The sequence below is a fragment of the Erpetoichthys calabaricus genome, chromosome 6 (assembly GCF_900747795.2).
Source record: "Erpetoichthys calabaricus chromosome 6, fErpCal1.3, whole genome shotgun sequence".
Classification (NCBI taxonomy): domain Eukaryota; kingdom Metazoa; phylum Chordata; class Cladistia; order Polypteriformes; family Polypteridae; genus Erpetoichthys; species Erpetoichthys calabaricus.
The window spans coordinates 76,362,024-76,592,221 of NC_041399.2; the positions used below are offsets into that span (position 1 = coordinate 76,362,024).

At 36.9% G+C, this 230,198-nt stretch overlaps 1 protein-coding gene across 1 annotated transcript; it reads left to right on the plus strand.

The window, feature by feature from the left end:
- Nucleotides 1-19,366: 19,366 nt before the first annotated feature.
- On the plus strand, nt 19,367-219,400 carry lama1 (laminin, alpha 1). The gene is made up of 63 exons (XM_051928752.1): nt 19,367-19,703; nt 44,363-44,533; nt 46,153-46,265; nt 68,209-68,451; nt 74,128-74,307; nt 78,703-78,792; nt 79,314-79,431; nt 82,977-83,155; nt 85,017-85,122; nt 85,272-85,432; nt 87,088-87,228; nt 87,947-88,105; nt 90,586-90,681; nt 91,594-91,823; nt 94,060-94,171; nt 98,650-98,760; nt 100,368-100,495; nt 114,974-115,060; nt 117,811-118,022; nt 124,705-124,811; nt 127,324-127,504; nt 128,530-128,666; nt 130,333-130,569; nt 132,845-132,988; nt 133,450-133,629; nt 134,712-134,897; nt 135,044-135,171; nt 140,200-140,320; nt 141,400-141,537; nt 141,724-141,845; nt 151,126-151,212; nt 151,862-152,055; nt 155,473-155,615; nt 155,751-155,849; nt 156,654-156,765; nt 156,879-157,035; nt 159,645-159,855; nt 162,387-162,503; nt 163,055-163,218; nt 166,946-167,090; nt 167,623-167,725; nt 172,831-172,947; nt 173,885-174,067; nt 174,466-174,620; nt 178,058-178,201; nt 178,499-178,632; nt 179,471-179,621; nt 181,942-182,066; nt 183,524-183,674; nt 191,439-191,583; nt 198,402-198,543; nt 198,661-198,775; nt 199,150-199,317; nt 199,836-199,987; nt 204,894-205,076; nt 207,671-207,881; nt 209,479-209,585; nt 211,301-211,490; nt 212,309-212,467; nt 212,758-212,911; nt 215,935-216,068; nt 216,153-216,372; nt 218,883-219,400. Exons 1-63 carry the CDS (start codon nt 19,643-19,645, stop codon nt 219,041-219,043), a joined length of 9,312 nt encoding a protein of 3,103 aa, XP_051784712.1. The 5' UTR covers nt 19,367-19,642; the 3' UTR covers nt 219,044-219,400.
- Nucleotides 219,401-230,198: the final 10,798 nt, after the last annotated feature.

Consider the following 230,198-nt stretch of genomic DNA (forward strand, 5'->3'; position numbering starts at 1 on the left):
GGCTAAGTTTATAACTAGTTTTAATTTCACAAAGACGTTTATCGTGTGGTGATTGGTTATGTGGTGAAAGAAAAAGGAAGGATAGGAACTAGGGTTTTGGTACGTCAGATAGAGACAGCATGCATGCAATAACGATAGCCCGCACAGAAGTACATGCATTGAATTCTGTGTTCGTGTCTCCGACCAGCAGATCACAAACCCAACATTTACACAATATTTAAGTTAAACCTGTGCGATAGCTATTCATACATCCAGTTTTTTGGAGCCTCGTCACACCTGCCATAAGGTTCTCTACACTGAACATACACCTGGGGACCCCTTACTGCGAGGGAGCAGCACTACCGCCTCACTACCGTGCATGTGTAATACCTGCTTTAATGCATTTCATCATGAAAATGATATCAAGTATTTATCTTAGCATTCTAAATTTTCAGAAAGCAGGAATATCATGAAGTGAATGGATTCTGTATGGTGATCGCTGTCTTCTCTCAGTGCGGAGGAAGTCAGTTTAAGAAGTGTAGTGATTAACCACTGGGTCGGGGAACGTAACACAAAGCATTTAATGTCCATCCACCCATCCATTTTCCAACCCGCTGAATCCGAACACAGGGTCACGAGGGTCTGCTGGAGCCAATCCCAGCCAACACAGGGCACAAGGCAGGAACCAATCCTGGGCAGGGTGCCAACCCACTGCAGGACACCCACACAAACACACCCACACACCAAGCACACACTAGGGCCAATTTGGAATCGCCAATCCACCTAACCTGCATGTCTTTGGACTGTGGGAGGAAACCGGAGCGCCCGGAGGAAACCCACGCAGACACGGGGAGAACATGCAAACTCCACGCAGGGAGGACCCGGGAAGCGAACCCAGGTCCCCAGGTCTCCCAACTGCGAGGCAGCAGCGCTACCCACTGCGCCACCATGCCGCCAAAAAGCATTTAATGTGCTGCATTAATTTATGACGGGGTAAATTAAGTAATTGATTAAACATTGATTTTAGGAAGAAGTTTAGTTTACGACATTCTACTTTAATTATGAAGTAAACTATGAGAATAAAGTGGAAATGTTGACTTTAATCTCAACATAAACGGCGAGAATAAAGTGGAAATGTTGACTTTGTTCTCGACATATAGTTTGTTTTTTTCTTCCCAGTATAGCTTAGCTTGAAGCAAGGTCCATATTAATGCAGTTTGCCTAAATGATGGTTCAGTTGGTAAAGATGTCATCACCAAGTTGCACTTGTTTTATTTTATTTTCATTTGGTGAATACTGTGTAATGCACCTGGGCTTGAAGTCTTGAAGTAATAGTGCAACTATCAGTAATAATACTATTATTTATTTTATTGTTATTATTTATTAGTTTAAATATTATGCAGTTTAATGATGATAAAGTTGTTTAAAAAGTCACTTTAACGTGTCAGTGGACAGAGATTGTTAATATTAACAGAAAGTGTAGTTGGTTTACAAAAAATATTTACTATTTATTCCTTTTCTAAGACATATTCGGTGCAATACAATTTTTGACAAGCACTTCTGGATATTTTACTAAGTCTAAATGCCTCTTCGTATGGTTGAAAATATGTTGTCAAAATTATAGTTTGTTTTTGCAAAATTTGTTCAATAAAAAGGTTCTATATTTTGACTGCATCTGTCATGCAATGTGATACCTTCTCCATTAGTGCCACCCCCTTGAAAACTATCATTTTATGGGGCAATGCAAACCTGTATTAATACTTGTGTGCACATTAAAATGTTTTTTTTTTTGTACAATGTACAGTGACATTCCACGTCCCAAGAACCAGCTTCTGTAGCCGAGGATCGGACCGCCAAGGTCCCCGCCTTCGGCCACCACCCAACTCACACTGCACCCGACCTCCTTGGCCCCTCCCATAGGTGGTGAGCCTAGGGTTGGTAGCAAGATCCTGCCCCAAGTGGAGGAGTTCAAGTATCTCGGGGTCTTGTTCACGAGTGAGGGAAGAATGGAGCGTGAGTTCGACAGGCGGATCGGTGCGGCATCCGCAGTAATGCGGGCGCTGCATCGGTCTGTCGTGGTGAAAAAGGAGCTGAGCCGCAAGGCGAAACTCTCAATTTACCAGTCGATCTATGTTCCTACCCTCACCTATGGTCATGAGCTATGGGTAGTGACCGAAAGCACGAGATCGCGAATACAAGCGGCTGAAATGAGTTTCCTCCGCAGGGTGTCTGGGCTTTCCCTTAAAGATAGGGTGAGAAGCTCAGTCATCCGGGAGGGGCTCAGAGTAGAGCCGCTGCTCCTCCGCATCGAGAGGAGTCAGATGAGGTGGCTCGGGCATCTGATCAGGATGCCTCCTGGATGCCTCCCTGGTGAGGTGTTCCGGGCACATCTAACCGGGAGGAGGCCCCGGGGAAGACCCAGGACACGCTGGAGGGACTATGTCTCTCGACTGGCCTGGGAACGCCTTGGGATTCTCCCGGAAGAGCTAGAAGAAGTGGCCGGGGAGAGGGAAGTCTGGGCATCTCTGCTCAAGCTGCTGCCCCCGCGACCCGACCTCGGATAAGCGGGAGACAATGGATGGATGGATGGATGGATGGATGGATGGATGGACAATGTACAGTACTCTTGACAGTGGAATAGGTTATTCTTAGCCAGTAATTGCAGTGGAAAATGTGGTTAACATCCACTCATGCATGGGGAAAAAAAATACCGTCGAATACCGTGAAACCGGGATAATTTTGAAAAATACCGTGATATAGAATTTTGGTCATAACGCCCACCCCTAATCTCAAGTAAACTTTTTTCACGTTGTCATTATGGGGTGTTGTGTGTAGAATTCTGAGGAAAAAAATGAATTTAATCCATTTTGGAATAAGGCTGTAACATAACAAAATGTGGAAAAAGAGATGCGCTGTAAATACTTTCCGGATGCACTGTATATCATTATTTTTTGGCCCTCAGTAGAACAGAGTTTGACAACACTGGTTTAGGAGGAAGCATAGCCACTAGCCCAAGCTAAGCCTTATTCATTTTTACCTGTTGAGGTCAGTCCTCATTCTCCTCTTTTACCTTTTCTGCGCTTTCATTTTCTCTTTATCCTTCTGCCACTGCCTTTGCAGTTTTCCTAGTTGCCTAAAAATCCTCAGCAATAATGACAGATTTATTGCCTTACTACTCAAGTAGTACAGCAGCACCTGAGGTTCATCTCTACATGTCAAATGCGTTTTTATTCAACAATCACTTTAAACAGAAATGTAGAGAAAATGTATGTAACTGCTTAGGTTGTGGTTCATGAAGGGTCCAGGGGAAAAAATGACTTTAGAGGTTATTTTTGCCATACAGCTAGCAGCCTGACATTCAACTAATGACCTATTTCAAATGAAATCTTTGTTTCCTTCAAAACCTACATGAAAATCTATCACATAATAGCACTGGGCAGCATGAATTAATTATAAATTAGTGTGTTAAATACAGCATTTGAAAGTAGAGTGTATACAAGTTTATCTATTTCAACTCCCACTGTGTTGAATTGTAAAAATGTGTCAAAATAAAAAAATAAAAGCAGACTAAAAACCAGAACATCAGTTAATGCATTTATAATGTACTAGAACCGTGTGACCAGTTTTGTTCAGTTACATATTACTAAGATAAAGTTACTAATTCACCGAATTCAACACCAGGTACACTAAGTCATTCCAGCTTTAAAAGTTTCTTAAGGTCAAATAGACAGAATTATCTATGGTCCCCCATAATCCTGAATTAGATTAAGCAGGTTAGAGAGTTTTATGTTATGCTGTGTTGTGCCTGATTCACTTTCAATGTGTTCTTAATAAGAATACTTCTTATTATGGCCTCAGCATACTATACGTACTAATACAAAAACAAAATGCAACATAAACTTAAAACAATATTGCAGAAAAAACAGACAAGCATCATGCAATACATATAAAAATCATATATGCTATGCATGTTGTATTTACTAGACTGAATGGTTATTATAAGGTGTGTCTGTTCCAGTCTGTGGCCACAGTCATCTTCACCGGCAACTTTTCCTATTGCTAGGTAAACTTTAGCCACCATTCAGTGCTTAATTTAAGAGTTTTTCTCATTGTCTTATCTCCTTTTTCCTCTTGAAATGTCTGTTCTTGTGTTCTCAAGCTTTGTTTGCATTACCTTTTTTGACCTGTTTATTTCCTGACCCTTTTTTTTGGAATTCTCTCTTTATATAGCCATAGTTTTGCCTAATCCTTTATGCTCTTGTAAGCTTTTTTGTTTACTATCCTCCTTCTGTTCGAGGAAGTCTCCACCTACCCATGATTTGCTAGTCTCACATTTTGGTTCCTTAGTAAACAGCACCACAGGTGGCTTTTGCTTTCACTAGTATGCAAATGTCAGTCCTGGCAATTGCATAGTAACCTAAAGCACAAATGAAGATTGAATGCAAGTTTTAAAGGTTTATATATTAATATGTGGAACCAGAGATGGCACATACTGAAGCTACAATATTCCCCTACAAAAATAAAATATATTGTAATATATGAGAAAAACCCTGTTAACATATCTTGCAATATACATTTCTATGATTATATAAACATATAATGAAACAGATTTCCCTTAATATGTTGCAACAAACAAATTTGCAAATACACTGTATATAAGACAAGCAATATGCTATGTGTCCAGATTTTTGTTTCTGAATGTTCATATATTGCTGTAAAAAGTTAAACACGGGATTCTCAATTAATCTAGTTTATTGGCGTTGGCACATATAGGCTACAATGTATTCCACCCTGAAACATGTACTGAAAGTCTGATTTTTTTTTGACATTTCAAAAAAAATATATATAAAAAAGTTAATATTAATTTCTAGCCTGGCCAACATGTTTTGAAGAAAGACCTTTTTTTCAGGGCACAGCAAACTAATGCTGAATTAAAAAAAAATAATAATAAAACAAACTAAACAAGTAAAAAAAGATAGAATATATGAATCAAACAACAAAAACTAGAAACCATTGAACTACCTATTGTACAAGGTCAGATGGTCATAATAGTAGATCCACCTTCCATCAAGTGATCAAAAACAAAAGCTGTGTAAACAACAGAAACTGTTGGAAAACCAGTATACACAGAGGAAATCACAAACAAACTAAACACTGTGACTGGGTCAAGTTTCAGGCCCAGGACTATGGAGCTGTGAGGCAGCAGCAGTATTAACCACTTCACCACCATGCTGGCCTACTCTTGAACTTAAGCAATGCTCAACTAGAGGTTTAAGATTAGTGCTGATTGACCAAACATTGACACCCATCAGTGCCATGAGTGAGATTTAGTGACCATATACATCTATCTTACTTGAATGTGTCTCCGACAGGAACTCCAGTTTCTTCATTCTACAGTCCAAGAATAAGTATTCAGGTTGACTGGCAACACTAAATTTCCTTGGTATAAGTAAATTTGGTTATATTCATGAGTGTGCCCCCTGATAGATTGGTAATCCTATCACAAGCTGATTCCTTTTTTGCACCCATGACTAACTTCTCGCAGATTTTCAATATATAACCCAAATGATCATCCTCTTCTAAATTCCTTTAGACAGGTTTTAGTTTTTGAATTTGATAGCCTAGTTTTAAATTGAATGCATGTTTGTTAGGCCCACACACCAACCACATAATCCAAGGGCTATGCTTATGAAGAAGCACTCTCATACTGATTGCACTTATCAATTAATTAGCAACAATTACAGTATCACAAATAAAGGTAAAAATTGTAACTGAACAAACTTTTTTTTTGTAAAGTATGTAAAGTATTGGCTGATTACATGATGGTGTAAGTCAGACATAATCTCCTTAAGGGAATACTGTAGTCCAAAAGCATTTCATAACATCCCAGTCACCTCAATTTAATTTAAACATGTCCTTCAAGGTAATTTTGACTGAAATGATGAGAGCATGTACACTAAATTTGCACTTGAAAAAACACAAGTTTACAATGTGCTCCCTAATCATACCATTAGTTGTCTGTTGTTTTTCCATTTCATACAATCACCCTATGACAAACTATTATTTGACACCCCAACAGACCAACTGATTTCATGTTGTTTCAGATGAGACGACTTGGAACCTATCTATAGTGTTCTGTGAGATTAAAGTCCTCCAAAACATTCCTATACTCTAACTCATCTCCATTATTAATGCAGCCTATGATGGACGAGTCATCAGAAAATTTCTGTAGATGGTAAGCACTGGTGTTGTGCTAGAAATCTGTTGTGTAGAGCAGTGGTCCCCAACCTTTTATGACAGCAAGGACCACTTTACTAGAAGCAAATTTTTCCAGGGAACGGTTGGGGGGTGGGGCGGGATTGAGGATTCGGGGCGGGTTCGTAGGGCAGTTTTATACACAATTTACATTACATTTCTATTATTATTAAGTTATAATATCGTAATAGAAATTATACAACTTACCATAATGCAGAATCAGTGGGAGCCCTGAGCTTGTGTTCCTGCAAGCAGACGATCCCATCTGGGGACGATGGAAGACAGGGACACACGAAGTGTGTTGCTTATGTTCAGTCTACTCTGTAATCTCGTTTTGGTTGCTGTCACTGCAGAAAACACTGCCTTACAAAGATAGGAAATTTGGAAATGGAAGGAGACTTTTCAGTGCTTTTGTGGCAACCTCATGATATTCTGCCTTGACTTTAATCCAAAACGTATGGGGATTTGAAGTTGTCTCAAACATACTTTTAAGGCCACCATCATTTGCAACCTCAAGCAGTTGATCCTCTTCAAGCACAGACAAAGTTGATTCACCTGGCTTATTCATAAATGGGTCACAGATCCATTCCTTCCCATTTCGGGGGTCTTTTGTGGTTGGGAATAATGCTCAAACTCTATTGAAAGCTGAGATAGATGATCATACACCAGCTGGGAGAAAGAAGGCCTTGGCTTGGCATCTTTAACAGCCTCTGCTAACGTTTGAAACATATCAAAAATCCAAATGTTCACTTGTCGGTCCTATAAATCAAGTTTGGCTTTGAATGCAGCCACTTTATCTGCCAACTTGAACAACAGGCATTTTCTGCCTCTGCCCCACGTGCTGCTGCTCCACCGCTGCCTCAGATTTTCCTCCTCGGGCTCCTCCAGCCTGGCTGGATACTGAGTCTGCGGAGTGGGTAAAGGTGGGGCGCCCTAGTGCCTGAATGCCAGTTCATATTGTGAGGTTTCTGAACTCTTTTGGGATCCCTCCACCCAACAGGAAAATCACGCTGAAGTTTGTCCCGAAGCATGATTGCTTCACAGTAGAGCTGTGAGCCTGCTGTTGCCCCGGCAACAGATAAACAGTCTTAAACAGACGTGGTGATCGCACTTCGGGATGCTCTTCGGCATGTTGTCCTGTTGACGGAGGTCCCAAAAGAGTTTAGAAACCTCACATTTTCTTGAATGAGTGCCGCATTAATAAGAATGTTTTTTGAACGAGCATCACTGAACCACATAAAAACTGTCTTCAAATGCAGCAGTTCGCATACATTTGCAACCCAAGATTTTTCTTCTTTTTTTGCATAAAACAAAGACATATGCATTGCATTTGTCATTCCAACAGGTTGCACATCACAAACATTAACACTGTTATCGTTTTTTCATGTCTGCTGTTTCTATAGGAGGGTGACAATGAGTTAAATTCCAATGGATGTTTTCAAATGTTGACAAGCAATAAGCAAAAGGTATCACTGAAAACCACAGAAAACAAAAAAAGCAAAAAAAAAAAACAGTACGAAGAAAGTTTGAAGAAAGAAATTTTTTTTACAATGTTTGTTTGTGGACAGTTGCGCATATGTGCACAACTGAGCTGCGACCACAGATCTAACTGCTCTGTGGATGATTCATTCAAGCATTTCAAGGTCACTGCTTTAAGTCTTGGGTTACCTCGGTTAAAATACCACATTCCAAAGACATGCATGCCATGTCAACTAGGGATTCTGAATTAGTCCCACATGAATAAGTGTGCATTAAAAGGGGTTTCAAAAAAGGCAAAATGGGTATGGTCTCCAAAACAAGCTAGGGAGCAGGCCATAATCTTACCTCTTTTGCCTAGCATAGGCCAATAGATCCAGCTTCAGCAGGAGTTGAAAAAACAACTATAAATATTAGAAAAATTAAACAAAACCCCCACAAGGAGGAGAGTTACTGTCAGCCTCTGCCTTGTGCCCAAAATGAGCAACAAGGAATCTTTATAAAATCAAAGATTTATTGACAAATATAGAACAAGTCAAGTCAAGTTGGGGAGCATGCACTGATACAGTGCGTTGCTGCACCCACTACATGACGAAACAACTCGGGATCCCGGTTGACAAACCCCAGGGTCCAGTCCTACCCCCCGGAAATGACCCTCTATCTGCCGCAGCCATGTGTTACGTAAGTGACCCCTTGGCCTGGTCCAGCCACTCAGGCCCCAACAATGAGGATCTTACGAGCTGGATCACCCTCAGGGAAACGCGCCATATGGCCGTAGTGCCGTAACTGATGCCCCCTCACAATACAGGTAATGTGCCTCATTTGGGACTCCATGAGCAACTGCTCATTCGACACAATGTCAAACCAACGGTACCCAAGGATTTTCCAGAGAGACACAGTACCAAAGGAGTCCAGTCTTCGTCTTAGGTCACTGGATAGCGTCCATGTCTTGCAACCATATAGCAAGACAGGAAGCACCAGGACTCTAAAGACTTGGACCTTTGTCCTTTTGCATAGATATCGGGAGCACCACACTACCCTTTCCAGCGACCACATGACCCCCCATGCTCTCCCAATCTGTCTACTGACTTCATAGGAAGAGTCACCAGAGACATGAATGTCACTGTCAAGGTAAGTAAACCTCTCGACAAGGTCGACACTCTCTCCACAGACAGACACACTGCTGATGGCCGTGCCCAAGAGCTCATTAAAGGCCTGGATTGTGGTCTATATCCAGGACACTCGCAAGCCCAGACACTCAGACTCCTCACTCAGTTTCTTGAGCGCCCCGATCAGAGCCTCCATTGACTCCGCAAAGATCACAGCATCGTCAGCAAAGTCAAGATCCGTGAATCTTTCTTCACCAACAGATGCCCCACAGCCGCTGGACCCCACGACCTTGCCTAACATGCAGTCCATACAAGCATTGAACAGAGTAGGAGCAAGAACACACCCTTGACAAACCCCAGAATCAACTGGGAAAAACACAGAGGTTCTGCTTTCACTCTGCACAGCACTCACAGTACCAGTATACAGGCCGGCCATGATATCCAGCAGCCTCGAGGGGATCCTGCGAACCCTCAGGATGTCCCACAGGGCAGCTCGATCAACTGAGTTGAATGCTTTGTGAAAATCGACAAAGGCTGCAAAGAAACTCTGCCGATATTCACGTTTGCGCTCCATGAGAACCCTCAGTGCTGGGATGTGTTCAATGGTAGACTTCTTAGGCGTAAAACCAGACTGTTTCGGTCGCTGCTAGGTGAGCAAGTGATCACAGATTCAATTGAGGACAACCCTAGCAAGGACCTTACCTGGCACTGAGAGTAGTGTTATCCCGCTGTAGTTGTTGCAATCCAGGGGATCACCCTTCCCTTTCCAGATAGGGATGGCAAGTCCCGTTTTCCAGTCAGTTGGGATGATGCCAATCTCCCAAATGGAAGCAAAGATTGCTTGCAATGCCAGGAGGATAGCCTTACCACCAGCCTGGAGAAGTTCACCCCGGATACCACAGACTCCTGCAGCTTTTCCTCCCCTCAGCTGGTTAACCACCTGTGCAATCTCAGTGTGATTGGGTGGTTCACAGCTAATTGGAGGATCAGCCTCAAGACCGTGGACCCAGAGATATCCAATGTCCTAGCCGGAGGATCAGCTTTGAACAACAGCCCAGAATAGCCAGCCCAGTGGGTCACAACTACAGTGTCATCCGTAAGGACTGTTCCATCAGCCACCCTGACTGAGACTCTCCAAAGAACAGATTCGGATGTGCTAATGCTTTGATTCCTCTGTAAGCAGGACATGGGTCACTAGACCACAGATGGTGTGTTACTTATTTACAGATTCCTCTAACAAACGCCTCTTTATCTGCCCTCCGAGCCCTCGCAGCTGTCTTTCTCAGTTGCCATTGAGCCATGCGCTGCGACTCCTCTCAATGATATCCAAGGTGCCCTGCGAGATGAAACATCTCCTTCTGGGAACACCGGTAACACCAACATAGCCCTCAGCAACCTTCAGGGTCTTGTCACAGAAGGTCTCCCACATCACAGTCGTACCCAAATCTGCAAGTTCCTCACACAAACTGAGTGCAAACTCATTAGAAACAGCCTAGTCTTGGAGTCTGGCCAAGTCCAGGCTCATTTTCCTAGTAGGTGGTAACCTACCGGACCTAAGCTGGATCCTAAGAGTAGCAACAACAAGTCTGTGGTCAGAATTCACAAACTGGGTACTTCTGTAGACCCTGCAGTTTTGCAAGAGCCTCCAGCGTCTGCCCACAAGGATGTAATCGATCTCCTTCACTGCACCACCAGTATTGGAGTACCAAGTCCAATGATGCGGTTCTGGGCGCTGGAACCGGGATCCAGCGAGATACAGTCCCTGACCTTTTGCAATGTCAAGGAGCATGGAGCCACTTTCACCACAGTCACCAGATCCATGGGGACCAAGACAACCCTCATAGCCAGCCCTATCATTGCCAGTGGCTACATTGAAGTCACCCATGACCAGAGGAGTGTCACGCCGTGGGCACCCTTCAACCACTGAGCGAAGCTGCGAATAAAATGTCTCCCTCGACATCACTCACCGCAGTCTGAGCATACACTGAGACAACACACAAGGCACCCAGGGAGTGCCGTAATCTGAGTCTCATAATACGCTCGTTGAAAGGAATGACATTAGACACCATCGGAAGAAGCCAATCCGCTACAGCAACAGCTACTCCCCGAGTATGACAGCCACCAGAGCGACCAGACCAATAAAAGGTGTATCTACCTACAGAGATCTGGCCAATCCCTGGTCTGCACACCTCAGAGAATGCAGAGTTTACGCAGCTCCTCTGACAGCAGAAGAAGATGATCATCTTGCCGGAGAGACAAGACGTTCCATGCGCCTACCCGTATAGGCCGCCTCAAATTGGGACCCGAGTGCTGCCGTGCAGCGGGCAACGCCTCAGCACCACACGAGTTCCGATCCCTAACAGAGCTGACTCCATTGGCTCTCCAATGGTTTCGACTCTTCCAGGGATGGGGCTCCTGAGGGCTTTCCCTCATCCGCTCCATGATGCAAGCATCCTTCCTATGGTCGACTGCAGCAGAGCTACTTTTGTCCTGGGTATGACGTTAAACTGCATCTGGCCCTGCAAGCAGTCCTCCAACTTGCAGGGAAATAATGGGGGTTGGTGGCATGATTGGCACTCCAGCCACTGTAAAAAAAAAAAACTTCACACAGCTCCAAGATGACAGAAAAAAAATAGAACATAAACCACAAAAGCACAAAAGAGAAAAAAGAAGCACAAAATATTTCCTAACAAGCAATCCTATGCAAACAATGTCCCAAATCACTGTTCAGTAATCAGAATCATTGAAACAAAGTGAAGAATAATCAAAAAGCTAAAAAATCAAACCATGAAAAGCGAAACTCGAAAATAACTCCAACAAACAATGAATGATCCCTTCTCCTAAACTGTATCATTTGGTATAAAAGGCCTAAGGGAAGCCTCAGGAGTGGTGATGTCAGGGTGACCCCACCTCCTGGGGCTCCAACCACAAAGAATAAGGAACATAACTATATTTAAAATGAGAGACCACAATTACAACATAATGTATTAAATCAACAGGAAAAAGATAAAGATGTGAAAAACAACAACTGAAAATGTAAAAAACCCAATAAAATGTAAAATACACAGAATGTAAACTGAGCACACAACACAGGGTAGAGTGGCTTGATAACGCAAGAAATAACTTTGTTGCATCACAGATTTGTATTCCTGAGCTTGAATCCTGGACTAGTCACCCTCTTTGCAGAGTTTGTTATTTCCTGTCCATGTCCATGTTACTCTAAGCATTCTGGTATTTCACTCACATCTCGTAATTAAGTTTTAGTTTAACTGGCCCAAAGTGAGTGCTCATTTTGCATGACTGTACTTTGTAATAGACTAATTTCCTATTGAGGGTCTGTGACATTAGATGAAAAAAGTTTTTTAAAGAAAGCCAAAATATGGATCCATGTTCCCACTTAAATAACAACACACTGAGAAAATATTTGTGAGGAATTACTTTTCTCTAGTAATCTAAATATTGTAAATGCATACATTTTAGCAGTCACTTACCTGTTAATTTCCTGAAAAACTTATCCCACACCCCTCAGGAATGTACCACCCCACTATATTAACAACATATGAAAGTTTACGGATGAGATGAAAACATCTGGCTGATTGGTTAGTTAATTGCTATGTTGCTCAAATTGCTTCCTAGAAGATGACAGGCTATCTGCATCAAAAATGTTTTGATTTTATATAATTGAAACAATGCCTGTCTATATGAAGTATACCTTAATTGATGATAAATATGAAATCTATTGGGAAGCTGAAATTTATATTTTTGGAAACATAAGTGAGGCAGTTTAAAATTGCTACTGAATAATTAAGAAATTGTTGAATCAAATAGTGTTGCATACATTCATCTCAAAAGCATTATGTCTAGCACTACCACAAAGAACTGTCGTTTTTAATAAACCCATTGAATGATTGTGATAGAGCCTTTGTGTAAGCTCAAGCAAAGCTGTTAAAATAATCATAATGTAACATACTATAGTAGCAAATACCTGGGTAGAATGTCATGCTAGCCTTACTGTACCTCTCCTTCCTTTATTCATTGAAACCAACATAATTGTAATGTTTGTTTCTTATCTATTGGGCAGAAGAGCAGAAATCTACCAGATCTTTCAAACTTCTCACACTCATATCTGACACTACTGTTTCCACATTCAACACAGCTGTAAAGCCATCCTACAGGATTCAAGTCTGGGGCTCCTACAAAGCTTCAGCCATCCCATGGATGAAAAGCATTGTTTATTTTGTTCAATATCAATAATCTGGAGTGGAACGCAGGACACATCTTTTGGGTCTTACATTGGTATCGTCTTTGTTTGGTGTCCAGCTGCTGAGCAAAAACAGAATCTGGTATCATGAGTCATAGTAGACCTCATTTATACTCTAGCTTTCTCAGACTTGTTGGATTATGCTCTGCAGACTGTGACAATGAATTTGGAGCCCCCTGAGGTTTATTTTACCACTATTTGCATCATATGAAGCTTATACTTTCCATTTCCCTATGGACATGTGACCATGACAAAAATATTATGTATGTTAAAATAACTATTTTAATTGTTTACATTTGTAATATTATAACATGATGTGGGGAATATAACTCCACTCATAATTTAATCCAATTATTTTATGGCATCTTTGAATATTTCTTCTTATTATTTCAGCCTAATAAATGCACATTTCTTTTTCCTGATCTAAAAGAATCACACATAATAGTCTCTTTAGTACTTGTCAAGCAACCTCAGTGCCTCACAAGCCTTGTTTATATTTTGCATCATTAGTTGGGTCTAACTTTTAGTTTTAACACTGAAAACTACAGGGCTCACAGTAAATACAGAATGCCAAACAACCAAAAACACATGGGATTTATTATTACACAGCTAGACAATGGTATATTGAGTAACTTACCAAGCAGTGTATCAGTTTGGGGACTTTCTAATGTTATATATAAATGTCTACGCATGGAAGTGTGTGTGTCTGTCTGGCCGGAAATGAGAGCTGGAGTCGGGGTAAGGGTTCTACCTCAGAGGAAACAGAAAACTTGCTTATCCGCTAATAACACAGGCAAGGCCAGCACGTCAGCAAAATGAAACCTCAGGAGAAAGACAAAGTCGCTTAGCTGCTAACATCGGCAAAACGGTATCCCTTTTACTTTTCCTCCCGCTGCTAATGCACAAGCGATGCAAGCATGTCGGCAAAACGAATCCTCCTTGGAGACAGATGCCCAGAGTAGTTCCTTTCAATTACCTACATTTCAATTTTTTTCTGATGATTTCAATAGTTTCTAGGACCCCAGACTTTTTATAGCACGGGCTTACACAGCTAGTATATTAGTATAATGATTTTTAAATGTTAGGTGTCATTTAGAGTGTTTATTATTATTGTCATTGTTTCAAATAGTTCTGAAGGTTCCAAGAAAATTTACCTGAATGACTGAATGACAAAGTCAAATGTTGTCTGTCTCTGAATGCATTCCTGTCGCATAGGTAAATAGTCATTTATGATGCTGCAGATGTTCTATCATACGGTTGTGGCGAGTGCCCTCTTCTACGCAGTGGTGTGCTGGGGAGGCAGCATAAAGAAGAAGGACATCTCACGTCTGGACAAACTGGTGAGGAAGACAGGCTCTATTGTAGGCATGGAACTGGACAGTTTGACATCTGTGGCAGAGCGACGGGCGCTGAACAGGCTCCTGTCAATCATGGAGAATCCACTGCATCCACTGAACAGTATCATCTCCAGACAGAGGAGCAGCTTCAGCGACAGACTGTTGTCACTGTCCTGCTCCACTGACGGACTGAGGAGATTGTTCCTCCCCTACACTATGCGACTCTTCAATTCCACCCGGGGGGGGGGGTTAAATGTTACCATTATACAAAGTTATTGTCTGTTTTACCTGCATTTTTATCACTCTTTAATTTAATATTGTTTCTTTATCAGTATGCTGCTGCTGGAGTATGTGAATTTCCCCTTGGGATTAATAAAGTATCTATCTATCTATCTATCTATCTATCTATCTATCTATCTATCTATCTATCTATCTATCTATCTATCTATCTATCTATCTATCTATCTATCTATCTATCTATCTAATTGATGAGCAATATTGGCCTGAGCAGCCTGTTTTCATCAACACAAGTATGGATGTGTATTTTTATACTAGCCTTTCACAACTCTCTTTTTAAATATGCTATAATGTATATAACGTACATATTTTGGTGCAACAATGCCTCCATCAGGCGTATGTCATGATTTTGAGTCAGGACCATAGCGACAAAGGGTGTGAGGTCTTCTAAATTCTCCACAAGCCAGGCCAGGCCTCCTTTTGCCGTATTTATGCATTGCAGCATTAAAATGTTTGGATAAATTTAAAACAAGAATCAGCTTTTATAATTTGAAAAGCTTCAAATCCTCTGGAGTATTTGCTTACAAAATGTAAAGCCTCCATCTTCTACCAGGTCCTAAAAATACAGCTTTCCTTAGTCTATCTTCAGATTCTCCAAAGCTTAAACATGCTTGACTCCATCGTTTTTCTTCTTACAGGTTCCTTCAGCGGTCACAAAGCTCTGTTGCTGTCTTTAAGAAATTTTCACCTTCCTGACAGAGCCCTCCTTGTGTGACTGGAACGGATCTGGATCTGCTGTTACAAATACTAACAGACTCTTGTATATCAATCAGATAGGACTTAAACCACTGCAGGGCAGTGACAGAAATACCCAGATTGTACTCCATTCTGGTCAGTAGAGTGTCATGTTTGACAGGGTCAAATGCTGCCCTGAGGTCTAACAGAAATAATATGCTGGTTTGTCCAGAGTCTGCTGTCATAAGCAAATCATTAATTACCTGAAGCAGAGCAGTTTCACAGCTGAAAACCACACTGAAAGGGTTTCATCAGTTTATTAGAAGTTAAGCAAATGATGACTTGGGAGGCCAAAACACACTGAAGAACTTTTAACAGAAAAGGTGAGAAATAGGCTGAAAAGTATTTTGTCAGCATCAAGGCAGACTTTTTAACATTGGGGTAACAGAAGTGATTTTAAAAGTGGCTACCAAAATGCCAGTGTCATGGGATGTATTTATTATTGTTATAACAGTTGGGATTATGGCATGAAGGCAGGATTTAAAAAATGTGGCGGGTTTGGGGTCCAGTATGCAGGTAGTTGGCCTTATCTTACAAAGAAAGTCAATAACAAATGCAGATGTGACTGGTAAAAATTTAGAAAAGGAGCTGGATGGAGTGGGAAGACAGGGAAATATATAAATGGATGATGGGTTCCTATTAGCTGAGTTATTTAGGTTTTTAATTCTATTATGGAAAAAGTGTGCAAATGTTTCGCAAACTTCAGTAGAGGAGGTAATTAGGCCAAATGCAGGTTGAAGTAGTTTATTAACTACAGAGGACAAAACCCTCGGGTTATCAAGGCCACTTTCTATTATTCTGCCATAATGTGTGTTCTTGGCTGCAGTTAGTGCATTTCTGTAAGCACTTTGATGGTCAGAGAAAGCCTGGGGACATGCATATGCACCCTTAATTTTAGTAAGTGGTTATAGGTAGTGGATGGTTACATTCATACTTGCACATTTTAGCAGCATAATGGTTAGCCCTGCTGCCACACATATTCTAGAGTTCTGGTTTCAAATCCCATTTCAGCCACTATCTGTTTGAGTCCTATACTTACAGTATGTGGGCTTTTTCTCTGGATACCCTGGTGTGAGACAGGCCATACAGCATCTCAGAATTGGCTGGATTTGTCTGTGCTCAATGATGGACTGCTCTCCAATTCAGTGGTGGTTTTTGCCTTGCAACCAAAGCTACCAGGATATGGTCTGGTTGCTAAAGACATTTTTTTTGAAAGAATACCAGCTGAAATCAAACGTTCATTAAATTAATAGAAGGATATTATTATGTTTATATTTTATTATTATTATTTCTATCTGCTCTTGCACTTTTGATGCATAGCATTCGATTGTATTCAATTGCTTTTATACCTGCAATACATTGCATTCCATGTACAGTATGCCTTGACTGTCATTCTTTGATTTATCTTTGTTTTCTTTGTAAAATGCTTTAACTCATGACTCACTAAAAAAGACGCAAATAAAAGACTGAGTGATTAGAGGCAACTGCTGAACAAATGTCATTATCTGGGGCAAGTGAGGTGTTATAGGAAAGCAATAAAGAAAGTTGACTCATCATTGAAGAGTAAGTGAGTTTCAGAAACAGATGCAGGAGGTAGGTTTTACTGAATGGTATGCCCAAATGTTTAATGCAAAATAACTTGACCTTTAACCATACAGAGGATTTGGTCAGGTATGAAAAAGGACTTTTGTAAAATATTACTTTAAAAGCTTAGATATTGTACTATCTCAGTGGAGAAAAGTATGCTGGGAAAAGATAAAAATATGTGCATATAAATGCACATGTGTATATGTATTTACTGAATCAGTTTTTAGTTTATTGCGCACAATCAATTAATTAACTATTTGAACTATTTACAATTAAGCAAGCAAGTTAGCATGTCAGCAGTGTCATGTTAGTTATTACAACAGATCATTCATTAAGCAATAATGTCTCATTATATATTAACCAAAACAGTGCTCTTATATGGTTAGGGTTTACTGTAATCAGAAAACTGTCTGGTAAAGAAGCAAACATTTTATTCTAGTAAAGCCTCAGCAGGGGACATTCACAAAAAATGTGACACAGTGAATCAGGAATCAAATGACCGTATTGCCACTTACAGTGTTAACCTGGATGGTTTGAAATAAATTATTATAATAAATAAAGGAATCCTCCACGCAAAAAAAGATATTTTTTTGCATATGTCACTTACTCCATAAATTTTGCAGCGGTAGCAGAAAAAAAAAACTAATGTTTTCTTGCAGAAAGGAGAAAAGAAAGTGTATAAATTAACAGAAGACAATGGTGACCTGTGCTGTAAATCTATGGAAAATAACACAAATGGATTGTACTTTGTTTTTTAATATCATTTTGCCCTTTCATTATTTCTTAGTTATTGACAGCTTGCATTCCCAAAGTGGAAATATGCTACAGCTCAGTTGTTCATCTCTCCGTACAATAAGAATCAGAAAGAGATACCAAGCAGTGGCTGTGACACAACCATCAAACATAGTGATTAAATCAAACATTACATGTAAGTTTTGCCACTGCTTTGTGTCTGGTGCAGCCAGAATGACCTCTTCTAATGAATAAGAAAATTTAGAAAAAAGACAAATAGATGGATTTATTTTCTTACATGTTTGGATGGGTCAGTTCCCTGTGCTGCATCAGATTATCAAGACTTTTAAAATACTGGTATAATCTGGAGATGTTACCAGTATCTTTATGGCTGCTAGAAAGTATATTTTCAACAACAGAGTGAGGAAATGTAATGAAAGTTGACAAAGTCTCCAAGTGCAAAGAAATGTTTTGATGAGGTTATATTTGATTTATAGTTTTCAAAGAATGCAAATATATTTTCAATATAAATTACATTAGTGGTGGTTGAAGTGGCAACCCACTCCCTAGTGGAGTGAGAAAAGTTCTATATAAATGTAAAGATTATTATTTATTATTATTACAGAATTCTCTACAGACTGCAATACTGAGCATTTTCCATATATTCCTGTCATTAATAAACTGCAGATATTAAATATTGTTTACTTTAGAGGTGGTTGAAATATATAACAGTTTAAACCCATTTAATTCAGCACAAGAATCATAAGCATCGGGTTTAGAAGATAGCAAAGCACACTCAACTGATCTCATTCGTAATGGAATAGTTTACAGCTACCAGTTAAGTACATCTTTGAGATTTGGGAAGAAAGCCAAAGTACCATGAGAAAACAAATGCAGACAAAGGCATAACAGAATGTGCAAATTCCACACACTCATTGGCCACTGCATCATCCTATAACGATTCTGATATGTTAAACTCAATTTAAAAAGCATATTTCAGACATGTGTAGTTCGATTTATAAATATCCATACACAGATAAAAGATGTAGAAAATAAAATTTTGTGAGAGAATCAAGATAAATAAATACTGTATATATATATAAGTTTCACAACTTAAATATGTCAGGTTATTCATGCAGTAGAAATAAAAGGTAGCCGTTTATTCAGTGCTCGAGTAAGTTTCATTAATTTTTTATCGAGGGGTAATTTGTTTTAATCTCTGAAAGCTGAATTTGAATATCGGTTTATGTGTTTGATATCACCTTACTTTCTAGACAATTACTCCGTAGTATGTGACAAGTTTTTCAAAGTGCTGCGTAAGCAAAACTCACAATCGCACATCGCCGACCAAATTCCCCCTACCTTTACAATCCTCGTTTTATTGTCCCTCAGTGGAGTGTGGCTCGTACCAAATGCAACCCAGATTTTTTCTCCTGTTTTTGAAATAGGAACTTATATTATATCTGAAATAATGCGTATTATATTGTGTTAAATATGGAATTAGAACTAATGTGTTTTTTTTTTCTTTTTCTCTTAAGTTTCACGTCATCGCATTCAAAACCTTGCACCCCTCCTCTCTCCGAATGGGACAGGCCGGAGCCTGCAAGTTTGTAGCGGGACAAAGTGAATCGAGGATCTGACTCTGCAAGCATACAGTAGTAGACAAAAGTGCCATTTGAATGGGACGAGGTAGGGGAGAGCGAGAGAGAGGGGGAGTCTAGGAAGAGTTATTGAACGGGTAAATGTGAAAAAAGAAGGAAAAGCGACTGAAACTGGGAACAAGAAGGAGCAAGACTAGAAGCTGAAAAAAAGCATCATTATTGTCACCTGCCGGGTTACAGATCGAAGGACTGAAACTTTGATAGATACAAAAGATGAAAGTCGCATGTTTAATTGTATTTTTGTGGGCTTCAGTTGTGAAAAGTCAACAAAAAGGTGAGAGGAGAACGCATTTCTATTCAATTACAAATATCTTTACATAACTGTACATTTTGAAGTTTATTTAAATTAGCCGAAATTCACAAAGGTCCCCATCACGTTGTTGTAATCTGATTTTCGTAACTGTTGAAATTCTGTGATACTTGTATTTCGCAAAGGAAAATGCAGTCTTTTATTTAAAGATATATATATATATATATATATATATATATATATATATATATATTTGTGCATTATAAAATTTATGTTGTATGTACTAAACAGACACTGAAATACTTGGAGGGGAGGAGAGTTACTAGTCTGCTGAAAAGAACTGCTGATATCTGTTAAATCGTGATGTTGGCAAGGCATTAAATATCCATTTTCTCGTTCTTGTGTGGGGTTTATTGATTCCATTTAAAGAGGGCAATTACGAAGTCCCAGCATCACATTAAGCACAATTTTTTTTCTTCATTCATTCTTATCTGGGCTGCTTAAGTCCCACGCATTCTTCCCACATAAGATGATACGAGTTACTAGAATACTGAGCTGAAATCAGCCCCACAAATTGTGTTTCTTCAGAATCTCAACTCAAATTTACAAAGTGAGCGCCGATTTTTAATGTGCATTAGAAGCAACTCGTTGGAAAATGAATACAGGAAAGGAACGATCAATTTACACATACAGTAGACACATTGAGACGTGAGAGATGCAGAAGACATAAAATGTAAAATTTCAAGTAATTCAAAGAACACCCATCTTCGCATACTTCTTAGCTGATTTTCCTTTAAATACGCATGAATCACAAAGCCACACACATGCATTGCGGAAGGGGCGCTTTTGCCACACAGTGGGAGTTTAGAGGGTGGCCGAGCTGAGACAGCAGGGACGATCATACCACTGTAATTAAGTAGTCGGTATGTTTTTATTTGCAGTGTGATGGTGGAATAATGAGTTCATTGTAGCTACTGTTTGCGATGTATGATTCGACAGTGCATCTCGTGAAGTTAGTTTCTCTGTCAGAAATAAAAACCTGCTGCACAAGAATTTGTGAAAACGTTGTTTTGCACTCCCTAAAACTCAACCATGTTCTTCAGTTACAGTTCATTCGTTATCCGCCTATCCATTTGTAACAGACTTATCCACATCGGGATTATTAATAGATTATGTATTGGGAAACAGGAGTCTATCTTGTTATGCAATTTTATAGTATGGAATTAATCACTTGAAAAAGGGACCCTATAGGAAAACGACAATAAAAGTTGTTGCACTGCTTTAAGTACAATCATTATGGTAGATATGGAGAAACTCTTTAATTTATGAATTGTGTGCATACGCAATAAATTTGTAATAGACGAAATAGCCTTGTGATTTGATAATGTACTGCAGAATACATGTACTGTAATGCAATCATGCAACACAATAGTATAATAAATTCTGTTAGTGAATGAAAAGTATTTTTTGTTAACAGGTTATGTTAAAAAGTTAAAAGAGATTCTGAGCCATTTTGATCACTGAACAGAAACTGTAAAATAGATAAAAAGTTAAATGTTATCTGTTGTTCCTGACTTTTCTTTATCCTTTCTGTATCAGTCAGTGTTTTGGGGGATGAAGTAGGGATAGTTGGTAAATGTTTGTTTATGTCTATACCCTGGTACAAGGCACTTTCCATCTCACAGACATTGAGACATCTAGTTGATAACTTGATTAGGCTAAACAAGGCAAATAAGGCTAATTGCATTTTTCAAAATGAAGCAGTGTGTTACATTAATATTGAATAAATGCATCTGAACATTTATCATAAACCACTTCTATGTTTAGAATTAACCTACTGTACCTACAGTTTTACAATCCATCATTTTACAGACATTAAACTATATTACTTCGCATTTGAATTTAAACTGACATCATAATTACAGTGTAAGGAACTCACTGTCCAAGTGCAAAAAGACATTCAGACACTTTCCTACCCTAGTTATACACTTGTTTCCTTTTTCTTGTTATTAGTCAACATGTTTTTATTTACTTTGTGTATTTGTTTCACTGTCGGTATTCTGTTGATCCAGAGTTTATGTCAGAAGTCTTGTGTACAAGGCAGGGATGAACCCCAGTTGGGGGTTCCAGTTCACTCCAGACTACAGTCATACTCACACTCACATAAGAACAATTTAGTGCCAACAATTAAAATGATGCAGGAGAATTCAGAAAGACATTGAGAGAATATGACAGCACCACAAAGACTGCTTCTGTCTACATGACTCAAGCCTGGGACACTGGATCGGTGTCCCAGTAACACTGATCACCATCTTTTGGCCCAGGGTTGTTGAGTGCTAGGACCTCTCCTGATAGCATTAAATTCAAGGTAGAAATCAACCATAGCTGGGACCAGTCAGCCTTGTGTAACTTAACCCTTAACTACTCGCACCATGTCTCATCTCATAAGTACTTGCACGGTATGCCAAATGCACCATATGGAACTGGCTGGGGCACACTGGAGGGAAACCATTGCAACACTCTACTTGTAGTGAATCAAGCTGAGGTTAGATGGCTGATGCTGCCGGTAGGTTCAATTAAAAGGACATTGGACAAAAATAACTGAGATTGGTGTACAAAATATACCAGCGCAAGTAGTTAACTGTTAAAAATACTTGTTCTTACTGGATAACCAATAAGTCAGATGCATGAATTTGGGATTCTGGAGGAAAAGAGAAAAAAACAATGCAGAAATGAGGATTATGAATATTTTCACACAAATAATGCCTAGACTAGTAACACAATATAGATCTCTGGAGCTTTTTTACACCACTGCTAACCAAAATGCTACTCAGCTGGGCATTTCTGAATTTACTAAAGAAAACACAGTTACCTTTTAACTAGATATTCCTTTTTTATGTGGCAGCAGATTTTGAATCAGCAACAAATTGCACTTGCCTAGGTAAGCCCTCCATGATGTTTGTCTGCTATTTTGCACTTCTAAGAGTTACCAGCTGTTGAAAACCAAATGTGATCAATTTCCTCTACAGTGGCAGGAAGCCCCATCTTCACCCTTCAGCATGAACAATTTCTAATTTATGAATAATGTTTTATGACCTCCTTAGTCAGTGAAAAATGAAGACTTTCCTTACTGTGGAGACATTATGCGTTAAACACCTAAAACGTGTGAAGTACTGTGATGTATAAACCATACAAGTCAATAAAATAACTTCACTTGTAACCATCTTGCACACATTTCAAATTAAGTTATTTGTCATGACAAAATATTGTAGAATTGTTACCCTTTGCCAGAGTCCTGGATTTCAGTTTGCATGCTCCTCTGTTGTCTGCATGGTTATCTTCCTCCCACATCTCAAAGGTTTGCAGGTTAAGTTGATTACTAACTTTAAATTGTTCCATTGTGAATGTGGCCATGTGTAAAAGAGTTTTCTTTCCAGTGTTTGTTCTTGACATGTTTCCATGCTGAGAGGATAGGTTCCAGCTCCTCATGACACTTAGCTGAGTAAATGGATGAATGAGTTAAGTAATAGATACATGGTTTTATATCTCGTACCATGATAATTGTAATTTTATGTTGGTTGCAAATGACTTGTCAAAGCATCTTGTTTATTTAAACACATTTTCATACAGTTACTATTTAGTTTTTTATTATGCCATTTCTCACTGTAGTTTTAAAGTTGGTTTACCTTATTACTTTAATAGATTAAAATGTAAAGTGATATTTTCCTCTCATTGAAGACATTATATCCAATATCCATTTTAATAATCCATCTTTTTTCTGAATGTAACTGCAAATTGTATCAGTTGAATACCATAGATATAGGCATGTGCATCTGTGGACATTTCAGTATCTCAATATATGGTAAATACTGACAGAATTCTCTGTAGAGAGAATTCTTTGCATACTAATCCTACTGTGATACACACTGTGAGATACTGGCAGTGGAGCTTTATTACGAAGGATGTTGAAACCCTATATATGAGGGACATTTTATCTTTTTTATTTTTTAAATTTCTGGTATTCGTTTATAAATACACTTTATATCGCAAGGTTCATTTTATGTGTTTCAACAAAGACAAACCATTCTAGCTATTTTAATTAGTATGGTTGTTTCTCTTCAGCACTCTGCAGGTGAAGCTATATGAATAAGTGTTTTGTGCAACTCTGTCACCACCATGAAGACTCTGCTCATTATTAAACCAGACATCAAAGTGGGAAAATGATTTACTGGCAGTGATATTATAAAATTAAAAATAGCCTATAAAACTAATACAAAGCCTCTTGTATGAATCCCTGTCTATAACCTCTGTAAGCCCTTTTTACTACTGGCTCCTCAGGATTAAAGAGTGTGTAGACATTTTTCCAGTGAGTCTATTCAGGACTCAGAATCTTTTTCTTTATGTTTTAAATTCAGCTTTGTGTTCAGTATAATGGTTTCATCGCATGTTAATCTAGAAGCGTAAAAAATGTGTTGCCTGTATGCATGTTTTACGGACTGCTGCCATTGGAATGTTTCAAGGCAGAGTGTTAAACTGACAGATAGAGAGTGATATCTGATTATTACAAATTTTTATTTGCCAGTCTATCTAATTGTGTTTATGCATAACTTAATTTCTGAAAGGTTACTATTTATTTCCATAAGTGTTTCTCCTAATATATTGTTTTTCCACCTACATGGTCAGGGATGTACGTTTCAGGTTAACTGCTCACTCTAAATTGTGTCTATATTGGTGTATGTGTGAGTGAGTCCTGTCATGGACAACTTCTTCATGCAGGTGATTCCATCCTTACATCTGATGGTCAAGCTCTGTTTGCTGTGGCCCTGAATCAGATTAAATGAAATTGAGATGCTATGCTATGGCTATGTGTATGTGTGCCAGTTTGCTTACTAGTGAAGTGATGCTCTGTCCATGTAATCTCTGCACTACACCTGATACAGCTGGAACATTAATCAATGAACATTTAAGTTTGTGCTGAATGAGGCAGTGTCTAAGCAGATCTGCTTGTGAGTGTTGTCCAAGAGTTTGAGCCTGAGGAGACCAAAGTGCACTAAAATACATACATGGATATGATACACAGTACTGTTTCTTGTATTGAAAACACCATTTCAACTTTTCCTCTTATTTTAAGAGGCATTACAGATCACTCAATAACGAGAACAAGGTCCTTCATAATTGTGTAATACTTAAATCCAAAACCCCACACTAGGATAAGTGGGTTAGAAAATAAATGCATGCATAAAATTCACTATTTAATGTACTTATTTGTTTGAATGTTTTTCATATATATACATATACAGTATTTATTTGTGTCCAACTCAAGTAATACTTTAGATTTCTTTATTTTTTAAAATGTTTCTTCCTTGCATGAATTTAGTCCAGTAAATTCACCTAAAAGCTTATGGCTTTGTGTGGTTCTAATTACAGATTTATTTATGTTTTAACACCTGACAAAACCAATGACTGATATTTACCATATTGGATCCTTACTGTTTTGTTTGTTTAACTGCTGTGTTTCGTTCCTTCAAAGCCCTTGCATCTCTGCTGGGAACTTACCAGTACGTCCTGTTGGATACTTGTGTCTTTAAACTCTGTAGTCTTTCTGTGTGATGAGTTGTTCTTACAAAGCAGCTGCATTGTTGAAAGAATTCCTAAACTCTTTGGATATTCAGTTTGTTATTAAATCCAGAAGTGCCAGAGGGTGTTTAAAGCAGCAGTAGATTATCTGCTGTCACATCAGAGTAATGTCCTACTATGCTGCTTAACTGGGTATTAACCCTTTTATGTGGGTTTGTTATTAAAAGTCCTCCCTGAAAAAATGACCTTGCATACCTACATAGACTTAATACCTCATAAGAACACCATTCATTATTTCAATAGCTTGTATTTCAGAGTAAAAATAATCTTTTCCTTGTTTTTTGTTTATTTTCAGAGTTAACCATTGTTTTTTTATTGAGGAGGTCAGTTGCATTTTTGGTTAACTTAATATTAATAAGCAATACAAGCAATCAATGTCCCCATTTCTCTGAGTAATGAAGCTTGTCTAGACTTTAAATTACTCATGTCATGCCCTTTTGAAAAGCAGAGCTGGCCTTTGCCTGCCTGTGTTTCCAATACAGTGAAGAAATATGGTATGAAAAGTCTTATAATTTATGTTGGGGAGCAATTCTTATCTTTATTTAGCATTCATAACAAACTGGGAAGTGATCATTAAGTTTTTTATTTATTTCAATATTTACTTTGAATCTCATGTAATAAAAGAGATAATTAAAATATTAAGTGTAGCATCATATACTTAACATACATTTGTGGAATCAAACTTCCACTAAAAAAAGTAGGTAAATACTGTGTTGTTTTCATGTTCCTAACTTAATTTTATCTTTTAAACTCCATACTTTGCAGAGGTTTATCACAATTATGAAGTGATACATTAAGATTTTACGTAATCTTTTTGGGACACTTCGTGTGTAAGATGATTTCATACCTGCAAGAATTTCATTTTTGTAATCGTCATACACTTTAAGAAAAATTGATTTTGATAATCTTTTTGCAGTTTGGAATTTTCTTTTTATTGCCTTGTTCAAGTAGCTTACTTATTTTAGACCATTTTTCCTCTTGATTTAAGCCCTAAATACCTCAGCAGACTGTAACCCTAAACCATGGTTTTGTCATGCTATTGTTGACCCCGAGGTAATGTCTGCAATAGATTAAAGGAAGGCGGTTAGAAGGAATGTGGGAGATTCAAACTTTATGATCTTAGAATAGACAAAGTGACTTACATGAAATGCTGTCTGCTCTTAATAAATCTTGTTGCATTCTTCTTTATCCATGTCAGATGTGGACAACTCTGTGTCATTTACCTTTTTTTCTGCACCCTATATAAATAAGCAAAACAGCTTTATTTTGGTTACATTTTTTCTGCTTGAAGTGGTTGAAGATGAAAAAGAAAAATGTATAAATGTATTTAAGTGGAAGTCACTTTATTAAATTATATATTATATATAATTTTAATATCTATTATATAAACATGTATATATGTTTATATACTGTATATATTTAAAATTTTATCACAAACACAGCTTATTTTTCCAAGTAAAAAAAATCTCTTACAAAATCTGGCCATGTTAGGTTAGTACCTTTTCTGCTTAGCATGAACCTTAAACTGAAATTAGCAAATTCATTAATTAATTTGACCCATGGCTTTACAAAATAGCTTTTGTAAAAGCTAAAAGAGATGAACAATTTAATAAAGAGTATGATGCATGTAATCTCCTTACAGATGCAATTTATTGTTCCACCTTGCTTTTTTGACTCATATATCATCAATTGACTTCCACAATCCCTTTTGTTAATCAACATTAGCATTGGGAAACTCAGAACCATACTGTTTTCTGTCTTAAATGGTCATTTAGCTCTTGTGGCGTGAATATTATCCAGAGATTCATCAGTCCACCCCTCAAAACTTTTTAACCCACCTATGTTATAATTAATTAATTGATTGATTAATTAATTAATAATATGGGCAGAGTAGTGGTCTCTGAGGCTAGGGATTTGCACTGGCAATCGGAAGGTTACCGATTCGAATCCCATGAACACCAAAAGTGACTCTACTTCATTGGACCTTTGAGCATGGCCCTTAACCTGCAATTGCTCCGTCCTAGGTATGAAGTTAATCTGCATCCAGCCCTGCATGTACGCTCTTCAACCTGCAGGGAAATCCTCCAGCCACCATGAAAAACCTCACATTGGTTCCATTTCATCTAAACTAGTGTGGTGCTGAGGTGTCACCTGTTGCGCTCAGGTCCTAATCTGGGATCCTAAATCGGTTTGTCATGTGGTGGGTGCGGCAATGTGCTGTATCAGTGCGGGCTCCTAACCTCTCTGTCCTCTCTATTTTATAATGCCTATCCTGAAGGCAGAACCTAGCACTGTCTTAGACATCAGATCACTATTGAACAATATTTAAGCTAATGTTTGGTTGTAAATAATTGCTGACAATATTCAATAAACATTTTTACAGCTTGTCAGTGCACAAGCAGAAGATAAGAAACCATTTTTGTCAATGTAACATAGTGTAGCCTAGTGTAATGTGTGCAAACGTGCAAGGCAAAACATATGTATAAGAGCCTGTTTTGTGTGTTAATTTCATGTACTACAGTTGAAGCAGTAATTGACAATTCACTTTCTTTTCTACATCCATTTATTGAACCTTCTTTATCCAAATTCAGGGTGACAAGGAGCTGCAGCTTACCTTAACATTATCAAACATAAGACAGGAACCACTTCTGGAATGGACATCAGTCCATTTTACGGCACACATAGGCAAACACTCCCGCTTGTAATGGACAAATTTACAGTCTCCAACCTATGAATTACATTATTATTCACTCAAGAGATGCTTTCTTTTGAGATTGTTTACAGTTTGACTTTTTCCAAGTTATCATCGAGGCTTGCTTAATGGCATCATGTTAGAGGAAATGTATAAGGGCTGATTCAGGGTTGGTTCTTGTTTTGCCCTAACTGCTGCAAGGAGAACCTCTTGCTCCTTATCACCCTAAATTGTTTTCCATTAAGTTAGAAATTAATTGAAAGATAACTAAATCCTCACAGAAATTCAATAGATAAAGAAAGTCACCTGAATAATGATGGTTGGGAATGCATGTGTAACTAAGTTGTGCTGCCTTATGTGATAATTTTCCTCATCATTATAGATTTTTTTACTGGAGGAATATTGTGAGGACTGCTTGCACTTCATATTGTATGACTTAGTTAAGTTGATTTTGCAGACCACAGTTAGAAAGTGTTTATTTCAATTAACAGAAAACTGCTTTTTGACACCCTCTACAATGAAATTGGTATTCACGCAGTTACAGCACAGTCTGGGAATTCTGAGTCTTCAGGCAAAGTAACAATGCTAAAGTTGAAGTGATATCCTAGATCTCTGCATGCCACTGTTGTATATGAAGTGCATTTAGTACAACATAATACTACATGTGAAATGAATTGCAAGCACTTTCCTTGGTGCAATATTAGCTCTGTTTTTAAGGTAACTCCAATTGTAACTTCAAGTTGCTTAAATGTTATAAACATGAAGTTTGTTCCTAATAAGACAGACATGATGTTTCTTTTTCTTTTCTAATTCCCTAGTACATTTCACTAATACTAATGAAGTTGAAGCCTCACGTAGATTCAGACAAGCATGCAGGCAACTTTTAATGTGAATAGTTAAGCAGTTTTAAACCATGTAACTGGTACTGAAATAAAAGATTTTACAGTGACACGGCCTCCTGCTTCACAATGTCAAGAGAATGGGTACCAATTATAGCCTTCTATGTGGAGTTTGAATGTTCTTTCTAACTATTCTTCTTTCTTCCTGTGCACTGTGTTTTTCATAAATTCCAAAGGTGCACATATTAAGTTATTTGGGAACTACCGCTCCTGGGTGTTCAACAATAGCATAAATACATACTATTGCTGGCACCACATGATGAACCCACAATTGCAAAAGCTAAAGTATAATGAAAAGCTCAAATAATTTTCAGCAGCTTATTCTCAGAATTTGCTGTATGTGGGAATAGCTTTAGTGTCTTATTGAAATTAGTTGTAGTTCTTCACGTGACATAACTCTCCAAACTTATCTTGTTTATCCACATTGACTTTAATTAAAGCCGTAATATTTCTTTGCATTTGGTATAAGACAGAATGTATCTCTGATTGAAAACCCAGCCTGTCGTATAGTAGCATAAAAGCAGTAATTATATCCATCTCACTTATTTGTTTTATTGTTTCTGAACCTATCCAGACTGCACTGTACAAAAGGTTAGAGCCATCCTTAGATGCCAGCCTGCACACAGTACTGTAATCATTTATCCATTCATTTACTGTCAAGCAGTCGGTCATTCTCAACCCTGATTAATCCAATTCAAGGTTGTGTAAGTGATGAAAGAACAGCCCTGGACAGGGTGCCAGTCCATTTCAGAGCCCACTCATGCACATACCTATACTCACAGTCACACAATGACTAGCTTAGAGTTGCCAATTTAACTTACCTGCACATTTTTGGGAACATATGAAGAAAATTGGAATACTCAACGATACCCAATGTAAATGAAGCATAATGATACTTCTGACCTAAAAATGTACTTTTAGTATTTTACGCTAAATTAAATTAGCTAACTGACTTTTCTTCATAATCAACTGAGTTGAATTCAGTTTATTTTTGTGTAGCTCTCTTCACTGATTATAGGTTCAGACTATATGCACAGCTTTACAGCTTCAGATCATCAACAGCAAATTTCTAAACCATACAAAATATACACACATATACATGAACAAACAAACTATAAAACAGTCAGTAAAACAGTACAATACAGTTTGTGTTTGGTTAGCATAAACAAATCAACACAACATGGTAGTTGTCTCTAAGGAATTTGAATTTCTTAAGCTTCATGCTAAATTATGAACTTAAACAGAGGCATTGTCATCACGTGTACAGTGGAATTCTTATTTGCATGTACTGATCGACATGCAACATCTCAGCACTCTCCACTGCAATGATTAGTGAATATTGCAAGCTTACCTTAAACATTTTGTTGTTACCTGAAAAATCTCAGAATACGAATTATCAAATACCATTAATTATAAATAGCAGTATTAACCAAAAATGCTGGTAACTTCAAAGCTACTTTGAATGCAACACAATTAATTTCAGTACAGGAAAATAAAGAATCCAAGCCTAAACATGAATAACCTTACATGGGAGAACTGAAAATGCCCAATTGAAGACACATGTAATACGGAAAACAGACCTTATAACCTATAACCACAAGATGTGTACCTGGAAACACTGTATAGTGCTCCCCTTTGCAGATGCTGCTACTGGGATTATCATCAGAATCTCTCTAGCCTCTGCTTGGGATGAAGTGAGTGGAACATTGGAACATAAATGTAAATTCGTTAATTTCACACAAACGTTAGATTGTCTTTTTTCAAAACAGAGAACCATAGACACGTGGAATCCTCAAAACTTGACTAGAAGTTATTTTGGAGAAATTTGGTGCATAGGATTAGCAAGCTTTGCTCGTTTGAATGGTCTTATGCTTGTCAAAATTGTTTTAATGTTCAAATCTAGAGATGATGCACACAGTAGGCATTAAATACAAGTTCAAACAGAGTATGTGTTTATCCAGGAGGTATTTGGCGGGTAGCTGACTATTGCAGACACATTTCAAGGAAGACAATTTTAAAATAATATTTTATGCAAAAGACACCCATATTATTGTCTCTTAGCAAGGATTAAAGATGTGTTTAGGTAGTCAACAGCCTTCAGTGAAGAGCTGAATACTGTCTAGTCTTTCTGTTTTTCTCTAAAATACTGATGTTGAGAAAGTGACTGATCCATAGAGACCATGTGCCTTGTTAGTCTACATGCCTTGCAAATATGTCAGGCTGGGTGTAAAGATTTACACCTGATCAACAACTGGTGTACTTTACTATTACAAAATCTGTTTGAAGTTCTTTAATGGAGATGCAGAAAAATGAGCACTTTACCACTACAGATTGGTGTCTTTAAATATGTTTAGAGTTGGCTTCACTGAAGTAATTTTGAGTTTCCAGATACAGTGATAATAAACCAGAGGAAGACAAAGGATAGACTGTATCTGAATAATGATGTTGGGCAAACGAGTACCACTGGACAAAACTATATATTTTCTTAGTTTAGAAAGTTCAAGTATTTAGAATCCTTTATGTCAACACTGGAAGTACAACTTGACTTTTTTATGATTTCAGCTGAATGGTTTTTATTTATCATTTTTTTCTGTGATCCTGCTTTGTCCACTGCAAGGTCATGAGAAAAATAATAAAATAATGAATAGTAAATACTTAGGTTAATTAGCTGTAGCTGCATCCTGTCCAGGGTGTTGGTTCCTATCTTCAACCAAGATGAACTCTTAATCCCTTCAATTCTTGAACTAGGCGAACAGGTAATTTGAAAGCATTAGATGAATTGATATTGTGGTTCATGTTGCAGCAAGTGAAATGTAATGTTTTTAAAGGGACAGATTATTTTTTTTTAGTAAATATGTATCCACTGCCAATTAATTTTCCTTTATTTATAATTAAATAAATAAACAGTCCTTATTAACTCCAAAAGTATAATTTAGCCTCTTTTAGCACAGACTAGGCTAATAGCAAGATACTTGTTCTGCTGTGGTATAAGTTTGATATTACTTTGCCAGAAAATATTTGAAGTTAAAACTTGGTCTTCAGAAACACTATTTTTTCTCATTTAATATTTCTGTACAATTTGTAGAGGCTCAGTATATTCTTGCAGCTTGTCCTGTTTGAAACATTCAGAGTAATGTAGATTGCATATCTTTATGTGGAAATGTGGTTTAATGGCTATTACTACATACTGTAGTTACTCTGATTTTGTAGTGAGGACAATCCAAAACTTTTGAGAATCAACCTCAAGAAGAAACATGTACAGATTTAAACATTTTTGCATTTTATATACATACATACATACATACATTTTCAATGCATCAATTCTTCTATTTTCTAAATGGTTGCGGTGGACTGGAGCCTTTCTTGGCTGCTTCAAATGGAAGGTGAGTACTAACCCTGGTTGAGCTACCATTCCACTCAAGGCAAACTCAAGCATACTCTACATGCATTCAACAGTAAGTGAGCAATCGGTATTTTTTTGAACATCTTTGAAACCTGAAAAGAAAATTGAAAATCAGTCTGAATTGGGATGAAAGTCTGAAATATACTTGTTTTTGAGGTGAGTCAATTGAGAAATTAAAACTTTTTTTTATATTAATATATATTTTTTATATTATCAAGCCAAATTCTAGCAGTATGGCAATGTGCTTGAGTTTTGCTAGAAGACATTGCTTTTTTCAGCTAAGTGCATCCTCTGATTTTTATTTATTTAATTTCCCAAAATGTATTTCACTTACATTTTCTTTTCAAGTTCATACCATGTACATCATGATTCTGTTGTATTTATAGATATTGGACTCCTAAAGGTAGTTAGATTACCCTTTCACTACAATGCTCATTTAATTAAGTTCTTCTGTTGTTTACTATGTGTTTGTCAGTGTCATTATAATATTTTGAACTGAGAATGTTATCTTCGTTTGCATGTTCTCCCCGTGTCTGCGTGGGTTTCCTCCGGGCGCTCCGGTTTCCTCCCACAGTCCAAAGATATGCAGGTTAGGTGGATTGGCGATTCTAAATTGGCCCTAGTGTGTGCTTGGTGTGTGGGTGTGGGTGTGTTTGTGTGTGTCCTGCGGTGGGTTGGCACCCTGCCCAGGATTGGTTCCTGCCTTGTGCCCTGTGTTGGCTGGGATTGGCTCCAGCTGACCCCCGTGACCCTGTGTTCGGATTCGGCGGGTTGGAAAATGGATGGATGGATGGATGTTATCTTCAGTAAAATAAAAATAGTAATAAATCTCGACTTGTTTAAGTCATGTCCACTTACTTAATCATACTTAAAACCAGTGACAAATTAGTCACAAAATGCATGTGCTGTACATGTTCCATATTGAAGGAGAAACTTTAAAGAAAATACTCAACACATGCATTATTCTGTTACATTTTTTTATCTCCATTCTCAATTAAAACATGAGATTAAAATTTTTCCTTGGCCATCATTACAAAACACTTCTGGTAAGTAACATTAAAATGAACATTTTTGAGTGAAATATTTCTTTACAATATATGAATAGATTTATACCTGTTAGCTTAAAAATGTGATTTTCTAATGAAATTTTAATTAATTTTTTTTTGTTTTTTATATAAATATATTCAGCACTATTCTATAGTATACTTAACCTCTGTATGAAATGAACAAATCAAAAACAGTGTACCAATATAAATTAATTAAGTTTGTGTAGTAAGTTGCATGTCTTTTTTTTATTTATCAGATTCAACTGGATAAAATATGCATAAAGCCTATGTGAATAACATCAAAAGAGAAGTGCCCTAATAAAACAATATCCATCCATCCATTTTCCAACCTGCTGAATCCGAACACAGGGTCACGGGGGTCTGCTGGAGCCAATCCCAGCCAACACAGGGCACAAGGCAGGAACCAATCCCGGGCAGGGTGCCAACCCACCGCAGGACACACACAAACACACCCACACACCAAGCACACACTAGGGCCAGTTTAGAATCGCCAGTCCACCTAACCTGCATGTCTTTGGACTGTGGGAGGAAACCGGAGCGCCCGGAGGAAACCCACGCAGACACGGGGAGAACATGCAAACTCCACGCAGGGAGGACCCGGGAAGCGAACCCGGGTCCCCAGGTCTTCCAACTGCGAGGCAACAGCGCTACCCACTGCACCACCGTGCCGCCCAATAAAACAATATATTATATGCTAAACATTTGGTTTACACATTGTATTGCAGTCTACTAGAGAGATATTATGTAATTTGATTTCAATTATAGTATTTAGTCACCATTTTAATATTGTTATAATATCAAAAGTCAAGTATCTGAAACATTATAATTCTGCATTATCTGTTTGCTACTAAAATCGTCATGCTCTTACAGTCCAGGTCTCAGAATTTCTGTTCAATTGCCACATAAATAGCAGAAACTGTCATGTTTTCTTTAGTAACAGAGTCAAGCATACTGTAATTTAGCTTGAACATTAAAATTCAGTGTTTAAGAGGATCATTTAAGGAGTTTACAAGAAGAAAAAGAAAAAAGAAAAGAAAAAGAAAGATTTGCCGGATTCAGCACCCAAAGTGTTAACAACATGTATGAAAGGAGAGTTTTTGGAGCTGCATTGTCAGGTAGACCCATACTACACAGCTCATCACACTTAAACAAGCACTTATTCTGGCTTTTTTGTTAAAATATGTATACAAAATAACTTGCTTGTTTAAGGAGAATTCTCTATATTAAACACCCATGTTTTGGCAAAGATTCATACATTTTTAAATGGACAATTAGACTATTAATACTGCCAAAATTATTAGTGCAGTGAGGAATGTTGTAGTCTTGCATTTAATTTAAGCGAATTCTTTCAGGTAAATAGTGAATCACATACTTTAGGAGACTGGTAGAAATTATATGAAAGGAGGCCAGGAAACAATTCTTCACACAAAAATATCTGGAAGAGATATTGGGACACCCTAGTTACTAGCTAATCTAAAGAGTTTAATTGAATGTTGTACTGTTGTTTGTCTAAGCCTCCATGTTCTAACATGGTTGCACATCATGTGCAACCACAGGTTAAAAAATGAATAGATGGAAGAGTCACTGTTGACAGGTGTTTATTGCACATAGTAGGTCTGATTGAAGCAGTATTTGTACTGTCAAAAAAACGACCAAAAGACATCGAGAAGGTTTGGGGCAGCCACCCATTTAATCGATTACGGCTGCAAAAGGTATCGAAAAACAGAGACATGCTCATTCAACCGAGTCCAAAACAGAACTGATCTCCAGGTAGCAAGATGGCAGCTTTAAAGGCCAGTAGCGGAAGTGATGTCATCCCGACCGGAACCAGAAGTGACGTCAGTGGCTGCCCCAGAGCCGGGTGGGATTCCCCTAGAATGGTCTTCAAAAGATCGAGAGGGAAAATTAGTGCACTCCGCCACCCCCTGGTCTGGCATGGAACTACCTGTATTTAAGCCCTTTAGCTGTCTCCTAAACACACGTGTGTGACAGTACATATCTGCATCCTAAAAAAAAACTTATTTTGTATGTCTATCACCTATTTTAATTTTTGCGTTTCATAGGTTGTACAAACTTAAAGATAAGTATTTTCTGGTCCTGTTTCAAAGTAATTTCAATACTTTATTTTATTTAACATTAAGTTTATATGGAATTACATGTAATTTACTCTTATAAATAAACATTGTAAAATAAAAAGTCTGGGACAGCAGAGTTCAGGTTTTGGTTACCAGCATAGTAGGGCTGCAACTAATGATTATTTTGGTAGACGACTAATTGTTCAATTTTTTTTTCCCGATTAGTCATGATTATTTCATGCCTGACTATTTTTGAAGCCTGTGACCTGTGGTTGCACATCATGTTCTGGACTCAAATGCATGTCTTACCTCATCTGCTAACGTCTGTCCACCTGTGAATGTCACCCTGATGTCTCTGCATTAACACGATTAAAATTAATAATAATCAAATGAAAATAGCAACCAGTGAAACATATGAATTTGAAAATAATGAGATGTTTTTATATTAGTGTGACCATCACAATAAAAACAAAATACATTAAACAATACAAACTAAAGTGCATGTAGTCTTTAAACAAAAAAAGTGCATTTAACTTAAACAAAAATACATTGTTAAAACAGAAACATTTTTCACATTTTAGTAATAAATGACAAAATGTAGACATAAAGTATATAATGTGTAAAGCCTGAAGTGCAAAGATCAAATAAACACTTTCACAAAAGGTTAATCAAGGATGATACAATAGCTTCCGTGGCGCAGTGGTAGGAATTGCTGACTTATAATCAAGACTCATACTACCGCCCCCCCCCCCAGGGATCTGATGCTGTTACTTTTTATCTGAAACTGGGAATAACTGTAGATGTGAGTGATGTTTTGAGACAGTCGAACTGGAAATTCTCTGATCTGGATGGATAAAAACTGACACAGAAATGCTGGCGAATCTGCCTTATTCGTATCTCATTGTCACTTGATTTTTTTTATTCAATTTTATTGAGTGTTCCTGCTTACGCTGAATTAGTATGCACCTTATGGCCCGTGATGCCAAAGCCACACTTACAAAAAAACGGAGACATAGGTATATATGATATTTGGAATTGTTCATTTTATGATCTTATAGTACATTTCAGAAAACATTGTGGCACGGATGCAACATTATTCATATTCATTCGCGTACCTTCTTGTGGTTGTACTCAGTGACCACGTTTTTTTCCCTCCGACCTTGCCCAGTCTGCACAGGACTCCAGGACATGCAGAGGAAAGAATGTTCCTCTGCAAGGTGAGCCATGAATGCTCTTCTCAGTGGACCCCGTACATACCTTGCAAAGTACATGTGCTTTGATTGCCGCCAGGTCAAGCTTGTTGTACAGTAGCACAAGCAACCGGCCAGCACTGAATAAGCTCACGCCTTCTGGTTTCAGATGCTCATCCATCATGGTGGTGCTGCAGTGAAAAGAAAGCTCCGCTTTGCATAATCCGCATTCAACTTTTTTTTCTTTTTCGATGAAGTGCTCCCACGCTTTAGAAAGTTTCTGTCTAAATTTTTTTCCATCTTCTTCCCCCTTCTCTATCCAACTCGCCATTGCAACCACGTTTATTTTCCTCTACATTCTTCTTCTCTTCAGACATCCTTTCTTCGTTGGTAGAACTGTGTGCAGTCTTGACAAACAATAACAAACGATACTGCCCTCAGACGTTCATGTAGTGCATTGCATTTACAAAAACCAATGTGGTTCTTTGTGACTGGAGCCTCAATTGAAGGTTCTGTTTATGACGCGTCAACAATAAAAAATCTGCGTTGACGATTTTTTGTAGTCGACGTCGTCGATTACGTCGACTAATCATTGCTGCCTTACAGCATAGTGCCTGTGTGCATAAAGTTTACTACATGTTCTACGCATATTTGTGTGGTTTTCTTTCTGTGCTGCTTGATTATCTCCTGTATCGCAAAAGACTTACCAGATTAGCTGAATGTTTGTGAATGAGTGGACTGCTGCCCCATGGCAAGATTATTTTTAGTTTATAATATGTCATGCTATCAGGGTTAGTTTCACATTCGTGCAACTTTTTATTGCATGAAATAGCATAAATATTTGATGGATATGTATGTGGTCAAGACATGCTAAAGAACTGCTTTGAACTAAACAATAGACAGAAACAAAAATACAACAACATTTTTAAACTTGCCTAATCCAATTTGTTCCAAGTCCATCGCACATAACACACACATAAGGCCAATGTAGATACACCTATTAACTTGACCAACATATTTTGGGCATATAGAAGAAAAACCTATGCAGACAGGGAGTGAAAGTGTCATGTCCACAGAAGGATTCTAACCCTGGATCATGCAAGAATACACTAATATTTTGGTACAGTAAAGTTGGCAGGGCTGGATCATGTAGAACAGAAATAGTGTAAACAAACCCCGGGCAGGGCACCAGCCCACCGCAGGGCACACACCAAACACACACTAGGGACAATTTAGGATCGCCAATGCACCTAACCTGCATGTCTTTGGACTGTGGGAGGAAACGGGAGCACCCAGAAGAAACCATGCATAGACGGTGAAACACAAATTGCAAATGTTCATGTTATTGCAGTAAATAAACGGTAATATGCAATAAAACCAAAATACTCATTTCATATTTGAATAAAGTGACTTTCTAAATGCCATCTGAATGATTGAATTCATGATTAGTATACATTTTTTTCCTCCCACATTCCAATGACATGTGTTTAGGTTAGTTGACAACTCTGAATTGGTGAAACATGAATGAAGTGGGTGTGTATGTTAGTGTTCCCTGAGATTAATCAACACTGTTATACTGTTGGGTGTTAGGAGAATGAACTGGGTAAGTGGGCTAGAAAATTGTAATACAGTGGAACCTCGGTTTGTGAGTAACTTGGTTTTATGAGTGTTTTGCAAGACGAGCTAAAATTTTTCATAAATTTTGACTTGATAAATGAGCGAGGTCTTGTAATACGAGTAGTAGGTGTACGCTTTGTCTGCTGAGCGTCATGTGATCACAACTGAGCTGATGGTTCGTCTCTCTCTCTCTCTCTTTCACTGTGGGATTGTGGGCAATCGTCTCCTATTCTCTGTCTGAGTCGGCGTGCCTCACTCACATAGTGAACATCTGTATGAGCGTATAGTGTTTACTACAGCATTGTGACTGTGTGTGTGTGTGCTGTGACATGCGAGTCCCCGTCTTGCACCCCAAAACACGAAGCTGAGTCTCAGTACTTTAGCAACACCAGCTTTATTCAGCTTGAAACAGCAACAGCACGGTTATTTATTGTAGCGGGATCTGCCACTCTCCTATACCACAGACACAGCAGTCAGGCAGGGTCGTGGCCAACTAGTACTGTGCCCTGCGCATTTATAATGTTCCTTGTTCCTCGTATCACCCATCGACAGCAGGCACTTATAGCATGTCCGCGATGTTTTCGGATTCACTTTTACGGCGAACTGCTACAGCGCTGGGAGACTGCGATTGCTTTAGGACGCTGTTCCACGTGTCGACCCATTGGGTGGAATCCCACAAGAGTTTAGAAACTCACTCACACCAGCCATGATTCTTTTCAAAGGTAAAGTGCAGGTTAATTTGTTTTATGTATTTTTACTTTATATTTTGTATTAATCATTTTATATGAATAGTTTTGGGTTGTGGAACGAATCATCTGAGTTTCCATTATTTCTTATGGGAAAATTCACTTTGATATACGAGTGCTTTGGACTGCAAGCACGTTTCTGGAACAAATTATGCTTGCAAACCGAGGTTCCAATGTACTACTTTTGTATTTGTGATTTGTTGTCAAACAGACAATTTATTCTAACATTGTTAAATTTTCCCTGCAACCCAAAACTGGATGCATCTGATAATGGATATATACATTCTAAGTATTTAGTCATTCTGCTTGGCTTCTGGTTACAATTTCTTGCAGTTTTCTTGTGGATGTCTTGTTACTTTTTCTATTCCATTAAACATAGTGTGTTTTGTTGACATCTTCTTTTCATGCATGTGCAATCCCCATTTATTTCATAGCTTCTTTACTTCCTGCCAAGCATGGTTTAGATCTGAGGGTTATGATTGTCTGATAATGACTGCAGGACAGTCTTTGCTCTAAGAGGTTCTTTGTAGCAAGAATGCTGCAGTGTGATTCATCCCTGGGAATGAGGGTCTGGCCAACTATTCATTGAGAAATTAAAAAAAAAGAACAAAGCAAAAATTGAATGTGTAGTTGTTTTCAGTTATCAAGGGCTTCTTCTTGAATTATGTCAGAAAATTGTTTTAGCACTTAAAAAATGAGCTCTAAATATGTTACAGATTCAGTGTGAATATAAGCAGTTTCAGTGGCTCTTTGAATCACTTAATTAGTATAATTAGTTTGGTGCTGCCTTTTGTTCTTTAAGGACTTGTTGAGCTCTGGATTGCTTGAAGGCTTTGTAGAATTTCTGAATTCCTTATGCTTAATTAACCTATATCTGAATCTTTCCATCACATTATAAAGCTGAAACTGGATTTGTTTTGAGAATGAAAATATACTTTCTGATGGTAAAACTGTATCTGTATCTCTCCATCACATGATGAAAACAAAGCCAATCACTATAAAGAATGATCAGTTTTGTAAATAAAAATATTTGTAAAGAAAGATTTTTGCTCAGGTAACCTCAAGTATTCCATTTAACATTATAAGCTCATTAATTGGCTTGATAACTGTTGAATGTCAAACCTAGTAATGTCTTAAAACTACATGTAGTTGATGACAAGATATCTACATTTTGTCACTATGGGTATATTAATTACAAGGCAGGGGGTGGCCGATAGTGGTGATTCTTTGACCTGTGACGAAATGCAAAAGCTTTTACAGAAGAATCTTCAAAGAGCTTCCCTGCAGAGTAGCAGTTAGTCCAAGGGTGCAGATTCAATGGAGTCTGATTGCCACTGATTAGTTGTACCTTGGGGGAGTGCTTTTATCAGTGGAAACTACAAACAGTAAAGTCTAGCTCTTTTTGTAATCAGTCAGTTTTCATTTTATATAGTACCTTTCATTTTGACTACTTTTAAAAAATGTGTGCGAAAGTCTACCAATGATAATATTACAACAGAAATGAAATAAGACAATGCTCATTTAATCCTAACAGAAAAATGCAAAATCTTTTCCCCTTATATTTTATGCATTAAAGTTATGATGTATATGATCAGTTGAAAACAGAAGCTATTAGAAAGTGGCATATGGTTTAATTAATATTCACTTTTGACAGCTTGTAGTGTTTCTAATACCAGCAGTAGTAATACATGCAAATCTTTTGGCAAATGCTTAAATTCCAACAGGCAAACAGTATGGAATGCTGGAAAGCCACATTGTTCTTTTAGGCTTTGCTGTAATCTTTAATTCCAGTACTTAGCTGCCTTCTGCAAAATTACTATGTTTTAAAATGGGAAAATATGTTTTTGAAACTTACATTTGATACTTTTAAAGAAGTATGCATTTTTTTAAATGTTAAGATATCTTAATATTTAACCATGTAACCATCAATACAGGCTGAGCAAAGTACAACTTATTATATCTACAAGAAGCTAAATAAACAACCTTTTTCTTATTTCAATGTTGTGAGTCTCTAGCTGAGCTGATATTGCCTATTATTGGGCATATTCATATATTTTATGTTTGAATGTTCTTATCTGGCCTACAAAGTTTAATGAATAACTCAAAAGATTGTGGGAGTTTTACAATTTGCTGAGGAGTTACACTTGCTGTTTTGCTGTCTGGAAGTAGAGGACTGATGCACTTATTGTCAAATACAGCTGTCCATTAGAGGGCTGTGCTACAAATGTGGGTTTCTGCTCCTGTGTTAGTGGTAAGAGTTTAACTGTGGCCATTTGAGACATAGCAGTACTGTGTTTCTTATAGCACCTTTCTTACACGCAGAACTTAGCATCACTAAACAAAGACCAGCATTTTTTAAATGTTTTTTGTATCTCTGTACACTGCCAACTTTTTTAGCTGCGTTCCATTTATGCTGTACTACAAAGGTGTAAAAAAAAAGGACTGGTTTTGAATGTAAAAATCCATCTTTGCAAAATGTGATATGTCCACAATAAAGGATAATTTATGTCTTCCTTTACTAAATGCAATGATGACATTCAGCAATGATTCAAAATATATATATATATATATTATATATATTATATTATATTATAGTATTGTTAGACATCACTAATATGAGTAGTTTGGATCTAAGGGTAAAAAAATACAGTTTACCGTGGTCATTTAAGTCGTTCCTTTCATTTGAAGTAGTATGTTAAAAGTAACCTATATAACTTGTATAAAGTGTAGTCTACTGATAGCAGATTTTCTTGATTTTTAGTCAGTTTCATAATTGCAGCTAGAGTGGTGTAATGTAAAAAAATAAGAGCATGTCAAGAATTGTCATAATTTGCCTGCCCTTCTTTCCATCAGAGGACAGTGGGACCTCATTTAGCCACTCACATGCCCAGAATTCACAGACTATTTGTATCCCAAAGTTAAACAATATTGCTTTATGGGACTTCACTTACCTGCAGTACATTTTTTTAAAATAACAGTGGCTTTTCACCATGGAGACCCAAAGTGGTTAATCCAAGTGTATAGAAATAGAAACATCTTGCATGGAAATGATGCAGCAATGGAGTTGTTTTTTAAAGGGTCCTCTTTGTCTTTCTCAGAACCGTGCAGATAAAACAAAAGACAAATCTTTGTCCAGAATGTATCTTATTTATCACTGTTAACACACAAAGTCCATTTCATTTTTTGATCAAAGAGTCCAAATTTACAGATGTACGCATTCAATAAATCACTTACCTCTTCTTCCAGGTATGATAATAGAGAGGCTCTTCTGCCTGATGGGATGGAGGGGAGATCTATTTTAGGGCAAACTTTGACATGACTATGATGTTTGCAAAGTGCATTTTATTGCATTGCAGTTGTTTTCACTGAATCTAGGTATATTTTTACTTTGCCACTTACGTTCACTCTGACAAAGAAAGCAAGTAACCCTGAAGGTTGCTAGTTCAATCTCTGTCCCTTACTTATTTTGTGATGCTAAGCCTATTGCTGCCTGTGCTCAATTTAAAAATATAGGCATAAACAGTTGTAATGTACCCTGACCATCTACATCACATTGGAGAAAGGCATCTGCTAAATGTATAAAAATTCTATTTATAAATCAGTGTCGTGAAGAATTAGCTTCTTGTGGTGTTAGTTTTTTCATAGTATGTTTTATACTTTTTCATTTTTTAGTACGTTTCCTCAATTTTCTGTATTCTTAATAATTTTTGCAAAGCTGATTTTTTTTCAAGTCAATGAGTTAACTTATTCATGTACTGTATATCACCTTTGTTGTATTTGTGATAACTTGAAAACTAAACCTACTACATCCATGTATATATTTCTGATTGTCTATCTTATGAAATGTGCCCTAATTTTAATGTAGTTTATTAAGCTGTTCTTCTACAGATTATTAAAAGTATGATCATATATACATTTAAACTAAAAAATATATAGTACATATCCAAACGGACTGAGATCATATAATTTATGGTAGCATGTCTGCGTCTAAAAACACATCTTTACCACATTTCTTGAAAATACAGAAATAAAGCAGAAATAAATGGGTTTTAAGGGCAGGGGTAATGTTCTAAACATTGTATTTTAATTTATAGAACATCAAATGACACTGAAGTTTATCCATTTAAGTTCAATGATTGTTTCTTGTTGAGATCTTAACAGTATAGTTTAACACATACCTAGGGTTTCTGACTGTCATGTCAAAAATGGAATTGTCCTCTAATTGGAAAGTAAAAGACATGTTCCTTTTTGAATTTAGCTGTTCTGTATTTTCATACACATCGTGCTTTAAATGACCTGCACAAAAACATAGTGGACACCCCACCCGATTCCCATGTAGCAACATGTATTATTGCATCACGTTGGTGGGGTGTGGGGAGGAGGACATGGGGTTATCATTATTTCTCCACATTAAAGATGGCAACCCAACACATACAATATGTTGTGACTTAAAACAAGTAAAAAAGCATAAAGAACACAAAAAGACAAACAATATATTGCTGTGTTATTGTGTATTTTGTAGTGACACAAACAAATGCATCCATGCATTTATGACCATAGACTGAAAAAAATAACATGCCAACATGTAGGCCTGGTAGCAGTCCTGACCCTACTTGGACAAAATTGGGTATCTGTCAACATATATTAGTGTCTAGTGAGCACAAAGAATTGCCACAGTGCTGGAAGGAAATGAAAGAAAAGTATTAATCAACTTTTGCATTTGTTACAAGTGACAAAATGAGTTTTATCAGATCCTCTGAGACTGAGAAGAATGGCATTATTGATAAATACTTAGCTTATTGATAGGTTAAGGAAGTTCATTATTAGTGATTCATTCAATGGTAACAATGTTCATGAACGTTAAGAGTGCTTAAGTTTTTAAGGAAGAACCGAAATGAACAGTACTGTCATTTTGATTTTTGGTCTTGGAGTGTGATATATAATGAAGCATCCTGGACTAAGTCTAAAACAGCCCACCTCAGTCACTTTTGAAAATACAACATATTTAAGAAAGGCATGTTTCTGGGAAAATCTAAAGCTGGGAATTGTGTTTGATTATTGCAAACCTGACATTCTTTTTTACTTTGTCATTCATCAAGTATTGTAGCCCCCTTCTTGAAAACAGAAGCTCTTGATTTTAAAGCTCATGATCACTATTATTAATTATTAAGTTGATCATAATAATCCTTCATATCATTCAAGTGTTCTCTGTAGATAATTACAGGCCCATTTCTTTGTGACCAGTAAACATTGATCATGTATTTTCAGTGTAAAAATAACCAACAAATTTGGCAATGTTTTAATAAAAGAAAATAAAAATGGTTACTGTTAAGTTCTCTTGAAATTTGTAATTGCAGGTCTCTTCCCTGCCATTCTGAATCTTGCCAGCAATGCAAAGATTACCTCCAATGCCACTTGTGGTGAGACAGGACCCGAGATGTTCTGCAAGTTGGTAGAGCATGTACCTGGACGAACCATCCGTAATCCACAGTGTCGGATCTGTGACAGCTATAGCTCTAACCCAAAAGGTAAAGTTTCGACTGTTAATTCCTTTTTTGTCAGTACTCCTTTTCAGATCTAACTGTTCATTTTATTTCCACATTCATGTGTGGAATGAATATGATTCATATTGTCATTTTACAAAACCCTTGATTATATCCTGCAAGATTTGTCTCTTCAACTTTGTAAAAAAAGCATTTTACTGCTGCCATTAATCAGAAAAACATCAATTTGGTACTACGAAAGCAAGCACAGTCAAATAAATTTTAGCTTAATTAAATTTGATATAAGGTTCTGTATTAACATACAAAAAATACATTAGTATATAATACACATATGCATTAGGTACGCCAGCCTTTCCAATATAACTAGTTTCTCAAACAATTGTAACATTTTATGTGTAGATAGTGGTAGTTAAAACTGTATGTGCACATTTCACAGGCAAAATTGGCAATACTAAAGATTTAAGTGGCTTTGAACACAACATGGTTGTGGGTGCTAGAGATGCAAATAGATGCAAATAGAAATGTATTAGTAACAGTAACAGGTTTATTGAGAATGTGACTAGAAACACAATTCACCATCATTAAAATACCAACACCATTACCTGGTCTGACAAAACCCAATTCATTCAGATTCATACTGGAAAGAAGACTAGTAAAGTGTGAGATCCAAATGAAAATATGGTTCCATACTGCTGAGTGTCAACAATGTACACTTTCTTTGAATGGATAATCATGTGTGGTTTATTTACTGAGCATAAATTGGTAAAAGTCTATCAGTACAAATAAATTGAGTAATTTACCTGCATAACATTATGGATGTGGTGTACACCTGTAATTGGGCTTGATCAGAAGGATAATGATCTGTGTCCAGAGGCTGGAAATGTTTTGGAATATTTCCAGGAATATAGCAGTGAACCCAGTATAATGCAGTAGTCTTCACAATCATAATATTTTAAACTAGTTTGGTAACTGCGGGATTAAATAGAACTAGCTATTCAAAATTGAGATGCAAAAACTGTGGGGATACAATGGAGTTATCATGTGCCAGCATTTCTGTGGCACACATTTAGTACCGAGATGAGTTAATACCCTTATACGTTTAGTCTGTTTTAAGAGAAAATGGGGGATAGCCCTGTTAGGTTTATGAAACTAAAAGTGTGACTACTCAAGATATATTTACACAGATCATATTTGTTTACATAAACATTAATATGGTTTGGTATTCACATAATCATACATATTTTAGAGTATTAATGGCATTAAAATTGTGTTCTGTTGCTGTAGTAGTAAACCTGAGTGTTTTATTCTTTTTAAATGTCTGTTAAATGGTACCGTACTGTGTGGTTAAATAGTTCTGTACTGCGCAGTGACAAGTTGCAAACATCATTTAGACTTATGAATAATGTTTCACTAATACTTTGAGGTGTCATAGAGTAAGTAAGAAAGAAAGAATGTCTTTATTAAACAATGTATAACTTCCACAACAACTAAACTTTTAATTAAAAACAAATAGTTGTGTGCAGTATAAGTGAACTATACTAATTAGATACCATACCCTTCATCCTTTGCACTGCTCCTCTTTATTGTTAGTTCTATAAAACTACGCAATACTGATTGATTCTACTGTTAATTTGTTCATTTAGAAAGGCACCCCATCACTAATGCAATAGATGGGACCAACAACTGGTGGCAGAGTCCAAGCATCAAAAATGGGAGGCAGAACCACTGGGTGACTATCACACTGGATTTACGACAGGTACAGTACGCAATTATAAAGTCAAAAAATAACCTGTGTTATTACAAGCTTTGTGTTATTTTGCCCACCATTATGGATTCACAATTACTAGAAAACATACATCCATTTTAAGGTGTTTTTATAACAGAAGATTATGAAGGAACTTAGTCTGTCAGTGCAGAACTGGGCATAAGGCCTATACTAATACTGACACCAGTCTGTTATAGAGAATACATTCACTTGCTCATTCTAGACCAATTTTGAGTCAGTCTAAAATGCACATCTGTTGGAGAATACTAAATGATTTATATATATATGTTGTAAAAGAAACAGACTCGACACAAGTAAAAAAAGGTTTGGGGCAGCCTCCCGTATAATGTTCTTAGCTGCAAAGGATTTTCTTTTGTTTTTCAACAGAGTTGTTGACAGTACAGAGTCCAAGACAGAACTGATGAAGGTTGGAGAAGATGGCGGTTTTAAGTGGTCAGACAGGAAGTGATGTAGGGTAACCGGAAGCGATGTAGGGTGACCGGAAGTGATATTTTTCTGGCATTAGCCTGGGCGCCGGAACTGGAAGTGACATTCGTCTAGGCACCGGAACTGCAAGTGACGTTCTTCTAGGCACTGGAACTGGAAGTGACGTTCTTGATTCAGATAGGTTTTCCCGTGGCTGGTCTGCAGAGACAACAGGAGAAGGTTTAGTGCACTCTGCCCTCCCCTGGCCTGGCATGGAATTACCTTTACTTGGTCCACACAACATCCCCCTACTCGCACGTGTGTAACAATATATATATATATATATATATATATATATATATATATATATATATATATATATATATATATATAAGTGAATCAGATTTCTGTCCCAAGAGCTGTGAGACAACAATGCTAACTTTATTGAAAAAAATAATTTGAGGAAGACAGATAATTCTGATTCATTTTACTCAGTTATCACATTTAGACATTCTTTAAAGTAGTGGTGATTAATAAAAAGATTCTTGTTAAATAAAATAGAGTTTCTAGTGAAACGTTTATGGTGATGACATGGTTTATTTTGTAAGTGAGGACAATGAACAAACTACATTGCAAACAAATTAAGAGTCATGAAATGCAAGTTTGGAGAGCGCATTGATTTTCACTACTGCATCATAGCTACACATACTTCCATGCAGAGACAATTTGAATCACATAATAACCTAATACACTCCCACACATCTTTGGGGTCTTGGGAGGTAAAACCAGTGTATCTGAGGAAACCCACACATAGATATATGTGAAAACTTTAAAAATCACTTTGGACAATGATTGAACAATGACTGCACTTTGCATTTTTTCTGTTATCTTTAGGTTATCATAGGTTTTTCAGTTACTGCAACGTTCTACCTTATCTTCCAAGATATACATGTTAGGTGAAATGGCAAATTTCATTTGGCCACTTGTGAGTTAATATTTTTAAATGTGAGTCCACTACAATGGACTGTCATTTGTTCCTGCTATTCATGCAATGCTTCCAGCATTACTTTAGTAGTTTATTTTAGTAGCTAATATATTGTCATCACTGAAACAGCTGGTTAATAGATGTACATGCTGGTTTTTATTGCTAAATCAAATAACTTTTATGAACAAAGCACCCAAAATATTTATTAACAAGCTTATTATGAAAAGCAGTTATTATAGTTCAGCAGTGGTTAGATTTACAGCTTCTGGGACATTTCAGTTTTCAGCTTGGTTAGGCTTTGTTTGGATCTTTCACATTATGTGGGTTTTCTCATTGTACTGTACTCTAGTTTTCTTTCCAAATCTCAAAAGAGGCATTTCAGGATAAGATGGCCACAGAGTATAAACTTACTTTGAAAGGGAGAGAATGGGTGTGTTTGTAAGTGAACTTTGCAATTGACTGGTATTCTGGACACGGTTGGTTCTTGCATTACATCCAGTGCTGCTATGATAGGATCAGCCTTCATGCAGCACAGTATTAAATGCAGTGGGCTAAAAAAAAGATAAATATGCATAGATTGATTACCTTTGGTTGATAGATGACTTGCTCAGGTTTGGTTCATTTTTCATTTCGGTCAAAACAGGCACCAGCAATGGATAAGCAGGTTAGACAATTAGTGTACAGTACACCCCCAAAATTCATGGGGGTTACGTTCCTAGAGCACCCACGAATTGTGAAAAACCGTTAATTTTGGATGTGGTTAAAAAAAATGCCTATTTTTATAGTTTAAACCCTAAATATGCCCCCAAAACACTTTAATTTAATTTCAAACTCGGCTTAATACATTACCTAAAAAAAAGAATGCAAAGGTAAACCTGTATAATGTACTGCTATGTCTCCCGCAGTACTAGAATGTAAAATACTGATGTTACCGCTATATGTACTGTAATTCATGCAAGCATGTTTTCATTGCCAGAAGCCTTACAAGCTGCAGGGGTTTTGGCGGCTTCTTGGGGCTTTAACCCTTAAACTGCCGCATACTTGGGGGTTAATGCATCCCTAGACGCCAAATAATTTTTTGCTGCACTTTAAGTAAACATCACAATTCACAAAGACAAAGTGAAATTTTAATGGAACACATTTTATTTCATGCAAAGAGCATCACAATTACTGCAATACTGATCATTTTACACACTGCTAATGAACTATAAAAACTATTTAAAAAACTACTGGAGCAATATGTACAAAGTGCAACTGATGCCAAGGATGAAATTCAGTAAACCACCGAACCAACTGTGCTTGAACTGGCTGCACTCAAGCACACAGAGATAAGCGCTGATGCTTGCAGGCTAGTCTAGTGCAGCGGCTCAATCCCAGAGACAGTGAGGCTGCAGGGTGTCACGCTTGGGTCACAGATTTGCACAGAAACACAGGAGATTGTAGAGGCAGGAACTTTATTCAAACACTTCAAACAAACATGTCTCTTTCAGAAATAAAACGAGGTCAGTATGCAGTTAGTTCTCGATTAAAGAATAGACAAACATCATAGGGGAGCACAGCGGGAGTGGGACCCCCCAACAGGAGCAGAGGATGTTGGGGGGTTGAGAGAGAAACAAAGCAATCAGCCAAAAAGGACAGGTGCTGTTCATGCTTTTAAGTATGCGTAGCGTGAGAAGCATATCACGCGACAGAGCAGCCGCAAGTCAGCCCAGCAAGTAAGGGAGCAATGTGAAATTACTCAATCAGTGTTTTTTAAGAGGGGTTTTTTGAGGAGTGTCCGTGTCTTCTAGGGGTGTGTTCAGCCACCCTGCTCACAAGGGGCTGGCATTGGTCATGAGCTGGCTGCTCAACGAATGTACGGCACTGACTGATCAGCTCCTGCGTGCTCGCAAATGGCACTGGGAAACGACTATAGCCGGTTGTGGTGGTTTTAGGGTTAAGAGGAACAAAACGGAAAACACAAGAACACTCAGCTGGAGATGCATCACAGTCAATCAACAGCAAGGAGAAATGAATAACGCTGTAGTGGTCCGGTGCATATATATACACATGTGAATAGCAGAGTGTACTTGAGGAAAAGTTTTGGGATCATTACTAATGGGAGACTAGCTTCTGTATTAACACATAATAAGACAAAACAGTGTACTCCAGGGAATAATTGTATTTCAGACAAGCTTGCAGGCATTCCTAGAAGAATACTTTGGCTTAAATACAGTAATGTTACCTTATAGTCTGCAATTTTAAGCTGCTTTTTGTAGATGATATTCGGATAAGTGACTTGTTTTTACAAAGTTACCTTGAAATTAAAACTGTCAGGCCCCTTTGCTTTTAAATGTGCAATTGCTTTTTCACTGAAAGGCCGGCTTGAGGGAAAAGAATCAGAGATTTTCTGATTTTTAAATAGTTACAGTTAATGATAATTTAATTGTTTTATGACCTTTGAAAGTATTTAAACTTAGAAAGGAATATAATATGCTATTTGTTTTTATTAGCATGAAGCAAGTGATTCCAAATAAATATATTTGTTCTGATATACAGCAGGCTACTTGATCCTTACAGGCTAGAATCAACTGAAAATGTATGCTATTTTCTTTAGTAATGTATTCTCACAGTGCACGTTTTGATACAATTCTTTCTGCATGGCTACTTAGTTAATCCATTGAACAATACAATATGATGAATTCTTTCTGTTAAATTATGCAATATGACACAGTAGGCATGGTGCCATTGCGCAGAACACATTTTTTATGTCCAGAATTACTGTATCTTTAGTATTTAAATGACTTATCTTCTAGTCTGTATGATGTTTCTTTAGCTGTCTACATACATGTTACAAGGTTAACTGAAGATAGTAATATGCTCAGAAATGTACTTTTGAGTTATTGTGTCAGTGTTCGTAGGTTTTCAGTCTTACATTTCAGTAAATGAAACTTTTGCAGAAATTGAAGAATTCAGATTTTATGTGTTCAAGTCTTTGTCAATATAATGATCAGGCATGCTGGGCTGTATACCAAATAAGTGAGACCTTTCTGACTCAACAGTTAGTGTCTTATATTACTGGTAAACTTTTTGTAAGACCTAGTCCACACTAAAACAGTAAATTTTGAAAACACATCTTTTTAAATTCATTTTGGCCTTTCACTCATATTGAAATGCCAGTTTTGACCACTATAGACATCGTGAATGGAGAAAATGGAGATTTTCCATGTATAATTTTCATGCAACTGATTTCATTTTTGTCTTCGGTGGTCTCATCTTTACTGTGGTGACAATCCTTTTCTAATTTCTGTGCATCAGCTGAAAAATACTGTGCTGCATTCATTTTGGTAGGACTCCATGTCTAAATTAGGCTTTAGCAACCTTATATTCCTTTACAACCATCAAAAAGCAGTTGGACTTCATCATTTGTCCTCACAAAGAAGCCTGTTTTGTTTTATCATGTTCGTTAGTCATTTTGATTTACTTTGGGCTTATTCCATTAGGAAATAGCACTCTTGGCTGATGAGCCGCACATGCCCAATAAGAAATATTTACGCTTTTTTTTGTGCTTTTTCGTTTAAGTGTGGATGATAAACTTTTAGAAAATGATCTGAAAACCCTAGCATGTGCAGAAAACATAAAAAATGCAAATGGTGCTTTCAAATTTATCTGTGTTAGTGTGGATTGTTCCTTAATATCCTTCTGTCTCGTCATACAGTACGAATATCTATGATAACAGCTTCTGGAGTATGTTGTTAGTATGTTCTTGTTTTAGTGTGATGTCTAAATTAGAAGCTAAGAAGCTGCAGTGAAATCTTTTTCTTATTAATACCAGGCATTTTCCGGATATCTATTGGCTATTTGACTAAAGAAAATAACACCTTCAAAGACAGCAGTATGACATCTGCTGACCTCCTCTTATCTGTGTAATTTGCAATATATTCTTATTTTTTTAAGAATATTTGGTAATATTCAAATGCTCAGTTTTATTTGAGCAAACAAAATAAATCTGAGAATTAGAGCAGAACAGAGTCTCTGTAATAAATCATTTTGAGTGTATTCACAAATTGTGAACCCTCTGGCAATAACTGTCTGAGATTATGGTTTATTTTTGCATCCAAACACTTTCAGACATGTTTAGTATTAGGATTGTGCATATACTGTAGCCATGAGCTCATGTCTGTCTTGTGTCATCATGGTGTCCCCTGTAGGAAAGAGATTGTATCTGCTCAGAAGCATGTCAAAGCATTCTAGCCTTTTAACAGTTTTAAACATATAGTATGTTACGTAATGATGTACCGACTTTGTACTCGCATCAGTTGTACAGATCTGTTTTTCTATATGTTTTGCCTCACTGATGTGTTATATTATGTAGAAAAACCCTGAGCACATTTTTGTGTTTGTTTCCTCACACCTGAAATGATGCCATGTTATTGAAATTTACCCAAAATGCCTTTGTTTATTACACAAATAAAACACACATAGGAGGCTGATAGATGATGGGAATGAAACTGAGAACAGACAAGGATAAAATTCGTAACTGTTTCACTGCACCTAATGTCTACAGGTCTTGGACCATCCCCTGCTAGGCATAGATGTTCTTCTACTTGTCCACCTTACAAGTTCCATAATAAACTACTCTCCTGCTTATCCCTTCCCCCCCAACCCCCCCAACCCAATTTTCCTTTCTTTCATATTATCTCTCTCACATCCATGGCCTCTTCCTTTAGCCAGTCAGCCTTTTTCCCAAAACGTTAACCCATCAAGACTTGAGGTCAGTTCCTTAGCCAGAGCATCCCTTCCCTGACTAATGAGACATCCAGCCCCTTGAGTTGTGTTTGGTTTTTCTGCACCTCCTAGCTCTATTAAATTTGCACCACTTAACAAGCTTGACAGCAATGACGGGTCTTCCATGAATCTCCCATATGTGATTATCTGTGCCATACAGACACATTTTTAACCTTGGCTACTCTTGACAGCGAAGCAAACTTTCACAGCAGATTACTTAATTACTAAACTGAAGGATGAAGGTTGCTTTTTAAAATCATATTCAAATCAAATTAATTTGAAAAAATACCATCTATATACATACTATAGTATTGAAAAGAAAAATGAAACATTTTTTGTTATAAGCTAATTATGACATAGTGCTTTTCTTGGGTCCTCAAAAGTTAAAGTGTCTTTTTATTTTCAGTCTTTTTATTTTCTTTACCATTAGTCCTTATTTAAGGAATATATATTATTTGATCCACTAAATACTTGAGCTAATACTTGGGAAATTCAATAAGTACTTATTAGATAGTTTTTAAAGTCATAGTAGAGATGGAAATTTTGATCACGTTTACAGTGATTTCATAAAATTCTCAGGCTCATTCTTTTTCTGTACACTTTTTTTATGTTGTCGATTTAATTTTAAATGGATACATTTGCCATTTTTGCCCATATATCTACATTCAATAATCCACAGTGACAAAATGAAAACATATTTTCAGAAAGGTTTTGGAAAAATATTAGATATCACTAACAATCAATAAGAATTGAAAATGGGTGCAATGAGAAGTCAAGCAAAATGACACCTTTTATTGGCTAACTAAAAAGATACATGGTACAATATCCTACTACTACAATTGAAAAAGGGTAAAACCATATAATTATAAAGAAGTAAATAACATCACTTAATAATAATTGTATCTTTTGCAGATCATGTACGCATTAAAATAAATGTCATCTGCTGGAACACATGTTTCTGGCTGTCTTCCTTAAATGCTACATAATACTTTTCTCTTTATTTTTAATGGAACATATCTAACAAAATTAAAAAAAAAAACTATAAAGTGATGCAAAGTTGTGTAATGTGTCATCCCAAAGACTAAGTCTTAGTGGTCTGTGACTTGCCATGAAATATCAAACAGATGTGATTTTGTCTTAAGTCATAGGGGTGAGCTGCTGTTTGTATGAGAGATGACAATCAATGGCCGCACATCAGGAAGTGCAATGCGTACAATGTGGTCACAATACAAACAATTCAGTACAGCCTTCATTGCTTAAACCTTCTGCTCATCTGGAACACAACGGACTCAATTATAGATAGATAAATAGATAGATAGATAGATAGATAGATAGATAGATAGATAGATAGATAGATAGATAGATAGATAGATAGATAGATAGATAGATAGATAGATAGATAGATAGATAGATAGATAGATAGATAGATAGATAGATAGATAGATAGATAGATAGATAGATAGATAGATAGATAGAACTTTATTTGTCCCTAGGTTAATTTTAACAAACGTTTTAACAAATGACAACAGAAACCCCCCTCATACACATACAACAGCTACAAAAAAAAGAGTAAACTTCCCTAATGATAAAAGAACAGTCACAGTGAGATGTTATAAAGGTGTATTTCTGTAGGTACAAAGGAGATCCCATACCATTTCTTGACACACTCCTGCTGAATAATAATAGTAATAATAATATAATCTTCTTCCAGCTCTAGTATTTAATCTAAATGTCATTTGTAAGTGTAGGCTTATTGGCTATGGCTAAATGGTTTTTCACTTCTTGTGTCTTTTTGATAAACTGTTTTTCTATCAATTATAATTGTGTCTTTAGATGGAATATACCAACTAAATCAATATAATTGGTTAGCTTCAAATGGTCTCTACTGTTAACTCAATTCATTGGTATCATTCCTTTTTCTATTTTCTTGTATATATCCTCTATAAGAATTTGCCTGATCCTTGGTTATTGAAACTTTTTTTCTTGGTACTGCTGCTATTAGGGTCAGTTACTACAGTACAGCCTCACAAGCAGCATACTTATTTTCTATGTGGCAGTGCTTGCCGTTATACAGCATTAGTGTTTCAGAACAGCATTACACAGTTCATAGTAAGTTTTGTCACCCATTCATTCAAAATACTTCCAGACTAAGTTACTGTACATAATTCAATCTTCATTTTTGATATTGGTGCCTCTTCTACTTTGAGTGTGAAACAATCTGATGTGCAGTTTAAGTACTACTCTAATGTGTGTATTTAAATAAACAATATGTCTCTAAGTAAGTTAGAATCAGGAAGTTAGTAAAATTTTGAAATACAGTTATACTTTCTATGTTTATTTTGTTTATTCAGCTTAAACTTTTAATATTAGTCAATTGAACAATGGTAAGTCATTAACAACCCTAGTTTTTAGAGCAGAGTTAATGAAGTTTCTATACGAGATGTCTAACACAGTTGTCTAACACAGTAATGACATTTTATTTTTTTACAATTGTTTATTTCAAAGTAACAAATAAAATCAACTTGCCATTGTTTGAAATGTAGTTTCAGTTTATGAAGTTTAAAAGCATAGCATCTAATTAATATTATACCTTATCTTTGTTTAACTGCAAGAAAGGAGGGTAGAGGTTATGTCCCTTTCAGCTGAGAATGCAGTATTTAATCTGCTCTAAGCAGAGCAGTCAAAGGTCCAAGGAAAACAATAGAAGAATTGTGTTTCCCACCAGGGTAGTGATGAGTTACAGTAGTTGTACCAGTCAGCCAAAGAAGAAAAAAAAGTTAATGCAATTATTTGTGACTCTATGGATATATTAGTTTAAACTGTACTTAAATTAGTTTTTCTTTTTTAATATAAAGTCTTGTACTGTATAACACAGTTCCGTGTTTTATGTGATGTTTAATCTGTGCATAGCATTTTTTTTTTGTAGATTAGATTCATGCCTTCAAGGTAGATTTAAAGAAGGAGGTATACTGTACTTGTTGGAAAGCATGAGGTAGTAGATATACAAATTAAGACGTAGGTCTTGTTTGTCTTTGTATGAAGGTTCTCTGTGATCTAGAGTCATGTAAACAATTTGTACTATTTCCTTTATTAATGTTGCTTCATTTTAAATTACCTTTGCAAAATACAGTCGCAAACAGAAAATAAAATGTGTATTTCAGCTGTATTTATGTTTGCAAAACATAGAACATTGAATATTTTTCATCAAGAAATATAGCTGTTAGCTAAAAATACAATTACATGGACTGTGCAACAGTTATTTCACTTTAATATTAATACTCTACCAATATATAGAAAGAATCAATTAAATGTAATTAATTCCCCATTCTCTTATTTTGGTGCAACAGTTGGCTTTTAGGCCAGGTTTATACTTCACACAACATGATGTTTGCTCCTGCGGCCACTACTGCTATACAAGCATTGTACTGTTCATACTTGCGTGCGTGCGTTACATAAATCTAGAAGATTCCAGGTGGCAGTGTGAGATATCATCACGGCAAGAAAACGTTCGGCTTCTCTGTGTTGTGAATTGCCTGAAACATCCATTAAATTCAGAGAACACCTTGCCAGAATATCTCTGAAAAGGATGGATGTTTAATGATTAAAACCATCAATCCAGGGATGCGCCCATTCCAGCTAGTATCGGGCACGAAGAGGCACGAGGCAAAAAGAGGCATCATTTTAGCATCCCCAAACCCAGAGCATACTGTGGAAACCTACCAGGAAAACATGCAAACTCCAGGCAGGGAACACCAAGGATGTGAGTCCCTACCGCCACTGTGTTCCCCCCCACATGTGTAATTATTAACCGTATTCATTATTTAAATGAAGTTAACGATTTATCTATAAAGTGTAATATGCATACTTTAATTCATTTCATCATGAAAGTGATATCAAGTATAAATCTAAGGATTCTAAATGTACAGAAAACTGGAATATCATACATTTAATGTGTTCTGTGTGGCAATTGCTGCTTGCCAGTGCTGTCAGTTCAGGAGGAAGCTCCAGAAGCACATAGCAATTAACAACTGGGTCGATTTTAAGATGACGTTTACTATGGTCTACTTTAATGATAAAATAAACTATGAGATTAAAGTAGACATTTCAAGATTAAATCCGAAATTTCCACTCTAATCACAAAATAGACCTTTTCACTGTGTCCGTGATTTTTTTCTCTGTGGCTGAAATACGCTGCTGTACATTCTGATGCTGTTGTGCAAAAAAAAAAAAAAAAAAAAGACAGCACAGAAGATGGTATGTGAGACCTTTAAAATGTATTGTGTCATTCTGTTGAATATAAAAGCACCACAAATACATTTTTATGTTGGCATTTTGCTTCACCACTTCAAACCATTCATCAAACATTGAAGCACGCACATTGACCCTGTAGAATCTGCAAAGCAGCTTGCTGTCACATGTAAATAGTAAACAGATGCTGATGTCACGTTCCGACATGATCACACTGTGCCCCCCGATTTTTTGCTGATACTGCAACTCATGCATGCAACACATTAATTTCTAAGGACGTGCTGAGATGAAAGCTGGGAATGCGTGGCAGCCTTGATGCATGTGCGTACGCGTTCTGAGCATGAAGTATAAACTGGCCTTTAGACTCTCTTATGATTTTCAGTTTCATTTTAAAAAGTCACTACTCTGAATGTAGTGCCCAAGATTTGATCCTGCCTTGTTTCTGATGTGCTCGGTTATTCTCAAAACTCTCCAGTCCAAGAATGGACAAAGTGAGATGGATGTATGTATAGATGAATGGATGGATGGATGGAAGGACTACAGTGGTGACTTCATAGCCAGCCGTGTGAAGATGCAGCATTGTGTTATAAAGAAGCAATCACTGTATGAGGTGTGATCAACAATTTTTGATTCTATACTTTTAAAATTGAGCTTCATGGCATAATATTTTTTGCAGCATATTTTACTGACTAATATATGGCTCACCTGTTTGTTAACAGGTGATCTTAACTTCACACCATATTGGACTTCTGTGCATTTTGAAAACATAAATTACATGGTGATTTAAGGGATTACACTTGCATCTAGGAATTATTCTAGGGTGACATTCTTTTGGCTGATTTCGGTTTTTTGAATTCATACTTTTGAGCACTGAGAGAATACGCTGTGTATTACATTTGTGGAAAACCAGCTTATTTGATTAATGAAAGACAACAGTCTGCTTGTAGCTAAATAATACTGGTGAATCCAAACAAGGCACTCTGTTTTGTGGGCACATATGAGTTATTTCATCAAAGCAATAAGAAAAAATGCACTAGCATTTTATGTCAACTTTTGCAAATGCATTAATATCCTTGTTTATGAAACATATGTAATACGTAATGAAAGATTATAATGTAATCAGCTAACACAAGCCTAGTCCTAACTATAACCATATTTGAAAAAATTAGCATTTTTAAAAATGCATGTTCTTGGCAAAATAGAATGCAGTAGATTTTGTATTTGAATGTTTTCTTTATTTTTACAGTATGTGTAAGTAATAGCAATTAAAAAAGGCAGACTATAGTGACTCAAAAAACTGTGAGATGACATTTTTAGTCACACAAACCAGGAGAAGGGACGCCAGAATTAAACAAGCAATGATCTTAACCAAAAAGTCAGTCTGCTTTTTCGTTAAACACTAATGCAAAACCCAAAAATCTTAGTCAAAAACTTTCCCAAAAAGTTTGTGTGATAGAGAATCACAATGAAGAAAATCATACAGTTGTCTTTAGAGGTTTAACTGCCAAACTCAGATAATGAGTAAGTGAACTAGCTGACCTTTCTAAGGTAGCATATACAATGTCACATGCTGAGTCTTTCTTAATAGTTATGTTGTTATTGGGACAAATGGCATCACAGGAATGCACTAGAAATCTGAAATACTCACTTTCATAACTCTATCAGACAATAATTTCCATGAGCATAAGTAAAGGTTAGGTAAAATGAATAACAAAACAGATTATTATTCACATTTTCTGGGTATGTGCACCCCTCTCTTCTTTTTATTAGTACATGTCAGATTGTTGTCTTTTATTTTTTTCTCATTGTGTACCTGCATATATTTTCTAAACATCTGAAGCCTCAGGCTTCTGTTTTTAAGTTTGATAGATATAACTTAGCACTCATACATCATTTTGTGGCAAATATTTTCTTTTTAAATATTAATATTTTGGCCATGCTGCGGTGGGTTGGCACCCTGCCCAGGATTGGTTCCTGCCTTGTGCCCTGTGTTGGCTGGGATTGGCTCCAGCAGACCCCCGTGACCCTGTGTTCGGATTCAGCGGGTTGGAAAATGGATGGACTAAGACCATAGAAGAAACACAATTAAGGATTTTATTTAAAGATATAATTAATGTGAAATTTTCTTTTTACTGTTCTGTTTTTCTAATGTAAAAATAAATTTACTTCAAACAAATGTGCAGAAAAGCAAGTGATCTGAGATGTGTCAAATGTTTTGTCAGATCAGTGAGGTCTATTTAAGCTCAGCTGTGTTTTTATTAGTAGGGTAGCTGGTGAAATACCACGTTTAAACAGGATCCATAGTGATTACGTGTGAAGACTGAATTGTGTTTGGTCACTTAATGGGCACACGGAAGGTGAAGAATGGCAGGGAGGAGAACTTTAGAGAGAGAGAGAATAACTGAACAAAGCAGCAAGATGGGTAGATATTTGTGAGGGATGTCACTTTCTTTTCATATGGGCTTTCCTTACTCAGAAAGTTCATTTACCAGCAGTTTTTTGTAGGCCTTTGTCTCTTTTAACTTTACAGTTTTAGACATAATTGTTTTATGAGGATGAATGTGTACACTACCTTTTTAGCACTATGCATTGGGAAGTCAATAATATACTAACATTTAGTAAATGTGAGTATACATTTCCTCAGAGAATCTCATAAGAACACTTAAAATGACATCATAGACAATGTGATCATAAACAGACTGCAGGTATAATGTCTTAATATGCTTGCTTTGACAAATACTGTTATACTTGCCATGATTCACAAAATAGCACATTCACCTAGAAAACGATTACATTAGCTTTGTAATTTTATAGCCTTTCTTGTATACCTGGGCAAACTTAACCAACTATAATCTTTATTTTGACAGGTAGTCAAGAAAGTGACTTATGCTCTGTTATTCTGATATTTTGCTGCAAATAATTTTATTTTATTATACTGTAATTATCATTATTTATTATGTATTTAACCTGGGAAGTAACTTGTGTCATAGGTAAAGTTTCAGTGTTGATTAGATAAATGCCATTAACTTCATACTAGGAATGGCTAATTAACATAGCATTCTCTAAAGCATTTATTTCAATCAGGGTCATTGAAGGGTGGAGTCTATTACCAGAAGAATAGTGCAAGAATCCTAGACAGAGTGCAAATCCACAAGTCACACACATTCAGCAAATGTAGAATCTCCAATTAACCTAATGCAAACATCTTTTGGGATGTGGGAGGAAATTGAGGGTACCCAGAAAAGTGACCAGCCAGGCAAGTTGAAATATCAACTTAACACAGTCTGTGGCCAGGCATAAGATTTGATTCTAGAGCTGTCAGTATTAACTAGTGAAATAGTTAAATAGTGAAAAACTGACACTCTTAAATGGATCCCTCTGCTACTTCATTTTTATTGGGAAGCATATCTATAAGCAGGATGTCAACATATTTAATTTATGATCTCACCCTTAGAAAAACTAGGTTAGTTACCTAAAAATAGGTAATGTTTAACGGTCTCTTCAATATTCTTATGATCGTTATCAAATACCTCAGCCCGGCTACTTTAGTTATATTCTTATTAACTTTACAGTTACAGATACAGTTTTTATAATCATTCTTTTTTAGTCAGAATAACCTTAGTAGTAGTTATAAAGTGTGTCAGTTGAATATTGACTAAAGTTTAGAATGTTTAAAAAAACAGGCATTTTGAGGAATAGTAAATACAAGGTAAACATTTCTGGTTTGATGTTTAGCCGGATTGTCCAGTTTAGAGCAACTGGTTCATCAGTAGTGTTAATATTAAGCATAAGGAGACCAGGGTCTGAGTGTCACACTCAGATTCTGGAGGGAAATGGTGGCCTCAGGTTTTCCATCCATCCATCCATTATCCAACCTGCTATATCCTAACTACAGGGTCACGGGGGTCTGCTGGAGCCAATCCCAGCCAACATAGGGGACAAGGCAGGAAACAAACCCCGAGCACGGTGCCAGTCCACTGCAGGGCACACACACACACACCCACACACCACGGCACACACTATTGACAATTTAGGATTGCCAATGTACCTAACCTGCATGTCTTTGGACTGTGGGAGGAAACCGGAGTACCCGGAGGAAACCCACGCAGACATGGGAGAACATGCAAACTCCACGCAGGGACGACCTGGGAAGTGAACCCGGGTCTCCTAACTGCGAGGCAGCAACGCTACCGCTGCGCCTTCGTGCCGCCCCCTCAGGATTTCATTTTACCATTTTTGTAATTAGTAAGCAATTACTGCTAATAGAACATAATTCTTGTGTGCTTCATAGCTTTGCCTTTCCTTAAATGTCAAATGCTATTTTGTTTACTAAATATAAATACTGTATGCATTGCATATACAGTATACAGGTAGAGCAACTTATCTGCGACTTAGTTGCTAGATGAAAATTAATTGGAATTCAGTCTGCAAAGGAAAATTTGAGTATTTTATGTATTTGTTTGTATCTGCAGAATGACTTAACCTGACTGTCTTACCGGAGATCCACCTGCATTTACATATGCATACACTGGTTGAAGTACCAAAAAGACCATTTTTAATTGAACCCTTTCCACAGGCTCCAAACCACTCCAGAATATGCTAATTTTATAATAAACACAGTGCTGTCTTTTTTCCTGTTCTTCCTTTCTCTTCCACCACTTAAAATGAGTGTTGTCCTCCTATGCTTCCAATTCCAACTCATCAGGATGACAATGAAGATGAAGAAGGCTCTTTTAAAGCCAGACAGTATTACATACAAGAAACACTTGCAGGTCAGGCAGAAACTCCATGTGACAGGGGTATCTCCACTTGGCAGTTCCTTCCAGCAGCACCAAAGGACTGAAACCCTGGTTCTGGATTCTCAGCCAGATGGCCACATGGCCTTGGGAAGTAGTTTCCCCTCTGTCCATCCATTATATTGGCTTCCTAGCTGGGTAAGGATCACCCACATTATACATTATTATATATCATATATGTTTATATTTTCTCATTGTATGTAAGTATGTGCTATATATAGTATACTGTATGCTTTGTCCTCTCAACCTGAAATGTCATGGATTAAGTGACATTTGCTTAGTTTACCATGGCTTTTACTCATTTTTCACTGTTTCATAGTAAACCGCAATTGAATAATATCGAATAACATTGAGTTTGGCTTTTAATGTTGATTTAACCTCTGGAAACAAATGACTGTTAATGTACATCATCAACAAAGGAGTCTCCTGAACAATAGGAGCGTTTTCAAGTTTTTTCTTGTGGCCAAGGTGGCTTGGTTTAAAGAAAACATCCAAAGGCTTAAAGAATCCCAACCAAAAGGTTCTGGGATGTTAATTGTTGTTAAAGACAAACAACCAGCAAGCAGCAGGTTGTGCTATCTGTTTACAAGAATTAGGCAAATTAATGATGCCATACTCTACATGCACCTTACTCTCTGTTTCTGTTTGCCAAATGTTTGGCAGTTTTTTAGATTACTGTATATAAAAAATCTTGTGCTGGACATCTAGCTTTGCCATATTGTGTAATTTGTTTCTGAATGGTTATATTCAAAATGATCTTGTCTTACAACCCCAGTAATTTTAGAACAAGGTGAATTACTTTTTGTATGCTGTATATACGTATAAATGCCATTGAAACAGACCATGTGTTAATAAATAAACAGAGTAAAATTCACATATTTATGTAGTAAATCCTTCAACCTGCTTAAATTTCATGTATCTTTGTGAACAAAGTATTAAGATGATTATATAGTCTTGTTCTCTTTTTAGGTTTTTTATTTATTATACATTAGTAAGCAACATATAACCAAAATGATAGTGTTACGTAATTTTTAGGGACTTGCCATCTGTAAAATTAATTACTGAGAATGAGTTTACTAAGATGTAGTTTTTATATATGCAGACATGTTTTTGTAATGCACAAAGTTAGAGAACCTGATGAAAGACTTATTTGTTTTGATTGCTTATTGAAACAGGATTTCAAATTGAGCAATATCAGCAGTGCTTTTAATGTGTAGATGGCAAGTCTATAGCTTTTGAAAAATCTCTGTATAATCACAAGTAACTCATTTGCAGTTCAGGTTCAGTCAACTGTGTAATAAGCAGAGAAGCCATTCAATGGCCTGTTTTGAATAAAGACTGGTTAACCTCATCAGACTTGTGGAGCATTTTGGGTTAAGGGAATGTGGCTCACACCATCAGCTAAATATGTGGCAAGGCATATTTATTTTAGTTGACAAGCTTCAATTGGTACAGAGCTTGCTTTTCATTCTGTGGTAAATGAGCTGCAACTTGAATGTTTAAAACTAGAATCGTGGGAGAAAATGTTGGGTTTCATAAAATAGAGCATACCTTTAGAGTACGGTTAACAACTTAGGTGATTTCCTAAAAATAAATTTAAATGGTCCTTCACCCATGTAACTTTGATCAGTAACTTGCACATTGTGGCCAGTGGAAAATAAGGTGAATGAGTGTGTTTGTAAAATGTATATTTAAAAGCCTTTACATCTATCACAGAGTGTTGCTGCTCAATGCCCCTGGATCTGTATAATGATTGGGAGACAGTATTTTTCTATGAGAGTGAAAATATGAAAAAATATGACAATATTTTAAAGCTGTTGTTACTTTTAGTATATTATATATATCGAGTATCATACTATTTCACAGGTATTGGTATCAAATAAAAAAATCACATCTTCAACTTTCTCACATTGTTCTTTTCATATGCATTTAAATTAGAGGTTTTAGATGTCACTGACTTAATTTTACATCATAAAGATCATAGCCATTCTTATACTGCAGTTTATGAGCTTGAGTAGATCATTGAATTTAGTGTCAATGAAGAACACACTGTGTACCCTGCCAGAATGGTCATCTTAACCTTCCCTCACTCAAGCAATCCATTTATTAGGCTGTGGAGTTTATGCCCTTTGTACATTAACACAATAATTCTATTAGGATATAATATAATGTGTTAAATATAGTGTTGCAAAAGTCAGTTAATTAATTAATCAAAATATTTTAATAAACACTTAGCTTTTTATTTGTGGCATTATGGGTTTTAGACAGAAATAGTGCTTGGTGCTTCCTCCTTTAATCAGTGACTTTTTATAACTATCGTAACTTAGCTGTACACTTAAGGATTCAGTATGTTAATTATATAGTACAAATAAACAAGCTGTATTTATATAGTACCTTTTACAGCTGACTCCCTATGACCCCGATGGATGAATTGATAAGTGAATGGACCTTTTTATAGTGGTAACCTTTAACACTAGAATTACCAGAGCCTACGAAAAAACTCGTAAATCCGTCCCACCTTAAATCGCGTCTTAAATCCGTTTGCACCTCTCCGCCAGAGTCCTTTGTCATCTAAATGTGCTGATAAAGCTACTAGCAGCCAGCTATTCCATCCCCCCACCGACTTAGAATGAACTTCTCCTAGCTCAAGCCTTGCCTTGATTTGATTACCTGGGATTGAAGTGGAGTTTTACAGTGGAAATAATTCTAGCGTTATTTGGAATACACGCATTTCATGTGTGTTCCATTTCTATAGTAGGCTGTGCAAACACATTTTTAAAACAGAAACGTTTTTCATATTCTAATAGTAAATGACAAAATGTAGGCATAAACTATATAATGTATGAAGCCTGAAGTCCATATATCAAAGAAACACTTTCACAAAAGGTACAAATAAAAGAACACTGACTCTCTAAGTAAGATCGGGGGAGGGGTGATGTTAGAGCGCCTGCGCTTATTCAGTGCAGCTGGGACAACGCACATGCTGTTCTTTTTTTCTTTCAGTACACGTGGCTTCCCTGTTTATTTCTATATCTAGTGACTTCTCTGCCTGTCTGTCTCTCTATTACGCAGTGCTCTGTCTGTCTGTCTGTGTGTTATGGATCTTAAAAATAAGTTATAAGGACAGTTGTTCCTGTTAATTGCAGTCTCAATTGTTAAAAAAAAATTTGAAAAGGAGCCTCCCACATGAAAATATAACGATCTCAGTAACTGACAGTGCATACCAATGTATAAATTTTATGTCCGTTTGAGGTTTAAAAGAAAAGAAAAAAAAAGCAACACTGCATCCCCAGCGGGGAATCGAACTCAGGTCTGTGAGGCAAGGAAAAGCTGCTCTGCGTTAAGAGGCAAATCTTAACGCGCTACGCCACAGAAGCTGTTGAATCATGCTTGAAGCTTTTGTGAAAGTGTTTATTTGATCTTTGAAACTTGGGCTTTATATATTCTATAGTTTATGCCTACTACATTTTGTAACATTTATTACTAAAATATGAAAAAGTTTCTGTTTTAACAATGTGTTTACACAGATTACTTTAGAATAATGACCTCTTATTTCCACTGTAAAACTCCACTTCACTCACACATAATCAATCAAGACGTGAGCTGGGAAAACTTCGTTCACGTTCTAAGTCGGTGGGGGGATGGAATAGCCGGCTGCTGGCAGCTTGTCTTTTATCAGCACATTTAGAGGACAAAGGATGCTGGCGGAGAGGTGTGAACGGATTTAAGAAGCGATTTAAGGTGGGCCGGATATACGAGTTTTTTCGTAGGCTCTGGTAATTCTAGTGTTAAGGGACTGCAACAGGGTCACACAGTGAGTTAAATCCAGGAAGTGAATCAGCAGCATTATGTTTAAAAGTATTGTACTTGAAAAGCTTTTGGGGATAATGTTGTGAAAAGTCAAGCAAAATGACACCTTTTATTGGCTAACTAAAAAGATTACAATATGCAAGCTTACATCTTGCCTGAAGAAGGGGCCTGAGTTGCTTCAAAAGCTTGCATATTGTAATCTTTTTAGTTAGCCAATAAAAGGTGTCATTTTGCTTGACTTTTCACTACATTCATAATGGCTAACATGGTACAACACCCTAGTACTACAGGGATAATGTTTGAAACATTAACAGTTACAGTATGTAATTTTCAGCTTTTACGTTTTCATGTGCTACCTATACATTAATATCATCCCTTAAAGAGGTATTACTTTAATGCATTTGTATACAAATTAAGCATTTTTGTTTTGAAAAAATTAGTGCTTCTTATGTTTAAAACATTGTGTGTAGTTAGATACAAATACCATATCTTTTTAACAACCCACTTTCTGTTTTATAATTGGCAGTAGCATTGTTAAACAGACTCTGTATTCTCTTGTAGTTATTTATTATTAGCTTTTTCTACATTTTTCTGAAATATTACACCTTTAGTTTTACCATTTGTTTCAAGCTGGCAAATAAACGTTTCGAAATGCTTTGTGAATACAACTATTATTTTAAAGTTTTCTTTTTATGACAAGGCATTATGTTAAGCTGTTATTTTACGATATATATTTGTTGTGCTGTTCTATTCTATGTTGTAATCCAATAAAGAAGACTGACTTAATTTTCATCCTTTTTTGTCAGGTGCATTATAAAAGACAGATAATGTAATAGTATCATTCTCTTTTATTTATATGGTACCCTGACCATTACAAAAGTATAAAGGGAAAATGGCTCAAAAATAAATAACAGCAGAATAGTAGCTGGGTTGTGCAATGGTTAGTCCTACTGCCTGATGGATCCATCATTTTGGGTATGAATCCCATGTTTGGTTGCTTTTCTTATGGAATTTGCATGGTATCCCCATATCTTTGTGTTTTTTTCCCATGGAAACAGAATTTCATCACAAAGATCTATGCGTTAACTGTTAATGCTGTTTCTTGCTTTGTGTCTGATGCTTTAGGGATGTGCTGTTGCCCTCTGCCAAAAATGACTTTTTCTTAGGCAGAATAATAACTGTAAGCTGTGGATTTATAAATGACATACTATTTAATTCCATTTTAGTTAAACATAACTTGTATTAATATAATCAAATGTATTATTAGTTGCTCTCAATTTTTGAAAATGATGCCCACGTGGCAAGTCCTAAGAGTAATATGATTTTTTTTAACACCATGCTTTTTACAGTTTAATTGATATGTATAGTGTGTGACATGCAGTGTTACTGGTAATGGCCACACATTTAATTTGTTCAGCTACTTGTGAAGTATAAAGTATTGCTTCAACTTACGCTGTATATTAAGAATTGAGTATCTTCTGCCAAAGACATACATTTTTATACTCTGTGTACCAGAACAGTAATCTAATAATTATATAATATTTGTTTACATATCACATTTCTGCAGTTTATATTTCTCAATAAACCAACACCAAAAATGTACTGAATGACCTGCATTAAAAAATTTGAGCATTTGCATTCTGAGGGATTATATATTGACATCAACAAAGCAAATTTAAGGAATGTTTACCCTAAATTTCACCAGCATGTTACCTGCCCAACTAGGCGTACTAATACTGTGGATCATTGCTATATCCAATAAAAGACCTTATCTCCTGCTACTGCACTGTCATCTTGGGACGTATGATCACCTGTCAGTACTCCTGCCAGCTTGCAAACTGAGACTGAAATTTGCGGAGCTAAAAAAAACAATCAAATTGCCGAAACCTCCCTATGGGAATAAACTAAAGACGAAATTTATTACATGTAACAATTAAGTTACACTTTGGCATGGATCAGGGATATTTATGGACTACAAAAGTAAGGCTTAATCCAATTTCGTCTTCATTTTCCTTTCCAGGTTAACTGGTTTTTGTTTTCTTTTCATTTTAATCACAACAGAAAGTAGACACCATTTGATTGCTCGTAACACTACATGATTCATCCTTCTTTGTTTCTGAACAGTAAATAATGTAAGGAAGGCTTTTAAATGAGTTTATATTCACTAAACATCTAGTCTGGATGGAATTTCGGGGCATGTTTTAAAACACTATAGCAGCCAATTATCTGATGTCTTCAGTGACATCTTTAACATTTCACAGAGGGAATATATTGTCCCTATCACCTTCAAAAGGACAAGTAACCCTGTGAATCATAGAACAAAAGTGGACTCTCTGAATAACTAAAGACTGGTTAGGACACATTAAAAAGAATATTCTAGGTAGTCATGATCACCACCAGTTTGTATATCTCCATAACAAGTACACGGAGAATTTCATATCCCTTGCACTTCATTCCATATTATATAAGCTGCTATGCCAGAGTTCTTTTTATAGAGTACAGCTCAGAAACCACCAAACCCTGTTGATGAATTAATTTTCTTAGGGACTGTGAATCTGAAATGTTAAAAATTATTAAATAGTATATATTGTCCTTTACTAAAAGTTGTCACATTCAGTTTAAATGCATTTTAGTTGCTATTTACTGTGCCTGTTGCATCAAAAACATGCCTCCAGACTTTGAAAAGTGAATGTGCTCATTGCCCTTTAATGTATAAGCTGTTTTTTATTTTTGATGATTGTATAACCATTGCAAATACAGATAAGACTATTTTTTCATGTCATGATATTTTTATATATATTTCATTCATGTAACCTTCAAAATTAAACACTTCAGCAATTGCCTCGTTATGTTTTTTCACAAACATTAATGAACTGAAGATATTTGTTCTCTTTTTCTGCAGGTTTTCCAAGTGGCTTATGTCATAATAAAATCTGCTAATTCCCCTCGACCCGGGAACTGGATTCTAGAGCGCTCTGTAGATGGTATTGAATTTCAGCCTTGGCAGTTCTATGCAATAAGTGACACTGAATGCCTTACAAGATACAACGTTACACCAAGGCTTGGGAACCCAACCTACAAATATGATGATGAAGTAATCTGCACATCCTACTATTCCAGACTCGTCCCCTTTGAACATGGAGAGGTAATAGTGAAAACCAATGGTAAAATACCCAGGTTACCTCTTTAATCATCACATATGTAGTGTGCTTCTTGCGTTTTTTTTAAACAGTTCTCTCTTTCAAGTATTAGTCCTTAATATGTTGTTGTATGGAATTGTACTTAAGATGAGTTGTTAACATTTGAATTCTAATTGATGGATGTATCTCATAAACTTATAAAATACATATATTAACAATTATGTTGTTAATTCAATTCAGTTTATTTTTGTATAGCACTTCCCAAGCACAGGCTCAGAGTGCTTGAACATTTTTAACTACAGTAAATTATAAATATTACCGGGTTTAAGTTCAAAAGCATGCAAATTACATTGAACTGAAAGTAACATAGATTATGTTTAATGATTAAAATAAATATTGACACTATAAAGTCCACTGATGTTAGGTTTCAGATATGAGCAGTTGAGATATGAGGAGACAAAATCAAAAACTCCAAGCGTTAGTACTACAGGAGAAAATAAACTTCTTGGGGGCCAATGAGTTGGTTTTTCAAGTCACAGTCAGAGCAAGACAAACTCACAGTTGTGATGATTAAAGACAACAGATTGCCCCTCCCCATCATGGTCTTTGACAAAATCAGAGCAATGTACAATGTACATGGATAGTGTAATACGAAAAACATTCATCATATTATAGATAGATAGATAGATAGATAGATAGATAGATAGATAGATAGATAGATAGATAGATAGATAGATAGATAGATAGATAGATAGATAGATACTTTATTAATCCCAATGGGAAATTCACAATTATGACTCAGTCCACGACATATAATATGTGTGGTCTCATTTTACATTGGCAGAACTAGAAGATTTGCAATGAACCATTGACTCCAGTTGTCTCAGCAGGATACCTGACAATAGAAAGAAAACTGATTAGGGTTAGTAACTGTTTGGTGAATCTAAAAAAGCAGAAGCAACCAGCAAACAATAGTACACAAAACAAAAGCAAAATGACAGTGCCCACAGAAAGCCAAGATGAAGGTGTTTCAAGATATAAACTCATTTTAACACTCTGAGAATCACCAAAATAATAACATAAATTAATTTCTCACTGATCACATATTCCACTTGGCTGAAAAAATAAAATGCGTTTACAAATGCCAGAGAAAAATTTTAAAAAGGCATAAAATCATAACAGCTCTGGGTTAATGGACGTGTCGTGTCTTCTCCAGTGCTTTGTTACTAGTGACACATTGTTGGTTGTCCTGCATCTTATTATGATGATGAAACCAAAAATGGTGTTATGAAATGCAGCACTTGGATGACATCATGGCTTTTCAAGTTGAATGAGGTTGTGTTAGTGGCTGTAAGCAGAAGTTGAAAGATGTTAGACTGCTATCTAGTGCTTAGTTGCTTCAACTGAGTAAAAGTTGCTTCCCACACGTTTTACTTATGACCCTAGAAGAGAAAAACAAAGCTCCTATATGTATTGTATTGTTTTGAAAAGAATTACCCAAAAATGTTTATGTTTTTGACAGAAATCAATACCTTATTTTATTAAGGAACCATTGAATTGATTTAAACATATAGACATAACAAAAACAACAACAACATTTATTTATATAGTTCATTTTCATACAGATGGCGTAGCTCAAAGTGCAAAGTTTATATGAAACAAAAATAAGATTAGGCAATACTAAGTAACAAAGAATAAAGTAATGTCAGATGGCCAGGAGGACAGAAAAAATAACAAAAACTCCAGATGGCCCAGAGGAAAAAAAAATCTGCAGGGGTTCTAAGGCCAAGAGACTCCGCTGCTCCAAAGGACATGCTACCTAACATAAAAGATCTAAATCAGTCCTTATGGCTTTTAGTTTTCATGTGAAAGAATTAGATGATGATGGACTGAAGGCATTACCCCAGATGTCCACATGGCCATCAGTCAATGTAGGGTCCTTAATCAGGAACCGGAAAAAGAACACCAGAGAATAGTAGGGATTAGTATGGATTGCGAAGCCTTGATAAAAATGATGATTCAATGTTCATATAGCCTAACAGGAATACACTAAAATTTAGCAATGAGAAAGCCATGGTAAAATAACATGTTTTTAGCGTTTTTTTTAAAATGCTACATCGTATTAGCCTGGCGAATTTCAATCGGTTAACTATTTCAGATTTTAGGTACATAACAGCAGAAGGCTGCCTCATCCCTTTTTCTAAGTTTAGCTCTTGGAATTATAAGCAGACACTCATTTGAAGATCTAAGGTTACAATTTGGAGTGTAAGGTGACATGCATTCCAAAATATAGGATGGATTTAGATTATTTAAGGTTTTGTAAACTATTAGCGGTATTTAATGTCAATTCTGAATGACACGGGTAACCAATGTAATGACATCAATACTGGAGAGATGTGCTCGGATTTTCTTTTCCTAGTTAACATTCTGGCAGCTGCATTCTGCACTGGTTACACCTAATTTATGGCTTTCTTGGGTCGTGCTAAAAGCAGTGCGTTACAGTAATCTAGTCAACAACAAAACAAAAGCGTGAATTAATTTTTCAGCACCTTGCAAAGTTCTAAAGTGAAAAAATGCTGTCCTGGTAATCTGATTAATATGTGATTTAAAATTTAGGTCAGTGTCAATAATTACCCCTAAATTCTTTACCTCTGTCTTGACTTTTAAGCCTAATGGGATCAAGTTTATTTCTGATACCCTCACTATATTCATTTTACCAATAACTAAGATTTCTGTTTTCTCCTTATTTAGTTTGAGAAAATTACTGCTTATCCATTCAGAAATGCAAGTATGACATTGGGTCAGTGAACCAAGAGAGTCGGGGTCATCAAGCGCTATTAATAAATACTGTTGTGTGTTATCAGCATAACAGTGGTAGCTCATGTTAGATAATCTGACCTAATGGAAGCATAGAGATCAAAAAGAGCAGGGGACCCAGGATAGATCCTTGTGGAACACCGTATAGAATATCTTGTGTCTTTGAAGTATAATTACCACAACTAACAAAGAATTTTCTACCTGTTAAGTAAGACTCAAACCAATTTAAGACATTGCCAGAGGCCCATCCACTGACTTAAGGCAATTTATAAGAATATTGTGATCAAAAGTATCAAATGCTGCATTCAGATCTAAGAGGATGAGAACAGATAAGCGGCCTCTGTCCGCATTAACCCAGAAGTCATTTACTACTTTAAAGAGTACAGTTTCTATACTGTGATTTGTTCTAAAACCTGACTGAAACTTGTCAAGAATAGTATGCTTATTCAAATGATCATTAAGCTGTGTAATGACTCCCTTTTCTAGAAGGCAGGTTAGAAGTAGCTCTAAAATTGTCAAAAACAGAAGAGTTGAGATTATTTTTCTTCTGCAGGGGTTTAAAATCAGCAGTCTTAAGATAGTCTGGGAAGACCCCCATATCTAATGATGAGTTTGCTATGTCAAGCACACTATCAGCTAGCACATCGGATACTTCTCTGAAAAAGGTTGTTGGTATTGGGTCAGGGATGCAAGTGGGGGGTTTCAGTTGAGAAATTATTCTGGATATATCCGGTAAATCCATCCTGGTGAACAAATTTAATTTGCTTAAAAAGGAATACTCAGATTTAATAGGATCAGCTTTGGTAGGGACATACTATATTATTTTTAATATCATTAATTTTGTGTTTAAAAAATATAGCAAGTTTCACTAGTTTGGAGGCATTCCATTGAGTGACCTGGGTTTAACAAACGATCAATAGTAGAGAATAAAATTTATTATTTTTTATAATTTTAGAGAAGTAGCACTGGCTCTCCAGGAGGACTGTGTTGTTATATTTCGTTATTTTTAGCCTTCAATATTTCATAGTGAACTATCAATTTAGTATAATAGTGCTGGAGGATTTTTTAGCCATTTTTTCAGGAGCAACTACATCAGTGGTAGCTCTCACTTTAACATTACAATTTTTCTCCTTAGTATTTACATTATTATCACTATTGTAGTAAGCACTACAAACTGACTGGTTGTTTAGAATGTTAGCAAACTTTGAAGCTGCAGATTTATCAAAATATCATTTTTTAACAATTCGCTTCTCATTAGTTGTATAGCTATTAGTATTTCTACCTTAAATAATATGAAAAAATGGTCAGATAAAACAATATCCACGATCTGCCTTATATTAAGTTTTAATCCTGTGGTAGTCACTAAATATCATATTATATAATAACATATCATTACTAATGTTACAAATAGCTATTACTGCTTGAAATGACTGATTTATAATTTGTTTTCAGCAAACATTACTCCAGTGTCAGTTTCTTAAAAACATAAAAACATCTGGGTGACTGCAAACTTTTGAAGATTAGTGTACTCTTTCATTAATTTCACCTATCTGCCTGGTACTTTACAATATACTATATTTTGTCAGTAGATTTAAGTCAGCTTTGAGTACTTTTTTCATTATAACATTACTGATAACAAACTTTGGATACATTGCCATCCAATAGTGATTGCCGAAGCACCTTCAGTATACCTCTTCCCTGTGACTATGGAGTCATATTGTTCAAATATGGCAGTTTGGGACAGTACCTAGGAATTTGTGGGTATCTCTCATTAAAGTCACTGCTCATTACTTCACCATCGGAAAGACTAAAGTAGAGTTTGTGGTACTACATTAACCAGAAAAACTAACAATGATAAATGCTTGCCAAAAATGTGTAAAGATACTATTGAAATGTGTTGTGGAAAATGAGGCAAAAGTAAAACATTTTTGTTAATATGAACCTTGTTATATGGAGAAATGTTGTAGGGTTAATAATGTAATAATTATATCAAAATGTGGGTTAAACAGCAAATACGCTATTGTATAGGTGAAATACAAAACCGTAGCTTTGGTCAAAAAGCGGGAACCAGCCCTATATCGTACAGTAATTGTATGAATATTCATAATTGTATGAATATATATAAAATACAAAAAAGAAAATGATAATTTCACCTAAAGTTCAGAATATTGTAACTCTCTTTTGCTTATTGTAAGGACTGGGATTTCTGAAAATAAAGTATTATAAAAAGCATACTATCAGTCAAAAGAACTTCTGCACAGCCTAAATAGATTCTTAGCTCATATTTCTGTCAGTTTTTGCAGACCCACACAACTAAAATGTAGTGCTATAATAAACACTGGCATTGTTTCAAGAGTATAAACAAGAACAATTAGACAACAGTGTAGAAACTGTTTCATTTTGTTTGACTGATCAACAATGGAGACTTCAAGATGACTCTTTCATGGATATTGAGCAGGCAGAAAGAGTAGTACATTTTTCATGTCATTTCAGCAATTTCATGTTACTAATAGCATTGCTGTGGTTGTGGGCACAATACAATGCTTTTACAAGTTCTGCAAGTATAAGGAAACACTACATTTAAAAGAATATTATTGTCCTATTTTTGCTATCCTTACATTCAATTAATATTTGTAGCACTTAAAATGCAGTATTGATAGGCAACATCACCTTTTTGATTTGTTAAAAGAACTACATATGGTCATCAGTTTCATTTTAAAAAAAATTACTATTACAGATTTAAAAAGTGCAGATTACTTTATGAATATCTTGATATCTTGTGTCACTGAATTGAAACAATCCAGAAAGAAAAATAAAACTAGTACGTGAAAACTTTTAAAAACTTAATTTTTTATTGTTTATAGATCCACACATCTTTAATTAATGGCAGACCTGGTGCAGATGATCTCAGCCCTGCCTTGCTTGAATTTACCTCAGCTCGGTATATCCGCCTCCGTCTTCAGCGCATTCGAACACTCAATGCTGACCTCATGACTCTCAGTTACCGGGACCCTAAAGATGTTGATCCCATTGTAACGCGCAGGGTAAGACAAAACCCACTGAAGTGTTTGTTAATTGTGCCATTTTTTTGTTTCAAATTCTAGGTTTATATCAATATCAGAATGTCATTTTATTGGTAGTTCTTAAAAAAATGATGCCTTAGATGTTTTTATAACTAGAATGTATGTACTGCATAAAACATTGAGTAGTATATCTATACATTATTGCAGTTTTTTAACAGTAAAGCTGCATAATGATCCATAATGACCTGTAACAAATCTATAGCTTCTTGTATTTATATGTGTGAGAAATCAAGCATAGCTGTGTTAGAGTATATTGATTTTATTCTGAGAATTATTAATTGTGCTGTTTCTGTGATTAGTTAACCCCTGGTCTTTTAACAGTTTGTTTAAATAAAAAAATTGGCTAACTGTTATAACCAAAGAGAGTTAAATTCTTTAAATAGATAACAAACCTCAGATGTCTTTCATTAAGAATGTGCAGAAAATATACAGTTTTATTTGTTTCCTTAATATGTCTCAATGTAAGCACCATTATTAGCAAATAGTTATTTTTTCCTTTTGTTCCACACAGATATGATAAAGCAGGCGTGTCAAACTCACTACCATTGGTAGGCCGCTTCGACTGCCATACGTGTGTCAGCGGGCCGCACTGTAACAAATACTATTATACTATTATACAAAGTTACTGTAGCTTTCTTTCTAATACTGAAAACTTTAAAAAATGTAACACTTAAAGTTTAAAGTTTAAAGAAAAACAATTTATTTCCATACAGTCTCCATACAACAGTGTAGAATTAGAGTCTTAGCCTCTTAGCTAGGTCCTTATTATATTATATTCATATTATATTCATTGCTTATATAGGAGCCTTACAGTGTGAGATTTATTTCTTTTGTCCCAACACTTGGCATTTCTTGTTAGTAACCAGTTCGTCAATATCAGGCTTGAAATCTTGTGCAGCTGCAACTTTTATGAGGGATGAAAGGTGCTTGACGGTAAGTCTTGAGCGATGTGGGGTTTTGGTAGCTTTCATTAACGAAAATAATTGCTCACAAAGGTAAATGCTTCTGAACATTGACAGTACTCTCGATGCCAACTTACGGATCTGCACATACGAGGGTGGCAGGTAAGCATACAAGCCTGGCACACCAACTTCGTTGTATTTTGCCTTCAGAATAGAATCTGACTGCACTTCAATCAATTCTATTTGGATATTCTCAGGCGCATTCTCAACGTTGTAAGAGAACAGCGCAATGCCCTGTTTGTGTGAACTGAAATCACGAAAATGCTCAGTAATTCAAGTTGGAAAACAAATCCTCCAAAAATCAAATTTTACTTTACTAAGTTTACTTCAAAGTTTATATTGTAAAATAAGCCGATATGCAAAAAGCCACCTGACCTACAATAATTTTACAAACTCAAAATCACAAAAATATATTAATAAACAACTCACCAACTTCTCGCGTCCACTTCAGATCTTCAGCTGTAGTCTGCACTAACTGTTCGTTACAATACTAGCACAAAATTACATGAAACTAGAGCAAAAAAACATGAAAATATGTGGGCTATTACTACTCGTGATGGTCAGTTCTGCCCAGTGGCCAGTCTCAGCAGCCCAGTCAGTAGTGTAGCCTTAGCAAGGGCGGCTCTAGGCTCATGGCGGCCCTGGGCAGAGAAAGAATCGGTGGCAGTGTCATTACGTATCTTATGCACGGCGGATGGCCACATCCGTTGCGGACACTGCATAGCCACCTCGTGCTCATGACACGCTTCTATATACGCGTGTCTGTAACTTGAAAACCAAGTGGCGGCCCATGATATTCTTATTACGGCAGAACGTTATAATACTACATATAGCTTACTGCTCCGACTCTAGTAAATACAGCCTACTAATTAACAAGAAACACAATGTTTTTCGGCCACATTGCCGTCAGCTGTGTCGTTATTTTCTCTTTCTGTTTTATATGCAATATATATTGGGGTGGCGGCCCCTGGGATTTGGCGGCACTGTGCAGGTGCACAGTTTGCACATGCCTAAGGCCACACCTGCTGCCTGCTGCTGCAGCCTAGCACTTCAGTTGTGATGCTGCGGCTCATTAACTTTGGTCAAGGCTCGTGGCTCTACTAGCTGATGACGTTTCCGGTACCGTAATGCCATGGGAAAATGCGCTTTTGTCAGAAGGCAGAAGTAAGAAAAGTCAATAAGTAACACCGAAGATGCAGAATGATTCAATCACAAACGATAGTAACATTTTGTACAAGTTCAGTGCTAACTAGGATCTGTCATGCGGGCCGCACAGATTTCTGTTGCTGGCCGCGTGTTTGACATGCCTGTGATAAAGCATGGCTGTGGTTGTTAATGATAAAACTGCAGTGATCTTTTCTTGGAACATTATTGACAGTTACAGTATTATTTTTATGCATACACAATATTTTTCACATATCGCCACATGAAAAAGAAATCCATTATTGACATGTTTATTTTTAAACCATTGATAGAGAATTCTGTTTGTTTCGAGCTCACCATGGAAAGCATCAATGGTTTACTTTCCTCTTTCATTGTTGCTTCAGATTATTATGTAGTGTTGTCTAGGTGGTTGTATTTGGTTCACTAATTCCAAGCTGCAGCTTTTACATTTTTGTGTTTATTACTGTCTGACTGTGTACATTATCTCTGGACATCTATGGATTTCATGCTTGGCTCAGGCTTGCAACTTAGATACCACTATGCAATTAAAATGTTCATCAACAACTACAGTAATCCCTCGCTACTTCGCGGTTCGCTTTTCACGGATTCACGACTTTGCATGTTTTTAAATACAAGTGATTGCCCGCCTATCGCGGAAGTTATGTTCCAGACCCATCAGCAACAGGAGAAAATCTGCGATATAGAAAGACCATATAAATAAACATTTTTATAGTTTAAGCCTTAAAATACCCATCCCACATGCTCTAAACACATGTAAACTTATAAAACACACTTTGTTAACACATATGATATGTGGATGCCGGGCTAAGGATATGAGTAACATCTCACTATTATAAAACATTTTTACTTCACGCAAGACAAGACAGTGAGACAGGAAAATAGGTGATGTACAGGCTTTTAAATTATTGACACGCAGAGCGACAAGCAGCACAAAGCCAGCACAAAGTCCACTTCTCCTTAGCGTTCATTCAGCTCCCCACCCCCTTGACAATGCGAAGTGGCAGGAGTGTACTGCGCCTCCGGGGAGGGGAGTTTGAGCTAACGTGTGTTCAGCCCTCACACACCCCCACTCCTCCTCCTCCTTCTGAACGTGCAGAGCGACAAGCAGGCATTTTGGCAGAAGCAGCACAAAGTCCATTTCTGCTCAGCATAAGTTCAGCTGCCCCCCTTCACAAAACGAGTGCAGACACATCGACGTCTGATCGCTGCGTGCCATGTGCAGTGTTGGTCTGCGGTGTTTAAGAATGCAGAAAGTGTTTAAGAGCATAGGAAGTGTTTATAAGAGTGTGGGAAAGGTTAACAAGAGAGTGAGAAAGGTTTATAAGAGTGTGGGAAGGGTTTATAAAGCCTTAAAATATGTATAAATAATAAAATAAATATAGGTCGCTACTTCGCGGATTTTCACCTATCGCGGGGGGCTCTGGAAAGTAACCCCCACGATAGGTGAGGGATGACTGTACTACAAATCTAAAGTTGCCCAGAACAAATAAACATTAAAACCTAACCTTTTTGTGTCTTATATGACATAATCCATGTTGCAAGCCATATATTTTGCAAGCATTGTTGAAATTTCAGAGTATTTCTTTGATAAAATGGTACAATGGGGTGTATTATATAATATTTTATGAAAACATAATAGAAACACAATATATTGGCAATGTGGTGAGAAGTGTGCAATTAGGTTATGTCTCTTTCTTTCACTGAGAATTATTACTCGTTTTCAACATATAAACTCCCATCCCTTTAAAAACCAATGTTATTCCATATGTACAAGGTTAATTAGCATAGTCCATATATGGTAAGCATAGCCATAAACAGGATTTTGAGGCATGTTCATGTATGCACATTTGCAAGATATTTGCTATTTATAAAGGGTGTTTGCTATTTACTGCATGTGGCAAGTTTTATGAATCAGATTTTTTTGGTGTACATATTTTCCTGTTTTTCAGCATATGCAAACTTTCACATTCAAATCCATGCAAAGTTGTATAAATGAGACCCCAGTAATATAATGCCATGGATGGTGGCAAGTATAACAATCATATCCTTCCTGAAGAACCAAACATAAAAATGTCTCCTGTGTTTCATCTCAATCTTATCTATTATGTCTTTTTATTATTTTTATTTACCATCTTTATTTAAACCCAATATTTTATCTTGAGTAGTTTAGACTGTTCTCTTTTTCTAACCTGCTCTGTTTTGCTTTTAGTATTTCTATTCCATCAAGGATATATCAGTAGGAGGAATGTGTATTTGCTATGGTCATGCACAAAGCTGTCCTTGGGATGAAGCAACAAAGGTACTCTTTAAGTTACTGCTTCATGATCTTTCTTTTCTCATTTATATTTTAAATACAATTATTAATTCTATATTTTAATGTAACTATGTTTATATTTTTCTGTTTTTTTATATATTATAGATGTTATTTTGCACTGCACTTCATAATTCTGAAGAACCTTTCATTTTTTCATACATATATTTATATTTTTTTATTTTATACGTATATGTTTATATTTTATTTTTTACAAGTGTTTTATTACTGACTTTTTAGTATACTGTTTTACAGTAAGAAGCTCAATTTGAATTAGTAAATCTGTTTTATAGATTTACTTTAATGTATGCAAAATTAAAATAGACAGAAAATGTATTATGTGCATTTCCTTAGACATTTTTAAATCATTTGTTTCCATTGTATGTTTTTTCTTTTCCCCAGACTGTTTTTTCCTTAAAGGCTATTTACAATGTATTATATAGAAAATGCATGGCAAAAAGTTACCAGCTGCCTAACAAAACATCTTCTGTTTTCTTTCATTAATTCAGAAACTACAATGCGTTTGTGAGCACAATACTTGTGGTGAAAGCTGTAATGAATGTTGCCCTGGCTATCATCAGAAACCCTGGCAACCTGGAACAATCTCTACTGGCAACACATGTGAAAGTAGGCAGAAGTTTTCTCTTGTATCTTTGCCTGGAATATCCTGTAAAATAAAAACCATAAATAAGCCACTGTCCTTTTTTGACTTGTTTTATTGTCTTTTCATTATTTCTAAAATGCATTTTGCAATAAAGTGTTAATAAGTTCACAGTGGCACTTAGTTGGGTAGACAGGCCTGATTAAAGATTAATGTAATTAAGTTGAGATCAAATGTTGATGGCTACAAAAGGAATTATACATTTAAATAATATTGTTAAACATTTTATGTCTTACTTTTCTTTTGCTTTTTCTTAATACAGTATGTTGCTCAGTGTTAATTGTTACACTAAAAGGATGCACATCTTCTTGAGCCTTGCAAACTGCATTTATAGAATCATACTTTGTAACCTTATATAACCTTCTGTGTTTGTTTTCTGCCACTCTTCATAGCATCACCTCTTTTCCTCATTTCTTATTGTACCTTAGCAATCCATGACCATGTCTCCTTGTCCATTGCCGGTCCTTTTGTCCAACTACAGACTTTTTTGTTTTCAATCTGATATTTTTCATCACTTGCCTTTCACACCTTATGTTTCTGAAACCTCTTTCAATCTTGCTATCAATGTTTCAACAATTTACTTCTCATACACTCTTCATTCAACTTCTGTTGCTCACATTGCATAATTTCCTACAACCAGGCAATTGGGTGATACACAGACATTACCAACATGTTTTTTCCTCCATCTTAAATATAGTTTTGCCATTTCCATTTCATCACCAAACTTCACAATTCTCTCATTTCCTGTTACCTAAACTGAAATCCCTGTGTATTCCCTCGTAACTATCAGCAGTGTCTCCAACATGCTAATTGAAGTCACCACTTATTATAGTCACCTTCCTCTTATGCAAAACTCATGTTTCTCTTTATTGCTTCTAGCAACTTGTGGGCCATGTGCTGATACTATACTTATCAGTTGTTCACCAACAATAATCTTAACAGGTGAACTACACTCTTTCACCCTCTTCACCTTCACCACTTTGCCCATTTTGTAGACAAGCACATCAACTCCAGCATTTCTATCACTTCTCACTTTGTCAGAAAAATTTGTATCTTCCATGTTTTCTTCTAAGCATTCTCACATTTTTATCTTTCTACCTTGTCTGCTGTATGCAGCACATACATCTACTCGACTTCTGTTTAGCACTTTCTCCACTTATTCTGTCATGCTCAAAATATTCCAAGCGGTAATCCTTAAAACTCTCTCCTTTATACCTCTTACATGCAACCTTACTTTCATTTCCCCTACCACCAGCCACAATAATACATTAGCTCTAGGCCCATTAGAAATTAAGTTTCCCTGTCAGTGGTTCTGCTAGATTCTACTACAATCTGGCGTGCATTTCCCAAAAGCTTTGTTATGTCTAAGGGCCAGGTTATACTTGATGCTCAGAACATTTATGTACACTCATCATGGCTGCCATATGTTCCCAGTGTTTTTTTGATGTGTCCTCTGAGCATATCATCAGAAATTAATGTAATGCATGCGCGAGTTACAGTACCAGCAAAAATTTGGGTGGCAGGTTTTTTTAAGTTTTGGTATGTGATGTGAGCATCGTTATTTTTGCTATCAACATTTCCATAGTGACGAACATGCCTGTCATAACGACTGGCATCAAATCGCCAACTCTTTGAATGTGGATATGGAAACATGCAAGACAAAACAGAAGCGTAGCAGAAGTATTCGCGAGCATGTGTGTCACATAGCTTCAAGTATATCCCGACCCTTACTACTTCGTTATCTCATACTTAAAATTATTCATTAATTAAAGAGTGTTTTTCCCAGTACCCTGCATAACTAAAGTAGTACTTTTTCACATTTGTAAAATCCAACCCTCTCATTAATTTTAACGTTGTTCTTTAGTTGGAGTCCTCCCTGCAATTCTGTCACAGAGGCACAGAGGTTGCCCTAAGTCAAACACAAAAAACACACTGACGCTCTTATTTGGACAACACAGTAATAGTAATAATAGTAATAATAATAATAATAACAGACATTGCACTATTGTAGGTGCAGTGGATAGAACGCATATCCCTATTTGCATTCCCAGCCTTTAGAATCTCATCCGTAACTGTTGAAATGGGTTCTCATTGTCAGATATCCAGGTAATATGCAACAGATCATCAGGGACTTACAGACCTTGTGGCCAAGTGACCAACTCTGGAGTGTGTCAGATGGCAAGGGATGGTGTGTTTGCTGGTGGTAGGTTGCTGGGAGACAATTGGGTGTCATTTTCGTGAATACCTGGTAACTGTAGTGATGAACTCCCAAACAGTGACTGAGGATAGGTAACACCGCACACAAAAGCACATGCACTGTTGCAGAGCACACACTGGGTATGTGGAAGATGCAATTTGGGTGCCTGCACAAGTTCTTGGTGGCTTCCAGAAGTCCTGAAAAACAAAATTTCTTTATTTTTTCCAACTCCTCCATAAGTTGTTTAACTCCTCTTTTGTAAAGTGTTGTTTTCTTTTCCTATTGCAGCCTGCCACTGTTCTTTTTTGCAGTGATGCTGTATCATGTTTTGTGCCCGATTTTCAACTAATATGTTAAATTAACATTAGTTAAAATTTTAATTTCTTTATTTTCTCTGTGTGTGTGTGTTTAATTTGTACGTGTCTGATGTGACAATATAACATATATTTGATTATTAAAATAGGCGGGATTGATGTTCCTGTTATCAACAGTCTGCTTTTCTGATGTGGGCGTTGGGGAGGAGCCCAAAACAGTAGTACTTTAAACTAGTTTGTTCATTCTCAACTAACGAAGGGCTTCGGGAAACACTCGTAAAACTCACTTGTTCTTTACCTAAGTTGTTTGTTATCTCATTCATTATTCACTAAGATTAATTGTTTTTGGTAAATGTACCCCTGTTTGACATAGGCAGGTGGGGTGCTTGATGGGTACTATAGGCTATAACCTACCCGTGGTTTTTTAAATAATCAACATAAGTTGGGACAGCTGTGTTGCTTCAGCTTGCAAGGCTTAAATTCCTTTAATTGCCGCAGAACATCTGTTGGTTGTATCCTATTAGTTGTTACCTGAAGAAGGCCCATTTGTAGTATTCTGATATTTCCTTTTTTAGTTTTTGCTAACCTAAACATTACATTTAAACCTCTGGCTGTTTACTGCTTACCTTTTCACCATTTTAGGTCATTCATTGAATTTCAACTGATAAAAATGTAAAAAAAAAACTGGAAAAACTGAGGTGTTCTAAAAATTTTGATAGGTAGTTTATAACTGTGTAAAAAGCACAAATTACACTACATTGTGTTTTTGTTAATAAATTAATTCTTTGGCCACTCTTTCTACCTTATTCTACCAAAAAAATTAAATAGATTGTAGAACATAAATTAATATTTCATTGCACTTTAAAAAGTTTGGTTGTCTAACTATAACATGGAAAATAAACTGAAAAATTGAACACTAGTATATTGTGACATGTCCTCTTCTCAAGTAAAGACCATAATAGGATTGTCAAACAATTCAAATGTGCATATGTTCTTACAGAATGCAATTGTCATAACAAGACTGAAGACTGTTACTTTGACCAAAGTGTAGCGGACCGCAACATGAGCAGGAATATTTTCGACCAGTATGAGGGAGGTGGTGTCTGCATTAATTGCACTCAGAATACGGCTGGCATTAACTGTGAAACCTGCATTGATGGATTCTATAGAGCTCACAAGGTGAAGACTACATTGACTTTCATGTGTGACTGAATGTTTTAAGGATAAAATAATAGTTTTTCATTTTCATAAAAACATTTTTTCAGTGAGCATGAAATCATTTTTGACACTTTCCCTGCCAAAGTGTTTTGTAAAGCGTGGTGTTTATCTTAAATGGGTTGTGCTAATATGCTGATTACTTTTGTTATAAAATACCAGACTGAATAAGATCAGAAAACAATTTGTACTTTGTTTCAAACTATCAGAATGTATCCATGTCTGTAACTGATAATGACACCTCATATAGTAAAAAAGGATAAACTCAAAAGGAATATAGATGGCATTTGTTAATACAGAGTTTTTCATGTGTAGCTCAGATATTAAATTAAGGCCATTCAAGTAGACACACTTGCAAAACCCAAACAAAATCTTCAAGGCATAAAATGCAGAATGGGTGTTTACAAATGTTACTGTCTGATTGTAGGTCATGGGATGATTTAAAGCATCTCTATGCCTCAAACAGCAAAGGCATTTATTGCAGTTTAAGAGTCTCCTAACCCCATAAAAGTATGGAAGAAATAATAAAGAATAAGTAGGCTTGTCAACCATATTTGGTTGTTTGTAATTAAAAAATCATTTTCACTGTGGACATGGAAATTTCTGCTATATTTTTGATGGTCATCCCCTTTACAAAAAAGCAAACGAGAAACAGAATATTTTTTTTAGCAAAGTAGTCACTCTGTACCTGAAAGAATGTTACATATTCAACTTAATATTTATTCTGTCCATGTCAAAAAATTATACATTTTAGAATCAGACCTGGATGAATGACATTGTCTAGTAAATGCATAGAAATAAACAGTGTTATATTATGGTATTCTATGAAAATACATTTACAAAAACACATATTAAAACTGCTGTAAAATAGCACAACTGTCATAAATGACAAGGCACTTGTGAAAAGAACTCCATTATAATTGACATTTTTGCACTCTGATGCTTGGGATGAGAATGAAGTCAGTAGTTTAACACCACTCATGATTTAAAGCTGGCAATTTATTAATTCACTAGACAAAGAGCCTGTTTCGACAACGTAAGATGAAATGGGCACGAGTTTGTGTCAGTCCAGTACAATATGGAATAGTAATAAGTATAAGCACCACAAACCTGATATAGGTGTATTGAATGAATGTGTAATTGAATCAGAATTAGGCCTCGAGCTGTAGTCGAAATCGCCTTTCAGGCCTCTAGAGCTTTAATCGAAGTTGCCTTTCTCTTTGAATTTTTGTGGCCGTCAATCCGCCGCCTGCCGCAATGTTGGGGTTGTATGTCGGTCACGTAAGGTTTTTCAGGCAGCTGCGCAGAAGGCGACTGCGCATTCGGCTTCGGACATGCGCAGAAGGTGACTGTGCATTCGGCTTCGGACGGACGTGAGTGAGTGAGTGAGTGAGGAGGCAGGCGAATTATGTATTAAGATTATATACATTTTATAAACAAACTTGAATATTAACTGCCATTTACAGGTTCTCACCATCCTTTTAAACTGTGTCTTTAGATTAGATTAGATTAGATAAACTTTATTAATCCAATGGGGAAATTCAAATACATATAGCAGCAGAAGTATAAAAACAAGAATACAGTCTCACAAGACAGATAATACATCCAATCAATCAATCAATAAATAAATAAAAATAAATTTAACAAGTACACTATGTGGAAGCATTGAATTGCCTGATAGCAGTGTGCAGAAAAGACCACCCAGAGGTGAATTATATGTGAGTATGCACATCATACTATTCTACAGTGAACATGTAGAGTCCTGTGCTTATTAAACTGATCTAAATTTTCATGTTGATCTGCTTTCTACTATTCTCAACCTTAGGTTTCTCCCTATGAAATGAATCCCTGTGCACCATGTAATTGTGATCCTTATGGAGCTGAGCAGTCCGTTTGTATCAGAGACGATGCTGAGGCTGACTTACATGTAGGTAAGTTGATACAAATTTCTCTTAATGGTCCTATCAATTTTTTCATAGATTTAATATTTTTATTTTTTTAAATGTTGTATACCTTAACCCAGAGAAAAAATAGTTTGCAAGTGCAATTTGTTTTTAAAAATCTTTTGTATTCTTTTTAGGTCTACTCCCAGGGCAGTGCCAGTGTAAGGAAGGCTATGATGGAGTAAAGTGTGATCGCTGTTCATTTGGATACAGTGGATATCCTCATTGCGTGCGCTGTAATTGTAGCTTGGTAGGCAGCACCAACACAGACCCTTGTGCAGAGGAGTGTGTATGCAAGGTACGTAAAAGCCAGCCAAACAGCTTATTTTAGAATAAAATTGTGTGGTTTAGTATTATTGACATCACAATAGGGTAAGGTTAATGTAAGGAGAAATCCCTCCCAGTGTCATTAATCTGTAATTTTTCCAAGATGCAAACATTCATTGATTAACTAAACTTTATCTTCTGCCATACAGAGACATCATGAAGGACGATGTGTAAAAAATGTGTGAGATCCAAATGTTCAAGATGGGAACTGGGTTTATATTAAATATATTTTTGGTGGAAATTATAATGCAATATAAATAGTAGGTAACTATATTACAAAAGTGAAAATAGCAGTTCAGCACTCAAAAAATATTAACACTACCATAATAGTTTTAAAATACCACAAATAACACATTTTACTATAACTGGCAAGTTTAACTGTCTCATACGTTGTGCATTATAAATGAAAAAGGGAAATATAAATCAAAAATGCAAAACTTTAAAATAATATTATGCCGTAATCTTTGTGCATGATGCTCGTTATTAATGCTGCACAGAACCAGCGAATGATGACATATACATATTCAGTTAGAATTTGACTGTACTCTGTACCTGTGACAATACTACTACTTCCAATTTCAGTTTCATTAGATTGATTAGTAGTATTGTCAGTCTGGTTGCAGAGTTCAGTCACTGCTTCACTACTTTTCTTATAATAAATGGAAATGCAAGTAACATTTGGAACTTTGGGCTTAATTATTTTAATTGATAAAATAATGAGGGAGGGTGATAAGGACAAAAGTAATGTACATACATACAAGCAGTACGTATATTCTCAATCCTTCTTAATCCAGTTTAGGGTTAGTGTGGATGGAGCCTATCCCAGCAGTACTAAACACAAGGTAGGAAACAGGTTTGGATGGGATTCCATCCCAGCATCTTAGAAATATTCATTTGAAACATGTAGTCAAAAATTGATTCTTACATTTCAAATTCGAAACCATTTAGGAACAGTTTTTATCCAACAAGATTTGTTTTTAAGATGTCAATGCCAAAACAAGAAAAGCTTAACCTAGAATTGAAAATCTTGTTTTATGAGTCATAGATTGTCTAATGCTGTACTGCAGTAGCCATTCTTTGCATCTTCACTGTGCAAAGCTGCAGATAGTGCTGGAAACTGAGTCTTTTTTAAAGAGAGCTGCTTGCAACTACTTTTTCATCTGTGAATTGTAAGCTTTTGCTTGGTAAAATTTTACTGTATCTTAACATATGACATTTTCAGGATTATCAAACGAATTAAACCCTATTATTTTAAGATGTTATTACTTTTGATAATTAATTTACATTATTTTCCAAATGTCATTCATGGCCAAATGGAAGCTGAACTCTCTCTAGGTAGCAATGCACATAAAGCAGATCCTTTCCATGTATGAAATGAAAATCTGTTATATGAGAATGTTTTTTTTCTGTCATTGGAGATACTGTACTAGAATGGGTCTTTTCATGCTGTGTAGCACTTCTCCTTTATTTTTAATGTGATTAGCTTTCAATGATGTATGAAGAGTTTAACATGACAAATAGTGTTAAGTGTAGTACAATAAATTGTGGAAAATTGGGGTAGAAATACTGTTATTACAGGTTTCTTTTTTAGATTTTCTTAACCTTTTTGTCATTGTTTTTTCTCAGAATAATGTAATGGGGGAGAATTGCAGTCTCTGTAAAGAAGGTTACTACAATCTTCAGAAAGACAACCCAGATGGCTGCACAGAGTGTTTTTGCTTTGGAGTGTCAAATGTGTGTGAGACTATAAGCTGGTCCCGGACACAGGTATTTTTCTACAATTTGTTAAATTTCCACATGCACTGAACAGTATTAAAAAGGAAAAATAAAGAATTATAAAAATTGACATATTAAAAGTGTGTTCCTCCTTGTGCCTTGATGACAAAAAATAAAAAGCCCAAGGACTTTGAAATACACATGTAAATAAACAAGCAAACTAGTGTGCTTTATATATAGGGTATTAAATGTATAGTTTAACACTAATATTTTTATTTTGTTGAAAAAATAACCAATTATATCATTTAGTTGCTATATATTTTATAATAATATAAATGAGGTATGTACTGCAAGTGCTGTAATACATGACACATACTGTACATTTTGTCGTGTTCTCCTTTGGTATCCATGAAGTACAGACATCTTCAAGTAAGTAATGTGTAAACATCCTCAAGGGTGATTGCTAGTATGCAAAACATACTGCACTTTTTTAGTGGCTTATCTTTAGTTGGCAGGTTTTGTGACATACACTTTGTCTTTCAGGTAATGTTAGAAATAAAAGTCTATACATTTTCTAGACATTTTGTATTAAAAAATGAATCAGAAAATTTGAGGTGGCAAGTTGTTCCCTTGTAATAATGAACAATTTGTGAAACATGAATGCATAGTTTTTCATCAGAAAGTATTATTTGTCATACTTGGCAGTAATTAGAATTTCATTATCTGTAAAACTTTAATTCACTGAACTTTATGTTTCTGTTCCTCTTAGATTTTACATCTGAGTGACTGGATGTTGCCAGTCCATCAAACTGATGTCAGGCTAGATCAATATGAAGTAAACAACAGTATCCTAAATAACACAAAAGAAACAAGCCATCTGTCATCTATGTATATCTGGTCAGCTCCAGAACAGTTCTTGGGAAATAAGGTACAATATATTCTTTTTTTAATCATGTGTTGCATCTACCATTACAGATTTTTTAAAGTTTGTGGAAAAATAATTGTATCATTTTATTTATTTAGTAAACCCACATATTTAATTCCGGATCACATGGCGCTAGGTCCCACCAGCAGTGGCCACAAGGCAGTAACTATCCTTGGATAGGTTATACTCCATTGCAGGGCCCATTAAAGTACATACATCTACAATTACTCATACCAGGCCAATTGGTCCTGTGTGACTATGTGAGTGCACTCTGCGATGAACTGGTGATTTACTCAGGATTGTTTCCTGTCACTTGCTCACTGAAAGACTAGATTGGATTAAGCAGGTACAACCACATTGAGGCATTTTTTTCAGTGAAAATATTATTGTAAATAGAATTAAGGAAAACTGCATATTGTTTTAATAATAAAGAGTTCTGAATTACTGATTTATTTATCATGTGACCTTTTGCTAGAAACATATCTGTATCTATGCTGTTGCAGTTTATAATGTATTGTTTATAAAATCAATATGAACTTTGATATGTAAAATGCAGAGTGGCAAGCAGTACAGTAAACAGATGAATTTGATTAGAGAATGATGTCACTTGGTAGTGCTGACAATATCCATGAGCATTGTAAGTACACACAAGTGCCATTAAATGTTGGAAACTTTGCATTTTGATATCAATCAATCACTCTTTTGATTTCAGTTTTGGTATCCCAATAAGCGTGGACATTTAATGACCATGGTTTCAGTTCATTACAAAACCAGTTCCTGTATTTATCAAGCATCGCAGAATTACTCTTATGAATTACACTAGAAGTTCGACTAAGATAAGAATTTTGTCCTACCCCAGAGAAGGACATGAGAAATAGTTATGAAGTGTCAACCAGTGAGGAGTATTAGTTCACATTTGAGAATGAATTATGTCACGATTTTGCGGTACCCCATGTTGCAAAAATGACGTTTTATGGTTCTCTAATATTAATCCTATGGCTTCACCACAAAGATGATAATAATAATTATAATAATAATAATAATAATAATAATCAAAACATAAGAACAAGAAAGGAAAACATAAGGTAGGATATATATAAGCTGCAGGTAATTGTGCCATTTTGCAACAACATCAAGAATAATACCGTAGCAGTTATCGGGATGGGAAGACTAAGACACACACACACATACTGAATGAGAATAAAGCTGATAATGGACACATTTATTTAACAGTTACTGAAACTGGCCATGGTGCTGTTTCTGAAGTCATGTTCACTCTTTTAATGTCCCTGATTGTCTTCCAGAATCACATGCTGTGTCGCTCTTCTTTTTCCTTTCTTATCTGCATTGAGGCTGTATTTATCTCATGTCCTGGGAGTCTCCGCCTGCCTTCTTGAACCTTCCCGGGTTTGTTATGTGTAATGCAAATGTTGCAGGAGTTTGTGAAATGCAGAGCTCAATTTACCTCTATGACATTTCACTGTCAGTCACCCATCTAGCCCTGTTAATCTTCAGGGTAATATGCTGTCTACTACAGTACAGTTTGCATCCATGACCACCTGTGCGTTTACACTGTGATATCTCTTGCGATTCACATATGCATGTTCATCCACACATGGGGCAATGATCCTTATGTGCTTGCCGATATGCATGAATGTAGCTTGCTTTAGCACTACCTTATGCAGAGTGATGGGGAATGTATACGTAAATCTGTGTATTATCTCACTCATTGTAAAGGCGTTTAAAGTTGCAACATACCCAAATCATCGCTATTGTAAAGCTGCATTTTTCCTGTGTCCAAAACATGTAACGCTGCCAAAATTTTAATTTCGTCTGGAAATGTACATTGTTGCGAACATTATTTCATCTCTGTCAAATCAGAATCTTTTTTATGAGTTCATTGTTGTTCAGCGTTTCCCAAGCTTTCGGCCTTTCCTATATGTGTTCCAATTTCTGCCTGAACACTATCTTCAGGCAGCTCCTACCAAGTTAGGACAACTCACCAACTCTCTTAAATCCTGGTGAATTTAGATGTAGTTTCATATATTAGGAAAATAAATAAAATACAAATTTGTGTCACTCTGAGATGTTTGAGCCAGTTTTGTCTGTTTTCCTACACTGAGACACTTGATAAATATGAGCGCATATGTTTTTAAGGTAATGTGGTAATTTTTTGCATTGTTGGCATTGTTTGCAGTGTTAAATTTAATGTAAATAGACGAAACAGCTGTATTCTGTATAACCCTGTATTATTTTGTTTTTATTTTGGTTTTGTGCAATCAGCATTCAGTGATTATGCTGATGGTGCCATTCTTAGTTCATTCTTTACAGATTTATACCTTCATCATATTCATGTACTAATGATAGCTGCATTTAACAATGGCATTTTATTTGATATTTATCAAAGTTTAACATTGCTTTGTTCAGCATGGTTTATATTTATTAATGTATACATTGTGTTTCCTATCTGATTTATTTTATAGCTGTCATCTTATGGGGGTTACTTAAACTACACAATAGAATATGATGCATTGACAGAAAACAGCAAAACAATTCTTGGTTTTGATTTCATCCTTGAGGTAAGCTTGAGAAAAATGTATTGCAGTTAATTTAAAAAAAAGATGAAAAACTGTACTTAGTAACTAAAAAAAAACAATAGATAATTTTAATTTTTGAAGATGAAAATACGTACTGTACTAAAACAATTGTATCATTATTCCTTGGCTTTTTTGTATCCATAAGAGTACAATGATTGACAAACATATGGTGTATTTGCAATTCTACATAGCCAACACATAAGGAGGATATGCCATTTCAAGTGTCTTGGTCCCTGTGCTATCTCATTATGATGACAGAATTAATAAAAAAATTGAAGTGAGTTAATGGTTACTTGTACAAAGTACAGTGCAGCACCACAATCAGAAGGTGTTACCAACGAAAAATAGACCATTTGTTGAAAATGATAAATTATTCCTTTTTCAAGAGTAATTATTAAAAATAATACTTTTGGTAATATTTAGCATTCCTTAAAATTTCTTAAAAGACATATTACATATTTTCCAGTATGCAAATGCAATGGTAAAGTACAAAATACTGTGCAATATATACAAAAATAGATTTCTACATATAGAGATCAAGACATCTAAATTTTTCATCTACATCTTGTCCGGTTTAACATTTCTGGTGGCAGTAAAACATTGATACACAAGAAATAAAGTATGGACATTTGACAGTGGACAAGAGGAAACCAAAAGCTGTATTTGACACATACCATGCAGACAAGAAAAGATTGGAGTCACAAAGGGTTTGGGGTAAAGGAAAGGCAAAGATTAACTGACTTCAGCTAACTAGTCATGGTGTTCCTGCCTGGGCATTTTTTAAAATTCGCTGTGTTATTGATTGTCCACATTTAAATGTTTATGTGTTTGACATTTTAGTGCCAATTCAAATATTTGTTCTAATTTTTATATATTTTTTTTCTTTCCTGTCAGGGCAATGGAAGAGCTTTGCACACAGGTTACACTTTGGAAACAGTGCCTTCTTATGGAGTTAAGACTTTTGAATTTGTGATATTACCAGAAAGCTTCATAGACTGGCAGAAAAACACAGAGGAAAGGGACAAACTGATGACTGTACTGGCAAATCTTTCCCGCCTACAAGCCATAGCCTACAGCAACTTCAGCAGCAGTGGACATTTAAGGCATGCTAAATTTTGGAGACTGTAGTTAATTATCTTAATTTTTTCTGTCTTAATTTTAATTCAGAATTATTTGTCATTTTACTTGTATTAAGAAATAGTTAATATTTTTTTAATAATGTAGTGTTTTAGTTTTCTTTGCTTTGCAGTGTGTTAGTGAAATAGTACAGAAAGAAGGACCAAAAGGTGGTGAGAATGTAGCTTCTTGTTTTTTTCCTTTTATTATTTTTTTAATCAAGGTGTATTATGGTAAGGAAGTTATTGAAATTTAGTTTACTATAATATTCATGTTATAAATCTGAAAAGAAGACTATATAACCAAACATGTAGTATCATATTTTGATCTCTCACTACCTGGGTGGTATTTTCCATATGTCGCTTAAATCATCCGAGATCAGATGCCTCATCTTGGATGAGTTAATGCCGGTGAAACTCATCCTGGATAAGTCGGTTTTTCAAACGCAGCCATGTAGTAGATTAGTCTAGCTGGATCTAATCGCCCGCGCTGATTGAAAAGCCCATATATATTGAGTCTAGAAAACATGATCAGCAAATCTTTGATAGGCTGTAACAAAATGACGAAAGAAAGGGCGCATTTTTTTTTCCCCACACAAGCGGAGCAGGACCTTTTATTTGAAGGACATGAAGAATTTCAAGATTTAATATGCACAAGGGGTAACACTGCAATAGCAGCCCAAACCAGAAAAGACCGCTGGCAAAAAGTGGCCAACAAATTAAACGCTAAGTAGCGTGCATTGTACTTACTGAATGCAGCGTTTCATTTCCTATGTGTCAGATTAATTATTATTTAATATGTCATAATTCCAGATCAAACGTGAGCACAAGGAGAACATGGGAACAGGTTAAAGTGAAGTACAAGAATATACTTCAAACTGGTAAATATTGGTATATATAACTATTTAAAGAATTGTTGACATAAATAATCATATATAATATAAAAAACACTAATTTTTAAAGCTAATAAGAAGGCAGACAAGCAAAAAACAGGTGGAGGTCCATGAGGTCCAGACCTAACCCCTGCAGAAGAGTTGGCTAACCAGCAAAATGCCCATCGCCCTGTTTCTGAGGGCATTCCAGGGGGAAGCTCTTACCCAGAACCAGTGGCAGGATGCAGTGGTCACTTCATTTCAGGTAAAGGATGGTCATTGCATATGTTTGTCCTCAATGTGTGCCACAGGTATGTTCCATATAGCCCTCTTTTTTTTGTTGGGTCAGTTGCAGGGAATGTCATATCCCTAGAACTTGTGTCTGACCTACTAGATATTGACTAAGGTCAAATATTTGATGAAGACACTGTGTCTGATTATTCATCAGGAGGAGAGGTACATTTTTCAAATAATGTTTGATCAAACTGCACTCTGATCAGTCCCATGTGCCCCAATCACATTTGGAAATCCTGGGTAATGAGAATGTTAGGCTGATTGTGAGATTATTTATGGAACTGTGGGTGTTTTTGTCTGTGTATTACCTACCTGCAATGGCATGAAACGCCTCTTTTATTGTGTGCACACGCAGGTGTCCAGGTAACACTATGAAAAACCGAAGGAAATATTTCAGAGCCAAACAGACTTTATGAATTACCTGGCAAACTGCACTTTTAGGTAAATGTTCTGCATCGCCTACAGTATATAAAAAAGGGCCGCTTGCAAAAAACCTCAAAGCAATGCATACTGTCTGTGTGGTTGTGAGAGCCCGACTTCGCCGAGTTTGACTTCGAATATAAGGTGCTAATAAATCTTTGAGATACAATATTCCCCCCTGGCTAAAGCGGTATCTTTTGAAAAGAATTTCCTCCGGGAGCAATAAAGTGATCTTGCCGATCACGCAAAACCCTCTCTATATGAAATTCTCTTCTTATAATTTGTGCACCGATATCAATTGGTCGCTCATTCATGAACGGTGAAGCCATGTCTTAATGAATTCCATGCACAGACACTGATTAAGTGTGTGAGCTAATCCTTGTTTACATCGAACAAACCTGCTCCGAGCAGGTTTGAGGATTTGGATGAGCTGCTATGACAACACATCCAGCAAGAGTTTCGAAAAACCGACAAAATCCAGGATCATGCCAAATCGTTAACAATTACATCCGGCTAAATGAGTAATCCACGTATGAAAAATATCCCCCTACTCTGTAGATGAGATAAATAACAACAGTAAGGCAAAACACACTGACAAAATTTACATCTCTACCACCATTTTTAAAATATTTGATTTTTTGTATTCTCCATTTTGACAGGATTATATCTGTTTCCCTGGAAAGAGCTAGTGCAAATGCTGTTAATGATAGACTTGCTTTGGATGTGGAGTTCTGTAAGTGTCCAGAAGGCTATACTGGAACATCATGTGAGGTAAGGATTGGGAAGAAAAGAGGTAAAAGTCAAAACATTAATTTTGCTGAGCCTGTAGCCAAGAGCCAGACAGAAATGTCTGGCTACTGTTCAAAATATTTCAGTTACCTATTTTGTAATTTTATTGAATTGATTTCATATTTACTGAGATCTACATGGTCAAAGGATCAACCTTTATTTGGTATAGTGATATTAACAGAATGTGCCATCAAGTAGGGCTTTAGAGAGCAATGATAAAATTGGCTGCAAGATATTGGGTAGAAATTAAAACAAAAATACACTTAGATTAAAAGCAGAAGTCAGTATGTTTTAAAGAAACACTTTACCCCAGAATTTAATTTTTTTTCCCTAGAATTTAAAATTTTACATTCAAGTTTCCTTATATAAATATTTTCTGTGGATGAGAAGAACCTTTCCCTTTCACTCATTATCTATTTTTGTCCTTTTGTAAACTAAAGTAAGCAAGAAATGTTTAAAAAATTGAATATCAGCTTGCAGTTGGACATACTGTAAATAGAATTGCAAAGTAACTCACATGAGCACATCTCCCCTCTAGTGGGTAAACTGTAATAGTGCCAGTACCTCTATGATATTAGGCTGTCTCTAAAACTCTACTTCTAAAAACAAAACTCTTAATTTCAACACCTTAGACTACTTATCTTCTATTACATTGCCAACCTTCCACTCAACTAGATAATTAAACACTAGCCCCCTCAAAATTTCAGACTAATTTTTTCAAACCTTGGTGAAACATACATGTATATGATTTTTTGGCCTCTTCTATCTGGAACTCTGACCCTAAGCTTTTTCTTCAAACTTCATAGGAAAACTCATTCACATCTTGCTTGAAGACTCTTCTCTCTTATATGTCTCAACTGAATTCCTGTTTCCTTGTTTCCTATTCCTTGTCTATAATAGCTGTTCTCATCCTAACATTTCATGCTACAAATATAACTATTTCTCATATATTATTATTACATTGTTCTTGAATTGTGTAGTATATTGGGTATAGCTGATAGGTCTTGTATTTGCTATTTATTTTGAAATGTATGCTTTTCTAAGTAAAGTGCCTTGTGATGATATACTACAAGAATGGAGCTAGGGCATTTAAATATAAAATAAAGATTGACTGATTAATTGATTTATATATTTCTGCATGTCCATACTGGCAATAAATGATTTCTTATTTTTGTTAATGTTCCTTTGTTTTAAGAAATTAAATTAAATGTACATCTGACATAATTTCAAAGCTGGGACATCTTTTACAATATTTTCTGGTGGTTGTGGGTTTAACTCACATTAGATTTTGCCCCCTAAGGAAGCTGTGATCACAGTGTTTCCTGAAGTCCACTTCCAGGCCATAGTCTTGTTGCTAGTTCTTCTATTTCTTTCCAGTTTGCATGCACTTTGTGAATACAGATTAGTGCAAAGACTGTGTCGTTAGCAATTTGGAATAATTTAATTGTAACTACATTTGGCTGTATAGTCCTGCTTAAATATGGATCAGAGCTTGAGGTTGAGTTTACTGGCAAAGTTTTTTGTGTATTTGTTTTCTTAAGCCACATATTTTGAAGATGATGATGATTATTATTGTTAATTATTACATCTAAATAGCCCATGTTAGAGGCGTCTGCAAAATGTATGAAGTCATTGCATGCTATCTTTTAAAAATTCAAAAGTAAATAGCCTTGTTATTGTTAGCCTGTACCAGTGGCCATTTCAAGAAGTGCAGACACATCTTACAATATTTTTCAGATTTAGGAAGCCTATCAGTAATTTCGTAACTTTCTAGTCAAAACAAATGTATCATTTATGTGGCAGTTAGTTCCTTTCTTGCTCTTTAACCTACTTTATATGCTAATTAAGGAGAATATACAGTACAGTATGTTGATAGTAAATGTACGCATATACTTTAATTTCTTCAATATTTCTCTTAATGTTAGCTGCTTTCACAGGGTAAATGAGTTTAGTTCAAAAGCATTTTTGTGATTTCCAATCAAATGTTAATGTAATGCAAGTAGTTCTGTTTCTGCCACACACAAACTAAATAAATATGCTACAATATACAATTATTATGAATGTTTGTTAATTGTTGTTTGTTATTTTTTTCACAATAATAGTATATACAATATTAACACTAGAATTACCAGAGCCTACGAAAAAACTCATAGATCTGTCCCACCTTAAATCGCTTCTTAAATCCGTTTGCACCTCTCCGCCAGTGTCTTTTGTTCTCTAAATATGCCGATAAAGACAAGCTGCAGCAGCCGGCTATTCCATCCCCCCACCGACTTAGAACGTGCACGAACTTCTCCCAGCTTATGCTTTGATTGATTATCTGGGAGTGAAGTGGAGTTTTAGAGTGGAAATAATAGATCATTATTTGGAACACACGCATTTCATGTGTGTTCTGCTTCTACAGTAATCTGTGTAAACACATTGTTAAAACAGAAACATTTTTCATATTTTAGTAGTAAATGACAAAATGTAGGCATAAACTATATAATGTATATACAGTAGTCATGAAGTGTATAATGTGTGAAGTCTGAAGTCCAAATATCAAAGAAACACTTTCACAAAAGGTACAAATATAACAGAACAAGTGCGCTTTTATTCAAAAATGTAACTGCAGAAAAAAAAGCCGTGTTAGCATGCGACATTGACACGCATTTACTACAACTGCCTCTGTGGTGCAACGGTATCAACTCCTGACTAGTAATCAAAAGGTCACAAGTTTGATCCCGCATGACTCTGTTTTGAGAAGTGAACTGCTCTTATTCTTACTATTTTAGAATAAAAGTCAGTCTGTAACAGCCAGTGTAATTTATGATACTTGTAAAGGTTAGCTTGTTTTTTTTTTTTATTATTCAGTTTTATTATGTCAGCCGCGTTCACGAGCCCAAACACCCCACCCCACCGCATTTGACACTGCTGTTTTCACATAGACATGCTATAACAGAGGTAAACTCAGATCATGACGACCCTTCTACATCAGAGCAAGAATGCACATCGCACTTTTGCCATCGCTGTACTTTGTATATGTATATGGGAAGCTCTGCACTTTACTTGTGACTTTACGCTGTAGGAAGTAAGTAAATAAATAAAGGTAAATAGGTAAATAACATTCGAAAGCAATGCTCCGATGTAGAACGCAAGCGACTCTACACGCTAGTGTTTAGATCTGGACGGGGTATGTGCCCCAAAAAAAAGTCTAACTGCATTCTCGTACCATTGCTTGCATACTAAAGTGTTAGCAGGCACTTTTCGTGGCATTACACGTATTGTTTGAGCATGCCCTCTGCACACTACTTGTGACTTTAGGCTGTAGGAAGTAAGTAAATAAAGGTAAATAGGTAAATAACATTGCTTTCGAATATTATTTACCTTTACTTATTTACTTACTTCCTACAGCCTAAAGTCACAAGTAAAGTGCAGAGCTTCCCATATACATATACAAAGTAAAGCGATGGCAAAAGTACGATGTGCATTCTTGGTCCAATGTAGAAGGGTCGTCATGATCTGAGTTTACCTCTGTTATAGCGCGTCTATGTGAAAACAGCAGTGTCAAATGTGGAGGGGTGTATGGGCTCGTGAATGCAGCTAAGATAATAAAACTGAATAATAAAAAAAAACAAAGCTTACCTTTACAAGTATCATAAATTACACCGGTTGTTACAGACTGAAATCAAATGTATATTTTTATTCTAAAATAGTAAGAATAAGAGCAGTTCACTTCTCAAAATGGAATCGAACTTGTGACCTTTTGATTACCAGTCAGGAGTTGATACCGTTGCGCCACAGAGTCAGTTGTAGTAAATGCGTGTCAATGTCGCATGCTAAGCGGCTTTTTTTTCTGCAGTTATATTTTTGAATAAAAACGCACTTGTTCTGTTATATTTGTACCTTTTGAGAAAGTGTTTCTTTGATATTTGGACTTCAGGCTTCATACGTTATATAGTTTATGCCTACATTTTGTCTTTTACTACTAAAATATGAAAAACGTTTCTGTTTTAACAATGTGTTTACACAAATTACTGTAGAAACGGAACACACATGAAATGCGTGTGTTCCAAATAACGATCTATTATTTCCACTCTAAAACTCCACTTCACTCCCAGATAATCAATCAAGGCATAAGCTGGGAGAAGTTCGTGCACGTTCTAAGTCGGTGGGGGGATAGAATAGCCGGCTGCTTGTAGCTTGTCTTTATCGGCACATTTAGAGGACAAAAGACGCTCTCGGAGAGGTGCGAACGGATTTAAGAAGCAATTTAAGGTGGGACAGATCTATGAGTTTTTTCGTAGGCTCTGGTAATTCTAGTGTTAAGTATATCTTATCTGTGCACTAAGGATTAACTTTTTGTATTTTATTCAACAAAATCTTGATGGCTGTTTTTTGCAGAGTATTTCTTGGGATTTGTTTTTAAGTTAGTAAGGAGTATTTGCCACTAATCTGATTTTTTTTTTATTAATTTCCAGTCCTGCAGCTCTGGGTATTACCGTGTAGATGGAATTTTGTTTGGAGGCATATGCAAGCAATGTGAATGCAATGGCCATGCTAGTGAATGCGACATTCATGGTGTTTGTTTTGTAAGTTTGGATTTATTTGTGCATGTTATCAAGAAATGAATACTTTTATGATGATAGGCGTGAAGCATACTGTCATAAAGTTTCTTTTATTTTTACCATTATCCCCGCCAAATCCAGAAACTTGATGTAACTGCATTAACAGAGTTATCCTTAAAGAAGTACTGAAACAACACATTTGTTCCAGGCTCCATTTTTCTTATCAAATTATTACATTTTTCACCTTGAATACAGTGTACTATGCCGAATCACTCAACTTCACGTATATTTGAGACTAAAAAAGTAGCAGAAAACATACAAGTATACACCCCCATTTCAGTTTCATTTTTTTTTTGTTGAGGACTTGATCAGGCATAGGTGAGTCACAAAGCAACTGTAATTAAAAAGCTACAGTATCATAGTGTGGTGGCATTAATGATTATAGTAATTCTTGTAGAATTCATTATTTAATCTCTTACTTATTATGTATGGTATATATGAAATGTTTAACCTACATTAATGGTTTAAGCACATTTAAAACCTTCTTCCTTCAATGAGATAGACCAGTCTTACTGTAATTTTAATGAATACTTATGTGACTATTTTGCACCATCCCTTAAAATATGCAAATGATACAGTACCTAGATGGTTCATTTTAAAGTCTTAGCTGCATAGTTTTATAAATGGAAATGGCTTTTTAAGAAAGCACTTTAATTTTAGAGGCATCACACTTAAAACTTCTATTTGTTTATTTTCTAACTCATTATGGGATCAGATACAGTTCTAGATGCAAGACAGAAAATAGTAATAAACGGCATATGGGACAATTTTAAGGTATTGTCACTTATATACTTACATTTATTCATTAATTTCACCATTTTTTATGCCTGCCTTTTCCATTATATGATCACAGTTGGTCTGTAGCGTATTGTTACAGTACTGGCCACAATACATTGACTATCCCTTGATGTAACAACAGTCTGTGAAGTTTGCATTCACTCAGACATATATCATCACTTATATACAAGGCCAATTTTAGCAGTAAAATAAATAAATAAATTAATAAATAATATGGCTGTATTACATTTAAAATTGACATGATAAAATAACACTTCATTTGAATGTGGAAGGAAATCATACTAACCACAGAAAGCCCACATGTGTATTTTAGGTAGGTTTTTAATATGTCTGTTACAAGATACTGCATTTCTGAAACAATTCCACTTTAAAAAGAACTCAAAATTATCATAAAGCCAAAAAAGGCTTTACTGACAGCTTTACTGATACTGATTAGGAAGCATTACAAAACAAAGAAAAGCCAAGCAAAATGACACCTTTTATTGGCTAACTAGAAAGATTACAATATGCAAGCTTTCGAGGCAACTCAGGCCCCTTCTTCAGGCAAGATGTAATCATCTTGCCTGAAGAAGGGGCCTGAGTTGCCTCGAAAGCTTGCATATTGTAATCTTTCTAGTTAGCCAATAAAAGGTGTCATTTTGCTTGGCTTTTCTCTACATTCATAATGGCTAACACGGTACAACACCCTAGTACTAAAACAAAGAAAGAAAATACAATTGTTTGTAATTTACTAAAAAGTAAAAGTTTTAACAGCATTGGTAAAATGGTTTTAGGATTGTCAGGACAACACCACTGGACCTCACTGTGAACAGTGTATGCCTGGATATTATGGTGATGCTTCGAGGGGAACAACTGAGGATTGTCAATTGTGTGCCTGTCCACTTGAAACAGCAACCAACAAGTAAGTAGGTTTCAAAGTTTCATTCCTTCCTTCAAAGGGTATCTGTTGAACTGTTGTCATTTTAAATGTTTCCAAATATTTCCATTTGCAGCAGACCTCTTTGTAATCAGAAGCTAATTCCTCATCAATGAAGATGGTATTTATTTCTATTTTCAATATGGCAGCCTTAATAATATATACATACTGTATACAGTGATCCCTCGCTATATCGCGCTTCGCCTTTCGCGGCTTCACTCCATCGCGGATGTTATATGTAAGCATATTTAAATATATATCGCGGACAATGGGTCTTTTAATTTCTGGTACATGCTTCCTCAGTTGGTTTGCCCAGTTGATTTCATACAAGGGACGCTATTGGCAGATGGCTGAGAAGCTACCCAGTTTACTTTTCTCTCTCTCTTGCGCTGACTTTCTCTGATCCTGACGTAGGGGGATTGAGCAGGGGGGCTGTTCGCACACCTAGACGATACGGACGCTCGTCTAAAAATGCTGAAAGATTATCTTCACGTTGCTATCTTTTGTGCAGCTGCTTCCTGAAACGACATGCTGCACAGTGCTTCTCATACTTAAAAGCTCGAAGGGCACGTATTGATTTTTGACTGAAAAACAAACTCTGTCTCTCTCTCTCTCTCTCTCCCTGCTCCTGACGGAGGGGGTGTGAGCTGCCGCCTTCAACAGCTTTGTGCCGCGGTGCTTCGCATACTTAAAAGCCAAACAGCCCTATTGATTTGTTTGCTTTTCTCTATCTATGTGACATTCTCTGCTCCTGACGTGCACTCCTTTGAAGAGGAAGATATGTTTGCATTCTTTTAATTGTGAGATGGAACTGTCATCTCTGTCTTGTCATGGAGCACAGTTTAAACTTTTGAAAAAGAGACAAATGTTTGTTTGCAGTGTTTGAATAACGTTCCTGTCTCTCTACAACCTCCTGTGTTTCTGCGCAAATCTGTGACCCAAGCATGACAATATAAAAATAACCATATAAACATATGGTTTCTACTTCGTGGATTTTCTTATTTCGCGGGTGGCTCTGGAACACAACCCCCGCGATGGAGGAGGGATTACTGTATATATTTGTGTGTGTGTGTGTGTACGTTCCGCCCACATAGTAGTGAAATAGGACAAACTTTAAAAATCAATAAACAAAAAGGTATCGCTAGCTAAGTGGAGGTAAGTTATGCTACAAAACACAGAGTTAGACCCACTCCCCACTCCTGATGTCATGCTTCCATTTCCCCTTGGCCCACAGCCTCTGTTACTGATTAGCGCGAATATATCGCTCCTGCAAGCGTACTATGATTATCAGCGCGATGAGAGAAGTCGCAAAATCAACCAGAATGTTCAAGGAAATTCTAGAAAAAAACCCAATCTAAATCCATTATGTAGTTCTGTCGTTCGCTAGCTAAACGGATATAAGATACACCCCGAGGCTGGCGCATGAGTGAGGAGGGCCCTGCCCCCCTCCCCTCGGCCGACTGTGTCTCTCTCGGATTCGCACAAATAAATCCATACCGCAAGCGAACTATGATTATTAGCATGATGAGAGTAGTCACAAAATCAACTGGAATGTTCAAACAAATTATAGAAAAAAGCCCAATCTAAATCTGTTAAGTAGTTCTCTTGTGAAAGACAGACACACAAACAGACAGACGTTGGATTTTATATATATATATAGAGATATATATACTGTATATATATATATATTGTGAAAGATTGAGGTCACCGTGACCCCTTGAACCCTCTGAGCAGACGTCAGACACCATATAAAAGTCCAAATATTCCTTTTATTTAGACAAATATGTGCACCAAGCACCCTATACTCTACAACACTCATATATATAACAAATCAATAAACAATAATCAATAACCACCACTCCCAGACACGTCGCCACCCTACCTCCCAGCTCAGCTCGGCATACTGGGCTTTCCCATAGTCCTTTATACTCCCTGACCCGGAAGTGGTTCCTGGAACAACCCACAAGTCCTTATTCCTCCCGGGTCAGGGTAAACAGTCCTTTTCTTTAACCCGGAAGTACACCGTTTCCTCCTGTCCTGGGATTATGACGTACTTCCGGATCATATGGCATATAAGAGTCCACGGGTTTCCCTACAGCGACTCCTGGTGGTCCCCAAGGCATCCAGCAGGGCTGTGCATAAAAACTACATAGTCCATGAGTCCCTGCTGGAACTCGGGGCACGTCCATGCTGCAGGGAAAGCTCCACCTGGCGGCCCGGGGGTATTGGCCGGAATGAAAAGCCGGCCACATATCACAGTACCCTTCCCCCAGCGAAAAACCACGATTTTGAGCGGCCAGCCCCGCGAGGGACGTTTTCCTCCAGGAGGATCCGTATGCCGGTCCTTGGCATGGTTGTCTAGCCTCCCCGGAGAACCTTGGGGGAACGTTATAACGAGAATCCCTCTGATCCCCTGTCCTCCGAGGACAACATCGCCATAGGTGTCCCGGCCGACGACAGTTATAGCAAACCCGCCGTCCTCCTGGTCGCCTTCCTCTGAGAGACTGGAACTGCCCTGGAACGTCCGGCTCCGTATCCGCCCCTTTCTTCGCCAAGGAGGGTGTTATGGCCGCCTCGTTGCTCTCTGCCCTTTTCTCTATCTTGTCAGGAGACCCGTGTACCAGCTTGTGGATCTCCTGCTTACTCTGGGGCTTGTGCACAGCGTGAGGCTCTCTATGGAGAAGAGAGAGCCTCTTTGCTGTTTGCACACCCGTTGTCCTATACAATATAGGAGGCGGCGTTATTAGTAACCCCTCGCCCCGGGTAACAGCACTTTTCAGCTGCCCCGGTTTGATTGGCACTTCCTCCGCCCCTCCATTAACTAGCGATAACTCCCTCTTCACGCGGGACGGGGTCTCGAGGTCCGTATCGCTCCGGTAAGCCATCTCGTACCGCTGTCCCGGTTTGATCGGACCTTCACCCGTCCACTCCGTCACCATGCCATTCTCAACTGTCAGGCACACAGCGCTTTGGCAGCCACTACTTATTAACCGCGGTGCCGGATCGCACTGTGTCCCTTTTTTATATTCGGTACGGCTCGGGCTTACCTGTACCGCTGCATCACGCGAGTACGGGGCTTCTCGGCCTAATCGTCGCAGGAATTCCATCAGTCCCTTTAGCGGCGCCTCGGCTGTAGCTCCCAGCTCCTCCACGCATTCCTTCAATTCCTTTAAGTCCTGAAAAAAATTACTCACGGATCCGAGCAACTTCTCGAGATTCCGCATGTCCAAAATATAATTCATTTCGACCGGAGGTAAGTTGGGTACCGTATTCGACTCACCTGCCGACCGGGAGCCAATAAGCATGTCCATTCCAGTCACGTGCTCTGCTGGGCTTCGCGGAGGCTTCTGGTCATTGGAGTCTCGCAGTTCAGATGGCCTGGGCGCTGCTACCGGCCGAGAGCCAATGGGCACGTCCGTTGTCGGCACGTGCTCAGTGTCCCGCAAAGACTCTTGGGAGTTGGAGTCAAAGAGGATCGGGTAGCCTCCAGCGGCCGACTGCGGTCTGCTCTTTCAAATTTATCTGCAGTCAGTCACGTCCCTCTCCTCCTTTCCTTTTTTTAATTTCGGCGCTGCTTCGCTCGCCACCCCCTTCCCTTTCAGGGAGCTTTGTTCCATTGGGGAAACGACGACCTCACCTATGGACTGGAGTTGACCTTCTCCTTCCCACAATCCATCGCACGAGGTCACGTGGTCAGGATCCGCGAATGGGCTTGTGAAGTGACTACTCCCAGCGTGGCCTGCCTTCCGAGTATCGCGGCCGTCTTGCCAAGGTATGACGCAGGTATCCAATACACCGTCTGCTTTCTGGAAGCATGTCTCTGTAAAACAGGAAAAAAACATCCCCGAAACTTCAGGCGTTTTCCCTGCACATACCTCCACACTTGGCAGCTGGGTTCCCAACCCTTTTTGGGATTCCGACACGACCGATAGCCGATAGCGTTCCTGCTGCTGGGCCACTCGAGCTTGCTCGGCTTTTATTATTGCTCGATCTTCCTCACTCCCAGTCAGGTAAGTCCAGGTCATCTCGGCTTCTGTCATGTTTTTCACTCAGTCGGGATTGCCCTTCTTCTTTCCCGATTTCTTCCCCATTATGATCTGTATAAGGCTTACTATTGCAGCGCTTTTAAATTGGAGTGTTTCTTCAACCTTCGGGTGCTCCGACATTATCTGCTTAGGGTTCTCTCCCCACAGAAATGTATTTGAATTCAGGTCCTCTGCCAAAAACTGACGGCCAGAGAATCCTGCCGAGACTATGCCACTGTGAAAGATTGAGGTCACCGTGACCCCTTGAACCCTCTGAGCAGACGTCAGACACCATATAAAAGTCCAAATATTCCTTTTATTTAGACAAATATGTGCACCAAGCACCCTATACTCTACAACACTCATATATATAACAAATCAATAAACAATAATCAATAACCACCACTCCCAGACACGTCGCCACCCTTCCTCCCAGCTCAGCTCGGCATACTGGGCTTTCCCATAGTCCTTTATACTCCCTGACCCGGAAGTGGTTCCTGGAACAACCCACAAGTCCTTATTCCTCCCGGGTCAGGGTAAACAGTCCTTTTCTTTAACCCGGAAGTACACCGTTTCCTCCTGTCCTGGGATTATGACGTACTTCCGGATCATAGGGCATATAAGAGTCCACGGGTTTCCCTACAGCGACTCCTGGTGGTCCCCAAGGCATCCAGCAGGGCTGTGCATAAAAACTACATAGTCCATGAGTCCCTGCTGGAACTCGGGGCACGTCCATGCTGCAGGGAAAGCTCTACCTGGCGGCCTGGGGGTATTGGCCGGAATGAAAAGCCGGCCACATATCACTATATATATATATATATATATATATATATATATATATATATATATATATCTATATATATATATATATATATATATATATATATATATATATATATATATATATATATATATATATATATATATATATATATATATATATATATGTGTGTGTGTGTGTGTGTGTGTGTGTGTGTGTGTGTGTGTGTGTGTGATACAGTATCTACCAAACAATACAAAGAGTGCACATGTGTTTTCGCCCTAATAGGGCCTCTTCAGGTGTATGCACTTTTGCATCCCCTTACAGGGATTGAACCTCAGACGTCAGCGCCTGAGAGGATGTGGCGGATGAGAGGACTGAGAAAATGTGATGGATGTTTGCTGACTGGCTGACCAACTACAACTGTTACCTGGTAATAATCAGATTGCAAATCAGACTTAAAAAAAGAATGTAATACTCTGAACTTTACTCTGCCAAATAAGCAAACCAGCCACCGCGGTGCAGCATCAGAGGCATCGCCTCAGGCGTTATTGTCCAAAGTTTGATTCCCAGTAAGGGAATGCTAAAGTGTGTATACTTGACTAGCCCCAATAAGGACCAAACACATGTCGTGTTCTCTTTGTATTATTTGGCAGATACTGCATCACATATCTGTGAGATGCTTCTTGCAACTGAGAGGACGTGACAGATGTTTGCCGACTGGCTGACCAACCACAAATGTTACCTGATAGGTAACCACCTAATAATCAGTTTTTGATTCAGACTTAAAAAAACAATATATATATAAATAGTTTTTGCAGTTGGATTATGACTATATGGTTCAACTATTAATTATTGCATTAACATTTATTGGCCAGTCCTTCAATAATAACTATAATGATTCATGACATTTGTATATGTAGTTTTCAAGTCAGTATAAACCAAAACAGTAGTGCCATATATCAGGCAAACCAAGAGGCTTACGGTCTGGATTTTCGGCAGTTGTTTTGGGTTGCTGTTTTATATTGATTTACATGCATTGGGTTTTCCCCAGTAATTCAAATCCTGATATAAAATGAAAAAATATATTGATAAATAAAGCACAGAAGAGGTCAGCACTTTAACCTAAGTGTACATAGTGTTCTGTGCATACAATAGAACAATTATATACAATGAAATTCTCAGAATACTGAATGTAATAAAAAAATCAACAAAAAAGCGCACATACATAGAACTGAAACATATATATACAATTATACAATATATGCAGACAAGAACAAGTGCATTACTATTACTATTGTTATTATTATTATTATTACAGCTGCTAAGTAACCTTGCACGCAAAAACATGTACAGTATTTGTACTGTACTCAACTGGCTGTTCAGTAAACTTACTATGTATGCAGAGGGACTGGCCCAGAATCTGCTACTGCAAATGTGTTAGTCTTGTAATTTTTGCCAGAAGGGTGAAGTGAGGAAAGTGACTGTGCAGGATGGATGAGGTCCTTAATAATACTTTTTGCCTTTCTAAGGCAGCATGCACATTATTAATGATATTTATTATCATCTAGCAGATGATAACCTTCACTAATTTTTAACAAAAGGAGAAAGCTTGTGCTTCAGCTACACTGGTGTGCTCAATCACAGTCTAGTCGTATCTGGATCTTTAAGGCTATATCCTGTGGAGACAGAAAGGAAGGGAATTACTGGCAGGTAGGAAGCAAGACCACAGACGTTCTTCCGGTTTGCGATCTCACAGCTACAGAGAAAGAGTAGATTATAATTTTGTGGCACTGCCTCACTATGCATCCCTAGTGTTACATTTAAGACTTTAGACATCCCTTTGCCAGTGAAACTGTGGCTGCCATATCTAGTCAAAATTTAGAGGCTAACATTGTACATTTTTTGTTCTGTGTGCTATGCACAATACATGTTTGCTAGAGACAAAAATCCATTGGTAAGGCACTGAGGGAAGAGGGCAGGCATTATTCCCAGTTTCAGATAAAAAGTAACAGAGTCAGATCTGGGGTTGGGGTGGGGGTGGGGGGGGGGTTGTATCATGATCGTGACCGAGAGAGTAAAAGTGAAAAAAAAAATGCTAACTTTTACAAATACTATAAATTTACACTGGCTGTTACAGACACAAATCAAATGTATGTTTTTATTGTATAATATTAACAATAAGAGCAGCTCACTACTCTAAATGGTAAATTTGTCCAGGAGCCGGTTTCAGACTCATGACCACCGGATTATAAGTCAGCAGATCTTACCATTACACCATGGAAGCTGTTGTATTGTACTTGCACCTTTTGTGAAAGTGTTTATTTGATATTTGGCCTTCAGCCTTCACACATTGTACAGTTCATGTCTACATTGTGTTATTTATTTCTAAAACATGAAAAACGTTTCTATTTTAACGATGTGTTTACATAGATTATTGTAGACACAAAACACACATCAAATTATTTCCCCTTACAATTCTGGGTAGCACACTCCCAGATAATCAATCAAGGCAGGAACTGGGAGAACTTCTTGCCCATTCTGAGGTGGTGGGGGGATGGTATAACAGGCTGCTTGGGCATATCAACACATTTAGAAGACAAAAGATGCTGATGGAGAGGTGTGAAGGGATTTAAGGTGGGCTGGATTTATGAGTTTTTTTCGTAGGCTTTGGTAATTCTAGTGTTAAAGGCTTTTGATGGTCTGAGGAATGGATGTGGAAATGAAAGTGAAAAGGACAAGGCATATTGTTAAAATACAACACACACCAATGCTTTTATTAAAATAAATGTGTCTGAAGTACAAGTCTGCTTGGGCTTCACCTTTAAAAGGGCAACATTGTCCATTGTCTCAGGGAAGATTGTGTAATATCCTTTGATGGGTGGGATGTGCTCTGAGCTGTCAACTTACTATGACCTTTTTCTCTCCCTCTTTCTGTTTTCTGTTACCTCTCTGAGATAAGGTAACTTTGCATTGTGTTCTAGAGTATCCCAAGTCTACTTCCTCCCAAGTCTGTCTTCCATTTACTGCCTGTACTCCCCATTGCCCATCCGGTGCAATCAGTACTCTTATTGTGTTTACTGTCTGCTGATATTTTGCATTTACCTGAGGAAGTGCATTGCCACTCCTGTAACACACTTTCCTCTCTCTTAGAACCTTCCTGGGTTGTATCCCTGACTTTTGCCACCTGTTTCTCCTTGGAAGGTCCTTGCCCATAAAGGAACCCATTAAAACCTTTAATTAAGCCTTGATTACCCTTATAGTTTTCCGTGAAATTAAGTTTGAACAATTAAAATCAAAAGTGCACATCTGAAGCATATTATAGTGTAGAAAATTTAAAACATAAAACAGGAACCAGTGCTAATAGAAAGTCAACATTTCCACATTTTTGGAATAACCAAACCAGACTACCTAGAGCACACAGACAATACAGTAGTCATCCACCCTCTTCCACACCCTGCAGTGAATCAAAAGGTAATGAACTACACCCAGGTTCCTTTGGCTTATGGTACCCTATTATCCATTTGTTTTCTGAATCTGCTTAGTTCAATACATGACCATTGGGAACAGATCCCACCCTGCCACAAACATCTTCAAGGCAAAAACAAAGTAGCACAGTGGTTTCAGCGTCTTGATCTTGAATCCCATGCCTGATCCCATGCATGTTCTTCTGGTGTTTGCGTAATTTTTCTTCACATACTTCAGTTTTTGTCCAACATCTATAAAGATGTATAGGTTAAGTTAACTGGTAATGCTAAATTGTTTGTGTGTGAGTGTAAGCTCTGATGTGGACTGGTACCGTGTCCATTGGTGATTTTTCCCTTTCATCCAGTGCTGCCAGGATAAGCTCCAACTCCTGGTAACTCTGAATTGAAATTAAGAATTAACATTGGAATTAAGAATTAACATTGACTATAATGTTAATTTAGAACTGTGAGACTATGCCAGCTCACACCTTGCATTAATTATTACTGTTACTATCTAAGTAAGGGGTATGTGAAAAATAAATTCCATATACAAGAAATTGTAAATGGAAAATATTATTATTATTATTATTTGAATAAAACATTTCGTGGAATTTTCTTCTTAGTTATTCACTTTAGCTGAGATGATGACTTAAGCATTTCAGAATTTTTTTTATTGTTTTGTGCTGCCACCTTATGGTTGAAGTTTTACTAACTTAGCTTATTCATTAAAATTAAAATAGCTGAATGTTTTAACCATGTTAATTGGTCTGTGCATAAATGGCATATTTGAGCATTAACAGAATAATTAAATATCGATTTATGTGATTCAGCTCTTTGAGTAGCCATAATTATTTACTGAAAGTTTAATATCCTCTGAGTCCCTCATACATTCTAGCTCATTATAGCATATACTTCCTATCACAACTTGCCTTGTTTTTGATCTCAATTCTTACCTCATTTCTTTTGTAAGCAGTCATTATTTTTCCTCAAAATCCATCAATAAAATATGAGATAAGTTTATTGCAGTAATATGAAAAATACTGTATATATTTAAAATACTAAAATATAAAATAGCAAAACATATGACATGATGTTAAGCAAAAATATAAACGTTTACATTTTCTACATGCAAAATGCAAAAACAACTGGTTTCTGGTCACATTATATGTGAATAGTAAGCCTAAAAAGACTAATAACCTTATATCAGAGGAGACGAGAGAGGAAAAGAACATTATCATTACATAGATAATGGAGAAAAACATTCTAGATTTTGTTCTGTAGGATTCATAAAATAGATCTGCTGATGTATACTTGGGATCATAGGGTGTTTTTGGTCTTTACACCTGAGATCATACGGCCTTTTGGGTTTTTTGATATCAAACACCCTTGTCCAGTCGACCTAGGTGGGTTGATCAGGGTTTGTATCTAAGTAGTAGTTGTCCATGGGTTGCCCCTCCTTCACCATAATAACCTAGAGTCGTTCTCTGCTGCCTCTCAATAATTCTGATGGCTGTTTTCTTGAATGTGCTTATGATATAATGAAAACCCACAGCAAACACAGTGCATGCCACCCCTTCCTAAGGCATTCTACCAGTTATACCTGGTTGTGTCACCAGCCGTTCCCTAGTGCAGCAGGGCAGCACATGTTTCATGGTCCCAAACTTACCACACAGAGGCATGTTGGAGTATCTGCAACAGTATAACTTAAATGGACTGGAGTGATGTCATTGACAATCCTACAATGAACTTGATGTGAATAAGCTTAGCCTTCCAATAATTAGGCCAAGATATCTTATGATCAGTAGCCTTCCTTGATCAAATTTATACTCCTTCCTTATTCTTCCCCTCCAAGAGCATGTCTTCTACCTTGGATCTCACTTCCTGTTGGACTGTTGGTGTCAATCTCTTCCTTGGGCCTTGTCAAGGTGCAGAGTCTTAACACTACTTAGCCCTGTCTTTGCTGATGCCACACATCCTACCAGTGCTGTATGGCACTTTAATATTTCCCCCTGCTTCTCTGCTTCTACTGTCCTCACCTCAATGCCAGCCTCAGATGTTTTAATATTGATAGATTCTCTGTATTAGCACATCTCCCTTGCCAGGGTCTTCATGAATTCCTAAAGTTAAACTACTGATTAATAGCTTGAGTTTGTTCTACAGAGTGATGCAGCTTAGGCTATGAGGGAGGTCCATCCATCTGCAAAGGTGTTGATTAATTTTCCTCTCAAAGCTCCTAACCATTGAGAGAGTGAGACGATAATTATGTAGCAGTCAGTCAAAAGAATAAGCAAAAAAGGTCTGAGGTGATAAAGTGCAAATATTGTAGCGTAAATGTAATAGATTGCAGTAGATCTTACATTGAAGAATACAGAGAACATAATAAAATATATACTGTATAATTTTGGATTTTTAGAATATTATGGTGCTCCCTTATACAGTAATCCCTCTTCCATCGCGGGGGTTGCGTTCCAGAGCCACCCGCGAAATAAGAAAATCCGCGAAGTAGAAACCATATGTTTATATGGTTATTTTTATATTGTCATGCTTGGGTCACAGATTTGCGCAGAAACACAGGAGGTTGTAGAGAGACAGGAACGTTATTCAAACACTGCAAACAAACATTTGTCTCTTTTTCAAAAGTTTAAACTGTGCTCCATGACAAGACAGAGATGACAGTTCCATCTCACAATTAAAAGAATGCAAACATATCTTCCTCTTCAAAGGAGTGCACGTCAGGAGCAGAGAATGTCACATAGATAGAGAAAAGCAAACAAATCAATAGGGCTGTTTGGCTTTTAAGTATGCGAAGCACCGCGGCACAAAGCTGTTGAAGGCGGCAGCTCACACCCCCTCCGTCAGGAGCAGGGAGAGAGAGAGAGAGAGACAGAGTTTGTTTTTCAGTCAAAAATCAATACGTGCCCTTCGAGCTTTTAAGTATGAGAAGCACTGTGCAGCATGTCGTTTCAGGAAGCAGCTGCACAAAAGATAGCAACGTGAAGATAATCATTCAGCATTTTTAGACGAGCGTCCGTATCGTCTAGGTGTGCGAACAGCCCCCCTGCTCAATCCCCATACGTCAGGATCACAGATAGTCAGCGCAAGAGAGAGAGAAAAGTAAGCAATCTAGCTTCTCAGCCATCTGCCAATAGCATCCCTTGTATGAAATCAACTGGGCAAACCAACTGAGGAAGCATGTACCAGAAATTAAAAGACCCATTGTTCGCAGAAATCCGCGAACCAGCAAAAAATCCACGATATATATTTAAATATGCTTACCTATAAAATGAGTTTCCTCCGCAGGGTGTCTGGGCTTTCCCTTAAAGATAGGGTGAGAAGCTCAGTCATCCGGGAGGGGTTCAGAGTAGAGCCGCTGCTCCTCCGCATCGAGAGGAGTCAGATGAGGTGGCTCGGGCATCTGATCAGGATGCCTCCTGGACGCCTCCCTGGTGAGGTGTTCCGGGCACGTCTAACCGGGAGGAGGCCCCGGGGAAGACCCAGGACACGTTGGAGGGACTATGTCTCTCGACTGGCCTGGGAACGCCTTGGGATTCTCCCGGAAGAGCTAGAAGAAGTGGCCAGGGAGAGGGAAGTCTGGGCATCTCTGCTCAAGCTGCTGCCCCCGAGACCCGACCTCGGATAAGCGGGAGACAATGGATGGATGGATACCTATAAAATCCGCGATGGAGTGAAGCCGCGAAAGGCGAAGCGCGATATAGCGAGGGATCACTGTACATCATATCCTGTGCCACATCATATTTAGCACTGACAGTGCATATTTAAAGGTTCTTTACAGCTTTTAAAATGTGTTATCCATAATATAGTAATTAAAGTAATTGTGGAACTTGTGTGGATATTTCTGAAGTCACAATTGTATTACAGTGCTACATATAATTGTTTTTCTTTTTTTTTTTGCTATATAATAACTAAGAGACAGTTTGTGTCTTACTTCCAGTATAATTTTGTCATTTATTCTTTTGCTAAAACATATATTTTATACAAATATGGTTAGTACAGGGCCTTAACTTTGATATACACACACACACACGTATATATATTCTGTATATAGCATGCACATTATTTTTAAACTGCTAATGTTGCATAAGCATTGAGAATCATTTGCTTATAAGCTGTGCAACTTACATATTAGTTTGAGCTTTAGTTTTGGACAAGTCTATTTTCAATATCCTTTTTTCTGTAAATGGTCACAAAGAGTCAGAACTCAAACAAAGCCTGTCCTTTACAGCATTCCATTACTTTACAGGGCATGTTCATTCACATACCCAAGTTCACTGATAACAGATGAGCAACTGTTGTCTGTATTTTTCTGTGCTTTTGCTCTATATAAGCTAGGGATGCACCGATACCACTTTTTTGGAAAACGAGTACGAGTACGAGTACTTGCATTTCAGTACTCGCCGATACCGAGTACTTGCCAATACCGAGTACTTAATAAAAACATGATTTAAATTTACAGGTAACAGCTTTAGTCATATAATTTAACAAAAAAAACAAGGGACTAGTTTGGAATTAAGAACATTTATTTAAAATGAAAAGCATGTTGTATGCAACATATTACAGAATAAATAATTATAAAAAAAAATTTAAACAGTGACAGTGCAACTCAAGTATTTTTTTCAGTTTGTTGTAAACTCTGCCGCTTTGGACAACACAAGGGGCATTAATAAACATCTTTGCTATTTAGTGCACAATATTTGAATAAACTAACAACATCCACCAACATAGAACTGTGGCAGTCAGTGCAACTGAGGTAGGTATTAACATCAAGTCTAAGACGACTCACTTAATGGAGCCTATTTAGAAAAAGTGAGTGGCAGGGTTTTTTTTATTTTCCGCCCCACTGCTATAGCATCAGCTATGCTCCTCTGTGCTAATAAGCCCTCGTGAACAGCCAGTTGGAGCGTGTGCGCGACACACGGCAGACTTGGGAGCCCTGCATCATTCATGGCTTTAATCATGTTTTTGGCATTGTCACGAAGCACAACATGTACTGATGTTTTAGGTATACCCCATGTCTGGAGCATTTCCTCAAACACATGCGCTATAGCCTGGCTAGTGTGCGAGCCGTTTCGCATGTAATATGGCTCGTTGCGGCGTGAAACTCTCGTCTATCCACTGGGAGGTTAGGCTAATTAGCGACACGGGGCTAACACTGCTTGTCCAAATATCCGTGGTGAAACTAAACGCAGAGGAGGCTTGCAGTAGGCTGTGGATATGTTTTTTCACGGAGTCGTGTAGTTTAGGCAGCTCCGTGTCAGTCATGTAGCGGCGGCTTGGGACATCATATCTGGGCTCCAGAACATGGAGGAGATGCAGGAATCCCACATTTTCTACCTCCGAGAGTGGCTGGTCACTCAATGCAATGTACTCGATAATTGCCTGTGTTATTTTCACAGCACGTGGATTGTCTCTGGACATTTTCTCTCGTCTTGCAAGAGTTTGCTGCAGCGTGGGTTGTGTTGGTTTAGAAGCGTGGGTAAACTCTTTGTACTTGTTGTCGTGTTGGGATTTTAGGTGCATGATTAAATTATTTGTGTTAAATGCGCTACCTTTTGAGCCTCCTCTGGACAATTTCGCTGAGCACAATTTGCAGTCCGCCTTTGTTTTGTCGTCTTCATTCACTTTGAAATAGTTCCACACGGCTGACATGTCTCGCCTTCTCCCCGCTCTGAGCTGCAGCCGGGGCCTGGGGGCAGGCACTCGGCGCCTGTGATTAACCCCTTACACGCCGCTCAAACATAGACATTTCTCAGACCGTGGTATCGGTCCCCGGTATCGGGGGACTTTTAACGAGTACGAGTACTTTAGAAAATGTGGTATCGAGGCCGATACCAGATACCCGTTTCGGTATCGGTGCATCCCTAATATAAGCATACACTGTATTTAATAGGAATGACAACAACAACATGCTTTACTATAATGCAGTACAGTATTGACAAATATGTGAGAAATTACATTACTAACTTATACTGTAATTCAATCCTCTGACAGTGAGAAGCTGGGCAAATTGCTTAGCCTAATTGTGTAAGTAGTGTTAAAAATGTAAATGTATGTAAAAATATGATATGAGACTATATTGGTAAATAGCCTTATAATCATAATAACTATGAAAAAGGCTTCAGTATATAAAGTACAGATTTTCCTGTTTTTTTCAGTATAAATAGCTTAAATATGTTATTTATTTTTAAATTAGCTTTAGCCCTACCTGTTACTTGGACAATTCTGGAGGAGTGATTTGTGATCAGTGTTTGCCAGGATATGATGGGCCACGATGTGAAAGGTGAGTTAATGCCTTTGTCTTTAATGCTATATGTGGAATAGTAATGTATACATTATTTTGAAGTTATTTTTCCTAAACTATAATATATGTTTGTATTTCTATTTCAGTTTAATTTTAAAACTCTGCAATCAAATTGATTTAATGTTGAGGTTTTGTAATCCCACTTTAAAATTTAATGTGTGGTCTTTTAGGGATCCTTAAGTATTATATCCTCATGCTTGCTAGAGTAAAGTGTTTAGTTTAGAGATAGCCTACTCAATAATTATTACCTTGAAATCTCACAACTGAGTGGAGATATATGTTTAAAGAGTAGAAGGAAATTTCTTTAGAATAATGATTTGAGAATAAACAAAAATATCATTAAATGTGATCTACGAACTGTTAATCCTTTTAAAGCAAGATTTAAGATTATAGCCCTTAATTAAAATCAATTATAAATTGACTATTTAAACCCAGGAAAACCCACTCACTTTTTTTTGCACTGTCCTCTAACTTTCAGTCACATCACAGCCAATGCCTTGAATATGGTAGAAATAGGATTGGGTAGGTGCTTTATACAGTATGTGCAATTCAATAGGTAACCATCTCCAGGTCAGGAACATAGCTTGGCTAATAGAAGCTTTTGAAAAAAGGAAATTTCAAGTACTTCCTTTGCATTCAGTCTCCTTTACTGATAATAAGGGTGTCCAAAATATGGAATAGTCATTTAATAAACTGAAACTACTTTTAAAAACTAGTAAGTTTAAAAGGTAACCACTTTAAAATATCATCAATAAGTAGATTTTTATTATAGTATTTCTGTAGCGTTAAGAAATTTTATCAATTTTATTCATAAATGTTCTCCAGACACAAAACAGCATATCTAATCAAATCATTTTGTACTATTGTAGCACCTATTTAGTGTCTTTTGATCAAAATCAAAAGAAAAAATGCTTGACTAATTGACAAAAGAGAATGTTATGTTTTAAATGAATTTTATTTAAAACTGGAAAAGATGTCACCGAAAAGGACAAAAAGGTTTAAATGTTTCCTATTGGAAAGGAGAAAAAATTTGATGTTCTTTAGAAGTGATATGCCAAAGAATTTGCCAAAGAAGTGGTTCACCTGTTTCCCTTGAATATTATTATTTCTATTCTACAGACTTCAGGAGACAACAAAACACAAGTGATTTACAACAGCAAATTCAGTATTAACTTGTAGCATATAAGATGTTACTTGGTATGTAAGTAGTGTTAACATGACACACAATTGAGGGGACAAAGAGAGAAAAATGCCCTCTGAAAGTTGAAGAAGTTGAAGTGCACCTGTTCATTCTAGTGCAGACAAACAAAACTAGCTAGGGGATGGGAAGATGGGTCAGTCAAAGAACATTTCCAAATAGAAAAATACTGAGGATACCAGAAATGAGAGAAAGACACTATGAAGGACTATAAAGAGGCCTGTGCACCAACAGAGGGCAATATATTATTCACATTTTCCTCAGTGAGAAATCAGACAGCATACAACTATAAACTACTTATAAATTATCTTGGCGATCTGGCCCTTTAAGGTCTGCTTACAGCTTAGCTGCTCAGGGATGTAGAGGCACCAGAGGTTATTAGATAGAACACTAGAATCATGCCCTAGCAGGTACAGATAGCTTCTTCTGACATTTGAAGTAATGCTGCTTTGCCTAGAAGTAATCTTCATCAGAGTATTGGGTAATTTGAGAGAGAGAGAGAGAGAGAGAGTGATTGGAGGGTGATATTGGGAGAAGGGTATTGGGGTCCAAAGTGAATGAAAGGGACAGTTTTATTTTTCTGAGTTGAGGAAGTGGGAACTTTATAGAAGACACCTCCACCTGACTGAAAAAAGCAAGCAGTTCTAGGATACTCAAGATAGTTCTCCCTTTGATAATACATCTCCAGTTTATTTGTCATTTACTCAATTATTTATCCATCCATCTGTCCATCCACAGAAGAGATCAGCAAGCATCAGACACACAACAAGAACAATCCCTGGACAGGGCAACAATCCACAACGTATTATTTTGATAACTTTGAAGAACAAATTCAACAGACAGCCTTGGTCAGCATGCTTCCAATTGTGTATCAGTGTAAAATCAGCAAATATTACCTTTAATGGGAAATAGTCAGAGTTTGAAACAGCCTTACCACTCATATGCTTGTGAAATAAAAACCTTTCTGTAACTTAAAAAAAAACTGTAGGAGTTCATAAGTCATTAATGAAATTAATGTGATTAACTTAACCTACTATTCTTTGTAAACTAATATCACTTACATGCCACATGAATTGAAAAGACACCAGTTCTATGACTTCACTGTATTAATATACTCAGGTCATTTACATATGACACATTACAAATAGTCTTTATCTTGAAACTGATTATATAGTTAGTGCAGAATACATATACCTCCAGTTTTGAGTAAAACATCTACTCTCCCACTAATTTTAGATTTTTTTTAGTAAAAATAATAAAATATTTAAACATATATTTATTTATACTTTATGAATATTTAAAGAGGGATTGCAGATTTGTAGGTTAGGACAGGGATTAGACAGTATAGGTTCCTCAAAGGCGTGGTGCAGAGGGATGCCTCCCACTTTGCCTCTCACTTTAAGATGACTCCAAATATTCTGCTGTACTTTTTAAAATACTGAACACTGTATTTGCAATAGTGCAATCATCATTTGTAATAATTCAAATTAAAATTGTTTCATCAGTTTAAATTCAAGCCATATGCTTTCAGATGTGCCGATGGCTTCTATGGAGATCCGACAGTTCCAGGACAATCCTGTATCCCTTGTGACTGTAATGGAAATGTGAATCCTGTTGAGCCTGGTCGGTGTGATACACAATCAGGAGAATGTCTCAAATGCATTAATAACACGGCAGGCCGCAATTGTGAAATATGTGCAGAAGGATACTTTGGAGATGCCATTGTCGATAAAAACTGTCAAGGTGAGAGAAAATTTTTTCCAGATACAATCATTTACTGTGATTTAAATACAATGAAAGCAAACAAAAAATTAAAAATAAAAACAAAGATGAGAGGATATTACACTAGATGTTATAGGTGTTTGATTTCTGAAACAAATACCTATCACACATTGATCACTGGTGGTCACAGTCTTATGTGACAGACTGTGGGATAAATAGCAATCTTTACCACACTTTTTGTTTACGTAAAGGAGAGGCATTTCTGCTGTACCATCAGAGATAATTTTGTTTTACTTGTTCAGCTTCAAAAAGCATATCACTTTTTTGGCCCCTAAATTGAATACATGTAACTCTAGATTACTTTGGTAATCTATTAAGATTTTAATCCCATCTATTAAATTCAGTGTTACACACAAAAATATATTCATGAAATGTTTTATTTTATTTTCTCAATCCTTAACATTTGTGGTCTACCCTCTTTGAATATTTGTGTCAGCTCACACTGAGTTTGCAAATTTTACCTACAAGTACAATTATTTTCTTCTTGGCTCCTTAAAGGCATTATGCTTATTCGTAACTACAGTTCAAAATTAGCTCTGTGTAAGTATTAATGAAGGTATATGTATGAGTGAGCCCTGTGTTGAGATGATTCCCTGTCCAAGGCTATTTCCTGTCTTGCATCTAGTGCTGCTGAGATACGCACTAATCACCCGAATGCCAGGTACACACTGTGCAATTTTTAGAAATTGTGGGCAGGTGACTACTACACAATAAAGTCACCAGTCGTATATATACTCGTACTTTATGAACATGTTCAGTCTGATTGACATGCCACAACATGGATGCTCAAACTATACATATACATGGCCCCAACGGACAGTTTTACACATTCAAAAAAACATGATGGCACAAGCTTCCCAAAATTTCAGCAAAGAAAAGAGCTACATTCCTGCCTCTTGTTGCACTGTTTTCTGAAAGTACAAAGAAAAGAAAAAGGCGTAACTGGGCATGTGGATGGTTGAGGTGTGGATAATAAAGTCTGTCTAATTAACAGAGAGAATTAAGAGTTACATAGTCTATGTAATGTGCTGTTTTGTATGTTTATTTTAGGTTATTCATTTAAAGGTTTCCTAAGATACTTTTGTCATTTACAATTTAGTTGTATGTGTGTTAATGCGTGATATTTAGATTTTTTAAATCAAAAAGATGAAAATGAACATAATAACAGCCAGACCCAATATATAGTATACTACGATCAATGCAAAAGAAAATTTCATTGCAACATCAAAAAATCAGGTCGTCAGACTGCTCACACAAGACATTTGACTAAAATTTTTGACATGACCGAAATTCTTCTGATAGTACAACAGCCCAGTCATATGATGCAATAAGGCATCTCCTTTCCTCTCATAATACATGTGAAACAATGTCCAATTAAACTGAAATTTGGGTTGACTTAGAAAATCAGTGACTGCAAATGAGACTTAAAATCATGCTCAGCATAAGACCCTTAGTTGGATTAAGCAGGATTGTAATTGTCATTTTATTTTGTCAGTATAAATGTGAAAAATAAACTTTAAAATTAATGCAATGAAATTTTGAAGTTAAGATGTAGAATATATTATTATGTTGGACCAAGACTGACATCTAGTGGTAGGAATTGAATTTTTTTTTTTTTGATCACATTAGTGACATTTTAATTGAGCTCAAGAGATAGATAGATAGATAGATAGATAGATAGATAGATAGATAGATAGATAGATAGATAGATAGATGTTAGGGCCTTTTTGTAACTACTAAATGGCCCATTTGTAACCTACAGGGAACATTTGAAACTCTAGTAGGGACATTTTGTAACTTTAGGGCACATTTGTACCACAACACAGGGAACATTTGTAACTTGTAGGGCCTTTTTGTAACACAAGTCAGGCTTTTAAGTAACATGCCAAAAAAGGGTAATTTTGCAACACAACTGGCACTTTTGTCACACAAAAAGGTGATTGTTTTTAAAATATTTTTCTGTTTATATTTGTTTTGACCATTAATCTTAACCTTAGTAGGTTCCTGGTTTTAGCACATTGTTTGTTGAAAGGCTATAGCACCATAATACTTCATGCTGGATACACTACCGTTTTAATAAACAGATAGATGTGAATTTTTTAAACTATACAGACATATTTAAATTTTATACTGAATCATTAATGTCACTCCTGCATCCTCTCCTTCTGTCCTTTTCTCTTCACTGCCAAGATAAGATGAGGTGGACTGTTAGGCCGAGCTCTAATCCTGATGGATTGTTGTTCAGGTCTTGATGTCTGATACATGAGCTGAGATCTGAGGCTTTCAAATTTTAAAAGTCAGTGTGTTTTGCTGGTAAATTCTATGTTGTATTTGTGTATTTTTGTGATTGAAGGGCACACCTGCAAACATCCTGAAGTCTCACAAAGACGGCTGATTTGACAGAATTGGTGTATTTCTGCTTTTTAAAAATGTTGTTGCTTAAGTAATTTCAATTTGTTCTAAAGGTAAATTTTGCTTCCCCTCTGAGGCTTGGGGGAAGATGCAATTTCAAGAAAGAGAAATTTGTCAGGAGGATTAGGTCACTACAAAAACATTAATAATGATTAACAATATTGTAGTTTTATGTGAAAGTAGGAAATCAAAGGCCTAGTAACTTAATGTGAGTTTTATAAAAAGTAAAAATTAATACAAGGAATCCTAGCAATAACGATTGATTGCTAACAAGGTATGAAGGTTTTCTTATTAACGAACAGTAAAGTGTCAGTGGCCTAACACAATTCTGATTTGTGTCTCGAGTTGTTTCTGCTCCTCTCTAAGGCCCCACCACACGACCAGTGTGACTGCTTTATGTATGTAGCACTCCACTGGGACTAAGACTAAATAGTTTTAAATGCAAAAAAGTGAATAAGAGAGAAAAAAATAATACAAAAACACAATTCAGGAAAAAATATTTTTATTGAACAGAATATTACAACTATAAATGTCAGTGTAGTTTTTTTATTAAACAAAACAGTATTTCATTCAAAATGCAATAATGAATCAGTGAAATAAACATTTTCAAAATAACAGTAATAAACTCTGACCAAATGTTAAATCCATACATTCAGTTGACAGCTTGTGATTCTGAAGTACTCCACGTTTGTGTTTCTGCCTTCATATTTTATTCTTGTCAGACTGAGTGATCTGAAACTTCTCTGCCATCTCCCCTCCTTCAGGGCAGCTGCCTAAAGCTTTCTTCACCATCTCTTGTACTATTGGGCCCGATGCCATGATGTGGTGGCACTTCTCCATTATCACACTGCCCTTTATGGTGTTGTTTCTGGGGGTGCTGCTTTTCTGATGTAGAAGGGGGGTCTCTAACTGTCCTCCACACTCTTTCTTTGAGGGATTCGCTCTCGTACAGAAGATGATTCTCTTGACATGGAGAGCTAGATGTTTGCTCACAGGAGATCTCTTTCCTCAGCTGATCACAGATTTTTCTCTCCAGTCTGTGTTACTGTTTGGTTTTGACCCAAGAAGTTCTCCTCCATAGTTTACTTTCTAGAAGCCAAAAGAAAAAACAATTTCAAATTATTGTTTAAAATATTGATTGCTGTTAATACAATAACACAGGCCTAATGCCACAAAATTAATTTATATATGGTTTTATAATATATTAGAGGCAATTGTTACATTCTTTAAATATTATATCTTTATTTGTGTGCAATCAAAGGCGATTCCCTAATTTGTGTTTTATTCTTTGCCATTGACACCACACCCATACTGAATTGATTCTACTAACCTGTGCAAATTGGGGTTCCCAAAACTCTGAAGCCGTGTCTCCCACAAGAATACAGTATCTGAAAACATCAATTAGATATATTGTTAATTTTCTGTTCTTCCCATTTCCTGACAAATTAAAGAATATGTGAAATTTAAATTATTTTATTTGTTCATCCACTCATTTACAAAACCTGCTTATCCAAGTTTACAATCACAGTCATTTTAACTTGTACAATGTAACATCTAAACATTTTTCTTAATGCAATGTAAAAAATGTGATTTGGTTTAAAGATCAATTTCTCTCTTCCGTTAAAAAGTGTACAGAATGAGCCCATCTTGGCCCTGCTCTTCTACAAGGCCAGCATGCTCTCTAATCAGAGGATCATCGTTACATTGTCTGACCTCTGAATTTCATGATTCTACAGTCGTATGTTGTTAGTTCGGAATGAACCTGTCATCTTTAAAGTGTGTATTCTAATACGTTAACTCATTAACATACTTGTTATATTGTTTGTACTATATTTTCAGTAGTTGTTTTGTATCGAAAGGCTTCAGGTCTAACTAAGATTTTGTATTCTTGTGGGTTACTTCATTGATTGTTTATCTGAATTTGACAGACCCCATTGCTGTATACAGTAACTCTCACAAAGCAATCATGTCATCCATCCATTTAAACATCCACTTTCTAAATCAGGACAAGGTTGCAGGTAGCAGGAGCCTATCCCAGCAAGCAAGGACTAGAGGCAGGAACAGCATCTATTCAGTTCAGTTCACATTCAGTGTGTGTGTGTGTGTGTGTGTGTGTGTGTGCGTGTGTGTGTGTTCACCCTGTGAAGGACTGGCATAGACTTCAGCTGTCCCCTGTCCTATATAAGTTGGTTAGGAAGGTGGCTGGATGGAAAAATTGATTAGTATTGGATTTTGTTATAGCTTTACCTTATGCTTCAAATGCATATTTTTCTGCATTTTTAAACAGTGCACTGTTATTAATGAGACCATAGGAAGCAGGTTAAGTAAAAGAATGAAAGGACAATTAATTGATTAATTAGTTCACATCACAATGTATCTTAATTATATAATACATTACATGCACAAGTTAAATATGTACCAAAAAAACACTTAAACTATGTACAGAAAGCACAAAACATGAATAATCTTACCTTATATATGATGTCAAAGATCAGTGAAGCTTCGAAGTTTTCGCAGGTCTTCATCCAGTGTGCTTGAAAACTCGCAGCAGCGGTCATTTCATTCACTTCCGGATAGCAAGATTAACACGCCCAGTTTTATTTAATAAGATGCTAACGGGAAAAATCACGTTTGTTATTATACAGTATATACATATATATGTATATTATTTATAGGTGAAAAAGCTCCATTTCTCGATGTCCAAGCAAGGCTCTTCATACCTGAAATCCATTTCTCTGCATATCAAAACTATCAGTTTATATTTCATATAGCGACTTATATTTATTATTAAAATAAAATTTAAAAAAATATTCGTGCACGACCATTATGTAAAAACATATTGCTTCTGTAAAACAAAGCAGTAAAAATAAGAGACATTTAAAATCAATAGGCAAAAATATCTACTCATTACGCATATCACGCAATATTCTGAAACGGATTAAATATTAAAATCATGTACAGTATAGTACAACGGTAACGGAAAAAATTGAACCATTTAGCGGGTGCTACACCGGGCGCTGAGCGCTTTATAAACACGTCCCAACATGTATTATCTCTTGCGAGTTTTTGATCAAGTGCCGCTAGAAAAAAAAAAAAAATAGAACCATCTAGGGGGCGCTCCACCGGGAAATGAGCGTTCATAAAGCCGTCTCAACATGCATTATCTCTTGCGAGTTTTTGCTGAAGTGCCGCTACTTGAATGGATTGTTTTCTGCTCACCACGGACCATCAAAACGATCAGGACGTTCAGAGACATTTATGTACTTATACATAAACGACACCCAGCTTTTAAAAACTGATCAGTTATTCCAAAATATGCTTAATTAAGAATAGAAGACACAAATGCTCCCGAAAGTATTTTTTTGCTTTCTGAGCAGATAAAAGAAGATAATTATGATTTAAAAAGGAAAGATGGTACATCAAAACACCCTTTTTCAAATACTAAAGGTTATTAAGTGTCACCATTAATTCAATCGCGATTTATTATAGATTTAAATGTGGACCATTAGTAACTGGGGCAGTTAAAATTAAAAAAATATTAATAACTTTAAGAATATAAAACCAAATTACACAATACTTTGCACATGTCTTGATACAAGTATTTAACACATTTTCTGAAAAAATCAGCGCGATCGGTCATGTGGATCAAGAGTAAAATCAAATCTAAATTCAAACACCTTTTCCACTTCAAGCTGGGTGACAGGTCGACCTGATGGCTAATACTGTTCAGGGCATTTTTTGGACGATCATGATTGGCAATTTGGGAGGTTGTTACAGACTTAGATAATGATGTGTCATTAATAAAACGTGTGTCTTCCACGAGATAACTGAAACTTTTTTACTTTTATCTTTTTTTCTGACAGAATCAACGGGTAGGGCTACTTTGTACCAGGAGCGACAAAAACATGCAGTTTAAAAAAAAACAAACAAACTGTTCAAGAAAAAAATATGGGAAGATTGAAAAGCAGAGATGAATTAATACAAATGGCACAAAATCCATCATAAAACATCATTTTTGTTTTTTTAGGAGCCCAAAAGAGAGATCAGTACAAATGTTCCTGACGAAGCATCTAAAGATAGATAGATAGATAGATAGATAGATAGATAGATAGATAGATAGATAGATAGATAGATAGATAGATAGATACTTTATTAATCCCAATGGGAAATTCACATATTTTAAATTAAGAGTGAATCACTTTTTATATGATATTTTCTTTGTTATTTCCAGCCTGTGCCTGCCACGTTAACAGCTCTTACTCTAATATTTGTGATTTGAAGAGTGGACAATGCCAGTGCAAAGAAAACGTCACTGGTCTGAAATGTGACAAATGTGTGGTAAGTACCTTGCTTTCTTGTATTGATTATTAAGACATATGCACCAATCAACATTATCCCAACTGAGAAAGTTTGTTATAGAATTTCAAATGATAATGATAGAAAAAAAGTGTGTAATAAACATCTGAGAGTAAAAAAAAAGAGAAGTCATTTTTAAAACAAGTCTTTTAATTTCTATGTTTCTATTGGTCTTTACTTAAAAATGGAATTAAAAATATAATGCATAAAAAGTAAGCTCCCTATGACTATTAAGTAGAGACTGGGGAATAAAATGATCTGCAAACAGCTGTTGGACTTCCATCCTTGTTTCAATATCACATAACATTTGTAAATCAAGTCATTCCAATTTAGGTTTTTTGGATGGGGGGGGGGAGTGGTTTGCAAAACCCATTACAGCAGCATGGCAGAAAGGGAACGGCCAGAACTTTTGCACGTGCCCACTCTCACTCTCACTCAGACCAGGCACATTTAGAAAGACACAACACAGTAACTTCTATTACCCAAGACAATATAAAGTACATTAAAAAGATAAACGAACCTAAAAAAATCTAACAATAACAGTGATCAGAAAGGAAATTTTTTCTTTTTTTCTTTTCTTTTTCTGTTTATATACTATAAGATCAATCATGTAAATCTACCTCATTTATGTAAGCTATCTACAGGTCTTTTAAGATCAATTTATTAAATAAAAGTACACTTTCAGAGCCTGGTTACCATACTTTAAACTGAAGACAACAATGAGGACAAAAAACTGCTCATTACTATTCTAAATAGGTTATCCTTGAATAAACCTGTTATAATATTGATGTAAAACCATCTCGTTGAACATGCATCTGCTGCAGTGCCATTTGCTGATCTAATGTGCATACATCCCCTGGGATGCTTGTTTACAGTAGTCTGTTTTGTTCCACTAAACCTTCCTGGAACTGATTACAATAGAGAGTCATTTTTATTTTGAGATGCATAGATATTTTTGAATATTGAAGCTGAAATTGTTAACACAGAGAAGCATACGAAATGTGTCTGTCTAAACTATCCTTAAAGCAGTGTCATCAGCTTAGATATGGATGGCTTGTGCAAGTGATATATTCTACACTTTTGACTGCCTTTTGCTGTAAATATGTTAAACGTCTCCCTGTGCCTTCTTTAGACAATGGTCTGTCATCATTAACTTAACTGTAAACATTAGAATGCTTTAATTAGATAATGTCAGGGCTAATTAAGATTGAAATGGCTACTTATATTCCCGAGAACTTGAGGACAAATTGTATCTATTTCACATCCCAGTTAATTTATTTTTTCTTTCCATTTATTCCGTTCTAGGATAAGAAGCTTACCAATTAACAAATTCATTAATTTCATTCATTCTTCTGTTTTAATTAATTTTTGAACATGTTTGGCAGTGGCAATTTTAGCTGCACAAGATTCAAGGCAGGCCACACACTCTCATGCAAGTGTCAGTATATACGCTAATTATCCAGAGGAGAACTTTGAAGTGCAAAATGGACAATGGCCATGCTCTGAACATTAGAGACAGGTCTCTGGATATTTGAGGCAACAGTACTAATTGTTGCACACTACTTTATTTCAATTTTAAAAAATTATTTTGGAAAAGCTAGAACTTCAGTTTTACAATCTATAGCTGGTATGTGCTATGTCTGTTTCTCTGTGCTACTTATTACCTTCATATATGACTTTTCACATTAGGTTTCTCTTCTTATTCTATAAGTGCATTAAAAATATTCAGTATTAGATGGTACGTGGAAGCAGTGGTTAGCTGTGCTGCCTCACACATAACTTTCACCTCGACGTGCAGATTATGCGGATGTTTATCTGAGTTCACAATATGATTGGTCCTTGGTTTTCAGTTTATGCTGCTTGGACAAACTCCAGCTTCCTGCAGTCTAAGATTAAAAGTTTAAAAAATTTTCAGTACATTGAAATATGTGTTTCTTATGGAACATTGGTGCAAAAGTTAGCATTTCTTCATTGCAGTATTTGTCCCCAGTTTGATTCCTAGCTCTGTGGAGTTTGAACATTCTTCCTGTGTATGTGTGGGTTTACTGTACTAGTTTAGTTTTGCCTGGTGTGAATTAATTTAGGTCTGTGCAGAATGCCACTTTTTTGTGCTCATTGTGCTCTACCACAGTGTAACCTTAACCAAAATATGGGATAATGTATGATTGAATTAGTAACGATTTTTTTTGTATTAAAACAGAACTAGTTACAAATCAACTCTCGATTTCAGTTCCATTTCAAGAGCGTTTGCTGGGAGCCCTAATTGTCCTGGCAGTAAATGTAATAAAGTGGGACTTTACCCAAAGAGGCCACTACAGAACAATATATTTGCATAAGGTGTAAAAACTAAAATGCATCCTTAGCACAAAAAATACCAGGGGTGAAATTCAAGTACAGAAAATAATCAGGAAACCTGCACATTATAGACATGTCTCATTGTTACATTTTAGTAGATAGTCTGGTTTAGGAAGCTTTTGTCCTTTTTCACCTTTAGCCTGGACACTTTGGGTTGAGTAGCGGCCTTGGCTGTCAGCCCTGCAAGTGTAATTTGACTGGATCTCTCACAGAAGAATGCAGTGATGAGGGTCAGTGTCACTGTATCCTAGGAGTAGCTGGAGAAAAATGTGACCGTTGTGCCCATGGATTTTACAACTTCCAGGATGATGGCTGTACTCGTAAGTTTATTATAACAAACTGTTTATCTTTTTGTTTTTTTTCTTGCATAAATTTGTCATATTTTTAGACAGTAAATGCTGCTTATTAAAAGGATATTCCACCCAAAGATGATACATTTTTATATGTTATGTACCCAGTATTGTTTGTAGTGATGGCTGAGAAATGATTTTAATCTCATGTTTTCATGAAAATTGAGATCACAAAGTTTATGATACAGTGCGCTCCAATGGGGGTCACTATTGGCCCAATACTGTATAACAGCAAACAATATTAAAATATACATGAAGAAAATCTCTAGTAACCCGTGTTGGATAATCATCATGTCAGTTTACCAGATGTATGTTCACAATGTCCAAAGTACATGTATTTTTGGTAAAATACTGTTAAATAAATACTTCCAGAAAATCAGAGGAGTGCATGAACATTATGGAGAATCAACATTTAAACTGTATGAACCACAAAATGTTAGTGTGTTGTCTTATTTTCTGAAATGTATACTGTATTTAATTGTTCGTCTCACATGTTCTAATGAGGTTAAAGATTTTCTGCCCAGAGAGAGCTCCCACATTCTTTGTAAGTTTGTAAGCTGAATTGGAGTAAGGGACTGTGAATGTGGTAAATTGGTGTCTTATTTAGGATTTGTACCTGCATTCAATGCTGCCAGTATAGGCTTTGCACCCCAACACCCTATAATAGACAAATCAGGTTAAAAAATGAATGGATTATCATAGTTTAAAAAAGGTATTTTTAATTTGTATTTTGTGTACTAAAGATTTACAAGTTAGGATAATTGGTCATACCAAATTGGTGTAATAATGGTGAGTGTTGTTGTGTGAGTGAGAGTGAGAGTGTATTTTGTCATGTGTGGCTGCTTTTTTGACCATGATTGGTTCTAACTATGTGCGTAATGATTTCAGAATATGCTTAGGCTCTCTGAAACCTAGAACTGAAAAACTAGACACAAAACATTTACATTAATAATTTATTGTTAAATTAATAGCTACATTTTTGTATCTTATAAAAGCTTGCAACTGTGCCCACACCCATAACACCTGCAATGCCGAGACAGGTGAGTGTATCTGCCCACCTCACACTATTGGTGCCAAGTGTGAAATCTGCCAGGAAGACTACTGGGATCATAATTCTCTGACAGGTTGCAAGGTATGTTTTCTGTACTTTCAGTTTTTTACATAGATATCATTACTGATGTTGTTATTATAATGTGCCCCAAGTCATTGAAGACTTCTATTTATTATATATTATTCATTTAACATAATATAAGGAATTGCTCAGTGGACAACAGTTTGCCAAGAATGGAAAAGGTACTAGTTTAGTAAAAGTTATCACAATGTCAGTTAGCCATACAAACAAAAAAAAATCCACACTGTTGAAGAAAGTGACACTGTAGGTATGAAAAGGTTTAGGAAAACTAGAAGGATGCAGCTGGAAGTCAGCAGAAAGCAGTGACGGGCCTGTCACATGTGTGAACTGGAACCATGCTGTGTGATATGGAGGGCAGACAGCATGAATGGTGCATAAGTCCCTGGCCCTTTATACAGAAGATTATAAATAAGGACTGCCTAAGATCACTGTGGCCATACAGCCCTGGGACCTTATAGAGGTGTTCTTGATCATTAAATTAACTTAAGGGATGTCTCTGAAAGGAACCCTACGCTGTAGTTAAAACACCACTTTACACTAGAACTAGCACTAAGTTAAATCCAGAATCACAGACTAGATGGGGTAAACATTTTCTGGCATGGAGCTTGAGAAGCCAGAAACAAGAATGAAAGCTGATAAGAGGGAACAGCTTTTGTGAAATATGAGATGGACAGTAGAGTGAGCCATTATATCAGGTAGACAGAAATAAGTAAATTGTGAGGTACTGTGGGGAATTCAGAATGCATACAAGGGAATATCATTTACAGCGAGAAGACAGTTGCATAAGAACAGAGAGTGTTTGAAATACATGCCTGAACAGCAATGACTGTCTGGTTAGGTGATTTTTCAACTTTTGTACTTACTAAGACATTTCTCACTTCCTTTACCTCTCTCTCTCTGTCTTTCGCAATCATTCTTTAGTTAGTAAGTCATTTTCCAGTTCAGTTCTCACACATTTATCCTATAAGCTCAATGTGGGCTCCATATTCAGGCTCAGAGAACAATCTACAATATTACTGCTGCCTTGTGCTTTCTCAGAAATGTTTTACATTCTCTTGGTACCAGCTCAGTAAGTGGGTCAAGGAACCCTATTATTTTTGCTAGTTTGACTTCCCTCCAGGTTTCTTACAGACTATACAACCAATCTCCTGTCCCTACAATGTGTCTTTCAGGACTCTTCCTAGTAGATATAATTTTGGAGAATTCTCACAATAGAAAGGGTTGGACACCCTCTGGTGGCCACTGTTTGTCTACAATTGATATGTAATAGCAATATGTCTGTATAGTGTTTCACTGTGACTGTAGCTGCCAAGTCGGAATATTTTGTTCCTTTTAGATTTCTTTCTTTTTAGTCATTCTGGTGTATATTTGAGAGGGGTTTGTTATTTGTTATTATATAATTGTTTTATTTATTTATTACGTTTCCGTAAAAAGACAGATTTACCTTTGGGGACAAATAAAGTTTTATCTGTTTGTTTATGAAGAAGCGCTCATCCATTATGCACTGATTTCTTTTAATGTGATTTATTATACTTTATACAGTATATTTATATTTTAAATAGCATCTTTTGTTATTGGCTTTACATCTGTTAACACTGAATGGAAACCATTGAATCATTTATGACATTTGCTACATAGTTTATTCTTTTGCATTTGTGTTTTTTAGGCATGCAACTGTAGTACTATAGGATCAGTCAGTTCTCAATGTGACCTCTTGTCTGGCCATTGCCACTGCAAACCTGGATTTGGAGGAGACAGGTGTGATGAGTGTGCTTTAGGATTTCGGTCTTTCCCAGCATGCATTGCTTGTAACTGCAACATAAATGGGACAAGACAAGAGTTCTGCAATGAAAAACATGGCATTTGTAGCTGTGAAGAGGAAACTGGCAAATGTGTTTGCAAGGTAAGTTAATTTGGACTATTGTACAGCTTATCTGCCATTCAGTAAATATTGTTTGTTGTGCTTGAGTGCTGCCTTTTAATAGTACAGTATTCACTGTTCATCACCACTCACTTTGCTCTAATTTTCATTTTCAGAAGCTCACATGATGAAGGCTATAGGGGCAAAACATTGTGTTATTAATTACTTTCCTTTGTGAAAATAACCTTTATTTCTGTTTATCTTTTAGTAAATGTTAAGATTGTTTAAGACAAGGTTATTTTTCAGCTCATTTAGTTTTGCCTTCCAGCCTGACTGAAAAACGCCTTGTTCTCATTCTGTTTTCAAACGTTGACTCTATTTTTATGGTTATGAATAGCAAATAGTTTGCAGACATAACTTTAATTTGTCCATGGAAATGTCTGTTTTCACCATGCTCACTACCCTCATATTGACATACATTTTGCTTGGGGGTTGATGAATCTATTGTTCACATAAAACACTTCAGTTAATGACTATAATTAGTTAATTTAACTTGGGATACAGAAAAACAATTAGGTATAGAAAAGCATAGAACAAAGATTGGTAATGTACAGTGGTTTTAATAACTATATGTTATGATCATCTCTTTTGTAATTTTATTGTTATGTGTATATCTATCTATCTATCTATCTATCTATCTATCTATCTATCTATCTATCTATCTATCTATCTATCTATCTATCTATCTATCTATCTATCTATCTATCTATCTATTTTGTAGTGCATTCTTTTAATAGCCACTGACAATTTTTGTGTTTGGCCATTTCATTGGTAATCACATGGACATGGCAGCAATTTAGTACGGCTGTGTGACGCCTGTCTACATCCTAGCTTTGTAACTAAGGAAGTTATATAATTAGGACATCTTTGTACCTTTGAATTTTTTTTTCTTACTGCAAATTTTTCTTTCTTTTGAAATGTGGGTATTTAGATTTCAGTGTGTAGACCTCTGTCTGACAATGGGATCACAGATGTATTCTCTTTAATGAAAGATTGCCTTCTACTAGTCATTGCCCCTAAATAAAATCAAGGTTAAATCCTCAGAATTTACTGTTTTTATAGCTCAGACCATAACACTCTAAAGCAAATATAGCCTAAAATCAAAGAATCTGAAATGAGAAAATTTGAATTAGTTTCATCTGGAAAATTTACAGGAATGTACAAATGCAACATCATTAATCAGCATTATCAGCAAAAAGTTAGTTTCACAACTACAAACTCAAGTTTAACAAGATAGTCATAGGCTTACAGTATGTCAGTTAAAATATATCTTTAAATATAACTTAATGTTAAATGCAGTAGCATTAGTAGTAATGCTTTCTCCAACCTACATTAAGCGCACCTAAGGGATAATTACAGGATCAATAACGTAAAAACTAATTATCCCTACAATTCCAAAGAAGAATTTCTGCTTTAGAAGAGTAGTCCATTTTGAAACAATCTAAATTATGCAGTCAGGTTCAGTTTAGTTTTATGTTATATGTAGTAATAATACATGTATCAGATTCTTGTTAACATCTGCTCTGTTTATTAAAAAACTTTCTATGCTACTTAATAATTCAGTGATTGAGAGCCTATGAAGAACCGGACTCCTTACATTGGTATTGCATAAATTATTAAAAAAAATCTAATTTAAAAACCACCGTAGATAATCTGAAATAAAGGTGATGCATGAAAGCGACTCGAAATTTATAGTCTCTGCAGAATCACTAGCTTATAAGCTACTGTATTTTTTTAACCACTGACTTAAGTCACACTCCAGCAAATATGCTCACATATATAGTTTTTAAAATGACAACTAAGAGTTCTAATTAGTCCCCAGGGCACACAATTGGACATAAAAAGCAAAATGGGAGGATGAATACACATAGGCCTGCTTGGTAGTTCTTCCAGTTTTATTCACAGCTGAATGTAGGTTTCCATCATACACCAAAAAAGTCTACTATATACCATATTAAATAGTTTAATATAAAGTATTTTAATATAGTATTGCTGGAATTGGTGCCAGAGAGTGGAGACATGTTGCATTTTGGTTGGGCATGCAATTAAGAACTTCACTGTACTTCATACTCATTCATGAAAAACCTACTGCTACCAGCTACAGTTAAGTATTCACTAATGCTTAATTATCATAAGGAGAATTGTGTGATAAATATTAAATAATTTATATGGAATATTTTGGTTACTGTATTGAATAAAAATGTATATTGTTACAAAAGTAACACACTTAATTTGTGTCTTGTTTGTTTGCTTTTAGGAAAACGTGGAAGGTGATAGATGTAATCAGTGTAAACCAGGGACTTTTGCTCTTTCTGTAGAGGACCCCTTAGGCTGTAGGCCGTGTTTCTGTTTTGGAGTATCTGAAGTATGTAAGGAGCTTGATGGACTTGTGAGAATTCCTGTAAGTTTGCAGGTGGCTGTTTTACCAATTCATCATAAAAAATTAAGAAGACTGATTTTTAAGACTTATGCTGCTGTAATTTGTATTAGAACTATTACATTCTCTAGTGTGAGACAAATTTATTTTAAAAGCATGGGAAATTTGGCACTGATTTCCAGTAGCCTGTTAGGTTACATGAAGGTAATCTGGACACCAGGTACGATCCCACATTAGCCAAACAACTGTAAACACATTAGCCAAACAACTGTTACTCTGAAACTTTCAGGGATTTCTTTTATATGTCCCGCTTTAACACTGATATGTCACTGTATTAGTTTTAGGTTAAGCCATCTCAGTAGGGAACCCCTTGAAAGGGGTGCAATTTCAAATCTTATGATACATGTTACTTTTTTGGAGAATACATTTACAGTACAGTTCTTTTCCTTTTACACAACTATAAATAACCTCTTTTTTGTGTAAAGATTTCTTTGAACCCAGATATTAATATCTTGAGAGTGGTCAGTCAAAGTGACCTTTCGGGAACAGAGGAGGGTGTATTCCACCATGCATCAGACACCCTATTGGATGCTAATTTGATACGTCATTCCACACTTACTGAACCATACTACTGGAGGTTACCAGATCTGTTTCAAGGCAGTAAGGTAAGAATGTATACACTGATATGTCAAATCAGTATTTATCTTCATACAGATCTTCATTGAGATAAAAAACAGAAGTTTATCTCATATTAAACTAAAAGTCATCAAGTTGGCATGAAATGGTATAAAAATTCACACTACAGTATTTAGCAAAATTAAGGAAGTGCATATTATTTAATCAAGTAGTTGAAAATTATTGGATTGGAGGGAAAAATGGGTTTACCCCCTATGCAATAAGGGTTTTTTGGCATTATTGCGCCTAAATTACATACACAAAAATAACACAAAAAGGCACAACCCTGGAAGCAGTTTTCTTTTGTTCCCCAATATGTCAGCTATCATTGTGCCAAGTTTAGACATCATATCCCATAGCCTTACAGAGTTATACTGTTTGGTAGAAGGTGTCCCCATTTAGAAACATTGTGTCTCTTTTTGGAAACATTTAGTCTCTTGCATTTAAACAATCTCTCAAAACAAGCATTGTAGTTGCAGTTACTGCAGTAAAAAATGAAGTTATGTTCATACTAATGCCTGACATTTTTACTATTGTTACATGCAGTCAAACTTACTTTTATTTTTAATAATTTTATTAATGTTAACTTACAAAAAAAATATAGTTAGCAACAATTGTTTTTCCTAAATGAGTTTAGCACCGTATGCTGTATTAATCTGTTCCAGATTTCTTACACCAGTTATATAAAATTTTATGCAATAGAAGGCCTAAGTGTACTAGTTTTCTGAGATTGTGAATGTTCACACATTTTCCCAACACTTTTCAAAGCCAAACTTTGTTATCAATTAGGCCAGTTAAATACTCGTTTAAGAGAATATTGTTATCAAGGAGGTATATTTCTGAGCAAAGTGTTTATATTTCAATTTATTTAACAATCACTGGCGACAGTACTGTTAGTCTAATTAATAAAAAAAATGACTTGCTAGTAATTTTAATAAGCACTATCTAAGATGTATGAGATATTTACTCTCCAGTCTTTAGACCATGTATCTCTATATACTTAGCAATTGGAAACAGTAAAATCTAGGTACTTCATAAAATGACATAATGTCTTTTTTTTGCTTTTCTTCAGCTGCTCTCTTATGGAGGAAAGCTAAAATATACCTTGGCTTTCTATGCTCTTGAAGGCTCTGGGATCTATGATTTTGAGCCTCAAGTGCTCATCAAAGGTGGACGTGTTGGCAAATTGGTCATTTACCATGACTTGCCTCCACCTGAAAATCGTGTAAGAACACCTCAGGAAATTGACTTGATGGAGGTTAGTGATGCATCCTTCTTCAAATTACGAGATTTTTTTGCTTTTATATATTTGTTAAGCAAATAATTTTAATTTGACATTTTTTTCTACAAGAGGCTTATAACATTAAGTATATGTATTTTTCCATTTTCACAATTATTTTGTAGCATAAATGGAAATACTTCAACTCTGTCTCTGACTGGGCTGTCACTCACTCAGACTTCATGTCAGTACTTGGGAATATTGAATACATTCTTATTAAAGCATCATTTGGTAGTGGTCTGCAACAGAGCAGGTAATGTCTTTATATTTTACTTCTCTTTGATGAAATTTGAAAGTGACAAGGTGTGTTCAGTTGGTTGTACTTAGTGATTACATATAATAGTGAGCCTTCTGCTAAGGAACAGTCATAAGTAACATATACTGTTCATGACATAACAAGGGTAATACAGTTTTACCAGTGAGAGAAAAAACAAGAAAATGTAATAGTTTGAAGTTAAGAACAGCTTAAAGAAAGTACTTTGTAATACGCTAACCTTGGTCCATCTACTGTTATGAAAACAACAAGGCTGTCTAAAAGAGATGAAGTAGTATTCCCATGTAGTAAGTTTTCAACTAAAAAAGGGTTCCAAATATTTATCCTTTACATGTTTTTCCTTGGGAGCACAGTGATGGTGGGGGATGCCCAAAAGCTGCACACACAATAGTTTTGGACATTTTAAAATACTCTATAGGGTGGTTTAATGCAATGCAATGCAATAATTGCATAATTAGATCTGGACCACCCTGTATTGTTTGAGTAATTCAGTCCCCACATACCTCATTGTGTGACACACAAATAAATTAACGACAGAAAATACACACTACCTTGTCTTTAAGCTGTTCATACCAATTTAGGCAAGCAATGATTATCTCATTTTGAAAATATGGAATATTACCGTAGATACTCGCGTATAAGTCGAAAAATTTATGCCTTAAAATTCATTCAAAAAAACAGGGTCGACTTATCCGCGGGGCAACACAATTGTCCATAGAATTTGGGTAATGACATTGTACACTCAACGCTTCACGGTGTTAAGTCACCGGTCATCTGCCGTTTTCCATGGTCTTTGAAATAATTATAAGCCAGCAATACTATTGCTAATTAGCTAGTTTTTTTCTAATTTCATTAAATAATTCTTTAAACTGTGAAATACTTGAATTTGAGCATTAGCTTTTGCAGGTTTTGGATAACAAACATACCATTAGCTGCCATGTGCAACCAGATTTGGAATCAAAAGAACCAAGGCAACACACGCTATCAATGCGATGCAAGCGCAGCCCGAGATTCAAAAAATTTCTCTGCCTACCTGTTTATCTCGTCTGACAGTAGGTGAAAAGCAGCATCAGGAGAGAGCAGCCTGAAGTAGTCCAGCAGCGGGTGATCTGTCATGTCCAACAGCAAGCCATGCTGTCTTGTGAAGTCCGGTAGCCAGTTTGGCTCCCACGGATCAATGTCTGGGTATTCCTCCCACGCGAACCTTGCCGTAGGTGCATCGGCTGCGCGAATGCGTTCAGCTGGCAGCCGATCAGCTGGCACGGCATCGGCTGGTGTCCGGTCAGCTGATGCCGGCTTCTCACTCTCTTGCTTGATTCCTGATCACTGTCAATAAAGTCCGATTCTGAAAAATCAGAGTCTGACTCAGTGATAATGTGCAAAACATCGTCTGCTGAGTGTTTTCTTTTCTGCACTCGCTTCGCTCCCTTGTGACATATCGACTCCATCTTGCCTTTGTTTACATTTCGCAACTCACACACACGCAAGGATTAGTTGCCGAGTCAACAAGTCTAGCATTTCTCCAAGCACAGAGGGAATGCCTGTGACATGACAGTGAGTTTTGTCGCCATTAACAGCTGATTGTCGCCCTCTATCTCTGATAGCTGTCAAGTTTTACCCTCGACTTATACGTGGGTCATAACAAACTCGACTTATCTGCGAGATCGACTAATACGCGAGTATCTACGGTAAAATATTTAATGTGAAATTTTGCCATTGATCAATACAGTAATGGCTAAAACATTAAAGTGAAAGTAAAAAAATGTTAAAATACTAATTACATAATTATTCAACCATTTTACAATACCCTACCTACATAAACTATTGTGTTGAGAAGTCACATAATTAATTGAGTGTAGTCCACCTCTGTACATTTTAGGTAATTGAATTGTTATGAGGTTATATAATGTACTGTAAACCACCTTAAAATGTTCCACAGCAGATTTCAACAGGTTCTAACAGAAACTCCCTCAGGCACTCAGAGAAAATCTCAGTTAAGTATATAGCACTTAGCTGGAAAAATGAGTAAGAAGATTAACAGGGCATAACAATCATGTAGATAATATGAAATACTATTATAAAGAAATATAGAAAAGGTTACACAAGTCTGAATTAGTATGGAACAAAGAATTATTGAAAAAAATAAAGTAGGTGTAAGTGAGGGAAGCCAATGGCAAAATAAACAAAATACAGATACATAAAAGAATCATAACTATAATTTCTGGAAAAGATACCTACTGTAAATATGTAATAGACTGAAGGGGCAGTAAATGCTGAAATTTGTACTTTTCCAATTTTTGTATTGATCAGTGTGAAAAAAATTACAAATATTTCCAAAGTTGCTTTTTAAAGGTGTTGATCTGTCACAGTCCCCTCAAATATTTACCTGTGACAATGCTGCAGAATGGTTTGTGATGCAACAATTCATTAGTGTCTACAAATGACATTTAGTGGGATGTGGAGGCTATTAAAGTTAATGTAACCCCACATTTAGATTAGCATGGATTTCCATAATCAATGTGGTTTATTCACATGACAAATTTGGTTGCATAAAGTAAGCTCCTTGTGACCCCTGAAGGCCATGGTAAGATTAGTATTGGGTATCACTGCTTGTTGTTTACTGTATCAGTGATGCCAAGCCTGCTGTACCTTTCGTAGTTTGCCTTGCCCACAGAGAGAAAGTGGAAGGAGTAGTCTTGTGAGTAGTGGAAGGAGTAATAAAGGGAGTGTCAACTATCTACTCTGCAACCCCTGATGAGAACATTTCTCACTACCTAGATGAAGATAACTTATATAAGTTATTTCTTCAACAAAGCAAGTGTCTCTGTGTCATAATTTTAAGTTACATAGTGGCATTCACAATACAGCAAAAAACCTAGTTTCAGTCATTTGTTAAGCAAAAAGATTCTCAGTGCCATCTACCTAGATGAGTACAGAGTTGCATGAAATGATATTAAGCCCTACAACACTGAAAAACTAAAAAGGTAATAGAGAACTAATCAGTTGACAGAGCACTTGCACATGTTCACTAATAGGTCTACTAACAGCACAGATTGTAGAGATGCAGTTGGTGCAGGCTTTAAGATGTACAGTATCATGGCATGAAATTAAATTTTGAATTAAAGAAAAGTGTCTTATTCTGTTTTACAGAGAAATCACAGCAAATCTGTAAAAGGTAGCTTGAATTATTGTATAAGATTTCACCTGAAAACAGGTACTTTAAAGTTGTGAAATCCCAGCAGTTTTTGTTATGATCTTGAATTGTGCGCCCCTTGGTGTAGATATTATGGTAGTGCATAAATGTATTTTCATCCTAAATATGCCAGCCAATGTCAGTAATATGTTCTGCTATTTGTAGAAGGGACTGAAATATTCAGTTTATTTATGCTTGAAGAGGACATTATCATTTCTTCATGTATATTTACCCAAGTATTCCAATAAAAAGTCATAGGGAGGTAGAAGCTGTCCTAGCAGTATCTTTTTCTTGAGAAAATAAATAGTCTAGTTATAGAAGACTGAGATTAAAAATTAGAATTATTTTGATGTTTGACCAGTTTTTTACCAAAACATTTATTAATCATATAATGTGACCAAGCTCATCATTTTAATCCCACTATGTTCTTATTTACTACTTTCCCAAAATATTCATCCTGAAATATAAAAAAAAGCAATGATGTACATTATACACGTCAAAACAGCTATCTGAAAAAGATAGACGTGTTACTTTAAAAGATTTACTTTAAAAGATAGTGTTATTTTAAATTCATTCATCCACTTATTGTTCACAATTACAGGTTCAAGAGATTGTCTTAATTGCTATATATTTTTTTCTTTATTTCACATTAACTAATTTTGAAAATACACAATGTGTATTTATAACATAAATTGCCTTTTGGTTTCATACAACTCATACATGCTTTCAGGTAAACTGAATGCTAACACTGCACCCAGTGGGCGAGTTTAAAGAAAATTGTGGTTTTCAGCTGTGTCTAATATTAGATGGCAGAATGCCATAGCAAAGAACTCTACATTCTAATAAATGAATGAATCGTTGAGAATATTTTATCATAGTCTCCTCGGCATAGTGTATGCGATGTAAATATACAACATGACAAAAGTCACGTCATGTTTTTAAGTATTTCATATTTTTATGATATAGCAGTTTGGTGTCTGATAATTTTTTAACTTTTGAGATAGGCATCAAAATTCAATAGTGTTGTAACCCATCCTCCGCAAAACAAAGTTTGGGGCTAGAAATTAGGTTAGAATATCAGAAGAAGTCACTTTTATATAGTATCCCACAACTACCAGCCCACAACATTGAGTCTTTATCCTTGTCTTTTCTAATTATTTTTATATTGATGTGACTCTATAAGTTCTATCAGAAATTCAGTACAGGAAGCCTTTTTTGTTTCTTCTTTTTAAAATCATTTGTGACGCTGCCCAATTTTGAAAGGTCACATGTAACGTGAAAATAAATTGTTATGGTACAAATTTGAGAAAGCATCTGTGATTCCTCTTATTATGTCTGCAACATAATTCCGACCTAACATTCTTTTTTTTTTAATTTAACAGTAAGTATACTATGACCAGGTTATACACATTTTCATATTTCTTTTTTTTTCAGCATTTTAATTTAATGTATACATATATCATATTTTCATTTATAACCTCACATCTATCTGTTATTGTTATAATTGCATATTTAGCAGACATCTTTTTACAAGCAAACTTACAAAACTGGCATTTGTTTACAGTTGGAACAAATGGAAGTTAATTAACTTTCTCAGAGTTACACATTGAGTTGGGGTCTTGAACTGAACTAGTAACATTGACTGAAACCACTTATTTCCTAAAATAACAGCCCAAATAAAACAAGTATAATATAAAAAATATATACAAATATAGATGTGCATCTGTAGATTTATCTATTTCTAATTGTACAAATATTTTTCTTTTAATAATAAATGTAGTTGAAACTCTGGTTATTCTTTTCTTTATTTTTAGGATTTCCAACATTTCAATGGAGGTGGCAGTTGATATGGATGAATTAAGTTTTGGCAGGGAAGTTGCCCACTACATTGAAAGCTGCCATTGCCCTTCAGGTTATGCTGGTCTTTCATGTCAGGTATACATTTTCTTAAATTAATATAATAATCTTTACATCCCTTGAGATCATGATTCAAATCCATTGCCTGTGAGGTTTATGCATTCTCTGAGACTGTGTGATTTTTTTTAGGTACTCCAGTTTCCTCCCACATCTTACATCTTAAAGATTTGTAGATCAGTATACTGGTGATGCTAAATTGGCTATACATAAGTGTGTGTGTATATCTGTGAAAGATTGCTGTCCCATCCAAACCTGGTTCGTACCTTGTGCCCTGTATTGAAGGAATATGCTGTAGCTCCTGTGACCCAATAATTGTACTATGTCTCAAGAAGAATTAGAAAATGTTTAGATGAGAGCAAAATGATAATACTATAGTTAGCATTACTGGGAGCAGTGTTAGAATCCTGACCCAATCACAGCGTAGACTTTGTAAGCACCTCCCCATTTCGTATGGTACTTTTTTTTTCCCCCGAACGAATGCATGTGTAATACCTAAGTTGTTCACTATAGTGCTGTAATAAAGTTCCCTCACGTCTGTAATGGACAAAGTCATTTCAGAAATGTGAGGTTGTCACATTTTTGAAGGTAACTGGCATATTCAGTTTATGCTAGTTGTGATTTTTTCCAGTGCATTTATTATTTCCATCTATGTGCATTTTTGTAACTTTGGTGTGCTATTTTTACTTCATATTTTTATGCAAATGGTGGTAGTAAATGTAGATGCATCTGATATCTTTGTGCACAGAAGATTATACATTTTAATAACATTACTGTTCTGGTCAAAAGATTTTAGAGATATTGTGACCATTCCACAGCAGTGCTGGCTTCCTTTCTAATATGAGATTTATTTTCAGCTTCCACTAAAAAGAAGATTAAGAGTCAACCAGCCTCTCTTTGTTCTGGATTAATTAAATAAATGATTTTTTCAGAAAGTGTGGTGTACAGCAGATGTTTATTGATTGAACCACTCAGTCAGTGTTTACATAGTATAACACCTTTTCACAAGTGATGGGAATTTTATGTTGCTTTATCTTTCCCATGTCAGTCTGTAAGCTTAAATATATTCTTCCTTCTTATTGAAACCACTATCATAACAGGAGTGTGCTCCAGGATATCATAGGCAGAGGCTTACAGAGATAAATGTGAGAGGTCCTCGTCCATTTATTGAACCCTGTGTCCCATGTCAATGCAACAATCATAGCAAGATCTGTGATTTGGACACAGGAAAATGTGAGGTAGGTACTTGAGTTGTAGTATTCATAACCAAAGTAAAGGGAAAAGAATCGGTAATTAAAAATGTATTTAGAATAAAATGTTAATGATTGTAGGTACATTTTATGTGGATTTTGAAGGTGCCCTTTGGTCAACTTGTTTCAATACTGAAGGTTAAAGCAATATTCTTTTTGTTCTACATATTCTAGGGCTGTCAACACAATACTGTAGGTTACCACTGTAATCTATGTGCCCCAGGATATTATGGAAAAGTAAATGGATCCATTAATGACTGCTCACTCTGTGCCTGCCCACATGGCAATGTCAACAGGTAGGATTTGTTTACAATCTTACTTATGAAGAACTAATCAAAACCAGGTAGTAGAAGCCTTGTGGTAAACTTCATATGATTCATCACCTGAGAATATTTACATTGTATATAAACAAATACTAAGAGAGTGCAATTTTTGACACGCTTGCTGGTGGCTAAAAACTTCTGGCAACAGAGATCACCCAGACCAGACTCTATTGTTTAACTTTACATTTCTAAATCTTTCTATGTTAACTATTATAAGTTTTAAGTTGGCCATTTTAGACAGTTCACATTTCTGTTCTTTGCTTTTTTGTTGACCTTGTTACACATTTACCTAGATCTATCTAATGACATTTAAAAATTGACACACAAAAGCAAAAAGTAAAGTTTATTCTCTATTTATTATTCTATCTGTTTTCACCCACACTAAATACATTTACAGAGAAATGCTTAAGGCTAAAACTTACTACCTTATAAAAAAATGTAATGAATTATAATTATTATTATTAAAAAGTTTTCAAAACATACTGGTTGAAGTAACAAAGGTGCAAAATTGTGTTTTTTTGTTTTAGTGTTTGTTGTAGCAAAGATGTCATAAATAAGATCAAAGATTTTTCTAGGAACCACAGATAATTAATACTGCCAAGCAGAGGTGTAATAACAAGGTTATTGGATTTACTGTATATCTGTTTTAGTGCTGAGCTCTAGAAAATGCTTTCATGTCCTTTATAATTTTTTTTTTGTTATTGAACACATAAGATTAGTTCCTCTTTTTTTTTAAATGTATGTAAACAAAGTACATGTAATAATCTATACTAAGAAGTTTTCTGTAATATTTTTGAGGATTCATAATTTTAGACACAATCGATGTTTATTAAGTGAATCATTGAATCAGTGTTTACCTAATAACCTGCAATGTTTAATTTTTTGTACTGCAAACTAATGGTAATGGACTAGAAAAATTGAACATCTCAAAAAAATAAAATATCTTGACAGCAACAAATCAGTGAAATTTAAATAAGGTAAAGATGTCTATCCACGAGTGACTTAGTATGAAACAGTAACCTTTTCCTTTTCATTATTCCATATCACATCAACAAACACATCTGTAATTCTTAAGATGCCAAATTTGACTTCAAAAAATACTTCACCCAAAAATCATTTATTTAATATATGTTGTGATTTGTAGTGATGGCCAAGAAAATTACCCAATCTCATGTTTTCATGACAATAGAGAGAAAAAACTTAATGATTTAATAGAAGCCATTAGTAATCAATGCTGTACAACAGCAAATGTTGTGAAAAACAGCAGTGTATAGATTTAAAAAAACACATTACTAATGTCACATAAACCACACGTAAGTTATCCAGTCATGTGTTAAAAAAATGTAAAATGCATAATTTTTTTCCAAACTATTGTAAAATAGTTACTTAACAGAAAAATCAGCACTGGCCGTAAACACAAAACTAAAGCCTCATGGGACTGATGTTTTGAATTAAAGGCAAAACTCTTGACTAACAAGAAAAACAAGAAAAAGGTATTAGAATCAAGCAAAATTATCTGCCAATATAGTGAGAAAGTTTAACTTGTTAAATTTTCTAAAAATGAGATTATATATCTTACACATACAAATCTACTCAAGTCAGTTATTCTTAAAATAAAAAAAACAAGATCTATTATTTCTTTTCAAGATTGTCTGGCTTGTTAAGATTTCATTTTTTGCCGTGTAATGCAGAGAACAATTCTAAGAAACACAGTTTCACTAAACAAATGAATCCAAATTTTAGGAAGAATATGTTTAATAATCATTCTTAAATAGATTATTTATTTTGATATCTTAATTAAATGTGAAATATGTGACTACTTTAATATCCATATTACTAACCGAGAATGCTAAACCGGATGATGGACGCAGGCACATCCGGCAATGGGCCGTAGCTGCAAAAAGACGTACTGCGCAGGCGCAAAAAGAGTCGGCTGAGGAGCCGAGAAAGGCGGACAAAAGAGGGCGAGAGAGGCGGATGAGGGTCCGCGAGAGGCGCAGGCGCAGAAAGAGTCCGCGAGAGTCGGAGAAAGGCGGACAAAAAAGGGCGACAAAGGCGGATGAGGGGCCTCGAGAGGCGGAAACCGGATGATGGACGCAGGCACATCCGGCAATGGGCCGTAGCTGCAAAAAGACGTACTGCACAGGCGCAAAAAGAGTCCGCGAGAGTCGGCTGAGGAGCCGAGAAAGGCGGACAAAAGAGGGCGAGAGAGGCGGATGAGGGTCCGCGAGAGGCGCAGGCGCAAAAAGAGTCCGCGAGAGTCGGAGAAAGGCGGACAAAAAAGGGCGACAAAGGCGGATGAGGGGCCGCGAGAGGCGGACAAGACCACAGAAAATAGGAGTGAGCACATACAAAAAGTGGTCACAGAAATGAGGCGCAACAAGCAACAAAAAAAGGAAAAGGCACATAAAAGAGTAGTCAAACGCGGGCAAAGCACGAAACACATTGCACACGAAACTAAACACACCAAAAAAAAAGAACAGACGAGCGCACAACAGCAGGGCACGACCACAACCCACCCCCCCCCCCCCCCCCCCCCACCCTACAGGCACTGGACGGGACGGGACACACACCAAGAGGGGGATTCATCAAGCCCATGGAAGACAAAAAAAAAGAACACAAAACCACCCCACAGACCCTACAAGCAAGGGACGGGACACACACAAAGAGGGGGATTCAAACAAGACACAGGAACACAAAAAGAAAGAAGACGCTCGCGCAACAACAATCCCCCCCACACATCCATAAGAAGTGACACCCAAAGCCACATATTCTAAAGTGAACGTCAACACCTTCACAATAGGCACCATAGGTGTCGGCATAGGTGTCAGCATAGGTGGATGTCCTTTCAATAAAGCACTATTAACCGTTCAACTGCAGAAAAGGATACATATTAACAGTGAGCGCGATCCTCCTTATTACTTATCCATATTTCGCATGCTGAGAAAGAAACAAGTCATGAATACACGGTCACGGGTACAAAACGATTCGCGTGTCAAAGTGCTGCATCGAAAGAAGCACGATTTCAAACCGAAAGAGCTCGCGTATCAGACATACAAAAAAGGGAGCGAAGAGACAGAATAAATGAACGGAGACGTGTGCAAAGTGCAAATGAACTGAGAGAAAAAAAAAAAGCAAGACGCGAAAAGCACAAAGCTCAAATGACCGACATACAAAAACGGACAAGGCTCGATACAAACAATGCACGGCGTAGACTGAAACGGACTTTGCGCAAAGCGGAGGCGAAGAAAAAAAAAGAAAAAAATAGCGCGTCACAAATAATGGACATGCAACAAAAAGGCAATCAAACACAAAAAGCAAAACATGCCCGTCGCGGACATCAACGCCACACACCTGTTAAACGCTTACGCCAAATGGCTGAAAACGCCTTCAATAAGGAATCCACTATTGAGGAAAATTCATTGGGATTAATGAATGTCATTTGCAATCATTGTCATTCACTTAACTTCACAGAAGAAACAACTGGCAATACAAATAATGAATTTACACGTTGTTATCAAAAAGGTCAGATTAGACTGCCTCCTTTACATTCATATCCTGAATATCTAAAGAGGCTTCTAACTAACGATGTGCCTGAAAGTAAAAACTTTATGAACTGCATTAGATCCTACAATAGTTCATTTGCTTTTGCATCTACCGGAGTACATATCAGGCCACCAAAAGGCAATGGCCCATACTGCTTTCGCATATGTGGACAAATATTGCATCGCATTGGAACAGTGCACCCTGAAACAAATCAACAACGCAAATATGCACAAATCTACATCCTAGATATCAACGCATGAACCTTCCTGAAAACAAACAATGCACGGAGCCTATAATGAGAAACGTCACTCATGTCATAAACAATCACCCATTAGCTAAGTCTATAAAAATGCTACATGAAGTTGAAAAGGAGGCAAATACAAAAGCAAATGCAGAAGTTAGAGCGGCAACTACAATTGCTTTGGTCTTGATAAAGGACAAAGAACAAGATCCAAGACGATACAATCTGCCCGTCGTTAATGAAGTGGCAATTGTCTTTCAAAGTAAAGATGGTGAGCCTCCATTTCACAGAGATATTGTTCTACATTTACGTCCTGATAAAAACAACACACCTACATTCCAACGCATAGACATTTGCTTTCCGCTTCTTAATACTTTAACATACCCCATATTATTTCCAACTGGACAGGAAGGATGGAGTGCTACAATTTCAAGAATTAAAAAACAGCAGGCACAGAGACGATCACGTGTATCCATGAAAGAATATTTCTCCTACACACTCTCAGTAAGGGACGACTTTAATCCATTACTCAATGCAGGAAAGCTGACTCAACAATACATCATTGACGTTTATGTTCGAGCGGAATCAAATGATCTGCAGTGGATAAAAAACAACCAGCCTTCACTTAGAGCCGATAAATACAAATCGCTGCTGGACTACATTAATCGGGATGCTGACATCATGGAGCACATTCCAATAAAACATTAATATATGCCAAACACTCTATTTCTTATTTCTATGCGCATCATCCAAAGCTGCACACTATTCTATATCTAATTCATACATCTCACTCTTTGTCATGTCCCAACGCCAGGGGTTGGCGAGCGAAGCGAGCAGGGGGCGGAGCCCCCTAGTTATATTATAGTTCATAAAATTCTTCTAGTATATGGAGGGAGCAGCTTACCCTGTGTAGACTTTCACAGTTAAAAACCAATCAAATCCCAGGTGAGTGTAGTAAAAAATGTAACAATGATACAGAAAGAAAAGATTCTTGGAAGTTACGAGTTGTATTTTCTTTCTTTTTTTTCTTTCTTAAGAAAGAACAAGCCTAACATGTTTCTTTGATTATTGTACACTTTGACAACAGTGGACCAGACAATCTGACAATACCAATCTGGCAATAGTGAGACTTTGCTAAGCTGGGAATCCTTTGTGTTCTGTTCTGTAAGAAAAGCATACATTTGGGATTATATTCCATTACATACTGTCATCGTCAATGCTTGTCTCGTGGGGCCAGACATGATTCTCAAACTAGAATACACATCTAAGGACAAAGTGTTAAAAGGTTTATAGTGAATAGTGATGAAATCTGGAGCGGTAAAGGGTAAACCAACAGGCCTTCTTCCTAAAACATCTCTGTTCCCAGTTCCTCCAGTTCATGCACTTTAAACCACTAGGGTTCAAGGAGAGAGAGCAAAACAAATTAAAAAAAGACTTGTTGCTGAGAGAAAATAAAAAGCTAAAATTGTTGTTATCAATTTAGGAGCTCAGTAGCACAAGGTAACTGAAGCTTAATGATTAATTTGAACATGTCTGACGCATCATGAAGAGGAGAATCAGACGACGACCATGGACTACTGAGCAGCTCAAGCCTTGTATACAGCAAAAATGAGCAAATATTACACTTTAAAAACTGCAACAATTATTTTCTTCATTTCCTAAACAATTAAGAAGTGTGATTAAAAGAAAAGGGGATGTGACCCAGTGGTAAACTTGCCTCTGTCCCAAATTTTTTGGAGTGTGTTGTATGCATCAATTTCTAAATTTGTTTATGTTTAACAAATAGAATTAAGTTTTTCGGTGAAAACACTGAAAATATTTTTTTTGTTCTTTTGCCTGTTAAATAAAGGACCAAGTGAATTACCAAATTACAGATTTTATTTTTTATTGCATTTTTAGAAAGTGTTACAACTTTTTTGGAAATGGGGTTTGTACATTTTAGTGAGAGCTGCAACAGAAGAGACAGCAACTTGGATCCATGCTTTTGAGTGCTTCTGTCTGCTACTATATTTTGCTGGCATTTTGATTACTGCATCACTATATGTTATAGTAGCGAACAGAATCTAGATAACCATTATAGTCTGTGGATAATGCTATGTGTTAAAACACTCCAACTATACTGGCATGACACATTTGCATTTCCAATTAGACAGTAATGATAACTTATCTTTAGTTAATTCATTTAGAGGTGCCACCAGATGTGCCATGGTTGCTCCGTAGAATTGCCTGTGCTTCTACTTTTCTCATCAGGCAAATCCGCATCTCATATGGCTCTTTGTTTTCAGCTCTCTTATCGGCAGTCCCTTTCACCCTTTCTGATGGGGTGTGACACATCACTTACATCAAATGTATATTTTGCCATTCATATTTTCACTCTTCAATTCCACCCGGGGGGGTAAACGCTAAAATTATACAAAGTCTGTATACCTACATTGTTATCGGCATTGTTATCACTCTTTAATTTAATATTGTTCTTTATCAGTATGCTGCTGCTGGAGTATGTGAATTTCCCCTTGGGATTAATAAAGTATCTATCTATCTATCTATCTATCTATCTATCTATCTATCTATCTATCTATCTATCTATCTATCTATCTATCTATCTATCTATCTATCTATCTATCTATCTATCTATCTATCTATCTATCTATCTATCTATCTATCTATCTATCTATCTATCTATCTATCTATCTATCACAAATATATCTGCCATTTCATTCAACCTTAGATTGGCTCTGACACTATTGTTGCAACTCATCAACAGAGAACACACCCAGTGTTTGTAGCAATGTATCATATACTTTTACTACTAGTCCATTAGTATCTTAGAATTCCAAAAGTACTAGGTTGTTGTACCGTGTTAGCCATTATGAATGTAGTGAAAGTCAAGCAAAGTGACACCTTTTATTGGATAACTAAAAATATTACAATATGCAAGCTTTCAAGGCAGCTCAGGCCCCTTCTTCAGGCAAGATGTAATGAAATGTAATGATTACATCTTACCTGAAGTAGGGGCCTGAGTTGCCTCGAAAGCTTGCATATTGTAATCTTTTTAGTTTAGCTTGACTTTTCATTAGAATTCCAATGTATAATCGAAATGTACAGAAAGGTTTTTGCAGCAGGTTATGTTTATTTTTAAGATGTGCTATGTGCACAAGCAAAACCCATATATGTTTAATAAGGGCCTTTTTAGGAGACATTTTGGCTCCAGAGAGTTTATTGTAATCAGAAGCCTGCTCTCTGTCTGACCACAATAAAAGAGCACCATTGCACTTTGTAGTTCAAAATCTTTGAGAGCCTCCTTTATGAGGCTTTAGATTGCTTTGGAAATGTGACACTCACTGAGCCATCTTATTGTTCCCACCCAGTTTTAAGCAAAATTCACTTAAGGTTGTCTTCAGACATATATTAACTGCTCAAAAAGGATGGCACATTGTTTGATGGAAATGAAAATTATCAACCTACAGTGGGCTGAAGTCAGACACCCCAAAAATCAAAGTGATAAAATGATGCGGCAGGCTAGTATATTTTGCCCAAAATTTCATTACAGCAACTCAAAATTGTACTCAGTAGTTTGGATGGCCCCCATGTGCTTGTATACATGCATACCTGACAATGTCAGGACATGCTCCTAATGAGACAGCGGATGGTGTCCTGGGGGATCTCCTCTCACATCTGGACCAGGGTATCACTGAACTCCTGGACAGTCTGAGGTGCAACCTGACAGTGTCAGATAGACCAAAACATAATGTCCCAGAGGTGTTCTATTGGATTTAGGTCAGGCGAGCATGGGGGCCAGTCAGTGGTATCAATTCTTTCATCCTCCAGGAACTGCCTGCATACTCTCGCCACATTAATCCGGGCATTGTCATGTACCAGGAGGCACCCAGGACCCACTGCACCAGCATAGGGTCTGACAATGGGTCCAAGGATTTCATCCTGATGCCTAATGACAGTCAAGGTACCGTTGTCTAGCCTGTAGAGCTCTGTGCGTCCCTCCATGGATATGCCTCCCCAGACCATCACTGACCCACCAACAAACTGGTCATGCTGAATGATGTTACAGGCAGCATAACATTCTCCATGGCTTCTCCAGACCCTTTCACGTCTGTCACATGTGGTCAGGGTGAACCTGCTCTCATCTGTGAAAAGCACAGGGCGCCAGTGTTGGACCTGACAATTCCGGTATTCTGTGGTAAATGCCAGTCAAACTCCATGGTGCTGGGCAGTGAGCACACGGCCCACTAGAGGATTTTGGTCCCTCAGGCCACCCTCATGAAGTCTGTTTCTTATTGTTTTGTCAGATATATTCACACCAATGGCCTGCTGGAGGTCATTTTGTAGGACTCTGGCAGTACTCACTCTGTTCCTCTTTGCCCAAAGGAGCAAATACCGGTCCTGCTGATGGGTTGAGGACCTTCTACGACCCTGCCCAGCTCTCCTAGAGTAACTGCCTGTCTCCTGGGATCTCCTCCATGCCCTTGAGACTGTGCTGGGAGACACATTGATGTTATACTCTGATTAAAAAGTGTTCCTTTAATTTTTTTGAGCAGTATATTATACACCTGGCTCAGCCAGACTATGTCAATGCAAGATTTTGTACCATTCATCTCTTTATTTTCCCTGAATGGACAGCGCATCTTGGCATTGACCTATAACATGATTAAAATAGTTTCAGACCCCTGTGCGATAAAATATACCTTATTACATAAATAGTAGAAGTATTAGTATTGCATGTACAAGAAGACAGTGAAATTATTATTTGCATGTCTGACCAACATACTGTATAACACATCAGCACTTTCCTGTGCCATGATAAGAAAAGATGATTAAAAAAACTCAAAATAATGAAACTTTGGATTTCCAGTGCTCTAGTCTTTGGGTACCTTTGCCTGTAATAATAGTAACTGGAGCATGTTAATATATATATTACATATCTTGTTTGAAAACCCTCAGAGACATGTTCAAAACTCAGCCTACTTTTTTGTTACAATTACAGCTTACTATTCTGTCTTTTTTATAATTGTTTTCCAAACTACATATTGCACTGGTAACTGATCTTAATCAGTATGTTAGGAATGAGTGTTATTTCATGCATGTATTTATTTTCTTTTCTGTAATCTGCATCAGTAGATGGCAGTAGATTCCCAAGAATGTTGGTGAAGTTCTCTATAGTGCTGCAGAGTGTCTTACTTGAGTGTACTTTCAGTATTTGTCTCCTGGCCTAAAATGCTTGTAGACAGCTGGAAAATTGTCTTAGCTAATAAATCATTTAATAATATGCTTGACAGACGAAATATGAGACAATATAATTAGCAGCTATTTTGGAATTTACCCAGCAAAAAAATCTAATGTAAAGTTACTGACTTCAGCATTTTTATCTTTTATATTCTATAAACCTTTAGGTTATGTCAGTTCATTTCTGTTTTGCACTGAAAGTCCTTATTTTCCTTACTCTTCTTTTAGTTTCAGCCCCACCTGCATCTTGGAAAGGAATGGTGACTTCCGCTGCAATGCCTGCATGCCAGGTTATGAAGGGCAGTACTGTGAAAGGTATGGGTTGATGTTATCAATCTGAGAAGTGCACTTGAGTTAAAGGTAATTTGTAAAACCATAAAATGTTGTAGAAGAGGACAATATTATCCCCTGATATATATTTCTGATATATATTTTATTTTAAAAAATATTATACATGGATAAAATTCTGTATTAAATTCTTTTTGTATACTGTATAAACTTATAAGTATGATACATTGGTGGGCGCTGATGCTTAACAGACGCTGCATCATGGATTACATCCCATACCTAGTTGATGTCTGTGTTGGGCTTACATGTTTAATTGTGTACATGTGGGTCTTCCTCCACGTGTTCTGGTTTTCCTCCAATAATCTCTAAAACTCATTTGTGTTAGATTAATTTAAGATTAAAAATTGGCATTCTATGATTGTAAGTGTGAGTGTGCGCATACAGTAAATAGGTCCTACAATGAACTGGTGCTGTCACAATAACTTCTGCCCCACCAAGACCTTGAATTGGATTAAGAATTTATGTACAATGTACTGTATATGCATGTACAACTTTGTATAGTGATAATTCAGACAAAATGCAAGAATTTATTAGATTATCAGTTTTTGTACATAAGAATAGTATATATTTTGTTCCTTTACACTTCACAATGTTTTTTCTTTGTTTTTTTGTGAAGATGCTCTGAAGGTTATTATGGAAACCCAAAAGAGCAAAATGGCATCTGCCAGCTGTGCACATGCAATCCTGCTGGATCGGTCCACAATTACTGTGATCAGGTTACTGGCCAGTGCATATGTAAACAAGGTGTGAGGGGTAGGCTCTGTGACGAGTGTGAAGTGCATCACATATTAATGGATACAGAATGTGTTTGTAAGTACTCATATTTGTGGGCAATTATATAGTATGCATATAGTTAAATTGTCATGAATTATTTAATGTGCTAAAATGTGAATTAACTGAAAGTAAATTATCAAGCTCTATTAATAGCTATTTTATGAGGTGGCACATCATTTAGTAATAGTGAATTAAACAACCCAGCTGCAAAAATGATCAAGCAGTATCCAGGAGCAAGTTCTTGTTTAATAAGGGTGAATTTTTCTTACTAGGTAGCTTTTATCCCATTTGCAGAAGGTTCCCAAATCTAGTGTTTTTTTACACTTTACACAAGTTGGGGTTTCAAGGTGACAATTTGAATAAAATATTGCCCAATTTTCATTAAAATAGACTAACTTACTTAAACTTATACCTTGTTTGTCTATTACATTGCAGCCATGATATAGTGTAACTTTATCATGAAGTAATATACGTTTTGATGTAAATATCATGAAAAGGGGCTATCATTCCACCATATAATTTGGAAGTAGAGAATGATTATCTGAGCCTGTAAATTAACTTCTTAGAGCTACAGATTTTGTTGCATTTTTTCAGGCACTTTGGGCAATATTTTTTCCAAAATATGTCAGATTTGGCAGGTACTTTTAATATTGCACAGTGGAGAATTTATGTGCCCAGGTATTTATGTGTAGATTTGTGCAATTATCAGACATAAAATTTTTAATGCATTGACAGTTTTATTGTGACCATTGGGTAATTCAGTGTTTGTAAGACTAGTGTTTTTAGCTTGTAAAATTGCTGAAAGAACCAAAAGTCAATAAGTCAATATGCACTTCAGTCTCACTCATGAATGCAATTTAATTCATCAGTCTTGTGTTGTCATTATTCAAATATTAGTGTGGTTTTAGGCAAGAAGAATGCGTGCTTATTCTGTAATATTAACTTCTATTTAGGAGAATACCTTAGGTTAGGTTACTGAGGTATAGTCAAAGTATTGAAATTAGGCCTCTCACATCCATCCATCCATCCTCTTCCGGTTAATCGAGGTCGGGTTGCGAGGGCAGCAGCTTGAGCAGAGATGCCCAGACTTCCCTCTCCCCAGCCACTTCTTCTAGCTCTTCCGGGAGAATCCCGAGGCGTTCCCAGGCCAGCTGGGAGACATAGTCCCTCCAGCGTGTCCTGGGTCTTCCCCGGGGTGCCCGAAACACCTCACCAGGGAGGCGTCCAGGAGGCATCCTGATCAGATGCCCGAGCCACCTCATCTGACTCCTCTCAATGCGAAGGAGCAGCGGCTCTACTCTGAGTCCCTCCCGGATGACTGAGCTTCTCACCCTATCTTTAAGGGAAAGCCCAGACACCCTGCGGAGGAAACTCATTTCAGCCGCTTGTATTCGCAATCTCGTTCTTTCGGTCACTACTCATAGCTCATGACCATAGGTGAGGGTAGGAACATAGATCGACTGGTAAATTGAGAGCTTTGACTTACAGCTCAGCTCCTTTTTCACCACGACAGACCGATGCAGAGCCCACATCACTGTGGACGTCACACCGATCTGCCTGTCGATTTCACGCTCCATTCTTCCCTCACTCGTGAACAAGACCCCGAGATACTTAAACTCCTCCACTTGGGGCAGGATCTCACTCCCAACCCTGAGAGGGCACTCCACCTTTTTCTGGCTGAGGACCATGGCCTCGGATTTGGAGGTGCTGATTCCCATCCCAGCCGCTTCACACTCAGCTGCGAACCGATCCAGAGAGAGCTGAAGACCATGGCCTGATGAAGCAAACAGGACAACATGATCTGCAAAAAGCAGTGACCAATCCTGAGTCCACCAAACCGGACCCCCTCAACACTCTGGCTGCGCCTAGAAATTCTGTCCATAAAAGTTATGAACAGAATCGGTGACAAAGGGCAGCCCTGGCGGAGTCCAACTCTCACTGGAAACGGGTTCGACTTACTGCCGGCAATGCAGACCAAGCTCTGACACCGGTTGTACAGGGACCGAACAGCCCTTATCAGGGGGTCCGGTACCCTATACTCCCGGAGCACCCCCCACAGGATTCCCCGAGGAACATGGTCGAACACCTTTTCCAAGTCCACAAAACACATGTAGACTGGTTGGGCAAACTCCCATGCACCCTCCAGGACTCTGCTAAGGGTGTAGAGCTGGTCCACTGTTCCGTGACCAGGACGAAAACCACACTGTTCCTCCTGAATCCGAGGTTCAACTATCCGACGGACCCTCCTCTCCAGAACCCCAAAATAGACTTTTCCAGGGAGGCTGAGGAGTGTGATCCCTCTGTAGTTGGAACACACCCTCCGGTCCCCCTTCTTAAAGAGGGGGACCACCACCCCGGTCTGCCAATCCAGAGGCACTGTCCCCGATGTCTATGCGATGTTGCAGAGACGTGTCAACCAAGACAGTCCTACAACATCCAGAGCCTTGAGGAACTCCGGCCGTATCTCATCCACCCCCAGGGCCTTGCCACCAAGGAGTTTTTTGACCACCTCGGTGACCTCAGTCCCAGAGATGGGGGAGCCCACCCCCGAGTCCCCAGGCTCTGCTTCCTCATTGGAAGGCATGTTAGTTGGATTGAGGAGGTCATCGAAGTACTCCCCCCACTGACCCACAACATCCCGAGTCGAGGTCAGCAGCGCACCATCCCCACAATATACAGTGTTGACACTGCACTGCTTCCCCCTCCTGAGACGCCGGACGGTGGACCAGAATCTCCCCAAACTCCTCCCATGCTCCCAGTTTTTGCCTCAGCAACCACCGAAGCCGCATTCCGCTTGGCCTGCCGGTACCTATTAGCTGCCTCCAGAGTCCAACAGGACAAAAGGGTCCAGTAGGACTCCTTCTTCAGCTTGACAGCATCCCTCACCGCCGGTGTCCACCAACGGGTTCGGGGATTGCTGCCACGACAGGGACCGACCACCTTACGGCCACAGTTCTGGTCAGCCGCCTCAACAATAGAGGCACGGAACATGGCCCATTCGGACTCAATGTCCCCCACCTCCCTCGGGACATGGTCGAAGTTCTGCCTGAGGTGGGAGTTGAAGCTACTTCTGACAGGGGACTCTCATATACATTTGTTTAATAAAAGAAAATAGCATTCATCCATATTTGCAGCTTAGTTAACCAGTCCATGACTTTAAAATTTTTAGCAGTTTAAAGACACATAAGGTGTATTGTTAACACATCCTGTAAAAGTATGCAGAAATTAATTTTACAAAAATAGTAGGTGAATACTGGCATTCGTTAACAATATATATCTGGTATAAAGGTATTATTAACTAATATTGCGACATCATACTAGTAATTTTTGCTCTTACAGATTTTAAAAGAAGAAGATGTCAAAGGATTGTATTTTTCATCGTTTTATTTATTTTCTAATAAAATAATATTGCTTGAACACAAAAAATATACAATGTGTGATGTCTTTCTACAGCATGTGATGATAACTGTACAGGAGTACTGTTGAGTGACCTCGATAACATGATGGAAACTCTGAAAGCTGTTAACTTGACAGGCGTCATCCTAGCTCCCTATAACCTTTTGGCTTCTATGGAAAATAACACTAATGAATTGAAGGTAAGGGATGAGATGGCTTCATGATCAAAATGATACTTAACCTGCGTTGTAAACTTGATTTTTATGTATCCATATTGCAAAACAAAGTTTAATAAACACAGTTATAAGTTTTTTTCTCTTTCCTTCTACTCTCAGACCCTTATTCATCCTGGCTTGCATCCAACAGACCTGATAGCCAAAGAAGAAAAGTGGCTGCTTGAGATTCTGGAAGATATTAACCAGCTTCACAACAAAGTATTGTTTATGTTTTTTGTGTGTGAATTTGTAGGATGAAAGGTTGCACAGAAATATTTTTTTTTCAGAATAATGTTAATTTGTCACTTATCAGTTAGAAGGATACTTTGTCCTATTACATTTTATTACCATTTATTAAAAAATACAAACATTCCAAATCTTACTGGTGAGCAACTGACTTAAAGAAAAACAATGAGAGTGACACCAACATGGAACTCAAAAGAAATTGCCTTATGTAGCACTAATATATCATCTGAGGTTTTACAAAGGTTTTACTCAGTAAGGAGACCTGGGTTCACTTCCCAGGTCCTCCCTGTGTGGAGTTTGCATGTTCTCTCCATGTCTGCATGGGTTTTCTCTGGGTGCTCCGGTTTCCTCCCACAGTCCAAAGACATGCAGGTTAGGTGCATTGGCAATCCTAAATTGTCCCTAGTGTGTGCTTGGTGTGTGTGTGTGTGTGTGCCCTGCGGTGGGTTGGTGTCCTGCCCGTGGAGTTCCTGCCTTGCACCCTGTGCTGGCTGGGATTGGCTCCAGCAGTCCCCCGTGACCCTGTGTTAGGATATAGCGGATTGTATGATGACTGACTGACTGATATATTGTGAATGTCAAAAAGAAAAACCAAAGTCGAGATCGCAAAACACCAAAAGACAAGAGGGAACCTGCCCTTGGAATAGTTTCTTTAAGCAGATTAAGAATATATTTGTGTAGCTTCACACTTAAAGTGTGTTGACGTCATATTGTGTAAAATGTTATGTGAAAGAATGCATCATTTTGTTTTAATAAGTTTGCAATTGTTTGTTTCAGACATCACAGTTTTCCATTGAAGGAAAGGTACTTGAGAAATTCACTGAAAGGACCTTAAACCAGAGCCAGGAAATTCAGATGTTCATTTTAAAAATCCAGACAGCTGCTGAAGGTATTTTGTGGGCAGGAAGAAAGTAAAATTCAGATAGTAATATAAAAAAAAATACTTTAATCATATATACCACAGCCTAAGTGTTTGCAACCTTTTCTTTCCACCCCTCTCAGCTGTTGTGGAATTAGCAAATCATTTGAATGATACTTTGGGGAGTGACGTGGAACTAACAAATAGCACTCAATTTCAAGATGAAATTTTGCAAATTCTCCAGATTATGAGAAATAAAGATTTTACACAGCAGCATCAGATCACAACTAATGAGTTCAAGTAAGCCATTTCTTTTACTTTTGTTTACAATAAAATTGTTAAAGAGCTGGATTCCCATTGTTGCTGTCAGTTTCAGAAACAGATTGGCAAACATGTGTTTCACTTCTTGGCTGTTGTCTAAATGTGCTAATTGCCTTGCTGGCTCCATGGCATACATCAGTACTTCACTAACTCATTTATCTCTGCAACTATTAGACAAGATGTTGATTTTACTGGTACATTTTATTGTATTTGATACTCTAGTTTATTTGCCCCCTTTTTCTTCAGCCATGTTCTGCATGTTCATCTGAGTTTATTTATTCTTTTATGTGAACTAAAGAACCCCACATTTCTCTTTGCGTACCAATGGGGAATTTGTGTTGCTGGCTTTGTGAGTGCTTGAGTGTTGATGAAATGACACCACGTTCAAGTTTAGTTCCTGTCTTGTGTCCGGTGCTTCTATGATAGACTGCATCTCCCCTTGACCCTGAATTAGATAAGTGATTCAGCAAACAAATTAACAGTCAGATGTTTTAGAGATCATGCTCTACTGAGGCAGATCTCCTGTCATAGAAGAAAAGATTGTGTAAGAACCTAAGCAGAAAAGGTCCTGGGGACACTTTCCCTTAGACATGTATGCTTTGCCAAATTAAAGTAACCAATTAGCATAAGGTGCATATCTTTTAAATGTGAAAGAAAACCAGCAGAGTGTAACTACAGCCCACAGGACATATGAGATGAATCACATAGCATGCACAACATTACGTCAACAGCAACAAAGTAAGTCACAAAACATCTCATCATATTTTAATAGATTCTAGATGCAGACCTCCAGAGCTCCACTGAAAATGTTGTTAGTGTTACGTGGGATGTCTGCTTACACTATGGTCAAGATTAGGGTTGTGAGAGGGTTATCTGACTCAAATAATGGTAACTGTCATGTAAACTGACATAAATACGATGTTGAGACATACATTAGAGACCAGTTCATTAATTACATGGTGGGCGTTATTTGACTGACATTATAGGTATTGCAGGCTACAGTTAGAATCATCTCAAGAAAACTGGAGTATCAAATCCACCCAGTGATTGGGAGAACTTGTAACATCTGCAGAGGCATTTACCACCATGATTCAAATACAGCTATCTAGAGGAGTTTACCATGTTTGCCCTGGTATAAGTAACACATCTCTTACTCATTTGGACACATCCTCCAGCCCTTACAGAGTCAGTGTGTGAAAGGTTACTTTACAGGTATGTTATTAGGAGTAATTAGTCAGTGATATCTTTAAGACTGATATGCTTTTCTGTCGAGTCTGGCTCAAGCAGAGTAGGCATATGCTCAATACCCACCTCAGTTTCTTGTCCATGTGTCACTGTGCTGCATATGCACATTTCACCTTTAATTTTGTTCTACTGTTAAGAGACCATTCTAACACTTAATTATCATGTAAGTTCAGTGTGCTATTCAATGTTTATGAGCCTATGATTTACAGTGAAATCAGTATACATTTAGGACTGCCAGATCTTTATTGTAACACAAGGTGTGGGGCTTTTCATGACAGCATTATATGCAGAACAGTGGCCAACTATACTAGTCCACCACATAACACCTATAGTCATAATTGAGAAAACTAGATTCATTTTCATATTCAAGATTTTACACAGACAGTTACATGCCACAAACTGAACCTAGATTCCTTGGGCTAAACGGTAAACATTTCAGGATCAGTGCCACCTTGCCCCAGAGTGTAATTTGCATAATGCCAGGTATAAACTGAGGAAAAAATATGCATGTTTCTACAAAAAGTAAAATCTGATTAATATAAACCTGTCCAGCCTATAATCTTATTAGAAATTTCAGTGTCAATGCTTGGTAAATTGACAGCATGCCAGGAGATTGCCCGGTCCCTCTATGGGCAATATAGTGTCTTCCTGTTGCCCTAACATACCTTTTCTGTAGTCTTTCCTTAGAAAAACTACTGAACCTCAGAATGGATTATATATATCAATAAAAATATCAGTGAAACATCTAAGTATTTGTACATTACACATGATGGTGAAGGCATATTACAGTCTTTATCTATTTACTAGCGCAAACATGCAGTTCACTTGGTAGTCAAGTTGGGCACATTTCACTAATGTACATTACTATTCAAGAACTACACTAATTTTTTAGACTGCAATTTGAAAACATACTAGCTTGAGCTCATTAGAGTGCTTTAGTTATGAGATATCAGTATACTGCAATCCCATTCAAGGTTAGATCCTGGATTCCCCCATATCCCCGAATTGGGTTAACTAATTTAAAGGTGGAAGGATGGATGGAAGATTTAAGGAAATTAAGGAATATAAGCCTGCAAAGGTGAGATGTGTGAGGTTATTTGGTTGTTTTTGGAAACTTGATATGTTTCAAATTATTGTAAACTTCCTATTATACTGATATCTGATAATCAGATCAGGCATTTAGCATTGTTTGTATACAAATACTTTCCATTTACCTAATTTGCTCAGCTGTTTCCTCAAGTGGTTGGTGTACTAATTTATCTTTTGTTCGTCATTTAATTGTATTTAAAATGGAAGATAGTTGTTTTTACTGCTGTTGTATGCTGACATTTACTTCTTCACAGTGCTGCTGAAGCATTGCTGTTGCAGATCCAGAAGGAGCTTGTGAAACTGTGGAAAGAAACAGATGAATTGAAAGCAAAAATCAGTCTCACCCTATCTAATCATACCAGTAAATTGTTGGACTCCCAGCTTCTAGTGTACAGTGCGCAAAACATTTCTTTTGAGACCATCCGACTTCTCAAGGCCACATCAAGCAATATGGAACACATTAATGTAAGTTGCTGTTTACTACAGCTTATCTTCAGTCTCCAGAAAAAGAAGTTATAGTTTAGCTGCTGGTGAATTCTTCGAAAACATGCAGAAACAAACCTAGATATCATTTCATTATGTGTACCATATGTCCTCTTTTAGTATTGCTATTGAATTAGCATTTTGTGGTCAAATACCATAGTTTCTTAGTTATTACAGCTAGCATTCCCATAGTGGAAAAAGTAGACAATCAAAATATGTTGCAGCTCAGTTGTTAATTTCTTCATACAATAAGTTGCAGAAGGATGTAACAAGCAGGGGCTGTGACACAACCAGCATTAAAACATATTGATTAAATCTAATATTACATGTAAGATTTGCTCCTGCTTTGTGTCTGGTGTAGACACATTGAACTCCTGTAATGAAATAGAAAGATTCAAAAAATGGACGAATAGATAGATTTATTTTATATATGTTTGAAGGGTTAGTGGCTTACATCCTTGTGTGATGCTTCAGTGTTACAAAAACAGGACATTTTTAGAGTCTAAACTATGCATGCTTATGAGAAAGTCTACATGCTGACGGAATCCATGTGAACATTGGAAGGTTCTGCCATCTATGTTCAGACAGTGGACAGACTGGGATTTGAGGCCTGGGTAATGGGTTAGTGAAACTGCAGCACTAAACACTACTCCACCATAACATCAATGCATACCTTAATTCTGGTCTAATAAATATTTAGTATTAATTGCTTTGGGAATACCATTAATAAAGCAAACCCAAGTGTGTAGTAGTTTGGTTAGGGGGTGGTTGTATAAATTCAAACTGCTCCTTCAGTTTCTATAAAATCAACTGTGAATGAGGACAGATGTTGCAACCCCATTCTACCCTCTCATTTTCTCAAAATACACTCATTTATAAAAAAAAATTGATATGGGTGGGGTCATGCAACTTTTGGCCAGTTCTTTTTGCAATGATCATATTGTTACTTTATGAAAAAGTTGGCACCTAGTAATACTGACCATGTGCTGCTAATACATATTTTTCATGAGGAGTAAGGGCCCATGTTTAAGCTTCACTTGAACTACTCATTCTCCATATGTCCGTGGGCTTGACTTTTAGATCAATGTCAAAATCAACAGGTCCTGTGCAAGACAGTTTTATTTGAACTTGCAGTTCCATCATTTCTTCAGTTTTCTGAATTCACTTCTTAAATTAGAGTTGATCTTAGTTGAAAACCTAGTCAGAATATTTAGTATTACAGTGCGCATGTACAGTGATTTTAGTTGCTACTTACCATTATGTATGTCTTGGGACTACAAGGTGAACCCAACTGAAAATAGGAAGAATGCGCAAATTTAAAAATGGTAATGGCCTTTTGTAATGGATAAAGTGTTTTCAATTTTATTTTATCTTTAATTTAAAATAATTTTAAAAATAAATTATTATGAATACCTATTATTATTATACAGCTAAAATGTTTCCCAAAGTGATTGAAAATTCACAGCTAATTTATTTGCAGTAGAACTTTCACTAAGACATGGAAAATTAATTTTAATTCTTGGCGATTGTGTGCCTATCTTAGTCACCAGTTCACATTGCCTGATTACATGTTGAAGCATGACCACCAGTTATAGCAATATTTATAAAATTGATGTTGTACTGATTAAAAATCATTGACAGTTTTCAGTTTTTACCAATCCAAAATTTTGTGTATCTTATTTGTTCCTTATTGATCATAATACATTCTTTGACTTGATTAACATTATAAACCATCAAAAGGACAGACCATCTTCTGAAGAAGATTTGTGTACTGTATATTTTAATAATTTGGCATACAGTATTATACCTGTTGAATAAGAAAACTATTGTTTTTTAATCAATTAATTTGTTTTCTGAACTTTTTTATTGGAATATAGACCTTTGGAGTTGGGGAGGGGAATGTAGTTTCTATATACAAAAATCACAGGACACGTTTGCGTATACAATCACGTTGGACCAGTTTAATTACCATAGTTAACTTAAATTACATCTTGTTGGCATAAACTGGAATATAAAGGAAAAAAGAAAGCTGGACATAAAGTGCAGAGGATTCAGTAGTTTTGAGGCAGCAGTTCTAACTGTGTCACCCTTTGTTTAGTATAATTTAAACTGTAATTCCAAAGAATTATTGAATCACTGTAATACTTCAATGTAAAGATTTCTCTCTTTTCAGCAAGAATGATTGAATTCTTCATTAGAAATAAAGGAGTAATTTTTAAGCATTATATATCAGTTTTAAACATGTAAGTAGTTGATGTTATTTTGCAGTTTGAAAGTAGATGTAGATTTCATTTATTGCCCTCTGAGTCTGTCTATAGTTAGGAGTGTTATATAAGAATGATTTAAACATAATCATCTTTTGCCTTTCTGTCCTTCATACCCTGCCAAAAGCCAGGTATTTCTGTCTGTCTGTTGTGTCAGGTGTCTGAATATATATTTCTGCTACTCTGGTGCTTATGCTATATAATACCGAGATATTGATGACAGCAATATTATTTTTTTATTGCCTGTAGGTTAAAAGACAGGAGACCATTAACAATGAGCGTCTGGCTGCAAATACAACAGAAGACATGCAGGCAATGTTGTCTGATGCATTTAACATTACTGAAGATGTCATTAATGGAACTTCTGTAAGTTCCCTCATTTCAGGAAGTCAAAAACCACTGCATAGTTTAAATAGTAGGAAGTTAGACCTTTTTAATTATTAATTTAATGTTAAAATTCTCAGTACAGCACTGTTTTTTAGAAGCATCATTACACAGGATTTTAAAGGTACAGATTTTAAACTAATACATAGTACATGTTAATATTTTAAATTTTAAAAATTATGCTATCTTCAGCAATTGGTTGTATTAAGTTAAAGTAGTTAAGATGTTGCAGGTGGTTTTTGGGTGAAATGTTATTAGAAATATTACAAAACCTTTTGTGGTCTTTTTCAACTCTCACTATTCAGGCATAGCTCTGATTCACCTCAAATACAGTATTGGGCATATATTCCTATGAGCTTTTAATTCTCAGACATTTTGATTCTTTATTAAAAACTACTGCTTGGAGCTTGCTAAGTTGGATGACTATTTTCCTCAATGAGCATTCCAAAATGTACTTTCTTGTCATTATATACTGTATCATAAAATGTTTAAGCATTACTAAAGTTTTTAGTTCTGTTCATGTTTTCTTTCAGCATTTAGAGGAATACATTGATGAATTACAGATCTGGAACCCAATGCTAAGAAAACATGTTGATAACCTTGTCATGAATATGTCAACAAGAGGGGTACTTGATTTGGTGTTCAAAGCTGAGGACCATGCCGCAGTGCTGAAGAAACTGGCAGAGTCTCTTCACAAGTCAGTGTAAATGAATAAAAATGTTATTGTATGTTATTTTGATAAAAAGTAACTGTTTGTATTTGTGTGTTTATATTTTGTTTACTTAAGAAATGCACAAGAAAACACACCAGAATAGCTGATCAGTGAATCTGCTTATTTCAAATTTATGGTGATGGGAAACTTAGCATCCATTAGCATCAGACACAAATCAGGAACCAAGCCCAGATATGACACCAGTCTATCGAAGAAAACAACAGCACTCACAGACCAATAATGAATCATGCATCTATGGAATGTATGAGGAAAAGGAATACATGTAATCCAAATTAACACTAATTAAGAATTAACACTAATTAAGAATTAACAAAGATTAGGCCGGAAACTGAACCCTAGTACGGCTTAGTCAACAGTGCTAACCTCTATACCATTATGCTGCCCAAGAAGAAATTGGTATTTTGTTATACAGGTTGAGCATTCCTAATCTGAAACTGCAAAATCTGAAATACTGCAAAACCTAAAACATTTTGAGTGCCAACATGACGTTGCCTGTGTTGCCTCTAATTTTTATTAATCTGCTGAGCATATGTGAACAACATCTGTGCATACTATAAATATATTTACTTTGTAAGTGGGGTTCTACTGTTCCCCCATAAAGAATTGAGTGCCTCAAAGCTACAATCAGTGATGTGCGGTGAGGTTCATACCTGGTGAGGCACTGACTCCTTCAGAGTCAGATTTACAAATACATGAACCCAAAGGAGTAGCTTATTCACTGTTCAGTTGGCAGCATGCACATTGACTACTGATTATGTTTCATATCTTATCAGCATTCTTTAAACACACATAGGTAAGATACATATTTGGCTAAGAAAGAACGTTACATTTATAGCGGCGAGAGAGAGCACAGAGAGCGCATTTGCTCTGTACCCTCCATGTGTTCTAAATTTGCCATTGCAATTCCACAATTCATACTCATTAAATACAAATGAAAGTATAGAGTGGTGTACACAAAAAATATATTTTGACCTTAATTGAAATATTTAGTTGTTTTAAAAGCTTTTAATTCTAATGTTTTAATCAGTTTTAATACAGACTGTTCACCAAAAGGATAACAAGAAAAACAAAACAATATTTTATTTATGGTCTGTAGTACTAGGGTGTTGTACCGTGTCAACCATTATGAATGTAGTGAAAAGGTTATTTAAGGTCAAAATTTAGTTTTTAAATATTGGATTGTTTCTTAGTCTGATCCCATTTTTTATAAAATTGAAAACTGTTTATGGTCTTACCTTTATTTGTAAATGAGTCCATGCACCTGTCCTTCTCCGCGAAAATCTCTGTCAATTTCTAGTAAAAATACTCCTTATTTTCCTTTTGTTTTCAAAATCTTAATCTTCCATTTTGGCAGTCAGTCGGAACAAAAAATTAACATAAATGAACCGCTGCTGTGTACTTGACTTTCTGATATCGCTAACTTATGCGTAGAAGAACAGCAACAACAAGCACCTGTTGGGCTCACATCTGCCCCATTCAGTGTGGCACGGTACTGTCTGCCTCACCTTGTACCTTTTCACAGCAGTTTTATGTCCGATCAGCAAGACTAAAAATGTCACAATTATTCATTAAAGATATTAGCCTGACTGTGGAAAGTCAGGGAGTATAATAAACGTTTCTGCAAACATTATATTGGCAACATACAGAGAGAGAGCAACAGGTACGCGCCATTTGCCTGCATCAACCCAGTGTGTGAGGTGAGGGAGAGCGCAGTCCGATGTGAGGTGAGGCTCGTTGCTGCCATACCTTGCGTTTCTCCCCTGTATTTGAACAGGAAATACGCCAATTCAGCAATTTTGACTATAAAAATTATCAAAGTTATTGGAATCATATAGAAAACAAATTTATAGCACAGACCAGTGGACACATTTATTTTATGTTATCATTATTAGTTTTTTTACTTTTCATGATGACAGGTGAGGCTCTGCCTCCCCTGGCTGTACATCCCTCGCTACAATACAGTAATCCCTCCTCCATTGCGGGGGTTGCGTTCCAGAGCCACCCGCGAAATAAGAAAATCCGCGAAGTAGAACCCATATGTTTATATGGTTATTTTTATATTGTCATGCTTGGGTCACAGATTTGCGCAGAAAAACAGGAGGTTGTAGAGAGACAGGAACGTTATTCAAACACTGCAAACAAACATTTGTCTCTTTTTCAAAAGTTTAAACTGTGCTCCATGACAAGACAGAGATGACAGTTCCATCTCACAATTAAAAGAATGCAAACATATCTTCCTCTTCAAAGGAGTGCGCGTCAGGAGCAGACAATGTCAGAGAGATAGAGAAAAGCAAACAAATCAATAGGGCTGTTTGGCTTTTAAGTATGCGAAGCACCGCGGCACAAAGCTGTTGAAGGCGGCAGCTCACACCCCCTCCATCAGGAGCAGAGAGAGAGATAGAGAGAGACAGAGTTTGTTTTTCAATCAAAAATCAATATGTGCCCTTCGAGCTTTTAAGTATGCGAAGCACTGTGCAGCATGTCACTTCAGGAAGCAGCTGCACAGAAGGTAGCAACGTGAAGATAATCTTTCAGCATTTTTAGACGAGCGTCCGTATCGTCTAGGTGTGCGAACAGCCCCCCTGCTCAATCCCCCTACGTCAGGATCAGAGAAAGTCAGCCCAAGAGAGAGAGAGAGAAAAGTCAGTTGGGTAGCTTCTCAGCCATCTGCCAATAGCGTCCCTTGTATGAAATCAACTGGGCAAACCAACTGAGGAAGCATGTACCAGAAATTAAAAGACCCATTGTCTGCAGAAATCCGCGAACCAGCAAAAAATCCGCGATATATATTTAAATATGCTTACATATAAAATCCGCGATGGAGTGAAGCCGCGAAAGGCGAAGCGCGATATAGCGAGGGATTACTGTACGCGAAAAATGGGGGTTTGAGGGGGTAGGGTGGCACAGTTGTTCCTTCATTACGCTATGAAGCTAGGTCACACAATATAGATAACCAATGTTGGGGTCCAACAGATGCTGTTCTGGGGAGCAAAACAATAACACCTGCACAGCAGTTTAAAAGTGCTTTGCAGAACCCAGTTCTTTGGATCAGATTCCCATTCTAGTCATTCTGTATGAAATACCTGAAGTATGTGTCTTCATTAAATAGATGCACAGTTGTATGCTAGTGTAACGTTTGAGATTCATAGATCAAAGCGAATTCCAGGCACTGTGAGGTAGCAGTGCAACTCATCATGCTTCTCTGTTGTAGTTCAAAGGATGACACTGTGATTTATTTATAGCTCTGCTGTTCAACATTTGGAGTGCAAAAATGATGCAGCACAGTCTTATGCTCAATTCCCACCTAGAGTGTCTGCTGTGTCAAGTTTTAAGGTCTCTCATTTCCTATTGGGTTACCTGTTTCTTCTCAAAATCTGAAGATATTCTGTTACAATGGTGATATGAAATTGGTAGAAGGACAATAATAGTTGCTGCTTTATGTTTGATTGTGTTTAGATGCCATTCTTTACTACCATCATGCACTTTTTTGACTTGGTGTTGACCTAGTTCATACTGCAGTGTTAATGTAACATCTCTAGAGAAGTACCATTTTTACCTTTATATCTTATATATGATCCAGAATATATCATTGAACCTGTACCATATTAATTGTTTTGTTAAATTGTCTCTGATATTAGTTTTTAGAGGTTTGCTCAGTCATGCTCTCATTGCAGTTTTTCTTAACCTATAGTTCTCTTGAAGATGTAAGGAATGTTTCAGTAAATGCAACAACTGCAGTCCATGCAAACTTGAACATCAAAAATAACATAGAGGAAGCAGAGAGAAAAGCAGAACAAGCTAATAGTACCGTAGCTGTTGTACTAGATCTGGTAAAGGTACTGCTTTATTTTTAAAAGTAATTTTTTTTCAAATAAATGTGGTTATTCTTTTTATCTCTTACATGAATTTTGTGAGAAAATGTTAAATTAACACTTTGTAAAATTTATATTTATGACACTGATAATTTAGCTTCCAAATTTGATTAATTTTACTATTAAACATTTAACATTTTATTTTAAAATTGTCAAGTTATTCTAATCTGCATACTGACATAATGTTATCTACCTGGCCAGAAGAGAAAATAAAAATATTTCCTTTAGTATTGTAACATATTAGGAAACATTTACGCTATGATTCCTGTTGAAATTAAATGATGATTTTTCTGTTAACATGTCTTATATTTATATAAAAATATGATCAGTTAATTAAAAATGTAATGCATTTATATAAGCATAACAAAACAATCACTACTTTCAAAGGTCTTTCAGTAAGCTGCAACAATGGAAGAAGAGTTAATGAGATTTAGAACTTTGAATGTGCACAGGAACTAAAAACATACATGGTAACAAAATGTTGTCTCTGTTTCAGTCACAGTTCAGTGAAGAATCTTTAAATGACAGTGGAATTCAGTCACTGTACCGTAGCTCCAAATTTCTGAATGAAGCAAACAATCTGAACATCAAGACTGATGGTAATCTTTTTATTAGTTAAACAAGGCAATACCCTGTGTTCTAAGTAAATCAATTAAGCTGTTTTATCTAAAAGTTTTACACAGAATGTCTTATAATGCAACTTACTTCAAAATGAAAAATTATTTTTTTGTTTTTCTACTTAAATACAGTCTAAATTGAGAAGACTATCAGGTTTAAAGGTCTTGCCATGTGTATGTAGTAACGTGAACCATTTACTTAAATGTCTTCTACAGATTAGTGACAACAGTACAGTACCAAAGAGAACAAACACACTATTTATCAAAAGCAAAGACAGACAATATGTGCAAGAACTACGAATGCAATTGTCAGTATGATTTTGAGATGCCATATAACCTATTGATAAAAGCTGAGTCCAAACCCCAGTATTGTGGGTGCTAATGATCCTATAAGATTAGCCAGAACTAAGGGAAGGAAGCAAATGCACAAGAGGCCTGAGGGTTTATCATACTTTTTGCTTTCCTAAGGTAGCATGTGACATATTTTATGTTTGTACAGACTTCACTATCCTCTGTAGTGCTTTGTAGCTGAGCTGCGCAAGTGCTGAACCAGAATGTCACGCAGCTAGAAAGTATACTAAACCCATAGATGTTGGCAAGCTTCAATAGAGACTTTTGGAATTACTCCATACATCTGAGGAGGTAAAGGAGTTAGCTATCATTAACACTAGAATTACCAAAGCCTACAAAAAAAACTCATAAATCCGGCCCACCTTAAATCCATTCACACTTTTCAGTTAGTGTCTTTTGACTTGTAAATGTGCCGATCAAAACAAGCAGCAAGCAGCCTACTATTCCATCCCCCCACTGCCACAGAACGGCCACAAAGTTCTCCCTGTTCCAGCCTTCATTATCTGGGAGTGAAGTACTGGAGTTTTAGAATGGAAATAATAGATTGTTATTTGGAACACATACATGTCACGTCTGTTCCGTTTCTACAATAATCTGTAAACACATCATTAAAACAGAAACGTTTTTCATATTTTAGTAATAAATGACAAAATGTAGACATAAGTCCTGCGGTGGGTTGGCACCCTGCCCGGGATTGGTTCCTGCCTTGTGCCCTGTGTTGGCTGGGATTGGCTCCAGCAGACCCCCGTGACCCTGTGTTCGGATTCAGCAGGTTGGAAAATGGATGGATGGATGGATGTAGACATAAACTATATAATGTGTAAAGCTTGAAGTCCAAAGATCAAATAAACACTTTCACAAAAGGTTCAGGGTGATGCCACAGCTTCCGTGGCACAGCGGTGAGAATTGCTGACTTATAATCAAGAGTCCCCCGGTTCGATCCTGACTGCCTCGTATATTTACCATTTTGAGTAGTGAGCTGCTCTTATTGTTAATATTATACAATAAACACATACATTTGATTTGCGTCTGTAACAGCCGCTGTAAATGTATAGTATTTGTAAAAGTTACCATTTTTTATTCTTATGGACTTTTAAATATCTTCATTTCGTCATCCAGAATTAATCATGTGATAATGGAGGCACTCTCGTGGGAAGGATTTTTTATCATAGAAAATAATTGTGGCATTAAATTCATCCAAGAGAGAAAATGTGGATGCAAATGGATTAGAGTTTAGTTTATAATCTGTAAATATCTGTATGCATCAACACTTTTTACATACATTACAAATGCTACTCTGTTCAGTTTTCAGTGCACCTCACTAATGGCTTTTAGTAACTTTAATTGCTGTCCTGAGCCTGTATCTGCTTTTCTTGTATGTTTAATGTCATTGATCTGAAATTCATTTTTGAGAACATTCAGTAAATTACAAAAGTTTCTAATGATCCTCAGTTTCTAATTAGTAGCTGAACAGATCACTTCATAGGTACTCAGTCATCCGTATGACAGTTACATGTTCATGCAGATATGATTGCTAATCTTTAAATATGTCACAGTTGAATGAAAACAATTCCTAAATATTTTCTGTATTGATTTGGTCCAGCACTGAATCTCTTTTGCTACTGACTCTTCATGCTTCAGTCTAGGTTTGTCACCTGGAATCAGGAGTACTGAGAGGTGATCTGACTGTCAAAAAGGAGGGCAGTCTTTTATCAGGTTGCATGGAATATCCAGATTGTTAGGCAGATTGGAGCATCTGAAATACTGATGAAAATTACAGAAAATATTAGGTTCACGGTCATAGTCAATAAGTTCTCAATATGTAAACATTTATATTCTGTAATGATATTGTATAGATTGTTTAGTGCAATGCTGGTGTTGCCTTATGGATGGGTGTAAATGGCAACTAAAAAAAAAACTGAAGAAGTATCTAGGAAGGTAAAAAGATGGCCCTTGATCATTAAGTACTCCAGATCAGTTGGGCAAATATTTGAGACAATTTTAAGTCCATCTGGTATGCATTAACATAAGACTGTTGCCACTGCATCTGCTTTTACCTGGCATTTCACTTAAGTCTATACAGCAGATAGAAAAAACATCTATCTGTGTCAAAGTGGCTGGTGTCTCAGGGGTCAGCCACAGGCAGTTCCTAGTGTTTGTCTGTGAGGCTGGCTTTTCTCTGATATATCCTAATTTGTTATCCAATCAGTGAACTTTGGTCAGAAAAATGCTGGGTAGAAGAGGTCAATAAATGTGTTGTTTTGTCTTAGCTGTATACCATTTTTATCCTCCTTTCCTGGATCTCTTTATCCAGATGTTCCCAGTTTAGTCATGCTCATTGTGTTGGCTATAGATAATGGATGATAACAGCTATGCATTTAACAGACTAAAAGCTGAATCATTTATACTTACTTTGTTGTTTAACAAATCATATCTAATACCTAAGGAAGATGACTACATAAATTTATCAAATCTTCAAGGACCAAAATACAACAGGTTGCTACTCTCAGATGCCTTGGTATATATACTGTATGTTATATTTTAATTTTTTCCTATAAATCTTAAAATGATTTACTTTTTTAATCAAACATTGTTTTTCTTTTTAAAACTAATTCTAGTTCTCTGTCCATCAACCCATTTTTGGAGATTGTCTTCAGAAATTCATGATTTTTATGTTTGTTTTGACTATGTTTCTTTGACTACTTTTTCTTATTTAGCCATAGGAAAAATATAATAAAATACAAAATTTTGGCAAAGATACAGTAGACCTCAAGCCTTGGAATTTCTTACTCAATAATACAGAGGCTAAACAGAGCAGCAGTGCAGCACTAAAAGAAAATAAGACCTGGATTTAATTTAACACTGAAGATGCAATGATGACAGATATTCCTTAGTTGAATGAAGTATCTTTTTTTAATAATTAACCGCTTGAACACATGAATTCACTTGGTTCAGGCCTTGTGTGGGCCTTTCATTTGGGGTCAGAGATGAAAGACTTTTGTAAACATTTTACAGTCACACTTACTTTGGGTTCAGCCCACATCTGACACCATCCATCCATCCATCCATTTTCTAACCCGCTGAATCCAAACACAGGGTCACGGGGGTCTGCTGGAGCCAATCCCAGCCAACACAGGGCACAAGGCAGGAAACAATCCTGGGCAGGGTGCCAACCCACCGCAGGACACACACAAACACACCCACACACCAAGCACACACTAAGGCCAATTTAGAATCGCCAATCCACCTAATTTGCATGTCTTTGGACTGTGGGAGGAAACCGGAGCCCCCGGAGGAAACCCACGCAGATACGGGGAGAACAAGCAAACTCCACGCAGGGAGGACCTGGGTCTCCTAACTGCAAGGCAGCAGCGCTACCACTGCGCCACCGTGCCGCCCCATCTGACACCACTAACACACAATTATATAAAGTACCGTATGTCAATACTTTATATTAAGTCTCTCTTATTCCAGTGTACTGACACTGTAGGTGCTTGGTGATTGGTTGCCTAATTTACAGTGCCTAAGCATTATTTATATAAACATATAGAATACACACACACACATATTGTATATATATAATATTGTTAATTATAGGGCTGCCATTAATGTGTGAGATTAACATGTTAAAATTTCAGTGATTTAACTTTTTTTAACGTGACACCTAAATGTGTTAATTAAATCTAGGTAATTTGACCTTGCTTCATTCATAGGGAGTGGAAGAAACAATGTCTGGTAAAAATGTTCTTGCACCTAGTTGCAATGCTACAGAATTCCTGTCTCTACACTGTGCAATCGTGTCCACTTTAACCTTGTTATTGTTATGCCTGAGATCACGTGTTTACCACTAGTCACATGCACACCTTTTTTCCCCCCCGAGTTTCATCATCTCCAATGAACAGCAGCTGCTGACGCAGCGTTTGCGGCAACAGGAGGGGCAGGATATGGGCTGTCAGAATGTGAAGTATGTAAAGAAGAAAGCGATTTGTCATGTTAATGACCGTTCTTCAGAAATGGAAGTACATGCTAGTTCTAGTGATAGTGAAGCATATTCTGATGCTTCTTCTGAACATGCATGGTGTAACAACAGCTTTGGATAACTTTCAAAGCTGCCATTCACTGATCTCCATGGTGCAAAACAGAGTCATCAGATATTGTGAAAATTAGTAGCAGCCAGAATATTCTTTTAATCTCCCTTTTCTCTCTCTCTCTCTCTCTCTCTCTCTCTCAGAGTAGATGGTTGAAGTGTCAGACTCTTTGTTGTTATTGCCTGATTTTTATTCAGCTTGCTCTTTCTGTTTGTCCTTGTAAAATTTTGCAGTTGATTTTTTACCCACTTTTACCAAACCAATTTCCTTCAAACTTTGCATGCATGCTGATCTCCTGTGCCAATGCAATATTTCATTAGTTTTGACCTCGGATGTGTACATTAATTATGTCAAATTTAAATTTCTCTCAGTGTGCAGTAGACATTGTGTTCATGAGTGTTAGTTACTGTTATCACTTTTTATGGGTTTGTGCACTGATGACTTTGATTTCAAAAGTGGAAAAAAAAGTGTTGCTAGTACCTGCAGATTCTGTTCATTTATAGCCTTGTTTTTCAATATATTCATTTTTGTTGGTTTAAAATTTATTATTACCTACTGCTTAATGGCTGCTCAAAATGTCTGGCCCAGTTAAATTAAAAAAAATAATTTCTATAATCATGATTTTCCCCTCTTTTCTTTGAAATATAGGTCTTATGAATGAGTTAAATGGTCTCAAAGAACAAGTGGAAGAAATTCAAGGAAACACTGAAAATATTACCAGAGCCTTCAAGAAACCCTTAGAACTTATAAATAGCTTGCCAAAGAGTAAGTTAAAACCTCTTCCCAACATTCATAGAAATTTTTGGAAACAGTAGGATTTTCCATTTAATGGAATTAAAATGTAATTTAATGTGTCTTTAATGTTTTTGTTGTAGTCCTTTTTTTTTAGAGTGAACAAAATATCACGTGTAGAAACAATGCAAAATCAAAGCTATAAGGATAAATATAAAGAAACCAAAGTGAAACCTGTTCATGTACTCTTAGGAATCCCTTCATAACCCAAAACAACGAAGTAATTTCCTCTAAAAAAAGTAATTATTTTGAACATATCCTCATCTGTAGACCCTAATTAATTTTTTTATCCCTTAACTCCTCTGGAGAAAGTAGACAATCCATTTCATATGTTGAGCACAGGAAGTTTCACAAATTATAGCAACATTTAATTCCACTTTTTCACATCTACTACAACATTGTTTCAGTCCTTCTAAACCTACAACACTGTGTCACTTAAGTAACTTTAGGATTTGACATTTCAGTTCACTACAATTTTGCTTCATTATTTTTTGTAACAAACAATATGTAGTTCTACTATGATAACTGAGTTTAAGGAAATATAAACTTCACAGCTAAGTTCTACTCTGAAGGCTCTGTCTCTCTCTTTCCTTCTCCTGACCCTAATCAAAACATGAAGAAATCAATTATTAATAATTAAATGTGAATAACATGTTAAATTTAACACAATTAGAGACAAATCAGCCAGTTTTTGATAAGTTTAACTAAATTTCATAATGTGCAATTGATGTGTTAGCTTTGAAAGAAAGACATGGATTTCCAAAATATAATTATAGATATAGGCTGTATGTGACTGGATGAAATGTGTATTAAGGTGCTGGTTAGCTGTGTCTGCTAAAGTTTCGTATTGATTTTCCACCATACTGTCCACGTTTTAAGAGCTGTTTGCAAAAACATTTCCATTTTACAGGCAATAGCAGCTTATTCTTGGACCTGAAAAATTCTGCAACTGGAGCAAATTCTTCAGTAACTGCCGCACTTCAGCAGCTGGAAGGCTTAAACCAGCAACTGGAAAGCTCCTCGGTGACAGTAGCAAAAGCTAGAAAAACAGTAAACACTACAAAATATCTTTTCAATGAGTCAGCAAAAACAGGTGAGGATGTCTACTACCTGAGGTGTACAGGTAGTATTTGCATAAGCCAGGCCTTTTGTTGGTGAATTAAAGTAAATAAAAATATAGTTATAAATACCTTATAGTAGAGCAGTGGTTAGCATTGATGTCTCACATCTCCAGGGATTTTGAGTTGGACTCCAAATCTGGTAAATGTCTGTATAAACTTTTCTTTGGGTACTTTAACCTTCCCATGTTTGTTTGATTGGCATCTCTGAATTGGTGTATATTTAAAAGTACTCTACTGTTCACTGTAATATTATAAGTTGTGCACAGTATTGTAAAGATACTGCTGGCACGTTCACCACATTCTTCTGTAATGGAAGAAGAGGCCCAACAGATGAATATTTACTTATTTTATCATTACTTTTTTTCCTCAGCAAATGCAGCTGAGAAGAAAGTTAAAGAAATCGAAATGCAAGCCAGTCTGTTGTTTGATCGTTTAAAACCACTAAAAATGCTGGAAGATAACCTGAGCAAAAATTTGTCAGAGATTAAGGAGCTCATCAACCAAGCACGAAAGCAGGCAGCTTCGGTAAGTTTGTGCTTTTTGTTTGTTTGATTCTAAGTTGGTTGATTTTATGTAAAAGCTATTAACTGGTGTGGAACGAGCCCCGGACACAGACAGGCAGACATGTTATTTTTGCACCACCACACGTTTATTTACACTAACTATTATTTACACAGTCCTTAAGTGCACCACAAACCCCAGTCTTCCCCAAAGTCCAGGCCAACCACTCTGCCTCTTCAGACCGCCTCCTTCTCTCTTTCTCCGACCTTGTCCTGCTTCCACCTGACTCCAGCCTCGAATGAAGGGAGGCGGCCCCTTTTATCCATACCCGGATGTGCTCCAGGTGTGCACCGCCAATCTTCCACCCGACACGCCCCAGTGTGGCGGAAGTGCCGGCTGTCTCCCCGGAAGCACTCCGGGTGTTCCCTCTCTTCTTCTCCCCAGCACTTCCTGGTGTGGTGGAAGTGCTGGGGTCCAGGGTCCATCAGGCACGGGGATGCCCCTGGGCGGTGACCACGGGCCCCTACAGGGTTGGGCTTCCAAGCCCTGTACCCGTGGCCCCCAATACAACCAGAGCGGACGCCCCCTCGTGTTCTGGAGGAGGTATGAACCCTCCTCCTGTCTTCCTGGGCGTCCCGGCCGGGCATGAACCCCAGCCGGGCGCCACACTGGTTATTCACGGCCCTAAGGTCTTGTTTGTTGTCTGGTACATGCTTGAAAACATTAAGGCCCAATAACAACATTGAACAGTGTTGTTTTTAAAATCTGATTTAGAAATAAATGTGTTTTTAAAACATGTACAGTAGATAGGTTCAAAATACTTTGTGTTTAATAACATTTAATACATAATTTGCATTATAACGTAAATGTCTTTTCTGCTGTATGAAACTAACGCACTTTTTTGGACTGTTACATTTTGAATATACATTTTAAATCCATTGACATTATTTAAATTTTCCATTCATTTTAAATCATTTCAAAACAAACCTCTCTGAATAGCACTCCATGTGTATCTTGAAATACTAGTGTCAGCTTTTTTAGGTGCGTTTGCCTTTATTGCGCCCAATCAGTTAAAGGTTCATATGCTAAGATAATATTGTTTTAAAGCAAAGAGACATCTACAGGAGGGTTGTGTGTATGTGTAATTTAAAGGGAGACGTTGTTCTTATAATTTCTGTTAATTCAGAATAGTGAGGACCAGCATATAGTAAAAATCTATTGGATCTGTCTTTCCTCATCTCAGGCATATCCTCTTTAATAAAATCCCTGTGTGTGTCCGTGTGTGTGTGTCTTCTGGTGAAGTGCGCATGCGCGGGGCACGGTGCGATGCGCGATATTACTGTCAGAGAAAGTTGAGGCGTTTTATGGAAATACAAACCAGTATTACAGCGAGAAGAAATTAAAGGTACACAATACAGTGACTCATATTACAGCCATATACAAGCCAGTATTACTGTCAGTGGAGATTAAAGGCATATTACCGACGCGCACGCCTGTATTACCGCCAGAGAAAATTAAAGGTATATTACGGACGTACAAGCCAGCGGACGTACAAGACAGTATTACTGTCACAGAAAATTAAAGACACACAATACACAGCGGCAGCCCACGAAGAACGGTCAGCTCAGCAAGTAAACATCAACAAAAGAAAGGCTGAAAGAAAGAAAAATGCGACCAACAAAAAGAATGAGGTCAAAGTCCCTTGCCATTTAATATAGACTGTTCCTACTAATGTTTATGCACTACTGTTCTAGCGCCTGTTATTGTAATGGGCTAAATGACTAGTAGGATATAATTGGGAGTAATTGTCTAGAATGTGTTTATGTGTCATATATTGGGTACATTAAACAAGATAGACAGCATTTAAGTGCCATAGGATATCTGAACATTGTTACCAGTCAGGTAAACCCCTTAATGGAAGCATGGTATCTATCTGTAAGATGTTTTTTTCAGCATGTTCCATGACAATAAATTCATTTTAACACAGAGATTCCCTCTGTCATCAAATCTCAATCCAGTCTAGCAATCTGGATAAACAATTTATTAGAAGAGGAGATCCATCATCAGCTAATTTTCAACAACTATGGGTCAGATTACCGTTAGTATAGGTTCAACATATTTGTGCAGCACCTTCAACAGAATCCCTCAATAAATTCTGTGAATTTGAGCTGTCCTGAGGGCGTACTGGAAACCAGCTAGTATTAGTTGGATGTACATACGGTTCAAGTTTGATTTATTTAATCATGTTTACACAAGAAAACATGAAACTTGCCTTCTCTGTTGCATCTAATAATGACAGAAAGAAATGAAACAAAACAAATAGAGACAAGACAGGCTAAGGTAAGACAATTTAATAATGCATATTTACACAAGGATTGTTATAGGATACATATCAAACTTTAATCATTTTCTACGATATTCTTTATTAAAAAGTTGTATGGCACTAGGAAAAAAGGAATTTCTGGAGCGATTTGTGTGGGTTTTCAAAGCAACTATCATTCCTGATTTCCTGAAGTTAAATTCTACATGTAATGGGTATCTGTCATCAGTTGAGATGATTTTCAGTTTCTTTAGCATTGTCCTCAGACACACACTTGCCAGATAATCTACATCAGTCCCAGTAACTTTAGCTGCATGCTTAGTAAACTGCTAGAGGTTTTTTTTTAAATTTTTTTTGTTAGACTACTAAACCAGGAAATGAAACTGTACGTGATAACAGACTGAATTATACAGTAATAAAAGGGCAACATGAGTTCTTTGTCTACTTTAAATAGTTTGATTTTACAGAGGAGAAATAAACACTGATTGCATTTAGAGAATATTTTTTTTGTATTTGCATTCCAGTTAAGATTGTTATCTAAGTTAGTTCCTAAGTATTTATATTCATTCACTATTTTTACCTCCTCCCCAAAAATAACAATGGGTGAATATATAGATTTCTGTCTCTTAAAATCAAATATCATTTTTTTGGTCTTTTTTACATTCAGAGTGAGAAAGTTTTTATTACACCAGTTTACCATACTGTCCACTTGATTTAGATAGTGGCTTTCATTCATTTAGTGTACCTGGAAAGGCATTTGGAGTCAGGGACAGAATTGCTCATTATTTCTTATTTCTGGAATTACAACTACATACTCTTAAGTGTTATAATTAAAATTCAAAAAATTAAAAGTTAAATTAAAAATTTGGTATTTTAAGTATATGATGCAACCAGCATGGTTTTACAGTCAGCCATTAGTATATAGCCTGAACAGGAATATTCACCACTAAATGAGAGCAAATCAACCTTTATAATTGTTTTGTTCTGTGAGAGAAACAAAGTATAATAAATACAAGTGGGTGCATCAATGTACGTAAAAATAATGAAAACTTAATATAAAAGTTAAGTTTTCAAATTAACTACCTGGGAACTGTACTTGCTGACTGCTGTGTAATTCATCTCTTGTTATTTTATCTTTTAGATAAAAGTAGCTGTATCTGCTAACAGAGATTGTGTACGATCTTACAAGCCAGAGATCACCTCAAGCAATTATAACACTCTGATTCTGACAGTAAAAACATCCGAGCCTGATAACCTGCTTTTCTATCTGGGCAGCAGCACCAATGTGAGTATGAAAATGATATTGAAAGGAAAAAAATGAAAAAGTCAGTGTAGACACAAATTGACATTTTGAAACTGTTGGTTATTTTTTTGTATATGTGTGAGTGCATAAACATAAAATGTACTGCAAGAAAAAGATGCCGTTTGAAATTAGTTGTTATTTTAACAAATGATCCTTGTCTCAATTGCATCAGTAAATTTTAGGATTTCTAACTTAGCCAATACTGAAACACTGAAAGACTGAATTTTGAAACACAAATGGTACTAAAGTACACTTTTTAATAAGCACTTCTTTTTGTAGGCTGATTTCATGGCATTGGAAACACGGAAGGGAAAGGTTTCATTTCTTTGGGATGTGGGTTCTGGGCCTGTGAGACTGGAATATCCTGATATTCAAATTGACAATGACAAGTGGCACAGTATTCATGCAACCAGGTAACAGATCACAATAAACCAATATTGAAAACCTCTTCAACCTTTCACTGTTATGCATAAAGTTCTTGTTATGTAAAAACTAGGAAAAATACAGTGTAGTGTACTGTATTTGTTTATATTTGGTTATTCTGTTTATAACAGAATTTTAAAAAAATAAATGAACACCTTTCATACTAGCAAAGATGCAAACTATGGTCATGTTTTTAATGATGTATTCACCAAACCACATTATGGAGTAATTATCCCAAATAAGATGCATAAAATGTTTTGTAAGTAAATGAACATTGTGTTAACGGAGTATGCATCTCACACAGTGAATAGGAAGAAAACTATTATTTGTTTATGTAGATCACAGTTTGCAAGCAGTAAATAAATAATAAGTTTTCAGTACAACACAGTAGAACGGTTTGCCTAAAACCTCATGTGATCACTCTTACTCTTGTGATCAGTTTCTTCAATTATTTCAGTAGCAGGTCTCCCTTTTTCACTACAATCGTGTCCTTAAAAATGCTTACATTATCTCATACAGATACCTTGATTTACATTAAAGATTTTAGTAAATATTTTACTGAGTTTAACACAAACCTTAATGCTTTTCTATTGCTCATTTTACACCTTTTTAATGACCCATTCCAAAAGTGTTCCTCTCATTCATAGAACATGTTGCTGATTGTTTTCTTTGATATAATACAGTTTTTATCTCTCCATACTGTTTGCTAATTTATTCTCAAAAATACTCCAAAAAATTCATAACTATTTGCGTTTTCATCTTTGCTGTCTAGTATATAAAGCTTGTTGATCTTTGACTGTATCTTACATCTTAACTATGAACTTTCAGGTTTGGAAGGACTGGTTCCATTTCTGTTGTTGACCTCAAATTATCTGATAAGCCAGCTGTGAAAACTGCAAGCTCACCAGGAATATCTACAGTTTTGGATATTAATAATTCAACATTTGTCTTTGTTGGTGGTCTTAGTGGTCAAGTACAGGTGTGCTATTTTTGTTACATTCTTTTTTATCTGTAAGGTGTTCTTTTCTCTCATAACTAGGGGGCTCCGCCCCCTGCTCGCTTCGCTCGCCAACCCCTGGCGTTGGGGCATGACAAAGAGTGAGATGTATGAATTAGATATAGAATAGTGTGCAGGTTTGGATGATGCCTATATAAATACAAAATAGAGTGTTTGGCATAGAGTAATGTTTTATAGGAATATTTCTCTGTATACAACATTAGTAGTAAAGATGGTGTCTAGTCTTTGAATGAGTCTTCCTTGGCATGGATCATTTTTAATTTTAACTTTAATGTGAGATGAACGTCGAACACATGAGAAGGCAAAATAAAGTTGTCCATGTCCAAAAACGGGTTCAGAGAGGTAGATGCCAACCTTGTCCATGGTTTGTCCTAGTGATTTGTTGCTGGTCATGGCAAATGCAGGTTTAATGGGGAACTGTCGGTGTTTCAATGTAAAAGGTAATTCTAGGTCAGAACTCGTAAGGTCAATTCCAAGAATGAGAACAGTATTGTTAGCAAGTGAATCTGAAAGAACTGTTGCTTGAATAACATCGTGTGTTATGGTGTTGACGACTAACCGTGTGCCATTGCATAAACCCTGTTTAGTGTTAAGGTTTCTTAATAGCATGATTATTGTTCCGTTTTTAAGGGTAAGGTTGTGTTGTGGTCATTCGTCCGGGTTAGGAGTGTTCAAATATTCTAATGGGAAATTCAGATGTTCATTGTCGTCATCAGAGTCAACTTTGTCAGAGCTTAGAAAGAGCCGTGTCTCTCCAGGAAGTAATGAAATGACCTGGTTAATAATGTGATTAACATTAATATTTTTTGGACATAATATAGTGCGTTGTGTTAACCACATATGCGAAAGCAGTATGGGCCATTGCCTTTTGGTGGCCTGATATGTACTCCGGTAGATGCAAAAGCAAATGAACTATTGTAGGATCTAATGCAGTTCATAAAGTTTTTACTTTCAGGCACATCCTTAGTTAGAAGCTTCTGTAGATATTCAGGATATGAATGTAAAGGAGGCAGTCTAATCTGCCCCCTTTTGACAACAACGTGTAAATTCATTATTTGTATTGCCAGTTGTTTCTTCTGTGAAGTTAAGTGAATGACAATGATTGCAAATGACATTCATTAATCCCAATGAATTTTCCTCAATAGTGGACTCATTATTGAAAGCGTTGTCAGCCAACTGGCGTAAGCGTTTAGCAGACGTCTGGTGTTGATGTCTGCGACGGGCATGTTTTGCTTGTGGAGTTTGAGTGCCGCGTTGTTGCATGTCCATTATTTGTGACGCGCTATTTTTGAGTTTTAATTGATCCGCCTCCGCTTTGCGCAAAGTCCGTTTCACTCTACGTCGTGCATTGTTTGTATCGTGCCTTGTCCGTTTTTGTATGTCGGTCAGTTGAGCTTTCTGCTTTTTGAGTCCTGCTTGCTTGTTTTCTGGCCGGTCATATGCGCGTTGCTTTGCTCCCTTTTTTGCATGTCTGAGACGCAAGCTCTTTCTTTTGAAATCGTGCTTGTTTTGATGCAGCACTTTGAGACGCGCGCCGTATGCATCTACGTTCAATGTGTCTGTTCATTTGGGCACGTCTCTGTAACGGGGTTACTTGAGCTTTGCGTTTTTTGATCCGAGACATTTTTTCTCACGTATTTTCCGAAGCGCATTGTATGCGCCGCCGTGTATTCTTTTTGTTTCATTCGTGTTCGTGTGTTTGGTTCCGTTATCTGATCCGAATCGTTTTGTACCCGTGACCGTGTGTTCCTCAGCGTGCGAAATATGTATAAGTATTAAGGAGGATCGCACTCACTGTTAATATGGAGCCTTTTCTCCAGTTGAACGGTTAATAGTGCTTTATTTTAATGAGATCCACCTATGCTGCCTAGTGTGAAGGTTTTGAGATGACGTATGTTTAATATGGACGTTTCCTTTAGATATGTGGCTTTGGGTGTCACTTCTTATTGATTGGGGGTGGGGGGGTGGGTGGGTGAGGATTGTTGTTGAGCGAGCGTCTTCTTTCGTTTTGTGTTCCAGGGGCTTGTTGAATCCCCCTCTTTGTGTGTGTCCCGTCCGTTGCTTGTAGGGTGTGTGGGGTGGTTTTGTGTTCTTTTTTTTTGTGTTCCAGGGGCTTGTTAAATCCCCCTCTTGGTGTGTATCCCGTCCGCCCTTTCTTGCGCCTGCGCAGTACGTCTTTTTGCAGCTACGGCCCATGGCCGGATGTGCCTGCGTCCATCATCCGGTTTAGCATTCTCGGTTAGTAATATGGATATTTATATTTTTCATTATGTTTTAATAGAAACCAGTGGCTGTAAAAGTTACACATTTCAAAGGATGTATGGGAGAGGCTTCTCTCAATGGAAAAAATATCGGGCTGTGGAACTATGCACAAAGGGAAGGTGCATGCAGAGGCTGCTTCATCACGTAAGTCACTTCTTTGCTAGAGTAATTCAATGATTGTAATGCTGGTCAGTTTTTCAGTATCATAAAAAAATAAAATCTACTGTATATACCAAATATCTAACATGTGACTTAAAAACTTGGCAACTACGTTTCTAACATTTCAGTATACTTTCATCATCAGTTTCACATTTTTAACTTTTTTAACATGTCAAGCTCTAAAAATGTTTGTTACTGTGTATTTTTTGATTTGACAGGAAACCAAGTTCAGTTATCCCTTACAGTTTGGGAAGCACAGGACCCTTGCGAACGGGAAAATCCGCAAATACATTTTGGGTCCATGACTACTGTGTATTCTCAGTTTATTGCGTTAAATAAGATGCAAAAAGTTATAAGAAGTGTATGATAGAAAGATCACTGTACAAACAAATCATGTGTGTGAGGCTGGCTGCCATGACAAATATGCATAGCGTTTGCCCAGACAAAAGTGCGTAGTTCAACAGTTCTTTTGTGAAATGTAAGTTTTGTAATAAAATTTATGATAATAAACAACAAAAATTATTTTTATTACAGTTACAAAAAAAAAATCCAACAAAACACTAAAAACAAAACAATAAACACAACATAGTCCAGTTTTGCAGATGCAGATGATAGTGGTGTTGTTATGAAATGAAATCCCCTGTGAACAGCTGTTATGTAAAGCTTTGTCCTATCCTTATGCCTACAGTATGTATGTAAAGATTTGTAGAAGTTGGGAGCACTTCCAGAAGAAGACATTTACCAACCTAGATGAAATGAGGCAAACAAGCGGGCACAGGACAAAAAACATAAATTGTAAAATTGTAATCCTATTCTTGCAATTGTAATCCAGTTGCGCAGTAAAGCAATGAAACAAAAACACACCACCATTTGTGATCCTCTTTGCTTCTTATGGTTCAGTTTTAAAATTAGTGCACTCATCTTTCACCCAGCAGCCATCGCGGCAACTGCCATAGCTGCCCAATGATGCGGTACTCCAGGGTTTGCTGGGATTTGTAGTGCATTTAAGTAGCGCTGCTACAGCACCATCTGCTATCACAGTAGATCACAAATTAATTTCCATTTAATTATTGATGACAGACCTGCAAATAGGCAGATCTACAAATCGTAAACCTATGAACCATAAGGACCAACCTATTCTATTTAAATTTCTGTAACCAGAGATGAACACACAAAAGTTTATGCTGTTTTCATGTCATATGTAGTTTAAAATTAATTGATAAAATGTTACATATAAAATTTAACTTGATGCAATAACATTATTATAATTTGTAGGGCATGAAAAATGTAGGTATTTGTTATATTAACAAATACAATTAACATTTTTAAAATTCGATTAGACCTAAAGATCATTGCAAATACAAAAGTTCCTTGAATAAGTTATTCAGTTGGGTTTCTTGTGATAACTACAGCTTGTAATTATCCCAAATCTTGACATTTAGTCCACAGGATGACGACACTTCCTTCCACTTTGATGGCAGTGGTTATTCTGTTGTTGAGAAAGCCCTTTATTCAACAAGAACTCAACTTGGGATGCTTTTCAAAACCTTCTCATCAAATGGCTTACTGCTTTACCTGTCTTCAAATGGAACGGTATGCATATTGTTTTATTAAAACTTTATTTATGAAGATACAGAATCAATACAAGAAGTTATGAGACAATGCAAATTCTTTACATTAAAACCCAACCAATATCTTATTTCCATACATGTTTCCCTGTGTTTTCCCTTATCTATTTTTTCCATTTTTTCAGTCTTCAATCAAAGGACCTCTCATCCTTATAATCATTTCTATTACTTCTTTTTACATGCCTTTTTTTCAAATCTTAACTTTTTTCTTTTCACCCAATGCAGTATCCTTCCAAAATTTTTGGTTATTAAAATGTTTTCAAAAGTATTCTGAATTTTTCAAATCTGTATATCTTCAGTCTGATAAAGGCTAAATTCTCAAAATCTCTTGATTGTTTAAAAGCTCACAACAAAATCATATTGTAAGGTAAACTTGTTTGCTCATCATACAGTATTTGAGAAACTCTCTTTTGTATATTCTTTTCAGGTCAACATTCCAAAAATGTATTTTATGGACTTTTTTCATCACATCCATTCCTTAAGCACAAATTTATATATAATGTTTCTACAAATTCCAGTTTACTAACAACATCCCCATAATAATTAACTAGTTTAAATCTGTTAGCCACTTCTCCAGTTCATTGGGCTACACGTCTTTCCAAAACCCTCCTCACAAGCCTAGTTGGTATAACTACTTTGTTCTCGTTCCCTCTTTTACTTCCTCATATTCTATAATAGAAGGCATATCTCTGCTTTCTCAAAGATCTGGTACATATACTGGTACAAGTTTTGTTTTTCTGTATCCTTGAGACCACTTGAAACCTGTAAAAAACTGACATTTGTATGCAATTACTGGATTTGGATCCAAAAATATAATTAAAAAAAAACGGAAACCACAAATATTCTCAGCATCTGTACTCTCATCTAATATTCATCTTTCTATATGTGACCATCTGAGAGTCTATAGCAGCCACCCATAATGAAATTTCATACAGTTGGGTCCATAAATATTTGGACAGAGACAACTTTTTTCTGATTTTGGTTCTGTACATTACCACAATGAATTTTAAATGAAACAACTCAGATGCAGTTGAAGTGCAGACTTTCAGCTTTAATTCAGTGGGGTGAACAAAACGATTGCATAAAAATGTGAGGCAACTAAAGCATTTTTTTAACACAATCCCTTCATTTCAGGGGCTCAAAAGTAATTGGACAAATTAAATAACTGGAAATAAAATGTTCATTTCTAATACTTGGTTGAAAACCCTTTGCTGGGAATGACAGCCTGAAGTCTTGAACTCATTGACATCACCAGATGCTGGGTTTCCTCCTTTTTAATGCTCTGCCAGGCCTTTACTGCAGCGGCTTTCAGTTGCTGTTTGTTTGTGGGCCTTTCTGTCTGAAGTTTAGTCTTCAACAAGTGAAATGCATGCTCAATTGGGTTAAGATCAGGGGCCTCACGTATAAACGGTGCGTACGCACAGAAATGTTGCGTACTCCCGTTTCCACGCTCAAATCGCGATGTATAAAACCTAAACTTGGCGTAAAGCCACACACATTTCCATGGTAACTCATACCTTGGCGTACGCAATTTCTCCGCTCGGTTTTGCAGACTGGCGGCACCCAGCGTCAAAGCAGTGCTAGTGTTCCTGTGTGGTAACCCTTTCTTTCTTAGCTCCACATTCCTGACGTGGCTTTATAAATACACTGAAACTAACTGCATATTGTTTATTAGTGTAATGCATCTGATTGTAATTAACCTGCAGCAATATAGTGGTCCAGGGAATAGCCATAGTATTCCAAATACCATAACTGCTTTAGCGTTGTAACTCTCACTGCATCTTCTTCTTTCAGCTGCTTCCGTTAAGGGTTGCCACAGCAGATCATCTTTTTTCATATTACTCTCACTGCACCACTCAGAGTATTTATATCACTGTATCTGAGTGGGGAATCACAGCAGCAGCTGATCGGAAAGAGAAATATCGGTATACAGCATGAAGCAGATGCTGCCTGAGCCATGGCAAAATGCTTCAGAGACTTCTCAGTACGGACTTCGCGGTTTAGAAAAGGTTTCATCCCAAGAACTCTAAACGCACTCAATCAGTCCAACAAATGCTCCTTGTAGAACTGTTTACTTATAAGTACAATTACCTCACTGTAAACTTACACTACAGTTATAATATTGCACAACCTGCGCTACTTTATAAAGCGCGTATGATGACAATATCATTTTTAAGATGAAATGCAGCAAAATATGTTGCTTATAGTATACAGATAAAACTTTAACTTCATTTAAATAATCTGTATTGTTAATAATTAAACATGTGAGGACACGGTGCCGCAGCGTATAGCTAGTTCACGGATAGCTCCTACCTTGCGCTGTATTCTTGCTGGTGCTGACGCGACACTGGAAGGATAGACGGATAGAATAATTAAACATGTACTACGAACATATTTCAGTGTTCCTTAAAAGTTTTGAAGAATCGGCGTTATAAGCTTACAAATGGCTTCACGTCTATTACAGAGCTGATTGTGTGGCGATTGGGTATTTGGAGAAAGAAAAGTAAGTACAGGAATTGGAGGTTAGTACGTTTGAAAGAGACAGTACTGCTGTAATAAATTATTTCATTGAAGGTCGCACATGGAGCCGCAAGCATCTTGCGTGAGACATGAACAATCAGTGTGCCACCTTGTTCCCATGTTTAATAACATGCTTTAACTCCTATCATCATGAAAATGATATCATGTATACATCTCAGTATTTTAATTATTCAGAGAGCTGTAATATCTCGAATGTAATGGATTCTGTGTCCTGTCGGAGAAAGAGAAAGAATGGAAGCACGTAGTGATTCACACACATAGAGCACATAGAAGATCAAATACAGAACAACGCATTTAACGTGCTACTTGAGAAACTAGTAAAATAAACGATTTTAAGATGAAGTTTATGATGTTCTACTTTAATGGCAAAATAAACTATGTGATTAAAGTGGAAATTTCGAGATTAAAGTTGACATTTCGTGCTTTTTTCCCACTGTGTGCCTATTTTTTTTGTCTGTACCCTAATAAGCTTTCATATGACACTCAGACGGTGGGCTACGACTTGCCTTTTCACGGCGACTTTGATATGTGATTTCTTTTTTATTTCGGGCACTGTGTGATTTTGTGAACTTGATCTTTCGAGTTTCTCCAACACTTTGTCACTCGATCAACTTTCTTTTGTTGATTATACCACTGTTTAAACCAACAAATAGTACGTTTTTCCTTTGCCTCCACTTGGTATTTGCTGAAATTCTTATATTTTTCCCTGTGCTTTTCCCATTGTCTTTTCACAGAAGGCTATTTATATTGATTTGCATATTCAAAGAGGCGTAATTCTGGGAGGAGTTGGGGCGGGACAGAAGGCGCGTGCACGTGCGTTACTTTTCACGCTGATCGGGATTTATGTAGTGGAAGAACGTGAAAGTTTGCGTGCGCACAGATTCCTGCATCTGGATTTTTCTGTGTGTCTACACACAATCCCGCTTTTGTGCTTACGCCATGTTATAGTGTGAGTTCTACGCACAGCGTTTTATATGAAGCCCCAGGTGACTGAGTTGGCCATTCAAGAATTTTCCACTTCTTTGCTTTAATAAACTCCTGGGTTGCTTTCGCTGTATGTTTTAGGTCATTGTCCATCTGTATCATGAAATGCCGCCCAATCAATTTGACTGCATTTAGCTGGATTTGAGCAGACAGTATGTCTCTGAACACCTCAGAATTCATTAGGCTACTTCTTTCCTGTGTCACATCATCAATAAACATTAGTGCCCCAGTGCCACTGGCAGCCATGCACGCCCAAGCCATCACACTGCCTCTACCGTGTTTTACAGATGATGTGGTATGCTTTGGATAATGAGCTGTTCCACGCCTTCTCCATACTTTTTTCTTGCCATCATTCTGGTAGAGATTGATCTTGGTTTCATCTGTCCAAAGAATGTTTTTCCAGAACTGTGCTGGCTTTTTTAGATGTTCTTTAGCAAAGTCCAATCTAGCCTTTCTATTCTTGAGGCTTATGAGTGGTTTGCACCTTGCAGTGCACCCTCTGTTTTTACTTTCATGCAGTCTTCTCTTTATGGTAGACTTTCGATACGCCTACCCTCCGGAGAGTGTTGTTCACCTGGTTGGCTGTTGTGAAGGGGTTTCTCTTCACCATGGAAATGATTCTGCGATCATCCACCACTGTTGTCTTCCGTGGACGTCCAGGTCTTTTTGTGTTGCTGAGTTCACCAGTGCTTGCTTTCTTTCTCAGGATGTACCAAACTGTAGATTTTGCCACTCGTAATATTGTAGTAATTTCTTGGATGGGTTTTTTCTGTCTTCGCAGCTTAAGGATGGCTTCTTTCACCTGCATGGAGAGCTCCTTTGACCGCATGTTGTCTGTTCACAGCAAAATCTTCCACATGCAAGCACCGCACCTCAAATCAACTCCAACTCTATCTGCTTAATTGATAATGACATAACGATGGACTTGCCCACACCTGCCCATGAAATAGCCTTTGAGTCAATTGTCCAATTACTTTTGAGCCCCTGAAATGAAGGGATTGTGTTAAAAAAAAATGCTTTAGGTGCCTCACATTTTTATGCAATCGTTTTGTTCACCCCACTGAATTAAAGCTGAAAGTCTGCACTTCAACTGCATCTGAGTTGTTTCATTTAAAATTCATTGTAGTAATGTACAGAACCAAAATTAGAAAAAAGTTGTCTCTGTCCAAATATTTATGGACCTAACTGTAAATGAACATTTCTAAAACTAATTTCAACATCCTGTAAAAACTATTCATAACTGGTATTCATAACTAGCCGATGCCCACTGTAGCATACGGCGGTTGTAAGAATAGGAACGGAAACGGTGAGAAAGGAATTCAGAAATCAAGAAGAAATAAATACTTCTTGAAAGACGCAGTTGTGAATTGGTGTTTTGGTGGAGACAACAGATAATGAGTCGAAAGATCTAACCCTAGAAAAAGCCACGTACAACTGACAGTGGCTGAAGACTGGTATCAGGTTTGTGCTCTGGTCTTTGGGTATCCGACAATGCATTTAGAATTTCCGGCCAAGCAGGATTACATGTGAAAGTGATAAATAAATCAGGCTTTCTGAATTTATGTACTATGGCCATGGCATCCTGATAGTTTTGTTGTATGTATCTTGGACTTCCTGGAAATGTGGACGGTAGTATGATCATTTTACCTATACGTACGTTGTTATTTTCAGCGTTTGCTTACAGTGCGTCTGATAGTCCTTTGTATTGTTCCACGCACAGATCTTGTTGAATGTAATCTGAGATAGATGAGATGCGCGCCCTCTGTTTTAACATACGCATCTATGACTTACTGTTGGAATAGTTTGCTGCTGAAGTGCAAAATACGAAATGTATTTCTCATTGCTAATCTGTACGTGTAAAATTGGCATTGAGTAAGCCTTATTCGCTTGGCGGTTCTTTCATCGTCGTAAATCCTGCCTAGGGTTTTCCTTGAGAACAATTCATACAGATGCTGTTGGATTGGACTGAGTGATTTCATGCATGTGTTTGTATGATTTAGTGAAGGGGTTGATGGTTCTGAGCATGGAATCTAGCTGGAGAAGTAAATTTTCACTGCATGCAGAGTTTGCTTTATTTTGTAAGCGTACTTCAGTAGCTTGCGCTCTGTCAAAAACATACAACTGTCCATATCCTGGAGAGGTAGAAGTGTTAGCGTATAGTGGAGAGATTTGGTAATAAATTTGCCTGTGTATTTTAAAACAGTATGGTCCGTGGCCAGGAGGTTGAGTTATCTGTGCACCCATGGAAGCAAACGCTAGAGAAGAGTTGTATTCTCGAATGTGTTCACGATAGTTTTTAGCTACTGATGTTTGCTGTGTAAGAAGCTGTTGTAAAGACACAGGTGGCTCCCGCAAAAGTGGTAAAGCTACTTTACCGGTAGTGAGAGTGCATTGCCTTCGTCAACTGTTTGTGTCAAGAAATAACCCACTGATAGGAACAGGCAGTTGCTGGATCCCAGAATAGAGATGACGTTGTACAAAAACCCGTTGACAGAGAAAATACTGTCATTCATTTTATAACAAAGGCTTAGGAAACAACCGTCGCAGTATAATGAAAATAGCAAAGTGTATGGGAGGCCGTAGGCAGTGTGGGGAAGGGTTTGGAAGAGGACGAATAGGAATCGAGAAATGCCGTGTTGGCTGCGTGTGGGCGGGACCAGTTTTCAAGAGGAGCTGCAGGCAGTGTGGGGTAGGGTTTGGAAGAGGACGAATAGGAATCGAGAAATGCCATGTCAGTTGTGTGTGGGTGGGACCGGTTTTGAAGTGGAAGCAGGACGAACCAGAAGAGAAATATATATGAGATTTTCTAATGCATTTATCCTATACCCTACAGTCCATACACCAAACATGCATCCACTTCAAAAAATGTATTATTGCTGACTTAACCATTTTCAGTTCACAATACTGATATAAATGAATGCAAAATGCTGTACGCAAGATTTGTAGTAAGGATACTTTTTAGTGAGGGTTAATGAAAAAGACTTTATAAAACAGCATGCTAATCAGATTTAAAGAAAATATGCAATCTGGCCATACATCTGTGTCTGTTTAAATACTTCTACATACCAAATCATAGTACTGTATTTCTGCTTAAGTTTGTTTTTTATATGAAATTTCCTTTACGTCAGTCCTGGATGGCATTGTGTTTATTATAGTATTGTATTTTATGAGTCACAAATAGGATTCCAAATTTTTAAAACATCTTTATTTATTTATATATATATATATATATATATATATACACACACACATTTTTTACATTTAATTTATTAAATGTCCAATGGAAATTTTTTCCTTATATTTACTTTTTGAACAATAATGCAGTATTCATATTCTGCCTCATATTCCTTGTGTTTTTTTTCATAAATCAACAAATTGGCATGCATAATTTAAAAAGAAATCATAAAGTATTTACTGCAAACATTTGTTTGACTCAAAATAGGCTCCTTGTAATCTACAGACCATGTAAAGTATTGCTTTTAGGAAGGGCAGAGCACAGTTTATTGCCTTATAATTCTGAATCAATCTAAAAAAACTGCTGCTGCAACAAAAATAATGTTTAATCTAACAGAAACAATAATATGTGTTCCAGGGTTTCTCAAAAAAGCAGATTGAAATGTGTAAACAGTGAGTTTCATTAAGCAACAGACCGATTTTCAGTCATGAACTAGCTTATGGATAGGAAACAGATTTCAGAGAAAAGCCTGCAGGCCTCTAACTCTGACATCTTAAACATTTACAGGTGTTACTAGAGAGCACTAGACTCAGAAAATGGCAGTTTAGCTGTGGTTAAGAGCCTATCTGAAGAGTGCTTTAGCGGTTATAGTTTATTTGGCTTGTTGTGATTATGTATTTGTGATTAGCTGAAACTTTATTCTTTTATTATTCTAATAGCACACTGGTGAGATCATAACTAGAAAATACTAAGAAAACATTTTGAGATCAGTATGTAAACTTTTGTAGCATAAAGTTTATTCATCCTGCATTTCTATAATAAAACTTAAATTTTAAAGTATACTTTATACATCACTGCTAACTGAGATTCAGTGTGCATTTTTCTTTACTGCATAAAATCTACTAAGTAATTAATGTCTTTCCTTCTTTCAAAGAAATAAAACCTCAATATCTATATCACTTTTTAAATTTATTTTGTAAGTCTATTTTGTGACCAAGTCATTCTGAACTATTGTCCACTCTTTTTCAGAGAGATTTCCTGTCTATTGAGCTGGTAGATGGAAAAGTAAAACTAACCTTTGACCTTGGAGGTGGACCACTCACCCTTGAAACTGACAAAAGATACAACAATGGCAATTGGTATAAAGTTGCTTTCCATCGTAACAGAAAAACAGGTATATTATAAAATGTTAAGAGATGTAGCTCACTTAGCTATACTTTCTATTACAGTAAATCTCAGACAGGTTTATTAATTCTTGTGGGTTTTGCTGCTGTTTTGCTAGATGTAACATATTTTGTTGTTCAGCATCCCACAGAAAAAGGCAAAAACGCTAGTTTTCTTGTAAATGTCTATATTAATTAAAAATATTGAACTTGGTTTCATCTAAAAGATAAAGTTTTTGTGTTTGTTATTCATTATTATATTTATAAGAGTAGTGGGGTCAGTAGTTAAGGGTGTTGCCTCATAATTTCATATACCTGGGTTCAGTTATTTGATCAGTACTTTAGTGTCTTTAAATTACCATTAATTAATATGTTTGTTTAACCCGGAGTTGTAAAGTACTTGGTATAAGTATATATCTTGTTTGTGTTTATGAATGTCCCCACTGATGGACTAGCATCCTGTTAGATTTGGATTCTGCTATATATTTTTTGCATTAGAAAAAATGGATGATGGATTTTTATCGGGGACCTGAAAACCTTAACAGAAAAAGAGATTTATTTTGGCACTAAAATAAAATTACTTTACCAGTCTTTTTGGATGAAATGCTTAAAATTGAGTGCTGCCTGAAGTGTATGCAAAGATTTTAGGTATTGGACTTGATGACAAGATGACAAGGCCATGTATTGTATAACAAATTTGTTTTACCAAAATGAAATTTCTGAGGCACTACCCTTTTTTGTTAAACAGACTTGTATTCAGGAATTCTAACAAATATACACTTCAGATTTTTAAGTTTTCATTTACATAAAATAAGAGTATTTAATTACTATAGTGGTGACCGAGTTGGTGCAATGAGTATAATCTCTCTCTCTGTCTTTGTTGGTATAACATGTGTTTTTTGGATTCACCCAGATTGGCCAGTTGCCCCCTTATTACAACTCAAAAATCTTTTTAAACCATTTTGTTGTCACAAACTGGCTTTGCTTTTTTATTTTGTCTTGAACATAAACAGTATTAAGTTCAGTTTAACACGGCTGGTATAGCCAATAAGTCAGAATATGCATATCTAATAAACTGTATCCTTCTTGAACATTTTCTCATACAATTTCCAGCTTCCATGTTCATCATCTTTTACAGGACAAACAAAGAAGAAACCTTTATTTGTATATTTCCCCACTAATATCAGAGCTATTCTAAAATGTTTCACCAGTGCAGAAATATGTGTCTGTTGTTATGTATAATTCCTATAATGGGAGTACAGATAAGTAAAGTTTGTTAAGATGGGGTAACAAAGTGATATGAACTGGCAACCTTTTAGTTTTAGTTTTGGTACCTTAGCCACTAGAGCATTATCAGCTGCCTGCATTGACTTTAATTCAGGTTAGCCATTGATGGTTCCTGACAAGGTTATTATAGTTAACGAAAACTAAAATCAAAACTGAAACTATTATTAAAAAAACATTTTCATAAACTGAAATAAAATAATTAACAAAACTGAAATGAAAAACTAAAACTAAACGAAACTATTAAAGTAGCTGAAAAGACTAACTGAAATCCATCCATCCATTATCCAACCCGCTGAATCCGAACACAGGGTCACGGGGGTCTGCTGGAGCCAATCCCAGCCAACACAGGGCACAAGGCAGGAAACAATCCCGGGCAGGGTGCCAACCCACCGCAGGACACACACAAACACACCCTCACACCAAGCACACACTAGGGCCAATTTAGAATCGCTAATTCACCTAACCTGCATGTCTTTGGACTGTGGGAGGAAACCGGAGCGCCCGGAGGAAACCCACGAAGACACGGGGAGAACTAGCTGAAATAAAATAATAATTTACTAAAATATTTTTAGTTTTCATTTTTGAATGAATATTCTTGCCATTAGTCTTTAACCCTTGTAAGTTTTCTCTAAAACAGAAAGTCATCCACCACGAGCCGCCCACATATATTCATCCAGCGGAGGGCAGCTGTTCACACAGCATTTGCGGTGACAGAGCAAGCTAAGTGCGGGTGCGTAAAGCGTGAGAAATAGAAAGCGATTTGCGTGCCGCCTTTCTTTGTGCTTGTTGTATATCAAGATGTAATTCAAACGGCTGAAATCAGAATTTGCTGGTTAACAAAATGTTTACCATATGTACAGAAAAATCACGAGTGAGTAATGTTTCAGTTTATTTCTCAGGTGTCTGCTTTTTGTTGACAGCAATTCACCTGCCAATTCACACAGGAGAAATCGTTTTTACTTTCTCATATACGAAGTATAGAGTAAGTATAGTATTCATGAAAAAATTCGACCGTGATATTTTGATGAATCTTGACATTATAGACTAACCAGTGTCCAACAATACTGTTTTTTGGAATTTTGTGTGTACGCACGCGCGTGTATGTGTGTGTCTGTGTCTGTTTGTGTAAACACGACAACTCAAAAATGCAACTAGATGGATGGATGAAATTCGGCATGTGGTTGTTACACCACAGTTATAGATATGTATTAACTTTTGGGCCAAATCCATCACCCAGAAGTGGTACTTTACCTGAACACATACTTGATTTTTTTTTTATTTATACAGCTATAGAGTCTGATTTATTCAACTTTACTTTTATCATAATTGTTCAATATATTATTAATTTGATTTGTTGTTGATGAATCCTTAATATACATAATATAAAAATATAATCATTGTCTTGCGGTTTACTCCTCAAATATCCATCCCCATATCTGAGTATACAAGAAAGTCATGGGGAGAGCAGTCCCGGTTTTTGAAAATAAAACGGCACTGATCGAGAGACTGACTAGGTCATCATACGAGATCAGCATATTGTTGCTGATCAATCACTTTTGCATTAAAAACATTGTTTAACAACGAAGCAATAGAAACAAATTAGAGAGTCTGACAAGTGACGAAAAACTAAACATACTAATGGGTTTTTGTATTTATTCCATATTTATTAATTTATCTTTTTTAGTTCATATTCACAACTCAAAATACCTGATATTGTGAAAGTAATCCAGTAGCAGAATTATAATTTAAAATATTTGTCTCCCTTTTTTCAATATTTTTCTCACTCTCTCAAAATAGATAGTTGAAATATCATATTCTTTTTGTTCTTAACATCAGCCTTATCATACATATTGTATACCAGGGATTTTTCTTGCCTTGCATCCAAACCTGCTGTGATAGGCTCCAGATTTCCTGCAATCCTACTCTGAATAAACAGGTTTAGATAATGTATATGTTGTTCTTAATTTCAGACGCTGTCTCTGTTGTTTTATGCCTGTCCGTACTCCTATTACCTGCTCCTGCTCTGCTCATTATAGGTTTACTGTTCTTTATGGTGGTCTATTCAAGACTCACTGCCCCTAACCTTGACACTACATGCTTGTTGTTCTTTGTTTCCCTCAATACAGCTAGTTGGGGTCTGTACACTCATTCAAGTCTAAGAACCCTGTTCTTCCTAAGCCCCTGTGATTTTCATGAAAAAATATTTAAAAAATTATAAAATTGGTAAAATTGTTCATATTCAGTGTCTAGTATTGATTATGCTTGTTTTTATCAGACAAAAACAAAACCAGATAGTAAACCAGGCAGTGTAGTAAGCTTCCACTAACGTTAAACTCATATCCAAATCTGTTAAGTGTACAGTTCTGTCTGATTGTGACACAAAACTAACTCCGTAGGCACTCCATGCCATAATTACTAAAACTAAAACTGAAACTAATATATATAAAAAATAAAATAGAAATGTCTTTGTGAAATAAAAACTAAACTAAAACTAAAAATACACAATGAAGGAAAACTAAAACTAAACTGAATTTCCAAGTAAGGTCAGAAAAAATGTAGAAAACTAATATAAAAAGGCAAAACTATAAAAACCTTGGTTCTAGACCTTCAACCTGTTATAGCCAAAATTATTCCAAGAGATTTGACAGAATAGGTGAATATATTTTATATGTACCACTACCAAAAACTGTCTATGTTATCTTCTGTTAAATATGATTTAATTTAGTAAGTGTATATGTGATGTATATGAGGATGATGGTCAGATTTTTATGTATTGAAACTGAATGCAAAAGGACAGAACGGCTAGAGATAGGCATGGTGTTACAGTGGCTTACTACATGTATATGTAAATATATGTGGTGGCAGAGTAGAAAACTATGCCAGGAAAAGTAAGAGCAATAAACAGGCAACAGTAAGAAACAGACTAAATATTGTTTGTATTCATGTCATGGAAGGAATGACAGAAATATTAGTGTAAATAGGTGGCACTATGTCCTGGGACAGTAGGGGTAGTACAGTTTATTTCTGTATAGCCCAAAATCACACAAGAAGTGCCGCAATGCGCTTTAACAGGCCCTGCCTCTTGACAGCCCCCCAGCCTTGACTCTCTAAGAAGACAAGGAAAAACTCCCAAAAAAACCTTGTAGGGAAAAAATGGAAGAAACCTTGGGAAAGGCAGTTCAAAGAGAGACCCCTTTCCAGGTAGGTTGGGTAGTAGGCAGGGGCACCAGCACAGCAAAAAGAAACCTGTAGCTAGGAATCAAAATGTAATGCTTTCCCGTGGCTCTTGGTGTGCTGTAGCTCAGCAGACATTTGAAATGCCTAGCTCCTTGATGATAAATTGGTAATTCCAAATGAGGACTGGTAGAATTCCTCCAAACCGCCATTTGGCAGTACTGTGTGGTTCTAACAGAAGAGTATACAAACAGGTTAGGCCAGGAAAAATAAAGGACAACTAGTGTTTTTTTTTTAAAGTATTCAGGCTTAAGAGTAAAGGAAGGCTTGAGTCCCATCAGAGTACATGCAAAACAAAGTGCACTAGACTTTCTCTGTGACTGTGAAGGAGTCCATGTGCCCAACAAGGTTCCTCCGGCAGCACTTACGGGTGTGGCAGATGTCCAGGTGCCCCCCGGTGGTCACCACAGGCCCCAGCAGGGTTGTGCTTCCATGCTCATGACCTGTGGCCCCGGTGCCAGTACGGGGGAGAAGTGATCTTAAAAAATACTCTCTCCTCTGGTCCTTCCATACTCAGGGCATCCAGGCTGGGTAAAGGCTCCAGCCGTCCTCCACACTATATACAGTATATATATATATATATATATATATATATATACAGTGCATCCGGAAAGTATTCACAGCGCATCACTTTTTCCACATTTTCTTATGTTACAGCCTTATTCCAAAATGAATTAAATTCATTTTTTTCCTCAGAATTCTACACACTACACCCCATAATGACAACATGAAAAAAGTTTTCTTGAGGTTTTTGCAAATTTATTAAAAATAAAAAACTGACAAAGCACATGTACATAAGTATTCACAGCCTTTGCCGTGAAGCTCAAAATTGAGCTCAGGTGCATCCTGTTTCCCCTGATCATCCTTGAGATGTTTCTGCAGCTTAATTGGAGTCCACCTGTGGTAAAGTCAGTTGGTTGGACATGATTTGGAAAGGCACACACCTGTCTATATAAGGTCCCACAGTTGACAGTTCATGTCAGAGCACAAACCAAGCATGAAGTCAAAGGAATTGTCTGTAGACCTCCGAGACAGGATTGTCTCAAGGCACAAATCTGGGGAAGGTTACAGAAAAATTTCTGCTGCTTTGAAGGTCCCAATGAGCACAGTGGCCTCCATCATCCGTAAGTGGGAAGAAGTTCGAAACCACCAGGACTCTTCCTAGAGCTGGCCGGCCATCTAAACTGAGCGATCGGGAGAGAAGGGCCTTAGTCAGGGAGGTGACCAAGAACCCGATGGTCACTCTGTCAGAGCTCCAGAGGTCCTCTGTGGAGAGAGGAGAACCTTCCAGAAGGACAACCATCTCTGTAGCAATCCACCAATCAGGCCTGTATGGTAGAGTGGCCAGACGGAAGCCACTCCTTAGTAAAAGGCACATGGCAGCCTGCCTGGAGTTTGCCAAAAGGCACCTGAAGGACTCTCAGACCGTGAGAAAGAAAATTCTCTGGTCTGATGAGACAAAGATTGAACTGTATGGTGTGAATGCCAGACGTCACGTTTGGAGGAAACCTGGCACCATCCCTATAGTGAAGCGTGGTGGTGGCAGCATCATGCTGTGGGGATTGGGGATCAGCGGCAGGGACTGGGAGACTAGTCAGGATAAAGGGAAAGCTAACTGCAGCAATGTACAGAGACATCCTGAATGAAAACCTGCTCCAGAGTGCTCTTGACCTCAGACTGGGGCGATGGTTCATCTTTCAGCAGGACAACGACCCTAAGCACACAGCCAAGATATCAAAGGAGTGGCTTCAGGACAACTCTGTGAATGTCCTTGAGTGGCCCAGCCAGAGCCAAGACTTGAATCCGATTGAACATCTCTGGAGAGATCTTAAAATGGCTGTGCACCGACGCTTCCCATCCAACCTGATGGAGCTTGAGAGGTGCTGCAAAGAAGAATGGGCGAAACTGGCCAAGGATAGGTGTGCCAAGCTTGTGGCATCATATTCAACAAGACTTGAGGCTTAATTGCTGCCAAAGGTGCATCGACAAAGTATTGAGCAAAGGCTGTGAATACTTATGTACATGTGATTTCTCAGTTTTTTTATTTTTAAGAAATTTGCAAAAACCTCAAGTAAACTTTTTTCATGTTGTCATTATGGGGTGTTGTGTGTAGAATTCTGAGGAAAAAAATGAATTTAATCCATTTTGGAATAAGGCTGTAACATATCAAAAGGTGGAAAAAGTGATGCGCTGTGAATACTTTCCGGATGCACTGTATATATAAATATATATATATATATATATATAAATAAAACCACCACTTTTCATCTTTCTATTGAAAGAAAAGTGACTATTCTTCTGGTTTTAGGTTATCTAGTTGTAATGGATGGTTCTGCAGCCAATAGTACTGAGCAAAAACAAGGCGTGTCTCCAGGCACTTCTTCTGATCTCAATCGTTCAGACAAGGACCCCATCTACATTGGAGGGCTCCCTCGCTCAAGACCAGTCAGGTATTTTCAGTTTCATTAATGTTAAAAATTGCATATTTTAATTAATAAAAATGTTAAGCACTACAGTATAAGATAACTTCACATGCTTAATAATTGTTATTGTTTTTTCTCTTTCAGAAGACCACTAATTAGTAGATCATTTGTGGGGTGCATTAAAAACTTAGAGATATCTAACTCTAACTTTGATTTGCTAAAAGACTCTTATGGTGTGAGAAAAGGTTGTGTGTTGGAGGTAAGAGATTTAAGTCTTGAACTGTAGTGATGTGTGCCTTTAATAAATCATTTTTGGAAAACCATAGTGAAAGTTGGTTTTAGTTTCACAGATGAAATGGCTAAATGAATTCTTTTTTATAACATAAAATCTTTTTCTTAAAAGATTTTAACTGAATATTTTTCTACATGAAACAATATACTATTATGTGAATGATGTGGCACAAAAAGTCTCAACATGTAAACTTTTATAATAATTGAAAGTTTTAGAATGTGGCTGTTAGACAATCAGTCCTAATTTTAGTGTCCTTCTTTGTATTAATTCATAATATGTTTTTTACAATATGTGCATTAAGATTACCAGAAGGATATGATTTTCTCCATTGTATGTTTCAGCCTATTCGTAGTGTCAGTGTCCTGAAAAATGGATTCCTGGAGCTGCTGCCTTTCCCACTGTCACCAGAATCAGAACTAATGGCGACATTTTCCACAAAAAATGACACTGGAGTGATTTTGGCTGGCATTACTAAAAGTGGAAACCGTAAAAGAAGGCAAACACATCTGGTAAACTTGTTTTTATAATTTGCCTTGTTTATTTACAGACTTGCAACTATCTCTAAATGTTATGTTATGTTAAATGGCACAGATTACATCTTGTGTTAGAAAGGCTATAGTGTGTGTAGCACACCTCAGCAAGGTGATTGGTAATCTCATGTGTGACATTTTGCATGGTAAGTCATGCAAGATAGAATTTTATTGTTTTCTGTTCACATGACAGAAATGTGAATTTGTAGTAAATTCAGCATGTTGGAAAACTGACAAATTAATACTCCTCTTTGTACTTGTCACCACTATGTTTGCACTTGGAATTTAGATTCATTCCTATAAATGAGTTCACATTATATGCATTTTGTTGCCTCATTTCATATAGAAATTGAAGTTTTATTTATTTTTAATTTACTATTTATTTTGGATTTTATTCCATAAAAATTTCTGAATCTTCCTGTGACTCATGTATTGAGTTTAATCATTAGATAGATTAACTGAAATGTGATTTCAATGACAATAAACTCTGTTTTCAGCCTTTCTTTGCTGTCATGCTTATTGATGGCAATGTAGAAGTCCACGTGAATAGTGGAGAAGAGACTAGCACAAAAAAAGTGATAATCAAATCAGAGACTGGAACCTTCAGTGATGGACAGGATCATTCTATCATCTTGCATCGCAATCGAAGGTAGGCAAAAGGAAAAAGAATAACTATGAAACCGCAACCTGCTAATGTGTTATTTATTTATTAGTTTTATATTTACAGTTGAAAATACCTGATATTTTAAATTATTTGTGGCAAAAAATGTTTTAAAATATTCCTAACGCCCCCGTTCATTCTGTCTCTCTCCCTCTCTCAATAGATAGCTTAAGGACTATACTCTGTTTGTTAACATTTAGCATGTTATATATGCAGTACAGGTAGCCATTGACTTTCGACCAATGAGTCTTGCAACCATTCAACTTATGACTGCTACCGTGTCTCACAGGCAATTAACTGTGTCACGCCACCTCCATATGCCATGACTCATTCTTCTCAATCTCTGTTTATTATCTGTAGTGGTTCAACTACGGTAAGTTACATTTGTCTTACAATTACAAGAAAAAAGGCAATTGATATTGACACAGAAATGAAAGTGATCAAGTAGTATGAGGGAGGAAAGAAAGAGAATGCGATCACATGTGACTTTAAGTAATTGAAACCAGTGTTCACCGCTCACGCTGTACTGCTGCTCTCTGGCTTTGAATACGGTTAACCTTGGAACCTTCTTCGTTGTGACTCATGATGCAACCACACTGAACTCCTTTATCTGTTAATGGTTATTATTAACAGAATGAAATGAACAGAAAACATATGGGTGCTCAAACTCTGCTGGGACAATTCCTCCTCTTACAGTTAACCCAATGAACACTGGGAGAGACAAACACTGATGACATAACATAACACAGACAAAGAAAGAATTTGTGAAGCTGGTAAAGGTTCGGCACCCATGCAAGCATTAGTAATGACGAAACAAAATAATAAAATAAAAAAAGTAATTTACACAAAAAAGATAGGAAATCTACACAGTGTGCTAAGAATGAGGATAAAAAAGGATATAAAACAAACAATATGACTTCAGAGATTTACAATACAGTACTTGCAGATCAACTTACGACCAATCCATTGGAACTAAACATGACAACTACCTGTATGTATGTATGTATGTATGTATGTATGTATGTATGTATGTATGTAATGTGTGTGCTTGGTGTGTGTGTCCTGCGGTGGGTTGGTGCCCTGCCCGGGATTGGTTCCTGCCTTACACCTTGTGTTGACTGGGATTGGCTCCAGCAGACCCCGTGACCCTGTGTTTGGATTCAGCGGGTTGGAAAATGGATGGATGGATATATATATATATATATATATATATATATATATATATATATATATATATATATATATATATATATATATATTCTGATGGGTGAGAGTTTATAATTTTGCTGAATCTTATTGTGATAACATTTTGTTGTAAACACTTTTATTTAAAGACGTCATGAGTTTAAAGATATTAAGATCAGCTTAAAGATCTTTTAGTTATTCAAGTTCTGGGTGAAAACTTTTAGTAACTAGTGCATTTTGTTTCTCAGTCTTCTGTTTACAAGTTTGTGCTTTTTTTCACTTGACTTTTTTGATATTTTTGATTAAGCTTGATGACAGATCAATTAGTTTTCGGTTTCTAACTTTGCAAGGCTTCAGACTATGTTTAATCTCTTCATTCTTCCTAATTAGACATCAGCCCCAGATTTTCTGGAGCAGAATAATATATATTCACTCATAAACTTAGATTCTGTTTCTGTCGTTTTCTGACTGTCCATACACCTAATGCACACTCTTATCATTGTTGTGTAGTGGATATTCAACTCTCGGCTACTTCTAACTCTTGACATTACATACTGCTATGCCAGTGTTCCCCTTAGCACAGCTAGGTTGGTCCCAAACAATGATTTAAGCCCAGGGGACCACTACCTCCTACGTCCCCATCTGTTTTTCATGATAGTATCTATCAGAACACAATAGAATCTACTTTCTGATTTTTCAGAACTTTTTGAGCCTGCACATGGCAAAATTATGTTTATAGACTTACTCTAACTGAGACGGCTATAGAAATCAGCTTAGGTGGTATAAAACAACAGTCCTGTATGGGAACATTTTTTTTTTTAAATACAACATTGAAAGCAGCGATTGCTTTGGAGCAGTATATGAGGTGTGCCCTACAGATTAAGGGTAGAAATCCCACAAACCTTAAAATTCACCTACAGGGTCATCACAGATTGGCCTATGACCTATTTTTGGGCAAAGAAAAGGAAAGGTTAAAAAGTGACAACAATCAGTGCACATTCAAGACAACAGGACATGCATGACAGATTGACCAATAATATCCACTGGCAGGATGATGCCCTGGTCTCTTGCTGCATCCAAACGGTGCCTTTCACCTTTACGCCTGATGTAGCTGCATTGTTCTTATGTGTGAGTGGACATTTCTTGCAGGGAGGGCTTCTGTTCTCTTTCCCCAATGTAGAACCCTCATACTCATCCGAGTTCACCTCTGTTATAGCATGTTTTTATTTGAAAACAGCAGTGTCAGATCAATTTGGGGATCGGATCAGCGTGAACGTGACTGAGAGAATAAAACTGAAAAAAAAAATGCCAACCTACCATAAATTTACACTGGCTGTTACAGACTCAAATCTATGTTTTTATTCAATAATAGTAACAGTAAGAGCAGCTGACTACTCAAAACAGTAATTCTGGTTAGCAGCCAGACTCAGACTCGTGATCTCTTGATTATGAGTCAGTAGCTCTTACCATTGCACCACCCAAGCAGTCATGTCAGCGTCATACCCTAACCCGATTTCCTTGTCTGCGGATATACAGTATTTTTGAATAAAAGTGCACTTGTTTTGCTATACGTGTGCCTTTTGTGAAAGTATTTATATGATATTTGGCTTCAGTCTTCACACATTATACACTTCATGTCAAAATTTTGTTGTTAGTACTGTAACATGAAAAAGTTTTTTTTTAGGTATGTGTTCAACATTTCTTGCATTTCTCGCATTTGCTGTCATCGTACATTTACATAGATTGTTGTAGACACAGAACACACATGAAATGCATGTGTTCCAAATAACGATATATTATTTAATCTATACAACTCCAGGCACCTCACACCGAGATAAACAAGACCTGTGCTGGGAGAACTTTGTGCCCGAGTTGACTGCAGCAGTTGGGGGATGGGACAGCAGGCTGTTTGCTGCTTGTGCTGATGGACACATTTACAAAATAAAAGACGCTAATGGAGAGGTGCAAAGGAATTTAAGGTGGCCCAGGATTCAGAGTTTTTTCGTAGGCTTCAGGGATTGTAGTGCTAGCATATAGATGTCTACTGCATTCATTGTCAATGATTGGCAATAAATCCCATTTAATAAAATTAACATGACATAACACTTTACATAATTTTTTTTTAAATTATGAGGATAAAATATTTTTTGTAGCCAGTATGTTGTTCCTTAAGAATGGTAACAAAAGTAGACACAGTTTACCGTAATTTTTTAAAGTTTTTTTAAAGCTTATACTATATCTGACAATACATTGTTGAGTTTCTCAGGATTTTTAACTTACAGTAAGAACTTTCCAAAAGGAAGTTATGTGACCACATTTGGAGGAAAGGGAGATTCTGTTTAATGAAGTAACTGAGCATGCCCCTTGAATATGACAATTTCCAAAATATTCTGCAGTCAGTGGGAGTATTGAATACACTTTTCAGGTAATTGATAACCACATTATGATGGAATCGTGGCAGCATTGCAGTGATCACTGCAGTTTCATTTAACCACAAATCTATTTGACATAATTGGTTTATGAATAACAAAGATTTGCTAGATGCTTCCTTGTGGGGCGGACTGGTGGCTCTGAGGCTAGGGATCTGCACCAATAATCTGCAAGATGCTGGTTCAAATTCCATAAACACCAGAAGTGACTGTACTCCGTAGGGCCCTTGAGCAAAGCCTTTAGCCTGCAATTGATTCATCCTGGGTATGACATTAATCTGCATCCAGCCCTGAATGCACTTACTGCAACGTACAGGGAAAACTTGGGGGTTGGTGGCTGGATTGGCACTGCAGCCACTGTGAAAAACCACACACTGTTCCAGTGTGGTACTGAGGTGTCACCTACTGCACTCAGGTCTCAATCCAGGTGGTTTGACATGTGGTGGGTGTGGCAACGCACTATCGCCACATGCTCCCAGCTTCTCTCTGTCTCTTCATCATGGTTATGTTATAGTACAATTCATGCCTTCCCTGTATAAATAAAGAGGTTTGTGGCACACAATAAGATACTTATTTACATATGTTTTTATGCTCTTAAAAATATGGGCTTGCATATCCTTTTTTCTTCTGCACATTTATGAGTATATATATATATATATCACCAAAATTTATAGTTTATATATTATTGAAGTGGGTGTCATGCAAGTGCAGTGAGCAGGGCTACCACCACATGGCATCCTCGGTTTGAATCTAATGACTAGTTGTTGTCTCTGAGATGTTTGCGTGCGGCAAGGTTGTGCATGTGCCTAGACACATGATGTCTTACAATTACTGCTTTTCTAATTATTGTATATCAACACAGTATGTCCACCAATCCATTTCTGAACCTACTAACTCCAGTAAACTTTTATGGGTTGCCTGAGCCCACCCAAAAACAGTACAGGGACCGACTGTGAATGGGGCAGTGTTCAACAAAGGGTACCCTATCAGACACCCCTCTCCTCTCATAGAGATCAATTTAAGATTATCAGTCAATTTAATACAGACATCTTTGGGATTAGGACTGAAACAGATGTTTCTTGGAAACAAATTGCATAAACATAGTGACATCTAAATAGTTTGTGCTGAGAACTGAACCCTATTGTTCAGAGCTGTGATGATGCATTACTAACCACTCCTCTATCATGTCTCCTTGAAACACAATTTTTCAATCTCTTTTAACAACGTGAAGTTTCTCTGTAACAACATGAAGTTTTCAAATGAACACTTTTTCTTGACAGGTTAGTGAAGGTGCAAGTGGATGAGGGAAGCCCTTCTGAGTTTAGGCTTGCCTCATCGGCAGAGAGTACACCTCTTCTTGTCACCAATGTCTACTTAGGAGGTCTTCCACCAGGAGAGGCTACACACTTAAAGACTATTAGATCCTTCTATGGCTGCATCAAGAACCTTGGATTAAACATGGAGTAAGTACTTAAAATATTAGAGTTCAAAGAGTTCACCTAGTACAGTTTCATAGCTTTGGTGATCATTCGTATCTAGCTCATAAGGTAATACTGCAATTAAATGCTTAAAAATAAGTTATTACAGCAGTAAACATTTGGCTGATAACCATGTAATTGTTAACGTGAAACATCATTCACAAATTTTTCATAACTATTAATTCCAATGTGAAGTCCAGAATGCATTAAATGTATGTCAAGAACTAGCCATGGAAGAGACTGCATTAAATATTACATACATAACTAGAATTTGAAAACATATAAAAATTGTATAAAACTGAGAAAACAACCTACAGACGGCCTGTTTTCTTGTCATTATGTTCTATCAAAAATAAATATAAATATCCCAAATTAAAATATTTTCAAGGTGTTGCATTAGAAATTAATTTATTGCTAATATTCTGCTCACAGATTTGAACTGAAATGCTTGCTGATTAATGTTGCTAATGTACCCTTTGTACCTCCTGTGTTTATATCTTGAAAAAGGTCATGTTACTTTGAGTATTCAGGGATCATGCCTGTTGGTGTGCAGCTATAACATTAACAGTATCTTGTCAAATTCATGAGGTTTGAATTGATAATGCTTAGTATGTTTAATACATATAGATACAGTAGTTCTGAAATTTGTTGGATAATTGTAGAATAATTTCCTAAAAATGTAAGCATGCACTTGAAAATACATATTGTGTGTGTGCACATAAGTTGTGTGTAGGCCATAAGTTTCCATACATAGGAAAATAAACTTTTTTTTATGAAAAAACATTTTTATTTATATAATATGCTCTACATGACTGCCATTGTTTTGAAAGCACATTTCAATACGTGTCCGCCACTGCTGATGAACACGTATTAGCACAGCTGCAGTTATGCTTGTAATGGCGCTGGTGATACGTTCCCTAAGATGATTTATGTTTTGTATCTTTTCCTAATACACCATGGCCTTCAAATACCCCCAAAGATAAAAATCAAGTGGGGTGAAATCTGGGGATCTGGGAGACCACTCCACAGGACCACGGCGACCAATCCAAGCATCCGGAAAATAAAATGTTAAAAACCATATGTATGGAAACTTATGGCCCACCCTGTATATATCCAATATGCAGTAAAAAATACAAGTAGTGAAAGCAATCTTACTATTATATTTATAAAAGAACAGAATGAAAAATCTTACTGAACTTACTTCCTGTTTTTATTAGTGCTGGGGTCTACCTTAGACAAATACACGTCAAAGCTGATTTAATCACTGAGTCTATTTTACTGATAACATTAAATATAGACTGAAAAGTAGGTTGCCATTTTAATAAATTTCACATCTCAGGCAAAATTTGTGACATTGATGATTTACTTTTTGCCTGTTTAAAGACATCCTGATCAGTGTTGACGTTGTGTCATTTCATTAGTGAGCTCAGATGTTTTGTATTACCTTAGATGTAGGGCAGTATACAAAGACAGGCTGGATGCTAGTCTTTTCTCATAGTGGGCCTGACACACATTATGTGCTATAACAGGTGGGTAATGCTGTCTATGCTGCTGCCCATTTGTAATGCTGGTTTATTGGAGGCTTGGAGGATTCTTGGTGACAGGAATCTAAGCTAAAATACAAAATTTGAAGTATGAAATTTGATAGAGCAGATTTTTTTTCTAGATTCTTTGAGCTTGGTTGTTTGCTTTTCTGTTAAAAAGTAGGAATTATAAATGAATAGGCATCCTCCATTATACGAGGGCAATCCCAAAAGTAAGGTCTCCTATTTTTTTAGAAATACAAACAACCGTTTATTTTCTATAATATTTACATCATTTTAAAGGTTAAAGAATTGTTTATTTTTCTACATAATCGCCATTTCGGTCGATGCATTTTTGTAGACGCTGTGGTAGCTTTAGAATGCCCATGTCACACCAGCTCGCCGCCATGTCCTTCAGGAAGCGTTGAACCTCATCTTTCACCTCTTCGTCGGAGAAGAATTGCCTTCCGGACAAATGTTCTTTCAACTTTGGGAACAGGTGGTAGTCACTGGGTGCAGAGCGATCCGCCGATCTTTACGCATGTTTTCCTCAACCTTCGCGACTGTCTCGTCGGAAATTGACGGTCTCCCGCTCCTTTGTTCATTGTGAATTTCAGTACGACCGGCTGTAAACTCTCTACACCACTTGCGAACGTTTTTGACATCCATGCACAACTGTCCATACACTTCCGTCAATTTGCGATGAATTTCAACCGGTTTAACGCCTTTTGCATTCAAAAATCGAATAACTGCGCGAACTTCGCACTTGGCGGTAGCATTCAACGGGTGTTCCATTTTCAAGGGCTGCCAAGCCAAGATTGAGCATCCCAGCGAAGCCGCGCATTCTTATTTGGGAGTGGAGGAAGCACCAATCACAACAGTGTGGCCAACAGCCGTACGAACAGTTTCTCTACGTCCCCACCGCTTTGGAGACCTTACTTTTGGGATTGCCCTCGTATTTATGGGACTTTCGTATACAAGCAAGCCAATTCCTTCCTTTGCTGTGTTTTTACCACTGGTTATACCAAAAGTATTTTTGTTGCTTTGTGTGCATAGGCTTCTGGATCTTACCACTGCAGTGAAATACCAAAATGTTGACCTGGGCAGCTGTTTGTTAGAGGAGAGGCCTAAGATTACTGTCCAACCTGATAATGAAGGACTTGACTCTCTAGTCCATCCAGATCCAACTCAAGTCTTACCAGTCACAGAATCTACTCTTCTGGAGAGTGCCATGGATCAGGACCTAAAAGAGACACAACTGACCAAGGTAAATGGTTGTCTTCTTTACAGGCTTTGACTGGTGATTTGGCTGTTCACTAAACATCACTCTTCCAATTATTGTATTGCTTCTGATGAAAATGAACCCTCTGCATCCTTAACATAATGATCAATATGAAATAACTATATTTTGCACTTCAGATTTAAAAAAAAGGGAAATTTTGCTTTAAATACTCAAATTGTGTTATTACATATGATGCAAAGATGAGTACTAGTTAATCAAATTGAAACAAGCATTTTTTGGCCAGTAAAGACACTTTCATGTACTTTGCGTGCTCTCTGACACATTTGTTTTGTTCGTGTTTCTTTGATGTTTTCTTCCATAGTCTAAATATATGTTAGTACATTTATTTCTGACTAATGTCTTACATTGGAAAAATACTTGCAGAATAGATCAAAGTTTATAGAATAAATAGAAGAATGCATGTAAAATTCCTGTGCTACAGTAAAAGCTACATCCACCAGGGGGTTCTGTGATATAGACAAGGCCCAACCATAAGAAGAATTACAACTGGCTGTGTTACCAGAATAAATAAGAATTAAATAACTGTTGGTTACAATTCCACAGGTGCTTATTAAAACAGATTTTGCTGTTTGAGCCATGGTGATTCTAATTTTTTTAAAGTTAGACTTCCAGACAGAATGCCACAGACTAAATAGACCCATTCCCTGCTTCTACTTCAGCTGTGGACAGGAAACTGGACATTTCATATTGTACAGATTACTGTTTTGTTACTAAGGGTGTAGCTGCTCTGGAGATCCAGAGTTCTGCTTTCTGCAAAGCCTGTTATGCTTCAGAGTTTTTTTCTTCCTGAATTTGCAGCAACCTGGGGTTCTGTTCTCAATTGCCAGTTAGGTTGTAGATTGCATTGGACTGTATACCCTGAGATTGTGGGTTCAAATCCCACCACTGACACTGTGTGACCCTGAGCAAGTTGCTTCACTCGCCTGTGTTCCAATTGGAAAAACAAAAATATTTGTATCTCAAATGTTGTAAGATGTTTTGGATAAAATCATCTGCCAAATAAATTTAAATGAATGAATGAAAAAATGAATGTCACTTTGAATACAAATTGTTTCTATGGTAAATACGATGTGTTATTTTGTAGCTTGATAATCAGTACATTGCTCTGAGCCATCCAGTTGTAGAGACTGCTATAAAAACTTGTAACCACATTCAATGTGATTGCCCAGTACTGTTCAGTAACCACACTACACTTGCAGAGGGCAGCCATGCAAACTGCATAACCTGCTGAAGATTTTCTTTTCATTTAGGTCACTTGTGTCTATTCCACATTTGAGTTAAGAGTGCATGGGCCAGCGTTTGTTTTGATGGGGTCACAAACTCATTTATAATATTTGTGATTACTATGTATCATTAAAGATTTTTGGTATACCAGTTTATTTTAACATGCAAAGCACAAACAATTGCCTTTTTTGCTACATATGGTTTTTGTTGATGTGAACTAGACAAACTGTTTTCTTCACACCCTATTCTTTTCAAAAGCATTGTCAGGAGTGGCTAGAATGTGGAGGTATACAGTATTGCTTTTACTGATTTGTGTGTTCTTCCCTGAAAACTGTAGTGTGCTGAAGAAGACATTCCTGAAACAGTCCCTAGTGCCTACCAATTTGGCTTGTCGGCAAACAGTCACATGGTGATGCCTTTCGATGAGACCACTGTGAAAAGAAAGTAAGCCTACATTTCAAGTGTTTCACTTTCTTATTGCAACCACACACAGTAAAATGAGTGGCTATGGATTGGTAACTGATATTTCTTTTCTTGTTTATTCTCTTTTGAAAGAAAGTCCTTTCACAGGCGTTTACTTTATGTTTTTAGCACATCGCATGTTAAACATTGTTGCCTATTTTGGATGACAGATTTCGCCTCCTCCTTTGCATTTTTTCTTTTTTTTTTTTTGGAAGTATATTTTAATTGTATTGATTTTTTTTTAAATCAAATAACACTCCATACACATAACTCGAGTTTTACAAAAAGAAAAAAAAAAGAAAAAGATTCGGAACAAATCAACCCCCACCCCTGTATTCTTTAATTTCTGCTGGTTTCCTGAGCTTTACCCTTCCCTCCATGGATCCTATTCTATTGATTTTCTCTTTCACACATTGGTCCTTCATGCTGAAAAACATTCCCTCATCCAGTTAGCAGATAATCACGCTTGTAGAAGAAAGGGGAAGATCCACCATGTGTAGTATTAAAGTAGTATTCTTTTTTAAGATTTTGTGTATGGTCCGGGTGGAGTGTTGGCTCTGAGGGTAGGGATCCACATCAGCAATCGGAAGGTTGCCAGTTCACATCCTGTAAATGCCATAAGTGACTTTACTCTGTTGGAGCCTTGAGCAAGGCCTGTAACCTGCAATTGCTTTGTCCTGGGTATGATGTTAATCGGCATCCAGCCCGACAAGCAGGTCTTCCAACTTACAGGGAGAACTTGGGGATTGGTGGTAGGTTTGGCATCCAGCCACTATAAAAAAAAACCTCACCTGGTTCTGAGGTGTCACCCATTGCACTCGGGTCCTAATCCTGGTGGTTCGTAGTGTGGTGGGTGTGGCAATGCGCTATCAGTGCATGTTCCCAACCTCTCTCCTGTTGTAAAGTGTATACAGAAAAAGAAGAGCATTGCCCTGATTTTCTAACTGAGCTGTTTGAAAGCTATTTTGAAATTGTCTAGCCACTGTTAATGTAATACCTTTTTATGTTACTTTTTGCCTTGAAATATAATGGAGCATAATGACAAAGCCTGGTGAATATAAATCAGAAATGAAAGAAAAAAGAACAAAAAGTAACTAAGTTGTACTGGCCTAATTTACAGCTTAAAAAGTCATTGTGTCAGTGGTACTGTTTGCTTCTAGAGTAACATTCAGTGCAGATATGATTTTGTGTTTCTTTTTTATATTTAATATGTAAAATCTTGTGTTTTGTTTCATTGTACGAACTAAGTGTTGCAAATTATGCTGCAGGCAATAGCATTGCATTATTAAGCAAAAGCAGATGGTCATTTTTATAATTATAGTTTAATTGAAAAAGCACAATAATTACATATACTTTTAATGTTATTAAGTAATTTTAAGACTGTTATTAAATCAGATTAAGATTAGGTGAGGTTTAACTTTATTTTGTTATATGTTTCTGAGTACCTGTTTCAAAGACAGGACAGAGGAATCAACATAAATGTAGTAGAAGATATAAAAGAAAATCTACAGGAACTTAACATGTAGCTGCTAAATTTCAATGTTAACGTTTTCTAGCAAATAAATGGCTGCCAAAGGCAGAAACATCAAATGTAATTTTTAGTATATTGAAATATTTAGAAGTTATACAGCACACATCCTCTATTCACATTAATGTTAGTCTTTATTTGTTTCCTTTTTCTGTCTCCATTAAATTAGGTTTTCCATACAACTAACTCTGCGAACATTTGCTTCAAGTGGCTTGGTTTATTTTATGGCTCATAAAAACCAGATGGATTATGCTACATTGCAGCTCTTGGATGGCCAATTGTATTTTATCTATGACCTTGGCAAGGGAGCTGCAGTAGTTACACTACCAGACATGATTAATGATGGCCAATGGCATACGGTAAGTTCCTCTTACATTATGACTGGTGTGTCATTTGTTAAAATGTCACAGGCTAGTAGGTGGCAGAAACTGATTGCTTGGATCTTTGTTTTTACTGAACTATTACTGTGCACTTCCTTTGGACTCAGCGTAATTGCCTCAGATATGCCGAAAGCATCAAAATGATTCTTCTTTCTTCTAGTTTCAGTGTGACTTTATTTCTTTTGTTTTAGTCTGAAAGAAAAATGTGAAGTGTTCACTCATATGTTGATTTAGTAAGAAGCATTTTCAAGTTCAGTTACTTATCTGCAATCCTCTGTTGCAATCATACCAGTATATAACATATTTACAAACTCCTTTATTTAAAATAGAATGAGTTATGGATCAGTTAACCAAACAAAAGAAAGGTTTTTGCAAATTGTTTAGACATATTTCAAATAATCAATACATAGAATATTTAGGATAATAATAATAATAATTCTTTGCATTTATATAGCGCTTTTCTCGCTACTCAAAGCGCTCAGCAATTGCAGGTTAAGGGACTTGCTCAAGGGCCCAACAGAGCAGAGTCTCTTTTGGCATTTACAGGATTCAAACTGGCAACCTTCCAATTGCCAGTGCAGATCCCTAGCCTCAGAGCCACCACTCCGCTCTATTAATGTTAACAGATATGTCATGTATGGAATCAGATGTGGTGGATTACAATAACATAAATTCATGTAGCATTTATTCTACATCTACAAATTTGTACAGGATAATAGTTTTTTTTTTTAATTGTTGAACTGGTCTCGCAACTTCCTGTCCTTGCTTTCATGCTGAAACTTTCCTGATCTTTACAGGTCAAGACTGATTTTGCTAAGAAAAAAGCCACCATTGCCATTAATGGGAAAGAGTCGCCTCCTGTCGGAGCTGTAGGGGATGGGAATTCACTGGATGTGGAAGGAAAGCTTTACCTGGGAGGACTTCCATTAGGTTACACAATCAAAAAGATTGGGAATGTAAGAATTCTTGTATAAGTGAAGAATAGTGGGTTTTGGTGCTATTTGTAAATTATATTTAATTATAATTTAATTATATATGACCACCACAGTTGTGCTGTGGTTAATAGGTAGTGTTTTTTTCTCTTGAAATACATATTTGTTTACTTTCATAAGACATTATGCAGGCACTAGCAGAAAAAGGGGTTTAACCAAAAGAGAGCACTTTAACTTTACTTTAGGCCATTGCCTCTTATTTACATATGTATTTGTTTGTTATTTTGATTGTTGGTTTATTTAATTTTACTCAGGTGACATCCAGTATCCCTGCCTGTATCAGAAATATCCTGTTAAATAATAAACCTCTCACTCAGGACCGTACTACCTCAGGCCATGCAGTTGGCAGTTGTTTCAGCACAGCTCAGGAGGGCTCCTACTTCGATGGAACTGGATTTGCTGCTCTGGGTGATTTTTTTCTTCCTTTCCAGTGTTTAATCAATACCTTTTAAATGCAGCATTCTGTTTAGAATACTGAATACCAGATAATGTGAGGACTTAGTGAAAGTGAGATATACTGTTGATGGTTGTGTAATAGGTTTAGCTTTCCATGAACATATGTACAGTATAACAATTGGAAATATAACAATGTATTTTTTGTTAATTAAATGCAGCTTATTTTTATATAACTGCATTCTTAAAAAATAGTTTCAATGCAGATATGAAGATACAAAAACATAAATTAGAAAGTGAAAAATATAAATCTACAAAATGCTTGAAGGTTGTACAAAAGATAATGCATCATTCGATACTGATATGAGTAGTCAATCAAATGTTCATGCCTTGTGTGCCTTTTTACCATAGTTTGAAAACCACCTTGTTGTTAAACTTTACTTCAAAGAAGAGATTCACTGCTGCCTGAATAGACATTGTTCTCTGATTTTTCAAGCATCAGTTCTCTTTGAAGACTTCATCTGCTCTTTCTGTACTGCTCTTAATAGAGGCGATTTTATGGGCAATTACTTTGGGGTGTCTGTTTATTGTGCTTTTGCCATCTTCTGACACTGTGAACACTAATGTATCCATGTTTACATACTGTACACACTGAAGTTGTGTGAGGTTGTCAGCAGCCAGGGTTTCCTCCTTTGCAAGAAGTTCAGTCATCGTATGTTATCGAAATCAAGTGTCCCTGCCTTGGCTTTTTCTAGTATTAAAGTATGAATGCAAAATGTAATTGAGGAGTGTGATGGCGTTTTATGATAATTATAATATACTCATTACTTTTAATACTACTCTCATACATGCATATACAGGAGTGTGCAAAAGTAGGTTTAAAGTTATGAGTATGCAAAGCACAGAGTTTATTCTCGTATTATTATTTATTTATTTATTGATTATTGTATTATTTATTTGTATTGTCTTCTCATTTGTGTTCTTCTTATTGTTATTATTATGTATCCTTACTTAACAAGTAGACTACAAGAATGTGTAAATAATGAAGACTGGCAATTTGAGCACTTACAAGATTATACCTATGCGCACTATGCCATTGTAACATTCTTTAGAGTTAATAAAGTTAGTAAAGCTACTGAATTAATAAGGCTATTTTAATAAAGTATCTATCTATCTATCTATCTATCTATCTATCTATCTATCTATCTATCTATCTATCTATCTATCTATCTATCTATCTAATCAATAATACAAATGACTATAAGCCTACTTTTGCCTACCCGTGTATATATATATATATACACACAGAGTATATGTTTGTACAGATAGCCAGGTGCTATAATCTTTGTTTTAAATTTTCATAAAGCTAAAAGAGAGATATATGGATATATTAATTTTCAGAACATGCTTTCACAGAGATATAGGTAATATAGCCCAATAGTTACAAGAGATTTAATTTTGGATGGGACACATGTCCATATTCAAGCAAATACATGTACCCACGCTATGCTGATTTACAGTTGCCTTTTATCATGACCCATATGCGCTATATTTAGCAGACAAAGTATTCAGATCTGTTAGGATCATATAATTGTTTTGTCTAATTTCAATTTCACAGATTAACTGGTAAATTTAAAATGTTAGATGCTGTGTATAGTGAGCTGAAATACATCCATTCATCTTTTATTGAACTCTTTAATCCATTTTATGATCTTAGGGCCTTGAATCTTTTCAGGCAGTGTTGGGCTCAAAGGGTAGAATAAACCTTAGTTACGATGTCAGGAAATAACAAGTAATTTTTATTTTATGTGCTATGTAAGTAGGGTGTGTGAAACTCTTAAGTTAAAAATGTGCCCTGGTCTTTTGTTGGGTTGACTACTGTATCTGAGTATTTATATTATTCAGACTTGCTGTTCATGTTATTACAGATGTTTTTTAAAAAGTGGCATGGTTTCTTCAGTTCATTTACTTTACAAGTGGGACAGTGAGTTAACACATATTGAATATGGGTAATGCAGCAGAGATATTCATGGATGTGACAAAGATTTGGGCAACAAACTTTTGTCCATATAGGCTTCCGACAAAGTCTTGCTTTGATGGTAGCCATTTGTTACTTTGTGCAGACAAAGTTCCATGATCTGGCCTGATTATGATAGATGTACAACTTGTTATTTCTTTTACAATGTAATTTTTAAACTGTTACAAAATATCTAGTGTAAATTATCAAAGACCCCTATTGATATGAAGTAATACACAGTTGCCATGTAGAATGTTTCATGCTGTTCCTTCAGAGTTTATCTTTGTCTACTCCTTCCATGTACTATTTTTTATTCACTTCATTTGTTTTCTACTGACTGACAACTAGCATAAGTTGCCTGGCACTGCTGCCATGCTATTGGCTATTTTAGTTAAACAGGTGCTTAGCATTACTTGGTGTGCGATCTCTACTGCAGCTCTACTTTTGTGCTTGTTAAGTTTTAACCAAAAACCTTGTTTTTAGACATTTCAGTTTTTTTCAAACAGCACTTCGGCATTTTTTTTCCCAGTTAAATGTGTTTTTGTATGTTTGTCTGTTTTTCATCTCCTCATCACCTGCCCTTTTTTGTGTTGTTTTTAATTGATCCTGTACTGACACCAGCCTGCTTGTTGTAATCAATATTAAAATCAACATCAGTGTTCTCCAGAGAAATGGCCATCTCTTTTCAAATAAACCCATTCGATCCTATAGCACCAGTTGTTTTACATATTGTCTCACAGTTGAGATTTACAAAGGTCAGCATCACCGTTGAGCTGCAGCAACATGACAATTCTTAAACATAACAACTTATCTGTTTGGAATGAACTTTGAAAATCTAGTGATATGTGAATCTTTTAAATTTTAAAAAACAATTGCAATTATAATCCATTTACCTTTTTAGGTAACTTGAATGCTCACTGAAAATCTGATATTAACAACCAACATAATTCATAATATCTGTTTGACTTTTAACACACAATTTTACAACTAAGACCTGCTTTTTTTTCTTCTTCCAAAATAGTGAAAGAAGGCTATAAAGTTCGATCTGATGTCATTATATCATTTGAGTTCCGTGCCACTGCAGAGAACGGGGTCTTTCTGGGAATTAGCAGTGCAAAGGTAGATGCAGTTGGATTGGAGCTTGTAAATGGAAAAGTAGGTAACATCTAACTTTGAAACTGAAATCACTGCTATAAGCCTTATTATGGCACGCTTTCATTGCAAAATGTTCTTACTCAGGTACTATTCCATGTGAATAACGGAGCGGGGCGACTTACTGCCATTTCCAAAAATGCTGACTCAAGTCTCTGTGATGGAAAGTGGCATAAACTGCAGGCTAACAAGAGCAAGAATCGCATCAGCCTGACCATCGATGGAAGAACAGTGCATGTAGCCAACCCCCATTCCCACTCCACTTCTGCAGACACTAATGATCCAATATATGTTGGTGGCTATCCTGGTATGTATATGTAGGCAATGTTATGTTGATGGTAAGCAGGAAGGCATTTGGAGGAGACTGACTTACGTAAAACATACTTTACATACTATGAAATGACATTCTGAAATCTTCCTTATCCAATTCAGGGTCAGAGGAGACCAAAACCTGTCCCAGCAGCATTTAGCACTCAAGAACACATTTTTCAATTCTGCTTTGCACTTGCCAAACAATTGCTGTATTCTCTTTTATTTGCCTATTTGAGTATTACTTGGTAGTATCCACAAATGCAGCGATTATCATGTAAAATGTGACAGGGGGTTTACAGCTATTAGTGTACTTTTACCATCTAGGACTGCTTTACATGTAGGATGCTTTCTCCACTCGTCTCTAGTGCTAACAATCAAAAAAGAGTGAATGAATGAGCTTTAGGGCTTATATACTGGCATATGTGAACAGTTATGTGACATATAAAAGAGTCTGGGTGAAAACTGGCCATTCAGTCCAATACAGCATGGCATCACCCAGCGTCACTCATCCTGACCAGTAGCATAACTAATTGTAAGTCCAAAAAAAGCAGGAAGACTGTGTCCAGAATTAATAATTTTGTATTTAGCTTTACGTAAATGTTAAAGGGGTACTCTAGCCAAAAATGATAATTTTGTATGTTACTCGTGTCGTATAATCCACATATGAAATCAAAGTCATATGCTCACAATGTCCCAAACACATGCATTTTTACTAAAATATTGTTAAATATACCACTTCTGGAAAATGCTCTTAAACAAAAATGGAACGCTCTTAGGTGTGACCAAGAAATTGAATTGACAACCCACCTCTCCCCTCATTCATTGGTCAGCAGTCCATCCCAATGCAAATGTTGGATCCATTGACTATTGTTGTGCTTCACATGATATCAACAGTGCACTGAGAGACATATACAACTAAAGATTAAAAGAAAGCGAGTGACAACCTTATAATGAAGAGAATATACCTTGAACTTGAGCATACCCGAGATATTTTAACAAACAGAAAGTCAGTTCACCCATGCAGTTTCACTGACTGCTGATAAATAATACTGAGGTACTCTTGCTGTGGATATGATTGTAAATATAACAATGAAAGGCTGTTCTACAATTCCAACGCTTGCTCAGGTCAGAGCATGTTCATTTTCGTTCATGAGAGTATTTCCTACAAGTGGTTTATCTAATAACATTTTAGTAAAAATACTGTACATGTATTTGGGATGTAGTGAGCATACACCTGGAAGATCTGATGTTTGGATTATGCATGTGAGATTTTTTCATGAATGTTTTTGATATTGTTTTCTGTTATCCAGCATTGGTCACCATACTGTATATGCCTATTACATCAGAAACTGTGTTATGTTCTTTCTCATATGATTACAATTTTTTGTCGTCCATCACTTCAAATATGACTTTTTTGGTGGAGCATTTCTTTCATGTCTAGCTGTTAACCCAACTTTGTGAGAGGTAGTAGGAAAATGGAGTAGAAATAAAATGTATGCCTGTTAACAGATGTTTGAACTAATGATGAACTAATTCATCCATTTCCAGAACCTGTTTTTTTACTTTTAGTGCAAAACATGATACTGTGTTGGAGTATATCCAGGACTAACTGGCCAAGAGCATCTGTGCTTTGTCAAACAATTATATGCCACAGAACATCCAGTTCACGAGCTGAAGTCTTCATTCTGTCTGGCTTGTTCAATTAGCTCAGTTGTCCTCATGGATGGTGGCCTTGATTAAGCCAATTGTTCCAGTCTCGTAGTACATTCTGCGGGAAGGTGCACATCTGTATTTCAGTGTTGAATTACTATTATATACTAGTAAATTGTAATATATGGAATTATATTGTTACAGCTTATTATTAAAGAAATTGTTTAACATTCTACAACACTAAATTACAATAACTAAAACAGTGGGGTGAAGTACCAGCAAATCTCCGTAAAATATTATGACAAACTGAAGTTTAATATTTCAGAAGAGTAGTTAAAATGAATTAAAATTACAGATCAGGACTGTCACAGTTGGCTTGATAGCAAAAAGATATAAAATTACAATTATAGCAGGAGAAATCCTAAGAAAGCCAAGACCAGGTGACCTTATAACATATCAGTATATTCTCAGACCATCTCATGGGGTGGCCAGAGCCTCACTTGACAGCATTGGGTTTAAGGTAAAAACTAGACCAGGACAGGGTCACAAACTGAGGGCTAGTTAACATGACATGCACGTCTCTGGCAATGTGAGAGGAAACCAAAAACCCAGACAAATGTGCGGAGAACATGAACAACAACTGGGTAGATGCTGGGTCAATGAGGTAGCACAGCTAACCGCTGTGTCACCATGCTGATCACTGTCTGTAACTTAATGCATGCCATTCTTTTCCTAATGAAATAAGGCACACAGATTTTAAGGTTTAGATTAATGATATCATGCTTTTGGGTCATTTGTTAATCGGGTGTGAATTTAAATGCCTGCTCTAACTGAGTGCTTCTGCTTTTGTTGCAGGTAATGTAAAGCAGAACTGCCTGACCATACAAACTCCATTCAAAGGCTGCATGAGGAGCCTCCAGCTTTCTAAAGGCCAAATTAGAGAAGTCTTTGACTTGAGCATGGCATATGAGCGCCATGGAGTCTTCCCCCATTCCTGCCCCAGTCTGAGAGTCTGATGCTTCTAAAAGCCAAAGCCACATCATCATTGAACACTCAGGACTTTTACTATATTGACTTTTAGCTGACTGTTGTCTTTGTCTACAGTTTTTGATAAATTACATGTACTAAACTATTAAACACCGTAAATGAATATGAGAGATTTTAAGACTGTCTGTACTGTAGTTATATGAGAAGTGGATGACAGAATGTCACAATGTTTAAAACAAGATGCTCTTTTAAACACCCCACTTCTAACAGAAAATGTAACATTACAGTGAAAATTCGGTTTTCCAGTGCACTGCCACCCAATATACAAAGGGCCAAAATTGCTCCAATAACCCATGTCTTTAATTAAATAAACAATATGATAATAATTGTAAGTTTTTGAGTGTTTTACCACCAAGTTGATGTTTTTGGTTATACTGATTCAAATGACAACTCTGTAAAGAATATTTGGGAATTATTTTTATTTCCATACTATATTCTAATAAAGTCCCACGTGAGAGGCTTGTGGTCACAGTAAAAGAAGTGGGAGTTCAAAGCGTCACGTTTAGATGGGCACAAAGTTGGCCTAAACACAGGAGGCATAGGGTTATGGCGTGAGAAAACTTATTCAAATTAGGTGATGCCAAAAATGGTGCCCCTGAGGGGTCAGTGCTATTTTTAATATATATAAGAAAATTAATAACAAAGTGGAGAAGTATGAAAATGAATGGACGAATCAAGGGGAATTAAAAAATACAGACAGTGAAATAGCAGATGCTCTAAACTCAAAATTTTCTGAGGTCTTGAAATGTGAGGAAGTGGATAACCTCCCAGCAGTAAAAGGGACTACTAAGGAGGTACTGAGTGATTTAGATTCGTAGAGGGAGAAGTACTGCTTAGATTAAATAGGCTGAAATCAAACCAGAACCAGATAATATTTACCTTCGAGTTCTTGAGGAACATATGTAAACCCTTGATGCATATTTTTAGGAAGTCACTACACACTGGGGAAATTCTGAAGGACTAGAAAATGACATATTATCTCATTATATAAAAAAGGGTGATCGGCAGATTCAAGTAACTATCATCCAGGAAACTTAATGTGCATCACAGGTAAATTAATGAAAGGAATTATTAAGGAAAAGATTGAGCAACACATGACAAGAACAGGAATGTTAGTGAACAGTCAGTTTGGGTTCAGACAGGGGAGATTGTGTTTTACTGGCATGCTGGAATTCAGTGATTCAAGTGGAGCATATGATATAATTTATCTAGACTTTCAGAAATCATTTGATAAGGAGAGAGAGAGAAAGAAGAGGCATTTCAAGGTGCAGTGTGTAGATGGATTCCAAATTGGATAAAAAACAGGAAGCAGAAGGTTCTGGTGCAAGGAACCTTATCTGAAATTGGTGATGTTAAAAGTGGTGTCCCATATTGGTCAGTGCTAGGGCTGCTGCTATTTTTAATATATATGAATGATTTGGACAGAAATTTAAGTAACGAGCTCTATAGGTTTGCAGATGATACCAAGCTAGGTGGATTGGCAGATCATTTGGAATTCATTGAATCGTTACGGAGGGACTTGGACAGCATACAGGCTTGGGCAGATTTGTGGCAGATGAAATTTAATGTCAGTAAATGTAAAGTATTACACATAGGATGTAAAAATGTTATATATGAAGGATTTGGGAGTCATAGTGGACTCAACACTATCAACTTCCAGAAAGTGTTCAGAAGCCATTAAGGAAGCTAACAGAATGTTAGGTTTTATAGCACGATGTGTTGGAGTGCAAGTCCAAGGGGGTTATGCTTGTACTTTATAACGCACTGGTGAGACCTCATCTGGAGTACTGAGTGCAATTTTGGTGTCCAGGCTACAAAAAGGACATAGCAGCACTAGAAAAGGTCCAGAGAAGAGGGACTAGGCCGATTCAAGTACTACAGGAGATGAATTAAGAGGAAAGATTAAAAGAGCTGAGCCTTTTCAGTTTAAGCAAAAGAAGGTTAAGAGGAGACATGATTGAAGTATTTACAATTATGAAAGGAATTGGTGTAGTTGCTTGAAACAGTTATTTTAAAATGAGTTTATCAAGAACATGGGGCCACAGTTGTGAACTTAAGGTAAATGTCACACAAACATTAGGAAGTTTTTCTTTAAACAGAGAACCATAGACACTTGGAATAAGCTACCAAGTAGTGTGGTAGACAGTAGGACTTTAGGGACTTTCAAAACTGGACTTGATGTTATTTAAGCAGAATTAAATGGATAGGACTGGTGAGCTTTGTTGGGCTGTATGGCCTGTTCTTGTCCAAAATTTTCTAATGTTATAATAATATACATAATACTGAGTGTTCAAAAAACCAAGAGGGGCACCACCAGCCTTCCCACTATTTGATGTAATATATGTATATCTCCGTGATCAAAACACCAAGGGGGACTTCTCCTCTGCATCTTTTGTCTTCAGAACTCTTGAGGTTTGGGTGGGACATTTACAGCCAAGAGGTGTGGTAGACAGTTGGACTTTAGGGTCCTTCAGAACTCAACTTGATGTTATTTTAGAAGAATTAAGTGGATTAGACTGGAGAGCTTTGTTGAGTTGAATGGCCTGTTTTCATCTAAATCTTTCTAATGTTCTAATAACACCAAGATGGGTGGATAGGGCAGATAATGCAGAATCAGCAAGGATAACATGCAGGCTGAGGCAAAATGAATTTAAATAAATGTAAAGTAGCTTACACATCTTGTGAGAAGGATCTAAAGGTCAGTGTGGACTTTTCACTGTCAACATCAAGATATTAGGAAGGCTAGCAGGTTACTTAACCCAATGTGCAGAGTATAAGTTGATCTGTCTCACACACCAGGAAGGCTTCACTTGGAGTACTGTGTACAGCTTTTGTCTCCATATTACAGAAAAGACATACAATAGCAGCGACTGGGCTGATTCTGGCACTGAGAGGTGTGAGCTATGAAGAAAAGACTGAAGGAGTTGAATCGTCTCAGTTTAAACTAATGGAAATAAAGAGGGGAGATGATTAAAGTGTTTAAAATTATTCAGGGAGTTAGTACAGTGGATCTTGGCTGTTACTTAAACTCTTTCAAGGCAGGTGTTGGCAAAAATCGATGTCATGGGGTAGAAGGCTGAAACTATTGAGAGCTAAAAGTTTAAAAAATCATCTACAGTAGATTGTCTGCTTTTATTTACTAGCTAGCAGCAAAGGCCATGAAACAAACTGAGGCTCATGCACTTCATGCATTTGTTCTTCTTACAGCATAGCATCAAATACTGGCTGTCGCTCTCACTTGGCCAGCACAATAACTGAATGGCAATTTTCAGCTGCAACATCTCAAAACCAGAACATCTCCCATTAAACCATCTTGAAGGCCCAAACCACAGTGGTGTTACATGTAATGATGCAAGACATAAGGCCGGCAATAGGCACTGTTATTAGTAAACAACACAGCCAGAGACTGAAATAAATGTTCAAAATCGTGCCACGTCATAATTCCAATATAATAATTTGATAGAAAAATTAAAGCCACATGTGCTAAAATTGTTCAATATATTTTTTAAAAATGAAAAAACTAAAGCTGGTGTCATACATGACTGTTCCAGACATTCATTTTTGTAATCTCAGCAAGCTGTGGACAGTAATGGCATGCGCCTGTGACTGTGCGCCATGCACTGTGACATGCTGACGGGTGTGACAGCTGACAACTGCTGCGCCAGAATTTCAATGGATGCAATGTGGCCACATGGAAGAAGAAAGGCAAGCATCTTGTTTGTCTGGCATCTCATTGTCACAAACCAACATCACAGGAAAAAAGAAGGGCTGAAACTGCAGCTGAGCTCGCCATACTTGGAAAGCACTGGCACAGGCACTACTGCTGTCAGGCAGCATGTTACTTGACTGTCAAAATGCAATGAGCTGGCAATACTTGGAAGTTTAAAACTGTGCTGTGAAGTTCTGAGGGAGGTGTGTAATCCATCATCCCCTCAAGGCCCTTAGACTGAGTAACTGGAGTCATTAAGTGTGACACACTCTCAGACACAAAGTTGTGTAGTGTATCATTGGTTTCTAAGGCCAGGTTTACACTTTACATGACACAACACGTGCACATGCAGACGCACACTACTGCTACGCAAGCAGTGTACTGTTTATACTTGTGCACGTACTTTATGTAAATCTGGAAGATTCCACCGAGTGGCAGTGTGAGATATCATCACAGTGAGAAAACATTGTTCTGCTTTGCTGTGTTGTGAATTGCCTGAGATATCCATTAAATTCTCAGGACACCTTGCCGCAATATTTCTGATGTTTAATGATTACATCCATCAAACCAGGGGTGTGCCCATTCCAGGCATGAGGCTGAAACAATCCCTGGACAGGGCAACAGCTTATTGCAAGGTGCATACAAGCACACACATACACTAGCGTCATTTTAACATCGCCAAACCTGCATGTCCTTGGAAGGAAACCGGAGCACACTGTGGAAACCCACCAAGAAAACATGCAAACTGCAGGTAGGGAACACCAGGGAGGTGACTCGGTACTGTGAGGCAGCATCGCTACCATTCTGCCACTGTGCCACCCCCATATGTGTGATTATTAGCAGTATTGATTATTTAAATGAACTTCAAAATGTATCTGTGAAATGGTAACATACATGGTCTAACACATTTAATCATGAAAGTGATATCAATTTAAATCTAATCTAAATGTGCAGAAGAGCTGGAATATCATAAACTGAATGTGTTCTGTGTGGCAATTGCTGCCTGCCGCTGCTATCGGTGTAGGAGGAAACCCCAGAAGCAAATAGAGATTAGCAACTGGGTCATTTTTAAGATGACGTTTACGACGTTCTACTTTAATGACAAAATTAACTACAAGGTTAAAGTCAAATTTTGTACTTTAATCAGGAAATAGACGTTTTTTTTTCTTCACTGTGTCCCTAATTTTTTTTCTCTGTGGCTCAAATAGGCTTCCATACATTCTGATGCTGTTGCGAAGGAACAAATAAAAAAAAAAAGAGGTGGAACAGAAGATATTATGTGAGACCTTTAAAATGTATCGCGTCATTACAATGGGGAATGTGCGATGCTCCTATTGCTTATGTGAGAAATAGATGAAGAAAAGCATCACGAATACTTTTGTATGTCAGCATTTAAGTTTGATGATTTGCTTCACGACATCAAACCATTCATCAAACATCGAAGCACACACATTGTTCTGTTAGGATCTACAAAGCGGCTTGCTGTCACATGTTGATAGTAAACAGAGACTCTGACATCACGTTCCAACTTGAACACACTGCAGCCCCCGATTTTTTGCTGGTACCGCAACTTGCGAACGCTTCACGTTAATTTATGAAGACCTGCTCAGAAGACGCATCAAATGAATGCTGGGAATGCATGGCACTCTGAGCGTGAAGTATAAGCCCGGCCTTAGAATCCCAAGCAACAACATTACAACCAGACCCTAAGGCTCAAAAGCCCCAAACCTATGCTTCCTCCACCGTTGTCCTTTACACCTAGGATGAGGTTCTTTCTGGTCAAAGGCAGCTTGTGCTTTTTTGCCATGTTCTGTTCCAATAGTTCTGTCCCTCCCTGAGATGATGTCTGACATACTTCATTTGTGTATTTGTATTCTTTTTTGAGACCAGAAGCTTCTTCCTTCCTGACCTTGCATTCTGGCCATAGTTGTGCAGTCTCCTTTGCACTTTGACATTAATGAGGGGAGACTTCCCTTTCAATCTCTTAATGTTATCCTGGGATTCCTGACCACTCTATCTTTAAGTCATTTCTTGGGCAAAATTTGATGGGACACCAAGCCTTGATGGATTGCCAGTGCAGATGAGCTTTCAGACAATCAAATGACTATGCATTGCTTGCAAATGCTTTTAAATCTCTTCCCAGACACCTAGGTGTCAACAGCCTTTCTTCTGGCAGCTCTTTTGAGCTCAGCATGACGTTGTTGTGCACCTCGATTCCTATGAACAAACCCCTGCCCATGTTTGTGATGTTTAAATGAGGTTGGGCCCGCCAAGTTCCTCTCTAATGAAACTCTAAGCATTCAGAATGGTTTGGTTCACCTCATTCTAATTCGAGGCATTTGCTGCAATGACAATATTACCTTTGGCCACTCAAATAGCAAAAAATGAGTGCAAAATGTGAGCTTGTAACATTTGATCACATTCAGCGTTGTTAAAATCAAGCCATGAACAAAAAAAAAGACAAACCTTTTTATGGGCTGTGCTCACTTTTTTACACCATTGTAGCAGACAATGCATATGAAATATTCCTTTATTATGTAGTCACACAATAGGCAATAGTTTATATATTGAAAGGAAAATACAAACATTAAAAAATATTTGTGAGTCAAAAAACAAATGGCCAACAATTGCAGAAACATCTTCTCAGATGCGAATCTTCAGTTGACTGCCTCAAGATGCCAGTGGAGCTGCTTATCAGGCAGCACAGGAGGAAGAGGCGGGTCCAGGAGGTGAGAAGGTGGAAGTGACATCATAGGTGTTCATCTGTCAGGGAGGAAGATGTATTAAGTGACAGTGCCGCACTCTGACCCGGAGTAGAATTACCACTTGATGAGCCAAGAAGTTGTCTTCATGTGAGACATGTGACAATGACTAGAGAAGCCACAAATATAGAAATTTTAAACACACCTGGATTTGGGCAGTTTATCCCATTCAAGCCAAACACCATTACATTGAATGGAAAGTGTCCCAAAACTGCCATTTGCAGATCTCTCCACAGATGTTCTATAAGGCTTCAGTCTGGGCTTTGTCTGGCCACCCAAGGATAGTCAGAGACTTGTCACGTAGCAACTCCAGAGTTGTCTTGGATGTATGCTTCAGGTCATTGTCATGCTGAAAGGTGAACAGTCACCCCAGTCTGATGTAATTTTATTCAACAATTAAAATCTATAACACCATAGGCTGGACTAGCATTAGCCTTTTTGCCAGGCCGGAACACAATTCCTGGTTTAGCAAGGTGCTTCCAGACATTCTTAATATCAGCTTTCTCTCTTCTGGGCTTTTCTCTTTGGAATGCAGTCTTTGCACCTTATCTGAGAAGATGATCAATACCAGACCATGTAACATTGCAAGGACATCTCCTGGAGGCACATTGATGGACAGAACTTTGCACCAATGATCAACCAAAAGGATTGCTTATGAGCATCCAAGAAATCAATGACAACACCTTTATTGCTTCATTAATTTTAACCTCAAAACACCCTGCTTCCTCCATCAAGCTCACTGCTAAACCTGGCTGTAACTTCTGTCGTATAGAAGAGACCTCAGTGCTTACAGGGAGTGGCTTTAATGAAGATGGAGCAATCCTTCTTACTCAAAAGGATAACCAGAGCTGGACATTAAAAAAATCAAGGGTGTCCATAAAAGGAGTTGGACAAGGGATGCCATTAGTCCCAACCTTGCAAAAGTAGCAAGTGCTCAAGCAGACGAAGACCGTATATAAAAGGTCACACAATGGCAACTGACTGATTATCATTGGCTCAGATGATGTGATTTTGCAAGCAACAAAAGGGTTGACACAGTGTGGTTGAACCTCAGAAAGAAAACTAGTACAGCCTGCAACCAGAAGGTTTGCCCAAGAAGGAGACACAAAGAAAGAAAGCACACTAAAGGTCCTTCTACATGGCTAAAGAATGCTGACCAGGAAATGAACAAAGCCTTGAATACACCAGAACTATGATTACACCCACTTTGATTCAAAGAACTATTAGTTGTAACATAATAATTACAACAAAGCCAGCTAATGTAACATAGTATTGGTTTAACTGTAACTAAAAGATAATCTTTGTGAAGGATAAGTTCTAGCTGAGTTATAAGTCTTCTGAAATCCAGAAAGAAAGTGCAGAGCAGCAACTCGCACCCACACACAAAAACTCTGTGTTGGGGGAGTTAAGCCAGCGCTGAGACCAAATGTAAGCAAATGAACACTACTTCAGGGAATAGAAGCTTCATAAACATCCAATGAACTAATTCATCATAACCACAAGAATTGAAAGATCAGAATTCATAAGTTATGTGCATTTTTTTGTAGATGAGAAAAATTCAATTAAGTTGTTGGAAATTTATGTTTTGTGTTGCTTGTTATTGTCTCTTTCTAAAACAGGAGACAAACAAAAGTAAAGAAATGGGGAGCGCCACCCTGGGTGAACCCTGTATATTAGATGCTTGCATGTTAAACAGGTGTGGAAACATCTTTGCAGACAATAGTTCTAGATCAAGCTGAAGTAGATTGGTGCCCCCCTTGAAAATGTAGGTCTTTGGCAGGAAGGGTAGGGTCCAGGAGGGAGGACAATGGAAGGGACGTCAGCACTGGAGTGGCAGTTAGGCTTCCGTTCTGCAGAGGGAGAAAGAGAGAATGCACTAAACCACCGCGCCAGTCCCTGGTTTGGCAGATTATTATCATCACCTGAGCCCTTAAGCTGTCCCCCATGCACATGTGCATGACAGATAGTCAGACATGTATATATATATATATTTAATACTTGCATATATCCATCTCCCGTTATCCTTATGTTATAAATTATGTTATTTTGTTTATTACAACAAGTGTGTTTCGGTTATTTTTGAAAGGGAGTCTTTGTCCACATCCAGACCACAACAGAGAAAATAAAAGCGTTAATATAAACTTTCATCAATTTATTAATGTCGTTCATAAATTTTACATATCTCTTCATATTTCTGGTGTCTCAACTGGGAAGTGAAGCACAGATCCCTCACTCAACCTACATTGATTTGGTGTCCCTTGGTGTAGCATCTTGTTGATGGTTTTATTCTGTTACCAGCGTTGACAAAGGCAAAACTGATAAATAACCAGGTGATAATACACTTACTGTACTTCCTACAATGGAACAAAGTGTGCAGAAAGCGAAGGGATCTACAGTACATACTTTCTGAATCCGCTGTATCTTCATTACAAGTTCATTGCCGACTCACGAAAATATGTTGTTTTAAATCCAAATGTAGTACTGAGAGTTCACGTTGCAGTGGACATGCACATTTAGTTTGGAATCAACCAGTCGTCCTCAAGACCCTGCAGTGTTATTGATGATTTCCAGATCCAATCAGTGATGATTGTCTTGGATACAGTAGATACTCCTTCTGCTCTCTGTTGATTCCTTCCTCCTTCACAGTTCATGTTTGAAAACAAAAAGGCATTGAGGCTGGACTTTCAAATGTAAGAATCAAGATCATAAGGTAAGGTCACTCCTGCTTTTCCTGTAATCCTTTAACTGCAGGCACACAGCCCATTAGCCTGATAGTAATTTATGAATGCAAGGAGACACTCTAAGACAGGGACACACAAAGACGAATATTACAGCGTAATATATGGCGCGACTAAAAACAATTCTGCATGTCTATTAAATCTGAGAGTTATGACTTTGGTTTAAAGTGCTCATATTTAGGATAAAATGCAATGTAGTGTAAGAAAACGAAGTCATCTCTTATCAGTCTGGAAAGGGTACAAACAGTATACAGTATACTCTGCAGTCATATAGCTGGGAAGTATGACCAAGTGGCTGAGGCTTTCACCTCCAAATCTCCGGCTTGCTGGTTAAATTTCTACAGTTGAATCAATGTATGTCTCTTTGTGTCCTTTGTAATGCCTTAAGATGGAAAACGTACAGATTGTAAATGGAGACTGGAGATGAAACATAAGGTCACAAAATGGTCAAAGATCCAAACCGTGAATCTTTCTTATCTATCGTCTCAGCCAAACTAAACGAAGACACGGTCAAAATAGTGTGAAATAAATTCTGAAACCAAGAAGACTATAACTTGACAGACACTCCCAGCTTTTTAGGTTTCTAACTAAACTTGGCTATTCAGGAAGTGCATGACCCCTGACCTTTATACTCTCTGCTGAGTGACATCACAGATCATGACTTCTGGTTGTTCTGCATAGCGAAGCAGTTAGCAGTCATACACAAGGTAAGTCCAAAATGGTGGCACCCACAAGAAATTGTTAATTATTAACTATTTTTTTAACAATTTTAATGATTGCCTTTAGCCCAAAATAAACCTTGAATATGAAATCTCCACAGTCAAAACCTCCAAAAGGATACAAAGAATAAGAAATAAATACTAAATATATCCATAAAATATTAAAGAAAAAACAGAATCATAAAAGTCCACAAAAGGAATTAAAACGACCAGAAGATGGAGTTAAAATGAGCACAAAAGTCTGTAACAGGAGAAATCCGTTAACGAAGGAGACAAAGCTAAGATGCAAGACAGAACTAGGAGTAAAAAAAAAAAAAAACACTGCGAAAAGAAATTCAAAAAGACGCATTCAGTAAGCTTAACCACAAAGTGAGACAATGCCAGCTTATAGCCGTCAAGATAACTGAGCTGCATGTGAGGACCATGTGACTGTCGCCAAGGAAATGAATTGCAGCCAATCAAACCTTACGCAAATTAACGGCGAAATACAGAAGGAAACAAAGGTACAAGATGGCAGCACAAATGTCAATTAAATTAAAAATATGATTTTTAAATCAAAATGAAACAAGTAAAAAAATATAAAACATTCGATAAATCCTAGTTAAATAATTCACTGGTGTAAAAAACGTAACACATACCCCAGGACATCTTAACAGCATTATAGGCCCCCAGACAAAGCCATGCACTAGGTCCCCACCTACACAACCACTCAGCAAGTCACAACATACATAGATTAGCATGAGGCCCCTATGCTCGTGGGACCACCAGGCAACTACCCAGCGTGCCCATGCCTTAGGACGGCCCTGCACATGCCATTCTTCCAGAAATCTGGCCAAATGTCCACACAACTTTTTCCTTACTCTTGTTGCCAGCACATCCACATTTTAAGGTACAAATTCATAAATGTCAAACCCAACATTTACGCTCACCTGAGTGATGTAGACATTGTATACGTGTCTGTTAAGACAGACGGGGTACCGTTAAGCAGACTTTTCACTAGAGCTGGGGAGATTTCTCCTATTGGTCATAAACAGTTCAGAATAAAAAATCAAAATAATGTATGTACTGTATTTCATTCCAAATCATTGTTATCTAAAATGTTGCTATAAATATCGAAGTCTCAGTGCCATTATGCGAATCGTCGATTTTCATGATCCAATCATGACCCTTCTTTTTCAGAAGGAATTCCACAATTC

What these genes read in the sequence shown, in the direction of transcription:
- lama1 (XM_051928752.1), top strand. Translation starts at nt 19,643, where the DNA reads ATGAAAGTCGCATGTTTAATTGTATTTTTGTGGGCTTCAGTTGTGAAA. An exon ending in GATTCTATAGAGCTCACAAG is followed by an intron (nt 83,156 to 85,016) that starts GTGAAGACTACA and finishes TCTCAACCTTAG; the next exon opens with GTTTCTCCCTATGAAATGAA. An exon ending in ATTCTCTGACAGGTTGCAAG is followed by an intron (nt 128,667 to 130,332) that starts GTATGTTTTCTG and finishes TGTGTTTTTTAG; the next exon opens with GCATGCAACTGTAGTACTAT.